Source organism: Lepisosteus platostomus, chromosome 13 (genome assembly GCF_059453375.1).
Source record: "Lepisosteus platostomus isolate fLepPlt1 chromosome 13, fLepPlt1.hap1, whole genome shotgun sequence".
Lineage (NCBI taxonomy): Eukaryota > Metazoa > Chordata > Actinopteri > Semionotiformes > Lepisosteidae > Lepisosteus > Lepisosteus platostomus.
In genome coordinates this window covers 24444260-24656217 of record NC_142623.1, presented here as the reverse complement: position 1 = coordinate 24656217, position 211958 = coordinate 24444260, and the positions used below count along the sequence as shown (strand labels likewise).

The 211958-nt window shown below is 38.8% G+C and overlaps 2 protein-coding genes and 1 pseudogene across 6 annotated transcripts; 1 reads left to right on the top strand and 2 right to left on the bottom strand.

Annotated features, from left to right (window-relative positions):
• Positions 1-25341: 25341 nt before the first annotated feature.
• Positions 25342-74070, top strand: LOC148650223 (adhesion G protein-coupled receptor E1-like). The gene is made up of 11 exons (XM_088603811.1): positions 25342-25385; positions 26345-26458; positions 27398-27573; positions 27706-27879; positions 28791-28985; positions 30716-30951; positions 41763-41829; positions 45754-45845; positions 46156-46315; positions 51776-51874; positions 73769-74070. Exons 2-10 carry the CDS (start codon positions 26419-26421, stop codon positions 51830-51832), a joined length of 1197 nt encoding a protein of 398 aa, XP_088459937.1. The 5' UTR covers positions 25342-25385; positions 26345-26418; the 3' UTR covers positions 51833-51874; positions 73769-74070.
• LOC148650222 (adhesion G protein-coupled receptor E3-like) lies at positions 64482-161152 on the bottom strand. 5 transcript variants are annotated; one of them, XM_088603798.1, is made up of 20 exons: positions 161067-161152; positions 160827-160904; positions 160175-160238; positions 122377-122520; positions 119406-119552; positions 118679-118831; positions 106174-106305; positions 105188-105228; positions 87162-87236; positions 86833-87004; positions 83632-83745; positions 81793-81989; positions 81163-81333; positions 75610-75810; positions 74454-74689; positions 71115-71181; positions 68394-68485; positions 66586-66745; positions 66024-66113; positions 64482-65049 (listed from the first exon to the last, which is right to left on the bottom strand). In XM_088603798.1, the coding sequence occupies exons 2-20, from the start codon at positions 160839-160841 to the stop codon at positions 65017-65019; spliced, it is 2304 nt and encodes a 767-aa protein (XP_088459924.1). In that variant the 5' UTR covers positions 160842-160904; positions 161067-161152; the 3' UTR covers positions 64482-65016. The 5 variants fall into 5 exon arrangements, 4 of the variants coding, with proteins under 4 accessions (XP_088459924.1, XP_088459922.1, XP_088459925.1 ...); XM_088603796.1 differs by lacking the exon at positions 160175-160238; XR_015926060.1 differs by lacking the exons at positions 68394-68485; positions 160175-160238.
• Positions 161153-165683: 4531 nt separating this feature from the next.
• LOC148650221 (uncharacterized) lies at positions 165684-167466 on the bottom strand (annotated as a pseudogene).
• Between the last annotated feature and the right edge of the window lie 44492 nt (positions 167467-211958).

Sequence of the window (211958 nt, the reverse complement as noted above, 5' to 3'; positions counted from 1 at the left end):
TATATTAAAATAGAAAATATGAAAACCCGTCCCAGTTTTTCAGCACACACAACAAAGTTCCAGGGTCTTATGGTGTACCACCTGGCGGCGCTCCGCGTATCGCTTGTGTACCATAGTTTGAGAACCACTGGTGTAGTAGATACCAAGGAACAGGTAAAGGTTTATTCAATGCTGAAAAGAGAAGAAAAGTAATATTTCAGCTGTGGAGCCTTCTTTGGGTGTGGTGCCCACTATACAAGTAAAACTAGTACCTACTTGAACTAGTATAGTAGATACTGTGGTTACAAAATTTAAAAACAGATTAATTTAGCTAGTGTATTCATGCAAACAGCAGAATAACTCCATTAGACTTGTAGTATATCACCATATCCTTGTGCCTTTAACATTTTACTAATCTGGAGAAATGCAAATATTTGTTTTCTGTGTAAATGCTTCTAACCACTTTGACTAGACTATATTACAGAACTATTTGCATATTTGTTTTCAAGTTAAAGGTTGACATCCTAATGTCCTGGGTCAACCATAACTTGACGACATCTACCTGGTCTGAATTTACAGTAGTATGTGACACACTTTAATGTGTATTTTTATGCAAGTACAGGGTATCATTTAAAATATCCAATTTATATCACAACATAGACTAAATTTCCAGGTATGTGTAGCACCATATACCACGACTTAGAACAAGGCAACAAAACCTCCAGTGATGTGTTGTGGCCTTATTACACTGTAAACAAGAAGGCTTGTGAATACTGTACATCTCTTTTAATCCAATAGAAACATTGCACTTAATCTTAAAACCATCTTAATAGATGAGCAAGGATATCAGTTTGAACCAAAATAGTTTAAATGTCTCCTTGATTTATACATCAAACACTGAAGACAACAATGATGATTTTTTCCTGAGGGATCTTGATCTTGCATGATGTGATTGTAGAAATTGCAAACTTATGCCAACTATCAAGGAATCCTGGTATTATCAGGATGTGCTGTCCACAGCTGTTTCTAATAGGAGTCCCGAAATACAGGTGCATAACATCCTGCAACCTGAATTCTCAGTGGTGTGCCTCAACAGATGTGTCCTGCAGGTGCTTGACAGCTTTATGAACTCAGTAGCCAACCTGATTTATAGCAGATAGCAAGGTAGGTCTTTAATTCTTTGACAAATATTAATAAATCAGAAATTTGAGTAGGTACTGTATCTGTGTCAGCATGCATAGATTGCAAGGGAACAGGTAAAGGTTTAATCCAAGCTTAAAGCAAAACGTTTCAGCGTGTGTGAAGAAGGTACATGCGAAGAAGGCACCACGGCCGAAACGTCTCTTTTATTCTTATCAGCCTAAAATAAACCTTTACCTGTCCCTAGGCATTTTTTCAAAGTAAGGATAAGAATTATTAAATACAACACATCTTCAATTGTCTGCCATATTGTCAAAGTTCAACTGGTGTACTTATTCGATTAACTGAGGATATAATTTCAAATTTTGAACATGCAAAAATAAATCTAAAATATATTCTGCTGATTTATTGTGTTGATTTCTTGATATTTTTTGTTTTCTGTTTTAAGTTTCCAAACCAATCAGTTTAGTCAATCAGTGAAATAATTATTCATAACCCCAACTTGTAAGTGATGTCTATACCCGAGCAGCTGGTATAATTGGTATAATTTATTCTCTGGCACAGCTTTGTTGAGAGGGGTAATAATCCAGGCACACTTGGCTAAAACAAATATTTATGACAATAAACTACACAAGACACAAAACATACAACACACAAAGTTACATGATATTGTTACAAATGGAGCTGGATAGATTGTTTTGTTTAAAACAATGACACAACACACAAAACACATACAGTTAAATTAAGGCGTTTCAGAGACCTAACATTCTGGTCATCCAGAAAACCCCAGACTGCTACTAAGCACTAAACTCTTAATATACCTACAGAGGCCACACAAGAGATGAGCTGCCTTCTAACTAAATAAAAAATAACTAGTTAAATCTTTCTCTGCACCCTGGATGCCACAAAATAAATGGGAGCCTATATCCCTATCCAAAAAATGCACCCCAATCAGGAAAGACATTTCCAACTGAGGTACCAAGAAACCCAAATTCCCTAAAAACACAGATTAGCATGCTCTTTCTAACAAGGTTCAAATACTTAACTCCAGTCAGTTTTGATTTGGATGATCATGAAGTAGGAGCTCTCTCCTGGCACAAGCTTCAAGTCCCCACTCCTACGGACTCCTCTCTCTTCTCCCTGCTCTCCTTGTTTCTTTCTCCATAAGAGAAATCTTAAGAGACACTTCACAAGTACCAAAAGCTGTAACAATATAAAGTTATGAAACTGACACATTCAAGGTATTTTAAATGTTTTTTAGATACCCAATTTTAAATGCAGGTGTCAGTTAATGCAATTGAATTCAACATATTTACTGAGATGGTTTTGCCAACAAGTACTACTTACTTGTTAACTCAGATTGCAGATAATGTTGGTACATTTCTGTGATGAAATGCCTGCTGCACAACCTGTACTTATTCGCTCGTACATTGTCTTGTCCAGAACCTTGTGTATCGGACCTACTGTACATCAGTGCATATGTTAGTTATGCATCTCTTGGCTAGTTGACTACAATAAGGCATTGTTTAAAATATAAGTGTGAGCTGAGAAATCCCTTGAGAAATCACATCTATGTTGCGATTAAAGTCTACTAATTTGGTATAATTTTCTTGTGTAGTAGTTCAGGTTTGTGCAGACATTTTGCCAAAATATTCCAGTTCCTTTATTTAATTGTAGTCTTTTTGATTGTGTTTAGTATGGCTTGTTTTTCCAAATTGTACTATAATTAAATTACTGCTTCTTTCTTCAAGCTTCCCCCTGTATCATCTGGGTTTTCAGGTTGTTCTATATGAGAACCATGTATGTTTTCTTAATGGCCATTGTGTTAAAAAGCAAAAAATGTGCACTGGAATGTGCACCAATATATTGAGATTAATTAAAAGAGCCTTAGAACATTAAATAGTATTTGAATTGTATTTGAGCTCCAAGAATATGGTTAAAGTAAAGCCTCCTGTATACTGCAATTTAAAACTCACATTTATTGTAAAAGGGGCAGCACAGTGGTTAGCATCGCTGCCCCACAGCACTGTAGCTCTGAATTCATTTCCTGAAGTGTCTCTCTGTCGAGAGATTGTGTGTTCTTCCCATGTTTGGGTGGGTTTCTTCTGGCTGCTCCAGTTTCCCTCCCACACTCCAAAAGAAATACTGGTAGGTTAATTTGCTTTGGGAAAAGCACATGTGTGCATGTTTGTTTCTGTGTGCCCCATGATGGACTGGCGTCCTGTCCAGGCTGTGTCCATTGCTTGCCAGGATAGGCCCTGGCTTCCTCATGACCCTGTATTTGATAAAGCAGTTAGAAAATGAAAAGATGGAATAAAAAGTCAGAGAACTTAATTATAACAGTGAATTTACAAACTAACAAATGTGATATTGAAAGGATACAAAATAGCCCTAACCCCATACTTCATAGAAAATCCAAAGTAAAATCATTTACTGTAATTTACTTTTCTAAAATACACACACACTTAACAAAAAGCCATACAGTAGGCTCCTTGTGATGCTCAGTATAGATTACAGCAATGGGCATAAAATGCATCCCTGAAATTCTTTATGACTGGTTATGGCTATGACTTTTTAGTATGCATTGTTTCTATCTGTATACATTACCTTACAGCTTTAAATTTGAGGACTCAGCTGTTCCGACACATTATCAAAGCTTTATGAAAATCTAAACAGATAATGTCATATATTATGTCATTTATTACAAAAATGTCTTTCATGCCTTGTTTCTTCTGAAATCCAGCCCAAGATCCCTGTTCTTCCTACAGCAACCTATCCCAGCCTTGGCGCAATGTGGGGTTCTCCAGGTCCTATGCAGGTTCCCCGCAGTGTGATGCAACATATGGGGAGTGGTATCGCTTCACCGGAGTCGCAGGTGATGTCATGCCCACATCCTGCCCCCAAGAAGGTTCCTGTGGTGCCAACGCACCCCTCTGGTTGAATGACACTCGACCTCAAGTAGGAGATGCTGTCAAGCAGAGTCGTGCCTGCAGCTCCTATCATAACAATTGCTGTAACTGGGTGTTCTCAGTGGGTGTGAAGGCCTGTGAAGGTGGATACTATGTGTATAGTCTGCCAGACCTTGGCTTTTGCTACTTGACCTTCTGTGCCAGTGAGTATGACTGTCTCTTTTGATTCACTTACACTGGTTACAATATATTGCAGATTTTTACTGTACTCAGCTGTCCAGATATATCTACACAGAATGTTAGATAATCCCCCCATCCATTTTCAGTTACCACTCTGTCCTTGGAGGGTCATGGTAGACAGATATTGTACCATACATAATTTTGAAATGTTAGTTTTTATGTAATTATGATTTTTATGTTATATATACAAAGGGAAGATTTGTAAGCCTGTTTAGATGGTTAAATTTGTGGAAGAGAATGGTGTTTGTCTGCTGTCCAAAAAGCAATAGCTGCTGGCCACTAAATACTCCTTGTATTTTATTTTATAGGTCATAGCACTTGCACACCATTATCATGTGGTAAAAATGAAGAATGTATTAAAGGAGGTAGGTGTGTCTGCAGTAGTGGATACAAGAATCCTGATAATTTCTTACCAGAAAAAAGTTCTTACTCCTGTGAAGGTGAGGATGATATTTCAACTTAAGAACTATGTTAGATCAATAGGAGACAATTCTTCCAGTGTGGGTTTCTCTGAAGTAACAAAAGAGTGATCCATGCTTGAAAACCATAAGGTTTGGCTTTGTAGTAGTTCAGGTGGGTAACTACGTCAGCATGTGTAGTCTGCAAAAGAACAAGTAATAGGTTTATTTCATGCTGAAAAGAGAAGAGAGAAAACACAACATTTTGGCAGCAGAGAGGCCACTCAGGAAGTGCAAAGTGGCGAAGGGTGAAGAAAGGTGTGAAGTCAAAACCTGCATGAGAATAGAGAAGATTACATGAAAATTAGTTGGTCATTGAGAGAAGTGGGATGGTGTGAACCTAGTTTCAAGATGAGTTCGTTTCTGTTGTTTTTCTGCTATGGGAGTTGAGAAACCATTCTTTGAGAACAGAGACAGAGAGATCAGTGTGATCAGTGAGAAACTATGGGCTTTCACTTTACAGAAAAAAAAACAGGAACAACAACGATTAAAAATAGACAATAAAAAAGCACAATTTCAGTGAGAAAGGTGAGCCTGTTTAGTCAAGCAAAGCAGATGTGAATTAATTGGTCAACCCTTGATACAATTCACAACAGAGTAACAGATTTTAAATCGTCAGGCATTTTCTTGACGGCAAAGGTCTTGCGACACGTATTAAAATAGAAAGTAGGAAAACCCGTCCCGATTTTTCAGTGCACACAACAAAGTTCCAGGGTCATATGGTGTACCAGCTGGAGGCGCTCCATAGTTTGAGAACCACTGCTCTAGATTTATTACAATTTATTACATGAATCACAATTAGCGTATTTGTGTTATTTAACAGAAGTTAGGGAGAAGGTCAAATTCTGATCTCACACTTCCCACAGCTCAGAATGCATCTGTGTTAGCACTCGGCATTGCAGTCTTGTTTGAGACAGGCATCTTTCACACCCAACATTGCTAAGGCCTTACCTTTGTCATGTTTTCCTCCTCTTAGCCAGGATGGGGGTTGTTTTCTTGCCTCTTCATAAACAAATGAGGTTTTATTTTTTCTAAGATGTTTTGTGATAACGTTTTTTTTTTACTAGTTTCATTTGGAGTCAGTTGCATTACACTGCTTTCTGCTTAAATTGCCCCACTTGGCGATGAATAAAGTATTTTGAATCAAATCAAATCATTGCATATCCTAAACTGATTGATCAAACAAAGCTAAAGCCTGTATCAAACACACTTGTCATTCATTCCATACTACATGCACATTCCTGTGAAATTTAGCAGCTGAATTGATTTGCTCTTAGCCCCATGTTCCAAGAAACCTGCATAATGGTTTTGTTGGTCTTTTTGGGAGTTGTGACAGCACAATCTTCAGCCAGAATTGTCATTTCCTCAGCCACACGAGTTAATGCTGCAGTATTGAGTATATTATCCCTTCATATCTGTCAGCTTATTTTATTACTCACATCAAACAAACAACTCAAATGGTGCTGTTCAACAGATATTTTGGAGGACAAGTTTCAATCTTCCAATACCCTACATATAAATACTCTTTGGCAGCACACAGATCTCTGCCCATCATTTCGATTATCCCTTCCTTCAACCCTGCTTCACCCTTGCTGCTGCCTCCCTGGTTCATTCCTCATAAGTGAGAGGGGTTGTAACAGCACTTCTCTTCAGCCAGCACTGTCATCTCTTCCACCAGATTAGTTAAGTATGTTAAGTATTGTAAGATGACCAGAGGAAGGGTCATCCAGGACTGGTATTTCAGGAATGATCTGCTCAATATACTTGACTTAGACCTGACCAAGATGGCCGCTAAGAGAAATCAGCTGACCTGCAGACGAAAAGGGGTCAGTCCGAAAAACAACGAGACAAAGGTGGGTCTCATCAGGAAACAAAATATATATGCCATGGAAACAGTGAACCAGCGCAGAAGCCAGTAGGTAAATGTGTTTTGAGGCGATAGTGGTATTAGGACGGTGTTTGTACGGATTTAAGAATAACGGATTAACGGAAGAAATAAAAGATTACGGTTTACGGTTTGTGATTTGGATACGGCGCGGATTTGTGGAATTATACTGATTTTGGAACTGGGACTGAATAAGGATTGAGAGAACGGATTGCGGACTGGCTTGGAAGATGGACGAGCTGGAGAAACGGCGAAAAACTCCACTGGAATTAAAAGAGAAGTGTGGTGTGAGTACTTGTCTCTACAGAACATAAACCTTTCCCCCGGAGGCACCACAGTATGTTATCCCTTTTTATTCACCAGTTCTATTCCAGTGAGAGAAGCATAGTTCTGTGAATCTCACAAAGTGTCAACTAGCTCCTCAGGCTGGGTATACAGTATCAGAGAAGCACATTCATAAGAACTCATTCTCCCTGTGCTATTTAAGGGGCTTCAAATGCCACCTGCACAGATTAACAAAATACAATTTCAAAGTGGAAGTGTATAAAACACAAAACAACTGGTTTTAAATTTAAATAAAGTACAATAAAATTGAAAAATAAATTATAGGCCACATTTATAGGCAGTTGAATCAAGGAAACCAAATTTAATTTGTCAGTTCCAAAGGCAAATATGTTACATTTTTGCCAAACAATCCAGTCTGCCTGGCAAGGCAGAAGCAAGCAGATTTCTATGTGACTCAATGTAGGAGGAGATCACAAGGTAATACTTTGTCCCAGTTGCAGTAATCACAGTCAAGCTACGCAATGTGAATCGATGCATGTGTAGGCATCCTCTCACGAGGCACCAGTAAATGTAGGGGTTTTGTGCATTTACTGGGACAATTATTAATTGTAGCAGTAAGTCATAAAATTATTCTTTGATGGCTATTAGAATCAACCTTGCGGGATAACTCAAACAATGCACACACATGGAACTAATACACAAGAATACATTTATTAATACGTAAAATGTGCCTATAACCATAACAGATCTTATTGTGAGGGTAAGCAGAATACAAAAGGTATATTCAATCACGAAGAGTTACAAACCAAGAGGGACATACATTCAGTATATCATTCATTTAGACAGTTTCGTAAATGAACTTGGATTACAACTTCTACACTAGATACTCAAAAGCAAGTACATCACTCATAGGAATTAAATTGATATCAACTGGGGTTGAGGTAACAACTGAATTCTTGAGCTGTAATGCAGAATGTTGAGTACTCATCCAATCTGTGAGGGTTCAGATCACCCACAGACAAAGAAACAGCGGCAGGCTTGTTGCTGTGTCCAATCTGCGTTCTCTGGCCCGGCAGTGCTCGGTGCGGATGGCGGTGTTGGAGAAGGAGGGAGAGATTTCTGCTGCGATGCGCTGCTAATGCTCCCTGAAGACCGGCTAATTAGTTCTGGCTTACTAGCAGAGTTTGTACACAGGAGAAAAGTGACTGCGGGTCCAAGCAGGTCACACTCTTTAGACGGGAAGAAGAAGCCGTTCGTTTCCGATATAGCGCTAGTTCTGAATACTGATTTCAGCTGTCCACAGTTCTGACCGTAGTTCACTTGTTGATCAGGTGAGCTTTCGCAGTGGGTTCAGGAGGTTTGCTGCTGGGCTAACCTCGGGTGGATCCTTTGGTTACGCGCTGGCAACCTCCGTTCTTGACTCTTAGAACAAAGGAAAGTCCTCCACTCAGACACACTTGGTGGTCCGAGCTGAGTCTGAGGATGTCCAGGAGGAGCTGAGTTTGAGAAATGTCCAGGAGGCGCTGAGTCAAGAATGTCCAGGAGGCGCACGGAGGCACTCTGTGCTGCCTGTTTTACCTGGAGGACCTACGGTCGTTCATTGGTTGAAAGTTTCGTGGGCATCCAAGACCCACGTGGGGTTACCCTGCCCTACCAGTCCCTGTGGCTGATCTAGGTGGAAGATGAGTAACCATGCACTCTGACCTTGGCGTTGTAAACAACTTGGGATGAGACTCTCCTAGACAGTAAGGCACCAGAGATGACCATTTATTAGAGTTGCTGGAGAATCTCAGCATTGGGAGTTGTTCCTTATCAGGACACTCTATCGGCTAGAAAAACAGCTTAAATGTGAACCAAATGGAATGGCCTCTCTGTATCAAGGACCACTGAAATGAAGGAGAGAGACTGGCAAGGGAGCACCAAACTTAATTCCTGTATTTTAATAAGCCTTGCCGCTAAACATGTATACTCATTGCTTGTTTGCGATTGCTCAGTTATCAGAGTATTAGTACATCATTCAGAATATAATGCATGCATGAATGGAAATCTTGATCTTGGAAGGCTAGTGTGTTGGGAAGTATACATTCCATTTAGGCTCTTATTGATTAAAAATAACTTCATTAGTGGCTTACTGTGATGAAAATAACACTGTCTATGGGCACATCAGGTACTGGTGCTTTTAGGGAATTTAAAAACTGCAGACACACTGGCTCTCCAGAACTGCCTATTCTTACTTTATACAATGCCTTGAAAATGTATTCATCCCTTTCCAATGCTATCTAATGTTATTGAACATTAAAGAAAAATAAATAAAGGCAAAAACTGCAGTTTTCCTGCATTTTAAGTATACTTGAATTTTCTATACTTAGTGAAGGCACATCTGGAAGCCATTTCAGCCGTATCTCTTTATGGAAGAACCTCACTCACCAGGATGGTGCCATTTTCATCCATTCTTTTTTGTAAACTTACTCAAACTCATCACGCCTGCTATCAAAATTCTGCAGTTGTGTGCAACCATAAATCCTCTGTCTTCTGCAGTCAATTACCTACTCAGCCTGTTCATCCATCAGTTACCTTAGTAACAAGACTGATTTGGATATCCATAGCTCCGTAATGTAAATAATCTGTTACTTGCTTTGCCCACTCACTCTGCCATAGAGTTCCACTTAAGTCTTCATTGCATTTTTCACAAGCTTGTTTTTGACTTCTTGTTTTGTCCTTCTGATCTTTATTCCTGGATTGTCTTTTAGTTCCTGTTTGCATCTCTCTGCTTGACCCTACTTGCCTGATAATTTTGTAGTGTTCTTTGTGTATTGAACTTGACACTAGCAGTTTCTGCTTCTGTGACTATCCTGTCTCCATGCTTCTAGTTCTGCCTTCTGACCCTGGAGATTCCATGGCTATAGAGCCATAACACTCCTTCTGCTCAGAGCCCTGGAACTCCAAGTGTTTGGCTTTTTGGTTTGGTACCAAAATGCATTGTCCAGATGAAGATGAAGAAGATGAGACTCTGAACCTGCAGTCTGATTTCTTCTTGGAGTCCACCCTCCTTTGTCTCCCAAAGAAGATTCTAGAGGAAGATTCGCCCAACTTCTCTGTCCTAGACAAATCTGCTATGGTTCCTGAACCCCTGATCCCTCCTTCCTGTGTCTCTGGTACCACCCAATTGGTGGTGGCTAAAGGAGTGGGGCCTGCGCAGACTTATAGTCTGATTCGCCCTGGTTTCCTGCCTATCAAGTTGTTGGGTCCTTGTTCTGTAAGGATCAGGGCACTGCTTTGGAGGAATTCCTGGCTGGCTGGATATCCTGGCTGGACGTACTCCTCCTGTGATCTGCCTACCCCACTTTTGTGCCCATCTCATGAGCTGAGTGGACATCAACTGACCCAGATCACCTGGGGCAATTAGCATCACACTTGTCCTGGTGATTCGCGGATATTTAGGGGTTGCTCAGACAACTCTCAGTTGCGCCGAGCTCCACTGACTCCAATTCCTGGGTCTCTCCCTGGCTTTGTTTTCATATCCCCATGTTAAACCTGGATAGCTTGACAATGGACAACTTATCTCTAGTGCTACAACTTCAGGACTGCCTGACTGACCATCCCTCTTGAAAGTGTCACCCAGCACTTTTTTACCACCTTAGCAATATGACTGCAGTTCTGTGGCCACTGTGTGGCTGCCTGGAAGGGCAGCTTGGAGGCCCTGCCTGTTAACACCACCTTCCTGTCTGCAACCTTGAAGCTCTGCCTGTGTCCTGTCTCAGTCAGTGCACTTCCAGAGTTTTCCTGGGTCTCAGTCATCTCTCACCCAACACGTGGGTTCTCCCAAACAACTCCTAGTCTGCTGCTAGTCTCACTAAGCAGGAGGATCATTACAGTTGTTGTGTCTTTCATCAGAACCACTTCTACAAACTTTTCTGTTATATTTATATTATTTCTGTTATGCAATATCACATGCTCTGCCACATCAGATACAGTACATTCATTGTTTCATCAATGGCAAACTCTTTATTCTGTTAGAACTGTTAAGATTCTCAGACAGATAAAGTTTTTTGGGAGACTTATATTTGAGAAACCTCAAATGAACATTGCTTTATAATGAACCCTTTCAAAATGAGTATTGCTAACTGCTTGTTATCATAGAGTTTGCCATGACTGTGGCTTCATATACTTCATGGGCAGTTTACTTTCATTGTAAATAGTGACTGCTGCATTTTCAAGCACTTTAGTAGCTCAGCAAGTTTGTCCTCATACAGTCTAGGGCTCCTACAAGTGTAGGGCTCTTATCATTGGTACCTCAGAGCACTGTACTCTTTGTCAAGAGCTGTTGACTTGTGTTCACTTAATTTATCCTCTTCTCTTGTGTCACGTGACATTCTTTATCTATTTTTCCTTTTTCTTTAACATAATTAAATTTTTAAACATAAAAGACTGTGAAACAAATCTACAAGGTGCAGTTTTAGAGAGAACAATACCAGTGATTCAGTTGCTGACGTTGCTCCAAAAGGTGGAAGTGTGTGTTTATTTCGTGCAGCATTTATTAATTTCCCTCTTGCATTTATGCAAAGACATTCCCCTGTTAAAGTACATCTGTGACATGACCAAACAGATACACTACGACTGGACAGAGGAAGAGAACCACAGAAAATGTATAGCATGTGTGACCATTATGATAACATCACCAAGCACGTCAGATGTTAGCTGTGAAGTACAGCAAAAACATTAATTCAATTCTGACTGTTATCTAACCTGTCCTTATTAATTTCTAGTAGATTTTGTCATGCTATCATATCTATTGTGTCGTTTAATTTAATTCAAGCAAAGAACTTTGATAAAAATATTATAACATAAAACTTCAATATTCAAGTGTTGGCTTGTTTTCATTCATAACTTAAAAGTTAATACACTGCAAACAAACAGTGGGAATTATTGCAGACAATGCCACATAAAGAAGATATACACAAGAAAATAGAAATAGAATAAGGAAACAGATTTCTTATATAATAGATAAGGAAATATAATGTAAATAGAATTCTAGAAATAGAATGAGGAATAAGGAAAATGGAAATAAAAAAGGAAAATAAATTACACTGTATACATTAACTACAAATTACACCGTATACTTAAATTTAAAGGTTTACTTTACATTTACCTTTCAAGGTTGTCAAGTACTGTATGTACAGTATATACTTTATTAATGCTCTTCTGCCTCAGGAGAGGAATCAGCAGTAAATTAGCTATAGATGCCAAGCTCGATATTCTCCTGCATGAACTAAGATTAACTAAGTTATGTTTTTGTCAACAACTGATGGTGTAGCCAAGATATTAGATTTGGTAAATTTTCTGAGATAAAACTAGTCAAACTTGCACTGTTACTTGTGTTTTGTGTTACCTTATGCAGAAAACTGGAGTTAGTAGAACATTCCAAATAGTAAAACTTTAATAATAATAATAATAATAATAATAATAATAATAATAATAATAATAATACATTATTTTGCAATCAATGTTATGATTTGATTGATTTCCAAATTTTATCAGTCACAGATGACTATATATATATAGATCTAACTAACTCATTTTTATGAATTAGTCTTACATTTATAATTCTAAAGTTTGTGAATATACCTTGAATTTGAATACTTCCTGGTGAGTTTCTCTTTTAAATGTTCCATGTTTTTTTTCATGACTATGCAGGGCAATTTGCATATGACCCTGTCTTTTAACTAGGTTTGCATGATGTAGAGTGAGCTGTCCATTGAACATGTACACGATCCTGTTCTATTTTGCTCTAGGAAATTGTCTAGAATTGCGATGTACACAGAACGAGTCTAGTTGAATCAAGATCTTAATTATGATAACTTAAATAACCTAAATACTACAGACCATCAGCCTCACTGCTGTTACTTCTGTGCTGATTAGTGAATTCCGGGATATACTTTTGTTTTCTGCACAAATGCTAAAATGTTAAACTAAATCAACTGTGATAGAGCAAGCCAAGGCTTTGATAATGCCTGTTCCTTCTGTCCAGTAAATTGGACACACCTGCTTTCATTGGCTGATTGGACTCTTGTGGAATGGAATTCCACAGGCAGATAAGGGATCAGCTGATTGGCCCTGTGTTTAAGGAAGAGAAATTGAGAATTTGGGAGTTCGTCAGGAATTCGTCCATCCCAGTTCTCATAGTGGAATTGAGTTTTCCCATGTGAGAAGAGGAAATGATCTTTTGGGGACTAATTGCTGTAAAGGACTGGGTTTTGGGACTGAGCAGGCTTCTCCAAAAGGGAACCATCGGTACATCTATGGAGCCTGGAGGACTTCCGCAAGCCAACAGTGACAGATTACCGAAATGTGCACTCCTAAAGTGAATGATATGCTGGGTCAGGGGTACAGTTTGAGGCCCTGTGGTCAGCATTCATCACTTCAATATTTTATATTTACCTATAAGTATGTATTTTTTAATTTAAGATTTGTGATTTTTTAAGATCCATCATTATTACGACATCACCTGCAGCAGACATTAGTGTGTTTGCTACTGATGTGTATTGAGGTTGTCTGCTTCAGAGGGCCTTTAGCATACTCCCATGGTAATACTTTTGTTTTTTGCTATCAGTTTAAGACCATAGTTTGAGCCCACACAGCTCTGTGTGCATCTTTTCAAGCACTTCACATACATATCAAAATATCTCTTTTAGTTGTTTGAACATGTTCTAATAATGATGAAACATGCCAATGAATAAAGAGATGACATTCTTAGTACTTTGATTTTAACCTGCCAGGGTGAGGACATTAGGGTGAGGGGCAAAGATCTGTTATGTCCTTCCCCACTTATAAGGGAGAATTGCTGCAGTGGTGATGGTAGGATATGGTGCTTGAGAGGATGCGTAGTAGTACGGTGTTCAGTCAGGATACTTTTATGTGTGATAAAGCAGAAGTGTAATATTAGAATTTGACTTCTAACTGAACCTCTATTCAATAACGCCCTATCTCTGTTCTTTTTAATATCCTTTACATTTAGTACTTACACTTTTCACTATTTGCCTTGGTACTGTATGTTAAATCCTGGATCCCTCAGTCAAATTTCCCCTCTTACACCTCAGAGGTATTGGTGTTCATGTCTGCTGCTTCCAGCAGGGTCTCGGACACAGCTTATATACATCTGGACCATGCTGATGTACAGTACAGAAAGAAACAAAGTAATTCGGAAAAAAATATTTAAAACTTTTTTGTCTTATTAACATATTTATTCAATTTTACTAGTAGTTAATTCTGGAGAAAAACAATGGAACAAAACAGAAGAAAGTCAATGTAACATTTATGCCTGGAACAAATGATGGCTGCAAACCCTTGGTATGATGACAGAATATCGATAAACAATTCACCATGTTTACAGTGCAGCTTCCTGTTGTGCAGCTGGATTGGTCAATGAGAGAAATTCAATTAAATTTCTTTTTATATAGCGCTTTTCACAACAAGGTTGCCCCAAGGCGCTTAACAATACAAGTAACCATACATTTTGTGAATACAGAACAGAAAACCAGAAGACATCGGAGGAGAGGAATTTAAAAACTCCTTAGTAAGGAGAAACAAAAACTCTATGGGTCCAAGGTCAACTGGCTGCCCAACCCCTTCGGGCACGTTAACATTATATAATTAAAAAAAGGAAATAAATGAATGAGGGTATTAATCCATCCATCCATGTTGTCTTCTGTATGTCAGTACTCCATGCAGATCTCTGTTGACCAGCAAAATCCTCCTAAAAGATAACCCTATCCACGATGCCTTTCTTGGATGCATGGCGGTGATGCAGCATCCAACTGGGTGGGCACCATCCGGGCATGTGAGGAGATTAAATTCAAGATCCCACTGAACATGTCATAAAAAAACATAGTGGTTGAGAGCACCTAATGAGGATTTAAAACACAAAAAAATAAAGACATCTTTGAATCTAAAATAAATTTCTGCTTAGTGCTGGATGAAAGTAAACAAGTACATTGGGTATTTTGTTTGTAAAGGTAAATAATCAGTCTATTGGAGATGATACAAGTAATTATTAGGAATGTGCTTTTCTGCAGATATCGATGAGTGCAAAGCTAACACTACTGTCTGTGGTCCTTATGCCCAATGTATAAACACTGTTGGAAGTTACATCTGTGCTTGTTATTCTGGATTCTTCCCTCCTCCTGGAGTCGCACAGACAAATAATTCACTACCATGTAATGGTGAGCTCAAGTTCTATTGTTCATTCTATCCACATGCTTATGTAACCTTTTTCAGTTCTACTGAATAACAATTGCCTGCTCATTTGTTGATTATTCCCCCCCTTCTTAAAGTACACAAGCCACATCTCTTTTGTCAGTATGAAACCCTTCCTGGCTAGTTAAATTCAGACACTGCAGATCAGATTAAAAAAAAAAGATTTATTACCATATCTTTCTGAGATGTTCTCTGTGTGCATTCTACCACTTTACAGACCAGCTGCAAAGCACTGAATCGTGAATAGAAAAAAGCATTTTACTGTCTCTAAAAGCTAAGTTCAGCTTTTACATTATATGCAGCATGCAAATATTCAGACCGCTTTTCATTTGATTAGTTTCAAATTATTTTAAGACATTCATTTGCTTTTATGTTTTCATTTACAGATCCAGCCATTCAAAATGTACGAAGTACATTCCGCATCAAAATGAGATAGGCGTGGCGCATCATAACACATCATAACGTATCATACTGCATGTTATGATAATAGTATCCGGCAGCACCTTGTAAAAGCACCAGGTGGAGCTAATAAAGCTCAACGTCTCATATACAGCTTTTGAGCTGTTGCCAGAAAACGCCCGGTTTTGAATCCCAGTCACTGCTGAGGGACAATCTTTAAGTTGTATACTCTTTAGACTTTTAATAATTTTAAACTGTGTATTACAGCATGTTAATCATTAAACGTTAAAAAGTCAGTATATTTTATAAAAGCAAGATTGCTCAGTTGGACAAAAGTACACAACCAAAGTCTTTATGGAAGATATTATAAATAGTATTAATAATGAATGTCTTTGGATAGGCTGTAAGCTCAAAGTATTACCGTGGTCCACTTTGCAACCATCTGCATCAGTTTAACTCATTCACCTATGATTACGTTAAGACATTTTACCTGTGCTTTTCAGCTACAGCTTAAGTTGTTAAGTGGTGTGTTGTTGTAATGGCTTAGGGGTGTTCCTTGTGTGGTAGAGGTTGGGGCTTCAATCCCAGCTGTCACCATGATTTTTTTCTTTTAACAAATAAACATTTTTTGAAAAACTAAAATAGTAAATATTATCGACACTATATGGAATTTGTTGATGTTTCTAGATATCACAAAACATACAAAAGTTAAATGAGTTAAGTGATTAACCTTTTCCATGAATACTCACTCATTATCGCAGTAAAAGAAACACACACTTTTTAGAATTTAATTATTAGGGAATATAATATGGAATCGCGTATCTAAAGAAATGAATAACTATTTTAATTTAAGTATCTAAATATATGTATTATATAGCTGGTAGTATTACTGTAATTCACTTTCTTTGTAAACACGTTTTATTTTTAATTTGACTCATTCACGCATGATGAATTGTGAGAGAGTGATAGATGGAGACAAGATGGAGCTTCTTGCCAAAACTACATTCCCAAGAAGGCAGTGGGAAATAATGTTCCACCCTCAGTCACCTGACAAGCTGATGCACTGCATCAGAGAGAATGACTGAAGGATTAGCCCATTAAGAGTTCATAAAGTCAGAATTACATCCTATCCCTATGTCTGCAAAACACCTGATCATCTACTGTAAAACTTTCAGTGCTTTGTGTATATTCCAATCGCAGCAGGGGTAGGGTGTGTAGGGATAGGTTTAGGTTGTAATTGAATTGGGGATCTTATGACAACAGCTGGGTTCGAACCCCCAACCTCTAGCACACCTCTAAGCCATTACACCAACACACGCTTAACAACTTAAGAGCTGTACAGTATGTTCTCCATTACCACTATAAGAACAATACAAAAACAAATGAATGTCCATATTGATTAACGGAAATTCAGGAGGAAGTGAAATTTCACACTTACACTGTACACTGTTCTACTTATAAATACTTCCTGGCTGCCCACAACACTATGATCATCTTTCCTAATGTTCTTCCTAACTTAACCCTTGAAGTTGCCTTCCTGGTTCATTCCTCTTAATTTAGAGAAGGTTTGACTGCAAGCACTGTCATTTCCCCAGCCACTCAAATTAATGTTTTTTTTTTCCTCAATATTAGAATTTGACTGAAGAAAATGTATTTTAGTGTTTTTTATTTTTATTTGAAGCTTTTACATAATTTAACTTCTTTCTCCCATGAAAGTGTCCAGTTTGAGCAATCAAATTTTGAACAATCGTCACTTTGAAAAAAATGTAAATCATATATACTCCAACAAAAAAAAACACTGGAAATGGGTGGATACTTTTGTAAAGCACTGTATTGTAAAATAGGCTTAAGTAATGCAGTAGGGAATGAAATGTATCATCGCAAACAGTGCTATCTTTGATAATGATATCCAACACTTGACTCTTTACAGACATTGATGAGTGCATAAGCATCCCTTCTGTCTGTGGCCCAAATGCCAACTGTACAAACACTGTTGGGAGTTATAGCTGTTCATGCCATACTGGATACCAACCTCCCACTGGTGTCATGTTGACTAATGTATCAAGTCCCTGTCAAGGTAAGATGGCTTTTGTGAAAGAGAGACCTAAGTGTGGTGATATAAGATAAGATCACTTTATTGGCCATATACAATTTCTTGTATTTGGAATTTTGTCTTTTCACATACTCCAACTTGCTCTCCATGAGACACAGAGACACACACACAGATAGAGAAACTTGGGGTCAGAGTGCAGGGTCAGCCATTTATATGGCACCCCTGGAGCAGTTGGGGTTAAGGGCCTTGCTCAGGAGCCCAGCGGAGTAGGATTCCTCTGCCAGTCGCCGGATACAAACCGGCAACCTTCTAGCCACAGGCGCAGATCCTTAGCCACAGAGCCACTGCCCTGCCCAGATATAGCTCACAGAGAAAGGTTTTTTGTATTTTTTATTTTTCTGTTTTGTTGTTTTTTTCACCTGAGTGCTATTGAGGTTGAGTTATCATTTCATTTTAAAAGAACTCACTTGGGCACCCCTCCAGCCCTCCCTGTGACATTTAGTGGCAGAGTGAGATGGCTAGCCACAAGACTGTGCCTCCCTGCAGAAAACAGGCAGGCCTTCATTCACAAGCAAAGGCAAGGCCAAAGTTGAAAGCAGATGAAGCTTGGGTCATCAGGAGATGAGGAAGGATGTTGTGAGGAACTGGGAGTGTGGCCTAGAGTCACCCCTCAACAAGCCTCATCCATAACGGAACCTCAAGAGGAGCTGGTGGCCCTGCTCTGAGACTTTCTGTCTGGATAAAACAAAAGAGTGAGGAGGGGCTGTTGGAAGAATTATGTGGACTTAAAACTTCCCTTCGGGACATTGTAGTTTTACCCAGGGTTGAACTGGCACCTCAGGTTCAGGGAGCAACACCAGGAAGCATGGAGACAACAGAGAATCCATGATTTGTGTTTCCATGCTAGCACCACAAAAACACACCACAGTGCATCATTGGATTAGAAGCAGGGTGCACAGAGTTCAACACCCATGTCTGCTACATGTGCTTCTGCAGAGAGCATGTTCTGGAAAGAGCACAAGATGCCCCCCTACCAACAGGGTGAGACATCGAAAATTATCTCATGCTATTTAAGTACATGGCCAGGACTTGGACGTGGCCAGAAGAGGAGTGGGCCTGTTGGCTAGTGCCTCTGCTCACAGACAAGGCCTTGGAGGCTTAAAGCTCCATTGATGAGGACTGATCCAACACTTACAGTGACCTGAATGAGGCACTACTTATTAAATTTGACATCTCAACAGAAACATACCGACAGCGTATGAAACAATGAAAACAATTCGACCACGGGAAACACCTACTGATATCTGAAGGGTTCGTACAGAATGGATTTGCCTGGAGCAGGGTTCCAAAAAGTAGATTGCCGAGGCCATGATTTTGGAGCAGCTGCTACGTGTCTTCCCTTATGACACCAGGACCTGGGTGAAAGAACACAGGCCAGCTGATGGGTGGACAGCAGCTAAGTTAGCTCTTCAGTACATCAATGCCTGATGAGGGGGTATCAATGACGCCCATATTCTGCACCCAGGGATACCAGTGACAACCGGGACCTCAAAGGTAGCACTGCCGAGGCAGTAAGGACACAGGGGGAGGTCAAGGACCCTAGTCAGCGAGCTCCAAGTAAGGGACAGGTTTGTTTTTATTGCTAGAAGACAGGACATAAAGTCTCTTCCTGCGCTGTGCATAAGCAGAAACTAACTGGTTTCTGTTATGTCCAAGGCAGGGATACAGTCCTGGGTAGGAAAAAGGTAGAGAGAGTGTTATTAATTTTGCAAATTGCCCTTTTAATTAATGCTCAGGAAGTCATCGCTCCACATGACACTAGCAGTTTAATGACTCTGGTTAAAAAGTCCCCTGTCCCTGATAGTAAGATTGATTTTGGAAACCGAACAATGTGTACATGGGGAAAAATGGAAATACCCTGTGACAGAACTTACTGTGGGGGTGGATGAAGAGATTTACTTGTTAAGTGCCGGTGTTTTCAGCTTCTTCACCTAAGCTTTTTTTTCAGCAATTCACCTAAATTTTTGGGTGGCAAAATCAACAGTTAAATCTTTATACGATTGTAGTCTATCCACTTCATTGCAATGATCATGATAGCTAGTCCACTGAGATGGTCATGTGATATGGTAGCAAAAAAAGCTCATCCCTGTTCCTGCCAGTGTCACTGGAAGAGTGACTGAATTTGAAAGGCTACAGGTTGGGTTCATGATACACCCATGTAATGAAATAGAAGAAACATTGCTTTTCATGTTTATTTCATATAATCACTGAACAGTCTTTTGTATTTTAATTCACTTTCATGCTTTTGTTTAGTTAGGGAGCGCCGATTTTTAGCCAGTTGACCCATGTGGCATGTATACAATTGTGAGAAACAACATGAATCTCTTAACCTCTAGTAAAACTGATTAAGTAGTCTATGTGCCTAGCTTGAAAATGTGGCTTGTCTATTGTTTGCTAGTTTCATGAATCTGACAGACTCAAATCCAAATGAAAAACAAATTACTACTTTATTTTGCATGATTTGATTTGATGACTAGATTTGGCGTATCTCTGTTTTGAGATCTCAGATCTTCTTTTCTGTGCTTCAGAAACATTACATACTTGATTATGATTGGTCATTTTTTGACTCGGCTTCCATTAGGATAATCCACAGCCACAACGGGAAAAACCACTATAGGGCATTTTTTGTTCACATTTGAACATGCTAATTAAAAAAAAAATGTGGTGTTGCACATTGAGGTTCCTCCTGTTGGCCTCGAAGCCCTAGGCAGTCATCGGCTTTGCCTATGACCAGGGCCAGCCCTGCAAGCACTGCAAGTTTTAACATTTTTTTTTTCACAGATATAGATGAGTGTGCCCGAGAGTCAATGATCTGCGGTCTGGATGCAGTGTGTGCCAACACTGCAGGAGGCTACGACTGTTCCTGTGAAGATACTTACATTGCCTCCCCTGGAATTAACTGGGAATTTGGAATGACAGTGTGCAAAAGTAAAAATACTTGTGTAAAAAGCAAAATGATGTTTTTATATTGAAAACATTCAACTTTAATGTATAAAATACATAAAACGTGGATGTTCTGTTTGATTTTCTATGTCTTTTAGGTTTGGAGGAAGAGATGCTTTCAATGGATTGCCCAGATGTGAGTTACTAAAGAGAAAAGAAGGAAGTATGGGACAGGGGGTTGGATAGGTGTGGGAGTTGAATGTAGTTGCATTGCTTGGATTAACACTACCTGATGAGAAAGGTAATAAAATGTGTTCAAATTAATTGAGTGCCCCTTGTGGGTGAGGGAGATTGTTTTTTATGAACTCAAAGGTAATTGATAAAACCAATAACTTGCTTCAAGACATTGTCTTCAACAGCTTGAGCAAGTTTTTGTCAGGAACAGTTCTTTCCGGGCCCTATGCGGATGACACGATCCGAAAGGTGAAGAAACAATAGGGAAAAATATCATGCAGGAGTCGGTCAGGAGACAGGGGGGCGTGTCCGAGGTGAGCAGGTGTCCAGGGGAAGTGAGTCCGGGGCAAACAATCCAAGCATAAATCCAAAAGGGAAATCCAAAATGGGAGGTCCCCGTCCAAGACCAGGGTATCCATCCAAAGTAATTAAAAACCAGAACCGGGTCGGGACCTGCGGAACAAGGAATCAGGAACAGGAAACTAAAACCATAATGGAGCCAGACGCGGCAGGACCCCGGGCTCTCACGAAACGGGATTCAATGAGAAGCGGCGGGCAAATGCCTGCGTCTGGCTTTAAAGGTGGAACTAAAGAGGGGCTGGAATAAGGAACAGGTGTGGGGAATAGGACAGAACGAGGAAGGGCTGGAGCGCCCTTAAGAGGAGGAGTAACGATCATGACAGTTTTCTCTCACCTTATGTCTGCTTGTGTACTCTGCAATTTTATCATACTCTACCTATTTAGATGCTTTGTTCTGACATACAGTATTGGATCTCAAATTTCCTTCTATCCTGTAAGTGTTGCCAGTACAGTATGCTTTTCATGTTTTAATGATATATAAAAAAGAATCAATAATGGATAAAAGGTAGACCATCATTTTTACTTATGTTTTGATGTGATGTTTTTTAAAACTTTTTTCTCTGGCTATCAAGAGCTGCAATTCCAGATTTCAGACAATGCTGGATTTCTTCAGTATTATCAGCCATTTGTGAAAGATAGCTCCCAAGATTTGGGTATTGGTAACTAAACTGCCTTGCTTTAAGTCAAGAGGTTGTCACAAATGTCATAAAAACTGCACAGGAAACCAAAATAAGGTGTAAAATAAGGACATGCTTATTAAAGCACTCCCTAGAACAGCTTGCTTGTTGTATTGATCAATCCACTGTGGAATTCTGCTGGTACCTACCCTGAGAGCTGGTATCTCACTTTTCCCCTGACAGTAAAGATTGCCCCCAGTAAAACACCTGTCAGTGAGTAACTTGCTCAGCCCAGCATCAAGTCTTCTCTTCAGGCACTGTTGTTAGCTTGCCAAACATGGCAGTGAGAGTCCAACTCCACTGAGTTGACTCGGTCTACTCACTCACTTAACCTTTATACAGGATGCTGGATTCACCCAATTGAGGCCAATTCACTAATAATCTTGTGTGTGTGTTTTTTTTCTCTGTATTTGTAATGCCTCACCAGCACCCAGTATTGATTTAAGCCCTCATCTGTCACTCCAGGTCCATTTAAACTGCTGTTATTCCATTTATCCATTTTGTAGTCACTTTATCCAGTATAGAGTTTCCCATAAGCTAACTAACCAAAAATGTGCATAGGGAATATGAGAAGAACATGGGGAAAATATGCAAACTCCACGCTCCCCTTGAACTGAGCTCAGGACTCCAGAACTGCATGGCAGCAAAGCTCCCACTGCATAATTGTGTCACCCACAGACAACTCGCCTTTAGTCACAATTAAAACAAATAGACATAGTGTGTAAAGAAATTTAATGAACATTAAATATGTACAGTTCCATTTGTTTATTCTATTTAAGTTTGACTTTTATTTACATTCTTTTCCAGGGTCAGTCTAAGCAGATGTGCTTCCTCAATAGCATGAGCGAGGATTTAAAAAACAATCCAAACATTGTTCTTCCAGAAGGGGTCAGTATAGATTTTTTTGTCTTAATAAAAAATAAATACATTATAGAAGTAGATTTTTTATATTTATTCATAGAACACCAAACAATACATAAGCTGCACTTCAGAGGTGCCCTATGTGTGTACTTTGTTGGAGTTTATATCTGATGGCAGTGGTAATCAAACATAAATATGTCTATCAGGCCTTGTACAAACTTTTATGATTTCATCCTATTTAAATTGTAGGTGTGATTACGATCCATTGTACATGCTGTATATACAGTGCATCTGGTCTTATCTTGTTATGAGTCATTCACCAAACATCATAATCATCATGAATAATCAGAATTGCTTTTCAAAGGGCTTTACAGTCAGAAAAGAAAAAAACACACAAGGAGAGGAGATAGTAGAAATAAACAATATAAATTAATTAACACCATAGAAGGATAAAGATAAAGACATACAGGTTTTCCTAACTGAAATAAAATGTTGTAAAATGTTGTGTCTGTAACTAGTTACTGTATTGTGGGAGAATGGTTTACTGCATGTATAGCATCAATTGAGTGCAGATCTATACATAGTTGCGAATGTGAAAAATAACTATTTTTTACCAGTGCATCACTTTTTATACTTTTATGATCAGTATTTGATCAAATGAAAGAAAATCCCTGATGGCCCTGTTCTTCGTTCCATTCTTTATAGTATCTGCAGTACAGTACGTTACCCTAAAATTATTTATATCTACAGTATAGCACCATATATCTCTATAAAGAGATATTTTCTCCATATAGAGATATTTTATTACTATGCAGATGAAACCCAATAATCAAGCCTTGGCACAATACATAGATAATGTTAAAAAAGAATGAAACAATATGAAATCTGAAATCTGGAATATTCTCCCTATAAACCCCATAACATTCCTAGTATTCAAGTTAAAAATCTTGATGTAATCTTTTGACCTTGTATTTGAAGTTTGAGTTGCAAGTTGCAATTAGTGATTCATATTAAGAAGGCATTGGAGTGGACAGATTTAAAGTTTCATGATGTAATATTCAGAAAATAATTTTAAACCCATTCCTTTTATGTGGTGTTATGAGTAGAAACTACAGTTTAATAGTGTTTTTGTTGCTTTGCGCTGTATGATTCATTCTAAAAATGCTCTATTTATGTATTTGTTGAATAAGGTCATATCAACCAAAACAGCAGTCAGGGACAGATTACTTCCTTTTCTTCATAAGACCCTAAAATGTTTGTCCTAGGTCATTGATCTGAAAGACTGAATTATGTGGAACAGAACCTCAGACTACTAAAAACAGCGAGTATTGATGTTCCTTATTTTTTTCCCACAGATTGTGAAGAACTATTTAACTGCTGCTTTGGATACTGCTGGGAAACTGTTAAGTCGAGATGAGACAGACATAGTCAACGTTGCTGATGATGCTCTGAAAGTTACAGAAATGCTGGTATCTGCCCTGGTCACTCCAACAGAAACACAGGCCAGCCAAACAGTGAAAACAGAAACCCTGGGTATATACAGTAGCTGAAAACTATCCTTGTTGGCACTCATAACAGCACTATCTGTAATCTGTGACATGTGACACACACATATATATATATACTGTATAATTAATTACCTCTAAAGGTTGCACCTTGAAAGAGAGTGAAATTGTAATCTAACACTTTAGATTCAGGAAAAACAAGAGTCAAATGTTTGAATTTACATCCCTGTAATGAAGCTCCATCTCCTGGACCAGCTGGAGAACTGCCTGTGCCACAGTCTCCTCCTTGAAGAGTTTAGAAGCATAGATAGAATGTAACAATAATGATGGCACAGCCATAATTGCAAAGACGTGCAATGGTGTTTATTAAGAGGAACTGTGTTCCCAAAGTCCACATCCAAAAAAACAAAGTGAAAAACACAAACTATCCAGGAAAAACAAACAACACAAAGCTATAGTACATTAATTGTGTAGGCAGCTCCTATTCTACCCCACAACAAACCTTCTCCTATCTCCCCCCTCCTATCTTGAAGAGCTCCTTTTCTAGGTTAAACTCCTCCCCCTAGAATATTCCACTATAAAGCAAAATAATTTTACATAACAACAACAAAAACAACAACAACAACAACAATAATAATAATAATAATAATAATAATAATAATTGCTTACACTTATATAGCACTTTTCTGGACACTCCACTCAAAGCGCTTTACAGGTAATTGGGACTCCCCTCCACCACCACGACGGCAGCCATAGTGCGCTGGAACGCTCACCACACATCAGCTATCAGTGGGGAGGAAAGCAGAGTAATGAAGCCATTTCATAGACGGAGATTATTTGGAGGAAATGATTGGTAAGGGCCAATGGGAAATTTGGCCAGGACGCCAGGGTTACACCCTTACTCTTTTCAAGAAACGCCCTGGGATTTTTAATGAACACAGAGAGTCAAATAATAATCAGAATTCTGATATACACATTTCTTAATTAAGTACACACCTAAACAATGAACATATTATTACCAAAAATAAAACATCATACTCCTTTTATGTACATAAATATTGTTTAAGAAAATACTACCCCCTCTTGGTATCTTCTAACAAATCAATCCACGCATGTACAACCCTGAAAGAGGCACTACTAAGCCAGCCCCTGTTGCCATACCAAAGTTCGGGTCCTACAGGTTGTGGGAGAAACCATTTTGCCGGTGAGAAATCCAAACAACTTATATATTTGAAACACGTGAGTTGATAACCAATATGGTTCATTTCACTTCTAAAACAAAGGAAAATGGGTGTTTGGTTTGAGTTAATGTTTAATTTTGATAACACGGGAACAACCTTACTGTAACGCTTATGGCCGACAAGCAGTGTGTGTAAGAGCCGGCGTACCAGAGCGGGTGACGTCACCGCCCTTCCCTGTGATAGCAGGACCACAGCTACTGGGCTGTAGAGAGATCTCTCTCTAGCTCACGGGGCTAGGTCGCTGCAGAGAGACGCGGAAGTCCCGGGTTCGAGCCACCTATACTTTGGGCCGACCAGATGCAGCAAGGGCACCCGCCTGAGCCCCCGTTGCGTTACATTGGTGTCAGAGTGGGATGGGATAGCCCTTCGCCGGGGACGGCGATTTAAGCGGGGGAGAGTGTAACGCTTACGGCCGACAAGCAGTGTGTGTAAGAGCCGGCGTACCAGAGCGGGTGACGTCACCGCCCTTCCCTGTGATAGCAGGACCACAGCTACTGGGCTGTAGAGAGATCTCTCTCTAGCTCACGGGGCTAGGTCGCTGCAGAGAGACGCGGAAGTCCCGGGTTCGAGCCACCTATACTTTGGGCCGACCAGATGCGGCAAGGGCGCCCGCCTGAGCCCCCGTTGCGTTACAGTACTTTACTTTGTGTGTGCACCCACAGAGCAAGCAAAGCTATCCCAGGAATTCCAGACTAGTTTGTTTACGTTGGAAACCAGAGTTATTGCCTTTGTTTAGATAGTGAAATGTTTGCGTATGTGTGTGTATGTGTACATGTGGATACCTCACAAGTGCCAGGTGATCGGGAAACGGAGTCTCCAGTCACAGTCAGATTGTTTATTTCACTTTCCATCTGAATAACAACACTGGAGGTTAAAAACCTTTCCCTCCAAATACAAATTTAACCTTTTTTTTTTCTTTTAGAGATTAGCTTGATTGTAATTGGACCTCAGGCAAATTTGACCAAAAACCCTATATTGACAACAAAGGAAAATTCTATGGAAATCAACCTGACAGGGATTGCTATGAACAACAATCGTAAGTTTTATAAAGTTTTCTTCCGGATGGTTTAGTCTTGTATGGTGCTGCAAAATGTAAGTGAAAGGGCAATGACAAAGATAAAAACCCAGTAACTGACACATTTTGAAAAAGACAAGCAAACTGTACAATACTTGGGAATTGCAATTAGTAAAGCATTTGTTCAGAAGCAAGAAAAGAAACAGGAAAGGAGAGAAACTCCCTACCAGTGTCCAAATTTAGAGCCCTGTGCTCGACATCTGTTTTTTAAGCTCGCAGTAGCAATTTCTTAACTTGTGCGTGGAACAAAAAGGTGGCTTCTGAAAATTGACTTCTCTGTCTTTGAAACTTCAGACTTACATTTTCATGCTTAATCTCTCAATTGGTAACACTGTTAAACAAGATGTGAACTTGATGGAGGTTCTTCTAAACGTATCATAATGAGAAACATGAGACTCATTTGCAAATTCCTGATTTGCAGAAGTGTTAAATTTCTATTTCAGAACATAAGATTATATTAAGGATGGCACAGTGGTGCCATAGTTAGCATTGCTGCCTCACGGTGCTAGGGCCCTGGGTTAAATTCCTGAAGTGTTATCTGCATGGAGTTTGTATGTTCTCTCCACGTTCATGTGGATTTCGTTCGGTTGCTTGGAGTCCTTTCAAAACCTAAAGACATACTGGTAGGTTAATTGGCATCTGGGAAAATAGTCCCTGACGTGAGAGTGTGCATATTTGTGTCTATATGTACCCTGAGGTGGACTGGCATCTTATCCACAGTCTATTCCTCCTTGATCCTGAAGCTTGCTATATTGGATACACCCTACTGTATATTGGATAAAGCAATGATAAAATATTTTATTCTGCTGGATATTTTATTATTGTAGTTTTTGTTGTTTCTGTGAGTGTAACCATGGGACTACATTGCCCATTTTCAACTTGTGATTTTTGCCTCACCAGGATCCGCAGCTGTAACTTTTATGTCCTTTACTGGAATGGAGAAACATTTAAGTGCCTCGTTCTTCAAGACTGACAATCAGACAGAAATGTTTTCAGATGTCATTGCAGCAATGTTACCCAAAACAAAAATCACAGATCTTTCAGAGCAAGTTAGTTTCACAATTAAGCACAAGAAGGTAAAGTGAATTATTCATTGCAGTTATTTCAGTGTGCTCTGAATTTTCCCAACATTGCAGCTTGTGACACAATCTCTCTCAGGATTGTCTGATCATCAGCATACGAAATGATATTGTTTTTTTCATTACAAGTCAAAGACAGAAGGTGGGCTCATGACCTGTGTCTACTGGAATGATGCAGGACAGGATAAGTTCTGGTCTGTGGAAGGATGCACAGCAAACTATTCAAATGAAAATTACACAGTGTGCATCTGCAACCATCTCTCCACCTTTGCTCTCATAATGCAAATGAAAGATGAAAGTGGGGTATGTGTATTTCTAGCAACTTGTAAACAGCATGGTTGAAGACTTTTCAATCAAATTCATGCAGGCCTTCAAAATCTCAAATAATAAGCCTTAACTTTGAAAAGTCTTAAAATATGGACCATAATATTTTTTTCAAAATCATCAGCATAGACCCCTGAGTGCAAGTAATATTGGAAAAAAATATTCCAAAAGTCACACTGCAATAGTAATTGGATGTAGGTTAAAATTTAAATGTGCGATTGGAATTGTTTTCTTCTCATTTTGTATAATGTGGAGATGCCAACTATTTGTACTTTTACATCCCTCATAAGTGTAGCTGTCAGATGCCATTTAGTATGGCTTTGTAACTCCAACTCTCTTACCAGCATTGCAGGCTTGAGGTGCCATCAGTCCCCATATAGTGTGTACAATGTCTTAGGTACCTCCTTGCACCTGGCTTACACAGGCCAAAAGAGTAATGAACAAACTCACTTCACCAAATAATCAAGCTCCATGCACCTGGAGGTTTGGATACTGTTAAGAGTCCTGGGGAATAACATTTTAACATTATTATCTGACATTGTAATACAATTTACATGTGCACTTCTCAAAAAGTGCCTTGCTAGATCTATCACAATTTGCATTATGATCCCTTAACTAATATACAATGAAGCACTAACACAGCTCTTACTGACTCTTATCTTACCTGGAGATGTTGTAAATTATAATTCAGAGATCACCTATCAACAGCCATTAGTTTACAGACATGATATGTCCAATGTGAATGGTTGCTTTCTCTGCTAGTTCCTTAGCGTGAATATTTATATCTAATACTCTGTCTAAAAACATTAGCTTTTCCAAGCAGTTTTTAGATACTGAAAAGAAACATTCTGGGTTTGTTGCAAAAAAAAAACTTTATTTTTGGTCTTCAGAGTAACAACTTGCTGGAATGGATCAACAATATTGCTGTGATCCTAGGCCTGGCATTTTTTGCCTGTGCCATTATAACCTTCATTTTCTGCAGCTGGAGTGCAAAAGTCAACAACACGGCTCGCCTCAACCTCTGCTTCTGCCTCTTCCTGGCTCAGCTACTTTTTCTGGTGGGAGCATCACACACTGAGAATAAGGTAATCTCTGCTGGGTTCATTGCGTCAAAGTCAGAAATCATACAGAGAGCAAGGAGAACACTGTTACGGTGACTGTCACAACTGGAGATCACAGAAACAGGGTTAATGGTATTATCAGAGTAATGTTATGGGGAGTACTGACATCACTTGGGCAACATTGATAGACAGATAAGACTTTATTGATCCCGAAGGGAAATTGTAGGTGACACCTGGCACACAAACACATCCAGGTTGGTATAATAATTATGGAAAAATAAATGAAAAATGAATCTAAAATAAAACCTAGCTTGTAGTTTGATCTCCTGATACCTTACTAAATATGATGGGCAGCTAACCTGCTATTAAATTATTTTTGATAGATTTAATACGTTCCTTATGAATGCTTTCCCCTTTTCTTTAATTGCATCAATTTATTGATCTGAAAAATAAACTAAGCATAAAATTAAAAACCTCTAAGCCATAGATGATAATGTAGGCCATGTTGTAGGTAAAGCCAAATCTCATTTGCACACCTCCAGTGGTTATATCAAATCACTTATTAAAAGTGATTTGCCACCATATCTGAATCTGCTATTGTCTAGTTTAATTCCTCAGATATAGTAGAAATTTTCATTTTTAATGTATTGTAACGCTTACGGCCGACAAGCACTGTGTGTAAGAGCCGGCGTACCAGAGCGGGTGACGTCACCGCCCTTCCCTGTGATAGCAGGACCACAGCTACTGGGCTGTGGAGAGATCTCTCTTTAGCTCACGGGGCTAGGTTGCTGCAGAGAGACGCGAAAGTCCCGGGTTCGAGCCTCCAGTCGGGATGGGGCCGACCAGATGCGGCAAGGGCGCCTGCCTGAGCCCCCGTTGCGTTACAGTATGAACAAACATCTATCCGTCCATTTTCTAACTGCTTCTTCCAAAATAGTCATGGCAAGCCAGCCAGAGCCTATCCCATAAAGCAACAGGTGCAAGGCAGGATACACCCTGGACAGGACACCAGTCCATTGTGGGGCAGGCAAACAGAATGCACACACTCACAACTAGGGACAATTTCTCATAAGTCTACCAACTGATATGTTTTGGACTGTGGGAGGAAAACAGAGTGCCCGGAAGAAACCCATGCAAACACAGGAAGAACATACAAACCTCACACAGATAGCCCCATACATCCAATATTGAACCCAGCGCCCTAGCTCTGAGGCAGCCATGATAACCACCGTGCCACTGTTGTTTGCTGGGCAAGGCTCCTGTATCCCCCCTGAAATTGGATTTACAGTAGCAGTTAGAAAATGGATGGATATTCAGAAAAGAGGTAATATGTTTTATAGCTGTGGTTTCTATATACAGTACATGGAAACCGCATACCCTGATGTTCTAGATGGTGATCCCATCTCCTAGATACCTCCCAACAGTACTTAAGAACACCAGAATAACACATTACACTTGAATACACAATGGTATATTCACAAAAAATGTTGTAAACAATGTGAACAAAACTAACATTCAGAAAAGAGTGCAATAGCCAATTAATAACTATGTATAAGTTATATATTACAAATGTTTTTTTTTATTTTTTACACAATAGAAATACTCAATCTCGTTGCATTTGAAGTCTGAAAAAACACTGAATGGAAAATTTTGGAGGAAACTCCAACATCTTCTGTATTATTTAATTGAGGAAAAAGAGGGAGTGCGTAGTATTCAGAGTAGAGTGTTGATGGGAATGTTTTGTTCGTTTTTAGGCATTTTGTTCAGTTATAGCTGGCGTCCTGCATTTCCTCTTCCTGGCCAGTTTTGTGTGGATGTTACTGGAGGCCCTCCAGCTCTTCCTGCTGGTGAGAAGCCTGGCACAAGTGAAGGTCATCCACAAAGAGGGGCTGCACTCTGCTTACCTTTTGCTGATTGGGTACAGCATCCCTACTGTTGTAGTTGGTGTATCTGCTGGAGTGTTTCCTGAGGGCTATGGAAGTGGTCAAATGTAAGTGAAAAGTAAGATTGGAATTGTTTGCGAACGTACTTTAATGTCCACAATATAAATGAGATTAATGCTAATCTACACTAATTGACTAATGCTACAGTAGATCCTTTTTTATACAACTGAAATGCATTTCTAAATCCAAAACTTTTTGATAGAAGTTTATTATTATATATGATAATATTACTGTTATTATATATTAATTTGCTATTACTTCCTCATTATTTTAAATATTTTAATTATTTGCTCATTAATTTTAAATAGGCTTATATGCTCAGTTTAAGCAAGAGTTGTTTAATATCTTCTCTGGCTGTTGACTTCATTGTAGATTCCAGACAGTTTTTTTTTTCATTTTCTTACTATTATTCCTTAATTATAATTCCTTTACAAAGAATCCCAAAATGCTTTACATCTAGTAGTACTCATTTCATCCACCTGTTGCTTCACTGTGGCAGATGATGTGAGGCAGCAGTTATAAGTCACAATACACAACAGATCAGGCAGAGAAGTATGAAATTATTTTACCAACGCAATAACTGGGGAATATTAGGGCACTTTGAAACAGATTGTATAAATACAGAGCAAATTTATCCAGAACATGCTAGATAACACCTCTTCCCTTATGAAGTTTATCATGTGATTAATCAATCGGGATCTTGGTTTACTGTCTTATCTAAAGAATGGCCCCTCCTACAGTACAGTATCCCTGGTCACCATATTAGGCCTTAGGTCTGGGAAGAGTGCTGCTTACTGGTCTACCAACACCACTTGCAGCTGCAACATGGATTTCCATGGTGGTTTCCAAATCTAGTACTGACCACTCCTAACCTTGTTTACCTTTCAGAGATCTGACAAGATGAGACTACAAGGTGATTATACTGCTGCCTTTCAATAAGGACAATTATTTTTGCTCTAGTAGATAATAAGAGAAACTCTGAAAAGGGTAAAATATTTATCAGCTGTAGTTCAGACATATGTTTCTTAGCACTGCTTTCCTGCTTTCCAAAATGAGTCTTGGACAAATGATTAATTTGTCAACTGATACTCATAAGCATGTGTTTGGAGTTCTCAGAGTTATGGAAATAAATAATTTTGCCTGAGACTGCAACAATACACTGCAGTGTAAAATCTATCACACTTTTTGTCTCACATAATACATAATAGTGCTAGAACTTACACATCTTACATACCTACTGTAGATAGTGTCTGAAATACAGCATGGGATTAGTGACATGAAGCTTAAAGGTTTTTTTGCCAGTTCACTGACAGGGCTGCAAGAAGTCACAATGCAGTTTGGCAAAGGTTTGAAATGAATTGGTTACTAAGAAGACCATATCTGAAGAACAAACAGGAACAATCAAAAGTAAGAAGATCGCTTTAGTAGCCATATACAATTTCTTGCATTAGGAATTTGTCCTTTCACATACCCCAGCTTGCTCTCCATGAGACACACAGGAAGAGAGAAAGAAGCTTGGGGTCAGAGCCAAGGGTCAGCCATTTATACAGCACCCCTGGAGCAGCTGGGGTTAAGGGCCTTGCTCAGGGGTCCAACAGAGTAGAATTCCTCTGCTGGCCGTGCGATTTGAACCGACAACCTTCTAGCTACAGACACAGATCCTTAGCAACGGTGCCACTGCTCTACCCCCCAAAATCAGCATGAGCCAAGCAGGAGTGCAAGAAAAAGGGCATTTTCTTATAATGCTCTACACCCATTTACAAGCTGTTTTTATACTTTAGAATATCTCTCATAGGTACCATGAAAATAATGTTCTGAGAAACATAATTTATGACAAATATTTACAGGGGGTGGACAAAATAAGTGAGAAACCAAACAATGTATGAATATTCATTAACTAATAATATGTTGGGCTGTCCTTTACCTTCAGAAAAGCTCCAGTCCTTATTGGAATACTGTTATTCAAGTTTCTAATGGGACATTCTTCTAGAAGGAAAAAATCTTTAAGGGAGGTTCCTGAATATAATGTTTAGATCTGGTTATTAGGGGGACCATGGAAGGTATTTGACTTTGTCCTTGTGTTCATGAAACCACTTTTAAATCCATTTAGCAGTCGTGTATGGGGATTATTATCATCTTGGAATAATTACCTCATTTTTCTTGAGGTAAAAATGTTTGCACCATAGGGTGGACCAGGTCACCTAAAATGGCTTTGTCTTTCTTGGCCATAATTCTACCATGCAAGAGACTAATCAGACCCCATGACTCCCATGACAATGGCTGCCCATATCATAACAGATCCCACACTATGTTTAACAGTTAGGAACAGGCAGTATGGGTTGAGGTCATTCTCTGGGTTTCTCCAAACATAAACCCATCCAGATATAGGAAAACATGTAAAAGACAACTCATCAAATCATATTACTTTTTTCCACTGCTCAGAAGTCTAGTTTTCTGCTCATACAACAGGCTATATGTTGCACATTTGTCTAGGACACAAGCTGTTTCTGAAAGGCAGCCCTACCATAAATATCAGCTCTGTTACGCTCACAACATACAGTACATTTTTATTGTGACTGGGTCAATCAGGTGTATATTTACTGTAGTTCTGTGGTCATTTTTAAGGTTTTGAGGTTTTTGTTTTGTGATTTTTAGCAATGTTCTTGTTAATTGATGGCCTATCACTGTTGGTGAGCTGTGGCTTGCAACCACTGTTCCTTTTTCTTAATGCTTTTCCCTTGTATGGAGAATGTTGTCATGATTTTTAACATTGACATTTGTCATTTACGTGAGTGATGCCCCTGCAAGTTGCAACTATATGACCTCTTTCAAAATCTTTAAGATTTCTGATGTTGCTTTGGAAACTCATATTAAAGTGTTGATTTCAAAGCGTTGGTCTTTTATAGAAGAAACACATTGCTGATTAGCAATGAAATTAGTATGTAGAACCCTTTTTAATTGTGATTTAACATCAAAATTATAATCCTTAGAAAAAGGAGGCGGTGCAGTGGCTCTTTGGCTAAGGATTTGCGCCTGTGGGTGGAAGGTTGCCGGTTTGTATCCTGTGGCCAGCAGAAGAATCCTACACCAGTGGGCCCTTGAACAAAGCCCTTAACCCTTAACAAAGCCCTAGGGGTGCTGTATAAATGGCTAATCCTGTGTTCTGACCCCAAGTTTCTCTCCCTGTCTTTTTGTCTCATGGAGAGCAAGTTTGGGTATGTGAAAAGACAAATTCCTAATACAAGAAATTGTATATGGCCAATAAAGTGATCTTGATCTCTTTTCCGTTAGGTGTTTCTACTTTGTCCACCCCGTGTTTAGGAATATTCTACATATACAGTGCACTCCAGAATTATTGGCACCCTTGGTAAACATGAGCAAAAAAGATAAATCTAACCTTTCAGTGAGGTAAAATTATTTCAAGGAAAATATATCCTTATAAAAAAATAAACATTGTTTCCTAAAAACATGTGTCACAATTATTGCATTTAGTACTTTTTTGCACCCTTGTTTTGCCAAGATAACAGCACTGAGTCTTCTCTTATAATGCTGGATGAGGTGGGAGAACACATATAAAATGATCTGAGACCATTCCTCCATACAGAATCTCTCCAGATCCTTCAGAGTCCTTGGTCCTTGCTTGTGGACTCTCCTCTTCAGCTCACCCCTCAGGTTTTCAATGGGGTTTAGGTCAGGGGACTGGGATGGCCACTGCAAATATTCGATTCTGTGGTCAGTGAACCATTTTTGTGTGGTTTTAGAGGTATGCTTTGGATCATTGCCCTGCTGGAAGATCCAGCCAAAATCCAGTCTTAGCCTCCTAGCAGAGGAAGACAGATTTTGATCTAAAATCTCCTGGTATTTGATGGAGTCCATGATGCCATGTATCTTAAGAAGATTCCCAGGGCCTTTGGAAGAAAAACAGCCCCACAAAATCACAGATCCACCACCATACTTCACAGTGCATATTAGGTTGTTTTCTGCATGACCTTGACCTTTATGCCAAACCCACCTCTGGTGTTTGTTGCCAAAACGCTCTATTTTTGTCTCATCTGACCATAGAACCCGGTTCCAATCAAAGTTCCAGTGATGTTTAGCTAACTCCAGGCGCTTAAGTTTGTGGTTTGATGACAGCAGAGGCTTTCTTCTAGCAAGCCTTCCAAATAGTTTGTTGGCATGGAGGTAGTGTCTAATTGTAGTTTTGGAGACTTGGTGACTCCAGGATGCAACCAACTCCTGCAATTGTCCAACTGTGATCCTTGGAGAACGTTTTGCCTCTCAAACCATCTTTCTCATTGTGAGTGGGGGCAAAATACACTTGTGTCCTCTTCCAGTACGATGGGCAAACGTTCCGAGGTCAAATTCTTCCAGCACGGGGGTACCTTTAAAGCGGAGACGATGGCACCGAAATTTTTTGGCGCGCCTTCTCTTTAAAGCCCTGGCCAAATATGAAGACAGTATGTACAGTTATAATTCAAACGGAATTAAAAACTACACATCCCAGTTACCATGGTGGTGCTTGTGATCATTGCGTTTAACCAATGAAACAGGGCGAAAAATCAGTCACATGAATTTGGGGCAGAGTTTCTAAAGCTTAACCTATCAGCAACAAAGCGAAATTTACACGATAGGCTACCTCAGACTGTCAGTTACACGACTGTGTATGTCGCTTAAGCCACTCCTATTTGGCATTTTAGTTATGGAGGCGAGAAGACGCCCCCCCCCCCCGGGTGCCTGATTTGCCGCCATCTTTAACTGTTCTGTGTCCGAATCACAGTAGCTACGTGTACGAAATAAAGTTCATCCCACCTACAAAACATATATATTTTTGTGGTAAGAGGGAGCAAAACATCAGTATTTACTGCTATTAATTACTGTACGATTTGAGTTGAAATCTGAGCCTAAATATAAAGTTAAAATCTCGACAAAGCAATGTAGGAAATACACAGAAAATAAATCCTTTCTGACATCTAAAATCAGTTTCGATCAAGGTCTCTAAAACGAACAAGAAAAAGAGGATTTTTGGAGGGCAATTACGCTGTGTTTATATAGAATAAGTGATTTATGAGCAATCTAATTTCTTGTTCATTTAAAACAGTGAAATGTCAGCTGCAAAAGATCGCACCAGAAACAGCACTCTCTCTGCCTGTCATAGACGTTCAGGAAAGGGTGAATGAAGTCATGTCAAGTACAATAATTCGGTGATCAATAATAACAGTTGTAGGACAAGAAACAAAAGATAGTGAAAACTTAAGGCTAAAACTCAAATTCATTCTACAAATTAATGCAAATGAAAATTCAGGACGTTAAAGTGCACAAAAATGCACATGGGCAAAAAGTTTTAGAAATGGAGCAGGTGTTGCTTTGAAATAAACAAACAGAAAAAAAGCCATGACTATAGTGCAGAAGAGGGATGCAGGAACACTTGCTTAGAGATACAAAAAAATCACAAAAAGGTGTATGTTACAAAAGAACATGCAAACATGTTCATCATGTACATGAACATGTACATCAATTTCCCTTCGCGATCAATAAAGTCTTATCTATAAACATGAAACAGAGTGAGGAATCAGAAAATTATCATGCATAAAAAACAGCAATTCTGTCAGTGAGCCCTAAATGAATTAATAGCAACCGTAGTTTCATGGAGGGCTTCTCAGATAGTTGGGCATTCAGGTAGATTGGCAGGTGAAAGGATTTGTAAACATATTTTGTTAAAGCAAGTCAGTGTTTTCCGCAACACATAAAAGACATTTTTCCAAGAAAGTTTAGCCTTTGTCACTAATGAAACCACTAAATAAAGACATAAATATAGAAATCTTCAGATTTTTTTTATTCAATGTTGGTAGCAGGATGAACTGTCAGGTTGAGCTAAGTGTATATTTGTGTATATTTATATATAAGATGTTAACAGTGAAAAAAGGTATTTAGAAATGAATTATTTCAAGAAGACCATTTTCAGAATAATTGCAAATCTAGCAGGATAGAGAAAGCACAGAAAACAGGCAGTTAGATTGATCAGACTAGTATGAAAAGTCATTTAGCAAAGGGAATGAGAAGAGTGACAAACTAGTATACTTTAGATCTTTTTTTCTGAACCAGGGAAAATCTGATCATGTTTCTCTATAACAATAATGAAAAACTTTATTTTATATATCACCTTTAAAAGTGGCATCCCAAAGCAATACAGTAGATGTAAAAACAGACAAAACAGATTACAAAGTAAATAATCTGAAAGACAAGCAGTTAGAGGTGCTAACAAAATTAGAAAATGAAGCAGATACAGACACTAAGTCTTCTAAAAAGAAAGGTTCTGAGGTTAGATTTAAATGCACTCAGGGTACGTGACTGATATCACTGGGGATACAAATTGAGAGCTCTGGGGTGCAGCTAGAGAACAGCTAGAAGACCAGAGTCAGATGGACAAAAGTGGGGAGTAGACAGATAATAAGCCATATACTGTAGGTACTGAATGAGGATTTTGAAGTTGACTCGAAACCTGATAGGTAACCAGTGCAAGGACTTGAAAACAGGTGTAATGCATGCCTGATAGGATTCTCGCTGTCATATTCTGAACATATTGAAGATTGCTCAGTGTGGATTTAATTTCCCCAGTGAACAGGATGTGCATTTATTAATTCTAGGTTTCTTGATTTCTCTAGTTCTTAGTTTCTCTAGTTCCCTTTAAAATAAACTATTATTCCACAATGCAGAGTATTACATGGCCAGTATTTACACATGATATTTGTGATTTAAAGAAATTAACACAAGCAGCTTTTGGAGATTTAAGTGTTGGCTGAGTTATTGCAGGATAAAAGACTAGAAATGTTGGTAAGAGGAAGATAATTTTGGGAAAGCCGAGGAATACACCGATAACAAGAACACTTCCTAATGGGGTTAGGCATACTTTTGATGAAGATGAAGTTAACAGACTGTATGTTTACATAGATACTGAAATGAGGATTGTATTTTAGATTTTGTGTAGTTGCTAGCATTGAACTGTGTGTTGGATGCACATGAATTGAAGGAATGGGCAAACATAGCTGATGCTGATCCACAGAGCCAGCATATTAAGTTGTTTATAATTAGAGGCAATTTGTTTAAATAAGTAGGTATGGATACTGATGTGCAAGAGAGGTGGAAAGGCTGTTTCTTTAAGTCAGCACTATAAAATATTTTATTCTCAGTGAGATGCTGCCATTTCATAGTGGTTTTCTAACGCTGTGTATAGTTCCATCCACACAGTGCCTTTACTTCCATCCATTTCTAATCTCTTTATCCAGTACAGAGGATTTGGAGCCTATCCCAGTAAGCAACGGACACAAGGCAGAATACACCCTGGACATAGCGCCAGTCCATCACAGGACAGACAGACACAAACACACACACACACCAGGGCCAGTTTTCCCATAAACCAATTAACTTACCAGTATGTTTTGGAGTGCGAGAGGGAGTCATATCACACATATGGAGAAAAACCATGTAACCCAGAGAGAACATGCAAACCCCACACACACAGGATGGCAGGAATTGAACCTAGGACCCCAGTGCTGCAAGATAGCAATGCTAACTACTTCGCCACCATTATAAATGGATGGATATCTTAGTTATCTTTCTAGTTCACAGGTTTGCATGCATAATTTAATTTTGAAAGCCACTGAGACATCAGGTACTACTGTTGTATTTATGAAAAAGAAACAAAACAAAAAGCATACTAACAACTGTGCCATCCTACTCCTTAGTTAATACATTTTATTATTCATTAACAGTTAACATTGTTAGCAAAATATTTTGAATTATATTTAACCCTATTTTTTCTTTAGTTTTGTATTAAACTAATATATGATAGTCAGATTTAATGTATATTTGAACAATGAAAATATATTTTTACAAGATGCGGGGGAAAGAGCAACAACTTATTAAAGTGCTAAATTTAATATTATTGATTGCTAATAGTTTATGCTAACACCTAACTTTCTTAATTAGATTTATTTAAAACAGTGAACTAAGTGTAACATACCATTCAGAAATACAATCGAGAATAGTTTTGTGGTGTTTGTATGGATGAAACGTTTCTAAAATGTATAACGTAACAAAATTAAAGACGATTAAAATCTGTAATCTTTCCACTTGTAATGTCATTAGACAGAACAACAAGTTTCTGCTTTGTCTAAGGATGGTATCAAAAAGTAGTCTAAGTGGTGAGAAAGCTGTGCTTAATGATAATTAAGTGACTTAAAAATAAAAAGAGATGCTTTACATTGCTTGATTAATTTTAAAAACTAAGTTATAAATGCAGACGCGCCTCCTCCCTCTCTCGGTGCTGCTCCCCTCTCTGACGCAGCGCAGTGGGCGGTACGCTATATTCAGAGCCTCTGATTGGAAAAAAAACAGGAAGAGAAAGAATGGGATTTTTTATCTTCGAAACGTGTGTTGTCTTTATGAAATTCGTGTATTTTAAACGTTTAATTAAGAAGTAAAAACCTTACAGCGTACACAAAGATTCTGAGCTGATCACGAGGAAGAAAAATCACCTATTTTTTGCGCATAAAAAGTGGTTTTTAACTCTCGAAACCTGTTTTTATAGGTTTTAAAGTCGTGCAATGTCTAAGTTAAGCAGGAACACATCATTATATCTAATTTTTTATTTCTTTAAAAAAAAAAATTAAAAATCGTTTGCCCAGCCTACTTCCAGGCAGGTTCATCACAGCTCCAGTTGTTTGAAACGTCTTAATTATTGCCCTAATAGTGGAGATGGGTATTTTCAGGTGTGAAGCTATTTGTATATAGCCATTGCCTGATTAATGAAGGTCAACAACCTTTTGTCTTCCTCCTGTTGGATGACTAAGGGTGTTTGGCCTGCATGTTACCTTATATATATATACCCCACTGAAACATGAAGTCATGGATGATCGCTTAAGAGTTCCTAAAGACTCAGGTGTGCTTAAAAAAGGTAAAATATTAATAGGAATATATGTAAATTCTATTTTGTTCATAGGAATTTCTAGGGATGCCAATAATTGTGCCAATAATTTTTGAGAAAAATGTTTATTTTTTATAAAGATTTTTTTTCCTTTGAATAATTTTACCTCACTGAAAGGTTAGAACTTTCCAGAAAAATCCAGACGTTTTACTAAATTAACTAAAAATAAAAAAACAAAAAATAATTGAATGCATACAGTAAGAGTTAATACTTGGTAAGACCACCTTGACAGCAATTACAGCTGTGAGTCTCTTGGCAAGTCTCTGTCAGAATTGCACATCTTGACACTGGAATGTTTGCCCATTCTTCTTGGCAAAATTGCTCAAGCTCCATCAAGTTAGATGGGGACTGTTTGTGAACAGCAATTTTTAAATCATTCCACAGATGCTCAATTGGATTGAGGTCTGGGCTTTGACTGGGCCACTCCAGGACATGAACGTTTTTGATTTTAAGCCACTCCAGTGTCGCTTTTGATGTTTGTTTCGGGTCATTGTCCTGTTGGAAGATGAATCGTCATCCAAGTCCCAATGCATTTGCGGATTGCAGCACATTTTCCTCCAGGATTTTTTTGTACTTAGCTCCATCCATTTTTCCTTCTATCTTTATGAGTTTTCCAGTCCCTGCCACAGAGAAGCGCCCCCAAAGCATGATGCTGCCACCATCATGGTTCACTGTAGGGATGGTGTTCTCAGTGTGATGTACTGTGTTTGGTTTGCTTCAAACATAAAGTTCAGTTTTGGTCTCATCAGACCATAGAATCTTCCTCCAAATTATCGAGTCTCTCACATGCCTATGGGCAAATTCCAGCCAAGATGTGATCTGAGTTTTTTTCAACAAAGGCTTTCTTTTTGCCACCCTTCCATACAAGCCAGATTTATGAAGTGTGCGTGCTATTGTTGTCTAATGCACAGTTTCTCCCATCTCTGTCAAGGAGGACTGTAACTCCTTTAGAGTTGCTATAGGTTTCTTGGTGGCCTCTCTTACTGTGGCTTTTCTTGCCCAGACACTCGGTTTTGAAGGACAGCCAGTTCTGGGCAGATGCACAGTTGTTTCATATTTTCTCACCTTTTTAATGACGGACTTCGAGTTATATTCAATGCCTTGAAAATTTTCTTATATCCTTGCCCTGACAGGTATTTTTCAAGAACCTTGTCTTGGATCTGCTTGAAATGTTCCTTGGTCATTTCCTTGGAAATGCACTAAGTGGGGAATCTTCCAGACATAGGTGTATTTATTCTGAAATCATGTGAAACACTACAACTGCACACATTTGGACTCTAGTCAAGTAACTATGTGACATGGAGAACAGAGTTGGTTACTTCAGAGGTAATATAGATGTGTCAAAGCAAGGGGGCGAATACTTATGCATTCTGTTTTTTATTTTTAATTAATTTAGTAAAATTTCTGGATTTTTTTTCACTTAGATGTTATAGAGTCCTTTGTGTTGATGTCAAAAATTCTCAGTTAAATAAATGAATGTCCCATGCTGTAACACAATAAAATGTGAAAAAGTCCAAGGGGGTGTAGACTCTCTACAAGCACTGTAAATATATATATATAGGAAAATGGTACACAGTTTTATATGTCACGTATGTTTTCTGCAAATACACAATAGGTGTCTGTCTCCCTGCTTCAGCATGCAAAGAGCAAATTAAAACCCTTTCAAACACAGACAGATCAAAGCTTACAACTAAGAGGAGAAACAGTAAAAATAGAAAGTAGGCTTTTAAACTCAGAGTGGCATACCATTCTTCACAATTCCCTCAAGGAAGCTTCATAAAGAATATCATAATAGCAAACTGAAAAATGTGTTCTGTGACTTTCAGAGCTATAAATACAAATAAAAATGTAAAAACTTCTGTTGCTATATTTCAGCTGCTGGCTGAAACAAGAAAATAACTTCAAGTGGACTTTTCTGGGCCCCGTGTGCTTTATTCTCACAGTAGGTAGTTCCCTTTATCTTTTTTCTTTGTATTCTGAAGCAAACAGAAAAAGAAATATTTGTGGGGTGTACCATTGCAGATTCTTGTAAGTTTCTCAAGGATAATATGCAAACACCATGAAAACTGCATCTACCTGTCATTCTATTACACAACTGATGAATTCTTGGTTTTCAAAAGGTAATACAGAAAGCTAGTTGATGTTGGTTTTCTTTACATCATGAGGTGCAGAGATGCTCCTATGGATAAGATCTTCACATAACTTTCACACGATCTTTCATTTAGTGAATGTTTTTTTAACTTTCTGTCTAAAAAAACTGAATGAGCACACTTCTAAAGCAAGGTAATGGCCTCATTCAAATTTTGTAAAAAATAGCTAAACATCTACAGTTAAATGTCTTTATATTCAAACAGTTGCACATTGGTGATGAAAAGAAAAACACAGAATACGGTTCTCAACAACCCATTAAAGGAATGTTCTATAAAAGCACCCGTAAGCTTTTATAGTATCTGTAAATCAAGAAGAAAGCTTAGGCTTTCTTTTCAGTGCAAATAGTACCCTAGTTTCAGTTTGTAATAGCAAATATTTTCTCTATAATGAGTTAAGAAATTTGTATGTGTGATCTTGAAATATTACCAATTTTGACTTTGCTTTCCGAATATCATTAGAGGTACTGTAGCTGGTACAAAATTAGAAACTCATTACAACAAATATAAGATTTAATTAGCAATATGTACAGTACCTTATTTATGATGTTATCTCCTCTTACAGACATACAGTGCCTTGCGAAAGTATTCGGCCCCCTTGAACTTTTCAACCTTTTGCCACATTTCAGGCTTCAAACATAAAGATATAAATTTTTTATTTTATGTGAAGAATCACCAACAAGTGGGACACAATTGTGAAGTGGAACGAAATCTATTGGATTTTTGAAACTTTTTTAACTAATAAAAAAATGAAAAGTGGGGCGTGCAAAATTATTCGGCCCCTTTACTTTCAGTGCAGCAAACTCACTCCAGAAGTTCAGCGAGGATCTCTGAATGATCCAATGTTGTCCTAAATGACTGATGGTGATAAATAGAATCCACCTGTGTGTAATCAAGTCTCTGTATAAATGCACCTGCTCTGTGATAGTCTCAAGGTTCTGTTGAAAGCGCAGAGAGCATCATGAAGACCAAGGAACACACCAGGCAGGTCCGTAATACTGTTGTGGAGAAGTTTAAAGCCGGATTTGGATACAAAAAGATTTCCCAAGCTTCAAACATCCCAAGGAGCACTGTGCAAGCGATCATCTTGAAATGGAAGGAGTATCAGACCACTGCAAATCTACCAAGACCTGGCCGTCCCTCTAAACTTTCAGCTCAGACAAGGAGAAGACTGATCAGAGATGCAGCCAAGAGGCCCATGATCACTCTGGATGAACTGCAGAGAACTACAGCTGAGGTGGGAGAGTCTGTCCATAGGACAACAATCAGTCTTACACTGCACAAATCTGGCCTTTATGGAAGAGTGGCAAGTAGAAAGCCATTTCTCAGATATCCATAAAAAGTCTCGTCTAAAGTTTGCCACAAGCCACCTGGGAGACACCCCAAACATGTGGAAGAAGGTGCTCTGGTCAGATGAAACCAAAATCGAACTTTTTGGCCACAATGCAAAACGATATGTTTGGCGTAAAAGCAACACAGCTCATCACCCTCAACACACCATCCCCACTGTCAAACATGGTGGTGGCAGCATCATGGTTTGGGCCTGCTTTTCTTCAGCAGGGACAGGGAAGATGGTTAAAATTGAGGGGAAGATGGATGCAGCCAAATACAGGACCATTCTGGATGAAAACCTGTTGGAGTCTGCAAAAGACCTGAAACTGGGACGGAATTTTATCTTCCAACAAGACAATGATCCCAAACATACAGCAAAATCTACAAAGGAATGGTTCACAAATAAACGTATCCAGGTGTTTGAATGGCCAAGTCAAAGTCCAGACCTGAATCCAATCGAGAATCTGTGGAAAGAGCTGAAAACTGCTGTTCACAAACGCTCTCCATCCAACCTCACTGAGCTCGAGCTGTTTTGCAAGGAAGAATGGGCAAGAATTTCAATCTCTCGATGTGCAAAACTGATAGAGACATACCCCAAGCGACTTGCAGCTGTAATCGCAGCAAAAGGTGGCTCTACAAAGTATTAACGCAAGGGGGCCGAATAATTTTGCACGCCCCACTTTTCATTTTTTTATTAGTTAAAAAAGTTTCAAAAATCCAATAGATTTCGTTCCACTTCACAATTGTGTCCCACTTGTTGGTGATTCTTCACATAAAATAAAAAATGTATATCTTTATGTTTGAAGCCTGAAATGTGGCAAAAGGTTGAAAAGTTCAAGGGGGCCGAATACTTTCGCAAGGCACTGTACATACATCACAGCACTTTTCACACTGCAGTGAAATCCAATCTTGTATAATTGCTTATCTGAGTTCCTGGAAGTTTGCACTATCTTTGAAGCCAATCTCTGTAGAGTATTCTAGGCATGTTCTGTGGACTCCCACTTCAGTGCATCCACTGGCCAGTCTCTATCCACCAGCCAAATGTGTGCATGCTTTATCTCCCATAAAGATAATGTGAGGTCTGTTGGCATATCTGAATATCAGAAGATCTCATTACTGTATGGATGCAGATCTCATATCTCATGGAGCAGTCAAGGAACATAAGAATGTGGAGTTGTATGCAACCATTGATCGTGATCTGCCTAGACCATGAATCCGCCACTGCTCTAATGGTTCTGTCTCATGGTGTTTGATGAATGATATTAAGTTTCTCAGTTCTTTGTTCTATTATTTAATTATATAATCTTCACAAAGCACACGATCTTCCTAAACAACCTGTCACTCTTCTTATCACTTACTATTTGGCAAGGGGTGCCACACTTTTACCAACAATTACTCCCATGATACACCAGAAGTTAGTTTGTTGTTCTCTCTCTCACCGAGTCAGCTGATGGTAAATCTGGAGCTCTCATTCTCCCTCCTTCCAGATTGAAGCCTAGAAGCATAAGCTTTTCTTCTTTGGTGTTCTTACTGTATATATCTCTTAATTAATCCAAAAAGAGTGGCAGTTTCCACACAGAATCTATTCTTTCCCTCTTGTGGAATTTCACCCCCTCTAAGTTCTAATTATTAAAATCAGCCCAGGTTCTAATTTTTCCAGCCATTTTTCATCAACAAGTCTTCCAAAGCCACCACTCTCTACCTCACAATCCCATTCTAGATGCTGTTGACACCAGGATAAATGTCTCTGGGAGTTTGCTAACAAGAGGAAAACCATATCACTATTTTGGCCAATAATGAAACCGTATGGCAATGACCTATTTCCGTATAGATCTTCCTGTGGCTATAGACAGCTCATGGGCATGATAGCTAGCAAAAATATGTATGTGGCACCTGACATTTACATTTACATCCAAGAAACAGTTGTTTTAAGATACTGAGACTCTAAGGAGGTCTTGGACAAATCTCTAGGCAACATTTTTGAAACATTTAGCTTCCCTGCAGCATCAATATTAGTTTTCCAGTCTTACATTTGTCCTTTTGCTCTCCACTCAGATTGTTATCCAAAGAGTATTTTTATATTCTCAACATGATAACTCAACATGATAATCTCAACATGATTGTCTGACTGCAGATAATCAACAAAATACAAAAAAATGTGTTTTCTGTAGTGTAATTCACTGTAAGCTCCTCTTAATAAATGTAAGACTTAATATCTTTTGTAGTTTTTTTACTTTAAATTTACCTGTTTGTGGATTGCAATAAGCAAATTCATGTTTATCTATTGTTTCTAAATAATAAAGGATGAATTAATAATAATAAGACTGCAAATTGGCATGCCTATATACATACAGCTATGATTATATATGTATATATCATTTCTGCAGATCAACTTGTTTTTGTTTTGTGCAATTATCTGGCATCTCAGATTAACTCTGGTTCACATGAAGAGTGACATCTCCAAAATTAAAGACACCAGGTAAGAGCAGCATTTCTTTCATGTTTTTCATATCTTTCATCTGTAGACAGCAGGCAAGATTCTTTTACCAATAAAATGTCCCACAGAAAATGACATGAGACATTTCCATCAAGGATAACCAATATTTTGTTGTATATTTTAAGCTTTACTGTTCAGTAAATACAGTACTTAAGAAATTAATACATACTGTACTATATAATCATTGAAAAGCAATTTTCATTTTAAGCAGTGAATAGTTGGGTTGTGTAAAAGAGTCATAGCTGGGTCTTATCAACTCAATCCCAATGTGTGTTTTCTGTATCTCTGGCAGGATAATAGTTTTCAAATCTGTTACCCAATTTGTCATACTGGGCTGCAGCTGGATCTTGGGCTTCTTCCAAGGTTCCACTCTGCTATCGTATTTGTTCACTGTACTAAACTCGCAACAGGGGACTTTCATTTTCATTGTACACTGCCTGCTCAACAGAGAGGTAAGAGTCCTGTCTGTGTAATCTCATAGGCTTTACCTAACATGTCAGTAGTTTTATTTTAGTAAGGAGCTAAGAATGTAATACAATTACATATATCCATACACACTCATTTTGCTTTCATTTCATTCTGCATTTTAATTTTAAGATAAGCACCACTCTGTTGATATGGACTGGATTACACTATCTACTGTACATGCATACTAAAGTTAACCTATATTAGGAACAAGTAATAGTTCCTAATAGTTTATTCCATGCTGAAAAAAAGAAGAAAGAGAACACAACATTTCGGCCATGGAGCCTTCTTCAGGTGTGAGAGTGACAGGGCAGTAGGCAAAGGTAAAGTAGTGGGAGAACAAAGGTTGGGAGGGAGGAGGAGTGAGAGGCGGGAGCAGGGGACAGAAAGAGAGGCCAATCAAGAGGTGTGAAGTCAGAATGGGTGCAGAGAGGTGTGAAATTAAACTTCTAATGAATGGAGAAAATTTAAAAGAACAGTAGTCTGTCGTTAAGAGAAGGGAGAATGTGTGATCCTAGCTGCAGAATGATTTTGGTTTCGGTGGTCTTTCTGATGTACAGTATGAGTTCGGAAAACCGTCTTTGAGAACACAGACGGAGAGATTAGAGAGATTAGAGATTCTTATTAAGTAGTTGTTAGGTACAGCGCCTTCCTAAAGTACTAAGAAACTGAAGTATAAACTGTGATTTTTAATATTAACTCTTATAATAATTTTTCATGAAAACAGCATGATGAATACATACTGTACAACACCTTTTCATTATGAATTATTAGGTATTTTATTAAAAATTAAGTCATTTCAGTTGTACTCTCTTTCATACAATTAATAGTGATAAACCTCTTTATTATAAGTAAATACAATAAATACAACGAGTAGGTATTGTGATAATTGGCTGGTGGATGTATATTCTTGGTCTTGATCAGGTGTTTGTTAGGTAATTAGAAACTCATAAATGAGCTATGAGCTTCATGAGAACCAGTCTCACTTAGGCTTAAGTATATAGAGTTTACATGCAAAGATATATTTTTAATAAACTTTCTTGTTAAAAGCATACTATTTTAAAGCTGAAAGAATAGACATCCAGAACATCAAAATCAACAATATGGAAAGTACCAAAGAAGTAATGAGGTAAAAACAGTCAAACCAGGTCAGCTGTTCATAAATCATCAGAGTTGTGAAGAAAAGCCCTTAAACAACTACAGTATAACTGAAACAAGTGAAGGTGTCATAAAATCCACATAAGAAGCAGAATTATAGTTGTTACACCTGTCACCAGTACCATGAATGGAAAATCCAAATTCAATCTGACATACAAAGATGAACGAGGAGAATTTTACAACAATGCTTTATGGGCAGATGAAAAAGTAGGTGCAAACCCCTGTGGGGTTAAGACAGGAGATACTGTAAGTGTAGGGGTTTTGTAAATTTACTGAGACAATTTATTCATTGTACTGTAGCAGCAATCACGAGGTGGTTCGTTATGGCTTTTAGAAAAACAATCGATCAGCGACACACACACACGGATTCAATAAACGAGATACATTTATTAATATATAAATTGTGCATAAAACATATAACAGTCTGCTTGGATACAGGTGGCAGATCTTACTGTGAGGGTTATCAAAGTGCAAGGTACTGTATATACTGTAATCACAAAGAGATGCAAAACACAAAGAGATACAAAAAAGAATATGCTTCAGTATATCGTTCGACTACACTATTGATAATCAGTCTACATTAGCAACTCAAAAGTAAATACATTACTCATTGAAACATTGGGTTTACTTATCCAGATATGGATTCGTACAGTATTTCCCAGCATGGGCACAAAGACCAGCTAGCGGCTGTGTCCAATCGCTGCGGCATTTGATAGGCGTCGTCCTGGCATCCTCTGGCTCCCAGCCCACCAGTTGGGGTGCAGCTCGGAGTCGGACGAATTAGAAGGACAGATTTCTGCTGTGGCGACGTGCCAACAGTGTCTCTCTCAGGGACCTAATAGTAGTCCGTGGACTAGTAGGAAGTCTCTATGCACAGAGGGTGACCGCGGGTCAGAGCAAGTCACTCTTTATGGGGAAGGAACTCGGTTTGCTTCCAGTGTAGCACTGTTGCTGAATAATAACATATTTACGTTGTCAACAAGAGTCCAAACATACTCCGGTGATCAAGCGAAACGTCCACATTGGTGTTGGTTAGCAATTTACGGATGGGTATTCCTTGGGCTGACACTTTGCTGAAACAAGGTTCCACTCCCTATACAAACAGCACCGGCCATCACGTGATTGTCTCTGAGGGTGTGAAGCTGGAGAAGCAAAGTTTCTGAGCTGTGCAGTGTCTTTTAAACCAGGACCAAGACAGGTGGTGATTGGTTGAATGTTTAGTAGCCATTTCCGATCCACATGGGGTTACCACACCCTACAGGTTCCTGATTGGTTGGTCAAGGTAAGAGATGAGTCACAATGACCTCTGACATCTTGAACTGCAATCCAAATGTTTGCAAGAATCTCACAGTCAGATAGGTGCCAGGAATGACCATTGATCTGTCAAGGATGTCGGAAGGGATGAACCATGGAGAGGCAGGAGAGCGGAAAAAGACTCATATGGGTAGCGGCAGAACAGGGGATTAGCCCGGGCTCAGCAGTTCAGGAGTCATATATAAACCAATGCCCTTAGGTAGCGGACGTGGGGAGACCTGGTGCTAGGCGGGTCTCAGGACATCTGAACGTCAATGCTGAGTGAAGGAGAATCAGTGACCCGGAAATATATAGCTCCAAATCTGTCTCTCCCATATAGCGATAATCTAATTGTCATGGTCCTGATCCCCATCCTACTGGTCTAGAAAAGTATGATGAGTATAATACAGAATAAGTATGAATAATAATATGAAATAGTTCAGGTGGGTAGCTGCGTAAGCATGCTTAGGGTGCAAAGGAACATGTAATAGGTTTATTCCATGCTGAAAAGAGAAGAAAGAAAACAGAATGTTTCAGCTTTGGAGCCTTCGGGTGTGAGATTCAGCTGGAATGGAATAAACTTGTTCCTGAATAATAATATGTATGAAGCTGATATTTAATAATAATAATAATAATAATAATAATCATCATCATCATCATCATCATCATCATCATCAGCTATCAGTGGGGAGGAGAGCAGAGTCATGAAGCCAATTCATAGATGGGGATTATTAGGAGGCCATTATTGGTAAGGGCCGATGGGAAATTTAACCAGGATGCTGGGGTTACACCCCTACTCTTTTCGAGAAACACCCTGGGATTTTTAATGACCACGGAGAGCAGATATGACACACAGGTAGCAAAGTTACCCTAAAGATGCACACTGTAGGCATCTTCTCACAAGGCACCAATAAATGTAGGGGTTTGTGCATTTACTGGGACAATTATTAATTGTAGCAGTAAGTCACAAAATGATTCTTTGATGGCTATTAGAAGACCAACCTTGCAGGATAACTCAAACAACGCACACACACACGGATACTATTTCATGAGAATACATTTATTAATGCATAAAATGTGCATATAAACATAACAGATCTTATCGTGAGGATAAGCAGAATACAAAAGAGAGACACTGTATATATTCAGTCATGAAGAGTTACAAACCAAGAGGGACATACGTTCAGTATACCATTCATTTAGACCGTTACGTAAATGAACTTGGATTACAACTTCTACACTAGATACTCAAAAGCAAGTACCTCACTCATAGGAATTAAATTGATATCAACTGGTGTTGAGGTAACAATTGCATTCTTGAGCTGTAATGCAGAAGGTTGAATACTCATCCGATCTATGTGGATTCAGATCTCCCGTGGACACAAACAGCGGCAGGCTTGTTGCTTCCAATTGGCATTCTCTGGCCCGGTGCCAAGCAGTGCCCGGTGCGGCTGGTGGTGTGGGAGAAGGAGGGAGAGATTTCTGCTGCGATGCGCTGCTGATGCTCTCTGAAGACTGGCTAGTTAGTTCTGGCTTTACTAGCGAGTTTGTACACAGGAGAAAAGTGACTGCGGGCCCAAGCAGGTCACACTCTTTAGATAGGAAGAAGACCGGTTCATTCCTGATGTAGCGCTAGTTCTGAATACTGATTTTAGCTGTCCACAGTTCTGACCGTAGTTCACTTGTTGATCAGGACAGCTTTCGCTGTGGGTTCACCAGGCTTGCTGCTGGGCTAACCTCGGGTGGATTCTTTGGTTACGCGCTGGCAACCTCCGTTCTCGACTCTTAGAACAAAACTTAAGTCCTGGCACTTGGACACACTGGCTGTTACGTGATTGTCCGAGCTGAGTCTGAGAAAGTCCAGGAGGAGCCCTGAGGATGTCCAGGAGGAGCCCTGAGTCTGAGAATGTCCAGGAGGTGCACTTCTGGGCTCTGTGCTGCCTGTTTTACCTAGAGGAACTACGGTCGTTCATTGGTTGAAAGTTCTGTGGGCATCCGAGACCCATGTGGGGTTACCCTGCCCTACCAGTTCCTGATGGGCTGATGATGAGTAACAATGCACTCTGACCTTAGGGTTTTAAACAACTTGGGATGACTCTTTCTTGCAATCTCCCAGACAGTAAGGAGCCAGAGATGACATTTTATTAGGGTTGCTGGAGAATCTCAGCATTGGGAGTTGTTCCTTATCAGGACACTCTATTGGCTAGAAAAACACCTTAAATGTGAACCAAATGGAATGGCCTCTCTGTATCTAGCACCACTGAGATGAAGGAGAGAGGGACTGGCAAGGGAGCAGCAAACTTAATTCCTGTATTTTATTAAGCCCTGCCGCTACAACACACATGAAGAATGCAGAGAAAGCACTCCAAACGTTTCCCATTCTTTGCAGAAACATGCCTGAGTTTCAAAGTTGTGGACTAGCTTCATATGAGCAATTTACAAGTGAAACAAGTCAAATGGGCAATAAGGCCCATCTAGCCAATTTGAAGGTTTAGCAGCTAAATGATCCTAATACTGTACATCAACAGTTTCTTGAAAGAAACCAGGGTTTTGGCCTCAACAACATGGCTGGATAGGGATTGTTTCATACTCCCATAAACCTTTGTGCTAATGAAGTGCCCCCTTTTAAATACACTTCTGAATAGTTTCCACTTGTAATGGAAACTCTCAATATGAAATGTATTTCAACTAATTTTTCACTGGTTTCCTCTGGTTTATTAGTCATCTTTCAACACACAGAGCACGTATGGAAGAGTCATCTTTAAATGCAAGGTGCTGCCAAAGAAAAACAAAGTTTTCTTTGGATGGTTCAGGGTTGTCGATAATACTAGAATCTCCTTTTCTTCAAAATTATTTCAATTCTTACAATTGTAATGTAAATTAACTTCTGTATTTGATCCATTCTTAAGTAAGGAAAGGGAAACTGATCTCAAATTGAAACAAATCAACTTCATGAATGCTTCAGCTCAGTTCCAATTTCTGTTTTATTTTCACAGGTGAGAGAGGAGTACAAGAAATGGTTCTCTTGTCTTTGTGTAAAGCAAGGGATTTGACAGTCTGGAAAGGCTTCAATATAGACACTGTATGACTCCTAGGTAAGATGTATGCTAAACCTATTATTATTTACAGCTATTGTAAATAACAAACCAATTACATAAATGTCATTGTGATTTTATGCACTTATATCTGTAGTCGAGTACACACTTTTCCAATTCTCTTTCTATCCTTATTCTCCCTGATCTCAGTACGACTTTTGACACTGTTAATCATGACATCTTACTTTCTCGTGCTTAGACTGTCTTTTGAGTAAATCACATTGCTCTTAAATTGCTCAAATCTAAATTGATTCTTGACACCTCTGTAGGGAAAACCGGTTCAGGGACGCCAAATATGTAACGTTGCCATAGCCAAAATGTAATGTAGTGGCTCTCTGAAGGCACCAGTTCTGTAGGGTTTGGGCATTTACTGAGACAATTATTAATTGTAGCAGTAAATCACAAAGTTGATTCTTTTGATGGCTTTAGAATCCAACCATGCGACATAACTCATACAACGCGCACACACAGGTACTAATACACGAGGATACATTTATTAATACATAGAATATGCATGTAAATCTAACCAATCTTATCGTGAGGGTTATCAGAATACAAAAGATATATATTCAATCAGTTACGAAGTGTTACATATATCAAGAGGACATACGTTCAGTATATCATTCATTAAGACCGTTTCATAAATGAACTTGGTTATAACTTCTACATTAGATACTCAAACAAGTACATAACTCTTAGGAATTAAATTGATATCAACTGGTTTGGATAACAATTGAATTCTCGAGCTGTAATGCATTGAAGTTGAATACTCATCCAATCTCTGGGGATTCAGATCTCCTGCGGACTCAAAGAAACAGTTGCAGGCTGTTGCTGTCCAATCCGTGCTCTCTGGCTCGGTGCCAGGCTGTGCTGTGCGGCTTGCGACGGTGCGCTGCTGATGCTCACTGACCGGCTAGTTAGTGTTGGCTTTAACTAGCAAAGTTTGTGCACAGGAGAAAAGATGACTGTGGGTCCCAGCAAGTCAGGAAGAGGACCGGTTCGTTCCTGATGAAGAGCTAGTTCTGAATAGTGATTCAGCTGTCCACAGTTCTGACCTGTTCACGAGGCCTGCTGCTGGTGCTAACCTCGGGCAACCTCCACTCTAGACTCTTAGAACAAAGGAAAGTTCTGGCACCCGGACACACTGGCCGTTCCGTGGTTGTCCGGGCTGAGTCTCAGGATGGTCAGGAGGCGCGCTGCGAGAATGTCCTGCCCTTGGGCGCCTTCTGCTCCTGGGCCGTCCTGCCCTGGAATTCTCCTTTGAATTCCCTTTAGAATTCTCCTCAGAATCTTACTGAATCGCTCTGAATCTTACAGGCTCTCTGTGTTGCCTGTTTTTACCTGGAGGAACTTCAGCTCATTGATTGGCTGAAAGTTCCATGGGCATCAGAGTCCCACGTGGGTTACTCGGCCCTACCAGTCCCTGATTGGTTGATCAAGGTGAGATATGAGTCACTTAGTCCTGACACTTAATAATGCAGTCCAGATGTCCAACTGGCACTCCCTAGACAGATAGGCGCCAATGGATGACCATTGATCATGATAGCCAGGCTTAGCTAAGTGCATCCCCCTTTGGGAGCTGTCCTTATCAAAAGAAAACATCTTGCATGAATAGTTTCTCTGTGGCTGCACCACAGAGATGAACAGAGAAATGGGGCCTCATTTGGGAAGCTCAGAAACACTTAATTCTGCCTTATTAATAAGCCTCGCCGCTACACCTCCCATCAATTTTGTAAAGCCAATGCAGCAGCCCTGCAACACAGTAGTGAAGAAAGATATCAGATGTGAAAAAGGGGTTAACTGATTTTTTTCTGCACAAAGACTTCTTGTAACACAAGACATTCCATGCTTTGGCACCTTTGAGTTATGGCACGGATGGGAGTTAATTGATATGGAATTCCAATTGCAAGATAAAGACCCCCTAACTAAGAAAAGATAAAACCGACCATTAAAAGTGATCAAGGTCTTGGGAATGTCCAAACACAGGTGGTCCCCCCCATTACCGTGGTAACAATTTGCGTCAGAAGCGGCTGAAATTTGCTATATAAACTGGAAGTTTTGCACCTATATTTCGAACAATACTTTGGTCTTATTGTTCCTTGCATGCAAAAAACATCATCTTGGGTTCCAGAACTTATTTGTCTGTTACTACAGTAGTAAGACAATAGTGTTTGTGGAAGGCACAGTACTTGAATTTAGATCTAAATTGAAGAACTTGGGCGTAATGTTTGATACAGGCTTGACTAATCAATGACCCACTTGTGCAAAATATGGTAAACACATCATATTTCCATTTCAGAAATATCTTAATCTCCTATGTTGTTCCTAGCGCTTTAATTTTCACTTGAACATTTCCTTGCAATGCCTTACTTGTCGGGGTATCTAAATCCACATTGAACGAACTTCAGTATGACCAGAATCCTTACTTATCCTTTCATTGGCTTCTTATAAGGTTTTGTGTTGACTTCAAAATCCTCATAGTCACCAATCAAGGCTTAGCACCGCAGTAACTTACTTAGCACTCTTTGACTTACTATCATCCTACTTCCCACCTTGTTCTTCAAATTCCAGTTTGTTTGCCCTCCAAGCCCATCTCCACACTATGGGTGACAGGCCTTCTCCTGCTATGCCCCTTAGCTCTGGAAATCTATCTCTAAGGATATCAGAAAGACAGCTTCCCTGGGAACCTTCATATCATCACTCAAAACATTTATTTAACTGGCTCTGTACCTGCCCCTTTGCTTTTCTTCTGTATTCCAAACCTTTATTGTACAGTAAGTATGGAATTCTGCTGTCTCCTCTTGTGTACTTTTTTCTAACAGTAAAGAGCTTTGAAAATCCACTTTTAAAGGTACTCTATAAATAAAGTTTATTATTATTATTATTATTATTAGGAACAAGTAACAGGTTTATTCCATGCTGAAATAAAGAAGAAAGAAAACACAACATTTCAGCCATGGAGCCTTCTTCAGGTGTTCTGGCACCTGAAGAAGCAGTAAAATTATTAGATATTTGAACATAATGAAAACGATTAATTAAATATGAAGTAAACCCTTAAGATGGTTCCACATACTGTAAGCCAACCTCAAACTCAAGCCTGTGTAACAAAACAGAGTGGTCAACCGTGTCAAAGGCAGCACTAAGATTTAGAAGCACAAGCACTGTTGCATTCCCCGTGTCAGTAGCTAACAGAATATCATTTACGACTCTTGTTAATGCAGTTTCAGTGCTGTGGCCTGGGCGGAAAGCAGCCTGGAATTTCTCAGGTATATTATTTGAGTCCAGATACGATTGCAGTTAGGCCACAAGTATTCTCTCAAGAATTTTAGATAGAAATGGGATGTTTGAGACAGGCCTATAGTTGTTAAGAACTTGTGGATCCAAATTTGCCTTCTTAAGGAGCAGTCTAACAACTGCTACCTTAAATTGATCAGGTACAACGCCTGATGCAAGGGCCATGTTCATAATACTAATTATAGGTCCTGCCAGTACTTCAAGGGAATCTTTGACTAGTTGAGTGGAGACAGGATCTAGCAGACAGGTGGTTGACTTTGTCTTAATAATTAATTTCTTGAGTTCTTGTTCATTAACTAATTGAAAAACACTAAAGAGGTGTGCATATTGTTTCTGTACCAGACGTCTTTGTGGCTTATTTGATTGTGTTTGAAATCTGATGGTGTTAATTTTGTTAAAGACGTTAATTAAATCTTCACTACTAAAGCTAGATTGTACTATAGAATCAGTCTTATTTGTAAGATTAGCTATTGTTTTAAATAGGTAGTGAGGGTTACTTTTATTGGTTTCAATATGTTCAGACTAGTAGACAGAACAAGCTCTATATAGGGCTTTCTTATATTGTTGTAGGCTATCATAATGTAATGATAATGTTTCTTTATTAGCCCTGTACAATTTCTTGCATTAGGAATTAATCTTTTCACATACCCCAGCTTTTCTCCATGAGACACAGACAGGGAGAGAAGCCTGGGGTCAGAGTGCAGGGTCAGCCATTGTACAGCACCCCTGGAGCAGTTGGGGTTAAGGGCCTTGCTCAGGGACCCAACGGAGTAGGATTCCTCTGCCAGCCGCAGGATTTGAACCAGCAACCTTCCAGTCACAGGCACAGATCCTTAGCCACAGAGCCACCGCTCCACCAGTCTATGCTGACTTGAATACTTGTAGACCAGTAGACCTCCATTTGCCCTCTAGTTTGCGGCACTCCCGTTTAAGGGATCGTGTGTGATCATTATTCCTTAGAGAGTGTCTAGTGGCTTTGACTACCTTAGTCTTTAACGGGGCACTTTCATCAAGGGCCTGTCTGACCACTGTATTATAGTTATATGTGATTTCATCAACATTATTACTGAAAATGAAGTTAGCATTGTTCATTGTGTTCATAAAATTTAATGAAGTACCCCCGTTGATGTGTCGTGTTGTAATAGTCTTCTTTTTGGCAGCTATCAAGGGCAGTCTAATTTAAAGAGTAATTAAAGAGTGGTCAGAAAAAGAGTTATTGATGGGATGGACTAGTACATGATGAATATTAGCTCTATGAGTGACAATTACAGTAAGTCTAGTGTATGATTGTATACGTGTGTTGGTCCTGTTATATGCTGACTACAACCTCAGAGTCAAGGAGAGACAAGAAAGTTTTACTGAAGGTGTCTGTCTGTATGTCCATATGTATGTTAAAGTTGCCTAATATTACAACTTTGTCTAAATTAATAACTAAATCAGAGAGCAGTTCACCAAATTTGGCAAGAAACAATGCATATGGTCCTGGGGGTCTGTACACTGAAAGAATGTATTGCTTCAAATGTGTGAAAGTCATTAATAATTTTTAATTAAATTCTCAGAAACTCACTGAAGATGGCTGCTAGGCCACCTTCATGCCCTGAGCAACGAGCTTTCTATAAAAATGTATTGCCATTAGGTGAGGCTTCAACTAAAGAAATAGTGGCAGTGGGTCTAAGCCACATCCGACGTTCATAAGTGAATGAACGGCAGGTGTAGAAGTGGTTTAAAACTAGCCTGAATAATTCCTAGAAAAGGGGGAAAATTCAGCAGGACCTCAGTCTTGTTGTTGCTGCAGTGGTGAGAGGACAAATGCGGAGGCTGTGGTGTGAGAAAGCCGGGCTAAAGCATGACAGTAGCGGGTGTGAGACATTACTAGTCGGGGGGATGTTAGAAGAGCGTGCCGCCGTGTATGAGTGAACAAAGAAAGACTAGCCACTGTGTAAACCCCGTGAGAGGGTGAAGAAGAATGACAGTTCCAGAGGGGATTGTAAGAGGAATAGCCTGCAAGGAAAAGAGTGACAACGTCAGTCTGCGAGGAGACTGAAGAAACTGAGCTTTATGAGATCATCGAAAGATTTAAAGGGAGAGCATCCTCATAGGGTGTGAGAGCAGGGCTTTCGTGTCCTCTGTATGAGTGAGTTGTGATTTGATTAGTGAGTTACTGTGTGTGGATCGGAGTGGGTTGTGTGGTAGAGGGTCCCTCCTCCTGGCAATACATGGTATTGGGGAAGCGAGTGGGGTCTATATAACTACACCCTCTGGGAGATACAGATGCAGCCATTCAAAATGGGTGAGGTATTTCGCGGCATACCCCGGTGGGCGTGTCACAGTATCACGCGGTATCACACATTTCACGTGTGTCACGTGACTGACTATCCGGCGTCGCCTTGTAAAACCGCCAGGGGGAGCCTAACCTCTCATGTACAGCATTTGAGCCTTTAATTTTGAACTGTGTATTACAGCATGTTAATCATCAGTCATTAAAATGTTGGTATATTTTATGAAAGCAAGATTGCTCAGTTGGACAAAAGTACACAACCTACCTTTATCAGAAATATTTATGCATCAAAGCCTTTACTGAAGATATTACTAATAGTATTAATAATGGATGACTTTGGACAAGCTGTATACTCAAAGTATAATTTCTTTAGCACATTTGTACAAGCACTTGGAATCTGTCCAAGCCATACTTTGTCAGGCGTTTTGTTTTACTTCAACGGGGCATAAAAACTTCCTTGCTTTTAACAGGGCGTTTCATAATTTCTAGCTACGAAAATGATTTAAAATGCGACACCTATCATTCAACTAGAGCTTAAAATATCACAAGGAAAAATACACACCGGTATTCCATTTCTCCCTAAACATTGTAAGCTTCGAAGTCTTTAACTAACGTGATACCGGAGTAAACAAGCATACTTTTAGAATTTGATTAAAAGGGAATATAATATGGAATCGCGTATCTAAAGAATTTAATAATGGTATGATTATATCCGTGTACTGCGGCAGGACTGTGTAAGGCTGTTTCGCCTACCTGATCATGCGAGCTGTCTTGTAGCCTACTGGTCTAGGTGCGTGACTACCAACTGGCAGGTTGTGTGTTCGAATCCAGCTGGTGCTGGACTTTTATTTTAACAAACATTTCTTCGAAAAAATAGGTAAGCGATATTATGGACAATCAATTGACTTTTATATTTCAAAATATTGCAACATGATCGATATTTGCGATATTTTGAACATATCTTCCCTTCTGACAGCGGTTCCTGCTTCTATTGTGTGTGTGTGTGCAACAGTAAATTTTTATAGAGAAATGGAGGCTGGACAGTATGCGTTACAATATAAACATTTATATTGATTTAAATCGTGTTCTGATTTAAATCGCAAACGCGTGTTTAATTATGTGTTTTTTAATCATGATCAGGCTAATGCATTTCTACATTTTCTGTATGAACCAGCTTAGAGGTTCATACAGAAAGACAGCTTGTGTTTAAATTGAGTGTAAGGTAATTTATGCTTCTAAAGTCATGGTCAGTATTGTTGTACTGTGCTGTACTGTGTCACATTATTTTATAGCGTTTTTATTGCGTTATTAAATCCGGTGGCGCTGTGTTAGTTTCCTGACTCACATTATTTAAACTGCGACACTGATCATTCATCTCTAAATAAACTTTATTTTATATAGCGTTTTAAGCGAATAGGTAATTAGATTGCTCATAAACCTAATCACTTTTTCTACATAAACACAGCTTGATTGCTCTCTGAAAATGCTTTTCCTTTATTTTTAAAGTAGGCTCAGATTTCAACTATAGATCGTATTATTGTAAACTTTCTTGGAAAAATGTATTTTATGTAAACCATGTTTGCTATTAATTCATTTAGGGCTAAAATACGTTCATTGTCTTCTAATCGAGTCGAGTTGACATTGGAAGCCTGCCACACCCGGACCGTTAAACCAACGCATTAGCACGTCAAAGCCCATTGAGCCAGTATTGGCTTTAGTATCCCCCCCTTCTCCCCTCAATTCAATTCAATTCAAGGTGTTTTATTTGCATGACAGATGGGTACAAGCAGTGTTGGGTACTGTATGTATATTGTAACGCTTACGGCAGACAGGCACTGTGTAGGAGCCGACGCACCAGAGCAGCGCCTGCAATTTTTATATTTATAACTTAGTTTTTAAAATTAGTCAAGCAATACGAAGCATCTCCTTTTACTTAGTGCCTGAGCATACTGCAACGCGTGTGAAGCCCATAAACGATATTAATTTTGGAACTTAAACATACAGTATATGGCTGGTCTCGGTACTTTAAAGAAAACATACACACCAGTATTCCATTTCTCCCTAAACATTTTAAGCATCGAAGTCTTTAACTAACGCGATACCGGAGTCAACAAGCATACTTTTAGAATTTGATTAAAAGGGAATATAATATGGAATCGCGTATCTCCAGAATTTAAAGACCAGACAATCGCAAACTCGTTTTCAATAAAATTATTTTATTCATTCAGCAGTTTGTGAGAGGGACATCCAGCAGGGAGAGACACACACACCGGTTTTAATTGACAACATTGTTTTTTTTTCAATTCCTCTTGTCTAACAGGAATGTTTTGTTTGTGGACAGACTGTTAGACAAGAGGAAAAGACCGCCTCCTCCTATGAAGCATTTCGTTGATCCGATCACGAATTCTTTTCCAGTCGTACGCAGCAAGGGTTGAGAATCTCCGATTCACCATCGTACTAATGGTTTCCCGGAGATTGGGTTAAAAAAAAACAAAAAACATACTAACAACTGTGCCATCCTACTCCTTAGTTAATACATTTTATTATTCACAAACAGTTAACATTGTTAGCAAAATATTTTGAATTATATTTAACCCTATTTTTTCTTTAGTTTTGTATTTAACTTATTATATGATAGTCAGACTTAATGTATATTTGAACAATGAAAATATATTTTTACAAGATTTTACATTAAGCACTTAAAATTAATATGGTTAATAATAGTAAACTGTAACATGCTGTAACAAGATCGGTTACAAGAAGAAAATGCTTTCAGAGAAAATGTTTCAACCAAACCTGTTCCCACACACCCCGCCCCCACTACCATTAGAATATACACAGAGCAGAAGAGCAGAAGACCCTCACACCTGAAGAGTGCTGGCTGTGACGAATTAAACTGGTTTTACAGGTTTCAATCACAGACCATGTGACATGGGACTCAGTAAACTACAGTAACACCGTATTTGATAACGCTTTAAAAACGCTATAAAATAATGTGACTTGGCACAGAACAAGTTTACAGCACAGTACAAAGATAAATGCTGACCATGACTTTAGAAGCATAAATTGCCTTACACTCAATTTAAACACAAGCTGTCTTTAGCCCTCTAAGCTGGTTCATACAGAAATGTAGAGATCTAGGCTCAGAACACACAGCTTCATTAGCGAATACATATGCAGGACAACTAGAGAAGACGTTTTACAGAGGATGGATATTTAGAAACATCCCATCAGACATCCCATCATATTCACAACGTGAAATCTTGAAAATAATATTACGTAACCAAAATCCGCAATATGGAAACAGAACCTGTGTAATTGTTGATAGATGATGTACTCGTAACATTTTTTCAAGACGAACTACAACATTTAAAAAATGACTTGTATGTACTTGATATCTCTAATCAATCCACGGGTCCCAGCACAAAACGAAAGTAAAACGCATACCGTTTCTCGCTTCTTATTGCTCAAAAGTAATTTGACCGTATGAAATGCATAATATAAACCTAGAAACATATACGTGAGCAGTACTTAAGCACTGTAGTATCGGTGTTAAGACATACCTCTCAAATACTGTAAATCAAGTTAAAAATATCTCAAGACCGATTCTGGTCGTAATGAAACCATGCAAGGGAGTTTTTATGTCCGTTGCAGTTCTTTTGCAACATGAATATAATTATATCGGTATTAATTTCTTGAGATACGCGATTCCATATTATATTCCCTTTTAATCAAATTCTAAAAGTATGCTTGTTGACTCCGGTATCACGTTAGTTAAAGACTTCGAAGCTTACAATGTTTAGGGAGAAATGGAATACCGGTGTGTATTTTTTTCTTTAAAGTACCGAGACCAGCCATATACTGTATGTTTATGTTAAGATTTCCCTTCAGTGGTAAAATTAGATATGAATATTCAATACTTAAACGGGCACAGTTAAGACATTAAATATACATATACATATTGTATACAGTACAGTTTGCATACGGTAATATGTTTATGTTACGTGATTAAAAAATAAATAAAACTGGAAGGTCCAGCACCACCATTATGTTTATATGGTTGTTTTTGTTGGTTGGTTGTTATTATGGTTATTAATAATACGATCTATAGTTGAAATCTGAGCCTAAAAGAAAAAGCAAGTGATTAGGTTTATGAGCAATCTAATTACTTATTCGTTTAAAACGCTATATAAAATAAAGTTTATTATTAATTTGCTGGACAGAGCGGTGAACATTATTATGCATAAGACAAAGATAACGATCCTGATCAGTTTAGAAATCTGTGTACGCTGTAAGGTTTTTACTTCTTAAACTTTTAAAATACACGTTTTGAATAGAAAGAAATCCTCTTCCTGGTACAGTATGTATAGCAAACCAGCAGGTCTTTTTTCTCCAATCAGAGGGGTGTCAGATAGTGTCAGCCAATCACCATTCTGTGTTGGGTAGCAACGGGTGACTGTTCTCAGGCGGAAGATGTAAACAGCTTAATGTTCGTGTTAAATAATTTTTTTAAATTCAATTAAACGGGCACAGTTAAGACATTAAATATACATATACATACTGTATACAGTACAGTTTGCATACGGTAATATGTTTATGTTACGCGATTAAAAATAAATAAATAAAAATGAAAAGTCCAGCACCAGCTGGATTCAAACACACAACCTGCCAGCTGGTAGTCACGCACCTAGACCAGCAGGCTACAAGACAGCTCGCATGATCAGGCAGGCGAAACAGCCCTACACAGACCTGCCGCAGTACACGGATATAATCATACCGTTATTAAATTCTTTAGATACGCGATTCCATATTATATTCCCTTTTAATCAAATTCTAAAAGTATGCTTGTTGACTCCGGTATAACGTTAGTTAAAGACTTTGAAGCTTACAATGTTTAGGGAGAAATGGAATACCGGTGTGTATTTTTTTCTTTAAAGTACCAAGACCAGCTATATACTGTATGTTTACGTTCCAAAATTAATATTGTTTATGGCCTTCACACGCGTTACAGTATGCTCCTATTCTTTTTATGCTCAGCTACTACGATTTCCCTTCAGTGGTAAAATTCAATATCTACAACGGGCACAGTAAAGACGTTTACAGTAAGTCTTTCTACGACAGACCAACGGACCACGAGTGCCCCTGTCGGTCAACCAATCACGCACCGCGGTATCGCGTGTCATCTTACCTGCGGTATCTGTACTGCGGTGTCTGTACCGCGCACTTTGAATGGCTGCATCTGTAGTGCAGTGGTGGCTGGGCAGAGTGAGTTGCGCTGGCAGGTGTGAGTTCTCAACCTAAGGGTATGAGAGAAAGGTTGTGAGGGTGTGTTAGAGAGGGACAGTGTTTTGGGTCTCGGCACGGTGTGTAGTCCGAAGAGACTCGGTAATGTAGGTAGTATGTGTTTTGTGTAACCAAACTTGGTGGAAGAGGAGGCTGGAGGCGGAACTGGGAGTCTGAGGCACTGATTGTGTGTGAAACAGTGACCTAATAGAATAGGAGCAGGTGGTTCCTAGCAGTGTGGACAACAGGATGAACTTGGTGAACCTGAGATTTCAAAGGCAAAGGGCCCAGATGTAACGGAATATGGAGTTACGTATCCTGTTACCCCGATGAGGGGATCAGTGTGATCACCACTCTTGGAGGAAAGTACATGTAAGATAAAAAAAGGAACCCAAAAGATAGCTTATAAAGGGGCGTGACAGGGGAGAATGGGAGATTGACCATGCCCAGTGTGGTGTCAACTACCCCCTTGGCACCACAATGGGCACAGGTCAGAGTTGGTGTCAAGCACCATATCTTTAACTAGAACTGTTTTGTTGCCTAGTGAGTGAATATTTAACAGTGAGCATTTAATGGTAGTTTCATGTTTTAACTGACTTAGGTTTACCAGTGGAATGGAGATTAAATTATCAACACAAGAGCCCCTAAAAGAATGTCTAAATTCTAGTCTAGTACTGCATTAGGCTGTATACAGTCAAAACTATATAGACAATCTTTTTCTGCGCTGTCCAGTGACTCCCAAAAAATGTTGGTGTCTATGCTATGTATTTAATTATCTTATTTACAGAAGTAAACAAATTTTATATCAGCCTTACTAATGCCGTAATAATTAGTTTGTCAATACTGGTAGAGAGCTCTAATTACAAATAAGAGTATACATTTACCTTTTTTATTTGGGCCATTTTACATTATCTATTTATTTAAAAGACATTACTCAATGTTCTACAAAAGTGCTGTAATTGCAGTAAATGTTCTATAAATGGAAAATACTCAGTGAAGAACATACATTTTGAAAATTACAAACCTTCATATTAAAATTGATTACTCTTTTTATATTATGTGATGATAAGTATTATTAATTCATTTGGATTATGTTTTTATCCAAACAGACTTCCATTTGCCCAGCAAGGTATTTTGTAACAACGTCTGTGTGAAATAAGATCATGTAACTATCAAATGCATAATTCAATAAAACAAATATCCCCCAGATATGATTCTGAGACCATTAAAAGTCACACTAAATTTGAAGATTGTAACATGCTATTGATTTTGCCAGAGTTTATACAAAAAATGCTTGTTGGATTTAGCATTTAATATTCAAGCAGTCTGACAACAGGATGTATGTATCTTTTGTTTTATAATCCATTAAGGGTGATATGGTGGTGCAGCGGTTAGCATCCCTGGATGCCTGAGTTCAATTCTGAACCTGAGGTTCTATCTTTGTAGAGTTTGTATGTTCTCCCTTGTGTTCATGTGGGTTTTCTACAGGTTCCTACTTTTCCTCCCACTAACATGGTAGGTTGTGTGTGCATGTCTGTGTGCCCTGTGGTGGACTGGCACCCTGTCTAGGTTGTATCCTGCCTTGCGCCCATTGCGTGCTCGGACAGGCTTCAACTCTCATGTGAATTGGATACAGTGGTTAGAAAATGGCTAAATTAGATAAAGTTGTTAGAAAATGTAATGATGGACAGATTCAATAAAGTTAGGCAGATAAAAACAATCAGAATTCAAATAAGTCAGAATGCAACAGTCTCAGGGTAAAGTAGGTCTTTATTTTTTGTGGAAAGGAAGCAAAGATTAGGCTTACGTTTAGGCTGAAGTGGAGAAAGCTAATGAATCACCTGCCTCAAAGCTCTGGAAAACTTCAGTTCATATACAGTATGAACACAAACATTTAAGAAGACCAAAACAAATGAATTAGAACTATGGGACCTACACAATACCATCATAGTTTTTGCAGGGGAATAGGCATTAGGGAGGGATGGGTTACACATCAATAGTTCTGTACTCAAACAAATTCAGTGTCTCTTGCTGACAGATCTTCACTATTATTTCCACAGAAGTGATTATGTGAAAAATCAGAGATTTTGAATTTTTACTGTCTTGACTCAGATTATTTCCCTCCATTTTGTTAAATGAAACATAAAGAAAAGATAATTGTGATTACACAATTCAGGTATTTTTTCTTAAACAGTACATTCACATTATAATGCCCTGCAACAGATTGCATTATTCCTGAACGTTTTGAGCTATTTGGGTCTTCTTAGCATGTTTTTGTTTCACAAGTTTATTTAGATCTAGGATCTGTTGTATTTGTGTCCTAAAAAGAAGAAAGAAAAGAGGCAAGTCAGTTCTAGTTTTTCTGAACTGCATATTTTGAATTACAATGCTGGAGGTGATGCTTGTTATTGACTCTGACCCCATCACTTTCCTCATATTTCTCACAGAATGAGTGAAGGTTATAATTGTACCATTGCTCACTATCTTCCACAGCCTCATGTTCATCCTGTAGATAAAGTAATCTAATCCTTCTGCCTTTCACCTTGCACTGTTCTCCAATATTGTACTAATGGACAGCTCCCGTTGCTGCTTTCTCTCCACCTGCTGCTCCTGAATATTCACTGAGCTCCTTTGAATTGGAATACTTTAACCTAGTCTAACAACTGAAAGTTTCACATTTCTTACTATTGTATATGTCCATTTTACTTTTGCAGCTGTTAAATTTCTAAATTATATACAGTATATACTGTATACTGTATTATGGTACTTTGAGGGTACCTGCATATACTGTAATAATATATAAATATACTGTATAATAATGTTATCTCAAAGCAGCATCTCAAAATATAATAAAACGTATTAGAAGAATGATTGTAAGCTATGAGACACCCCACTATTATATTCTGTAATATTTTTGGAAAATTATTTTGTCAGGTGTTTTTCTTGTACATCACAGATTAAGAGCGTTCTCATGATTTTGTAATAGAAACATCCTTAGAGTGTATTTGTCCAAGAACAGAGAACATCTTCCTGAGAATTTCAGTAGAACACACATACAGTACATGGTGGTTTGATGATTTCTTGTGTGATCAGAACACTTATTTTAAAGCACGGGAAGCTTTACAGATACACAAGCAAATAGCTAAGATGAAAAACACAATTTCTGTTTTGTATCACAATTAACAAGTTGGTTTCACTATGTAATTTTAAAATGCATTAAATTCCTGTAATGCTCTTTGAATTCATGCTTATTTGGGCTCATGAATATAATCTGTATTGAAGTGTCTCACTTACTGCTAATGTTCTCATTGTGACTCCATAAGACTCAAATTTATACTTCTTTTTATATGTGCACCTGAGCCATCTTCTATACTCCGCTCTTATCTGAGGGTCAAATAAAAACAGGGATTCTGTAACCAACAAACTACTACAAACAGCCTAAAGAGTGAAATATTTTAAAACATTAGATCAAAAGAAAGGTAACCTAAAACAGAGGACATTTGACACACACACAGATCTTGTCAGTTAAAGTTAAGAGAGCAACTGGGACTGTAAGCTTAGATATACAGTATCATCTCTGCACAGCATAGTGAAGGCTGTAAAATTAATACTCTAGCGTTTTGAGGTTGTACATACTGTATTTGTGATGCCAAGAGTTAAATGATCATTTCATTCAGAACTTGTTTATGGCCAAAAAATTATGACTTAGAAATTCACCAAACTTGTAAAAAATCCAGCTAAACCAAAGATGTGTAATTGGTTAAGAAGAATGCATAAAATCTAGGAACCTGTGTCACACTTGATCCAAAATAAATGTTTTGCTGAGCAAAACGTTGTTTGTCTTTGTAGTAGTTACCTGTTGGTTCAACACACAGTGCACTAGGAAGATAAAAGGACCCTGCAGGGAGTTGATGATGACAAACATGTAACTGAAGAATTTGACACCTTGAAAAAAGCCCAGGATCCAGCTGCAGCCCATGATAAAGCAATGAGCCATGGCTTTGAAAGTGAGAAACCTGAAAAAAATACCTTTGTCAGTAATTGTGCATATTTTTTAAATGACTGATTTAAGGTTTCTGTTAATTTTTAAGAAGGATTATCCAACACTTTAGAAAAGTGTTTCTTGATCCTGGGAAGCTCTCGCAAGCTGTCAGATGACTAACAAAGTGACTGTATATCCAGGATAGATTCAGTTAGATTTAATTTTCAACAGGTCCACAAATTAGTCCACAAGATGGGACTAACTGCAAATCCCAAAATATCCTTCAAACTAATACTTAGCATTTACCTAAATTTGGTTTCTCTAACTTTTTAACTCAAATACCTTATCTATGTCTCTCTCTGCTTGTCTTGTCCCTGCTGTCCCCATGTCTAATTATCCTTACTTATAGCTGTTAAATTAAAGTCATAAACAGTACATATTTAATGTATGTATATATATATTATATATACTGTATACAGCGTATATACTGTATATGTACTCAATTACTGAGCTGTCAGTCACCAAAATGTTTTCTTCCTTTGGAACCCTTTCATGGACACCACAACTGTGAAGTACACTCAAGAATGTAGACCTCGTCAAATAAATTTCCAATTTTCCATTGTGGAAGATCCTTCTTAACTGGTAGTGTGATATAAAAAAACCTGTTCACATTAAGTACTTGAACTAAGACCAGACCAATCCTGGTGTAAAAAGTTCACTGTCCCACTTTATCTACTATCAGGTTTATCCTTTAGTCCTAGCCTTAACAGGATTCTTTCTGCCTCGTGATTTGGCTGAATTTGCACATTCCACCCTTAAGCCGTTAGATAGGTGAACACCAAGTCTTATCAGTGACAACTTTAAAAATGGTGTGATGTACAGTATCCACAAGATTGTTCTGTAATTAAAAGGACTGGTTTCACCACGAGACAAGACATTTTCTCATGTTTTCTAAATTTATTTTAAGATAGAGAAATCTTACAAAAACCAGTGGCATTATATCATGCTCTTACAACACTCATACACTTCTGAATGTCTGCACTTATATTCACTCTAGATTGTGTCTAGGCTACACTCTAGATTCAACTTCTATGGACCGCTCAGAAAACAGATGCTCTGTTGGAAGCATACTTTTAAAATGTACTTTAAGCAATTAAAACTGTGACAAATGTTTGTAAGGGCTATCAATGTTATATCTGAAATTCTGATTTTCCTTTATTCAGTGGTGTGTTACCTGAAATGTAAAAAAGTAGCAGAAGGTAAAAACAAATGCTCATACAAAAAATGCTTGAAACATTGTCATGTCCACCTGTGTCTGTTCAATTGATTATTCATTATGTACTGTTCAGTGGACTCAAACAAGTTGAGGAGAGAGAGCTTCAAGTTCTACATGCTGAAATATAGTATCTTTAAGCAAAAATGATTTAAAAAAGCATCTAAATAAGCAAGCAAAACAATGAAGGGCATCATTACTCACTTGGAACAAAAACAGCACAAACAGGACTAGGGTTAGGAGCCACTGTTTTAGAGTAATGAGTACAACAGATCAGTAGATGAAGAACCATCTTTTACATGCGATCTGATTCAGGTAGATTTACACAGCAATAAATGGAAATACTTAAGTATGGAAGTAGGGAAACATCAAGAAAGATTTTTCTAGAGTTTGAAGTTACAGTCCTTACCGGGTATTTCTTACTTTGGACACATCAGTGTTGATAAAAGACAGCTGTGATTTCAGAGCCCACAAAATAATGGCAAACATTATGATGTTAACCTGTAAGAAAACAAGTACTGTATGTCTACTTCATTAAAAAATAATCATCCAGTTTGTCTGTACCAGACAAATACAACCCCACTGGGAGAGCTATTTTAGGGCTGTCTGTACATTTTTTTCTCACTAATAACAGTGTTGTTTTTCACACCTGCACTTTTCTTTCACTTGGGATTGACTCCACAGGAGAAAAGACCTACTAAAGTCCAAAAGCCCTTTTCAGCTGGAGCCCTTCAGGCTCTAAGATTTCACATGTTATTCCCCTTCTAGGGAAGACTTCTAATGTTCTCCACCTGCTGTCTTCCTGCACACCGTTTAGATACACAAACAAATATGCTGGCAACACCTCCTGAGTGCCTGTGGCTATAAGCCCACTGTCACGATTATAGTCCCCCCTCCTTAAGGGTGCTCCAGCCCTTTCACTTGAGACTTTATTCTGTGCACCTGTTTCCTATTCCCAGCCCACCTTAAAAGCCAGGCGCTGACGCTCATCCGGACTCTGCATCTGATTTCCGTATCGTGCGAGTCCGGGACCTGGAAGCGCCTGGTCCCGTTAAGGTTTTAACTTATTTTCCCGTTCCCGTTCCTTGTCCGCCGGTTCCGACCCGGCCTTCGTGGTTTTAACTTCGTGTTTTGATGGATCTCCTGGTTTTGGACTTTCTCGTGTGTTTTTGGATACTCTAAGGATTACTCTTTGGGATTGTTCGCCTCGGCCACACCTCCCCCGTGCACCAGCGCACCTTGGACACGCCCCCCTGTCTTCAGCCCTGTATTCCTGCATGACGTTTCCCCACTTCTTCGGATTGTGTCGTCCGCATAGGGTCCGGAAAGAACTGTTCGTTACACCCACAGCCATCAAGTTCATGCTTTCTCTTTGGTGTCTTTAAGCACACGTTCGATCACTCATGGGACTCCTACAGCGAGTCTGCTCTCAAGCCCGTAATGCATTTCTGGTGGCAGAAAATGTCAGCCGGTGATTTACATAAGGTTACTTTTCTCTGGTCTCTTTCTCTCAGAGCTCAAGAGCATGATGTTGACTCCATGCAGCTACATTTCATGCAGCTCCACAAAAATACTCCCTTAACTACCTCTGCTTTCTTGCATTCCTGGCAAGCCTACGTAAGACCTGCAAGTCACCTACATCTCTTTCATGCACTGCCAGCCTGAATCACATGCAAACACTCATTCCCTTCTTCAATATCTTTATCTACATGCTACCTGTAGCATGTACAATGCTGGCTGGATTGCTGAAATGCTTGATGTTGGCATGCATAGAAACACCTTAAGGAAAGACAATTCTGTGCAACTCTGATTGGATGACAAGGGTGATGTTAAGCTGTGAATATACAGTAGCTCACAGACTAGTTACTTCACTTGTTAAAATGATTATATCTGAACAGCTTGCAATCTATTGTATGTTTAGGTTGAAACCTATCTCTGCTTGCTATTTTTTGTTAATTCAAAGAACTGATTCATTCTTATTTTCATAGTATTTACTGTGCATGTTAAAGTCTTGCAACGTTTTAGTTTTTGTTAATATATTTTCAACTTTGTCTTATTTCATTTTTTGTTTATGTGCTGTACATGTATTTATGAGTTTGCCCCTGACATAAGATGCTTGCTTGTGTTCTGTTTTTGTTGTGGGAAATTGAATCTCCCATGAGGGACAGCATCACCACATCCTCCCATGAACAACATTCCCATTCAACATGCACAGTGACATTACACACAGTGAGAGAGGCCTGCAGATCCTTATATGTTACTCTGGGGATGATTTTGTGGGTTGCTCTTTGGGAGACCCTGGCATAGCGATCAAAGCAGGGTACAGTCATCAGTCAGCATTATATAGAATATTATCTATTTGCTGACTTATTTATAATAGATGGAGCCCCACATATTAACCTGTATGGTAATCACCAAACTTTCAAATTTTTTGTGCATTATTGAGGACAGGTCTGCGCAGTCTCACACCTTGTTTACGTGTTACCCAATTGCAGTACATTAAATATTGTTGAAAGAAAAAAACATTTTAAAACTGAAGAATTGGAAAAAGTTGAACACAAAATAGAGCACACACTTAAAATATACAGTGCAGTTAATAACGTATAATTTTACAAATTTGTAAAAGCTATACGTTTTATTACCCTACACTGTACTGTACAGTAATTAAACACAAAACTAAATATACAGTAAATAGTCAAATCACATGAGTACTTCCCTGACATGATTGCAATAAGGATTCCTCAGTATTTTTTAATATAAAAGCATGAGATAATATACAGTACTTTCTATACTGTAATAATAATAATTGCTTACACTTACAGTATATAGCGCTTTTCTGGACACTCCAGTCAAAGCGCATTACAGGTAATATGGATCCCCTCCACCACTACCAATGTTCAGCATCCACCTGGATGATGCGACGGCAGCCATAGTGTGCCAGAACGCTCACCACACATCAGCTATCAGCAGAGTAATAAAACCAATTCATAGATGTGGTTTCATAGATTTATGTGTACAAAAGCAAAGGAAAGCTACTGTAGACAGAGTGTAAAATAATGCCCTGGTGAAAGCAACCTGTTGCAGTACTTGCTCTTTACACATATAAAACACTACAGTATTCCATACTTACAGAGATGAAGAAGCTAACTGGACCAAGGAAACTCCATGCAAACGCTCTTTCAAATGACAACCAGCAACTGCAATAACATCAGAATAATAGTTTATAGAAGAGATTTTCATAGCAGGCCCAGGTGTATTGTTGACTATTGTATGATCCATACAAAAAATTGTTCTTTCTCTGTTGATCAAGATACTGTATATTAATATATACTGTATATACTAACTTATGTAAAGTGTATTTTAACAATATCCTAAACAAATGGCTGGTGAATATTCATGGCTTAGTAAGCTCAGATGCTTGGCTCTATAATTGACAAGTTCAGTATTTATTTAAGCAGATGTCTGTTTCTGAATGACATTTTTCTTTGTAAAATACTATTCTGTAAATCAATGATTCTGTGATTGTAAATTATGCCTCTGGTTCGTAGCTCATCTCAATGAAATGGTAGTACTGTAAAATTGTTTCCAAACAGCTGTAGGAATTACCATTGTGAAAAGGGGCAGAAATGAAAAATTAATGGCTTATTTGGAAATTACCCAGAATGCTCAATTATAGTTCTGGGTGATTTTAACCATTCCTTGACACAGGAATGGCCACATCACACACAGCAAATCAATTGGCCTACCAGGGTGGACAAAATATTAAAATCTGCAGCTGCACCACTGAGTGAATTAGATTTTTCTAATTCCAATGTACAAGCAAAAATAAAACCAATATCAAGCTACTGTAAAAATAAGATCAGTCAGGTTGTGGTCCTCAGGTGCTATAGAGAGCCTTAGAGGGTGTTTTGAATGTACAAATTCTGGGTGAATATATTAACACTGTTACATCTTACATAAATTTCTGCAAAGAGGTATGTCTTCCTACAAAAACAGGTAAAACATAAAGTAATAAGAAGCTATGCTTTTCAAAAGAATTGCAAGACCAATGCCATAGAAAGAACAGGGCTTTTTTCAAGAGTAACCGAATATCAAGCATACAGTATCTTAGCTAGGAACAGATGCAGCCATTCAGAATGCTCAAGGTGTAATGTGCCATACTACAAAAAACATGCCGTGTTACACCGCAAGATAGCGCCTAATATTGGCCTCAGCTTTCATTTTTACGCTGACGATACTGTACATCCATACCAAACCTGACACTGATGTGGCTGTCTCTATTCGATCTAATTGCATCTCTGACATAAAAATTTGGATGACTCAAAACTTCCTTCATCTTAAATGTGACAAGACTGAAGTCATGCTTATTGGTACCCCCCGTCAACTTCGTAAAGCCAGTCCTGTAACCCTATCTGTAGATGGCTCTGTTACTTGAGCTTCAATCAAAATTGAAAAACCTTGGGGTTATATTCAATTCTGGCTTAACATTCGACCCACATGTACAGCATACTGTCAAAACATCTTTTTTTCACCTTAGAAATATCGCAAGACTACACCCTATGCTATCGTTAACTGTGGCTGAAAAGCTGATCAACATATTTGTATTCTCTCGAATTGACTACTGCAATGCTCTACTCGCTGGGGTATCTAAATCTACTCTGAACAAACTGCAGTATGTCCAAAATTCAGCAGCCAGAATCCTGACCAGGTCTAGTGCAAGTGTTCACACTACTCCTATCCTGGAGTCCTTGCACTGGCTTCCGGTCAAATTCCGCGTAGACTTTAAAATCCTCATGGTCACCTATAAGGCTCTACATGGCTTGGCACCTCAATACCTGTCTGAACTATTATCGCCCTACTCCCCACCTCTCAACCTCCGCTCTTCAAATTCTGCCCTCCTTACTGTCCCCCAAGCCCGTCTACATTGTATGGGCGACAGGGCCTTCTCCTGCTATACCCCTAAGCTCTGGAACCCTTTGCCCAAGGATATCAGAGAGTCACCTTCTCTAAACTCCTTCAAATCCAGACTCAAAACCTTCTTCTTCAGAAAAGCCTTTACTTAACTGGTTCCATTCTTCACCCCTCTGCTTTTCTTAGTACCACCTACCACGGTCTCCTCTATTGTTATTGTTGTATTGCTGTAATTGTAATTGTGTCTTATCTTGTGTATTCTTCTTATTTATTGTTGTAGTCTTCTTATTTATTGTTATTGTCATCCTGTAAAGCGCTTTGAGAAGCCACCTTTAAAGGCGCTATATAAAATAAAGTTTATTATTATTATTATAAATATATTTTTATTTTTTTAAATAGTTTTATGTAGGACTCCATGAATTTGTCAAATTGCCAGGTGGTCTAGTGATTGCTTAATGTGCCATGAGTATGAACTATTTACCTATTAGTGCTTTCATGAGCTAGTCAAACTGTACAGTTACTGTACAGTAACACTAACAGAATATTCTATTTTTTCATTAAATGCATTTAATTAAATACAGAATTATTACTCTGTGTATAAATAGTAATTAGAAAACACAAGGTTTTGATTGTAAAATATATTATACGGTAGATACATTAGTGGCTTTAAAAACATCATATTTAAAATAAAATATGTTAAAAAAGGTCAGAAGTTTTGAATACCTCAAGCAATGAGTTACAGTTGTGTACTGTAACCTCGTCAATATGAGGCATTGGTTGTCCAGTGGAAGAATTCTTGCCTGTTATTCAAAATGCCTGGTTTTGAATCCTTTGAAGTCTTTTCTACATGTTTTCCATGTTTTCTCTCTTTAGGTGACTAGAAAGTGTCTCTCAGTTTAGATAAAGCTTGTAACATCAGGCAGAGTAAACACCTCTTGCTTCAAAGCAGAAGGAACAACAACGAGCAGGGAAGAAATGATACAACAATACAGAGAACAAGAAGAGGACAAGAATAGAGAGAAGAAAGGAGATGGAACTTGAAGCTTGAACCAGGCGATAGCCCCTACTTCTTGATCATTGAAAGCTAAGCTAAGCTAAAATGTGTGTTGTATGTTGTTGTTGTCTGTGGTATAGTTTGTGTCTTTTCATTATTAATAAACATTTGTTTAACCATGTGTGCCTGGATTATTACTCCTTTCACCAAAGCTGTGCCACAGAATAAAAAATGTATATGCCTCTAGTTATACCAACCACTCGGGTATATTCTGGACAAATCATTTACAAGTGGAGGGTTATGAGTATTTTTTTTACTTATTGACTAAACCGCTGGTCCAATTTCTGATTTTAACCATTTTCGTAACCCCCCATTTGTAACAATATAAATATATGGTAGCTCGGATGGGTAGCTGCGTCAGCATGCGTAGGCTGCAAAGGAACAAGTAATAGGTTTATTCCATGCTGAAAAGAGAAGAAAAAAAACAACGTTTCGGCCATGGAGCCTTCTTCAGGTGTGAGCACACCTGACATCAGATAAAACAGTATGATAAGACTTGCTCACCTTTTCTGTGTTCCATACCCTCCTGGACAAACTCCAGCTGACACAGCAACAATGACAGCAGGAATTCCATACCCAGGTGGAAAAAGGTACCTCTTTGTCAGTCTGTTTCTGCTACTGTACTTGACCACTCTCAGATTGGTCACTAACAGAAGCAGCTGCACTCCCTCCAGGCACATCCAGACAAAACTGGCAAGGAAAAGGAAGTGTAGTACTCCTGCTATGACTGCACAGATCATCTGCAGTAAAACAGAGAGGAGATCAAAAGTGCTGAGTAACTGAAACAAAATATTTTGGTCAGTTATGACAAAAGATTGTCGTGGTCAACCCTAACTCCTGGAAAGCCACACAATCATCTGATCTTTTCATTTCAGCTGAAATTTTTTCTTAGATTTTTTTTTGGTTTAAGATAAATGTGATCTTTTCAATTAAATTATTAACTGACTGATGAGATGTCAGTGCTGTACTGGTAGGTTAATTGTCTTCTGGGAAAATTGGCTCTGTCGTAAGTCTAGGCAGGCCTGTGTTCATGTGTATGTGTGTCCTGCAGTGGACAGGTCCCCCATCCAGGGTGTATACAGCCTTGAACCTGTTGCTTGCCAGGACAGGCATCGGCTCCCTTGCAATTCTTGGATGAAGTGGTGAGTAAAAGGCTGTAAAAATATTCCAATGTTGTAATTGTGATGAAGAAACAGTTATTTTCACACGCCATCTCCCTTAAATGAAAATGCATTGCAATTCTATCTTGAAAAGATTTTTAAGTAAACAAACATCACAAAATTCCACATTTTTTAAGGTACAAAACCTTATCAAATTGTTAACTGCAATCCCAATGGAATTATAGATGAGCTTTATAAACATCTGTAGTTGAATCTGGACATACTTAGCATAGGAACATATAAATATGTACATTAACATGATTATTATATTAAGAGCAATTATATAGCACATATTATAATATTTGACTCCTTGCAACCACTGCCTGCCGGGATAGGCTCCATCTCCACTGCAGCCCTGAATTGGTTAGAAAATGAATGGATGGATATTTTAATACTACTGCAAATGAATACATTTACTCTTTTATATAATATTTTAAATGTTTCACATATTTTCAATTAATACCATTTTAAATTAGATATATTTTGAATGTTTGTCTCACCTTATTTTCAGTTTTGGATCCTCCAGTTAAAAGGAGAAGGTGAGCCATAAAGAGACAAAGGCTCAAGTGCAAGTGAATGGTGTTGTGTCCTTTCTGAACTGATTTACAGAATACAAATGTAATAATTGCAAGGCCGAGGCAAATCAGAGATGTTATCACAAACACATACTCAACGACTGACAGGGCAGAATCTTCCTCAATCTGTAGAAAGAATGGAAGATAAGGATGAATAAACGTTTTGTGACTTTGTGAAAATTTCAGAGTGCAAACATTGTGATGTCAAAATGTGAAATTTAATAACTTATTTGAACAATTTCAAAGAAAGAAAAACGATATGGATCTCAAATAGATTCTGAAATAATTTGACTGGTATATGCCAATATATAATTTCTGAACCAAAGGTCTATTCAAGTGCAATTTGAAATTTAGAGGTATAAAATAAACTTTAAAGATACTACAAGTAAGACATAGAAGCAATTTGGTATTTCATAGTTAAGCTTTGATACTTGATTTTTGGTGTGAAGAAGATCAATACGTGGCACTTGTGGTATGTTGTAAGTGAAATTTTAGCTTCATTTAATCTGTTTTACTACTTCTTTAAATCCACTTAATATGGAATAGTATCATAAAAGCATATACTTAAAGGGAATTGTTGGCAGCTGAAAATAAAAATGAACAAAGTACAGTATACATTTTTCTGAATGTTAAAAATAATAATACTGTATTAATATAAATATACAGTATTTACAGTGCCCTCCATAAGAATCTGGACTGCAAAATAGAAATTGCTATTTTTGCTTTATAGTCAAGAAATGTGCATTTGGGATGAAAAGATGAATGTGTACCGAAAGTACAGAATGTGACCTTTGTTTTCCTGGGTAATACATATAGAGTACAGTATATGATTTAAAGTACTATATATGCTTGAAAAGTATAATTTTTGTGTTCTATTTTTAGGTGACTATAAATATTGGGATATATTAAATTAAAGTAAAAAAAGTAGTATCTGGTTGGAAATCCTTTGCATGCAATAACTCCATCAAAGCTATGATCCATTGACATCACCACACTCTTGGTTCTTTTCAGATGCTTTGCCAAGCCTTTGCTACAGCCATTTTTGGTTGCTGTTTGATTTGGGCGTTTCTGGCTTCAGACTCCTTTTCAGCATGTGAAATCCACGATGACGTGCTGGACAATGAGTCTGGAGGCATTTTCTTGTACATGGGCAGACAAAATGTTTCTGTACATTTCTGAAGTCATTTGGCTTCTACAATCATTAGTTACATCACCAGTAATGATAAGTGAGCCAGTACCTAAGGCGGCCATTTATGTCCAAACCATGACACTTTTTTCCATGTTTCATAGATGAAGTGGTATGCTTTAAATCATCTGCAGTTCATTCTTTTCTCCACATTTTCACCTTGCCATCACTTTGTTGCAGGATTATCTGTGCCTCATCTGTCCATAACATTTTGTTCCAGAACTCTACTGGTTAATTTAATTACTTTTTAGTAAATTGTAATCTGGTCTTTTTATTTTTAGACTTCATGAGAGGTTTGCATCTTGTGGTTTAGCTTTTATAATTCTGCTGTTGAAGGCCTCTGGAAACAGTAGATTGTGATACCTTCACCCCTGTTCTGCTGAGGCTGTTGGTGATTTCAGAGAAAGTTCATTTAGACTTTTTCTTCACAGCCATGATAATTTCTCTATCAACTGCAACTTGGCCGACTTGGTCATTGCCAATTGCTAAGTACGCCAGTGGTTTCTTTTTTTTCAAGATATTCCAAATTGTTGATTTTTCTATGCCCAGTGTCTGTGCTATGACTCTAATTTAATTCTTCTTTTCTTTTCTTTCTGGTATAACATATAAGCACAGAAATACCCAGATATAACTTTTGTACTTTTGGCAAATAATCTTTCCATCTGATTTACAGGAGTATACAGCAAAAATACAAATTTTGACTTTGCTGTCCCAATACTTATGGAGGGAACTGTGTATGTGAAAGGAACAGCTGGTTGTGGTAGTTGAAAATAAAAAAAAATGCATCAAATTCCTTTACCCAGTCACTTGCAGTGTTTATTTTGGAAATGTTTTGATGTGCTCCTTTTAACTGCATTTCCCATGAACACTTGCAATCTATTACAACACGACTGGTGATTGGTTAGAACCCAAGCTAGAGGAACTGGAGAGTGTCTGAGACTCCCAAAGGAACCCAACTGAGGGAAAATGAAATGAAAGGGGAGTGATAAAAGAATAATAGATTACTAGCCCAGGCCATTCAGTAATGAGAGACAAATGGGCAAAGACGCATCTTAAAAGAAGCTGGCTGTTTGCATTCCATTCAGGAACCCAACTGAGGGAAAATGAAATGAAAGGGGAGTGATAAAAGAATAATAGATTACTAGCCCAGGCCATTCAGTAATGAGAGACAAATGGGCAAAGACGCATCTTAAAAGAAGCTGGCTGTTTGCATTCCATTCAGAAAAAGGAAAAACATCTGGCACAGCAAAGTGCATGAGGCCTAGGAGGCATAGCCTACCTCAGCCTGTTAATCACAATCAGGGAGATCTTGAACAAAGAGGGACTGTCTGGTTGACAGCCCTGTTAATTAGTCTGTGGTGTAGGCAGGAGGACAAGCAGACTGATGTGTAAGAAATACAAATATAAAAGGAAAAAAATAATAAAATACTGGCCATTGGAGAAAGAATTGCCCCATCCAATCAGCAAGGGAAAAGTGAGGAGTCTTTGTGGGGTTTGGCTCACTGCATCCCTGACAATAAAGAAAGCCTGGAATAGCATGGCGCCAGTCCTTGTTCAAACTGCCCAACTCAGCCCATTGATTGGAATCAGGGAGCCTCAGCTTCGGAGCAGAACCTAGCTGGGAGTGTTCTGCTGTTCTTGAAATAATGCGCTCAAACATGGTGGTCATTCGGCTCTACTGTGCTGATTTTGTTGTTGTGTATCGTCGGTTTCAAAGTAAGCGTGTGCATGATTTCTGTTGTCAGCTCGCAGGTTGGCTGTGAATCTGATTTATTGGTTGCATTGCTGTAGGTGGATGCTGCACATTGGTGGTGGTGGAGGGGAGTCCCCATTGTCTGTAAAGTGCTTTGAGTGGAGTGTCCAGAAAATCGCTATATAAGTGTAAGCAATTATTATTATTAATTATTAATTACTTCCATTACAGTCTATTGTAGTGTGTGTGTGTGTTTGGGCTTCCTGTGTACGTGTGTGTTCCCTGAGTGTGCCGCGTTACATTCTGTTTGAATTGGCGGTAGCAGCTCTTGATCTGAACGTGTCACTGAATTATTACAGCATTTTCTCTCACTTTTTTCTGATAATGTAGTGGGGGGTGGGTACACAACGTGTAGCCTAGGGGCCTCTGATTACCTTAATCCTCCACTGACTACTTGCTGTTTATGCAAGTAATTTAAGCTACCTTTTACCTTGAAAATTTAATTAGGAGATCCATGGGAGATTTTTAAGTAAAGTTTAATCTCTGTAAATCTAGTCTTGTATATCCTGGGTAGAGAATATATTTATGCAAACTTATAAGCTTTTCCGATACCACTTTTGATTAAAAAAAAACTTTCCTTTGAAATTCACAAAACAACAGAATGTGTGTATTTTTATCAAAAATTGTATTACAGCTTTAGGTGACTAAGATGCAGTTAATCTACTGAGTTTACATAAAACAGCAGTCTATTCTGGTAACATACTGTAGCTTTTAAAGTTTTTTGGTTAAGTGATGTCAAATATTGGTACACAACTGCAACTTTCCTGATAATCAAAGTCTTAATCATAGAGTTTATAGCAGAATAGTCTTCCAATCAGTGGAGACCAGGGACATCCAAATGATAGGTAAGAAGTAACTTTGATTGTTTTCCTTTGGTTACAGCTTTATCTGGGACCAAATCCCCATCATTGTTTTACATCTTGGTTACTTCCAACAAAGTCACTTTGAAATAGGGAAATGTTCTCACTTTTATTTTAGATAATGTTAACAGTATCTGCACCATTGTTGCAATTTAAGGGTATTTTTAATTTAAAGTTTTAAGAGTGAATTTCAGTGGTTTATATTAAAGTAATTATATATATATTATTATTATGAGTAATAGACAACTCTGTCTTTATTGAGTCAAAAGAACTGTGGTCTATAGCAAACAGCTTTGGTCTGACACTGAGCAGGGTTTGCGAGGCACCAGAAATATGTGGGTGACACTTGTGGGATTAATCAGCTCTCAGAAGCAGGGGCTGAAGTCTGTGTGCATTGCATAAATAAGGGTGACTTACACTGTACAGTACAGTTTTGTTGTGTTCACTTAGAGGAACTCTATGCAAAGCTTTGCAGAGTTTACACTTTGCAGAGTAAACACTTCTAGTTTCAAAGAGGAGAGGATGTATGTTGAGATGTGGGGGTCACTTATTAAAAAAACATTGCAAAGTTTACTTTGGAAATCTAGGTATGTTGTATGTTAATGATTGTCAATGAGCAGTACAGAAAATCACAATATAAGATCACATTAAGAGCACGGGGGGAGCAAGAAGAAGCAGGAAAGAAGAGAGAGACAAGAAAGGAGAAGAGAGCAGTTGGTACTTGAAGCTTGCACCAGGCAAGAGCCCCTACTTCATTATCATCCAAACAAAACCTGGCTAGAGCTAAGTATTTGAACCATGTTAGAGAGAGCATGCTATTCTGTGTTTTTAGGGAACTTGGGTTTCCTGGGTAAAAGATACCTTGATTAGAAAAGTCTTTCCCCCTTAGGGTGCATTTTTAGAATAGGAAGATAGGCTCCCATTTATTTTGTGGCATCTGGGGTGCAGAAAGAGATAAATACAATGCAGGTTGCATTGTATTTATTTAGAAAGGCAGCTTATCTCTTATTTCAGGTGGGTAGCTGCGTCAGCATGCGTAGGCTGCAAAGGAACAAGTAATAGGTTTATTCCATGCTGAAAAGAAGAAGAACGAGAACACAACGTTTCGGCCGTGGAGCCTTCTTCAGGTGTGGGTGTGGTGTGGCACACCTGAAGAAGGCTCCACGGCCGAAACGTTGTGTTCTCTTTCTTCTTTTTTTCAGCATGGAATAAACCTATTACTTGTTCCTTATCTCTTATTTGGCCTCTGTAGGCATTAAGAGTTTAGTGCTGAGTAGCAGTCAGGGGTTTTCAGGGTGGCTAGGATGTTAGGCCTCTGGAATGTCTTGTACATTGTGTAAATAGAGTAACTTGTGTGTTGTATGTTTTGTTGTGTGTAGTGTAGTTTGTCATTGTAATAAAATATTTGTTTAACCAAGTGTGTCTGAAATATTACTTTTCACCAAAGCTGTGCCAGAGAACAAAGAATTAATGTGCCTCTGATTATACCAGCCACTCGGGTATATTCTGGAGAAATCACCTACAGGTTGGGGGTTATGAATATTTATTTAAATAAATTACTCAGTCAATTCCCGATTTTCACCAGTTTCATAAACCCCCATTTATAACAATAGTTTCCTTAAATGTTTACTATTTTTACAAGAATAAGACTATTATTTTATGCATAATTGTGATCGTACCTGCTCTGCTTTGGTTGCCATAATTACAGCAAAGGTGGTCAGATGGTTGCTGCTGCAGACTGTGTGAGTTTCATTTGAATGGATGACTTTCAAACCAGATTGGGACCAGGAGCTCTCATTTACTCCATATTTCCAGTAGACACAGATTAATTCATTTTCATCTCTCTTGTGCTTTAAAAAAATATTCCTCATCAATCATTTGAGTGTGACTAAAAAGTGTTCACCTCACAATGCATTTTCTTTTCCCTTGTAAAAATTATAATACATTTACTGTATTTAACAAAAAATATGAAAAAAGCATTACAATTTTTAAACTTACCACAAAAATAGTTTTCATTCAAGATGATGCTAGCACCCAGAAAAACAAACTTTCTTTTCACATGTAACATTCACAATCAGTTGTACATATAACCATTCACCTTCTTTGAACTGTTTGTTTTGAAAAACAAAATGATTATTCATTTCATTTTGTATTATTTTAGTACTAAACTAATGAAATAACATTAATATTTCATTAATTTAAAATGCTATCATCATTTTTCTCACTATTAAAAATACTTTTAAATAACCTTACAGCTGTAGTGAATAATTTATTTTTTATTAAAATGCAACCAAATGTGGCTATTCTACCTGCTTGTTCTGGAAAGTGACATTGATGGGCTGCAAAAGTGTGTGGATATGATTCTTCTTTTGGTTTATGACAACAGTAACTATGTTTGAGTTGATCTGGGGAGAAACAATATCTTCTGAGGACTTATTCTGGAAGTATCTTCCATCCAAAAGAAATTCAAGGCCAGTATAAGAGGCAAACAAGACCGTTCCAATTCCTAAAACAATAAAGCATATTTTATGTTTCTTTTACATCTTAATCTTTCATAAAAATCAGATAAAGAGATACAGGTATAGTAGGACTGAAAGTAAATATATGATTTATCAAATATGCAATAACTAATTCTAATGTAGGAATATTTTATCAGTAGCTTTAAATATTCATCACTTCAGTCGAAATCTGATTTCCCTAAAAATAGAGATGACTCTAAAAAGCTCTTAAATAAAATAATATTTACCTTTTTTCTTAAATTGAATAAAACTTTTGTTTTAATTAGAAATCAATAGTGCTATAACACCAAACTCAATCATCAATGTAATCAGGGAGTAATATAAACAGTTTTGTAGTTACTGAATTGATTACCTTAAATGTTACTATGTTCAATAATCTGGAATGATGTAAAGTGCATTTCTATAGTTTGACTATATACGCTGTTGAATATACAGTACTGTATAGTGTACAGTAAAATATATCCAACTCCAATGTACCATCCATTTTAGGCCACAAGAGGTCACCATAAACACACTCCAGAGACAGTGAGACAAGGGTGTTAGAGATTTTGGCTTCAGATGTTTGCAAGCTGTATTTTGTAATAAAAGAGTTTAAAAGACAAAAGATGTTGTCTACTTGGGTTATAAAAGGCTGAATAAAGTATGTAAACATAACAGATTTAATCTCATGATGAGACACTAGCAATAAGATCAAGCTCAATTTCATGAATTTCACCAAGATCAGACAGTAAAACAGGATAAATTATAGACTATTAGAGGAAACGAAAAGACAAAGTAGGATATGGACCATTCTTGGGTTGGGAAGGTTATTTAGATCAAGGTGGGTCCAGTCTCAGCCTAGTTTCACACTAGGACTTTATGTGGTTTTATTATGGGTTCTCCGACATGCTACCAGGTTGGGAAAATCTTCTACAGTGCCTTTTCTAAATCAGAAACCAAAGATGAAAAACTATTATGTAACTAGGAACTTCAATCAAGTTCGTAACAATTCGACAAATGCATTAATTTATACTAAAGAAACTGTTGTATAAGAAACTTGGCAGTACATCTCAGCAAGGCGGAGAGAGAACATAATCTAGCAGACCACATAACCACAGAGAGAAACCCTTCTCAGAATTTTTCTGCCTGTAACGTAGCTATTTTTCCTCTAACAAAAAGAAACTGTGAACCCAAAGTTTTATAGCTATAAAATATACTGTTTATATAACAGAGTTTTTAATATCTTCCACAAATCACACATAATTCGATATGGCTGCAATATGGTGACAAATAACATGGATGACTCAGTATCAAAGAACACAAGATGCATTTAAGGCAAAATAACAGGCATAATGCCTGTGCAAACAATACTAGCATCACTTCACTAAATTAAAATGGTATAAATCAAATCCAGCATATCTCTTTGGCAGTGAGATTTGGATTTTCAGCCTTTCAAAGAGACAACTTTCTACCTTGACTGTTTTGATCCTGTACACAGTACGCACAAGAGATCAGATTTGTAATGCTAATACCTGCAGGCAAGAAATGTTAAAGACTCAAATAAGCAATGGCTAGAGAGTAATTAGAGAGTAATTATGATGTCACAACATTCAAAAACTGAGATAATACAAAATATGCATTAGCATTTACCGTTACTGGCGTTCTGCATAATGCTTTGCAGGTTTACTTGCAGGGTGTTTCCATTTACTTGTAAAGATTCTATTTTATGAGTAGAATTAGCAGGAATCACAAACCATTGGAGATCTTAAAGAAAACAGAACTTTAGTGAATGAAAAACACAACTCATTAAAATTGAGTAGTTAATCCAGCTACAATTGGCAAGTACAGAATATGGGGAGAGTTACAGATAAAAGGAAGCTGTCTACTTCATTTTACCTGGTTAATTGAAGGGGTCCAAGGGGACAAATCATAAGCATAGAAAGGTGAAACCAGTGAACATCTTTAGAATCAACAGCAAAACCTGACAACGCAAATAGAAACTAAAGCGCACTTAAAACTGAAATGACTAGACATGTCACAACCATCACCTGGATACTGGTTTCTTTCAGAAAACAACTAGATGAGGCCCTTAAATAAATGATCTACTATCAAACAGGTTTACAATATGCAAAACTCCATTATCACTCCATTTCCTAACCAGTGCTTTTGAGCTGCATCCTGTTCTTTATTAATGAAATGAGCTTATGAATATAAAGGGAGAGTACTTCATGTTTTGGCATTAACTTACCTGTCTTTGGAAATGACTGTGCTGGCTGAAAATCAGTTCTGTCATAACCCCAACACATATTTTTTTAAACATGAGTCAGTTTGGCAGGGTTATTGCAGGAACCAAGAATAAAGTGCACATAGCATAGAATGAATGAGAAACGAATATGATACAAGCTTGTGTTTTGTGCGATAGAGTAATTTTAAATATGCATTTAAATGAAAAATAAATTTAAATGAAAACTGATGGATAAAGAAGTAAATGAGAAGCACATACAATGCATGTGATAGAATGTATGTCAGCAGACAGATGGAAGTACATTACTTCTGTCTTAGTAAGCTTGAGACTGAAACCCTGTAGTGAGCAACAGAAGACTGCAGTGACTTTGAAGAGCAGCCTGAGGAGAACTGTGCTGGCACAGAAGTAGGAGGGTATACAGTAGGTAGTGAGTTGCCAATTGCTGATGATTGCTGGGAATAAATGGTTGAGGATGAACAAAGTTGAAACCCCAAAACAATAGGTAATATCAGTTCATTTGTAAGTGGAAGTTTTGGAAGAGGAAAGAGTTGAGAGCTGACACCACACCAATCAAGCACCAGTGGTTAGGTGGTACCCATCAAATTAACAGCTAGAATCGTAACTGGTGTGTGGGCACCAGGGATGGTGAAGGTTGTGTACTAGGAGGCCTGAAACCAGAATGATGCTTTGCACTTGCACCCTCTGGGTAGAATGATTATCAGTGACTGTGAGAGGTCTTACAGGGACTGTAAAAAGGAGGATGGGGATAGGGAAAATACTAAGCAACGAATAAAGGCTGCGTTGGACAGTTGACCAAAAAGGGGGAAGGGAGAGAGAAGAGTGAATGGGAATATGAGACGAGAAAAGAATGAAGTTGCAGGCAGGGTTAATGACATTAGAAGAACTGAAAGAATAGAGCAATCAGCATGGCATCATCATGGAACAGGGCTATTAGTTGTCCATAGAGAAATTCAGGGTGAGGAGCTGCTTGTTCTAGAAGATGCGAGAAAGTGACTCTGGTCCTGGTTTGTAAGAGGCAAATGTATAAGAGTAATGCATGGGCTGGGACCAATTCGAGACCTGCTGTTGACCCTGGCAACAGCAACATTCCCACATGTTCTCAGCTTGCCATTTAAATAAGATCGCAATGCCTTTCAATTCAACCAGCACTTTTTCAATGAGGTTCCTGATCTAGTTCCCAAACATGGTAATTAGATGCTTTATTTACTGTAGTCATCTAGAAGTTCTGTATTATTAGTGTGTCATTAAAGCCTCAACTATCGTGCGAGCAGTCGCTTCTCTTTGGTAGAAAATTCAATTCCCTGTTTTCCTGTGCAGCAATACAGCAGATTCCCCTTCAAGTCCCAATTTTTTCCCTCTTTTCCCTTTGTTATTTTTTCCTTGTTTTTTTGTTTTTCCTTTTTTAATTTTTCCCATTTTTACTCATTTTTACAGTGTCAGCTCATCAGCTTCTCACCTGTTATTTTTTACCTGGGAGCCTTGCTTAGTTTTCTCAGACAGGTCCTTACAGATGGTCTTTTTTTCCTGACTGCATCAGATTTCCCTTATACAGTACTTTCTGATCCTACCATTCGCTTCTTTTATTATAACATCATTAGCATTACACTCAGACATGTGCTTGTGCTTCACCAATCATCATGCTGCTGCACAGTTTACCAGTGGCTGCTGCTTAACAACAAGGTCCTAAAAATGCCAAGCATGAGAGAAGACCAAAATGCCAGTTGTCAGAAAAGAGAAACATACAGGTGTGAGCACCCAGCAAGTAATTATATATAAGAGAACAGAAGTGCGAGATTAGATTTTGACCTGTTACTGAATGTCCCTACGGTATGTGACAGACAAGTGTACCTGAGGAATAGACCAGAGAGCAGAAAGTGCAGCTTCAGAACCTGGTTCTTTGTAAGAAGAGTAGTAGGAGTTGCCTGTCTTGTTGCTGGCTATCTGGCAACCAATGGTGTCTGGCATACTATGAGTTGATGTGGAGGTGATGAGAAAAAATATAGCTTGTTATCTTTTTTGGAGGCAGTGAGGTGTTAAGTGTATGAAAGTTAAAAAAGTGTTAGCGTAAATGAGAGTGAAAAGATCATGTACAGTACATACAAGACCACAACAAGTGCACCCAGTGGGGTGGGGCCTGTCTATTACAAAATTATACAGTATATAATGCAAGGAAAGGAGGCAAGGAATGACGAATATCTCACATATTGCAATCTGAACCAAACAGAGATGTGGGTCCTGTAGGTATACATCTTGGTATCAGGAAGTTGCAAATTATCGTGTGCTAACAGTACAACATCCCAGATAAACAAGAAATGATTAATTAAGATCTGAAATAATTAAATACTCTACACAACAATTCAGAGCATCATGCAGGAATTCAAAATATCAGCATGTACATAGTACTGTGGATAGCATCCAGAGATTTCTGATGTTGTATCATTATTTTCTGTGACATTTAAAATTAAGACACTACCTGAGCAGCAATTTGTCATACATTTACATGCCTACAGCTACAGGTTATAAGAGGTTTTGCAATAATTTTATAGTTGAACTGGAAATGGATGCAACACGACCTATTTTCATACCTAGATTATGTGAGCTCTCGTTGTTCTTAATTAATTTATAAGAGTCTTTAGGCACAGGCAGATGTATACTCTCGATGGCATTCAGACACATTTCCCCAGCTATTGACCTCTCATGCAAATTAGTCTGAAGCACACTTTGATTCAGAAAAGAGCTTATAGCTCCAACAATTTTCTGAAATCAGAAAAGGAAAAAATGATTAATATTAAAAAAAAATGCACACCACTGTAAAATATTTATTTCAAAACACATTTGAAGTTCACAAAATGATGAACAGGACATTTCAAGATTTGCCATTCCCTAACACAATACACAAAAAAATGTTACAGACCTTGGGCTCATAACTGGTTATGTTTTTGCTTGAAAATAAATCTGATAAACACTTCTCTATAGAGCTTGCTGGTACCTGTAAAAGAAAAAAAACTATTATTTGAAAAACTGTCAAACACACAGAAAACACCATGCTGTGCTCACACTGAACACACTGCTTGTAAAACCACCAGGTGGAGCTAATAAAGCTTAACGTCTCATGTACAGCATTTGAGCTGTCACCAGAAAACCCCCGGTTTTGAATCCTGGTCACTGCTGAGGGACAATCTTTTTCCAATTAAGAATTTAAGTTGTATACTCTTGGGACTTTTAATAATTTAAAACTGTGTATTACAGCATGTTAATTATTAAACATTAAAAAAGTTGGTATATATTTTATAAAAGCAAGATTGCTCAGTTGGAGAAAAGTACACAACCTTGCACCTTCATCATAAATATTTTAATTATACATAAATATTTTATGCATCAAAGTCTTTACAGAAGATATTACTAATAGTACAGATGCAGCCATTCAAAATGAGCGGTAAAAACCCGCAGTACAGTAAGCTACCCGCAGGGCACCGGAGGGCACCACGGTAAGTGATTGGCTGGCCAAAATGACCGACAGGGGCACTTGTGGTGCATTGGTTGGTAGTGAAAAGATTTAATCATTTAATGTCTTTACTGTGCACATTTTATTCCGCTTAGTTTTGAATATTTATATGGAATTTTACCACTAAAGGGAAATTTTAGTAGCTGAGCATAAAAAGAAGAGGAGCATAACGCATCTGAAGGTCATAAACGATATTAATTTTGGAACATAAACATACAGTATATAGCTGGTCTTGGTACTTTAAAGAAAAAAATACACACCAGTATTCCATTTCTCCCTAAACATTGTAAGCTTCGAAGTCTTTAACTAACGTGATACCGGAGTCAACAAGCATACTTTTAGAATTTGATTAAAAGGGAATATAATATGGAATCGCGTATCTAAAGAATTTAATAACGGTATGATTATATTCGTGTGCTGCGACAGGGCTGTGTAGGGCTGTTTCGCCTGCCTGTTCATGCGAGCTGCCTTGTAGCCTACTGGTCTAGGTGCGTGACTACCAACTGGCAGGTTGTGTGTTCGAATCCAGCTGGTGCTGGACTTTTCTTTTAACAAACATTTCTTCGAAAAAATAGGTAAGCGATATTATGGACAATCAATTGACTTTTATATTTCAAAATATCGCAACATGATCGATATTTGCGATATTTTGAACATATCTTCCCTTCTGACAGCGGTTCCTGCTTCTATTGTGTGTGTGTGTGTGCAACAGAGTAAATTTTTATAGAGAAATGGAGGCTGGACAGTATGCGTTACAATATAAACATTTATATTGATTTAAATCGTGTTCTGATTAAAATCGCAAACGCTTGTTTAATTATGTGTTTTTTAATCATAATCAGGCTAATGCATTTCTACATTTTCTGTATGAACCAGCTTAGAGGTTCATACAGAAAGACAGCTTGTGTATAAATTGAGTGTAAGGTAATTTATGCTTCTAAAGTCATGGTCAGTATTATTGTACTGTGCTGTACTGTGTCACATTAAAAGCACATTAAATAAAACATTATTTAAACTGCGACACTGATCATTCATCTTTAAATAAACTTTATTTTATATAGCGTTTTAGGCGAATAGGTAATTAGATTGCTCATAAACCTAATCGCTTTTTCTACATAAACACAGCGTGATTGCTCTCTGAAAATGCTTTTCCTTAGTTTTTAAAGTAGGCTCAGTTTTGAACTATAGATCGTATTATTCTAAACTTACTTGGAAAAATGTATTTTATGTAAACCATGTTTGCTATCAATTCATTTAGGGCTAAAATACGTTCATTGTCTTCCAATCGAGTCGAGTTGACATTGGAAGCCTGCCACACCCGGACTGTTAAACCAACGCATTAGCACGTCAAAGGCCATTGAGCCAGTATTGGCTTTAGTATCCCTCCCTTCTCCCCTCAATTCAATTCAATTCAAGGTGTTTTATTTGCATGACAGATGGGTACAAGCAGTGTTGGGTATGTATATTGTAACGCTTACGGCAGACAGGCACTGTGTAGGAGCCGACGCACCAGAGCAGCGCCTGCATTTATAACTTAGTTTTTAAAATTAGTCAAGCAATACGAAGCATCTCCTTTTACTTAGTGCCTGAGCATACTGCAACGCGTGTGAAGCCCATAAACGATATTAATTTTGGAACTTAAACATACAGTATATGGCTGGTCTCGGTACTTTAAAGAAAACATACACACCAGTATTCCATTTCTCCCTAAACATTTTAAGCATCGAAGTCTTTAACTAACGCGATACCGGAGTCAACAAGCATACTTTTAGAATTTGATTAAAAGGGAATATAATATGGAATCGCGTATCTCAAGAAATTAATAACGATATAATTATATTCATGTTGCAAAAGAACTGCAACGGACATAAAAACTCCCTTGCTTTTAACAGAGCGTTCCATAATTTCTAACTACGAAAATGCCAGGTGAAAGGATTTGTAAACATATTTTGTTAAAGCAAGTCAGTTTTTTCCGCAACACATAAAAGACATTTTTCCAAGAAAGTTTAGCCTTTGTCACTAATGAAACCACTAAATAAAGACATAAATATAGAAATCTTAAGATTTGTTTTATTTAATGTTGGTAGCAGGATGAACTGTCAGAGTGTATATTTTGTTGCAGAGTTGCTGCAAGATGTTAACAGTGAAAAAGGTATTTAGAAATGAGTTATTTCAAGATGAAAATTTTCAGAATAATTGCAAATCTAGCAGGATAGAGAAAGCACAGAAAACTGGCAGTTAGATTGATCAGATTAGTATGAAAAGTCATTTAGCAAAGGGAATGAGAAGAGTGACAAACTAGTATACTTTAGATCTTTTTTTCTGAACCAGGGAAAATCTGATCATGTTTCCCTATAACAATAATAAAAAACTTTATTTGATATATCACCATTAAAGGTGGCATCTCAAAGCAATACAGTAGATGTAAAAACAGATAAAAGGACCACAGATTACAAAGTAAATGCATATAAGAAAGACAAGCAGTTAGAGGTGCTACCAAAATTAGAAAATGAAGCAGATACAGACACTAAGTCTTCTGAAAAGAAAGGTTCTGAGGTTAGATTTAAACTGGCCCTGGTGTGTGTGTGTTTGTGTCTGTCTGTCCTGTGATGGACTGGCGCTATGTTCAGGGTGTATTCTGCCTTGTGTCCGTTGCTTAATGGGATAGGCTCCAAATCCTCTGTACTGGATAAATAGATTAGAAATGGATGGAAGTAAAGGCACTGTGTGGATGGAACTATACACAGTGTTAGAAACCCACTATGAAATGGCAGCATCTCACTGAGAATAAAATATTTTATAGTGCTGGCTTAAGGAAACAGCCTTTCCACCTCTCTTGCACATCAGTATCCATACCTAGTTATTTAAACAAATCGTTTATGAAATTGATTATGAAAAATAGAAGGATAAGCATGATACGTATGTCTTCTGTCATTTTCTAGGTCATGTTACTGAGCACCAAATCTTATTGAGAATATGAATCCATTTAAGGTTTATACCATTAAAGTAAAGGTTTATTCCATGCTGAAAATGTTTGTACCAGACTTTTTTGAGGCCTTTTTAATTGTGTCTGATGTTGTAAATTTTATTGTTAAAAAGACCCATTAAAATTTCACTACTAAAGTTAGCTGGTACTGTTGGTATTGTAAGTGGCAAGTAGAGCTCATATTTTAGATTATGTGTAGTTGCTGGCATTGAACTGTGTGTTGGATGCACATGAATTGAAGGAATGGACAAACATAGCTGATGCGGATCCACAGAGCCAGCATATTAAGATGTTTATAATTAGAGGCAATTTGTTTAAATAACTAGGTATGGATACTGATGTGCAAGAGAGGTGGAAAGGCTGTTTCCTTAAGCCAGCACTATAAAATATTTTATTCTCAGTGAGATGCTGCCATTTCATAGTGGGTTTCTAACACTGTGTATAGTTCCATCCACACAGTGCCTTTACTTCCATTTCTAATCTCTTTATCCAGTACAGAGGATTTGGAGCCTATCCCAGTAAGCAACGGACACAAGGCAGAATACACCCTGGACATAGCGCCAGTCCATCACAGGACAGACAGACACAAACACACACACACCAGGGCCAGTTTTCCCATAAACCAATTAACTTACCAGTATGTTTTGGAGTGCGAGAGGGAGTCATATCACACATATGGAGAAAAACCATGTAACCCAGAGAGAACATGTAAACCCCACACACACAGGATGGCAGGAATTGAACCTAGGACCCCAGTGCTGCAAGATAGCAATGCTAACTACTTCGCCACCATTATAAATGGATGGATATCTTAGTTCTCTTTCTAGTTCACAGGTTTGCATGCATAATTTAATTTTGAAAGCCACTGAGACATCAGGTACTACTGTTGTATTTATGAAAAAGAAACAACTGTGCCATCCTACTCCTTAGTTAATACATTTTATTATTCATAAACAGTTAACATTGTTAGCAAAATATTTTGAATTATATTTAACCCTATTTTTTCTTTAGTTTTGTATTTAACTTATTATATGATAGTCAGATTTAATGTATATTTGAACAATGAAAATATATTTTTACAAGATGCGGGGGAAAGTGCAACAACTTATTACAGTGCTAAATTTAATATTATTGATTGCTAATAGTTTATGCTAACACCTAACTTTCTTAATTAGAAGTATTTAAAACAGTGAACTAAGTGTAACATACTATTCAGAAATACAATCGAAAATAGTTTTGTGGTGTTTGTATGGATGAAACATTTCTAAAATGTATAACGTAACAAAATTAAATACGACTAAAATCTGTAATCTTTCCACTTGTAATGTCATTAGACAGAACAACACGTTTCTGGTTTGACTAAGGATGGTATCAAAAAGTAGTCTAAGTGGTGAGAAAGCTGTGCCTAATGATAATTAAGGGACTTAAAAGTAAAAAGAGATGCTTCATATTGCTTGATTAATTTTAAAAACTAAGTTATAAATGCAGACGTGATTGCTGCCATAAGCGCTCCAGGCTGCAGAATGTTCGTTCTGTACTGCTGAGCTCCGCGCCTCCTCCCTCTCTGTAAAATCCTGGGTTCGGTCAAATGTTTCAGGCATTGATGTGAAGGACAACAGAGCTTTCACTGGCCGATTATCATTATTATCATTATAATCATTATTATTAATAATGATATTAATTTAAGGGTCTAAATATCTAAACATATGTATCTGTATAGCAGGTAGTATCACTGTATTCCACTTTCTTTGTAAACACGGAAAAACAGATTCACAACGCAAAGCTGTATCGCTGTGTAAAAAAACCCGGTTTGTAATGGGCTGCTGAGCTAAGAATAGGAATGTTCCTGCTGGCAGAGGGGGTGGAAAGTGCCTGTGGTCATTTAATTAGTATTGCAATTCGCACTGATTCCCTTGAGAAGATATGGACTTAAGAATATTCGTGCCTGGTCAAAAAATTAGTTGTAAAATTAATATGGTTAATAATAGTAAACTGTAACATGCTGTAACAAGATTGGCTAAACTGCGAAGAAAATGCTTTCAGAGAAAATGTTTCAGGTGTGAAGAACATAGATCTCCAATGCAATTTCAACCAAACCTGTTCCCACACACCCTGCCCCCACTACCATTAGAATATACACAAAGCACTGAAATCTTTCGAGCTAATGATCAGGTGACCCGAGAGACAGCGAGAGAAACACCAAGGGGTGCGGAACCAGGGAACTATTTACATGGAAAATGGGCGATCTCCCCAGACTGTACGCCCGTTTCACTGTTATCTGGATACCTCTTTATTTAGAACTCACTAACACTGATTTTTAGTTTAGAAGGATTCAAGTAGGGTTTTAGATGAAAGGCAGCGACCTTAATCAAGCCCAAATCATAATTGAACCCATTCAGAGCCTACATTACATTTTAGCGTTTCATTCTGAGCAGAAGACTCTCACACCTGAAGAAGGCTTGCGTTTTCTCTTTTCTCTTTTAAGCATGTGTACAATGTGTAATACAATTACGATGTGTAATTACAATGCTGTAATACAATTTGAATAGTATGGGGGGGAGGTGTCTTTTGCTGGAAATCTCGCCTGCTTCTACAACCCCCTCTCTGCCGGAGTGCTGGCTGTGACGAATTAAACCGGTTTCACAGGTATTTTCAAAGTAGGAAGTACAATGTTAACTGGTAGCTGGGATCCTCAATGGAATCGCTTTAACATGCTAATGCGTTGGTTTAACAGTCCAGGAGTGGCAAGCTTCCAATGTCAACTCGACTCGATTGGAAGACAATGAACGTATTTTAGCCTTAAATGAATTAATAGCAAACATGGTTTACATAAAATACATTTTTCCAAGAAAGTTTATTATAATACGATCTATAGTTGAAATCTGAGCCTAAATATAAAGGAAAAGCATTTTCAGAGAGCAATCATGCTGTGTTTATGTAGAAAAAGCGATTAGGTTTATGAGCAATCTAATTACTTATTCGCTTAAAACGCTATATAAAATAAAGTTTATTTAGAGATGAATGATCAGTGTCGCAGTTTAAATAATTTTCGTAAGAGGGCTTGGACAGATTCCAAGTGCATTTTTGCAATTTACGTTGCATTGTCCAATGTGCTGTTGTAACACAGTTTAGAATACAGTTAGTCTAAGCTTTATCAGCTTTATTTATGGGTTGCAATTTAGAAAAAGTCAAAAACCGCACTCAAAATGCAATTTAGAGCTTTCTGGCAAGAGGAGACACCCAAATTATAATGTAACATGCCACTGTTTGTGCATGAACAAAGTTATACTGCAATTTTCCTTAGATACGCGATAAAAAAAATACATTTTTTGAATCCCCGGCGGGACACACTCCATAAGAATCAGCACTTTTATACAGTATATCGCCTTTAAACACATATATTTAAACATGCGTTTACGATTTAAATCAAAACGCGATTCAAATCAATATAAATGTTTATTTTGTAACGCATAGGTGACTATTCATTGTTATTAAAAAGACTTAAATTCAATCATGTTGTGATATTTAGAAATATAAATTTGGTTGGTGCGAGTGAGGTTTTATTTAATCTCTGACCAAGGGAAACGTTTCATTTTTTCAAAGAAATGTTTGTTAAAAAATAAAGTCATAGTTCCATGGGATTCAATCACAGACCATGTGACATGGGAGTCAGGAAACTAACACACAGCGCCACGGTATTTGATAACGCTATAAAAACGCTATAAAATAATGTGACTAGGCACAGAACAAGTTTACAGCACAGTACAATAATAAATGCTGACCATGACTTTAGAAGCATAAATTGCCTTACACTCAGTTTAAACACAAGCTGTCTTTAGCCCTCTAAGCTGGTTCATACAGAAATGTAGAGATCCAGGCTCAGAACACACAGCTTCATTAGCGAATACATATGCAGGACAACTAGAGAAGACGTTTTACAGAAGATGGATTTTTAGAAACATCCCATCAGTGACATCACTGAAGTCAACTCCTAGGTACTGTAACTGTCGTGTGGATAGTTTCACAAGAATCAGACAAAGGTTTAAGCATCGCTTGTTCTAGATAAAACTGCAAAAAAAAAAACAACAACCCATAATGTACTTCTTTGCGGCTCTGTTTGCCCAAATCATATATTCACAACGTGAAATCTAGAAAATAATATTACGTAACCAAAATCCGCAATATGGAAACAGAACCTGTGCAATTGTTGATAGATGATGTACTCGTAACATTTTTACAAGACGAACTACAACATTTAAAAAATGACTTGTATGTACTTGATATCTCTAATCAATCCACGGCGACATTGTTAAAAGCAGAGTCCCAGCACAAAACGAAACTAAAACGCATACCGTTTCGCGCTTCTTATTAGTTGCTCAAAAGTAATTTGACCATATGAAATGCATAATATTAACCTAGAAACATATACGTGAGCAGTATTTACGCACTGTATTATCGGTGTTAAGACATACCTCTCAAATACTGTAAATCAAGTTAAAAATATCTCAAGACCGATTCTGGTCATAATGAAACCATGTTTCGTGTATGTTTTCTTTAGTACCGAGACCAGGCATATACTGTATGTTTATGTTCCAAAATTAATATCGTTTATGGCCTTCACACGCGTTGCAGTATGCTCCTATTCTTTTTATGCTCAGCTACTAAGATTTCCCTTCAGTGGTAAAATTAGATATGAATATTCAATACTTAAACGGGCACAGTTTAGACATTAAATATACATATACATACTGTATACAGTACAGTTTTCATACGGTAATATGTTTATGTTCCTAAATCAATCTCTTTTATGAGCATGTGAAAGGCATGGTGAATCGATTCTCAAGAATTACTGTACTTTGCATGATTGGAAACAAATGCGTGATTGCGAAATGCTGTGGTGTTACTTTTACAAAGACGGTCAATGAAAAAAAGAATGTTGACCAGGGCAATACTTTGAGTTTACACTTACAGCTTGTCCAAGGTCATTCATTATTAATACTATTAGTAATATCTTCGTTAAAGACTTTGATGGCCACAGCTCAAACATGAGAGGTTGAGCTTTATTAGCTCCACCTTGCGGAAATTCTGGATACTATTATTTTGCTTGTCGTATTATAGGAGAATTTACGGTAACTAGCGGTATTTACCGGTAGCTTGCGGTAGACTGCGTACAGCGTACCGGAAAATAATGCGGTATCACCCGCGCATTTTGAATGGCTGCATCTGTATTAATAATGATTGACCTTGGACAGGCTGTAAGCTCAAAGTATTACCGTGGTCCACTTCCTTTGTAACTGTCTGCATCAGTTTAACTGTTGCGACACGAAAATACTTTATTTTTTCATTGACAAAAAGTAACACCACACTCTCTTGTTTAAACTGATTGTTTTGTTGCTGCAGAGACTGTTAAACCAGAGGAAAAGAGCGCCTCTTTCTTCAAAGCATTTTGTTGATCCGATCACGTATTTGTTTCCAATCATACTATATGTAATATGGAATTGTGTATAAATAAATTTTCAGTTTAAAGACCGTCCAAGGTCATTTATTATGAATAATATCTTCCATATCTCATTAAAATTGGAATGTTTTTCACGGGTGTAAATCCACCTGTTTTCTATCCGCTTTATCCAGGACAGGTAACAGTTTCACCCCTTCCCCTTCCCTCTGCCTGTCTGACCTGTTGCCATTTTTAACCATTCTGAGCCTGAATAGCAGCGGTTGAGAGAGACAGAAAAAAGTGAATCCTGTTTTTTTTTAGTCAGAAGGCTTCAACTGATGCATTAAAATATATCATAATGCCTTCTATAATGCGTCATGAAGTCACTTGCACCTGGGATCTGCTTTAGTTTCAAGGAGATTGGTCATAAACTATATTAATTTAGGAACATAAACATATTATGTAAACTGTATATGGCTGGTATTGGTAGTTTAAATAAAAAATGCACACCAGTATTCCACTTTTTTCCTAAACATGTTAAGCATCAAAGTCTTTCATTTTGTTACATACTGTGGTTATTTCTTACGTGCTCCTTCTGATTATATTAAGTTTATATACTTTGTAAAAATTTATAATGTTTTAACCTTTTCTGAGAATACTTACGCTCGTTATCACAGGAAAAATGCATACATTTTAGAATTTGATTAATAGGGAATATAATTTGGAATCGTGTATCTAAAGAAATTGATAACGATATAATTATATTCATATACTCTAGCTCAAATTATCACAGTAGTACACTTTCTTTGGAAAGTACAGTATTACCCCCACTTTGATTAAAATTGCAAATGCATTAAACATGCTTTTATTGATTCACAAGCTGACAATGCAAGACAGAACAAATGCATCTGTGAAAAGTACATAATGAAATGCCTCTCCCTGTGCAATCCATTGAAGCGCTTGCATGAGCCTTTCCTCTGTATTTTTTACCCTTATCATGCGGCATGTGTTGGTTTTTTTATATCTCCATCCAAGCTTTCTTATTGATGTTGGACTCACGCTTGGACCGAGGTCAGTCCACATCTTTGAACTTGCACTGCTGATAGCTCATCATTTTCATCCGTCAGTTTGTCAATGGCTTGCACAATAGGACTTGGAAAAAAAAGAGATCAACAGTTAGTTTTTTATAAAAATGTGTGTTGTTGTATTCACATGTAATAAAACATTTTTAAAAAGTTATTTACCTTTGCATCGTCTTTGGTTTAGATTCTCTTTCCCTCCTCTCCCCTTTATAATGTCGTCTCACTGTGCTTTCACAAACAAAGATGTGCATGGAAGACAAATGCTGTACAATGTCTCATGTTGACTTCCCGTTTCTTTTCATTTTCATTATTTGGTGTGAGATTTGGTGTTGATTTTGGCCATAGTCCATCTCCTTACCAAAGCTAGAGTGCAGTAAGTTGTCTGTCCCAACAAATGGCACAGATAAAAGTGTATTATACTGATGAGCTAATATCTGGGAAATGTTTCTTCCTTGAATCGAACACAATATTAAATACTGAAAATTAACACAATATGTCAGGAAATGTGATAGACGCATTAGCAAGTTAATGCAATTCTATTGAAAAGCCCGGCGTGATTTTCTCTCCCAGCCTCAGCAGCAGACAGAAGATTATTGTTTTCTTCCCTGTTTAGCTGATCTGTCCGCTTTTAGCAGCAGACAGATCAGGCAAACCCTATGTCTCACATTTAGGATGCAATTGAATTGGGGATCTGTATTCTTCACACCTGAAACATTGTTTTCTCTGATAGTGTTTTCTTCCCTGTTTAGCTGATCTTTTGCTGCCTACGCATGCTTACACAGCTCCCTAGGTGAATTCACGTACTTGACTGAGAAAGCTTTAGAGAACTTTACATTTTTATTTTCAACAAATAGTAAATATGACGTTAACATTGGCATTTTTATTATTTTTTCACCCTGTTAAGTGACGCCGGAGGCCCGGGTTCGATCCTCCAGGGGTGTAGAGTGCATACCCACGTGAGCCCGAAAGCGCTACTATACATTATTCATAATATCTTCCGTGCCGCATAAACATTGGAATGTTCTTTTTTACAAGTGTAAAAAGAGGCGATATACATTGTGTCTCCTCTAACTCTTCAGTTAACAAATAAATTCTACTAGAGCCTCACAACATTATCCAATAATACTCTTCTTGTGTCTAACTTTTAGTTTAGCAGGATTTGTGCGATAAGCACATTGTTTAACGGGGATGACATAACCCATGTCTATATCACTGTACAACACAGGTTTGAGTCGGAGTGTCTGTTAATTAAAACAGCGCCTTGCAATACATGTACTGTAACTACTTCAGGTGGGTGACTGTGTCAGCATGCATAATCTGCAAAGGAACAAGTACTGTAATAGGGTAAAAGCTCACACCTGAAGAAGGCTTCACAGCCGAAATGTTGTGTTTTATCTCTTCTCTTTTCAGCATGGAATAAAATGATTACTTGTTCCCTTACTGTAACTACTGCATTATTTCTTTATCCATTTCAGCTAAATGAGGGGAATTAAATCAGTCAGAATTTCAGAGTGCCAATTGTAAAAATAACCCTTCTTCCTTCATTTGTTTAACTTAAAGAATTTTGTGAAGAAAGAATGTAGGGCACTCTGAATGAGTTAAACTTTGCTGCAGGTCAAATAAATGTATTTCCCACAAGCTATACTGTAGTGGCAGTACAGTAGCATTTTGAAATGGTTTGTTGTTATTAATAAATCACTTAGCTTTGAACATGTGATATTTAGAAATAAAAAAAATGTCAGTATAGTGTCCATAATATTTGCTATTTTAGTTTTTCAAAGAAATGTTTATTTGTTAAAAGAAAACACATGGTGACAGCTGGGCTCAAACCCCTGACCTCAGGCATGTAAGGCACATGCCTAAGCCATTATACCCAACACGCAATCACAAGGGGATAAGATAAACTGATACAGACATTTCCAAAGAAAGTGTACTACTGTAACATTTTGAGCTACAGTATATGAATATATTTATATCAATTCCATATTATATATTCCCTATTAATCAAATTCTAAAAAGTATGCGTTTTTTACTGTGATAACGAGGGTAAGTATTTTTAGAAAATGTTAAAACATTATAACGTTTTACAAAGTATATAATCCTAATATAGTCAGAAGGAGCACATAAAACTGTTACAAAATAACCACAGTATGTAACAGAATGAAAGACTTTGATGCTTAAAATGTTTAGGAAGAAAGTGGAATACTGGTGTGTATTATTTTAAACTACCAATACCAGCCATATACAGTTTACATAATATGTTTATGTTCCTAAATTCATATCGTTTATGACCTTCAGACGCATTATGCTCCTCCTCTTTTTGTGCTCAGCGACTAAAATTTCTAAATGTCCATATAAATATTCAATACTAAGTGGATTAAAATATGCACAGTAAAGATATTAAACCTATCGGGTTTTTTTCCAGCCAAATCACGTACCACGGTACAACGCGATGAGCTGTGGGTAATTTCGAGTGCTACGGGGTTGTACTATGCATTTTGAATGGCTGCATCTGTAGATACTGAAATGTGGATTGTATTTTACATTTTGTGTAGTTGCTAGCATTGAACTGTGTGTTGGATGCACATAAATTGAAGGAGTGGGCAAACATAGCTGATGCTGATCCACAGAGCCAGCATCTTAAGATGTTTATATTTAGAGGCAATTTGTTTAAATAACTAACTAGGTATAGATACTGATGTTCAAGAGTTTGTTTCCTTAAGCCAGTACTATAAAATAATCCTGAGTGGGTTTCTAACACTGTGTATGGTTCCATCCACACTGTGCCTTTACTTCCATCCATTTTCTAATCTCTTATATCCAGTATAGAGGATTTAGAACCTATCCCAGCAAGCAACGGACACAAGGCAGAATACACCCTGTACATAGCACCAGTCCATCACAGGACAGACAACCAGACACAAACACACACACACAAGGGCCAGTTTTCCCGTAAGCCAATTAACCTACCAATATGTTTTGGACTGTGAGAGGAAATCATATCAGACATATGAAGAAAACCAACGGTACCCAGAGAGCGGCACCCTATTCTACCCTACCCTACTCTCCTGGAGGAGGTCCAGGCATTCTTCCAGGCCATTGCGCCGACTGAGGTGATGTTGGCCCCACCAGTCTCCTTGGAGCAGACCCTGGCTCTGGCTGAGCAGGCTGATGCCGTTGTAGTGTTTCATAGCCGTTCAGGGACGCCAAATATGTAATGTTAGTGGCTCTCTGAAGGCACCAGTTCTGTAGGGTTTGGGCATTTACTGAGACAATTATTAATTGTAGCAGTAAATCACAAAGTTGATTCTTTTGATGGCTTTAGAGTCCAACCATGCGACATAACTCAAACAACGCACACACACAGGTACTAATACACGAGGATACATTTATTAATACATCGAATATGCCTTAAACTAACAGATCTTATCGAGAGGGTTATCAGAATACAAAAGATATATATTCAATCAGTTACGAAGTGTTACACATATCAAGAGGACATACGTTCAGTATATCATTCATCAAGACCGTTTCGTAAAGTGAACTTGGTTACAACTTCTACATTAGATACTCAAAACAAGTACATAACTCTTAGGAATTAAATTGATATCAACTGGTTGGGATAACAATTGAATTCTCGAGCTGTAATGCATTGAAGTTGAATACTCATCCAATCTCTGGGGATTCAGATCTCCTGCGGGCACAAAGAAACACTTGCAGGCTTGTTGCTGTCCAATCCGCGCTCTCTGGCTCCGTGCCAGGCTGTGCTGTGCGGCTTGCGACGGTGCGCTGCTGATGCTCACTGTTGCTAGTTAAGTTTGTGCACAGGAGAAAAGATGACTGTGGGTCCCAGCAAGTCAGGAAGAGGACCGGTTCGTTCCTGATGAAGAGCTAGTTCTGAATAGCGATTCAGCTGTCCACAGTTCCGACCTGTTCACGAGGCCTGCTGCTGGTTACTCTCTGGCAACCTCCACTCTAGACTCTTAGAACAAAGGAAAGTTCTGGCACTCAGACACACTGGCCGTTCCGTGGTTGTCCGGGCTGAGTCTCAGGATGGTCAGGAGGCGCGCTGCAAGAATGTCCTGCCCTTGGGAGCCTTCTGCTCCTGGGCCGTCCTGCCCTGGAATTCTCCTCTGAATTCCCTTTAGAACAGTCCACAGAATCCTCTCCAGAATCTTGCTGAATCTCGTTGAATCTCTCAGGCTGTCTGTGTTGCCTGTTTTTACCTGGAGGAACTTCAGCTCGTTGATTGGCTGAAAGTTCCATGGGCATCAGAGTCCCACGTGGGTTACTCGGCCCTACCAGTCCCTGATTGGTTGATCAAGGTGAGATATGAGTCACTTAGTCCTGACACTTAGTAATGCAGTCCAAGATGTCCAACTGGCACTCCCTAGACAGATAGGCGCCAATGGATGACCATTGATCATGATAGCCAGGCTTAGCTAAGTGCATCCCCCTTTGGGAGCTGTCTTTTATCAAAGGAACCCTAAATCAGCCTGCATGGTTTCTCTGTGGCTGCACCACAGAGATGAACAGAGAAATGAGGCCTAATTTGGGAAAGCTCAGAAACACTTAATTCTGCCTTATTAATAAGCCTCACCACTACACCGTATTCGAGGAGACCGGTGGGCACCAACAGAGGGGTGCTCCCTGCTGGGCAGCGGAGGCTGCGCACAGGGAATCAGATGGGCAGGAGGAGACGGCCAGCATGGTGACACAGGGGGGAGTGATGACGGCAGGTCATCAGCCAACACTGTGGGGAGAGGGGGCACATCGCCCAGGGACTCTGGAGGCCGTCGGGAAATGGGAGCGGGGCGGCCTAAAGGGGGGAAGGCCGCCCTTGAATGACGCTACCCCCACTCCGGAAAGGCAGAAGCAGCACTTCATCCCGTCTGCTGCCGTGGGAAGGGTTGGCCACAGCCGGGGCTTATTTCTTCCCTGCCTCATCGAGGGCACACCCTGCCAGGCCCTCGTCGACACCGGTTTGACCATCACCCTGCTGCGGCCTGGTGTCCTGCCGGGCACCGAGGCAGCAGGACCCCCAGAATGGGAAACCACCAGCCTGCGCCTGAGGACAGTGACGGGGCAGTGCACAGAGGTTTTCGGCAAGTGGGCGCTCACCGTGCAGTTTGGGGCTGCGAGGGTGAAACACCCCTTCTACCTCGCTCCAATTTGCAAGGACTGTATGGTTGCAGCAGGTAGGTGGTTGCCTTGACTTGGGCCGGCGAGAGTTGGTGAGGCAGGGGGAACTAATCCGTCTCGCGGTGGGCGGGACAGGAGGTGTCCGGGGCGCGCGGGCTGACCAGAGCGGGAAGTGGAGGCAGCAGCGGCGGGCATTGTCGGGGCCTATTGGAGCCGAGCGTACCGGAGCTGACTCCAGAATGCAGGGGCCAAGCCCAACGGTGAGATAAGGCATGCTGTGGGGGAGCTGCTGCAGCGTAGCAGCGAGGGCCTCACTCGAGACCAGCAACGGCGGCTGCGGTCTCTCCTTGCCGAGAGCGAGGATCTGTTCGCGGCAAGGGATGAGGACTGCACCAGCAAGGCTCTCACACAGCACGGGATCAACACCGGGGATGCGCGGCCCATTCGCGTTCCGCCCTGGCAGATGGCCTACGTCAAGCGGGCGGCTGTGGAGGAGAAAGTTCGGGAGATGGCTGAAGCGGGAGTGATCGAGCCGTCCACGAGTCCGTGGTCTTCCCCGGTTGTTTTAGTCCGGAAGAAGGACAGCTCGTGGAGGTTTTGTGTAGACCACAAGAAGCTGAACGAGGTCACCCGGAAAGACTCCTATCCACTGCCCTGGATGGATGATGCGCTGGACTACATTTCCGGGTCAACCTGGTTCAGCTCGCTCGATCTCTGCTGCGGTTACTGGCAGGTTCTGCTTGCCCCCGAGGCTCACCCAAAGACGGCCTTCTCCTTTGGCCAAGGGCTCTGGCAGTTCACAGTCATGCCTTTTGGACTGTGTAATGCCCCGACGACGTTTGAGCGGATGATGGAGCAAGTGCTGGCTTCAGTTCCCCAGAGCGAGTGCATGGTGTACAATTTCCTCATGCATGCCTGGGATTTCGAGCAGGTCCTGGCGAACATGCATTTAGTGTTGGCTTGCTTCCGGCGGGCCGGGTTGAGGCTCAACCCCGGAAAATGCGAAAATGGGACCAGCACGAGGAGGCTGCCCGTGGCGAGGGGGAAGTGAGCGCCGCGGCAACATCCCTGAGCGGGCCATTTGGTGGGGGCCTGTCAGACCTGACGCAGCAGCAGGAGGCAGACCCTGACAACGGGCTGGTGCTCCACTGGAAGGCGGCAGGGATCCAGCCCGTGCGGGAGGAGCTTGCCCCACATCCCAAGTCCATGAAGGCGCTCTGCACACTGTGGGAGGCCTTGGAAGTGAGGGACGGGGTGCTGCGCCAGGGGTGGCAGGTGCCCTCCAGCGGCAAGGTAAGTTGCCAGTTTGTGGTTCTCCAAGTGGTGCACGGCCAGCCGGGCGTGGGGCACTTCGGCTCCGCGAAAACCCTGCAGCGACTCCAGGGCCACTTCTATTGTGGTTTATGTCACCGGTACGTGTAACAGTTCTGCCGGATTTGTGCAGTTTGCGTTGCCGAGAAGGATCCTCCTCGGCGCTCAAGGACGCCCCTCCAGCAACATCAAGCGGGGGCGCCCATGGAGGGGTGGGGGTGGATGTGCTGGGCCCATTTCTGTGCACCGAGGTGTGCAGCTGCTTCGTCCTGGTGGCGATGGATTATTTTATGAAGTGGCCCGAGGCCTACGCCCTCCGAGATCAGAGCGCATCCACCATAGCCAATGCCCTGCAGGAGAGGATGTTTGTCGAGTCCCGGGTGTTCATTGTGGTGTGCCAGCACCTGGGGATTTAGAAAACGTGGACCACCTCGCTGCATCCCCAGAGCAACGGGTTGGTGGAGTGTTTTAACCGGACACTCTCCACTCAACTCGCCACAGTGGGACTGGAACCGCCACTTACCCCTCACCCTCTGGGCCTACCGGACTGCTGTGCAGGAGTCCACCGGGTGCACCCCGGCCTTGCTCATGCTAGGCCGGGAACTGCGCACCCCAGTGGATTTAGGATTTGATTCGCCGTCAGGAGGAGTACTGGCACAGCCAGCCGGGCTGGATTACGAGTGGGAACTGCAGCAGTGGATGCTGCGAGTACACAGCTTCGCCCGAAGCCGCCTGACTCAGGTGGGGGTACAGCAGAGGCGCTACAACGATCTGTGCTGCAGGGGGACCGGGGGATCTTGTCTGGGTCTACTAGCTGGCACTATCCATGACACAATTCTTAAGCATAGAATACAGCTTGTTTAGTGTGACCAATACTCTGCAGTAGATCCAGAAAAAAATTAAAACACAATTCGGAAAAGTGTAACTTCCAAAAGTATTGTGTCTCTGTTATAACAGATTTCTCATGGAGCTGAGGACTCATGCTGGATGCCTCTTGGTTCAGCCTTCCAAGCTATTATTCCCAACACACCACTCTGGAAGTGCTCTGACATTGAGCTCTCTATGAGGATCAGTTCATTTTGTATTTGACTGATCCTGACATTTAGCTTATGAGAGCTTGCATCGTTCACCTTGGGGTGCTTCCAGACATTCAGTGCTTTTTTTCTACGTCACTCCACTCTGATGAGCCTTTGGCTGCTTCCAGCAATCTCTGGCTGAGCCTTCTCTTTCATTTCTGAAATTACCTGAAAAGCCACAAACTCACACACTTGGGTTCTGGCCAATAGCCCTCCACAGTCATCTGCTGCACACAGCAGCATTATAGCCCCTGATCTCACTGTTCAGCCTGTACTCCTCCACTGCTGTCTGCAGTACCTTGCTGTGTCATAACAGTCTCAATACAGGTGTACAGTGTGGAATATGACTTATTAATAACAAATTAACATTTCATTTCATTCCACATTGCATTAGAACTTACCTCTTTTAAAAGTGCTGTACAGTCTGTAACTTTTTGAAATCCTGCAAAGAAATTAAACATTTCAATTTAGAATATTTTTTATAGGTTTTAGTTTTATTTTTGCATTCTTCATTTCTGTTGTTTTCTTGAAAATAATTTAATGCTTGCGCCCATAAGTACTGTTTCAAGTTCCTGTATCACCACGGACGTTGTTCAATCACCGAATCAATTATACAAACTGCCCATTTCCATGGCAAAATTGTCAGAAGGGTTGTCAACACCACTTGAAGTACTTACTATTGTTCTCAGACAGGTAATTAATTCCACTCTACACTGCACTGCTGCCTACCATCAGCTCTCCCCAGTTTTTCAGCTGTCTTCTCATCAGGGTGCATCAGGATCCTAAGCTGCTGTAGGTTCATTCAGCAGTCAATTACAAACTGTGGCTATGTTTTTTTTAAATACCTTTTCCATTTAATCAGAGCTAGATTCATTCTACATATTGTATTTACTTGAACTTTGATTACAAAGCATTTTCTTTTTCAATATCAGAGTTGAATATTTATATTAAAAGCAGTAAATAATATTTAAAATTCTGTTTTGTAGGTTTTAACAACAAAGCACATAAATCACATATTCCATGTGCCATCATATGATTATAATATATATGCTCTTGATGATGATCATAAACATTTTAAATAGGATCAGATTTTATTATTATTTATCAGATTATCAATTAAAATTGGCAGAGGTGCAAAGAAGCTTAAATAATAGTGGCTTGTGTTTTGTTTAGTTTTGTTTTTATTTCTATGGTAATAACAAAAGATCCACACCTTTTTAAATGAAATTCTAAAACTAAGATAAAATAAAATGTTCCTCTACTCCTGTAGACAGCACTGACACATGGTTCCTAATGCCTCAGACTACTGTATATACTCATTGAGCTTTATGAACACAATCACATCAAGTCACATTTTCTCCATCCATCAGCATTTTTCAGTCCTCACCTGAGCAGTGTCCTGTGGAATTTCCCCTGTTGCTGAACCCTAGGTGACAGTCACACCTGTAGCTGCCATCTGTGTTCCTACAGGTGGCATTGCTGCCACAGATTCCTTGATCCTCTTCACACTCATTAACATCTACAACAGATACAGATAATCTTTTAACCACTGTGGGCTATGATCCATTTATCTGCTTAGTACATGTTGTTTACTGTACATACCAGCTAAAAAGCAAAATTGTACTATTGCAATTTTACAGGATAATTTTCTATTTTGTCTGTCAGTATCATCCAATACAATGGCAAGAACTCAAAATTTACCTTTTCAAATTATTATAGTTTATATATAGATATTGTATATCAATTTAAATTGGGATTACCAGTTATGTGTTTTTATATCTCAATGTACAATTACAGTAGACACATGCAGAGAGAATAAGGTAGTGTTAACAGACTGGACAGACCTGCCTACTTTCAGGCAGTTTTTAATTTTATGTCTCTCAGGTTATGAAGCAACATAAAAGAGGGTGCTGATGAAACTCCTGGTTAATCCTGTGGAATTTTGACTATCTCTGAAATACAGATGCAGCCATTCAAAGTGAGCGGTACAGACACGTACCGCAGGTAATTGGCTGCGGTGTCGCGTATCATGACGTAAGATGACGCGGGGTACCACGGTGCGTGATTGGTTGACCGACAGGGGCACTCGTGGTCCGTTGGTCTGTCGTAGAAAACGTCTTTACTGTGCCCGTTGTAGATATTGAATTTTACCACTGAAGGGAAATCTTAGTAGCTGAGCATAAAAAGAATAGGAGCATACTGTAACGCGTGTGAAGGCCATAAACGATATTAATTTTGGAACATAAACATACAGTATATAGCTGGTCTTGGTACTTTAAAGAAAAAAATACACACCAGTATTCCATTTCTCCCTAAACATTGTAAGCTTCGAAGTCTTTAACTAACGTGATACCGGAGTCAACAAGCATACTTTTAGAATTTGATTAAAAGGGAATATAATATGGAATCGCGTATCTAAAGAATTTAATAACGGTATGATTATATTCGTGTGCTGCGACAGGGCTGTGTAGGGCTGTTTCGCCTGCCTGTTCATGCGAGCTGCCTTGTAGCCTACTGGTCTAGGTGCGTGACTACCAACTAGCAGGTTGTTCGAATCCAGCTGGTGCTGGACTTTTCTTTTAACAAACATTTCTTCGAAAAAATAGAATAGCGATATTATGGACAATCAATTTACTTTTATATTTCAAAATATCGCAACATGATCGATATTTGCGATATTTTGAACATATCTTCCCTTCTGACAGCGGTTCCTGCTTCTATTGTGTGTGTGTGTGCAACAGAGTAAATTTTTATAGAGAAATGGAGGCTGGACAGTATGTGTTACAATATAAACATTTATATTGATTTAAATCGTGTTCTGATTTAAATCGCAAACGCGTGTTTAATTATGTGTTTTTTAATCATAATCAGGCTAATGCATTTATACATTTTCTGTATGAACCAGCTTAGAGGTTCATACAGAAAGACAGCTTGTGTTTAAATTGAGTGTAAGGTAATTTATGCTTCTAAAGTCATGGTCAGCATTTATTATTGTACTGTGCTGTAAACTTTTTCTGTGCCTAGTCACATTATTTTATAGTGTTTTTATTGCGTTATTAAATCCGGTGGCGCTGTATGTTAGTTTCCTGACTCCCATGTCACATGGTCTGTGATTGAATCCCATGGAACTATGACTTTATTTTTTAACAAACATTTCTTTGAAAAAATGAAATGTTTCCCTTGGTCAGAGATTAAATAAAACCTCACTCGCACCAAACAAATTTATATTTCTAAATATCACGACATGATCGAATTTAAGTCTTTTTAATAACAATGAATAGTCACCTATGCGTTACAAAATATACATTTATATTGATTTGAATCGCGTTTTGATTTAAATCATAAACGCGTGTTTAAATATATGTGTTTAAAGGCGATATACTGTATAAAAGCGCTGATTCCTATGGAGTGTGTCCCACCGGGGATTCAAAAAAATTATTTTAAATAGGCTGATAAAGCTTAGACTACTGTAACTGTATTCTAGCCTGTATTACAACAGAACATTGGACAATGCAACGTAAATTGCAAAAATGCACTTGGAATCTGTCCAAGCCCTCCTACAAAAATTATTTAAACTGCGACACTGATCATTCATCTCTAAATAAACTTTATTTTATATAGCGTTTTAAGCGAATAGGTAATTCGATTGCTCATAAACCTTATCGCTTTTTCTACATAAACACAGCGTGATTGCTCTCTGAAACTGCTTTTCCTTTATTTTTAAAGTAGGCTCAGATTTCAACTATAGATCGTATTATTATAAACTTTCTTGGAAAAATGTATTTTATGTAAACCATGTTTGCTATTAATTCATTTAGGGCTAAAATACATACATTGTCTTCCAATCGAGTCGAGTTGACATTGGAAGCCTGCCACACCCGGACTGTTAAACCAATGCATTAGCACGTCAAAGCCCATTGAGGGTATTGAGCCAGTATTGGCTTTAGTATTCCCCCCCTCTCCCCTCAATTCAATTCAATTCAAGGTGTTTTATTTGCATGACAGATGGGTACAAGCAGTGTTGGGTATGTACAGATGCAGCCATTCAAAGTGAGCGGTACAGACACGTACCGCAGGTATGATGACACGGGGTACCGCGGTGCGTGATTGGTTGACCGACAGGGGCACTCGTGGTCCGTTGGTCTGTCGTAGAAAGACTTACTGTAAACGTCTTTACTGTGCCCGTTGTAGATATTGAATTTTACCACTGAAGGGAAATCTTAGTAGCTGAGCATAAAAAGAAGAGGAGCATACTGTAACGCGTGTGAAGGCCATAAACGATATTAATTTTGGAACATAAACATACAGTATATAGCTGGTCTTGGTACTTTAAAGAAAAAAATACACACCAGTATTCCATTTCTCCCTAAACATTGTAAGCTTCGAAGTCTTTAACTAACGTGATACCGGAGTCAACAAGCATACTTTTAGAATTTGATTAAAAGGGAATATAATATGGAATCGCGTATCTAAAGAATTTAATAACGGTATGATTATATCCGTGTACTGCGGCAGGGCTGTGTAGGGCTGTTTCGCCTGCCTGATCATGCGAGCTGTCTTGTAGCCTACTGGTCTAGGTGCGTGACTACCAGCTAGCAGGTTGTGTGTTCGAATCCAGCTGGTGCTGGACTTTTATTTTAACAAACATTTCTTCGAAAAAATAGGTAAGCGAGATTATGGACAATCAATTGACTTTTATATTTCAAAATATCGCAACATGATCGATATTTGCGATATTTTGAACATATCTTCCCTTCTGACAGCGGTTCCTGCTTCTATTGTGTGTGTGTGTGCAACAGTAAATTTTTATAGAGAAATGGAGGCTGGACAGTATGCGTTACAATATAAACATTTATATTGATTTAAATCGTGTTCTGATTTAAATCGCAAACGCGTGTTTAATTATGTGTTTTTAATCATAATCAGGCTAATGCATTTCTACATTTTCTGTATGAACCAGCTTAGAGGTTCATACAGAAAGACAGCTTGTGTTTAAATTGAGAGTAAGGTAATTTATGCTTCTAAAGTCATGGTCAGTATTATTGTACTGTGCTGTACTGTGTCACATTATTTTATAGCGTTTTTATTGCGTTATTAAATCCGGTGGCGCTGTGTTAGTTTCCTGACTCACATTATTTAAACTACGACACTGATCATTCATCTCTAAATAAACTTTATTTTATATAGCGTTTTAAGCGAATAGGTAATTAGATTGCTCATAAACCTAATCGCTTGTTCTACATAAACACAGCGTGATTGCTCTCTGAAAATGCTTTTCCTTTATTTTTAAAGTAGGCTCAGATTTCAACTATAGATCGTATTATTATAAACTTTCTTGGAAAAATGTATTTTATGTAAACCATGTTTGCTATTAATTCATTTAGGGCTAAAATACGTTCATTGTCTTCCAATCGAGTCGAGTTGACATTGGAAGCCTGCCACACCCGGACTGTTAAACCAACGCATTAGCACGTCAAAGCCCATTGAGCCAGTATTGGCTTTAGTATCCCTCCCTTCTCCCCTCAATTCAATTCAATTCAAGGTGTTTTATTTGCATGACAGATGGGTACAAGCAGTGTTGGGTATGTATATTGTAACGCTTACGGCAGACAGGCACTGTGTAGGAGCCGACGCACCAGAGCAGCGCCTGCATTTATAACTTAGTTTTTAAAATTAGTCAAGCAATACGAAGCATCTCCTTTTACTTAGTGCCTGAGCATACTGCAACGCGTGTGAAGCCCATAAACGATATTAATTTTGGAACTTAAACATACAGTATATGGCTGGTCTCGGTACTTTAAAGAAAACATACACACCAGTATTCCATTTCTCCCTAAACATTTTAAGCATCGAAGTCTTTAACTAACGCGATACCGGAGTCAACAAGCATACTTTTAGAGTTTGATTAAAAGGGAATATAATATGGAATCGCGTATCTCCAGAATTTAAAGACCAGACAATCGCAAACTCGTTTTCAATAAAATTATTTTATTCATTCAGCAGTTTGTGAGAGGGACATCCAGCAGGGAGAGACACACACATCGGTTTTCATTGACAACATTGTTTTTTTTTCAATTCCTCTTGTCTAACAGGAATGTTTTGTTTGTGGACAGACTGTTAAACAAGAGGAAAAGACCGCCTCCTCCTACGAAGCATTTCGTTGATCCGATCACGAATTCTTTTCCAGTCGTACGCAGCAAGGGTTGAGAATCTCCGATTCACCATCGTACTAATGGTTTCCCGGAGATTGCAAGGCAAGGCACTTTTGCCTCTGGACCCATCGAAATTTACAGACGTGGTCCACCCCCAGTAAATTTCAAAAGTCACAAGATTTCGAAACACGATTATCGAAATTATCGAACGTGAGACTGTCTTTCTCTGACTTACATTCCCGAATGTCCCCCGCCCCGGTCAACAATCCTAGGAAGAACACGAAACAGCCTGTTAATAAAATTGTTACAATTTTGTTCGGTCAGTTCTTCCTCCCAGAATTTATAGATCGCATCGATCAGTTCCTGCTTTGTGACGGGCTTAGCGGTTTTCCGAATGTAGTCTTTCAACGAATGCCAAACCATTTCTATCGGATTTAGATCTGGGGATTCGGCTGGAGTTTTCACCCAGTTCACTCCTTCTGCTATAAGCCTCGCCCTTGCTGCTGTGTGTTTCGGATCGTTGTCTTGAAAGAGACGGTGCCTTGATCCAAATTGCTCCCTGATATATGGGGAAGCATGCTGTGTGACCACGACTTCCTCGAAGAATACACGGTCCATAATTCCTTCGAAAATAAGAAGTGGTCCCGGGCCTCTTCTAGATATACCCCCCCAGACGTGAACCTTCAGTGGATGCTTGGGCTTTGGCTTGTCCACATGTCTCCCCTTTTTGCAAAATGCCATTGTTGAAAACTGTTCCAGAGCCACTGTTGTTTCGTCGGTAAAAAGTACATCCTGAAATGCCTCCCCCTGTTCAATCCATTGGAGCGCTTGCTTGAGTCTTTCCTCTTTGTTTTTTAGCCTTATCATGGGGCATGTGTTGGTTTTTCTGTATCTCCATCCAAGCCTCCTGCGTACTCTTCTTATCGATGTCGGGCTTATATTCGCACCGAGGTCAGCCCATAGCCGTCTTTGGACTTGCATCGCCGGTAGCTCATCATTTTCATCGGTCAGTTTGTCGATAGCTCGCACAATAGGACTTGAAAAAAAAAAGAGATCAGCAGTTAGTTTTAAAAATAATGTGCGTAGTTGTATTTTCATGCAAGAAAGGTATTTTTAGAAATTTATTTACCTTTGAATCGTCCTCGGTTTAGATTCTCTTTGCCTCCTCTCCCCTTTATAATGCCGTCTCACTGTGCTTTCAGAAACGAAGATGTCCATCGAAGCCAACTGCTGTACAATGTCCCGTGTTGACTTCCCATTTCTTTTCATCTTCATTATTTGGTGTGAGAGAGTCTTCGTGATTTTGGTCATTGTCCGTCCCCTTACCAAAGCGTCCGTCCCCTTACAGATAAAACTTACATCATACCGATGAGCTAATGCCAGGGAAAGACACTCCTATTTTATTTAAAACACAATACGCCAGGAAATGTGTCTGATGCATTAGCAAGTTAAAACAATTGGGTCGAAAACCTGGGCGTAACACCATTTCCTTTTTCTGATCACTCGCTTTCTGGATACACATCTCACCTGTCCTGTTCTTTGTTTTCCTGGTTTGCTGATTATGCCTGCTGCGGTCCACTCCTACCCTCACACCTAAAGAAAACTATTTTAAATTTCTTGGCGCAGTTCATTAACCCTTGTATGTGCTGTCCGCGCCCAAAATGCAATTTAAAAAAAGTCAAAAACCGTGCTCAAATGCAATTTTCAAAGTGCAATGAAATACAATATTGTTGTTGCTGCTGTTCTGGTTGTTTTTATCCCGTAAAGCGTTTTGAGAAGCCACCTTTAAAGGCGATATATGTTGTAGAACCGCTGATTCTTATGGAATGTGTTCCGCAGGAGATTCAAATTTTTATTAATTTTTTAATCGCGTATCTAAGGAAATCTCAGTATAACTTTGTTCATGAACAAACAGTGGCATGTTACATTGTCATTGTTTTTTTTAACAAGGCTCGCCAGCTAATGTGAATCGAAACCTGTCTTGCTAGCTTTTAAAGTCGTGCATGTGTAAACGACAATTGAAAAAGAGAAAAAAAGACCTGACTGACAAGATTTAATTAATGCAGATCAGTAAATCAAGGGACAAAACAACTATTGCGCCCGGGTCCTCAATGCGCTTTGACGTGCTAATGCGTTGGTTTAACAGTCCGGGTGTGGCAAGCCCCCAATGTCTCCCGACTTCGGCAAAAGGCACCCGCCTTTCATTGGAAGACAATGAACACACTCTAGCCGTACATGTGAATATAGCATAAAAGACACCAAGGGATTGGGTGAGCTCCCATCACAAAAAAAAAAACTGCGAACCTGCACTACAGCGACCATAGTACCATATGGAGACCAAGGCCTTTTACGGGAAGAGACGGGGTGCTTCTGCCGCCCCAGCTTCCAAAGAGCGAAGGGTAAGCAAATACAGCAGACTTCATCTGAAATACGCGATTACAGCGCATATTACAAGGTATTATTGCCGTTTTGAATTTTAAATTCAATTATTTCTTCGTAGCCTGTTCTTCAAGAAAACACCGCACGGGCGAAACGATCTACCACCAGGACAGTAAAAAAGAAAGCGGTAAGACGGAAAAAAAGAAAAGTTTATTTTGACTTCTGTTCCGCGACTGATGAATACTACTGTGTGACTTTATTTCTTACATGAATTATGTTATTTTGCCACAGGCTGTGGGTCTCTGCTCTCGGCCACTGGCCAGGGTGCCAACCTGTAGAAGCAGCACCTGTATGGAGACATTTCGGCAGCAGCGGGAGCAGTACGATGCATTACTGGGGAGGATTGGGAGGCTAGAGACACTCCTGAAAATGCAGAGGAAGGAGACAGTATGTTCCAGCAGTCAAACAGTTGAGCAGCTGTCTCCCGAAAAGTGCCTCTCCCCGCCGCGCAGGTTGCAATGCCTGGCGGAAGCTCTGCCCCCCGCAGAGCACACACCGCCTCAGGACACTCCATCCCGGCCTCTCAGTTCACCACCGCGCAGGAATCTGTTGATGCTGTCCCCGCCGGCTATCTCCCCCCAGGAAGCACAGCGGAATTCACAGATGCCAGTGGGACGAATAATTCTCCCAGATGTCCAACTGCTACCCATCACCCAGGAGATGGAGGGGGGGTTGTACTTGCAGTGCATCGGCATAGACGGGAAAGCAAGAGCCGACCGCTACGCCGCCCTCGTGTTTCGAAATCTTGTGACTTTTGAAATTTACTGGGGGTGGACCACGTCTGTAAATTTCGATGGGTCCAGAGGCAAAAGTGCCTTGCCTTGCAATCTCCGGGAAACCATTAGTACGATGGTGAATCGGAGATTCTCAACCCTTGCTGCGTACGACTGGAAAAGAATTCGTGATCGGATCAACGAAATGCTTCGTAGGAGGAGGCGGTCTTTTCCTCTTGTCTAACAGTCTGTCCACAAACAAAACATTCATATTAGACAAGAGGAATTGAAAAAAAAACAATGTTGTCAATGAAAACCGGTGTGTGTGTCTCTCCCTGCTGGATGTCCCTCTCACAAACTGCTGAATGAATAAAATAATTTTATTGAAAACGAGTTTGCGATTGTCTGGTCTTAAAATTCTGGAGATACGCGATTCCATATTATATTCCCTTTTAATCAAATTCTAAAAGTATGCTTGTTGACTCCGGTATCGCGTTAGTTAAAGACTTCGATGCTTAAAATGTTTAGGGAGTAATGGAATACTGGTGTGTATGTTTTCTTTAAAGTACCGAGACCAGCCATATACTGTATGTTTAAGTTCCAAAATTAATATCGTTTATGGGCTTCACACGCGTTGCAGTATGCTCAGGCACTAAGTAAAAGGAGATGCTTCGTATTGCTTGACTAATTTTAAAAACTAAGTTATAAATATAAAAATTGCAGGCGCTGCTCTAGTGCGTCGGCTCCTACACAGTGCCTGTCTGCCGTAAGCGTTACAATATACATACAGTACCCAACACTGCTTGTACCCATCTGTCATGCAAATAAAACACCTTGAATTGAATTGAATTGAGGGGAGAAGGGGGGGATACTAAAGCCAATACTGGCTCAATGGGCTTTGACGTGCTAATGCGTTGGTTTAACGGTCCGGGTGTGGCAGGCTTCCAATGTCAACTCGACTCGATTAGAAGACAATGAACGTATTTTAGCCCTAAATGAATTAATAGCAAACATGGTTTACATAAAATACATTTTTCCAAGAAAGTTTATAATAATACGATCTATAGTTGAAATCTGAGCCTACTTTAAAAATAAAGGAAAAGCATTTTTCAGAGAGCAATCACGCTGTGTTAATGTAGAAAAAGTGATTAGGTTTATGAGCAATCTAATTACCTATTCGCTTAAAACGCTATATAAAATAAAGTTTATTTAGAGATGAATGATCAGTGTCGCAGTTTAAATAATGTGAGTCAGGAAACTAACACAGCGCCACCGGATTTAATAACGCAATAAAAATGCTATAAAATAATGTGACACAGTACAGCACAGTACAACAATACTGACCATGACTTTAGAAGCATAAATTACCTTACACTCAATTTAAACACAAGCTGTCTTTCTGTATGAACCTCTAAGCTGGTTCATACAGAAAATGTAGAAATGCATTAGCCTGATCATGATTAAAAAACACATAATTAAACACGCGTTTGCGATTTAAATCAGAACACGATTTAAATCAATATAAATGTTTATATTGTAACGCATACTGTCCAGCCTCCATTTCTCTATAAAAATTTACTGTTGCACACACACACACAATAGAAGCAGGAACCGCTGTCAGAAGGGAAGATATATTCAAAATATCGCAAATATCGATCATGTTGCGATATTTTGAAATATAAAAGTCAATTGATTGTCCATAATATCGCTTACCTATTTTTTCGAAGAAATGTTTATTAAAATAAAAGTCCAGCACCAGCTGGATTCGAACACACAACCTGCCAGTTGGTAGTCACGCACCTAGACCAGTAGGCTACAAGACAGCTCGCATGATCAGGCAGGCGAAACAGCCCTACACAGACCTGCCGCAGTACACGGATATAATCATACCGTTATTAAATTCTTTAGATACGCGATTCCATATTATATTCCCTTTTAATCAAATTCTAAAAGTATGCTTGTTGACTCCGGTATCACGTTAGTTAAAGACTTCGAAGCTTACAATGTTTAGGGAGAAATGGAATACCGGTGTGTATTTTTCCTTGTGATATTTTAAGCTCTAGTTGAATGATAGGTGTCGCATTTTAAATCATTTTCGTAGCTAGAAATTATGAAACGCCCTGTTAAAAGCAAGGAAGTTTTTATGCCCCGTTGAAGTAAAACAAAATGCCTGACAAAGTATGGCTTGGACAGATTCCAAGTGCTTGTACAAATGTGCTAAAGAAATTATACTTTGAGTATACAGCTTGTCCAAAGTCATCCATTATTAATACTATTAGTAATATCTTCAGTAAAGGCTTTGATGCATAAATATTTCTGATAAAGGTAGGTTGTGTACTTCTGTCCAACTGAGCAATCTTGCTTTCATAATATATACCAACATTTTAATGACTGATGATTAACATGCTGTAATACACAGTTCAAAATTAAAGGCTCAAATGCTGTACATGAGAGGTTAAGCTCCCCCTGGCGGTTTTACAAGGCGACGCCGGATAGTTAGTCACGTGACACACGTGACACGCGTGATACCGCGTGATACTGTGACACGCCCACCGGGGTATGCCGCGAAATACCTCACCCATTTTGAATGGCTGCATCTGTATAAAGGTAACTGCTTGCTTTGTATTCTTTGAACATCCCTACTATTGAGGTGTTCCTTGTATGCATACAATAAAGCCTATCTGTTTCCACTCTACCCGGAGCAAGAACTCTTCTGTTACAACAGTGCCAAAAGCTTTGCTACAGATGTGTTCTCTCCCACTTCTGTTGCCAGCAAATCTCTTTCCTGGTTAACTGGTCTGTTCACTGCTGCTTCCTTCTTAATAGTAAATACTGGAAAGATCTTAACTGGACAATTCCATCTTTCATATTGCTGCCTCTCTTTTAGCTACTGTATGTGTCTTCTCTATCTTATTCAATACTCTGCTACTTGTTACGTCCCAGTGTGTGGTCCATGTGTGTTTTTGTTGCTATGTTCCACACTTCCTAACTTTGATTGTTTTCCCTCCCCCATTGGTTCATCATTACACCATTGTTCTCGTATTACACCATCATCAATCAGCTTCTCATCCAATCAGAGTGCAGCTTATTCAGTATATAACTTGGAGGTTTCAAAGGGGCCTTTTGTTTGACTTTGGTCCCGCTCGGCTTAGCTTCGGTTTTGTTTCACTTTTGCTTCGTCTGTGTGTGTTTTCATATAGCTTAAGCTTTGTTGGTTTGTTTTCGTCTCCTCATACTTTCATTTGTTTGTGTTTATTCTTTTTTAGCCATTACCTTGCCCAGACGTATTGTATCAAGCTCTGTGTTCTTTTGTACCCTGTTACTTGTGTCTGCTCTCGTTTTCCTTTATTGGTATTCGTAGTTCACTTGTGTATTTGTGTGAATTTTTTTTGTATTGGGTTAATTTAGGTTGTTGGGTACATTTTGCATACATAGTTGATTTTTGTATTAGTAACACTAATTTAGTATGGGTGAGTGCCTTTGCTTTCACTTCCTGAGAATTGAGACATCTTAAACATTTCTAATATAAATCTTTTAACTTCCTTGAACAGCATCACCAGAGTCTGTAACACTGGGAAGAACATCATAAATTGCATCAATTCTCAACCTCCCTTTTGAAGTATCCAATTTCTAATATAAATATAACATATAATATAATATATGTTTCTAATATAATATAACATATCTCAGTCTAGAACACACCAAACGAGAGCTTTTTTAATATGATCCTGGGTCTGAGGTCAAGACCAATCACCCTACAGTTGATCAACCAAAGAAGAACCTGGAGGTTGGAGAAACAGAGAAAGACACTACACCTGGTGATGTTACAACCAATCACAGCTTCGAAGTACTGCACATCTTACTTTCTTTGCTCTGCTTTTTTGTCAGAACTCTAATGGGCTTCTAGGTCACACCATTGCTCGTATGGAGAAGACTGAGGCCTTGTCAAACTGTTGTCTTCACACACACCACTGGTAATGTATTCTATATTCTAATATATATTTGAGTAATAGGGTTTCTCCACTGTCATATACTATACAATCGATGACGTCTGTGTTCAATATACAGAATTTACAGTATTAATATATTGTGTTATCCATTACACCAGAGTGTTGTGTTCCTTGTATGCATCAGGATATAAAAAATAAGTAAGAAATCAATTTCTGAGTAACTGTATGGTAAATTACTGTCTACAAGGTTTTCAGTTCAATCCAATTTTGTCATGACTGTCAGTGTGGTGTTTACATTAGATTTCACCATGTGCTCTGGTTTCTCAATTCAATTTAAGATGCTTTATTGGTGTGACCAATGAGTAAAAGTACAGTATCTTGATTTGAATTGAGAAACCAGAGCACATGGAGAAATGTAATGTTTGATTTCTTCCCACTTCCAAAAGACATGTAGATTAGGTTTTATTGCTCACTGTAAATTTTCTAGATGGAACAGAGTTTCTGTTTCTATTTTCTGTAATACATGTTGCTATTTTTCCAGTAACATCCAGGCTCATTGGATTGAATGAGCCATTCCAATATTCTGATGTAAACCTGAGAATGTGCCCCAATGCTGTGAAATAAACAATGACCACTACCTTCACATAACACATTATTAGTTGTGTTGAAGTTTTCTTCACCACTAATTGATTTGTATCCTGGTTTACATGTGCAGAAGTACTTTCCAATTGTGTTTGAACATATTGTATTCACACCACAAATCATTATGTTTTCTCGACACTCATTGACATCTGTAGGAGAACAGGAAGAAAAATGTTTCAAAAGACAAAGTAATAAACTATAAATTAAAGTATAAAAATAAAGTACAAGATCCAGTGAAACTAAGACAATTGTGTCATAATGCAAAGGAACTAGGGTGTTATTTGAAACTGAAAGACTATTAATTTGCTTTTCTTTACATCATTACATGTCCTGTAAACAAACCCTGTACTTGTGAGATCATCTATATCTATATTTAGCTGACAATGGCCACACCATTACAGCTTGTTCTTTTCCTTCTGTAAAGTCCTTTCAGATGGGAAAGTTTAACATAAAATACAATTGAACTGAAAATAATTAAACAGAAAATCACTGAACAATTACACAACCCTACAATGACAAGGACTATGAAGGGACTAGGGACTGAGTTAGGTTTCCAAGACTGCAACATGAAACATGAGGTTTCCTACACTGCAACATGGAAATATATAGTATTTGAATTCTTCAGAGTACTGACGAGAGACCAATGAAAATGGAAGCAGTACTTTGACAATTAAAACTTTATAGGGAAGGAAAGATCATTGTTATAGATTCCAGGTATCTTACCCGTGCATTTTTCACTGACACTTGTAAAATTGGTTGTCCTGGATGTTGATCTGAACCCGGTCTTGCACTGACAGTAGTAACTTCCATTTATATTGAAGCAAACTGAATTCTTAGGGCAGTACCCAATCAAAGAACACTCATCAACATCTGTAAAATGTTGATGACATTCGTCACTTAGCACAACCATTATTCAAATTGCACAAAACAATAGTGCAAACTTCTAAAAAAATTCAGACTTTTTTCAGGTTTTCTACTTGGAAAGGGCTACTGTCTGGTGAGTCAGGTGCAGCAATGAAACAAAATATTTGAAAGGTTTATTCAACAGTCAAATCTTGTAAAAATACTGAAATTATTAAATAATTAAAAGGTGAATTAGATTGATTTTCTGGGCAAGATGTGTATCTTTGTATCTACAGTAACTTAAACTTATAGAGAATAATATTTAAGTAGTGATGTAAATGCAGTCATTTCTAATTGTGAGCAGCCAGACAATAGTGTAGTCCTAATGAAAGAGGAGAGTTTTCTCACAGCTATTCTGCTAAACTGTAGAATGTGGAAAATATTTATTTACTGTGTGACACAGTGGAAGGAATCTTCCCTTGCTCACCACTAAAGTGCCTCTAATACCACCAAAACAGCCTGCTAATTGTTCTTTACTCCCTGATTGTTGTATGAGAATGTCTCATCAGCACCACCTGAGCTTCTAATTAAGAGCCCTATATTACATTATCATGGTAATCCTGTTTGCTCGGCCTAGAACCACACCATTGGCTTTCCAGCTAAGGTGCTCTCTTTCCATTTTTAAAACCCTTGGAGAATTTTAAAAATATTTTTCTCTCATGCCTTACGGCTTCTTCTTTTCTCATCTTAGAAGAGAAACCTAATTTCTTGGGGTCTAGCCCCAAGACAGACAGATGGGAGACTTTGTTTTGTCCCAGTTATGGCTCGGTTCTGAATATGCTCGGACATTTAGGGTGTTCACAAAGAGTCCAACTGTCTAATTTTGTTGATTGGGCAAATATAACAGTGGGCTCATAAACACAAGCTTTCTTCTGTTGTAAAAAGAATATCTTGGACAGAATTCTGCACCTTACTGACTCACTCATTTGTCCTGGCGCCATGGAGAAGTTTAAGTCCTGGTGTGGTAGGAAAATTCAGATTGAGAGTTTAGTTGGAGAGACATGAGTAACCAATGAGTTAACCAACAAAAATGAGCTGGGTTCTTGTTTTTAAGGTACAGTACAGCATCACAAGTTGGTGTTGGTTGAGATGGTATCATACCTTCAGCATCTAGAATTATATTTTGTTTTCAGGAAAAAGTCTGCAGTTAAACCTTGTGGGCTTTACTATATTGGCCATTGTGAGATTTTGTGTGTGTGGACCAACCTAGTTTATGGTAGGGCCTATCAGAGATGATTTAATTTCTCTGACAAGGAACACTCTAACAATGAAAAATAAGGGAAGAAATGACAGAACAATATCCAATCTCACTTCTTTAAAAAATATATGTGGGAATATGTTTTTGAAGCAGGTACATTAATTTTCTTCAAAAAACAACTGAACAAGATCCTTGGCTCAATAAACTACTCGCAGACTAACTAATGTCTGATTAATGTGTATTAAAAGATTCTTCCACTGATCTAAATGAGTATACAGAGGTGGTCACATCCTACGTCAACTACTGTGTGGACAGATATGTTCCTACCAGGAGGATCTGAATATATCTCAATCAGGAGCCCTGGATGAACAAAGACATTTGCTACAAACTAAAATTGTGCCACTGCCCAAGAAGACCAAGCCAACTTGTTTAAACGCTTACTGCCCACTGGCACTCACTTCAGTGGTCATGAAATGCCTGGAAAGCCTAGTATTGTCATATATAAATTGCACTATCCCAGACCCACTTCAATTTGCTTAGTGCCTGAATAGGTCAGTTGATGAGGCTATATCACTAGGACTACTTATACTGCCCTAGAACATTTAGACAGGTGGGGCACCTATTTTAGGATGCTGTTTATAGATTACGGCAAGGCCTTTAACCAATTGTTCCCACCAAGCCGGTTCCAAAAACTCATGAATCTGGGCTTATGTACTGTAACTCTATCCACAACTGGATAGTGGATTTCATGACAGGCTGACCTTAGGCGGTGAAAATTTACCCTGTATGTCAACAAAACAAAAAAAACTGCCAGCTGCTTCAGGTTCCCCTTGTTCTCCACCGACTTGGCTTGATCTCACAACACTGTAGCCAGTTTAAAAACACACAACAGCACCTGCACTTTCTGCGGTGCTTAAAGAAATTTGGTATGGGGAAACAGCTTCTCATGAACTTTAGTGATATCACTGTGTTGTACAGCAATATTACCATGGATGACAAAACAAAGGATTGTGGTAATGGCACAGAATTTTATGGATGTGATTTACCATCAATCTGTGAGATTTGCTGCTGCAAAAAAGCCCAATCCGTCATTCAGGATCTCAACCATCGCGGCCACAAACTGTTCTCACCTTTGCACCTTGGCAAGTGGTACCGCACTATTAAAACACAGACCACTAGACTCAAGAACAGTTTCTATCCTACTGCAGTACGCATCCTCAAGAGCTAACTGCAATGCCTCAGACTCAATGCACATCTGTACTATGCACTTTTCACATGGTCTACCGTGTTTTTTTTCTCACTCTTACATGTTTATTGTTCTCCACAACATATTTATTGTTCTGTTTAATTTTTTATTATGTTTGTAATGTACTGTCTACATTGTGTGGTGTTGTCAGTGGTATTGTGTTGTCTGCTGTACTGTGTACTGTCCATACACAGTACAGTAGATCAGCGCAAATTAAAATTCCACTGTAACTGTACATATGGCAATAAACTCCTGTACCTCTCTATCTACTTCTAGCTCTTTATCTCTACTGATGGTCTCATCTCAGTTGTAACCATTCTTATGTTTAGTGATTCCAGAACTCTTACCTCCACAGGTCTGAGATGATTCTGTGAATATGTCAAGTGAAGATGTTGGTCTGAAACCAGGCTTACACTGACAGTAGTAACTTCCAATTGTATTAAAGCAAAGTGAATTATAAGGACAGATCCCAGAGGCACACTCATCAATATCTGCAAATAAAAAAGAAACAACAGATAAGAGAGCAGCTGTTTTATGAACACAATCATAATATCAAACAGCATTTTCCTGGACACCTGCATTCTCTACCAGGGCTCACCTGAGTAGTGTAATGTTGCCATAGCCAAAATGTAATGTAGTGTGGCTCTTTGAAGGCACCAGTTCTGTAGGGTTTGGGCATTTACTGGAACAATTATTAATTGTAGCAGTAAATCACAAAATTAATTCTTTTGATGGCTTTAGAATCCAACCATGCGACATAACTCAAACAACGCACACACACAGGTACAGATGCAGCCATTCAAAATGCGCGGTAAAAACCCGCGGTACGGTAACCTACCCACAAGCCACCGCGGGGCACCGGAGCATACCGCAGGGCAAGTGATTGGCTGGCCAAAATGACCGACAGGGGCACTCGTGGTGCATTGGTTGGTAGTGCAAAGATTGAATCATTTAATGTCTTTACTGTGCACATTTTAATCCGCTTAGTTTTGAATATTTATATGGATTTTACCACTAAAGGGAAATTTTAGTAGCTGAGCATAAAAAGAAGAGGAGCATAACGCATCTGAAGGTCATAAACGATATTAATTTAAAACATTACTGTATGTATGTAAACTGTACTGTGTATGGCTGGTCTTGGTAGTTTAAAGAAAAAATACACACCAGTCTTCCATTTCTCCCTAAACATTTCAAACATGAAAGTTTTATGAAACGGTACCCAAATATGCGATTGCTGTATAGAATGAATTTTAATTAAAAAAAAATATTTAACACGAACATTAAGCTGTTTACATCTTCCGCCTGAGAACAGTCACCCGTTGCTACCCAACGCAGAATGGTGATTGGCTGACACCATCTGACACCCCTCTGATTGGAGAAAAAAGACGTGCTGGTTTGCTATACCAGGAAGAGGATTTCTTTCAATTCTAAACGTGTATTTTAAAAGTTTAAGAAATAAAAACCTTACAGCGTACACAGATTTCTAAACTGATCAGGATCGTTATCTTTGTCTTATGCATAATAATGTTCACCGCTCTGTCCAGCAAATTAATAATAAACTTTATTTTATATAGCTTTTTAAACGAATAAGTAATTAGATTGCTCATAAACCTAATCACTTGCTTTTTCTTTTTATTTAGGCTCAGATTTCAACTATAGATCGTATTATTAATAACCATAATAACAACCAACCAACAAAAACAACCATATAAACATAATACCAACCAAAAACATAGATAACAACCACAATACAAAATCAAATAATCAAACCATTTTACACTCGCAAGTCCTCCAATTATCATAATCCCCCCCCTTATGCAAAACCAAACCTTCCTCCCATCCCAGTTTATCCTGTTTATCATAAACAAAATCCACCTCAATTTTCAACATAAAGCATTACACAAAATCAATACCTCAACACTCCAAACTCAACAACGATAATTCACAAACAGCCAGAACATGTAACTACACATTCCCAAACATACCTACTTTCCATAGCCCCGCCCCTTATGCAAAACCAACATCCCTCCCCTGTTCTCTCTCTCCCCTGGCGGTTGTAATTGTTTTTATTTTCAAATAAATTTTAGCAAAGTCATGTATTTTAAAAATCTTAAGATTTTTCTATATATGTCTTTATTTAGTGGTTTTATTAGTGACAAAGGCTAAACTTTCTTGGAAAAATGTCTTTTATGTAAACTATGTTTGCTATTAATTCATTCAGGGCTAAAATATGTTCATTGTCTTCTAATGAAAGAAGGGTTCCTTTCGCCGTAGTCGGGAGCCTAGCCTTTAACTAGTAAGTACTGTATTTACTGGGTTTTTGAGGGGGGGGGGGTGTCTTTCGCTGGAAATCTCGCCTCCTACTTTGAAAATACCCGTGAAACCGGTTCAATTCGTCACAGCCAGCACTCCTGCAGAGAGTTGGGTTGTACTTGCAGTGTATACAGTACACGCGTTATGCTCTTCGTTAATGTCTGTGAAGTTTTATTTAATCTCTGAGCCATACTGATTCTTCTGGAAGCCAGTTTCCGCCAGGGAGTAAAAAAAAAAACACACTATGGTATTCTCTCCAATGCAGTGCAGTTAAAAACATACCTCTGATGCTGCTCCTAAATGAATATCGTTTATGACCATCAGAAGCTTTATGCTCCTTTTCTTTTTCCAGTGGATTGAACAGGGAGAGGCATTTCATGATGTACTTTTCACTGATGAAACAACAGTGGCTCTGGAACAGTTTTCAACCAAGTCGTTTTATAAAAAGGGGAGATATGTACACGTTACTGAAGCTAAAAGTTTAGCCTTTGTCGCTAATGTAAACACTAAATAAAGACATATAGAAATCCCTACGTTACAGACTGTATATGGCTGGTATTGGTAGTTTAAAGAAAAAATACACACCAGTATTCCACTTTCTCCCTAAACATTTTTAGGATCAGAGTCTTACATGTGGTTATTTCGAAAACGTTTGTACGTGCTCCTTCTTACCATGTTACTGTTTACCGTTACTGACCATATTAAGTTTAAGTACGCTGGGCAAACGTTCCGAGGTCAAATTCTTCCAGCACGGGGGTACCTTTAAAGCGGAGACGACGGCAGCGAAATTTTTTGGCGCGCCTTCTCTTTAAAGCCCTGGCCAAATATGAAGACAGTACGTACAGTTATAATTCAAACTGAATTAAAAACTACACATCCCAGTTACCATGGTGGTGCTTGTGATCATTGCGTTTAACCAACGAAACAGGGCGAAAAATCAGTCACATGACTTTGGGGCAGAGTTTCGAAAGCTTAACCTATCAGCAACAAAACGAAATTTACACGATAGGCTACCTCAAACTGTCAGTTACACGACTGTGTATGTCGCTTAAGCCACTCCTATTTGGCATTTTAGTTATGGAGGCGAGAAGACGCCCCCCCCCCTCTCTCTGGGTGCCTGATTTGCCGCCATCTTTAACCGCTTCGTGTCCAAATCGCAGTAGCTACGCGTACGAAATAAAGTTCATCCCAGCTACAAAACATATATATTTTTGTGGTAAGAGGGAGCAAAACATCAGTATTTACTGCTATTAATTAGTGTATGATTTATAGTTGAAATCTGAGCCTAAAAATAAAGTTAAAATCTCGACAAAGCAATGTAGGAAATACAGAGAAAATAAATCCTTTCTGACATCTAAAATCAGTTTCGATCAAGGTCTCTAAAACGAACAAGAAAAAGAGGATTTTCGGAGGGCAATTACGCTGTATTTATATAGAATAAGTGATTTATGAGCAATCTAATTTCTTGTTCGTTTAAAACAGTGAAATGTCAGCTGCAAAAGATCGCACCAGAAACAGCACTCTCTCTGCCTGTCATAGACGTTCAGGAAAGGCTGAATGAAGTCATGGTGATCAATAATAACAGTTGTAGGACAAGAAACAAAAGATAGTGAAAACTTAAGATTTTTAAGGCTAAAACTCAAATTCATTCTACAAATTAAGGCAAATGAAAATTCAGGACGTTAAAGTGCTAGAGGTGTAAAAAAATACAAAAATGCACATGAGCAAAACGTTTTAGAAATGGAGCAAACAGAATAAAAGCCATGCCTATAGTGCAGAAGAGGGATGCAGGAACACTTGCTTAGATATACAAAAAAATCACAAAAAGGTCTATGTTACAAAAGAACATGTAAACATGTACATCAATTTCCCTTCGCGATCAATAGTCTTATCTATAAACATGAAACAGAGTGAGGAATCAGAAATTAGCATGCATAAAAAACAGCAATTCTGTCAGTGAGCCCTAAATGAATTAATAGCAACTATGGTTTCATGGAGGGCTTCTCAGATAGTTGGGCATTTAGGTAAACTGCCAGGTGAAAGGACTTGTAAACATATTTTGTTAAAGCAAGTCAGTTTTTTCCGCAACACATAAAAGACATTTTTCCAAGAAAGTTTAGCCTTTGTCACTAATGAAACCACTAAATAAAGACATAAATATAGAAATCTTAAGATTTGTTTTATTTAATGTTGGTAGCAGGATGAACTGTCAGGTTGAGCTAAGTGTATATTTTGTCGCAGGGTTGCTGCAAGATGTTAACAGTGAAAAGGGTATTTAGAAATGAGTTATTTCAAGATGAAAATTTTCAGAATAATTGCAAATCTAGCAGGATAGAGAAAGCACAGAAAACTGGCAGTTAGATTGATCAGATTAGTATGAAAAGTCATTTAGCAAAGGGAATGAGAAGAGTGACAAACTAGTATACTTTAGATCTTTTTTTCTGAACCAGGGAAAATCTGATCATGTTTCCCTATAACAATAATAAAAAACTTTATTTTATATATTACCATTAAAGGTGGCATCTCAAAGCAATATGGTAGATGTAAAAACAGATAAAAGGACCACAGATTACAAAGTAAATACATATAAGAAAGACAAGCAGTTAGAGGTGCGACCAAAATTAGAAAATGAAGCAGATACAGACACTAAGTCTTCTGAAAAGAAAGGTTCTGAGGTTAGATTTAAATGCACTCAGGGTACGTGACTGATATCACTGGGAATACAAATTGAGAGCTCTGGGGTGCAGCTGGAGAAGACCCTGTCACCCACAGAATGTATATGTTCTTGAGGACAGCTAGAAGACCAGAGTCAGACAGACAAAGGTGGGGGAGTAGACAGATAATAAGCCATATACTGTAGGTACAGAATGAGGATGAGGAATTTGAAGTTGACTCGAAACCTGATAGGTAACCAGTGCAAGGACTTGAAAACAGGTGTAATGCATCCCTGATAGGATTCTCGCTGTCATATTCTGAACATATTGAAGATTGCTCAGTGTGGATTTAATTTCCCCAGTGAACAGGATGTGCATTTATTAATTCTAGGAAAAAAAAGCCTTTCTTAATTTCTCTAGTTCTTAGTTTCTCTAGTTCCCTTTAAAATAAACTATTATCCCACAATGCAGAGTATTAAATGGCCAGTATTTACACATGATATTTGTGATTTAAAGAAATTAACACAAGCAGCTTTTGGGGATTTAAGTGTTGGCTGAGTTATTGCAGGATAAAAGACTAGAGATGTTGGTAAGAAGAAGATAATTTTGGGAAAGCTAAGGAATACACTGATAACAAGAACACTTCCTAATGGGGTTAGGCATACTTTTGATGAAGATGATGAAGTTAACAGACTATATGTTTACATAGATACTGAAATGAGGATTGTATTTTAGATTTTGTGCAGTTACTAGTATTGAACTTTGTGTTGGATGCACATGAATTGAAGGAATGGGCAAACATAGCTGATGCGGATCCACAGAGCCAGCATATTAAGATGTTTATAATTAGAGGTAATTTGTTTAAATAACTAGGTATGGATACTGATGTGCAAGAGAGGTGGAAAGGCCAGCACTATAAAATATTTTATTCTCAGTGAGATGCTGCCATTTCATAGTGGGTTTCTAACACTGTGTATAGTCCATCTATTTCTAATCTCTTTATCCAGTACTGAGGATTTGGAGCCTATCCCAGTAAGCAACGGACACAAGGCAGAATACACCCTGGACATAGCGCCAGTCCATCACAGGACAGACAGACACAAACACACACACACCAGGGCCAGTTTTCCCATAAACCAATTAACTTACCAGTATGTTTTGGAGTGCGAGAGGGAGTCATATCACACATACGGAGAAAAACCATGTAACCCAGAGAGAACATGCAAACCCCACACACACAGGATGGCAGGAATTGAATCTAGGACCCCAGTGCTCCAAGATAGCAATGCTAACCACTTTGCCACCATTATAAATGGATGGATATCTTAGTTATCTTTCTAGTTCACAGGTTTGCATGCATAATTTAATTTTGAAAGGCGCTGAGACATCAGGTACTACTGTTGTATTTATGAAAAAGAAACAAAACAAAAAACATGCTAACAACTGTGCCATCCTACTCCTTAGTTAATACATTTTATTATTCATAAACAGTTAACATTGTTAGCAAAATATTTTGAATTATATTTAACCCTATTTTTTCTTTAGTTTTGTATTTAACTTATTATATGATAGTCAGACTTAATGTATATTTGAACAATGAAAATATATTTTTACAAGATTTTACATTAAGCACTTAAAATTAATATGGTTAATAATAGTAAACTGTAACATGCTGTAACAAGATCGGTTAAACTGCTAAGAAAATCCTTTCAGAGAAAATGTTTCAGGTGTGAAGAACAAACCTGTTCCCACACACCCTGCCCCCACTACCATTAGAATATACACAAACATTTTAGCGTTTCATTCTGACCAGAAGACCCTCACACCTGAAGAGTGCTGGCTGTGACGAATTAAACCAGTTTTACAGGTTTCAATCACAGATTGGGAATCAGTAAAGTAACACACAGCGCCACTGGATTTGATAATACTGTACCTAACCAAAATCCGCAATATGGAAACAGAACCTGTGTAATTGTTGATAGATGATGTACTCGTAACATTTTTTCAAGACGAACTACAACATTTAAAAAATGACTTGTATGTACTTGATATCTCTAATCAATCCACGGGTTCCAGCACAAAACGAAACTAAAACGCATACCGTTTCGCGCTTCTTATTAGTTGCTCAAAAGTAATTTGACCGTATGAAATGCATAATATAAACCTAGAAACATATACGTGAGCAGTACTTAAAAAAAGTTAAAAATATCTCAAGACCGATTCTGGTCGTAATGAAACCATGTTTCGTGTATGTTTTCTTTTTCATCTTGAAATAACTCATTTCTAAATACCTTTTTCACTGTTAACATCTTGTAGCAACTTTGCGACAAAATATACACTCTGACAGTTCATCCTGCTACCAACATTAAATAAAACAAATCTTAAGATTTCTATATTTATGTCTTTATTTAGTGGTTTCATTCGAAGCTTACAATGTTTAGGGAGAAATGGAATACTGGTGTGTATTTTTTTCTTTAAAGTACCGAGACCAGCCATATACTGTATGTTTATGTTAAGATTTCCCTTCAGTGGTAAAATTAGATATGAATATTCAATACTTAAACGGGCACAGTTAAGACATTAAATATACATATACATATTGTATACAGTACAGTTTGCATACGGTAATATGTTTATGTTACGCGATTAAAAAATAAATAAATAAAACTGAAAGGTCCAGCACCAGCTGGATTCGAACACACAACCTGCCAGTTGGTAGTCACGCAACTAGACCAGTAAGCTACAAGACAGCTCGCATAAGCAGGCAGGCGAAACAGCCCTCCCGCAGTACACGGATATAATCATACCGTTATTAAATTCTAGAGATACGCGATTCCATATTATATTCCCTTTAAATCAAATTCTAAAAGTATGCTTGTTGACTCCGGTATCATGTTAGTTAAAGACTTCGAAGCTTACAATGTTTAGGGAGAAATGGAATACTGGTGTGTATTTTTTTCTTTTCATGATAGGTTTCGCATTTTAAATCATTTTCGTAGTTAGAAATTATGAAACGCCCTGTTAAAAGCAAGGAAGTTTTTATGCCCGTTGAAGTAAAACAAAATGCCTGACAAAGTATGGCCTGGACAGATTCCAAGTGCTTGTACAAATGTGCTAAAGAAATTATACTTTGAGTATACAGCTTGTCCAAAGTCATCCATTATTAATACTATTAGTAATATCTTCAGTAAAGGCTTTGATGCATAAATATTTCTGATAAAGGTAGGTTGTGTACTTTTGTCCAACTGAGCAATCTTGCTTTCATAAAATATACCAACATTTGAATGACTGATGATTAACATGCTGTAATACACAGTTCAAAATTAAAGGCTCGAATGCTGTACATGAGAGGTTAAGCTCCCCCTGGCGGTTTTACAAGGCGACGCCGGATAGCTAGTCACGTGACACACGTGATACCGCGTGATACCCCGGTGGGCGTGTCGCGGTATGCCGTGAAATACCTCACCCATTTTGAATGGCTGTATCTGTACTAATACACGAGGATACATTTATTAATACATAGAATATGCATGTAAAACTAACAGATCTTATCGAGAGGGTTATCAGAATACAAAAGGTATATATTCAGTCAGTTACAAAGTGTTACACATATCAAGAGGACATACGTTCAGTATATCATTCATTTAGACCGTTTCATAAATGAACTTGGTTATAACTTCTACATTAGATACTCAAAACAAGTACATAACTCTTAGGAATTAAATTGATATCAACTGGTTGGGATAACAATTGAATTCTCGAGCTGTAATGCATTGAAGTTGAATACTCATCCAATCTCTGGAGATTCAGATCTCCTGCGGGCACAAAGAAACAGTTGCAGGCTTGTTGCTGTCCAATCCGCGCTCTCTGGCTAGGTGCCAGGCTGTGCTGTGCGGCTTGCGACGGTGCGCTGCAGATGCTCACTGACCGGCTAGTTAGTGTTGGCTTTAACTAGCACAGTTTGTGCACAGGAGAAAAGATGACTGTGGGTCCGAGCAAGTCAGGAAGAGGACTGGTTCGTTCCTGATGAAGCGCTAGTTCTGAATAGTGATTCAGCTGTCCACAGTTCTGACCTGTTCACGAGGCCTGCTGCTAGTGCTAACCTCGGGTGGATCCTCTGGTTACTCTCTGGCAACCTCCGCTCTAGACTCTTAGAACAAAGGAAAGTTCTGGCACTCGGACACACTGGCCATTCCGTGGTTGTCCGGGCTGAGTCTCAGGATGGTCAGGAGGCGCTCTATGAGAATGTCCTGCCCTTGGGAGCCTTCTGCTCCTGGGCCGTCCTGCCCTGGAATTCTCCTTTGAATTCCCTTTAGAATTGTCCACAGAATTCTCTACTGAATCCTACTGAATCTTACTGAATCTCACAGGCCCTCTGTGTTGCCTGTTTTTACCTGGAGGAACTTCAGTTCGTTGATTGGCTGAAAGTTCCATGGGCATCAGAGTCCCACGTGGGTTACTCGGCCCTACCAGTCCCTGATTGGTTGATCAAGGTGAGATATGAGTCACTTACTCCTGACACTTAGGAATGCAGTCCAGATGTCCATCTGGCACTCCCTAGACAGATAGGCGCCAATGGATGACCATTGATCATGATAGCCAGGCTTAGCTAAGTGCATCCCCCTTCGGGAGCTGTCCTAGGAAACCTTATCAAAAGAAACCTTAAATCAGCCTGCATGAATAGTTTCTCTGTGGCTGCACCACAGAGATGAACAGAGAAATGGGGCCTCATTTGGGAAGGCTCAGAACACTTAATTCTGCCTTATTAATAAGCCTCGCCGCTACAGTAGTGTCCTGTGGAATTTCTTGGTTCCTCAACCCTGTTTACCAACTATGTTCCTACAGATGGCATAGCTGCCACAGATTCTACGATCCTCTCTACACTAATCAACATCTGCACAGAAATAGATAGTCTTTTATCCACTATAGGCTATCCATTTTTCTACTCAACACATTTTGTTTAAATTCAAGACTAGGCATAAACATGCTAGAATGCAGCTAAAAGCAAAAGCACACTGCTGCCATGGTTAATTTCCATGGTAAACTAATTGGACAATTCTCTGTCTTGTCAGTCAGTAACATCCAATGTAATGACAATGAGCTCAAAATGGATTTTCTTCTATTATATATCAACTCAGATTGAAATGATCAATTTTGTGTTTTTAAGTCCCAACGTACAGCTACTGCAACCACACATAGAGGAAATGAGGAAGTGTGGACAGACTGTACAAACCTGCCCAATTTTGAGCTCCCTCAATTAAATGCAAACTGAAGGAGAAGTCTATCGTTTCCCAAATGTACCACAAACCTGCAAGTATGCAGCTAGAGAGCTCTGGCAAACTAATCACAACTCTTACCTTAACGGTACTATAAATTGTACCATCCTGAATGGGAAATCTTCTGAATAATATGAACCAGGCTTGACCTTGCAATGCCTGAGTCAAAGAACTCAAACTGGGCTTGGGTGAGCATCAGTTTAGCCACTCATAAAAAACATACAAAAAGTTATTTTGTTGTACTGTATGTGTAATATCCACTTTTCTTTCAAACTTAGGTCATATGACATTCACTAAACAAATTTATTTAGGTTCCTCTATTTGTTACTGTTTCCCCTAGTACTTCTAAGTGAATCATACACAAATCTTTCTGTTTCCCTTCTAAAAACCTGATTCTTCTTAGTGAATATAGTACTGACCGTCTTGTTTGACACACAGAAGCTGCATCACACCATTATGGAACTCAAATGCCTTCTTCAGTACTTGTCTCAAGCATCCCTCCTCCATCTCATCTCCACCTTGCACCTTGGATCACTCCATCTAAATGGGGTTTGAGCCTTCTCGTCCCATGAAGACTATCTATTAACCACACAGGTAAAACCAAGTTTTTCTTGTTAGGTATTCCAAACATTCACAAAGCATATAGTTCTAGAATATTGTTATCCCTAGTTACATGTAACTCAATGTTTCCAAAATATTTTTTAAAACTGTGTTTCAAGATTTCTCTTCTAAATCCTATAATGGTCTCTCAATTTCTGTCTTCATTCTGTCAACTGCTCTACGTCTATCTTTGTACTATCTGTGTCCTCTCCCACTTCTGTTTTCTTTAAATCTCTTCCCTAGCATTATCCTCCTGCTTCCTTCAAAACATATCAACAGGAAAGGTTCACTTAGCATGTCTCACTTAGAATCAGAATCGTGCTCAAACCCTTAGTTCTAGATTGGATGATTCCACCTTTCCACTTGCACTCCTCTTAAAAGCAATGTGCCTTCTTCACCACATTTAAGTCTATTGTATACTGGATCAAAGTGAGATGTCTGAATTAACCAGTTATTGTTCCAGGTAGATTACACAATAGTTACTCCAGCAGAAGTGATTGATTTAAACGTCATTACTCTTTACAATAATGGAACACTTAGAGGTGCTGTTGATTAGTAAGATAAATGACATTTGTGCTCAGAATAACATGCTTTTACTCATAAAAACAATAACTAAATGGACAATACGTAGCTGTTCGCCCTCAACAAGGCTCATTTATAAATCGTAGTGCCTGCTCAAGGCAGAATTACAAACCCCATTATTAACTAAAGGGTTGCAATCCATGTTCTGGCAGCAGGTGCTACATAATGTTAATGTTTCATAATTTAGTTGCAAAATTAATGTTTCATACGTAAAGGACACTAAGCTCCAAAATGGTATAACCTCTACTTTCTTAAACTTGTTTTGAACAAAGATGTTAGACAGGTGTTTCTTATTTTATACATTTTATGGAACTAAACAACGAAGAGACTTATACAGTATATAATTAATTTGTGACCAATACAAATAAATCAAAACATCTTAATGCCATCAGCCATATCACCCTGCAACTCACAACTGGCAACCCACTGAAGCTAAGCAGGTGTGATATTATTATATATCAGGTGTGAGCCTGGTCAGTACCTGGATGGGAGACCTCCTGGGAAAAACTAAGGTTGCTGCTGGAAGAGGTGTTAGTGGGGCCAGCAGGGGGCACTCACCCTGCGGTCCATGTGGGTCCTAATGCCCCAGTATAGTGATGGGGACACTATACTGTAAACAGGTGCCGTCCTTCGGGTGAGACATAAAACCGAGGTCCTGACTCTCTGTGGTCATTAAAAATCCGAGGGCATTTCTCGAAAAGAGTAGCCCCAGCGTCCTGGCCAAATTTCTATTTGGCCCTTATCAATCATGGCCTCCTAATAATCCCACTCTATGAATTGGCTACATTACTCTGTTCTCCTCCCCACTGATAGCTGATGTGTGGTGAGCGTTCTGGCGCACTATGGCTCCCATCGCATCATCCAGGTGGATGCTGCACATTGGTGGTGGTGGTGTAAAGCGCTTTGAGTGGAGTGTCAAGAAAAGTGCTATATAAGTGTAAGCAATTATTATTATTATTAATAGGGTCCCCTTTTCAGGCCCTAAGGGCCCATGGGGGAATGGGCCACCATTTTTCTCAACCATTTGACACTGGAAGTAGAGCATTACACTCCAGCCAGCCTATTACCCCCTGGTATTAATTTGGATAGAAGGCTGAGTGGACCTGGGCACCTCTGGAAGGAATCAGAGCAAGTTACATCGCTTGGGATTGAACCTGCAACCTTTCAGTTAACAGTTAGGTGACCTTGCCATCTGAGCTACCACACCTCCAAAGAATCTTTACAGGGGATAAATGTGAAAAAAAAAAGTATTTTCATGATTTAAATCAAGATGTTTGAAAGTTCAATTTCACACAATTTCTTGTGTACAATTTATTTTCTCTTTATTAGAGAACAAATATATTATTCAATGCAGTCCACATTTCATCCTCCAATTACACAAATATTCTGTGAATGGGGATGGGGATTGTGAAGGGTGCAATATTTCACATTTACATAGTTTAATGTTTTTATCCAGAGAACCTGGGGTTTTAAGGAACATTTGTCCATGTCAGTAATAAAAACCTCCTGAAATACTTGTAATTCATTCCTTTTAACACTTTGCTCAGATACAGATACAGCCATTCAAAATGCACGGTACAAACCCGTGATTGGCTAGCCAAAATGACCGACAGTGACAGTCATGATGTATTTGTCATTAGTGAAAACATTTAATCATTTTATCTCTTTACTGTGCATGTTTTAATCCGGTTAGTATTAAATATTTATATGAAATTTTACAACTAAAGGGAAATTATGTAGCTGAGCATAAAAGGAAGAGGAACATAACAAAAGTAAACAAAAGCATACTTTTTGATTAGCATAGAATATAATAGAATAGAATAAAGCATAGAATTTGATTAATAAGGAATACAATATGGAATCGCGTACCTAAAGAAATTAATAATGATATAATTATATTCATGTACTGTAGCTAAAATAGTAGTATAATACACTTTCTGATAAAGGAAGTATACGCAGAAAAGGTTAAAACATTATAACTTTACACAAAGTATATAAACTTAATATGGTCAGAAGGAGTACGTAAAAATGTTTCCGAAATAACCACATGGAAGACATTGATGCTTAAAATGTTTAGAAAGAAAGTGGAATACTGGTGTGTATTTTTTCTTTAAACTACCAATACCAGCCACATACAGTTTACATAATATGTTTATGTTCTTAAATTAATATTGTTTATGGTGGTGTATCGTGGTGTTACTTTTTGTCAATGAAAAAATAAAGTATTTTCATTTATAAAGATAGTTACAAAGAAAGTGTACCATGGTAATACTTTTAGCTTACAGCCTGTCCAAGGTCAGTCAATATTAATACTATTGGTAATATCTTCCATAAAGACTTTGATGCATAAAATATTTCTGCATAATTAAAATATTTATGATAAAGGAGGTAGGTTGTGTACTTTTGTCCAACTGAGCAATCTTGCTTTTATAAAATATACTGACTTTTTAATGTTTAATGATTAACATGCTGTAATACACAGTTTAAAATTATTAAAAGCCTAAAGAGTATACAACTTAAATTCTTAATTGGAAAAAGATTGTCCTTCAGCTGTGACCAGAATTTGAAACCATGCGTTTTCTGGCAACAGCTCAAATGCTGTACATGAGAGGTTAAGCTTTATTAGCTCCACCTGGCAGTGATTCCAGATACCATTATCATAACTGAGGTATTATACGGTATGACGCGTTGTGATGCGACGCCCACCACGCTTTACCGCAGCGTACCCTGCTCGTTTTGAATGGCTGCATCTCTATTTGTTGCATTCATGTCTGGGTCAGTACTGCATAAAATGTTACCAATGCCTGCTCTTGTTTAAATGGAACTCTGATTTCCTTCACCACAACCTCTTATTTTTTACAATATATGTGAGTTAAGACGGAAACTAAGTTTTAGATAGGAAATGTATTAATTATAACTCCCTACCCCAAAAGGAACTCAAGGTCATTGTCTTGCAGGAATGGATGATAGCTTGGCTTATGTTGGAAAGTATACATATGTAGCGGCAATGCTTGTTAATAAGACAGAATTAAGCGTTGGTATGCTCCTAAAAGAGGCCCCATCTCACCCTCCATCTCTGTGGTGCAGCCACAGAGAAAGAATTCATGCAAGCTGATTTAAGATGTTTTCTTGTGATAAGAAACAAACTCCCAGACGGGGATGCAATTAGCTAAGCCTGGCTATCATGATCAATGGTCATCCATTGGCGCCTATCAGTCTAGGGAGTGCCGAATGGACATCTGGACTGCATTCCTAAGTGTCAAGAGTAAGTGACTTATATCTCACCTTGACCAACCAATCAGGGACTGGCAGGGCGTGGTAATACCACGTGGGTCTCCAATGCCCGCCAAACTCTCAACCAATCAGCACACATCTGGGTCTTGATCAAAAAGGGAGCGCAAGCTCAGTTCTGGGCTCTCCTTGGCCATTTTCACGCATCCTCAGAGACAATCACGTGACAACTGCTGTTGTCTGCAAAAGGACTTGGACTTTGTTCTAAGGGCGAGGCCGAGGATCCCGTACGTACTCAGAATTCTACCAACGTGAATGCTCCGCTTGATCAACGGCAGCCTACAGTTGGACCCTCGTCGACAACCTGAATAGCTTATTCAGAAGCAGCGCTGGACCGGGAACGAACCAGTTTCTTCCCAGGCAAAAGAGTGACTTGTGAGGACTCGCGGTCACACTCTGTGCAAAGAGACTTTCTACTAGCCAGCTGGACTGCTGGTAGATCCCCTCGGAGCAACGACTGCCCTGCGCACCGCAGTTAGATTCCTCCGCCCGTCCTACTCCGAGCTGCACCTCGACTGGTTGGCCGGTAGCCAGAGGACGCCGACACAACGCCCATTGGACAACCGCTGGAACAGAGGCTGCAACAGAGCCTGTCAGCTGGTTTGGTGTTCGTGCCGGGAATTCCAAATCCAAACACAGTGGATAAGTAAACCCCATGTTCTACATTGCGTCTCGAGAATTCAATTGTACCTCAACACAAGTTGTTATCAATTTAATTCATGAGTAATGTATTTACTTCCGAGTTTAGAGTAACAGTGGGTAATAACACTGATTAGCGATTTAGTAACCGAACGATATATATTGACATATATTCTCTGTTGTGTATCTCTTTGTGTTTGCATCTCTTCGAGATTATATACCTTGTATATTGATAACCCTCACAGTAAGGTCTGCCGCTTGTATCCAGGCAGACTAGTATTTGTTTGGTGCACAGTTTATATTAATAAATGTATCTCGTGTATTGAACCCGTGTGTGTGCGTTGTTAGTTGTTCTGACGATTGATTTTCTAAAAGCCCCAACGAACAACCTCGTGATTACTGCTACAATTAATAATTGTCTCAGTAAACCCATCAAACCACTACACATAGTATACAGGTCTATTTAAGATTTTGAAGTCAGGAAAACCCCTTGGACAACCTGTCTTAACCTTCAGATTTTTCTATGTCCTACTCACGCATTAGAAACACACATTTGAAATATTCAGAACAAAACAGGAAAAAAACAAGCACAGTTTATGGTCTTTCTTCAAATCAATCAAGTGAAACTCAAATATTGCATCAAGTTATTTAGAAGGAGTCAGTGATTTTCAACTATGAAAATGCTGCTACATTTGGTACTTGAAGAAGGTCTTTGGACATAAGATTATAACTGCTAAGTATAAGTGGACTTGATCAAGGAAGATAGTATTGGAAACTGACAGAACCACCAGTGATGAGTAGATGTATGGCTCTGTCCATGTTTTCTATAGAGAAAATCAGTTTCTAAATATGACTGGAATCAACATTTATATGTAAATAACATAAACAACCTAACAGAAATTTGAACAACGCAATGATAATAAATCTAAATATTTGTTTTGCTGTACAGGCAAAGTCAGGTTGGAATAAAAAAAGTGCAAGATGTTGGAGAGTTCTGGAGATGCCCAAAGACACCTGTTTTTGAGGTTCGAGCATTCCAGAACAACAGAGAGAAGGTGATGTTGGAATTGTTATTAAGTTAATAGTTGAATACGGACTGGCAGTGCTTAGATATCCTCCATTGGGAAGTATAAGAAAAAGGGAGCTTGGCAATGAATCCAATAGACTGGGCACTCAATCGTTGAAATGAATGATGAACCCACAGACGGTTGGGTCCAGTGCAAGGCTCTTGAAGAAAGAAAGGAGAAAGGAGAAAGAATAGGGGAGAGTCACCCAGGTCCAGAAATCTGCATAGTTCCAGTGTGCAATGTAGGGTGGTGAGGTCCAGCAAGAAGACCAGACAAGACATTTATGCTGGATCAGTCTACAGAAAGGTGCGTCAATGCCAGACTGTATGGAACAGTCTCTTTGAAAGAAAGGCACTCTGTGGGGGTTCTTCTTCTGAGAACTTTCTGGCATGTACTATCTGGTCTGGCATGCCAGAGACTGATCAAGCAGTATCAACAGCTAAGGACAGGTCTGAAACAGGATTCCATTCTTCTCACAGGTGCCTGAGGTCGCCCTGGACTACACAGTCATGGGCAAGGCTCCCACACAGAGTCAAGGAAGTGGATAGCTCTGCTGTGAAGCTGAAAGACAGCCGGAAAGAAGTAAAAGGAACAAAGAGGGTGGAGCTGGGTGAAAAGGAAAAAAGGGAGAATCAGCATCAGAAGTAAAGGCAGTCTGAGGTTAGCTCTGGGAACCCAGATGGGTAGCACTGCTCAGGAATAGCAACAGGTATGGTGAAAGTGAGAAAACAGGAGAGAAGACCAGGGCTCCAGACAGAAGTGTGCTTCTGGGGAAAAGGATGACTCTGCAGCTGAGTGGAAGCTGTCTGAAGTAAGCATAAATCCAGATTATCGAAGTTGCTCTGGAGTAGAGCCAGTAAGAGTCCAGTGTTCCAGGCTAGCTTAGGCTGCATGGAGTGAACTGGCTGCATTGATGGCAGAATAGGGAAAGAAGGGGAAAAGCCCTGGAATCCTGGTCAAGTGAGGTTGCTCAGGGATGAAGTGAGGTTAATGTTGAGAGTGAGACAGCAGGAGAAAGACCCAGAGTTCCGTCTGGGAGTTCAGATTGAAGTGAAGGCAACTTCAGTGGTGGTCAAGGACAGTTCAAGATGAACCCTGGGATCCCAGACAAGTGAAGGAGTTTAGGGATAAAGCCAGGTTTATCAAAGCCAAATCTATCAAACCTGGATGCTGGGTGTGAATCTCAGATTAGAAAAAGACAGGTGCAGTGCCGCTAACCAATCATCATGAACTAGGGTTGGAATTCTCCAGAAAGAAGGTTAGGGTAGGTTATGTGGTTAAATTTGGAGCAAATGCTAATTAGGGTTTCAGCAATACCTAAGAAATCAAGATCATGCCTGTACTATTTTACAATCAGAGCAGTTAAAGATTAATTTGTGCAGTAGTATTGATATTTACATTAGTCTGGGAGAACAAGCTTCAACAGGAGACAAACAAATACCCAAATTTACAGCATACATCAGTGAAATAATGGTTGGTTTTAAATGTAACATATGTGATAGAGTAATTACTAAACAATTTTCAAAGTTAAGCAGTGTTACATAGAGAGTACAAAAAAAGTCTGCTTGTGGAATTAAGTATCATATTCTGAAGGCAACTCTGATGATGAGAATGAACAATGTAACCAAGGCTGAGAAATCCCATGTCCATTGTCAGCAGTGGTCCTAAAAGACTGCTGGTTGCAGCAGGGAGCTGATTCACCAGTGTTAATTGATGCATTCAACAGATCTGCTAATGTCATGAAAAGGGGGGACTTTTAAAAACAACCTTTTTTCATTGTAGACTGTTACAACAGCTCACAATTATAAAGGGTACCAGCACCCTCATTCCCTTGCTACAGAATGTATTCAACTCCCAGTCACCAGTGCATGCACAGACTAGCAACAGACATCAGTTTTGTTTAAGTACCATTTTTCAAGTGATTACAACAGTTAACATCATCTACCCAAAACCAAGGGCACATTATAGAAAGTCTAACTTCAAAGGACACACATTCCAGACTAGCACAGCTACACCATTTGACCCTGGTTACTTACAGCGAATTCGGATTACAGCAGCTAGAATTGTTACTAGGAGCAGAAAGTACATCCATATAACACCTATACTAGCTCTCTTCATAGGCTTCCTCTCAGGTACAGGGTGGACTTCAAAATCCTTCTATTTATAAGGCTCTCAGATGTCAGGCACCTGTCTATCTAATGGAACTTATTAATGTATACAATCCAAGTTACCCGCTTAGATCACAGAATGCAGGTCTTCTTCATATTCCACACATTAATAAAAATACATATCAAATCAAATCAAAGATTATTTATCAAATACACAACAATGCAGCATGCAGCAGTAGTTGCTGGCACTGAAATGTCTTTTCTACGAGCTTACTGGGGGGGAGGAGGTAAAAATCACAAAATTAAGTTTACAAAATAAGGTTACATAATAAAAGATAATAATGTAATAGAAATTGAATAAGATAAACTCAGACAAAACTCAATATGAATAGAGCTGCTATGTGTCCATGGTGTATGCAATATATTATGTCCACGTAGTGCAGCATGCCGAATACAATGAAAACTGTATGTCTATGTAGCCATTACGGGTGATGATGGAGTTTGAGTTATGCCTGGCGACACAATTATGGGTAAATAAGGAGTAGAGGACAGGGCTAAGCTCACAGCCTTGGGAAGCTCCAGTGTTTAGAATCAGGGTAGAGGATATGTTGGTGTCCACCCTCACCACTTGCGGACGTTCTATCAAGAAGTACCGGATCCAATTACAAATGGAGGTGTTCAGTCCCAGGTCCTGGAGCTTGATGACAAGCTTTGAGGGCACTAATCAACAAACAGCATTCTCACATATGTTCCATTCTTATCCAGGTGTGAGAGGGCAGTATGGAGGGCAGTGGCAATAATATCTTCTCTTGACCTGTTCTGGCGATACGCAAATTGCAGTGGGTCTAGGGTGTCAGGCAGTGAGTAGGTGATGTATGCTTTGACCAACCACTCGAAGCACTTCATGATAACTGATGTGAGTGCAACGGGGCAGTAGTCATTCAGGCAGCTGACTCTGGGTTTCTTAGGAACAGGGACAATAGTGGTTTTCTTAAAGCAAGAAGGAACTATAGGCTGAGGTAGAGAGAGATTGAATATGTCCAAGAAGACATCTGCCAGCTGGTCTGCACATGCCTTCAGAACACGTCCAGGGATAGCATCAGGGCCAGGAGCCTTGTGTGGATTGGTCTTTTAAAAAACACATTTGCTCTGGATATGATCAGTGGGTTTCCATCTTGGATTTCTGGAATCTTCCTGACTAGATCTACGTTACTGTCCTCAAACTGAGTATAGAATGAAATAAGCTCATCAGGAAGAGAGGCAGACTGTTGTGAGATATAGGTGCATTTTGTAGACTGTAATGGTGCGTATATCACTCCACGTGTTCCGTGTGTTGCAGCCATGATAATATGACTCTAATTTAACTCTGTAGTTGTATTTAGCTATTTTGATAGCTTTCCTGAGGTCGTATCTGGATTTTTTGTATTTATCCATATCGCCAGAATTGAAAGCAGCTGTCCTAGCTTTAAGTTTTGTAAGTATCTTGTCATTTACCCACGGTTTCTGATTTGGATATGTGCGAACAGTAATCCTGGGAACCACGTTTTCAATGCATTTACTGATGTAGCCAGTAACATAGTCCGTATACAGATTGATATTATTTCTGGCAGCTTCGCGGAAGATCTGTCAGTCAGTGGAAGCAAAACAGTAATTTAATATTAAATCCGATTCATCTGACCATGTTGAATGGTTCTTAATGCTGGCCTCTCCTGTTTAAGCTTCTGCTTGTAAACGGGAAGTAGCAAAATGGAGGCATGATCGCATTTGCTGAAAGGAGGTCAGGGGAGGGCTTTGTAACCATCCCAGAAGGGAGTGTAAACATTGTCCTACGTGTTTGTTCCGCGCGTCGGACAGTTGATGTGTTGATGTAGATTAGGCATTGTTTTCTTCAAGTTCGCACAGTTGAAAGCACCTGCTATGATGAATGCCCCCTCAGGATGTGTATTCTCGTGACTGTGAAGGTGACAGTGTAGTTCATCCAGTGCCTTTGTGAAATTTGCCTGCGGTGTAATATACACCACTGTGAGAACTACTGATGTGAACTCCCTCGGTAGATAGAAAGGGCAACATTTTATTGTCAGATGTTCAAGATGTGTAGAGCATGATGTTGAAATAATCTCCATGTCTGTGCACCAGGAATTGTTTATCATGAAGCATACCCCGCCGCCTTTGCTCTTAACCAAATCTGTTCTTCTGTCCTGACGGTGAAAAGCAAATTCTGGGAGGATAGCAGAGTCCGGAACAGATGGGTCAAGCCAGCATGTTGGTAAATGCCAGCACGTTGCAGCTCTTGATGTCCCGTTGGAAAACAAGCCTTGCTCTCAGTTCATCCAGTTTATTGTCCAGTGACTGAACATTAGCAAGAAGTATACTCAGGACGAATGGGAGCTCGCAGGACGGCAGCCTTCCCTGTCAGCGCCATCTTTGATTTGTTGGCTGTAACAGTTGGCTGTAAAGCCTTTAGTTACAGGGCCCCCAGCTTATGGAACAGTCTCCCACCCCATGCTTGGGATGCTGAGTCAATTTCAGTATTCAAATCCAGACTGAATACCTATTACTTCAACCTAGCCTACTCACAACTTACAGATGCAGCCATGCAAACTGCACGAAGTACCCAAAGTACGGTAGGCGTGGCGCATCACAACGCATCATACCGCAGTTATGATAATAGTTTCCGGAATCACTTGTAAAACCGCTAGTTGGAGCTAATAAATGTGGGACCAAGACGGACGCAGCGGCTTCATTAGCTCTAAAACAATGGTGCTTTTTGTTTGTTATTCTTACGTTTTTTGTCACGTTATTTACTCAAAACACTGAAGCTTACTTCTCCTATGACCGGAAAACATTACTGGACATCAGAAACAACTGCAGGGATTTCTCCTTTAGTTCGCTCGACCTGGATTACATCAGTTCGTCCATCCTCTACACTGCAGACCCTGAAGCCGCGGAGCCACCTGACCGTGTCCGCCGGGAGAGGAGACGGCGCAAGCGGTGCGAGCGCAAACAGAAACGCGGTAAGAGAGCCAGGCTGCAAATAAGACTAAAAGAACAGCGGAACAGACCACCTATACCCAGCCTGTTCCTCGCTAACGTACGGTCCCTAGACAACAAACTGGATGAAATAAAACTCAGGCTCACTACTCGCCAGGAAATAAAAGACTGCTGCACTCTTGTGTTTACGGAAACGTGGCTTCACAACAACATACCGGACTCCGCCATTCAGCTGGATGATTTTTTAACTCTCCGATCGGACAGAACAGCCACCTCTGGTAAAAATAAAGGAGGAGGTCTGTGTATTTATGTCAACCAAGCATGGTGCAGAGATGCTACAGAAATCGCTATCCACTGCTCACCCGACTTAGAATATTTAATGGTAAAATGCCGACCCTTCTACCTACCTAGGGAATTCACGTCGGTCATTATTACTGCTGTATACATACCTCCTAACACTAATGCTAAGGAAGCAGTCAAAACGCTGTCCAAAGCTATTAGTAAACAAGAATCAGCACACCCTGATGGTGTTTTTATTATTGCAGGTGATTTTAATCAGGGAAATCTGAAATCAGTCCTGCCTAGCTACAACGAACACGTTGACTGCCCTACCAGGGGAAACAACACACTTGACCTTGTTTATACTAATGTACCCGGTGCTTACAAAGCAGTACCTCACCCCCCTCTTGGACAATCTGACCACATCTCCCTGTTCCTACTCCCAGCCTACAGACGACTTCTCAAATGCACCAAGGCTCCAGTTATAACTGTAAAAACATGGACCAAAGAGGCAGAATCAATGCTTCAGGACTGTTTTGAGTGCACAGACTGGAGTGTGTTCAAAGATGCAGCCTCCCATGGATCCCACACTGATATTGATATGTATGCATCAGCAGTCACTAGCTACATCAGCAAATGAGCTGCTGATGTGGTGAGCGTTAAAAAGATACGCAAACTCCCGAATCAAAAACCTTGGATGAACACTGAGATCCGCTCCTTGCTCAAAGCCCGTGATGCAGCCTTCAAATCTGGTAATGAGGAAGAACTGAGAGGGGCTAGGAAAGAATTAAGAGCTGGCATAAAATCTCCCAAGAAACAGTACAAATCCCAGATAGAACACCACTACAACACCAACACTAACCCACGACGCATGTGGCAAGACATAAATACAATCACAAGCTACAAGAGCAAAACAAGCCCTGTAAGTGCTACTGACCCCTCTCTTCCAAACAAGCTTAACACCGTCTATGCACGCTTCGAAGCTCAAAACCCTGAACCAACCACCTGGACCACTGACTCCCCTACCACCCCACCCCTCACACTATTGAAGCTAGATGTGTGGAAATCACTAAGTAGAGTGAACACACATAAAGCTGCTGGACCTGATGGTATCCCTGGCCTGGTACTCAGAACATGTGCCTGGCAGATAGCTGATGTCTGTACCGACATCTTCAACATGTCCTTGGTCCAGGCCACTGTACCTAGCTGCTTCAAGACAACCACCATCGTGCCACTACCGAAAAAATCAGCCCCCACATGCCTAAACGACTACCGCCCTATTGCACTCACCCCCATCATAATGAAGTGCTTTGAAAAACTACTTATTCCACACATTAAAGCCAGCATTCCGAAAACACTGGATCCTCTCCAGTTTGCCTATCGCACAAACCGCTCCACAGAGGATGCAATCTCTATAGCTTTACACACCACACTAACCCACCTGGATAAAAGGAACACCTATACAAGAATGCTTTTCATTGACTTTAGCTCAGCATTTAACACCATCATACCCATAAAACATTCTACCAAACTCAGGGCTCTAGGTTTAGATACAACCCTCTGCAGCTGGATCCTAGACTTCCTCACCAGCAGACCCCAGACTGTCAGGATTGGCAACCTCACCTCCAACACACTAACCCTTAACACCGGTGCCCCTCAAGGCTGTTTGCTCAGCCCACTGCTTTACTCCCTGTTCACCCACGACTGTACTGCTAAGTTCAGCACAAACACCATCACCAAGTATGCTGACGATACCACAGTCGTGGGCCTGATCACTGACAATGATGAGACTGCCTACAGGGAGGAGATAACCAACAACCGAACCAACAACCTACAGTATGTCTCAACATCAGCAAAACCAAAGAGCTGATTGTTGACTTCAGAAGACAAGGAAAAGTTCACTCCCCCATCTACATAGAAGGGTCCGCGGTGGAGATGGTGAATAACTTCAAATTCCTAGGCGTTCACATCTCTAAGGACCTTACATGGACACTGAACACCTCCAGTCTCATCAAGAAGGCACAACAGCGGCTGTACTTCCTGAGAAGGCTGAAGAAAATACACCTACACCCACTGATCCTCACCAACTTCTACAGATGTACAGTGGAGAGCATACTGACCAGCTGCATCACAGTCTGGTACGGCAACTGCACCGCATCCGACCGTAATGCACTACAGCAGGTGGTCAAAACTGCCCAACACATCATCGGCAGTGCCTTACCATCCATCCAGGAAATATACAACACCAGGAGTCTGAAAAAAGCCACCAAAATTATGTCTGACCCCACTCACCCCAGTCATAACTTGTTTATTCCCCTACCATCTGGCAGAAGATTCCGGTCACTCCAGTCGCACACAACTAGACTCCAAAATAGCTTCTTCCCCAGAGCTGTCAAGTTGGTGACGCCCCCACTCCTTTCCACCTTATTATGATCTCTCCTAACATCCTCCTGTACCCACAACCACTGTACTCCTACACCACCACACACACATGTAAGCCAAAATTGTACTGTCCCCTCGATAGCCCAGTAAAATTGTAACAGGCATAATAATATTTAATATTTATTAATTAACCATACTACTTTTAACCATACTATTTTTTTTGCACTGTTCCAAGAATTACCTTGCACTGTTTTAGTCCTGTTAAATTTTCTCTGTTTGCAGAATTTTGCACAGTTTTGATTACTTGATTACATGTTATTTATGTTATGTTATTACATGTTACTGTTATTGCTATTGTGTAACTGTCTATTGTCTTATCTTCTGTCCTATTTATATACTGCACCTGAGTGACTAATGAGAAACACTTTTCATTATGCACCTGTGTAAGTTTAATGACAATAAAGATGAATTGAATTGAATTAAAGCTTAAACTTTCATATACAGCATTTGAGCTGTTGCCAGAAAATGCCTGGTTACAAATCCCGTCACTGCTAAAGGACAATCTTTTTCCAATTAAGAATTTAAGTTGTGTACTCTTTAGACTTAAAATAATTTTAAACTGTGTATTACAGCATGTTAATCATTGAAGTTAAAAAGTCTGTATATTTTATAAAAGCAAAATTGCTCAGTTGGACAAAAGTGGACAACCTTCCACCTTCATCATAAATATTTAAATTATGCAGAAATATTTTATGCATCAAAGTCTTTATGGAAGATATTACCAATAGTATTAATATTGACTGACCTTGGGCAGGTTATAAGCTCACAGTATTCTTTGTAACTGTCTGCATTAGTTTAACTGTTGCAACACGAAAAAACTTTATTTTTCCATTTACAAAATATCATGTTTTAACCTTTTCTGCGAATATGCTCGTTATCCCAGTAAACAAAAGCATACTTTTAAGAATTTGATTAATAGGGAATATAATATCTCTATTTCTAAAGAAATTAATAACGATATAATTATATTCATGTACTGTAGCTCAAATTATCACAGTAGTACACTTCTGGATGTTGGATGTTCAAAACCAGTTGTCACCATGAGTTTTATTTTAACAAATAAAAATGTATTTAAAAAATGAAAATAGCAAAAATTATGGACATTTTATTGACATTTGTAGAATTTGATTAATAGGGAATATAATGTGGAGTTCGTATAGAAAGAAATTAATAACGATATAATTATATTCATATACTGTAGCTCAAATCCTGCTAAAAATTAGATACAAAAAGAATATTATTGGACAATGTTGTGAGGCTCTGGCAGAATTTCTTTGTAAACTGTTTTTTACACTTGTAAAAAAAAACATTCCAATGTTAATGCGACACAGAAGACATTATTAATATGTAGCGTTTTCAGGCTCACGTGGGTATGCAGCTGAAATGTCACTGTTTAAACAAATAAGAAATTAGATTACTCATAAATCTTTTTTCCTGTCTGTTTGAAATCATAATCAATGGTGGACTGTGCACTATTTAGTCAGCAACCTGCTAATGCTTAGCACCACTGGGGTAAAGTTAGCTTGAAGCTCAAAAATGATTTTGGCACGCCTGTAGCATTTTCACGAAACCTCCTAGAGTTACGAAATGCATTTAAAGACCTCTACTTGTGAAACGTTTCACAACCTCTACATAAAACAATCAGTGAACTATTTTTTTTGTAGACCTCCAGTTTTTCATTGATGCGTAATTATGCACTAACTGGAACCCTGGGGGACCGCTGTGTACATGCGTTCACAACGCGAGAAATACTGCTCAATACAGCTTCGTGCGAAAACCCCGTATATCACTATAGGAAGCAGAACAGGGCAGTCTCCAATTACGGAAACTGTAAGCACAGGAATAAAGCTTTTTTTGATTTCTGAAACCCTTTATGTCCTGTTTTCATTTAGGTAAGGGTCAACTACAGTATATACACAATATTGCTGACAGCTGGAAAATTCCTATTCTTTACTCAGCAGCTTATTTAGAACAGCACCCATGATGTTCATTTTTTACACAGAAGACTGACATAGTTTTGCATAGTGAATCTCTTTTTTTATTTAATGTGGCACTATGCATTGGGATAGGGGGATGCTAAGCCTTGCTTTGGGTTGTGAAACCTTTTTTTATTTTTTTATAATGATTTTTTCAATATGGCACCATTAGACATGCAATACACTGGGATAGTGGGCTCTTCTTCATGACTCAATAGCTTTTTAAGCACAACACCCACAATGCTGCAACTTAGTATTTCACACACTAGGCAGGTCCTCTGACCTTTCCCAGCTTTGTTTTGTGTTGTGAAACTTTTTTTGAAGTTTTTGAAGTTGACCCACAACCGGCTAAATAACTGCCCCTTGCTGTCTGTATTAAACCTTGTTCACTCAGTAGTTTAACCTACAAATGCAGCCATTCAAAGTGCGCAGTACAGACACGTACCAGAGGTAATTGGCTACGGCATTGCGCATTGTGACGCAAGATGACGCGCGGTACGTGATTGGTTGACCGACAGGGGCACTCGTGGTCCGTTGGTCTGTCGTAGAAAGATTTACAGTAAACGTCTTTACTGTGCCCGTTTAAGTATTGAATATTTATATGGAATTTTACCACTGAAGGGAAATCTTAGTGCCTGAGCATAAAAAGAATAGGAGCATACTGCAACGCGTGTGAAGGCGATAAACGATATTAATTTTGGAACTTAAACATACAGTATATGGCTGGTCTTGGTACTTTAAAGAAAACATACTGTACACACCAGTATTCCATTTCTCCCTAAACATTTTAAGCATCGAAGTCTTTAACTAACGTGATACCAGAGTCAACAAGCATACTTTTAGAATTTGATTAAAAGGGAAATTAATAACGATATAATTATATTTATGTACCGCAACACAAGAATAGTACATGCTGTACATTGTCTGTTGATAATGTTTCTGTAGTGCTTTTTCAGCACGCTGCATGTGACCTTGCCGGTGGTGCTGTGGGTTAGGTGCCTGATTCCCATGTCACACAGTCTGTGATCGAATCCCGCTGTGGAATTATGACTTTATTTTTTAACAAACATTTCTTTGAAAAAATGAAACGTTTCCCTTGGTCAGAGATTAAATAAAACCTCACTCACACCAAACAAATTTATATTTCTAAATATCACAACATGATCGAATTTAAGTCTTTTTAATAACAATGAATAGTCACCTAGGCGTTACAATATAAACATTTATATTGATTTAAATCGCGTTTTGATTTAAATCGCAAACGCGGGTTTAAATATATGTGTTTTTTGATTCACAATCAGACAAATGCAACATAAATTGATTTTTTTTGTCTTCTAAGTATCTTAATAAACTTTCAGCATAGCTTTCTCCCCGTTTAGATTTATTTTTCTTGGGATCTTGGGATCAAACGTGGAAAGATTAGATTGTAATCGTTTTTATTTTTTAAATACATTTTATAAAAGTGTAATCTATGCTAAAAAGTTGTACACCACCTGCTATAGAGATACATATTGTAATACTTTCGGTTCGGATAGGACAGACAAGAGAACTCAGACTTGCGCAGTTTAAGCAAGTTAAAGCCTTGATTTTATATATCACCTTTAAAAGTGGAATCTCAAAGCAAAGTAAATACCCCACACTGATTGTCATGCTAATAAAGCACCTTGAATTGAATTGAATTGGGGGGGAGGGCGAGCGAGAGAGCCAGGACAGACATGCAAATAAGATATACTCCACAGACATTCACAACAGCGACATATCATAGAACGTTTGCACATATAGTTAAGTTATTACTTGGTTTTCAAAGTGCAATGAAATACAATATATTTGTTGTTGCTGTTATTGTTGTTTTTATCCTGTAAAGCGCTTTGAGATGCCACCTTTAAAGGCGATATATAAAAGCGTTGATTCTTATGGAATGTGTTCCGCCGGGGATTTAAAAAAAATTATTTTTTGTAATCACGTATCTAAGGAAAATTGCAGTATAACTTTGTTCATGCACAAACAGTGGCATGTTACATTATTAATTTGGGTGTCTCCTCTTCCCAGAAAGCTCTAAATTGCATTTTGAGTGCGGTTTTTGACTTTTTCTAAATTGCAACCCATAAATAAAGCTGATACAGTTTAGACTTACTGTATTTTAAACTGTATTACAGCAGCACATTGGACAATGCAACGTAAATTGCAAAACTGCACTTGGAATCTGTCCAAGCCCTACTTTGTCAGGCATTTTCTTTTACTGCAACGGACATAAAAACTCTCTTGCTTTTAACAGAGCGTTTCATAATTTCTAACTATGAAAATTATTTAAACTGCGACACTTATCACTCATGCCATTCCATTATCAGTCTTCCATTTCTCCCTAAACATTTTAAGCATGAAAGTTTTATGAAACGGTACCCAAATATGCGATTGCTGTATAGAATGAATTTTAATTTTAAAAATTATTTAACACGAAAATTAAGCTGGAAATCTCGCCCCCTTCTACTTTGAAAATACCTGTGAAACCGTCACAGCCAGCACTCCCGCACAGAGGGGGGTTGTACTCATTAATGTCTTAGCTGGAACACATCATTACATCTCATTTTGTATTTCTTTAAAAAAATCGTTTGCCCAGCCACTATTGCTGTTATTGTTTTTATCCTGTAAAGCGCTTTGGGGAGCACAGCTTTCTCACCACTTAGATTACTTTTTGATACCATCCTTACACAAAGCAGAAACTTCTTGTATTTTCTGATGACATACAAGTGGAAAGATAGATTTTAATCGTCTTTTTTCTGAACCAGGGAAAATCTGATCGTGTTTCTCTATAACAATAATAAAAAACTTTATTTTACATATCACCTTAAAAGTGGCATCTCAAAGCAATACAGTAGATGTAAACCACAGATTACAAAGTAAATACCCAGACAAACGCAAAGGCGTTTTTAATAAAATGCTTTTATTCATTCAGCAGAGAGAGAGCGTAAAACCTGGGCGTAACAGCTGTTCCTTTTTCTGATCACTCGCTCTCTGGATAAACGTCTCGCCTGTCCTCTTCTTTGTTTTCCTAATTTGCCGATTATGCCTGTTGCGATCCACTCCTACCCTTACACCTATGTTCGTTGCAGTTTTTTTGAAACTGAACTTGTTTGAATTGACTGAGCTCCATTCTGTACCACACAATGTCTGTTTATTTTTTGTGCTGTCCTTTATCTGGTGAAACAAGGCTCACCAGATAATGTGAATCGAAACCTGTTTTTCTAGCTTTTAAAGTCGTGCGATGTGTAAGCGGGAACACATCATTATATCTTACATATGAAAAATACATAATATAGCTCCCAAACAAACGCAAACATGTTTTTAATAAGATGCTTTTATTCGTTCATAATCCGACGATTTCAGGAAGAATACTGGAGGTCTGGCTTTTTTTCTGGAAAACCATAACTCTGGTCTTGTCCAGATTGACTGTCAGCGCTCAGGTCTGACAGTGCTGCTCCAGCAGTGCCAGGTTCTGCCGCAGCCTCTGTTTTGTGGGCGACAGCAGGACCAGGTCGTCTGCAAAGAGCAGGAACTCGATTTCTGTAATTAATGCAGATCAGTAAATCAAGAGACAAAACAGTTATTGCGCCCGGCTCCTCAATGGGCTTTGACGTGCTAATGTGTTGGTTTAAGGGTCCGAGTGTGGCAATGTTTTTTATTATTGTTTTTATTATTATTATTTTATTGTTTTAAAGTACTGTATACTAGTTTGTCACTCTTCTCATCCCCTTTAAAAAAAAAGTTTATAATAATACGATCTAAAGTTGAAATCTGAGCCTAAATATAAAGAAAAAGCATTTTCAGAGAGCAATCACGCTGTGTTTATGTAGAAAAAGCGATTAGGTTTATGAGCAACCTAATTACTTATTTGTTTAAAACGCTATATAAAATAGTTTATTATTAATTTGCTGGACAGAGCGGTGAACATTATTATGGATAAGACAGAGATAATGATCCTGATCAGTTTAGAAATCTGTGTACGCTGTAAGGTTTTTAAATCTTAAACTTTTAAAATACACGTTTCAAATAGAAAGAAATCATCTTCCTGGTACAGTATGTACAGTATAGCAAACCAGCACGTCTTTTTTCTCCAATCAGAGGGGTTAGACGCTGGGGTTAGATCCCCGGCGGAACACATTCCATAAGATTCAGCGCTTTTTTATATCGCCTTTAAAGGTGGCTTCTCAAAAACGCTTTACAGGATAAAAACAACAATAACAGCAACAACAACAATATTGTATTTCATTGCACTTTGAAAACCAAGTAATAACTTAACTACTGTATATGTGCAAACATTTTATGATATGTCGCTGTTGTGAATGTCTGTGGAGTGTATCTTATTTGCATGTCTATCCCTCAATTCAATTCAATTCAAGGTGCTTTAGTAGCATGACAGAGGGGTACAATCGGTTTTGGGTATTTACTTTGCTTTACTTTGAGATTCAACTTTTAAAGGTGATATATAAAATCAAGGCTTTAACTTGCTTTAACTCCGCAATGTATTTAAAAAATAAAAACGATTACAATCTAATCTTTCCACATTTGATCCCAAGATCCCAAGAAAAATAAATCTAAACGGGGAGAAAGCTATGCTGAAAGTTTATTAAGATACTTAGAAGACAAAGATATCAATTTATGTTGCATTTGTCTGATTGTGAATAAAAAAACACATATATTTAAACCCGCGTTTGCGATTCAAATCAATATAAATGTTTATTTTGTAACGCCTAGGTGACTATTCATTGTTATTAAAAAGACTTAAATTCGATCATGTTGTGATATTTTGAAATATAAATTTGTTTGGTGTGAGTGAGGTTTTATTTAATCTCTGACCAAGGGAAACGTTTCATTTTTTCAAAGAAATGTTTGTTAAAAAAAAAAGTCATAATTCCACAGCGGGATTCGATCACAGACTGTGTGACATCGGAATCAGGCACCTAACCCACAGCACCACCGGCAAGGTCACATGCAGCGTGCTGAAAAAGCACTACAGAAACATTATCAACAGACAATGTACAGCATGTACTATTCTTGTGTTGCGGTACATAAATATAATTATATCGTTATTAATTTCCCTTTTAATCAAATTCTAAAAGTATGCTTGTTGACTCTGGTATCACGTTAGTTAAAGACTTCGATGCTTAAAATGTTTAGGGAGAAATGGAATACTGGTGTGTATAGTATGTTTTCTTTAAAGTACCAAGACCAGCCATATACTGTATGTTTAAGTTCCAAAATTAATATCGTTTATCGCCTTCACACGCGTTGCAGTATGCTCCTATTCTTTTTATGCTCAGGCACTAAGATTTCCCTTCAGTGGTAAAATTCCATATAAATATTCAATACTTAAACGGGCACAGTAAAGACGTTTACTGTAAATCTTTCTACGACAGACCAACGGACCACGAGTGCCCCTGTCGGTCAACCAATCACGTACCGCGCGTCATCTTGCGTCACAATGCGCAATGCCGTAGCCAATTACCTCTGGTACGTGTCTGTACTGCGCACTTTGAATGGCTGCATTTGTAGGTTAAACTACTGAGTGAACTACTGATTGCGAAATGCTGTGGTGTTACTTTTACAAAGACGGTCAATGAAAAAAAAATGTGGACCAGGGCAATACTTTGAGTTTACACTTACGGCTTGTCCAAGGTCATTCATTATTAATACTATTAGTAATATCTTCGTTAAAGACTTTGATGGCGACAGCTCAAACATGAGAGGTTGAGCTTTATTAGCTCCACCCTGCGGAAATTCCGGATACTATTATTTTGCTTACGGTATTATAGGAGAATTTACTGTAACTAGCGGTATTTACTGGTAACTCGCGGTAGACTGCGTACAGCGCACCGGTAAATAATGCGGTATCGCCCGCGCATTTTGAATGGCTGCATCTGTAAGTGTAAAGTCCTATGAAGAAGAATGCATGAAGATACTCTCACAGTTTTATGAAAGCTATAGTTTTTTTAATCTTTTAAATAATGGGTGCTCCTTGAGGTGAGAGGTCTGTATAAAGGACCCAAAGAATCTAAAAGCTTCACAGATCAAGGGCAAAGTATCCATAGATTTTGCCAAAGCTATTGAAGAAAATTGCTTTTTTATTCCTTTTTAGGAAAATATTCATAGCAAACAAATTATGCCTATGGACTTTTTTTTACAGCAAGAAATTATGTTCTGTCTGTACAACTGAAACACGTTTTGGAGTACTTTCACAATCCTTTTCTGTAATAATAAATAAAAAAAAATTCTGGCTCCAGCATGCAAAAACAACATGGTTTTTAACATCATCCCTGTAGACATGGTTTTCCCCCCTTTGTTTTAATATTACTGGATAGAACACTGCATTGCATACTTAAAGAATAAGGAATACAAGAATTAAAAAAAAGATTTGATTTATCGATAAACACTTCCGTGTTTCCTTTTTGTATTGCTGTTGGATTCTTTTTCCCTAGTTTACAGAACCAATACTCCTGCAGATAAACTTATAGTCCTTCCACTGAACTATGCTTTGTTTCTTTCAAATCTATCACTACATTTCCTGCTTGCAAAACCTACCAATGTGACATTGTGCATACCATACCATCATCAGACCAGGGTTTGCAAAATGTACATATCCAGGTATCTGAAAAAATAGCCAGGTATCTGAAGGAAGGCTTCACATATCAAAGCATGGTTGTGATGGGTCAGTGGGCTAGTGTGTAAAACACTTGGTTGCAGCATTGTGAATGTTTGAAAAGCTATTGACTTGTGAAGAGCACCCCCCTATCCCCATGTACTGTCTCTCTAAAGGTGGATATTGAAAAAATCATTAAAAAAAGTTTCACAACCCAAAGCAAGGTTGTATAAGGTGAGGGGGGCTACCTAGTGTGTAAAACAGTTGGTTACAGCGTTGTGAATGTTATTCTTAAAGAGCTTTTGAGTTATTAAGAAGACCCTCCTATTCCAGTGTATTACCTGTAGCGTTATCTTAAAAAATCATAAAAAAATAAAGAAAAGTTTCACAACCCAAACAAAGCTGGGAAAGGTTTAGTGTGTAAAATACTTAGTTGCAGCATTGTGGGTGTTGTGCTTAAAAAGCTATTGAGTCATGAAGAAGAGCCCACTATCCCAGTGTATTGCATGTCTAATGGTGCCATATTGAAAAAGTCATTATAAAAAATTAAAAAAAGGATTCACAACCCAAAGCAAGGCTTAGAAAGATCAGAGGACCTGCTTAGTGTGTAAAATATTTACTTGCAGCATTGTGGGTGCTGTGGTTTAAATGCTATTGTCTTGTGAACAGCATCCCCCTATCCTAGTGCACAGTGCCACATTCAATAAAACCACGAGAAAGAGAGATTCACAACCCAAAGCTGTGTCAATCTTCTGTGTAAAAAAATCATGGACATCATAATTTGAGCATGATGGGTGCTGTTTTTAAAAAGCTGTTGAGTCAAGAATGGGAATTTTCCTGCTGAATGAAAACAGGAAATAAAGAAAGGGTTTCAGAAATCAAACAAAGCTTTATTCCCGTGCTTACTGTATAATTGGAGACTGTCCTGTTCTGCTTCCTATGGTCATATTTCGCATGAAACTCTATTGAGCAGTATTTCTCGCGTTGTGAACGTATGTATGTATATAGCGGTCCCCCAGTGTTCCAGATAGTGCGTAATTAGGCATAATTCAAAACCCTGAGTGTCAGAAATAAAGAATTAGGTCACTGATTTACGTTTATGTAGGGGTTGTGGAAATTTCTACAAGTCATGGTCTTTAAAATGTATTTAGTTTGAAGGCTTTCTGTGTATGCACCCTCACCACTGCCACCTCAGATCAGCCCCCCACCGATAGGGACTCAAACCCGGGCCTCTGGCATCACTCAACAGGGACCCAGCCACTTGAGATAAAGGGAAATCTTCTATCAGCCCGACAGCTGCGGGCCCTGCTATTTCACAGGGAAGGGCAGTGACGTCACCGCGCTGGTAAGCCGGCTCTCACAACAAATGGTGGCCGTATGTGTTACACTATGGACATAAGAATATTTGTGAGTGGTAAAACAAATGGCATATAAACGACAAAGTGGAGGCTATGAAAACATTCACAATGTACTATACACAAAGCAAGTGTTCTCGCAACTCTAGGAGGTTTCGTGAAAACGCTACAGAAGTGCCAAAATCGTTTTTGAACTTCAAGCTAACTTTATCACGGTTTAAGAATGCGAGTTGCATTTACAAAATTAAACTGTTTCAAATGTTTAATTAAGAAATAAAAAGAACTTACAGCTTACACAAAAACTCAAACTACAGTATGGAAATAGTGTGAAGAAAAAACAGGACATTTCATTGCTGGTTACCTTATATTTATTTTAAAAAATGAAACAATAAAATAAGATACAATGACGTGTTCCTGCCTAACTCAAACATTGCGTGACTTGAAAAGCTGTAAAAATGGTTTAGATAGCAGAAAGTCACCTTGCTCTTACAAGCAGCTTTTAAGCATACTGACAATTCAACTTTGTCAGTGACTAAAAATGACCGCGGGCACTTTTCCTTCCCCCCTAACCCTATTCTACTCGTACATACCCCTATAGTATATTCTCATGTACAAGTAGAATACGGTTGGGGAGGTGGAGGAAAAGTGCCCACGGTCATTTTTTTCAAGGTGACAAAGTTGTCTTGTGTTAACAAAAACTACAGTATGCTTAACAGCTGTTCTACTGGTTTAATTCAAAACACTTTATTCAGTGGGGCAATTTAACAGACGCCTCAAGCCTTAAAATGAAATCGTATATGTACCACTGAAACAATAATGATGTGTCTGGTCATTATTAACAGTATTAATTTAATAATAATAATTTCAAGCTTCATGTAACTTTTCAGAGTCATTTTTTGACATTGCATTGTCAGATTGTGAATCAATAAAGGCATTTAATTATACACACATTTGCGATTGTAATCAAAATGGGGGTAATGGGGTTAGACCATTAGACATGCAATACACTTCCTTGTGATCATCTTAGAATTATTGTGTAAGTTTTTAAATTTTTAAAAACTTTTTAATTAACATTTTAAACACTTTAATTTTGTAAACGCGACATACTTTTTGTACAGATACAGTACAATTACATTCTCCTATCTTCCTGTGGTGTGAAATGAATTAGCAGGTGATTGAAATAACAGTGCACCACGCACTGAGTAGAATGTTCTTTTTTACAAGTGTAAAAAGAGGCGATACACAACGTGTCTCCTCTATAACTCTTCAGTTTACAGAGAAATTCCACCAGAGCCTCACAACATAGTCCAATAATACTCTTCTTGTGTTTAATTTTTAGTTTAGCGGATTTGCGTGATAAGCACATTGTTTAATGGAGATGACATTACCCACGTCTATATCACTGTACAACACTTGTTTGAGTTGGAGATTCTGTTAATAAAACAGAGCGCTTTCCAATACATATACTGTAACTACTTCAGGTAGGTTGCTGCGTCAACATGTGCAGTCTGTTGAGGAACAAGAAATGGGTTTAAACCTATTACTTGTTCATTTACTTTAACTACTGCATGATTTCTTTAGCTGTTTCAGCTAAATGAGGGGAATTACATCAGTCAGAATCTCAGAGTGCCAATTGTAAAAATAACCTTTCTTCCCTCCTTTGTTTAGTTTAATTTCGCAAAGAAATCCTTAATCACAATACCATCACTTAATTTATCCAGATACACATATTTAAGCCAGAGCCAACAACAAGCTATAATAGTGGACTATTTGTATGTCTTCACCTTATCAGAAACAAACCAAAAGTAATTCTCCAATCGCGCTTTGAACCACTGGGTGCAGTACTTTGTCCATTACTGCTACAAGGACAAGAAAAGTTTTTTAAAAAGAAAAAAATGTCAACATGTTTCCGAAATGTCCACCTGTGATATTTTAGCTGCTTAGTTACACAATTCCATATTCATATAACTATCAAGTGATGTTAAATCACTACAACATATATCATTTTACAATAAAAGCAAGTTGTGTTCTTTCTATGTATTCTAAGAAAAGGATAAAACATTATAACTTCTTATGAAGTACGCAATATAAGCTTAATAATGTTAGAACAAGCATGTTAAAACCAGAACCCAATAAGTTACCAAGTAAAAGACTTTGATGCGTAAAATATTTAGTAATAATTAAATTATTTATGATGAAAGTGGGAGGTTGTGTACTTTTTTCAAAAGTAATCTTGCTTTTTGAAAACATACTGACTTTTTAATGTTTAACATGTTGTAATACAGTTTAACATTATTCAAAGTCTAAAGAGTATACAACTTAAATTCTTAATTGGAAAAAGAATGTCCCTCTGCCACTGGGGTTCGGAAGTGGATGTTTTTTAGGCGACAGCTCAAATGCTCAAATGCTGTACATGAGACGTTAAGCTTTTTGTTAACCACCTGGTGGTTTTACAAGGTTTTACAAGGTGCTTCCGGATACTATTATCATAACTCAATTAAAATGCAGTATGATGCACCACGCCTACTGCGTTTTATGTTAACATGCCCAAAGGGGTTGGGCAGCCAGTTGACCTTGGACCCCTAGAGGACCCCTCTTACTAAGGAGTTTTTGGTTCTCTCCTCCATCTTCTAGTCTTTCTGTTCTGTATTCACAACATGTACAATATGGTCACTTGCTTTGTCCCATTGTCAAAGAAAAAAAGTCCAGCAGCATTATTCTCCTGAACCAGCTCCAGTAGGAAACCTAGCATGACATTTAATATCCCAGAGACGAAATAGTCAAGTTACCGGCATCCTTCTCTGTCCTAGTGTCCTGAACAACATGTCCCTCATTTCCCCCCCTCTACCCTGTTTGTCCCCAAGTCCATTTTTTTGTAGAGGGATGGAAGAAAATTCTGGGGTCTTCCTGCCCTACTCCCAGTCCCTGGTGTCCAAGTGTAGACCCCCTGGGACCAATTGCTGCAGTCTCTCCCATTTTACTTCCTTCTCCAAAATATTTCTTCTCTTCCCTGACTAGGTCTTTTTTAATCCCTTTTAACACTTGACTCATCTCCAGGGGATAGTGTCCCAGTGATATGTTGGATTTGGGTAGGGCTAACTGCCCAGGGCTCAGTCAGGAAATGTTCAATTTCATTCTATACTTAGGACCCTCTCTTGAACACAGGCACAGTCAAACCTGTTTAGCAACCCCACAGCAACAAAAATAGTAATCAGTCCTCAACATGTAGAAAACATGGTTAATAATGCACAAAAAAGAATTAAAAATGAGGGAGGTTCAACAGTCAAAATGTCAACAGTAAAGGTATCGATTTATTTTTTATTTTGCAAATGTAGAATGGACACAAGCTAGGTCTCTGGCAAGATGTGTAAGTGTGGTGGAATTTACATTTTCAAGAGAATAGTAGTACTGTATTGAAGCAGTGGTGTAAATGTAGTCATTTCTGATTTTGAGTGAGCAGACTTAGATTAAAGTCGCTTAGGAAGGTTCCCTCACAAGAGATTCTTCACATCTATACTTCTTCTCATATGCAAAATTTGGAAAGAAAATATTAATATTCTGTTGCTCTGAATGAAAATTATATCTATCAAACCATTTTCTTACTGCTTTATCCAATACACAGTTGTAAGAGAACTGGAGCCTATCCTGGTAAGCAAAGGGCGCAAGGCAGGATACACCCTGAATTGGATGCTAGTCAATCACAGGGCACACAGAGACACAAACATGCACACACTCATACCTGGGGCAATTTTCCTAAACTTGCAGCTATTTCTGTCTGAACAGGTTGATCCATTGATAATGAACAGATACAGTTCAGAATGACACTGTATCAGGTGAAATTTATTTCACATGCATTCTCCTGAATAAAGAAAGTTCTGAAACTCAAAAATTGATGAATAACAAATGAATGAGAAAGCAAATAAAAGAAGGTCACTCACAAATGTAGCTTTGCAGGAAGCATACCTCTAACAGTTTTGAATCACACGGTTTAAGAAACACAAGCTATGCAATGGAGTAAATATAAAGATAAAGTCAAAATAAACACTAAAACATCCAGTGTACAAGGTTTAAATATCCTAAAAAATGAATAAAAATCATGTTTATTATGTAATGCATGCTAATGATGGAACTGGATGTAAGTGATTTGAAAAATGTGAATAAATAGTGCAAGTGTATAAAGTAAAAGACCTCATAGGAGATCAAGAACTGAAGAAATGAAACAACCCTTCATCACAAAGACAGTGTATATATTGTACCCCACAAATGAGAACTTAAAAAGATTTCTAAGAATGGTACCTGTTGATAGCTGTTATACTGGAGGGAAGTTCGGCTATTATCTAATTAATAAGACAAGTTAACCAACGAAGACACTTCAGTCCTCCAGGAATGAAGTTCATAACTGCAGTAGTGATACACTGCAGTAGTATGTGATAGTTATTTAGCATCATTAGTGCTAAAGCAATAAATATTACATACAATAATAATGTTTAAGTAACAATAAAACAATAACATTTTATATTATTATTTATATCTCATATGATTATTTAACTTAACATTTTACTATTTAGTAAAATAAAAAATAAATCTTACCAGTACATGTCCCATTAGAGAGATCAGTAAATCCACTTGGACAACTACAGTCAACAAGGAAGAATCTGCCAACAATAGCTGAGGTAGAAACAGAAAAGGATAAAATAAATTCTTATAGTACCAACAATTTTATGCTTATGAAATTATTCAAGAAGGCACTTGTCTATTTGAGATTTACAAAAATAAATAAGTATATTTAGTATTGTTGGTAATTAAATTATGTACTTTATTTTTTCCTACCTGATATCCAGACAGTCAACATTCTTTTACAGTTTTGATGTTAAACCGTAATACAGGAACAGTGTCAGCACATACTCAAAAGTCAGCACATTATTTTATTTCCTTCCTTTTTTCTGAGGAAAGGATTGAGTCACAACTGTGTTTCAAAATGTCTATGTGTGTCCTGTGATGAACTGCCGCTCCTTGCAAACGTATCTACCACATTCTGATGTCCATTTTTGTTGAATTACAAATTATGGATAGACATTTTAAAGTGAATATTTTAAATCAAAACTTAAATTAAATGGTCGAAATGGACACTTTAAGAGTAAAATAAGTTTAAACTGCAAAAAGTGCAAAATAAAATTCAATACTAATATATTTTGATTTAATATGAAGTATTAATATTAATGCTCCCAGGAAGTATCGCTTTTTTCCTTAACAAAAGCTGCAGCATAACACAGGAGCATGCTACAAGATTGTAGGAAATAACAAGAATACTTCAGTAAGAGGGCACAAACATCAGGTACACAGAGACCCAGCTGTGTAATGTAATTCCAAGTCTGCAATACAGACTTCAGTATAGAACAAAAGATATGTAGAAAATGGATCAGCAGGAAGGTGCACAACAGAGGGGCATACACTCCTGGTTACCTACTCCCAGGAAGTATAGCAACACACAGGACAGCTTACCTGCACACAAAGGGAGGACTCCTCACAGGTGTATGGGTTCACCTAAGTAGATTATCAGAATCTTGCATGTGTACTGCTTTAAACTTTAAAAAAAAGAAACATCAGTATATTTTCAGAGGGATTGCCATGATATTGAATAAAAATAACACTTAGGATGTGAATTATAACTTACAAAAGATAAACTTTATTGCCCACCAGAGGAGATATAGGACACACAGTGCTTCTGTCCATCTGAATACATCACAAAAACATTATACTTCACATCTAATGCACTTGCATAACTCATCACAACATGGGCATGAAATATTGTACATAAGTAGTTTGTTTCAGCATAATCAGTTTACACAGGCACATTGCATTTTCCCTTGCCATTTATTTGAATTAATTGAATTAATAGATAAATACTTCATTGATCCCGTGAGGGAAATTGCATAAAGGAACAACTTAATATTTGTATCTATTTGATTCACATTTGGATACCAGAGGTAAGAACGCTTGCCAGCGGGAAGAAGTTGATATTCAAAATTAAGAATATGAAAATGATCTGATATCATTTTTCTGCCTGTCTAATCGTGAATTGTTAAAAAAAACTGTCTATAAAGAGGAGTGCTGCTTCACTCCCATAACCTTCATTACTGTTTGGGCAGGACAGGTTATTTTTCACAATTACAACAAGGTTAAAGAGGAGCATAATTTTCTGTCCAACCCCAGACACTCTTAATCTTTGTAAAAAATACAAATGCTGCTGAAATGGTGGAGCAAACTCTCTCAAGTAGTTCAGCTCAGGATGCTGTCTATGTATATTCCTAAATACTTAAATTATATGAATGAACCCAGGAAATAAGTTCATTGTGAATCACAGCATAAAATCTGAAGATTTATACAGAAAGACCTGCTGGGGGTGTAATCATCAAGCAAAAGCAACATGAAATTAAGATATGCTTAATTTCCAATAACAAACCAGACCATAACCATCTCCAACCTCTTCCAGTATACATCTGGGCATTTATAGTACACCTCTAATTTTCTGGTTGCTTAACTTTCTCAGTTCAATGATTGCCTGCTTTTCTCCTCCTTATTGCCTGGGCTTATGGATTTCATCCTGGACAGTGTTCCTCCCAAGAATACCTGTTTCTGAGAGACATCATTCGGATGTAAGTATTGGCTTTTATGTCTTATATATATCTTTTTAACTGTTGCTGAGTTATCTGACACATCTTCAGTGGCCACATTATTCTTTTCTACAGTGTGAACTGGTAGCACCATAACTTGTACTTTCCAGGCAATGATCTGGAATGCTCTGATCGATTTTATCCGGGCCAGCTGAAAGCTGTTGAAGAATGGACTTTCCCATCTTTCTGTCTAACATCTCTGCTGTACAATATCTGCCAAGACTCCAGATGGGTTGCTCTGCAATCGGGGGATGTGTTCTCCACCTACCCAAAAGGAGATCTTGTCATTCTGGACTTACTTGGCTTAAACTTCATTCTCACCCAAGAAATCAGCTCATCCAGTCTCCTCAGCAATCTGGCTATGCATGCTGCCATCCTCAGCAAGCTCATGAGATATTCTATGTAGGCTCACAGTGGTGGTAACCTCTGCTCTGATGTTTGCCTTGTGCCTCCCACCACCTGCCTTGCTTCAGAATGATTTCAAAGGCTGCCACGAACTGTATTGAAGAGATGGAACTCCACTTCAAGTTGCCGCCAACCTGAGTCCTGTAGCCCAAAGCACATTAGCAAATCAATTAAGTAGTTGGTTACCATTCATGTATTCTGGGATGTAAAAGAGGTTCAGGGCAAATGCAATACATTTGTGCGGTATAGATCTACATGCATTAGCAACGTCCAACCAAATGACATGTAACTTTCTCCCTCTTGGCAGTTTGAATTTGTGCCCAAATCATGGAAAGTGAAAAAAAATGCAACTGTCAATTACCTTGAGGTTTTTATGAGATGACAGCAGAGTTTGCTTAGAGAATATTCCAATAGGATCTTACACTTTTTTCTGTGCAGTCACGTCAGTTAAAGAAAAGTATTCTTGAATTTTTTCTGTTTGTGTTTTACATATTGATTAATGGAAAAATGAAAAAAATCACCATGGCAGATTCTTTAACGGATATTGGTAGAAAGTGACATCTACCACATTTTCTCAACACTTGTAATTCTTATATCATATATATATATATTCATGTATATGAATTTATATTTCAAGCTCTTCATCTTGTGTTTTAAGCAAAAATAAAAACAGTACATAAATCGCAACACAATTGCAACATATTTTACATTTATTGTTGTGCAATACAGATTTCCTAGTATTTCTGTGTCATTCATTGACATCCTGTTTACTTAGCTTTGTTTATTTAATGTAAACATATACCTTAAAGCTTAGCTTTCTGGGGGCATAAGCTATCTAGTAAATGTTTTTTTTACTCATCAACTACTTAGAAAGGAAGCTTTTAATAAAATACACTCTGAAAAAATTCTACATAGCCAGGGATCCAGAATCTATCTCATCAAACAGGTGCAAGGCAAGATACACTCTGGACATGACACCAGTCCACACAAACCCACAGTGTCAAGGGACACACAGATGTGCACACATTCACATATGGGCCAGGGTTCCCAGAAGTTAGTTAACCCACCAGTATGTGTTTAGACTGTGGGGAGGAAATTGGAGCACTAAGAGGAAACCCACACAAACATGAGGAGAACATATAGTTTCCATACAGATAACACCCAGAGATTTGACCTCAGGGCCCCAGCACTGTGAGACAGCAATGTTAACCACTGAGCCACCATGCCATCTAACAGTTTTACATACCAAGTAATATATGCACTGATCTGTCTTTCTTAACTAGAAGTATTTTAATGCCTATAACCTTGGACAAACTTAGGCCATATTTTACAGGCCTCTTATTATTTACCAAAACATAAAATATAAAAAAATAAAGTGCACAATAGACACTAGCTTTGTCACTGGGAACTAGAATGGTGAAGGAAAAAATGAAAGGTAAAGGAATAAGACAACAAAGAAACAAATAATAGGTTTATTCCATGCTGAAAAAAAGAAAACACAACATTTCCGCTGTGGAGCCTTCTTCAGGTGTGAGACAGACAGGGCAGTAAGAAAAGGTAATGTAGCATAGGAGAACAAAAGCTGGGAGAGAGGAGGGGCCGGAGGTGGGAGCCGGACAGAGTGGCCAATCAGATAGTGTGAAGTCAGGATAGGTGAGGAGAGGTGTGAAATGAAACCAACAATGAATAGAGAGAATTCAAAAGAAAATGAGTCTGCTATTAAGAGAGGAGGAAAGGTGTGATCCTAGCTGCAGGATACTTTTAGTTTCAGTAGTCTTTCTGATGTGGGAGTTAGGAAAACCATCTATGAGAACACATACGGAGAGATTAGTGTGATCATGGCTTTCAGAGGTGAAATGAGAAACAATTCTTGGAGAAATCTTTAATCTTCACAGCCCTAATGTTCTCTGAAATGGTCTCCAAGTCTCCTTCCTGTTTCCCCAATGTAGATGGCTGGGCATTTACTGCAAGAGATACAGTAAATAAGGTTGCTAGAGGTACAAGATGTCATCTGAGTGATCCAGAATTGTCCTGAGGGGCCTTGAATGAGTTTGGTGTTAGATATGTACTTGCAGGTGATACAGCAGTCTGTTGCAAGGGAAAGTGTCTGGAGTGGATGGTTGCTGAGGGCACTCAAGGGAGCTGTGAACAAAAACGTTACGCAGATTAGGTGGTCGGCGATATGAGATGATGGGGTGGTCAGAAAAGAGGATTTAAAAAGTTGTCGTTAATAGTCCTGGTGATAGAAAGTGTGTTGGGGTGGTAGGGAAGCACCAAAAGAATGCAGTTGTTACGGCGGGAGTTCCTGCTTGAGTTGATGGTCCGAGGTATGTTTTTGGGTCAGGCAAGGGCCCTGTCAAAAACACTGTTAGGGTATCCTCTGTTGATGAAAAAAGATTACATTTTGAGGGCTTGGTTCTGGAAACCAATTGTGTTGTTGCTGCAGAGTTGTCGTAGCCGAAGGAACTTTGAAAAAGGGAGAGAGTTTTTAGTGTGTTTGGGGTGAAATGAGCTGTACAGGAGATAGCTCTGTGAATCAATATGTTTGTAATAGACTGAAGTAGACAGTCAGGGGTAGTTAATGTAGAAGTTGATGTCTGGAAATGGAAGAGTAGAGGAAGATATGTTAACTGTATATTTGAGGGATGGGTAGAAATGATGCAAAAGTGCTCAAGCTGGTCATTAGAGCATGTGGCAGCACGGACGCAGTCATCAATGTATCGTTTGTAGAGGTCAGGGACAAAGCCAGTGAAGGAAGTGAAGAAGCGTTCTTCTACCCAGCACAAAAATATTGGCATAGGTGGGTCCCATTCTGGTGCCCACGGTGACTCCTCTAACCTGTTGATAAAAAAGGTTATTGAATGAGAAAGCGTTCAGTGTGAGAACCAGCTCTGCAAGTCGTACTTGGGTGTGGGAGAGTTGATCAAGCACTGTGCATTTGTCCAGTGGGGCCCTGAAATTGAAAATCATTAAAAAGTTGGAGCACGTGGTTGGTGTCCTTGATGTACAGTATGAGGGAAGACCTTCAACCAGAGGTCTAATAAGGCTGTAGAGATAGGCTGAGATGTAAGATGTTGGACAGTTGCATGCTGATACGATGGGGCGTCCAGGGGTGTCTGGTTTGTGGATTTTGGGGAGGAGGTAAAATTGAGATACCTGGAGATGTTCAATGATGAGCCAGTTTGCCTCCTGGGGGATATCCTTACTGCTGATAAGAAGGGAAATGGTGGATACCATTTCCTTTTCGTAGTCAGTGGCAGGGTCCTGTTAGTGAGGGAGGTAGACAGAAGTGTCGGTTAGTTGTCTAGAGGCTTCGAAAATATATAGGTCTATACGCCACACCACAACAGCGCCTCCTCTGTCCGCTGGTTTGATGACGATATCATCCCTGTTGCGGAGAGACTGGAGTGCCTGGATTTCTCCTTGGGTTAGGTTAGACCTGTGTTTACTGGGTATAGAGAGTGTCTTGGGAGCTTGATTGCTGCATTGGTTAATGAAATAATCGACTGGTGAAAAACGGCTGGAGGGGGGAGTCCAACAGCTCTGTTTGGGATTAATATTGTTAATGACATCAATACTCGGATTGTTGTCAGCTGCCTGTGAGGAGGAATCGTCAGCAAAATGTGCTCTGAGCCGGATCCTGCAGTAAAAGCAGTTGAGGTCGACTTGGGTCTGGGGAATATCCAGCTTCCTGGGAACTGGTACAAAACTAAGGCCTTTGCTGAGGAGGGATCGCTCATCCTGTGAAAGGGAAAGGTCAGAAGGTATAGTGACAACAAGGTTAGGATTGGTGGAAGTGTTAGGGGTGTTGATGGTTTTCTTCTGTAGAAGATGACTGAGTTTTTTATCCTTCTCTGTAGTTAGAAACTGGTAGAGTTTGGAGTTGAGAGATCTGATGAGGTTAGTTATAAAGGGAAGATGATGTGAAGCTGAACTCTTTGATGTTGTCTGAAAGGATCTGAAAATCCTTTAGGAATGAGATTATGTCAATGACATCTGTAAAGGAATAGAAGGTGGCTAGAAAGCCTGGTCTTGGAACAGATCGCTGTGAAGAGACAGAAAGCTGGTTTAGTAAGAGAGGGGGGCAAGTGACCCAAGTAGGAAGAGAAGGAATGACAAAGAGATCTAGAAAAAGATTTGGAGGAAGGCATAATGGGTCGCAGCAGATGTACAGATGCAGCCATTCAAAGTGAGCGGTACAGACACGTACCGCAGGTAAGATGACACGGGGTACCGCGGTGCGTGATTGGTTGACCGACAGGGGCACTCGTGGTCCGTTGGTCTGTCGTAGAAAGACTTACTGTAAACGTCTTTACTGTGCCCGTTGTAGATATTGAATTTTACCACTGAAGGGAAATCTTAGTAGCTGAGCATAAAAAGAATAGGAGCATACTGTAACGCGTGTGAAGGCCATAAACGATATTAATTTTGGAACATAAACATACAGTATATGGCTGGTCTCGGTACTTTAAAGAAAAAAATACACACCAGTATTCCATTTCTCCCTAAACATTGTAAGCTTCGAAGTCTTTAACTAACGTGATACTGGAGTCAACAAGCATACTTTTAGAATTTGATTAAAAGGGAATATAATATGGAATCGCGTATCTCAAGAAATTAATAACGATATAATTATATTCATGCTGCAAAAGAACTGCAACGGACATAAAAACTCCCTTGCTTTTAACAGAGCGTTCCATAATTTCTAACTACGAAAATGCCAGGTGAAAGGATTTGTAAACATATTTTGCTTTTTATTTGTTAAAGCAAGTCAGTTTTTTCCGCAACACATAAAATACATTTTTCCAAGAAAGTTTAGCCTTTGTCACTAATGAAACCACTAAATAAAGACATAAATATAGAAATCTTAAGATTTGTTTTATTTAATGTTGGTAGCAGGATGAACTGTCAGAGTGTATATTTTGTTGCAGAGTTGCTGCAAGATGTTAACAGTGAAAAAGGTATTTAGAAATGAGTTATTTCAAGATGAAAAAGAAAACATACACGAAACATGGTTTCATTATGACCAGAATCGGTCTTGAGATATTTTTAACTTGATTTACAGTATTTGAGAGGTATGTCTTAACACCGATACTACAGTGCTTAAGTACTGCTCACGTATATGTTTCTAGGTTTATATTATGCATTTCATACGGTCAAATTACTTTTGAGCAACTAATAAGAAGAGCGAAACGGTATGCGTTTTAGTTTCGTTTTGTGCTGGGACCCGTGGATTGATTAGAGATATCAAGTACATACAAGTCATTTTTTAAATGTTGTAGTTCGTCTTGAAAAAATGTTACGAGTACATCATCTATCAACAATTACACAGGTTCTGTTTCCATATTGCGGATTTTGGTTACGTAATATTATTTTCTAGATTTCACGTTGTGAATATGATGGGATGTCTGATGGGATGTTTCTAAAAATCCATCCTCTGTAAAACGTCTTCTCTAGTTGTCCTGCATATGTATTCGCTAATGAAGCTGTGTGTTCTGAGCCTGGATCTCTACATTTCTGTATGAACCAGCTTAGAGGGCTAAAGACAGCTTGTGTTTAAATTGAGTGTAAGGCAATTTATGCTTCTAAAGTCATGGTCAGCATTTATTTTTGTACTGTGCTGTAAACTTGTTCTGTGCCAAGTCACATTATTTTATAGCATTTTTATAGCGTTATCAAATACGGTGTTACTGTAGTTTCCTGACTCCCATGTCACATGGTCTGTGATTGAAACCTGTAAAACCGGTTTAATTCGTCACAGCCAGCACTCTTCAGGTGTGAGGGTCTTCTGCTCAGAATGAAACGCTAAAATGTTTGTGCATATTCTAATGGTAGTGGGGGCAGGGTGTGTGGGAACAGGTTTGGTTGAAATTGCATTGGAGATCTATGTTCTTCACACCTGAAACATTTTCTCTGAAAGCATTTTCTTCGCAGTTTAACCGATCTTGTTACAGCATGTTACAGTTTACTATTATTAACCATATTAATTTTAAGTGCTTAATGTAAAATCTTGCAAAAATATATTTTCATTGTTCAAATATACATTATATACAAGTCTGACTATCATATAATAAGTTAAATACAAAACTAAAGAAAAAATAGGGTTAAATATAATTCAAAATATTTTGCTAACAATGTTAACTGTTTATGAATAATAAAATGTATTAACTAAGGAGTAGGATGGCACAGTTGTTAGTATGTTTTTTGTTTTGTTTCTTTTTCATAAATACAACAGTAGTACCTGATGTCTCAGTGGCTTTCAAAATTAAATTATGCATGCAAACCTGTGAACTAGAAAGATAACTAAGATATCCATCCATTATATTCCATAATATCCATGAAATATATGGCGCTGAAATATGTGTGACGCAGTGGTGGCCTGACACGGTGAGGTGCCCTGGCAGCTGTATGATGCAGTGGTGGCCTGGCACGGTGAGGTGCGCTTGCAGCTATGTGACGCAGTGGTGGCCTGGCACGGTGAGGTGCGCTGGCAGCTGTGTGATGCAGTGGTGGTCGGGTATGTAGAGGTGCACTGGCAGCTGTGTGTTGTGACGCAGTGGTGGCCTGGCACGGTGAGGTGCGCTGGCAGCTGTGTGATGCAGTGGTGGCCTGGCACGGTGAGGTGCGCTGACAGCTGTGTGGTGTGGCGCAGTTGTGGCCTGGCACGGTGAAGTGCGCTGACAGCTGTGTGATGCAGTGGTGGCCGGGCACGGTGAGGTGCGCTTGCAGCTATGTGATGCAGTGGTGGCCTGGCACTGTGAGGTGCGCTGACAGCTGTGTGGTGTGGCGCAGTTGTGGCCTGGCACAGTGAAGTGCGCTGGCAGCTGTGTGATGCAGTGGTGGCCGGGCACGGTGAGGTGCGCTGGCAGGTGGGTGATGCAGTGGTGGCCTGGCATCGTGAGGTGCGCTGGCAGCTGTGTGGTGTGACGCAGTTATGGCCTGGCACGGTGAAGTGCGCTGGCAGCTGTGTGATGCAGTGGTGGCTGGGCACGGTGAGGTGCGCTGGCAGGTGGGTGATGCAGTGGTGGCCTGGCACCGTGAGGTGCGCTGGCAGCTGTGTGGTGTGACGCAGTGGTGGGCTGGCACGGTGAAGTGCGCTGGCAGCTGTGTGGTGTGACGCAGTGGTGGCCTGGTACGGTGAGGTGCGCTGGCAGCTGTGTGGTGTGACGCAGTGGTGGCCTGGCACGGTGAAGTGCGCTGGCAGCTGTGTGTTGTGACGCAGTGGTGGCCTGGTATGGTGAGGTGCGCTGGCAGCTGTGTGGTGTGACGCAGTGGTGGCCTGACACAGTGAGGTGCCCTGGCAGCTGTATGATGCAGTGGTGGCCTGGCACGGTGAGGTGCGCTTGCAGCTATGTGACGCAGTGGTGGCCTGGCACGGTGAGGTGCGCTGACAGCTGTGTGGTGCGGCGCAGTTGTGGCATGGCACGGTGAAGTGCGCTGGCAGCTGTGTGATGCAGTGGTGGCCGGGCACGGTGAGGTGCACTGGCAGGTGGGTGATGCAGTGGTGGCCTGGCACCATGAGGTGCGCTGGCAGCTGTGTGGTGTGACGCAGTGGTGGCCTGGCACGGTGAAGTGCGCTGGCAGCTGTGTGGTGTGACGCAGTGGTGGCCTGGTATGGTGAGGTGCGCTGGCAGCTGTGTGGTGTGACGCAGTGGTGGCCTGACACGGTGAGGTGCCCTGGCAGCTGTATGATGCAGTGGTGGCCTGGCACGGTGAGGTGCGCTTGCAGCTATGTGACGCAGTGGAGGCCTGGCACGGTGAGGTGCGCTGACAGCTGTGTGGTGCGGCGCAGTTGTGGCATGGCACGGTGAAGTGCGCTGGCAGCTGTGTGATGCAGTGGTGGCCGGGCACGGTGAGGTGCGCTGGCAGGTGGGTGATGCAGTGGTGGCCTGGCACCGTGAGGTGCGCTGGCAGCTGTGTGGTGTGACGCAGTGGTGGCCTGGCACGGTGAAGTGCGCTGGCAGCTGTGTGGTGTGACGCAGTGGTGGCCTGGCATGGTGAAGTGCTCTGGCAGCTGTGTGGTGTGACTCGGTGGTGGCCTGACACGGTGAGGTGCGCTGGCAGCTGTGTGATGCAGTGGTGGCCGGGCACGGTGAGGTGCGCTGACAGTTGTGTGGTCTGGCGCGTTAGTTAAAGAATTCGAAGCTTACAATGTTTAGGGAGAAATGGAATACTGGTGTGTATTTTTTTCTTTAAAGTACCGAGACCAGCCATATACTGTATGTTTATGTTCCAAAATTAATATCGTTTATGGCCTTCACACGCGTTACAGTATGCTCCTATTTTTTTATGCTCAGCTACTAAGATTTCCCTTCAGTGGTAAAATTAGATATGAATATTCAATACTTAAACGGGCACAGTTAAGACATTAAATATACATACAGTACAGTTTGCATACGGTAATATGTTTATGTTACGCGATTAAAAAATAAATAAATAAAAATGAAAAGTCCAGCACCAGCTGGATTCGAACACACAACCTGCCAGTTGGTAGTCATGCACCTAGACCAGTAGGCTACAAGACAGCTCGCATGAACAGGCAGGCGAAACAGCCCTACACAGCCCTGCCGCAGTACACGGATATAATCATACCGTTATTAAATTCTTGAGATACGCGATTCCATATTATATTCCCTTTTAATCAAATTCTAAAAGTATGCTTGTTGACTCCGGTATCACGTTAGTTAAAGACTTCGAAGCTTACAATGTTTAGGGAGAAATGGAATACCGGTGTGTATTTTTCCAAGTATACAGCTTGTCCAAAGTCATCCATTATTAATACTATTAGTAATATCTTCAGTAAAGGCTTTGATGTATAAATATTTCTGATAAAGGTAGGTTGTGTACTTTTGTCCAACTGAGCAATCTTGCTTTCATAAAATATACCAAACATTTTAATGACTGATGATTAACATGCTGTAATACACAGTTCAAAATTAAAGGCTCAAATGCTGTACATGAGAGGTTAAGCTCCCCCTGGCGGTTTTACAAGGCAACGCCGTATAGTTTCCGGCAGAGCCTCAAATGATACGTGACACCACGTGATACCGCGTGACACCGCGACACGCCCACCGGGGTATGCCGCGAAATACCTCACCCATTTTGAATGGCTGCATCTGTAGGTTGAAGTAGTTTAGGTGGGTAACTGCATCAGCATGCGTAGACTGCTAAAGAACAAGTAATAGGTTTAGTAGTTCAGGTGGGTAGCTGCGTCAGCATGCGTAGGCTGCAAAGGAACAAGTAATAGGTTTATTCCATGCTGAAAAAAAGAAGAAAGAGAATACAACGTTTCGGCCATGGAGCCTTCTTCAGGTGTGAGAGAGACAGGGCAGTAGGCAAAGGTAAAGTAGCGGGAGAACAAAGGTTGGGAGGGAGGAGGAGTGAGAGGCGGGAGCAGTGGACAGAAAGAGAGGCCAGTCAAGAGGTGTGAAGTCAGAATGGGTGCAGAGAGGTTTGAAATGAAACTTCCAATGAATGGAGAAAATTTAAAAGAACAGTAGTCTGTCGTTAAGGGAAGGGAGAATGTGTGATCTTAGCTGCAGAATAATTTTAGTTTCGGTGGTCTTTCTGATGTATGAGTTCGGAAAACCGTCTTTGAGAACACAGACGGAGAGATTAGAGTGGTCGTGGCCTCTCATTTAAAAAAAAAAAAGTCAATTGTTTGTCCATAATATTGCTTTTTTGATATTGTTAATTGCTTTTGCTACTGAGTCTCTGTGTCTACAGTACATTGTGGACAAACCGGTTTCACAGGTATTTTCAACCCCCAGCCACTGTTGTTTCTTCGGTTGTTATCCTGTAAAGCGCTTTGAGTAGCCACCTTTAAAGGCTCTATATAAAATAAAGTTTTATTATTATTATTATTATTATTATTATTATTAATATTGATCATATTTTTCCTCCCAGAACTTGTAAATTGTTGTTGTCATTGTTGTTGTTATCCTGTAAAGCGCTTTAAGAAGCATTCTGTCCAGCTTGTCAGGTGCATTTTCTTGTAAAATAATAAGTAGAGCTTTGGGCTTATTAGTGCTCCACTTATAGCAACCCAATGTAAATACATTTTGTCTCCAAATCCACCACCACTTGTATGAATCATAGCCCTGCCAAACGATGCAAATTCCGCTGCAATGGTGTTGTGCAGGAATTATTCAGTATGGCATCTCCATGTTCAAGTAAACACTGCTCTGTGTGCAAATGCAAATGCATTTAAAAAATGCTTTTTAAAAAAAAAAAGCCACCTTTAAAGGAGCTATATAAAATAAAGTTTATTATTATTATTAATATTGATGATATTCTTCCTCCCAGGACTTGTAAACTTGTTGTTGTTATTGTTGTTATCCCATAAAGCACTTTGAGAAGCATACTGTCCAGCATATAATATTTCATTGCACTTTGACAGATCGTCTGATAATCACTTGTTGTTCGAATATCCCCCAAGAGGATATTCCCCCCAAGAGGATATAGAGGATATCCCCCAAGAGGTATCCAGGTAACAGTGAAACGGGCGTACAGTCTGGGGAGATCGCCCGTTTTCCATGTAAATAGTTCCCTGGTTCCGCACCCCTTGGTCCTCTCTCTCTCTCTCTCTCTCTCGGGCCTGCGCTCTTGGCTGGCTTGTCTTGTGTCTCTCTCTCGTCTGGGAGCGGGAGTGCTGCTGGCGGGTGGTGACGGAGAAGAAATAAAGAGCAGTTTTTAACTCCACAAGTTTGAGTCTCTGTGTTCGTCCTCAACGGACCCAAATTCATTACATTAGTGTCAGAAGCGGGAGGATGGACAGTGAAAGGCCGATGATGTCGGACAGAGAAGCGCCGGTTCCCCCAGCAGCCGAGTGACCCCCTAAAGCGCCTTTTGGGGGCGAGCAGCAGCCGCCCGGGGCTGGGACAACCCATCAGCACCGCCAGTGGCCACAGCCCTTATCAGGGCTACTCCACAGTGACCTACTCAGCGGAAGGGGGGCCCTTTCCCGGGTCGCCTCAGGCCATGTGGCAGGAATAAAACGCCTGACCAGCGTGGTCCAGCCCGCCACCCCTGCTCCAGCCTGCGCTGGTGAGACCGAGCCGTTATAATGGGGAGATCCCATGGCAAATGTCTGAGGCCCAGTTCCAGATGGCGGCCTGGGCAAATGGCTGTGCCTGTGGCTGGAAGGTTGCCGATTCAAATCCCGCGGTCAGTGGAGAAATCTTACTCCGTTGGGCCCCTGAGCAAGGCCCTTAACCCCAACTGCTCCAGGGGCGCTGTACAATGGCAGACCCTGCGCTCTGACCCTGTCTGTGTGTCTCATGGACAGCAAGCTGGGGTATGCGAAAAGACAAAATCCTAATGCAAGAAATTGTAAAGAGTTAATAAAGTAATGTTTTGGTTAAATACTGTCACGTTTTTCAACTAAGAAGAAATCTGCAAAAATCTCAGCAATCCTCTTTTGACGAGTAAGTATAAATAATAATAATACTATCTGAATACATACAGATCTTACTTAATATTATTTTGATTAAAAATAGTACGTGAATAAGCAATACATGGCACATAAAATAGTGTGAAGATGAAGATCACACAAAATCAACTACAAATGTGGGAATTTTAAGATTATAAATTGCATGTAGCACATTAACAACACTACAGTAATGCTAATATAACAATAGTGTAAGAAAATCCTGACCTTATTCCTTTCAAATGCTGATACAAAATGTGAATGATTTCAGAGTTTCAGAACCGGGTATTGAGTCTCCTGATAGAGATCAGAGATGAACTGAGGCATGTGGGAAGGTGTACAGAACCGTTAGACTCCAAATTCCACATCAAGAGGCTGAGCACAATGGATGAGTTCTGTACACAAGAGCGAGTCCTTGCTGCTGGTATGATATTATATTCTCTCTGTGGTGTAGAAAATATTCACTACTAGTATACTAGGTTACAGATAGGTCATAATTTGACAGCCTACACCTGATTAATAGGATCCATCTCTGGCATACTTCCTTAATTTTAGTTTATAATGTATAATATTGCTTATCTTTTAATGCCAAAATAAAGTGTTTTGCATAAAGTTTAATGTTCTAAAAAGTTACTACTACTTTTGAACTTTGAAATATGGTCACTTTGTATTCTAAGACTTAGCAATTACTGCAGAAAAGTGCAGTTAATATGTGAAAATGTGTTCGTTCCATTGAATGGTCTTGTGTAATGTGTATGTCTGATTAGTTGATTAATGAAGATCCAGTAGTAAAAATAGCTTCTAATATTATTTCTAATATAATATTATTTCCAGATAAACCAACTTCGGAGAGTAGGTGGCAGTGATGTCAGAGTGTGTTCACAGTGTTGCCAAGGTATTGATTATTGATTTTTTAAATGTTTTTACATCACATTTTTAATTTGATCAAGTTAAAATATCCACAAAATTGAGCTTATAGATACCTATGTGTTAACCACTGAATTTGATCAAGGTGTAAAACTGCAAAATTGTATTACAGTAGTACATTCGATCCTAAATATTTGAGTAAATAAACGTTGAGGGGAAACTCGCTTGAAAAATGTCTAAGCTCAGTGATAATTTGGTTTTTAGACTTAAGACAAATGAACTGATGATGGAATTCAACTTTGCTGGCACAAACCGGAAAGATCAACGACAAAAGAGGTGCCTGGGAGACAAATCTTTCTAGAGCAATTAAATGTACTCTTGACAGCAACCATATCACCCTGTAACTCACAACTGGCAACCCACTGAAGCTAAGCAGGTGTGAGCCTGGTCAGTACCTGGATGGGAGACCTCCTGGGAAAAACTAAGGTTGCTGCTTGAAGAGGTGTTAGTGGGGCCAGCAGGGGGTGCTCATCCTGCGGTCCATGTGGGTTCTAATGCCCCAGTATAGTGACGGGGACACTATACTGTAAACAGGCGCCGTCCTTCGGATGAGATGTAAAACCGAGGTCCTGACTCTCTGTGGTCATTAAAAATCCCAGGGTGCTTCTCGAAAAGAGTAGGGGTGTAACCCCGGTGTCCTGGCCAAGTTTCCAATTGGCCCTTACCAATCATGGCCTCCTAATAATCCCCCTCTATGAATTGGCTACATTACTCCGCTCTCCTCCCAAATGATAGCTGATGTGTGGTGAGCATTCTGGTGCACTATGGCTGCCGTTGCATCATCCAGGTGGATGCTGCACATTGGTGGAGGGGAGTCCCCATTACCTGTAAAGTGTTTTGAGTGGAATGTTCAGAAAAGGATATATAAGTGTAAGCAATTATTATTATTATTATTAATACATTGATTAAGCTTTGAGCTTAGTAAACCTTAATGGTTATTTTTTTAGTTTATATTCAAGAAGAGATTAATGATCATTTATCTGAGTACTAATATTCTTAAATTTTCTCCTAGCTGTGGAGCTGAAGTCCCACCCAACAGCAACAGAAAAAGAAATAAAGGAGCACACAATGCGTATGCAAGGCAGGGGGCCTGGAAGTTTGGACACTGAAGATGATAAGTTGGTGGTTCTGTTAGGACAATTAGACAGGGCTTTGCAAATGGTGAACAGTAAAAATTGTCTTAACTTCACATTGTAATAATATTTTCTTGGAGATATAGAAGTTGTCAATTTTGAAACTTATATTTGAATCGAAATGTGTTTTTGAGTTATTAGCGTATTCATGTAAGTAGTTTGTGTTTGTCTTTACTTTATATATATTGCCATGTTACTAGAATTTGTAGCTGAAGTTTACCAGTTGTGTTTTTTTATGATGATTAGCCATATGTTGATTACATATACATGTATATAATGTATAATTTTAACTACATATCTTTCAGGTGTGAATGATTGTCAATTTTCAGAATAAATTTCTAAACCAAATCATTGGCTAGATGTACTAGTTTACTACACCTGTAAAACCTTTGATGCATAATATATGTATAATAGTCCTCTAAAGTTATCTGTATAATAGAACTCCAACCATATATGTATAATAGTCCTCTAAAGTTATCCGTATAATAGAACTTCAGCCATTTATGTATAATGAACATATAATCATAGATGTATAATTGATGTATAAAGATATACGTATATTAGAATTTAATTCTAGACCGATTACGGACCACATTTATACGTCTAAGGTATGCATTTAATAGATGTACAGTGGTGTGAAAAAGTGTTTGCCCCCTTCCTGATGTCTTATTGTTTTGCATGTTTGTCACACTGAAATGTTTCAGATCATCAAACAAATTGAAATATTAGACAAAGATAACACAAGTAAACACAAAATGCAGTTTTTAAATGAAGGTTTTTATTATAAAGGGGAAAAAAAATCCAAACCTACATGGCCCTGTGTGAAAAAGTGATTGCCACCCCTGTTAAAACATAAATCAACTGTGGTTTATCACATCTTTGGAAAGCTGAGTTCAATTTCTCTAGCCAAACCCAGGCCTGATTACTGCCACACCTGTTATCAATCAAGAAATCACTTAAATAGGACCTGCCTGACAAAGTGAAGTAGACCAAAAGATCCTCAAAAGCTAGACATCATGCTGCGATCCAAAGAAATTCAGGAACAAATGAGAAACAGAGTAATTGAGATTTATCAGTCTGTAAAAGGTTATAAAGCCATTTCTAAAGCTTTGGGACTCCAGCGAACCACAGTGAGAGCCATTATCCACAAATGGTGAAAACATGGAACAGTGGTGAACCTTCCCAGGAGTGTCCGGCCGACCAAAATTACCCCAAGAGCGCAGCGACGATTCATCCAAGAGGTCACAAAAAACCCCACAACAACATCCAAAGAACTGCAGGCTTCACTTGCCTCAGTTAAGGTCAGTGTTCATGACTCAACCATAAGAAAGAGACTGGGCAAAAATTACCTGCATGGCAGAGTTCCAAGATGAAAACCACTGCTGAGCAAAAAAAACATAAAGGCTCGTCTCGGTTTTGCCAGAAAACATCTTGATGATCCCCAAGACTTTTGGGAAAATACTCTGTGGACTGACGAGACAAAAGTTGAACTTTTTGGAAGGTGTGTGTCCCATTACATCTAGGCGTAAAAGTAACACAGCATTTTAGAAAAGGAACATTATACTAACAGTGAAATATGGTGGTGGTAGTGTGATGGTCTGGGGCTGTTTTGCTGCTTCAGGACCTGGAAGACTTGCTGTGGTAAATGGAACCATGAATTCTGCTGTCTACCAAAAAATCCTGAAGGAGAATGTCCGGCCATCTGTTCATGACCTCAAGCTGAAGCGCACTTGGGTTCTGCAGCAGGACAATGATCCAAAACACACCAGCAAGTCCACCTCTGAATGGCTTAAGAAAAACAAAATGAAGACTTTGGAGTGGCCTAGTCAAAGTCCTGACCTGAATCCGATTGAGATATTGTGGCATGACCTTAATAAAGCGGTTAAGGCTCGAAAACCCTCCAATGTGGCTGAATTACAACAATTCTACAAAGATGAGTGGGCCAAAATTCCTCCACAGCACTGTAAAAGACTCATTGCCAGTTATCGCAAACGCTTGATTGCAGTTGTTGCTGCTAAGGGTGGCCCAACCAGTTATTAGGTTTAGGGGGCAATCACTTTTTCACACAGGGCCACGTAGGTTTTTTTTTCCCTTAATAATAAAAACCTTCATTTAAAAACTGCATTTTGTGTTTACTTGTGTTATCTTTGTCTAATATTTCAATTTGTTTGATGATCTGAAACATTTCAGTGTGACAAACATGCAAAACAATAAGAAATCAGGAAGGGGGCAAACACTTTTTCACACCACTGTATATTATACATCTTTTGCCCACTGGGAAAGGTGTGATCCTAGCTATAGGAATAAGACAACGGCCATAAAGTAACAAAAAGTAACAAAAAAGTTACTAAAGGTGGAGAAACAGACTGCCACTAGGAAAAATACCTTTATTCCATCTATTTCCACAGTGAAACTAAATGACCCAATTCTGCTCTCACTTCAAGGTCAGATATGGATGAGTTTCAATTTCCATTTTACTGAAAGAACATCAGGTCCTCAAATAAAGATACTTTCCACACTTTCTTCTGATGCTTATTTCCCTTTACTATCCGTTTTCAAAAGCCGTGCCTTTATGAGAAAATATGTCAGCCAGCTTATGAGAAAATATGTTGTCTTATTTCACATACTTGATGTATGTAAATCGTGTGACTTCACTATTCACGGATTCACTATTTTTGCAACCCACTTATTTGTAACAGTATTCTTTATACAGAACATGCAAGTGATCAGAGGAGATACTAACACCTGGTCTCAACATACTCTTAATGTAAGCAGTTTGATAACTTTGCTGAAGTGGCTGCTGCACTGTTTTAGAACACATTCTCAAGAATCTGAACATCTTGGGGTTTTGTTGCACAGAAAGACTGTTACACTTTGGTATTCCATACAGCATAACACATTGTATCATGAAACTGAAAAAAAAATTGACAAAATCTGGCTATTGGCACCAAAACCCTATAACCCTCTACAAAGAAAGTAAATTCTGTATTTCAAAAACAGTCAACATATTCCCAAATATTTATAGGATGTACCTTGCTTAATGGACTAGTTATGACCAGGTAAGGATATTTATTCTGTTTGAGACCAAAGACAATTTAGTTTTTGTAGTATTTAATATTCAGGTATTCTGATCACACTATTCCATCACAGTATCTGCACTGTTATGATATAGAATTGGGGCATCAGAGCAGAACAGTGGTGAGGGAAACTACCAATTCAAATAAGAAAGCTTTCTGTGCATTGCTTGGGTAGGGGGTTCTCCGGATTTGGCTGACAGGCCAAGAGGTTTGCAGCTGCGAAGGTCACTAAACCAAATGCCAAGGTATAGGAGGTGTTCACAGAGGCTGTGGAAATTGACTATCAGGGAACCTTCAAGATCTTCTTGCAAACTGTTTCATGACTTGGGGGGGATGTCCAGATGTTGCCGAGGCTGTTCTCAGCAGGGGTGAGGAAACTGAAAATATCTCACCTTTCAGGACGCAGTGCTAGTGGTAGCCTGTGTTGGGATTAAGTCTCTTTCTGTGTACTGAGATGATTAAACAGATCCGTAGAGGTAGGGCTGCAGGAACGGAGAGGAGAAATGTTGAGGCACTGTACATTGTTGGAGTATCGTGGTTAACACGCCTCTTCAATGTTAAGTGGATGGTGGGGCCAATACTTCTGGATTGGCAAACTGGGGTAGAGGTCTCCATTTTTTAAAAATGGGGTCCAGAGGGTGTGTTTCAACTACAGAGAGAGCCACCCAGGGAAAGTGAGCTAGAAAGGAGACCACTGAACCTCAAAGACAGGAGTTAAAATGCAGATTCCATACTGGCCATGGAACAGTAGACCAAGTCTTTATCCTCAAACAGACACATGAGAATTTGCCACAATGCCATGCCAAGGTAGTTTCCCACCCCTGTCACAACATGTTTTATGCACATGGAGAAGGCTTACGACAGTGTTCCCTAGGGTATTTTATGGAAGGTGCTACAGGAGTATCAGGCACCAGGGTTGCTGCTGGGTGACATCCAGTCCAAATTTGTGGAGCAATGTTGTGTCCACATTCTTGGTGTTATGTCAGGCCTTTTCAAGCTGGGCATCAGACTCTGCCAAGGGTGCATTTTGTCTCCTATCCTGTTCATGATCTTAATAAACAGGTGCAGCTAAATTGATGAGTATATCATTATCATTCATCAGAGAAAGTAAGATAAATTCATCCGAAAATTTGATTGGTAATTGGCTTGGTCCACTGGCAATATAATCATTTGTATAGAGAATTTACAATCTTCTCTTACACAACAACTTACACTTACGATCTGAACTTACAAAACCATAGAGCACTCCACACTTAGTTATTACCTTTATTAACTTTAACTTGCAGCCACCTTCTTGTAATGAATTAATTGTACCAAGATTTCGGATATGAGTTGATGATATAATTTATGGGTGGATTGTGATAAAAGCTAAAGAAACGTCAAGGAAAATTACTCTAGCATATGTTTTGTGTTTGTCCTTAGTTTGAAATCAGGTAAGTAAGGATAACTAGTGCATCTTTTCTAGTTCATTCTTGTTTATTAGCAAATGATATGACTTTACTGACTGATTGAGATACTGAACCAAGTTTTCATGTGGTGTTAGAGCAATTGGATTAAAATAATTATTTTCTCTAGGACAGGACATAATATTATATGGACAGGGTATAATATAATATGGAATGTTTTACATAGTACAGGAATAGTATACAGATGCAGCCATTCAAAATGCGCGGGTGATACCGCATTATTTTGCGGTGCGCTTTACGCGGTCTACCGCGAGTTACCGTAAATTCTCCTATAATACCGCAATTAAAATAATATTATCTGGAATTTCCTAGTAAAGCTCAACCTCTCATGTTTGAGCTGTCGCCATCAAAGTCTTTAACGAAGATATTACTAATAGTATTAATAATGAATGACCTTGGACAAGCTGTAAACAAAGTATTGCCTTTGTCCACGTTCTTTTTTTCATTGACAGTCTTTGTAAAAGTAACACCACAGCATTTCGCAATCACGCATTTGTTTCCAATCATGCAACGTACAGTAATTTTTGAGAATTGATTCACCATGCCTTTCACATGCTCATAAAAGAGATTGATTTAGGAACATAAACATATTACTGTATGCAAACTGTACTGTATACAGTAGGTATATGTATATGTAATGTCTTAACTGTGCCCGTTTAGGTATTGAATATTTATATGGAATTTTACCACTGAAGGGAAATCTTAGTAGCTGAGCATAAAAAGAATAGGAGCATACTGCAACGCGTGTAAAGGCCATAAACAATATTAATTTTGGAACTTAAACATACAGTATATGCTGGTCTTGGTGCTTTAAAGAAAACATACACACCAGTATTCGATTTCTCCCTAAACATTAAGCATCGAAGTCTTTAACTAACGTGATACCGGAGTCAACAAGCATACTTTTAGAATTTGATTAAAAGGGAATATAATATGGAATCGCGTATCTAAAGAAATTAATAATGATATAATTATATTCATGTACTGCAACACAAGAATAGTACACGCTGTACATTGTCTGTTGATAATGTTTCTGTAGTGCTTTTTCAGCACTCTGTATGTGACTTTGCCGGTGGCGCTGTGGGTTACGTTCCTGATTCCCACGTCACATGGTCTGTGATCAAATCCCACTGTTTTTTTTAACAAACATTTCTTTGAAAAAATGAAACGTTTCCTTAGTCAGAGATTAATTAAAACCTCACTCGCACCAAACAAATTTATATTTCTAAATATCACAACATGATCGAATTTAAGTCATTTTAATAACAATGAATAGTCACCTAGGCGTTACAATATTAACATTTATATTGATTTAAATCGCGTTTAAATCGCCTTTATTTAAAACCCATAAATAAAGCTGATACTGTTTAGACTTTTAATTATTTAAAACTGTATTACAGCAGCACAATGCACAATGCAACGTAAATCTCTATCTTTGTCTTCTGTGTAATAATGTTCACCTCTCTGTTCAGCAAATTAACAATAGTAATAATAATGAACTTTATTGTATATGGCGCCTTTAAAGGTGGCTCCTCAAAGCGCTTTACAGGTTAAAAACAATAATAACAATACTGTTAGGCTGGGCAAACGATTTTTTTTTTAAAGAAATACAAAATGAGATATAATGATGTGTTCCGGCTTAGACATTAACGAAGAGCATAACACGTGGGGGGCGTAGAGGTCGGCTCTGGCTTTCCCATCTACTGTATACACTGCAAGTACAACCCCCTCTCTGCAGGAGTGCTGGCTGTGACGAATTAAACCGGTTTCACAGGTATTTTCAAAGTAGAAGCAGGCGAGATTTCCAGCGAAAGGCACCTCCCCCCCCTCAAAAACCCAGTAAGTACAGTACTTACTAGTTAAAGGCTAGGCTCCTCAATGAAATCGCTTTAACATGCTAATGCGTTGGTGTAACAGTCCGGGCGTGGCAAGCTTCTAATTTCAACCCGACTACGACGAAAGGAACCCTTCTTTCATTAGAAGACAATGAACATATTTTAGCCCTGAATGAATTAATAGCAAACATGGTTTACATAAAATACATTTTTCCAAGAAAGTTTAGCCTTTGTCACTAATGAAACCACTAAATAAAGACATAAATATAAAAATCTTAAGATTTTTAAAATACATGACTTTGCTAAAATTTATTTGAAAATAAAAACGATTACAAACGCCAGGGGAGAGAGAGAACAGGGGAGGGGTGTTGGTTTTGCATAAGGGGCGGGGCTATGGAAATGAGGTCTGTTTGGGAATGTGGAGTTACATGTTCTGGCTGTTTGTGAATTATCGTTGTTGAGTATGGAGTGTTGAGGTATTGATTTTGTGTAATGCTTTATGTTGAAAATTGAGGTGGATTTTGTTTATGATAGAGGAGGGTTTGGTTTTGCATAAGGGGCGGGATTATGATAATTGGAGGAATTGCGAGAGTATAATGGTTTGATATATTTGATTTTGTATTGTGGTTGTTATCTATGTTTTTGGTTGGTATTATGTTTATATGGTTGTTTTTGTTGGTTGGTTGTTATTATGGTTATTAATAATACGATCTATAGTTGAAATCTGAGCCTAAATAAAAAGAAAAAGCAAGTGATTAGGTTTATGAGCAATCTAATTACTTATTCGTTTAAAACGCTATATAAAATAAAGTTTATTATTAATTTGCTGGACAGAGCGGTGAACATTATTATGCATAAGACAAAGATAACGATCCTGATCAGTTTAGAAATCTGTGTACGCTGTAAGGTTGTTACTTCTTAAACTTTTAAAATACACGTTTCGAATAGAAAGAAATCCTCTTCCTGGTACAGTTCTGTATGTATAGCAAACCAGTACGTCTTTTTTCTCCAATCAGAGGGGTGTCAGATGGTGTCAGCCAATCACCATTCTGAAGCCCTACCATAATCTCTGGTATGGGGAGACCCCAGAATTCTGTCCCATAGTTTAGACAGATGATAGATACTTTTATTGATCCCGTGAGGGAAATAAAGTAAATCATTTTCATTTTAGGAAATTATTAAACGCTCGGTTAAAAGCAAAGGAGATTGTCTGTTATAGTGGACATAAAAACAAGAGTTCGCTGGCATTTTATCCTAGAAGACACAGACCGGCGATAGACCGGTAAAATGCCTGATGAACTAGGGATTGGACAGTTTCCAAGTGCTTGTACAATCGATGGAAATGTTCAAATAAATGTGCAAAAGAAATAAACAAAATAATCATTTATTTCTTTATCATATTGGCTAGCTAATGTCCTCTCTTTGCTAGTTAGTGGCTGTGTTTCTGAGCTGGGTAGCAACGGGTGACTGTTCTCAGGCGGAAGATGTAAACAGCTTAATTTTCGTGTTAAATAATTTTTAAAAATTAAAATTCATTATATACAGCAATCATATATTTGGGTACCGTTTCATAAAACTTTCATGCTTAAAATGTTTAGGGAGAAATGGAAGACTGGTGTGTATTTTTTCTTTAAACTATCAAAACCAGCCATACACAGTACAGTTTATGTACATACAGTAATGTTTATGTTCCTAAATTAATATCGTTTATGACCTTCAGATGCGTTATGCTCCTCTTCTTTTTATGCTCAGCTACTAAAATTTCCCTTTAGTGGTAAAATTCCATATAAATATTCAAAACTAAGCAGATTAAAATGTGCACAGTAAAGACATTAAATGATTAAATCTTTTCACTACCAACCAATGCACCACGAGTGCCCCTGTCGGTCATTTTGGCCAGCCAATCACTTACCGCGGTGCTCTCCGGTGCCCTGCGGTGGCTTGTGGGTAGGTTACTGTACCGCGGGTTTTTACCGCGCATTTTGAATGGCTGCATCTGTATATGGTGTGTTTCTGGACTGTTGATTGACCTTTAAGCATTTACCCACAAACATCCCCTCTGCTTAAGAGCTGAAAATATTTACAATGTCAGGTGTTACACACTTTATCTAGAGTCTTAGACATTGTCACCTACCTCAGCCTGTAACAGTATATAACTAATTTGTTAATAATGGTGATTAGATACAGCTGCGTGAGATTGATTTGTCAATGTTGTCCCCTACCAACTTAATACCTTAATACCTTCCATTTGTTGACCTCCTTCTTATGAAAACAAACACACTGTTGGAGTACACAATTTATACAGTACCTACAGATCCAGTCATTCAAAATTTGCAAAGTACGCTATGTCAAAATGCGGTAGGCGTGGTGCATCACACTGCATCCTTACGCATGTAGCGGCAACGTTTGTTAATAAGGCAGAATTAAGTGTTGCTGTGCTTTCCCAAATGAGGCCCCATCTCTCTGTTCATCTTTGTGGTGCAGCCACAGAGAAACTATTCATGCAGGCTGATTTAAAGATGTTTTCTTTTGATAAGGGACAGCTCCCAAAGGGGGATGCACTTAGCTAAGCCTGGCTATCATAGTCTATGGTCATCCATTGGCGCCTATCTGTCTAGGGAGTGCCAGATGGACATCTGGACTGCATTCCTAAGTGTCAGGAGTAAGTGACTCATATCTCACTTTGATCAACCAATCAGGGACTGGTAGGGCTGAGTAACCCATGTGGGACTCTGATGCCCATGGAACTTTCAGCCAATGAACGAGCTGAAGTTCCTCCAGGTAAAAACAGGCAACACAGAGGGCCTGAGAGACTATTTCGGACAATTCTAAAGGGAATTCAAAGGAGAATTCCAGGGCAGGACGGCCCAGGAGCAGAAGGCTCCCAAGGGCAGGACATTCTCATAGAGCGCCTCCTGACCATCCTGAGACTCAGCCCGGACAACCACGGAATGGCCAGTGTGTCCGAGTGCCAGAACTTTCCTTTGTTCTAAGAGTCTAGAGCGGAGGTTGCCAGAGAGTAACCAGAGGATCCACCCGAGGTTAGCACCAGCAGCAGGCCTCGTGAACAGGTCAGAACTGTGGACAGCTGAATCACTATTCAGAACTAGCGCTTCATCAGGAACGAACCAGTCCTCTTCCTGACTTGCTCGGACCCACAGTCATCTTTTCTCCTGTGCACAAACTGTGCTAGTTAAAGCCAACACTAACTAGCCAGTCAGTGAGCATCTGCAGCGCACCGTCGCAAGCCGCACAGCACAGCCTGGCACCTAGCCAGAGAGCGCGGATTGGACAGCAACAAGCCTGCAACTGTTTCTTTGTGCCCGCAGGAGATCTGAATCTCCAGAGATTGGATGAGTATTCAACTTCAATGCATTACAGCTCGAGAATTCAATTGTTATCCCAACCAGTTGATATCAATTTAATTCCTAAGAGTTATGTACTTGTTTTGAGTATCTAATGTAGAAGTTATAACCAAGTTCATTTATGAAACGGTCTAAATGAATGATATACTGAACGTATGTCCTCTTGATATGTGTAACACTTTGTAACTGACTGAATATATACCTTTTGTATTCTGATAACCCTCTCGATAAGATCTGTTAGTTTTACATGCATATTCTATGTATTAATAAATGTATCCTCGTGTATTAGTACCTGTGTGTGTGCGTTGTTTGAGTTATATCGCATGGTTGGATTCTAAGGCCATCAAAAGAATCAATTTTGTGATTTACTGCTACAATTAATAATTGTCCCAGTAAATGCCCAAACCCTACAGAACTGGTGCCTTCAGAGAGCACACTACAAGCATCATACCACATCATTACGCATCATACCGCATATTATGATAATAGTATCTGGAAGCAACTTGTAAAACTACCAGGTGGACCTAATAAAGCTTTTGACATCTGTTTCTTTTTAAAAAACTTTTATTGTCCCTGTATTGGTAATAGATAAAGCAATGCACCCAATGTTTCAAAGCGCAATCAGAGTATTACTGTCACGAATCGCACACAGGCATGTAAGCGCTCCCACATTCCCACTAGTTCTTCTCTCCCTAAACGTCCACGCACCAATCTATTCAGCACTATTTAAACCCTCACTAGTCTTTCCTTCCTCGCTCACAATTGAGGTCTCCTCCCTGAGCTGCGTATACGTATATTTCCTACCCTGCGTTTCTTGTTGTTTGACTACTGGTATTCTGACTCAATGCCTGCCTTCGACTATGTCTCAGCCTCCTGATTTGGTACTACGAACTCTCTACTCCTTCCCTGATTTTGGACCCCAGCACTTCTACTTGACCAGATCTTCGCTTTCTGATTTGGTACTACGAAACTCTCGAGGGTGTGAGGGTTCTTCAGGTGTGAGGGTCTTCAGCTCAAACCTACAATGTAATGTAGGCTCGTAATGGGTTAAGCTTTGATTTGGGCTTGCCAGTGAGGTGACATCACTGCCTTTCATATGAAATCCAGCTAGAATCCTGCTAAACTAAAATTAGACACAAGAAGAGTATTATTGGACAATGTTTGTGAGGCTCTGGTGAAATTCCCCTGTGAACTGAAGAGTTAAAGTGTAAAGTGTCTCCTCCTTTTAAACTTGTTAATGTGACATGGAAGATATTACTGTATTAATGATGTAGCACTTTCGGGCTCACGTGGGTTTTGCGCCCTACACCCTGAGGTTCCGCTGTGTACACATAGTATGAACATGTTGTGATATTTAAAAATATAAAAAATGTCAATATAGTGTCCATAATAATTGCTATTTTCGTTTTTCAAAGAAATGTTTATTTGTTAAAAGAAAACTCATAACGATTGCTGGAGTTGAACACTTCACCTCACGCTTACAAGTCAGTCATTTAAGCCATAACACCACAGATGCACTGAAATAGCATAGTGGTGAAACAGCCATACACATATCAATAGAAAGTCTTTTATTACTGTTTGTGCTGAATATAATTATATTGTTATTAATTTCTTTAGATACGCAAATCCATATTATATTCCCAGTTAATCAAATTCTAAACGTATGCTTTTGTTTACTCTGACAACAGCGTATTCACAGAAAAGGTTAAAACGATCACTTTTCACAAAGTATATAAATGTACAGTAATATGGTCAGAAGGAGCACGTAAAACTGTTTCCGTAATAACCACATGCAAGACTTTAATGCTTAAAATGTTTAGGGAGAAATGGAATACTGGTGTGTATTTTTTCTTTAAACTACCAATACCAGCAATATACAGTTTACATAATATGTTTATATAACTAAATTAATATAGTTTATGAGCATGTGAAAGGCATGGTGAATCGAAGATTCTCAAAACTTACTTTGTATGATTGGAAACGAATACGTGATCGGATCAACGAAATGCTGTGGTGTTACTTTTTGTCAGTGTCAATGAAAAAAATAAAGTATTTTCATTTACAAAGACAGTTACAAAGAATGCGGACCAGGGCAATACTTTGAGTTTACAGCTTGTCCAAGGTCATTCATTAGTAATATCTTCGGTAAAGACTTTAATGCATAAAATATTTCTGCATAATTAAAATATTTATGCTAAAGGTAGGTTTTGTATTTTATCCGACTGAGCAATCTTGCTTTCATAAAATACACCAAAAATACACCAACTTTTTAACGTATGATGATTAACATGTTGTAATACACAGTTTCAATTCAAAAGTCTAAAGAGTATACAACTTAAATTCTTAATTGAATAAAGATTGTCCCTCAGCAGTGATCAGGATTCAAAACCAGCGTTTTCTGGTGACAGCTCAAATGCTGTACCTGAGAGGTTAAGCTTTATTAGCTCCACCTGGCTGTTTTTACAAGGTGATTCCAGATATTATTAACAATCTAATTTGCATATGGTAAAATTCAGAATGACACGAAATGAGGAAATGACGCGTTTATTTGCATCACACCCACTGTGTTGTACTGCAGTGTACCCCGCTCATTTTGAATGGCTGCCATTCAAAATGGGTGAGGTATTTCGCGGCATACCCCGGTGGGCGTGTCACGGTATCACGCGGTATCACGCATTTCACGTGTGTCACGTGACTAACTATCCGGCGTCGCCTTGTAGAACCGCCAGGGGGAGCTTAACCTCTCATGTATAGCATTTGAGCCTTTAATTTTGAACTGTGTATTACAGCATGTTAATCATCAGTCATTAAAATGTTGGTATATTTTATGAAAGCAAGATTGCTCAGTTGGACAAAAGTACGCAACCTACCTTTATCAGAAATATTTATGCATCAAAGCCTTTACTGAAGATATTACTAATAGTATTAATAATGGATGACTTTGGACAAGCTGTATACTCAAAGTATAATTTCTTTAGCACATTTGTACAAGCACTTGGAATCTGTCCAAGCCATACTTTGTCAGGCATTTTGTTTTACTTCAACGGGCATAAAAACTTCCTTTCTTTTAACAGGGCGTTTCATAATTTCTAGCTACGAAAATGATTTAAAATGCGACACCTATCATTCAACTAGAGCTTAAAATATCACAAGGAAAAATACACACTGGTATTCCATTTCTCCCTAAACGTTGTAAGCTTCGAAGTCTTTAACTAACGTGATACCGGAGTCAACAAGCAAACTTTTAGAATTTGATTAAAAGGGTATATAATATGGAATCGCGTATCTAAAGAATTTAATAACGGTATGATTATATCCGTGTACTGCGGCAGGTCTGTGTAGGGCTGTTTCGCCTGCCTGATCATGCGAGCTGTCTTGTAGCCTGCTGGTCTAGGTGCGTGACTACCAGCTGTGTGTTCGAATCCAGCTGGTGCTGGACTTTTCATTTTTATTTATTTATTTTTAATCGCGTAACATAAACATATTACCGTATGCAAACTGTACTGTATACAGTATGTATATGTATATTTAATGTCTTAACTGTGCCCGTTTAATTGAATTTAAAAAAATTATTTAACACGAACATTAAGCTGTTTACATCTTCCGCCTGAGAACAGTCACCCGTTGCTACCCAACACAGAATGGTGATTGGCTGACACTATCTGACACCCCTCTGATTGGAGAAAAAAGACCTGCTGGTTTGCTATACATACTGTACCAGGAAGAGGATTTCTTTCTATTCAAAACGTGTATTTTAAAAGTTTAAGAAGTAAAAACCTTACAGCGTACACAGATTTCTAAACTGATCAGGATCGTTATCTTTGTCTTATGCATAATAATGTTCACCGCTCTGTCCAGCAAATTAATAATAAACTTTATTTTATATAGCGTTTTAAACGGATAAGTAATTAGATTGCTCATAAACCTAATCACTTGCTTTTTCTTTTTATTTAGGCTCAGATTTCAACTATAGATCGTATTATTAATAACCATAATAACAACCAACCAACAAAAACAACCATATAAACATAATGGTGGTGCTGGACCTTCCAGTTTTATTTATTTTTTAATCGCGTAACATAAACATATTACCGTATGCAAACTGTACTGTATACAATATGTATATGTATATTTAATGTCTTAACTGTGCCCGTTTAAGTATTGAATATTCATATCTAATTTTACCACTGAAGGGAAATCTTAACATAAACATACAGTATATGGCTGGTCTCGGAGTCAACAAGCATACTTTTAGAATTTGATTAAAAGGGAATATAATATGGAATCGCGTATCTCAAGAAATTAATAACGATATAATTATATTATTGTTGCAAAAGAACTGCAACGGACATAAAAACTCCCTTGCATGGTTTCATTACGACCAGAATCGGTCTTGAGATATTTTTAACTTGATTTACAGTATTTGAGAGGTATGTCTTAACACCGATACTACAGTGCTTAAGTACTGCTCACGTATATGTTTCTATGTTTATATTATGCATTTCATACGGTCAAATTACTTTTGAGCAACTAATAAGAAGCGCGAAACGGTATGCGTTTTACTTTCGTTTTGTGCTGGGACCCGTGGATTGATTAGAGATATCAAGTACATACATTTTTTAAATGTTGTAGTTCGTCTTGAAAAAATGTTACGAGTACATCATCTATCAACAATTACACAGGTTCTGTTTCCATATTGCGGATTTTGGTTACGTAATATTATTTTCTAGATTTCACGTTGTGAATATGATGGGATGTCTGATGGGATGTTTCTAAAAATCCATCCTCTGTAAAACGTCTTCTCTAGTTGTCCTGCATATGTATTCGCTAATGAAGCTGTGTGTTCTGAGCCTGGATCTCTACATTTCTGTATGAACCAGCTTAGAGGGCTAAAGACAGCTTGTGTTTAAATTGAGTGTAAGGTAATTTATGCTTCTAAAGTCATGGTCAGTATTATTGTACTGTGCTGTACTGTGTCACATTATTTTATAGCGTTTTTATTGCGTTATTAAATCCGGTGGCGCTGTGTTAGTTTCCTGACTCACATTATTTAAACTGCGACACTGATCATTCATCTCTAAATAAACTTTATTTTATATAGCGTTTTAAGCGAATAGGTAATTAGATTGCTCATAAACCTAATCACTTTTTCTACATAAACACAGCGTGATTGCTCTCTGAAAATGCTTTTCCTTTATTTTTAAAGTAGGCTCAGATTTCAACTATAGATCGTATTATTATAAACTTTCTTGGAAAAATGTATTTTATGTAAACAATGTTTGCTATTAATTCATTTAGGGCTAAAATACGTTCATTGTCTTCCAATCGAGTCGAGTTGAAATTGGAAGCCTGCCACACCCGGACTGTTAAACCAACGCATTAGCACGTCAAAGCCCATTGAGCCAGTATTGGCTTTAGTATTTAGTATTTAGTATATTGTAACGCTTACGGCAGACAGGCACTGTGTAGGAGCCGACGCACCAGAGCAGCGCATCGAGGGAGCGTCTGCATTTATAACTTAGTTTTTAAAATTAGTCAAGCAATACGAAGCATCTCCTTTTACTTAGTGCCTGAGCATACTGCAACGCGTGTGAAGCCCATAAACGATATTAATTTTGGAACTTAAACATACAGTATATGGCTGGTCTCGGTACTTTAAAGAAAACATACACACCAGTATTCCATTTCTCCCTAAACATTTTAAGCATCGAAGTCTTTAACTAACGCGATACCGGAGTCAACAAGCATACTTTTAGAATTTGATTAAAAGGGAATATAATATGGAATCACGTATCTCAAGAATTTAAAGACCAGACAATCGCAAACTCGTTTTCAATAAAATTATTTTATTCATTCAGCAGTTTGTGAGAGGGACATCCAGCAGGGAGAGACACACACACTGGTTTTCATTGACAAAATTGTTTTTTTTCAATTCCTCTTGTCTAACAGGAATGTTTTGTTTGTGGACAGACTGTTAGACAAGAGGAAAAGACCCCCTCCTCCTACGAAGCATTTCGTTGATCCGATCACGAATTCTTTTCCAGTCGTACGCAGCAAGGGTTGAGAATCTCCGATTCACCATCGTACTAATGGTTTCCCGGAGATTGCAAGGCAAGGCACTTTTGCCTCTGGACCCATCGAAATTTACAGACGTGGTCCACCCCCAGTAAATTTCAAAAGTCACAAGATTTCGAAACACGAGGGCGGCGTAGCGGTAGGCTCTTGCTTTCCCGTCTATGCCGATGCACTGCAAGTACAACCCCCCCTCCATCTCCTGGGTGATGGGTAGCAGTTGGACATCTGGGAGAATTATTCGTCCCACTGGCATCTGTGAATTCCGCTGTGCTTCCTGGGGGGAGATAGCCGGCGGGGACAGCATCAACAGATTCCTGCGCGGTGGTGAACTGAGAGGCCGGGATGGAGTGTCCTGAGGCGGTGTGTGCACTGCGGGGGGCAGAGCTTCCGCCAGGCATTGCAGCCTGCGCGGCGGGGAGAGGCACTTTTCGGGAGACAGCTGCTCAACTGTTGACTGCTGGAACTCTAGCCTCCCAATCCTCCCCAGTAATGCATCGTAATGCTCCCGCTGCTGCCGAAATGTCTCCATACAGGTGCTGCTTCTACAGGTTGGCACCCTGGCCAGTGGCCGAGAGCAGAGACCCACGGCCTGTGGCAAAATAACATAATTCATGTAAGAAATAAAGTCACACAGTAGTATTCATCAGTCGCGGAACAGAAGTCAAAATAAACTTTTCTTTTTTTTCCGTCTTACCGCTTTCTTTTTTACTGTCCTGGTGGTAGATCGTTTCGCCCGTGCGGTGTTTTCTTGAAGAACAGGCTACGAAGAAATAATTATAATTGAATTTAAAATTCAAAACGGCAATAATACCTTGTAATATGCGCTGTAATCGCGTATTTCAGATGAAGTCTGCTGTATTTGCTTACCCTTCGCTCTTTGGAAGCTGGGGTGGCAGAAGCACCCCGTCTCTTCCCATAAAACGCCTTGGTCTCCATACTGTACTATGGTCGCTGTAGTGCAGGTTCGCAGTTTTTTTTTTTTGTGATGGGAGCTCACCCAATCCCTTGGTGTCTTTTATGTGTCACACATACTGTATTTCAGCGCCATATATTTCATGGATATTATGGAATATAATGGATGGATATCTTAGTTATCTTTCTAGTTCACAGGTTTGCATGCATAATTTAATTTTGAAAGCCACTGAGACATCAGGTACTACTGTTGTATTTATGAAAAAGAAACAAAACAAAAAACATACTAACAACTGTGCCATCCTACTCCTTAGTTAATACATTTTATTATTCATAAACAGTTAACATTGTTAGCAAAATATTTTGAATTATATTTAACCCTATTTTTTCTTTAGTTTTGTATTTAACTTATTATATGATAGTCAGACTTAATGTATATTTGAACAATGAAAATATATTTTTACAAGATTTTACATTAAGCACTTAAAATTAATATGGTTAATAATAGTAAACTGTAACATGCTGTAACAAGATCGGTTAAACTGCGAAGAAAATGCTTTCAGAGAAAATGTTTCAGGTGTGAAGAACATAGATCTCCAATGCGATTTCAACCAAACCTGTTCCCACACACCCCGCCCCCACTACCATTAGAATATACACAAACATTTTAGCGTTTCATTCTGAGCAGAAGACCCTCACACCTGAAGAGTGCTGGCTGTGACGAATTAAACCGGTTTTACAGGTTTCAATCACAGACCATGTGACATGGGACTCAGTAAACTACAGTAACACCGAAATTTAATAATGCAATAAAAACGCTATAAAATAATGTGACACAGTACAGCACAGTACAATAATACTGACCATGACTTTAGAAGCATAAATTACCTTACACTCAATTTAAACACAAGCTGTCTTTAGCCCTCTAAGCTGGTTCATACAGAAATGTAGAGATCCAGGCTCAGAACACACAGCTTCATTAGCGAATACATATGCAGGACAACTAGAGAAGACGTTTTACAGAGGATGGATTTTTAGAAACATCCCATCAGACATCCCATCATATTCACAACGTGAAATCTAGAAAATAATATTACGTAACCAAAATCCGCAATATGGAAACAGAACCGGTGTAATTGTTGATAGATGATGTACTCGTAACATTTTTTCAAGACGAACTACAACATTTAAAAAATGACTTGTATGTACTTGATATCTCTAATCAATCCACGGGTCCCAGCACAAAACGAAAGTAAAACGCATACCGTTTTGCGCTTCTTATTAATTGCTCAAAAGTAATTTGACCGTATGAAATGCATAATATAAACCTAGAAACATATACGTGAGCAGTACTTAAGCACTGTAGTATCGGTGTTAAAACATACCTCTCAAATACTGTAAATCAAGTTAAAAATATCTCAAGACCGATTCTGGTCGTAATGAAACCATGCAAGGGAGTTTTTATGTCCGTTGCAGTTCTTTTGCAACATGAATATAATTATATCGGTATTAATTTCTTGAGATACGCGATTCCATATTATATTCCCTTTTAATCAAATTCTAAAATTATGCTTGTTGACTCCGGTATCACGTTAGTTAAAGACTTCGAAGCTTACAATGTTTAGGGAGAAATGGAATACCGGTGTGTATTTTTTTCTTTAAAGTACCGAGACCAGCCATATACTGTATGTTTATGTTAAGATTTCCCTTCAGTGGTAAAATTAGATATGAATATTCAATACTTAAACGGGCACAGTTAAGACATTAAATATACATATACATATTGTATACAGTACAGTTTGCATAAGGTAATATGTTTATGTTACGCGATTAAAAAATAAATAAAACTGGAAGGTCCAGCACCACCATTATGTTTATATGGTTGTTTTTGTTGGTTGGTTGTTATTATGGTTATTAATAATACGATCTATAGTTGAAATCTGAGCCTAAAAGAAAAAGCAAGTGATTAGGTTTATGAGCAATCTAATTACTTATTCGTTTAAAACGCTATATAAAATAAAGTTTATTATTAATTTGCTGGACAGAGCGGTGAACATTATTATGCATAAGACAAAGATAACGATCCTGATCAGTTTAGAAATCTGTGTACGCTGTAAGGTTTTTACTTCTTAAACTTTTAAAATACACGTTTTGAATAGAAAGAAATCCTCTTCCTGGTACAGTATGTATAGCAAACCAGCAGGTCTTTTTTCTCCAATCAGAGGGGTGTCAGATAGTGTCAGCCAATCACCATTCTGTGTTGGGTAGCAATGGGTGACTGTTCTCAGGCGGAAGATGTAAACAGCTTAATGTTCGTGTTAAATAATTTTTTTAAATTCAATTAAACGGGCACAGTTAAGACATTAAATATACATATACATACTGTATACAGTACAGTTTGCATACGGTAATATGTTTATGTTACGCGATTAAAAATAAATAAATAAAAATGAAAAGTCCAGCACCAGCTGGATTCGAACACACAACCTGCCAGCTGGTAGTCACGCACCTAGACCAGCAGGCTACAAGACAGCTCGCATGATCAGGCAGGCGAAACAGCCCTACACAGACCTGCCGCAGTACACGGATATAATCATACCGTTATTAAATTCTTTAGATACGCGATTCCATATTATATTCCCTTTTAATCAAATTCTAAAAGTATGCTTGTTGACTCCGGTATAACATTAGTTAAAGACTTTGAAGCTTACAATGTTTAGGGAGAAATGGAATACCGGTGTGTATTTTTTTCTTTAAAGTACCAAGACCAGCTATATACTGTATGTTTACGTTCCAAAATTAATATTGTTTATGGCCTTCACACGCGTTACAGTATGCTCCTATTCTTTTTATGCTCAGCTACTAAGATTTCCCTTCAGTGGTAAAATTCAATATCTACAACGGGCACAGTAAAGACGTTTACAGTAAGTCTTTCTACGACAGACCAACGGACCACGAGTGCCCCTGTCGGTCAACCAATCACGCACCGCGGTACCCCGTGTCATCATGCCTGCGGTATCTGTACCGCGGTGTCTGTACCGCTCACTTTGAATGGCTGCATCTGTACCTGTTTTCAATGTTAAAATTTTTATGTGTTGCAAAAAACTGTCGTTTTAACTAAATATATTTACAGATCCTTTTGCCTGGCAATGCCCAACTATCTGAGAAGCCCTCCATGAAACCACGTTGCTATTAATTCATATAAAGCTCTCTAACAGAATTGCTGTTTTTATGTGTGCTAATTTTCTGACTCCCATCAAACTGTCATACTCTTCCTGCCAGAAATGCACCTGATTATTCAAGCCCCTCACTCTCTGCCAAATTTATTTCATGTTTGCACGTTCATGTAACACACACCTTTCTGGGATTTTTTTTTGTACATCTAAGTTTTTGCAAGTGTTCTTGCATCCCTGTTCTGCACTATGTCTAGTCATGGCTTTTTTCTGTTTGCTTATTTCAAAGTTACACCTGCTCCATTTCTAAAACATTTTGCTCATGTGTATTTTTGTATTTTTACATGTATTTACACCTCTAGCACTTTAACGTCCTCATTTTTCATTTGCATTAATTTGTAGACTGAATTTTAGTTTTATCCTTAAAAAGCTTAAGTTTTCTCTATCTTTCGTTTCTTGTCCTGTTTTTATGAATCACCAAATTATTGCACTTAATATGACTTATTTCATTCACTCTTTTCTGAACATCTATGACAAGTAGAGATAGTGCTGTCTCTGGTGTGATCTTTTGCAGCTGAAATTTCACTGTTTGCTGGGGCCCTGGGATTGGAGCAGTGGATTCTAAAAGGCTGAACAAGCTCATTAGGAGAGCAGGCTCTGTCATTGGGTCTGACCTGAAGCCCTTGGAGGTAGTGGCTGAGAGGAGAATGGTGTCCAAACTAGAGGCCATAATGGACAACATCTCCCATCCCCTCTATGACAGGCTTGTAGAAATGAAGAGCATGTTCAGCAATAGAATGATTCATCCACGGTGCGACAGGAAGTGCTACAGGAGGTCATTCTTGCCTTCTGCCATAAGACTGTACAACGCATCGACCTTGCATCTGGGCAGAGGCAACATTGACAGTGACCTGTTTCTGGCCTGATCACATCTACACATCTACTGCTACATCTGTTCCTTTTCTTTTCCCATTTACAACCGTTTTTTGTGCAATATATGCCAGGGACACGTGCAATACATTTATACTTATATCTATATTTACATATATATTTATATTCATATGTGCAATACGATTTTTCTGCATACTTTTCTGTTCTAGTTTGTTCTTTGTGTGTCCTGGACTGTGAGTAACTCTTTTAGTGCACCCCTCACTGTACTGATTGTATTGTATGTATTGTATTATTATTATTATTATTATTGTATCATTCGTTACACTGTGGCTGTGTTGTCTGTGTTAAGCTGCTGTTACACTGCAATTTCCTTCACGGGATCAATAAAGTATCTATCTATCTAAACAAATAAGAAATTCGATTGCTCATAAATCTAATCACTTATTCTACATAAACACAACGTAATTGCTCTCTGAAAATGCTCTTTTTCCTGTTCGTTTAAAGTTATATCACTGGGCAGTGGTGGATGGTTTGCTGTTTTGTAAGCAACCTGCTAATGTGCTTAACACCTCTACAAAACCTGATTTTATTTCTGTATGGAATGCATGTGGTGTTTACAAAATTAAAGTGTTTCTTACACAAAGACTCAAAAGAAAAAAACAGAACATTTGTTTGCTGGCTACCTTATATTTATTATATAAGGTCTCAGTGCGGTGACGTCACTGCCCTTCTCTGTGAATAGCAGGGACCTGAGCCTCCAGGGTGTGGGGAGATCTCCCTTTAGCTCAACTGGCTGATTCCCTGTTGAGTGACGCCAGAGGCCTGAGTTTGATCCCCCGGCGGTGTAGGGCACATACCCACGTGAGCCCAAAAGCACTACTTTATTAATAATATCTTCCATGTCGCATTAACATTGGGATGTTCTTTTTTACAAGCGTAAAAGAGGCGATACACAACATTTACAGTTTAAAGAAATTTTGGCAGAACCTCACAACAACAGTAATACTCTTCTTGTACCTAATTTTAGTTTAGCAGGATATGAGCTACAGTATTTTAATATAATTATATCATTATTAATTTATTTAGATACATGATTCCATATTATATTCTGTATTAATCCTGCCTGCCTAGTGTGAAAAACACTTGGTCGCAGCATTTATGAATGTTGTGCTTGAAAAGCTATTGAGTCATGAAGAAGACCCCACTATCCCAGTGTATTGCATGTCTAATGGTGCTGTATTGAAAAAAATCATTAAAAAAAATTAAAAAAGGTTTCACAAACCAAAGCAAGGCCTGGAAAGATCAGAGCACCTGCCTAGTTTGGAAAACGCTTCGTTGCAGTATTGTGGATGTTGTGGTTTAAATGCTATTGGCTCGTGAACAGCATCCCCCTGTCCCAGTACATAGTACCACATCAAATAAAACCAAGAGAAAAAGAGTCACTGTGTCAGTCTTCTGTGTAAAAAATTGGTTTTAAATAATGGTGTTGTATTTAAAAAGCTGTTGAGTAAAGACTAGGAATTTTCCTGCTGTCAGCAGTATTGTGAATATAGTTGACCCTTACCTGAATTAAAACAGGACATAAAGAAAGGTTTTCAGAAATAAAACAAAGCTTTATTCCCACAATTGGAGTGTGCTGTTCTGCTTCCTATGGTCATATACAGGTTTTTCACATGAAACTCTAGCAGTATTTCTCGCGTTGTGAAAGCATGTATACAGCGGTCCCCCAGTGTTCCAGATGGTGTGTAATTGCGCATCAATCAAAACCCTGTGTCAGAAAATAATAATTAGCACATTGATACGTTTATGTCGAGATTGTGAAAATTTTCACAAGTCGTGGTTTGAAGCCTTTTTGTGTTTCCCTTGCGAAGATATGGTCATAAGAATATTCGTGCTTGATAAAAAAAAACTGCATAAAAACAACAAAGTGAAGGCTGTGAAAACATTCACGATGTAATTTTGTACACAAAGCAAGTGTTCTAGTAAATCTAGGAGGTTTCGTAAAAACGCTTCAGGCATGCCAAAATCATTTTCAACTTCAAGCTAACTTAACCGCGGTTGAAAAAAAATGACTCTGAAAAAGTTACAAGAAGCTATAAATTATTATTATTAAATTGATAATGTTATTAATGACTAGACACATTATTATTGTTTCAGTGGTATTTTTAATATCGCTTTATTATTCTCAATTCTAATTACAATATATACGATTTAATTTTAAGCCTTGAGGTGTCTGTTAAATTGCCCCACCGAATAAAGTGTTTTGAAGCCCGAAAGCGCTACATTATTAATAATATTTTCCGTGTCGCATTAACATTGGAATGTTCTTTTTTATAAGTGTAAAAAGAGGCGATACACAATGTGTCTCCTCTGTAACTCTTCAGTTTACAGAGAAATTCTGCCAGCCTCACAGCATTGTCCAATAATACGTTAACGCATACGGCCTCCATTGCTTGTGAGAGCTGGCTTAACAGAGCGGTGATGCCCTTCCCTGACTGGCTGATGGGAAATTTCCCTTTGGCTCAAGAGACTGGGTCCCTGTTGAGTGACGCTAGAGACCCGGGTTCAAGTCCCTGATGGTGGGAGGCTGACCTGATGCGGCAGCTGCGAGGGCACCCACCTGAACCCTGAGGCGTTACATTGGTGTCAGAGCAGGGTGGGACAGACCTCTGTGGATATCAGGGACCACAGCCACCAGGCTGATGGGAGATTTCCCATACAAGGCACACACCAAACCCATTATGCCACACACATAATCGCAGGGAGTCAGTTAAACTGATACAGACATTTCCAAAGAAAGTGTACTACTGTGATAATTTGAGTTACAGTATATGAATATAATTATAAAATTATATCATTATCAATTTCTTTATATATGCGATTCCATATTATATTCACTATTAATCAAATTCTAAAACGTGTGCGTTTTTTTATTGCAATAACAAGCGCAAATATTCATAGGAAATGTACAAAAAATTATATATTTTCAGAAGGATATAAACTTAATATAGTCAGAAGGAGCACGTAAAAACTATTCCAAAATAACCACAATATGTAACCGAATCAATGAAAGATTTTGATCCTTAAAATGTTTATGAAGAAAGTGGATTACTGGTGTGTATTTTTTAAACTACCAATACCAGCCATGTACAGTTTCCATAATATGTTTATGTTCCTAAATTAATATTGTTTATGACCTTCAGACACGTTATGCTCCTCTTCTTTTCATGCTCAGCTTCTAAAATTTCCCTTTAGCTGTAAAATTCAATATAAATATGCGAATTAAAACATGCACAGTAAAGAGATTAAATTATTAAATCTTTTCATTAACAACCAATGCCCCTGTCGGTTATTTTTGCCAGCCAAATCACGTACCGTGTTGCAACAGGGTGAAATGTGGGTAATTTCACATGGTACGGGGTTGTACCGTGCATTTTAAATGGCTGCATCTGTATAAAAATATATTACATTTAGATCCTTGAATTCATATCATTATTAATTTCTTTAGATATGTGATTCCATATTATATTCCCTATTAAGCGGATTCTAAACAGTATAAGTTTTTTACTGCAATAACGAGCGCAAATATTTATAAAAAATTTTAAAACATTACAACCTTTTATAATGAATATAAACTTAATTTTGTCAGAACAAGGAAATTTTCAAAATAACCACAGTAAGTGACCAAGTGAAAGACTTTGATGCATAAAATGTTTACATAGAAAGTGGGATGCTGTTGTGTATTTTTTATTTAAAATATCAATACCAGCCATATACAGTTTGTATTATATATTTATATTCCTAAATTAACATCATTCATGACATTCAGAGACGTTATGCTCTTGTTAATTTTATGCTCAGCCATCAAACTTTACCTTTAGTTCTCAATTTCCATACTTATATATCATATTAAGTGGAATTAAACATGCACAGTAGAGAGATTAAAATAAGCAATCATTTCACTAACAACAAATGCATCACAAGTGCTGCCTGTCAGCCAGTTTGGCCAGCCAATCATGTACCATGGATTGTAGATGTTTTCCCACAGTACGGGTTTTTACTGTGCATTTTGAATGGTTGCATCTGTATGCAACTGTGGAGGAGTGCCTGGCGATAAAATGGGCAATTGACAAACTATTATCTGCTCGTTAGGGACTTTACTCTCGTTACAGATCATGCCCCATTGACCTGGATGAAGACCAGCAAGACAATGCCAGGGTCACCCATTGGTTTCTAGCCTTGCAACTATTCAGGTTCAGTGTGGAACACCGACCAGGAAAGGCCCATGGTAATGTTGATGACATCTCCAGGACCATTTGCCTCTACTGGCACCACTTCAAAACCACTGGTCTGAGGAGAGCAGAATTGTTTTATTTATCTAGAACAGTGGTTCTCAATTTTTTTGGACCAAGTACCACCCCTGATCAAACCAAAGCATCTAAGTACCACCTACAAGTCATCTTCTCATAGGAATCACAGAAAATCTCAATGACAAACACTCACACACTCATATAAAATAAAAATAACATCGAACACTTAGATCATTTGGATCGTACCACCTTGTAGCCATTTTCCAATGCTTGCTAACATTAGCAGTGCTGTCTGTGTCAATTTCAGCAGCAGAGCTAGTTTTGGTGGCCCATATTTTCAAATATCCGAAAATGTCCGGGATTTTGACCGCTTTATTTTCACCAGGAAGAATAGTTTTAAAGATAGTAGATGAGGAGGTTAGAAAGAAAGTGAGAGTATTTATAAACTTCTCTAGTTACTACAAATGCAGCCTTTCAAAACAAGCGGGCGATACCGCATTATTTTGTGGTGCGCTTGACGCAGTGTACCGCAAGTTACCGCATTAATACCGTAAATTCTTGCATAGTGCCGCATGATGCCACGTGGTACCACAAGTAAAATAATAGTATACGGAATTTCCGCAAGGTGAAGGTAATAAAGCTCAACCTCTCATGTTTGAGCTGTCGCCATCAAAGTCTTTACTGAAGATATTACTAATAGTATTAATAATGAATGACCTTGGACAAGCTGTTCACTTCTGAGCAAAGCATGGATACCATAATCCTCTCAAAGCATTTACAGATGCAGCCATTCAAAATGCGCTGGCGATACCGCATTATTTTGCGGTACGCTGTACGCAGTCTACCGCAAGATACCGGTAAATACCGCTAGTTACCGTAAATTCTCCTATAATACGACAAGCAAAATAATAGTATCCGGAATTTCCTCAAGGTGGAGCTAATAACGCTCAACCTCTCATGTTTGAGCTGTGGCCATCAGTCTTTAACAAAGATATTACTAATAGTATTAATAATGAATGACCTTGGACAAGCTGTAAGTGTAAACTCAAAGTATTGCCCTGGTCAACGTTCTTTTTTCATTGACCGTCTTTGTAAAAGTAACACCACAGCATTTCGCAATCACGCATTTGTTTCCAATCATGCAAAGTACAGTAATTTTTGAGAATCGATTCACCATGCCTTTCACATGCTCATAAAAGATATTGATTTAGGAACATAAACATATTACCGTATGCAAACTGTACTGTATACAGTATGTATATGTATATTTAATATCTTTACTGTGCCCGTTTAAGTATTGAATATTTATATGGAATTTTACCACTGAAGAGAAATCTTAGTGATTCCTATGAGAAATAAACCACAAAAACACAGATAGGAACCAAAGGTTCTGAGACACAGGGGACAGGGGAACCAGAGAGAAGGGGAAACCAGGAAGTGAAAAAATCAAAATACCAAGCAAAAAACAAAAAAAAAACAACATAAAAGACTGGGCAATAAGCACATTCAAAATTCTATCACTGATATCGAAGTGGACAACTCGAGGAAAGCACAGGCAAGGAAGTCCGGAGTGATATCCAACAATAAGAATAGAAGAACGTCAAAAAAGGCTCACCAATCTATCACTGATATCGGCAGAAGACAACCCGAGGAAAGCCAGACACTAGACCCGCTCACAGGCACGGATGTCAGGAAGGTAATATCCAGCAATGAGAATGGGAGAGGAAAAGAGGCTCACCACCCTATCGCTGATATCGGAGTGGACAACCCAAGGAAAGCCAGGCACAAGGCCCGCTCATAGGCACAGATGACCGGAGTGATATCCAGCAATGAGGATAGGAGGGCCAGCTCAGCATTCAATCACGGATGCCGGAATGACAACCCAAGGAAAGCTGGGCCGAGGCCCGCTCACAGGCACAGATGTCAGGAGAAGCAACCCGCAATTAGAATAGAAGAGCTGAGAGGAAAAAAAGCCCAGATAGAGAAAAAAAACTGCAGAAAAAACAAAAAGCGCTGCTCGCGGGGTCAATAGGTGGCTCAACATTCTGAGGTGGCTCAAAAATTATTTTTTTTCCTACCTACTGTACATCTCTAGTCTTACATCCTGCAATAACTCAGCCAACACTTAAATCCTCAAAAACTATTGTGTTAATTTGTTTAAATCACAAAATATCATATGTAAATACCGGCAATGTAGTACTCTGCATTGTGGAATAATAGTTTATTTAAAGAGAACTAGAGAAACTAGGAACTAGAGAAATCAAGAAAGGCTTTTTTCAAACTTGTTATTAACTATTTAAACCTTTTTAAAAACATTTTTATAGCTTTTAAAGTCATGCAATGTCTTAGCTAAGCATCATTGTATCTTATTTTTGATTTATTTTAAAAATTTACAAAATCGATTGCCCAGCATAAGACAGCTGACACTCCTGCATATACTTAAGTGAAAAATCAATAAAAACATCAATGTAAATGTCATATTTACAATTTGTTGAAAATAATAATGTAAAGTTCTCAAAAGCTTTCTCAGTGAAGTACGTGAATTCACCTAGGGAGCTGTGTAAGCATGCGTATGCAGCAAAAGATCAGCTAAACAGGGAAGAAACGCTATCAGAGAAAATGATGTTTCAGGTGTGAAGAATACAGATCCCCAATTCAATTGCAGCATAAACCTGTCACCACACACTCTGCCCCAACTGCGATTAGAATATACACAAAGCACTGAAAGCTTTACAGTAGATGATCAGGTGTTTCGCAGATGTAGGGATAGTATGTAATTCTGGCTTTATGAACTCACACCTGGGATTCGATTAATTCAAAATAAGTTTTTTTTAAAGAACAGCACCAGGTACTAGATCTTGTTTATATTAAAGTTATATCACTGGGCAGTGGTGGACAGTGTGCTATTTTGTCAGCAACCTGCAAATCTACTGTAGAAAACACCTGTAGAAAACATTATTTTATTTCTGTATGGAATGAGTGTTGCATTTACAAAATTAAAGTGTTTCAAATGTTTAATTAAGAAGTAAAAGGAATTACACAAAGACTCAGACTATAGTATGGAAAAATGAGTATTAATAAAAAACAGGACATTTGATTGTTGGTTACCTTATAAATTATTTTTAAAAATGAAATAAAAAATAAGATACAATGATGTGTTCCTGCCTAACTCAAACATTGCGTGACTTTAAAAGCTGTAAATGGTTTAGATAGCAGAAAGTCAACTTGCTCTTACAAGCAGCTGTTAAGCATAGTTTTTATTAACACAACACAACTTATTGACCACGGGCACTTTTCCTTCCCCCCTATATTCTCATGTACGAGTAGAATAGGCGAACCTTTCAATGAAAGACAGGTTCCTTTCGCCCAAGACTGGCAGGAAACAGTCGAAACTCGCCACACCCAGACTGTTAACTTGATCAGCCTTTTTTAATAGCCTTGCAAATGCGCTCACACTGTAGGATATGCACTCAACACGCCACGTTTCACATTTACTGCACATGTCAAACCAGTTGCTTTCCGTTGCAGATGCACTTTTATGCTCAGGTACTTAAATTTCCCTTTAGTTGTAAACTTCCATATAAATATTCAATATTAAGTGGATTAAAACATGCACAGCAAAGAGATTAAATTACTAAATCGTTTCACTAACAACCAATGCATCACATGTTAACTTTTCCTGTCAATGAAAAAAATGACCGCTGGTACTTTTCCTTCCCCGCAGGTTGTTTTAAAAAACTCTCACAATTCCTAATGCATGAATGAGTCAAATTAAAAATTAAACGCATTTACAAAGAAAGTGGATGACAGTACTGTTAGTTATGCATGATTACCAACACTGGGTCATTGTTATAATTTCTCTATTATTATCAAATCCCACAATTCGTTCTTGTTATTTTGGAAACATATTGACATGTTGCTTTTAACTACATTGCTCGATATTGTAGCAATAAACAAAATGAAACACTTAGAGTTTGTAATGTATGGTGCTCTGAATAAGTTAAACTTTGATGCAGGGAAAATAAATGTATTTCCTACAAGCTATACTGCAGTGGCAGTCCAGTAGCAGGTTGAAATTATTCATTGTTATCAATAAATCACTTAGCTTCGAACATGTTGTGATAATTAGAAATATAAAAAATGTCAATATAGTGTCCATAATATTTGGTATTTTAGTTTTTCAAAGAAATGTTTATGTGTTAAAATAAATCTCATGGTGACAGCTGGGTTTGAACTCCCAACCTCCAACATGCAAGGGACAGGCCTAAGCCATTACACCACACATCCCACACATAATCACAGGGGAGTGAGTTAAACTGATGTAGACTTTTACAAAAAAATTGTACTACTGTGATAATTTGAGCTATAGTAATATAATTATATAATTATTAATTTCTTTAGATATGCGATTCCATATTATATTCCCTATTAATCAAATTCTAAAAAGTATGCATTTTTCTACTGCGATAACGAGTATTTATCTCGATAAAGTATTCACAGAAATGGTTAAAACATTATAACTTTTAACATAAGTATATAAACTTAATAATACCTGCAACTCACAACTGGCAACCAACTGAAGCTAAGCAGGTGTGAGCCTGGTCAGTACCTGGATGGGAGACCTCCTGGGAAAAACTAAGGTTGCTGCTGGAAGAGGTGTTAGTGGGGCCAGCAGGGGGCGCTCACCCTGTGGTCCATGTGGGTCCTAATGCCCCAGTATAGTGACGGGGACACTATACTGTAAACAGGCGCCGTCCTTCGGATGAGACGTAAAACCGAGGTCCTGACTCTGGTCATTAAAAATCCTAGGGTGTTTCTCGAAAAGAGTAGGGGTGTAACCGGTGTAAATGTGTCCTGGCCACATTTCCCATCGGCCCTTACCAATCATGGCCTCCTAATAATCCCCATCTATGACTGGCTTCATTACTCTATTCTCCTCCCCACTGATACCTAATGTGTGGTGAGTGTTCTGGCGCACTATGGCTGCCGTCGCATCATCCAGGTGGATGCTGCACATTGGTGGTGGTGGAGGGGAGTTCCCATTACCTGTAAAGCGCTTTGAGTGGAGTGTCCAGAAAAGTGCTATATAAGTGTAAGCAATTATTATTAATTATTAATATAGTCAGAAGGAGCATGTTAAAACTTTTCCAAAGTAACCACAGTATGTAACCGAATGAAAGACTTTGATGCTTAAAATGTTTAGGAAGACAGTGGAATACTGGTGTGTATTTTTTTATTTAAACTACCAATACCAGCCATATATAGTTTACATAATGTTTATGCTCCTAAATTAATATTATGACCTTCAGACGCGTCATGCTCCTCTTTTTTTATGCCCAGATACTAAAATTTCCCTTTAAAATTCCATATAAATATTCAATATTAAGCGGATTAAAACATGTAAAAAGATGAAATGATAACATCGTTTCATTAATAACCAATGCTCCACAAGTGCCGCTGTTGGTCATTTTGGCCAGCTAAATCACTTACTGCAGTACAACGTGGTAAACTGGGTAATTTCGCACGGTACGGGGTTAAGATAAGACAAGATTTTATTGTCCCCTGAGGGAAATTTTTTATGCAGCACTCCTGTACATTTAAATAGAAGCAAAAAGAGAGATAAGAAATATATGTGCATATGTGCAGTATAATACATAACAACATGTAACATTTAGAACACATCACAAAACATGTTGCACTCAAGTGGGTTGTAAGAGTCAAAATTGTGTTAATCCTTGACATATGTGTTGACAGCTTTAATGGATAATGGACCAAAGGAATGTTTGTATCTGTTTGACTTACATTTGGGAACCCTTTAACATTTGACAGAAGGAAGAAGTTGATATTCAGAGTTGAGGATGTGGGAAGGATCTGATATAAATTTTCCTGCCTGTTTGATTATGGATTTTTCAAAGATTGTCTGCAGGGAGGGGTGCGGTTTCAATCCCATGACCTTCAAAGCTGTCTGGATGAGGAGGGTAATTTGTGATTTAAAATGAACTGATAGATTACCAAACCACAGTGAAATACCATATCTGATAATGCTCTTGATTATAGCACTGTAAAAGAGTAGCATTACTTCCTGTCGAACCCTAAACACTCTTAGTCTTCGTAGGAAATAAAAGCACTGCTGAACTTTGGAGCAAACACTCTCAACATGAGTAGATCAGCACAGGTTACAGTCTTTGTGTACACCATATAAGTACTTATATGAATCAACCTGAGTGATACGTTCGTTGTGGATTACTACCTGTGAGTGAAAACTATTTCTTTTGTTTTTTTAGCATTCAAAATTAGGCTATTGTTGTCACACCATTGCACAAATCTTTGGATTTCTGACATGAGCTGCTACCTCTATGCATTAAGCCAAGAACAGCTGTATCATTTGAGAATTTGAAAATGAAGTTGCTTTGACTACTGCTTGTACAATCATTTGTATAACGTGTGAACAGAACTGGAGAGCTGACAATGCCCTGAGGGGCACTAGTGTTGATAGATAGTGACTCGGAAAGAGTTTTGTTGACCCTGACATACTGTGTGTGATTTGTTAAAAATGAATGGTACCATCTTTATAATGTTATGGTTAATGGCCATTTGCTTCAACTTACTTATCAATAGATGGGGCTGCAGCATATTAAATGCAGAGCTGAAGTCGACGGACAGCATCCGAGCATAGGCATTGTGGGTCTCTAGGTGTTTTAGAACAAGATGCATTATGCTGTTGATTGCATCACCGGTGCCCCACCGGTGTTTATATGCAAACTGAAATGGATCCAGTACAGTGTTCACTTCTGAGCAAAGCATGGATACCATAATCCTCTCAAAGCATTTACAGATGCAGCCATTCAAAATGCGCTGGCGATACCGCATTATTTTGCGGTACGCTGTACGCAGTCTACCGCAAGATACCGGTAAATACCGCTAGTTACCGTAAATTCTCCTATAATACGACAAGCAAAATAATAGTATCCGGAATTTCCTCAAGGTGGAGCTAATAACGCTCAACCTCTCATGTTTGAGCTGTGGCCATCAGTCTTTAACAAAGATATTACTAATAGTATTAATAATGAATAACCTTGGACAAGCTGTAAGTGTAAACTCAAAGTATTGCCCTGGTCAACATTCTTTTTTCATTGACCGTCTTTGTAAAAGTAACACCACAGCATTTCGCAATCACGCATTTGTTTCCAATCATGCAAAGTACAGTAATTTTTGAGAATCGATTCACCATGCCTTTCACATGCTCATAAAAGATATTGATTTAGGAACATAAACATATTACCGTATGCAAACTGTACTGTATACAATATGTATATGTATATTTAATGTCTTAACTGTGCCCGTTTAAGTATTGAATATTCATATCTAATTTTACCACTGAAGGGAAATCTTAACATAAACATACAGTATATGGCTGGTCTCGGTACTTTAAAGAAAAAAATACACACCGGTATTCCATTTCTCCCTAAACATTGTAAGCTTCGAAGTCTTTAACTAACGTGATACCGGAGTCAACAAGCATAATTTTAGAATTTGATTAAAAGGGAATATAATATGGAATCGCGTATCTCAAGAAATTAATACCGATATAATTATATTCATGTTGCAAAAGAACTGCAACGGACATAAAAACTCCCTTGCATGGTTTCATTACGACCAGAATCGGTCTTGAGATATTTTTAACTTGATTTACAGTATTTGAGAGGTATGTTTTAACACCGATACTACAGTGCTTAAGTACTGCTCACGTATATGTTTCTAGGTTTATATTATGCATTTCATACGGTCAAATTACTTTTGAGCAATTAATAAGAAGCGCAAAACGGTATGCGTTTTACTTTCGTTTTGTGCTGGGACCCGTGGATTGATTAGAGATATCAAGTACATACAAGTCATTTTTTAAATGTTGTAGTTCGTCTTGAAAAAATGTTACGAGTACATCATCTATCAACAATTACACAGGTTCTGTTTCCATATTGCGGATTTTGGTTATGTAATATTATTTTCTAGATTTCACGTTGTGAATATATGATTTGGGCAAACAGAGCCACAAAGAAGTACATTATGGGTTGTTGTTTTTTTTTTGCAGTTTTATCTAGAACAAGCAATGCTTAAACCTTTGTCTGATTCTTGTGAAACTATCCACACGACAGTTACAGTACCTAGGAGTTGACTTCAGTGATGTCACTGATGGGATGTTTCTAAAAATCCATCCTCTGTAAAACGTCTTCTCTAGTTGTCCTGCATATGTATTCGCTAATGAAGCTGTGTGTTCTGAGCCTGGATCTCTACATTTCTGTATGAACCAGCTTAGAGGGCTAAAGACAGCTTGTGTTTAAATTGAGTGTAAGGCAATTTATGCTTCTAAAGTCATGGTCAGCATTTATTTTTGTACTGTGCTGTAAACTTGTTCTGTGCCAAGTCACATTATTTTATAGCGTTTTTATAGCGTTATCAAATACGGTGTTACTGTAGTTTACTGAGTCCCATGTCACATGGTCTGTGATTGAAACCTGTGAAACCAGTTTAATTCGTCACAGCCAGCACTCCAGCAGAGAGTGGGTTGTACTCGTAAAGTAGAAGCAGGCGAGATTTCCAGCGAAAGACACCTCCCCCTTCTTCAGGTGTGAGGGTCTTCTGCTCAGAATGAAACGCTAAAATGTAATGTAGGCTCTGAATGGGTTCAATTATGATTTGGGCTTGATTAAGGTCGCTGCCTTTCATCTAAAACCCTACTTGAATCCTTCTAAACTAAAAATCAGTGTTAGTGAGTTCTAAATAAAGAGGTATCCAGGTAACAGTGAAACGGGCGGACAGTCTGGGGAGATCGCCCGTTTTCCATGTAAATAGTTCCCTGGTTCCGCACCCCTTGGTGTTTCTCTCGCTCTCTCTCGGGTCACCTGATCATTAGCTCGAAAGATTTCAGTGCTTTGTGTATATTCTAATGGTAGTGGGGGCGGGGTGTGTGGGAACAGGTTTGGTTGAAATTGCATTGGAGATCTATGTTCTTCACACCTGAAACATTTTCTCTGAAAGCATTTTCTTCGCAGTTTAACCGATCTTGTTACAGCATGTTACAGTTTACTATTATTAACCATATTAATTTTAAGTGCTTAATGTAAAATCTTGTAAAAATATATTTTCATTGTTCAAATATACATTAAGTCTGACTATCATATAATGAGTTAAATACAAAACTAAAGAAAAAATAGGGTTAAATATAATTCAAAATATTTTGCTAACAATGTTAACTGTTTATGAATAATAAAATGTATTAACTAAGGAGTAGGATGGCACAGTTGTTAGTATGTTTTTTGTTTTGTTTCTTTTTCATAAATACAACAGTAGTACCTGATGTCTCAGTGGCTTTCAAAATTAAATTATGCATGCAAACCTGTGAACTAGAAAGATAACTAAGATATCCATCCATTTATAATGGTGGCGAAGTGGTTAGCATTGCTATCTTGCAGCACTGGGGTCCTAGGTTCAATTCCTGCCATCCTGTGTGTGTGGGGTTTACATGTTCTCTCTGGGTTACATGGTTTTTCTCCATATGTGTGATATGACTCCCTCTCGCACTCCAAAACATACTGGTAAGTTAATTGGTTTATGGGAAAACTGGCCCTGGTGTGTGTGTGTTTGTGTCTGTCTGTCCTGTGATGGACTGGCGCTATGTCCAGGGTGTATTCTGCCTTGTGTCCATTGCTTACTGGGATAGGCTCCAAATCCTCTGTACTGGATAAAGAGATTAGAAATGGAAGTAAAGGCACTGTGTGGATGGAACTATACACAGTTATAGAAACCCACTATGAAATGGCAGCATCTCACTGAGAATAAAACATTTTATAGTGCTGGCTTAAGGAAACAGCCTTTCCACCTCTCTTGCACATCAGTATCCATACCTAGTTATTTAAACAAATTGCCTCTAATTATAAACATCTTAATATGCTGGCTCTGTGGATCCGCATCAGCTATGTTTGTCCATTCCTTCAATTCATGTGCATCCAACACACAGTTCAATGCCAGCAACTACACATAATCTAAAATACAA

Excerpts from the sequence above, each read along its gene's own strand:
- LOC148650223 (XM_088603811.1), top strand. The coding sequence starts at position 26,419 with ATGGAAATCAACCTGACAGGGATTGCTATGAACAACAATC. Across the intron at positions 27,574-27,705 it reads TCACAATTAAGCACAAGAAG|TCAAAGACAGAAGGTGGGCT; the intron begins GTAAAGTGAATT and ends TTTCATTACAAG. Across the intron at positions 41,830-45,753 it reads CCGTGTGCTTTATTCTCACA|ATCAACTTGTTTTTGTTTTG; the intron begins GTAGGTAGTTCC and ends TCATTTCTGCAG.
- LOC148650222 (XM_088603796.1), bottom strand. The coding sequence starts at position 161,088 with ATGTTGACTGTCTGGATATCAG. Across the intron at positions 68,486-71,114 it reads CAGTTAGCTTCTTCATCTCT|GTTAACATCATAATGTTTGC; the intron begins GTAAGTATGGAA and ends GTTTTCTTACAG. Across the intron at positions 66,114-66,585 it reads ACTGTGTGTTGAACCAACAG|ATAAGAGCGGAGTATAGAAG; the intron begins GTAACTACTACA and ends TTTGACCCTCAG.